Source organism: Odocoileus virginianus, chromosome 20 (genome assembly GCF_023699985.2).
Source record: "Odocoileus virginianus isolate 20LAN1187 ecotype Illinois chromosome 20, Ovbor_1.2, whole genome shotgun sequence".
Taxonomy (NCBI): Eukaryota; Metazoa; Chordata; class Mammalia; order Artiodactyla; family Cervidae; genus Odocoileus; species Odocoileus virginianus.
In genome coordinates, this window is record NC_069693.1 from 43,280,598 (window position 1) to 43,484,972 (window position 204,375).

Consider the following 204,375-nt stretch of genomic DNA (forward strand, 5'->3'; position numbering starts at 1 on the left):
GGACGACCCCTTGGGCCGCGGAACAAAAGCCCCGCGCGGGGCGCGCAAAGCGGATCCCAGACGCGGCAGCGAAGCCCTGCTCCTCCCCAGGAGGGGACGGTTGCAGGCATGAGCGCGATGTTCAAGTGTTTGCTGGTCGCGAGGTCTTCAGTCACAGCAACTGTGCCCGCAGAGCCCGGGCGCCAACCGCCACCCTCGATACCCAGCACCTCGACCCGCGAAAGTCGCCGACCGCCGCGCGAGCGCCTCTGCGCCTGCGCGCCTATGGAAGCCCCGCCCTCTCCGGGCCGCCGGCGCGCGGGGCCGCGCCTCCTCATGGCGGCCGCCGCAGTGTGTGGTATTTAGCGGGAGCGCGCGGCGGGCTCGAGGACGCGCGAAACGGCGGCGGCGGCGGCGGCCAGGGGGGAGCCGGGGCGGCCGTTGCGGGGCGCACTCTCGAGCGGCAGCGGCGGCCCAGAGTGTCCCGTCGGTGTTGGCACGAGGAGGAGGCGGTGGCGCTGCCCGCGGTGGCGGGGGTTGGCGGCGGCGACAGAGCGCGTTTGAGCCAGGACCGGGGTCCGAGGCGCGCTCTCCGCCCACAGGTAAGTGGGGCCTGGCCTGGAGGGAGGAGCCGGCCGCGAGGGGCTCCGCGGGAGGAGGACTTCCAGGCCCAGTCATGGCCGCGTGCGGGAAGGTCGGCCGGGCTGGGTCGCGCCGCCCGGGAGGGGGTGCGGGCAGCCCCCAGACCTGGGCGCCTTTGTCTCGTTCCGAGCCCGGCCGCCCGGCCGAGCGCCGCCCCCCGCCCCTCCCCTCCCCTGCCCGGCCCTGCCCGCCGAGGCGAGCCGGCTCGCCCCCGCCCCCGGCGCCCGGGGCCCGGCAGGCCCGCGCCGGGGGTCGGCCACTCGCGGCCGGGCGAGGGCGGGGAAGGGCCTCCTCGCCGACCGGCCCGGCCCCCGCGCGCCTGGGAGGCGGGCCTGGCCAGGGGAGGCGCTCGGCGCTCCCTGCGCCCGGGTGCCGGCCTTTGTTGTGAAGGGTCCCGGGGTTTGCGGCCAACATGGCGGAGGTCAGCTGAGTGCGGGCAGTGGCCGGCCCTTCCCTCCAGCCCCTCCCCGCACCGGCCCGGGGGCAGGACGGGGCGACTCAGTCGTCCTTGGCCTCCCCTGCCTGCCCCCGACCCCGGGAGCGGTCGTCCCCGATTGCGCTGCGTTCTTTCCCGCTCCGGCCTGTGCTTTTCATTGTGCGGTGGGAAGAATGCAGCCTCCTCCCTTGTTTATGTCGTTAGAGAGGAGATCGCGTGAACGATTTGCCAGGGAAGCTCCAGCTTTTTATTGTAAACCTTGGTTTTCCTAGGCTTCGTTTGTCGGGTAGTTTGGGGGCCTTTCTGGACGCTCCCAGATTTATTATTTAGGAATGTGGATAATCTGGGCCACAGCGTTGCGTAGGTTTTCCTTTTCCCGTTCCTGGAAAGATTGAGAATTTGCTCTGACATCCAGAGAAGTCCAGTTTGTGTGTCCGGAAAATCAGATGGTGTAACCGATTTGTCAAAGTCGTAGAAGCCGTGAGCACGGATATAGGACAGGGATCGGACTGCTCGTTTCTAGCTGTTGAACATTTACCATTTCTTGATAAGGGGCTGTCAAGGGTAAATTGTTAACTCTTTGCAGCAGTTGAACGTTGGGAGCGCGGACTCGGAAGTCGGGACTACCTGCTTTGGTTCCAGTCCTGCCCCACCGGTTTGTGACCTTGGGCAAGATACTTAACCTCTCTGTGCCTCTTTTTCTTTACCTTTAAAATAGGGTAAATAACAGTACCTAACTTGTAGGATTGTTGGGAGAATTGATGAAATAGTAGGTGAAGGGCTTAAGGCTTAGAGCAGTGGCAGGCCCATGGTAAGTGCTCAGTAAATGTTTGCTTCCAAGGCTGCTGTTGTTTAATAACTAAATATGAGATTATTTTGGCATGTTGGATATGTTGGAACTGCGTAAGTTTTCTTTCAGTGGATTTTGTTAGTTCCTAAAAATGAAAACAAGCCGTTTAAATGATAAATGTCCAGGCCTTTGAAGATGATCGCGTTGGAAAATTTCTGTAGTAAGACATCTGGGTAAGTCTTGTGTGATCTAGAATTTAATCACATTCATGGCTTAGTTTGCTTTTGAGGTCTTAACTTAGAAAAGTGAAACAGTTGAGTTTCTGAGTGTTAGGTGTCTATGGTGTCACCATCTCATTTGGACATTACTGAAGAGCAGAGTGTAGTGTGGTGATAAATGTAATGGTCTGGTAATTTTCTTTGGGAGATACTGGCTTAAATTGTGGAGGAGAGGATTTGGGTTAACTGTTAGAAATTCATGACAAGTAGATTTTGACCTCAAATGAAGTGTACAAATCCTGTGATTTTTTTTTTTTGCTCTGGAAATTAAAATATACAATAGACATTTGTGATCTGGAATAATTAGTTACAACCCTAAAGTTGGCTTTGCCAAAATATTTTCTCTTGCTCTGTTATAGAAATGCTTTGCATGACCCCTCTTGACACTTTGCAGCATAATTGAACATTTAATAATATTTTAAGCTGAAGTACAGTTTAAATGATAGATGAGGAACTTTTCAGGATAAATATTAACACAAGCTACAAATTCAGAAATTTAATTCAATTTAGTGTAATGTGTTCTCTCTAAGCTTTGGGAAATTTTTACAAAATTGTTGTAGAGCAATAAACTTTAATATCTATAATTTAAAAATGTTAGGCTACAATTAATTGAAGTTACAAAGGAAACATCTAGCTATGGCAACAATCACGTAATATGGAGAATAGGATTTTATTTTCAGCTTATACAGTGTTTAGAAAACAGGTCTTACATAAGGAGGGTAAACAAAGTTCAGTAACTTTGCAGAGCAACCACTTAAAATTTTATTTTGAAGGAATTGATTTACTTTGTTTCTAGAGATTGAAGTTTTTCTTGGCTTAGATCTGTTTTACAGACTTCAGTTATAATTATGAAATGTCCATATACGTCTTATAAAATGTTTTAATTTTTGGTTATTTTTGCTCTAAACCTCACTACAAACAAAATCAATATATGAAAACCTCAGACTTCCTACCCACCCCTAAAGAAAAACCTAGGTATAAACTTTTCCTCCCTAAAAAATTCCTTAATGGTTTCTTTAAAAAAGATTTTTCTAATGCATTTTGAGTCATTTGGTTTTCCATGGCTAGAATTACTAGAGTTTCTGCTGCAAAAGGGCAGGGATTGTGGTCTTTTATTCCTGTATCCTCAGTGGCTGACACTCAGTACAGACTTGTTTCCTGACCTACTACTTCTATTAATATATTCGTATGACACTCAGATTTCTTTGCTTGTGAAACCTAGACCCATGTGTTCTCTTGCTCATAGGTCTTTTTTTTTAATGACTTTTTTTAGAACAGTTTTAGATTCACAGCAGAATTGAACAGAAAGTTCAGAGATTTCCCATATCCTCTGCCCTACTCATGCATAACTTCCTCCATTATCAACATCTTCCACTACAGTGATACATTTGTTACAGTTGATGTACCCACACGTTATCACTCAAAGATTATGGTTTACATTATGGGTCACTCTTGGTGTTACGTATTACAAATTTTGACAAATGACATGTATCCACCGTTAATAGTATCACACAGAAATAGTTTCACTGCCCTAAAAATCCTATGTGGTCTACCTGTTCATCCCTCCTTCTTCCTTAACCTCTGGCAAGCTCTGATCTTTTTACTGTTTCCATAGTCTTGTACTTTACAGAATGTTACATAATTGGAATCAGACGGTGTGTACCTCTTTCACATTGGCTGCTAGTCATGTGCATTTAAATTTCCTTTATGTCTTTTTGTAGCTTGATAGCTTGGTTCTTTTTTAGCGCTGAGTATTATTCCATTGTCTGAGTGTACCAGTTTATCTGTCTACTCACCTACCAGAAGGCATCTTAGTTTCCGCCATATCTTAGGAATTATGAATAAAATTGTCAACATCTGTGTGCAGGTTTTTGTATGGACATAAGTTTTCAACTCCTTTGGGTAGATAAATAACGGGGAGCATGATTTGCTGGATATGGTAAGAATAAATGTTTCGTTTCTTTATTTCTTTGTCTATGCTGGGTCTTAGTTGCACCATGTGGGATCTTTAGTTGCAGCATGCAAACTCTTAGTTGCAGCCTGTGGGATCTAACTCTCTGACCAGGGATCGAAGTCATGCCCCCGGCATTGGGAGCTTGCCATTTTAGCCACTGGAACACTAGGGAAGTCCCTGTTTAGTTTTGTAGTAGAGTGCCAGACTGCCTTTTCACGTGGCTGTGTCATTTTGCATTCCCACCAGCAACGAATGAGAGTTCCTGTTGCACCAAGTGCCCGCTAGCATTTGTTTTCAGTGCCCTGGGTTTTGCCATTCTAAAAGGTGTGTGGCATTATCTTATTTTTTATTTAATTTGCATCTCCTTGATGACTATGATGTGCAGCACCTTTTCATATGCTCCGTTACCATCTGTATATCTGATGAGGTGTCTGTTCAGGTCTTTTACCCATTTTTTAGTTGACACGTTCGTTTTCTTGTTGAGTTTTAAGAGCTGGGCTCTATTTTGGTTAGCAGTCCTTTATCAGGTATGTCTTTTGCAAACGTGTTCTCCCAATCTGTGGTTTACCTTCTCATTCCTTTAACCGTGTCTTTCCCTGCAAGTCATTTTCCACTTTCACGCACCAAAGTGCTTCCAATCTATGCATCCTAAACTAAAACCTTCGTTTCCAACTGTCCTAGGCTCTCATCTTCTGTATCAGTCATAGAGCCCTGATTTTTCTATTCTCTGGTTATTGCCAGAGATCTGGCATCACTTCTCTCCCTGTTTTCATGTGTGCATTCAGTCCTCTTCTGCTTTCTAAATATCTATTTGCTTTTGGTCTCTGCCCCCTCCCTTCAGCTTCTAACATAGATGACTTAAGTCCCAAGTTCCTTGGCAGTATATAGATAGTAAGTCGACAGTGCCTCCTGAAGCTGGCTTTTGTTATTTTCCTGCCATTTTCAACTACGTACTTGCAAGTGCCTGTGCACACCACATATTCTCTTCCAACTAAGCTCTGTAATCTCAGCTTGGACATCACTTAACTGATGTGCTTTTCCTGGACGCCCCACCTTGAGTTGGATGTCATCTCTCCATGTTCTCATAGCACTTTCTGTTTGGCCCTACTACAAGATATATTTCTCTGAACTGTAATTTTCTCTTCTCCTTTGCCTTCACAGATACAGACTGCAGTCTCTATGAGGATTTTGCCTTGATCACCCCTGTCTGGAGTATATTACTGTGGCTGGCATGTAGTTGGTGCTCAGTAGATGTTTATTGAATGGCTAATACCTTCACAGTGTTTTATTATGCTCTTCTGGTCTTATCCTCCAGCATTTCTTCTTTGCCATACCTGATTAGACTGGGTTCTTTTGTTTCTTCAACATTCTCCATACTTAAATATATCTGTGCCTTTGCTCATGATTGTACTTAATTCCTCAGATAATCTGTCTGTGCTACTTCGGGCAGACAACTTAACCTCTCCAAGCCTTAGTTTCCATTAGCATGTGAACATCTACTAAGCATATTGCTGCCCCTTGATCCAGTGTCCTACAGCTAGAGAGGCAGTGTAGCTGAGTGGTTAAGAGCCAGATCTGGATGTGTGTCTAGCATCTTTTACTAGTTGTTTGTGACCTAAAGCTCTGCAAGAGCAGGGACAATGCCTACTGTTGCATTTAAAAGGACATTACTTAACAGAGAAAGTACTTAAATAATTTAAAAAATTAGCTGTTGAATAAGTTACTCAATTTCTCTATTACTACTTACATTTTGGTAAGGGAAGAGAGCAGAATTATAAATTGTGATATATAATATAAAGGAGTGAAGAATAATGGTTGGAGGGAGTCTTGCTGTGAGAAATGGTGGTATTTGCTATTTAGTTGCTAAGTTGTGTCCAGCTCTTGCGACCCCATGGATTGTAGTCCGCCAGGCTCCTCTGTCCATGGGATTTCACAGGCAAGAATAGTGGAGTGGGTTGCCATTTCCTTCTCCAGGGGATCTTCCTGACCCAGGGATCAAATCCATGTCTCCTGCAGTGGCAGGAGGATTCTTTACCACTTCCCCCACTGGGAAGCCCTGCGTTGCTCTTTAAGCTCTGTTAAAAGGATAAGGAACTGTCTGAAGGAGAGAAGGGAGAATATGAGGCTGAAGGAGCAGCAGAAGTAAAGACCCTGAGGCAAAAATGAACATGGACTGTTCCAGGAACTGAGAGAAGAGAGTGTTGCTGGAACAAGTGGTTGAGGAGGAGAGAGAGGGAAGGATCAGATCCTGCAGAGTCAAAGTAAGGAATGTGAATTTTAAGAGTACTGAGAAACTCTTTGAGGGGGCTTCCCCGGTGGCTCAGGTGGTAAAGAATCTGCCTGCCAGTGCAGGAGATGCAAGAGACGTGGATTAGATCCCTGGGTCAGAAAGGTTCCCTGGAGAAGGAAATGGCAACCCACTCCAGTATTCTTGCCTGGAAAATTCCATGGATAGAGTAGCCTGGCTAACTACAGTCCATGCAGTCACAAAGAGTCGGACATGACTGAGCACAAATGCCTAGCTCTTTGGAGAATATAGAAGGCCATTTCTTTGATCAGGCTCCCCTGGTGGCTCAGTAAAGAAATCTGCCTGTACTGCCGGAAACCTAGGTCCGATTCTTGGGTCGGGAAGATCCCCTGGAGAAGTGGCAACCCACTTCAGTATTCTTGCCATGGGAAATCCCATAGACAGAGGATTTCCCCTGCAGAGGTGGGCTGCAGTCCATGGGGTCGCAAAGAGTTGGACATGACTGCACAACTAACACATGTACTTTGATCAGGAAGCACAGTAGTTGATTATGACCTGGATTAATGTGGTGGTGGCTGTGAATACGAAGAGAAGTGGGTGGATTTGAGATGTATTTTGGGGACAGATTTAACAGGGCTTACTGATGGATTAGATATGAGAGGTGAGGGAAGGAAAGAATTAGGTGGTTTCTGGCTTGAGCAACTGTGAATCATAGTGCTGTTTACCAAGAATGAAAGAACTAGGAGGGGGTTTGCAAATAACAATAAAACTCAAAAAACAGAAGGACAGCAGATTCGAAGTTTTGATATGTTGGATTTAAGGTATCTATGAGACACCCAGAATGATGCAGTGAGGTAGAGGAACATCATAGAAGCCAGATGGGAGATGGTAGAGCATGCTCAGGTGTTAGGGAGTGGCCCAGTAGAAAAAGAGAGGTTGCAGGAGAGAGGGAGAATAGCAGTGTGACGTCTGAGGAGGTGAGCGGACACTGCCCAAGGGCCTGGGTCACTTCTTCCATTCCACGAGGAGGGAAGAAGTGGGAAGTCAGCATTCGACGGCTTCTATTGTACTTTCTCAAGGAGGTGTGCGTGAAGCTGTCAGTTGAGTGTTTACATAGTTGGTGATTACTGTACCAGCTGGTGGAAGCCACAGTAGAGAGAGACTGAGCAGGCAGGAGAGGAGATGCTGTGATATGTCACCAGCTATGACACCTGATGCTTACTGTTCTCGGAAAATTGTAGAATACCTGGAGCTGTGGTATATAGGATAACTACATATAGAAATGTGCTCAAGATTTTAAGGATACAACTCAATGCATTTCACACACTATTGTGACCAGCTCCCATGTATCTCATTATTTTTATTTTTGTGGGGAGGGGGGAGTAAGTCCTGCAGAACTCTTAAGCTGAAAGATACAGGTAATACAGTTCATTAGGGTTCAATTTATTCTCCAGGTTTGAACCACAGTGACCAAAATGATATTGGCAAAGACCTTTTATTAGGTTTGAGGTTGCCCAGTTGTGTTGAACTTTCTTGTGGCTTTTGTTTTTGCTTATTTTGAATAGCAGGGGAGTTGGGAGCACATGAAAGTAGAAAAAGAAATAGAGGAAAAATCTTTGGAGAATGAATCTATATTTATAAGGCTGGTATTACCAGTGAGAAATATTTTCTTATGAGAAGAATTTAATGCCAGTCTTGAATTTTATAGGAAGTATTGTACTTGTTATAGTTATTATTGTCATAATTGACAGCCTTAGCCTAGTAATGGTTGATACAGCAAAATTAAGTGTGCTGTACACTAACTCTTTTACTTCAGTTTTTGGTTTGACTAAATGAAATAATCTAATTGTTAAAAACTTGCTTTTTCCTGCCTTTGTGTTTTACCTTTTAGCTCTTTTGAGCTCAGCTAAAGTTGAGTTGTGGTTTTTGTTTTGTCAAGGTCCCTGATTTAGCTTTGTTGGGGACAGCTTTGATATTTTGTTAATACAGATAGTTTCTGAGTTAATTTCTACAGATATTCTTTTGATTTTGTTTGGAGAGGTGATCAGACAAATTTTGTCTTTTAGAATTAACTTTTAAAGTGCTAAGTTTAAGTTTATATAAACTAAAATATATGTACGTGTATTTGAAATATAGGGTTTTTAAAATGTGAAGAGGCTTTTTAAAAAATAATTTTTCCCTGTAAGTATTCATCTATTTGAGGCATTTTAAGGAAAAAGGAAAGCAGTAGGCAGAATCAACTCTTGATCTCTTAATGTTTAAATTTGTGTATGAAATCACTAGCAGTTCGTTAGCAGGAAAGTGTGGGGACACAAAATAGGCACTAAAATTTAATCATTTTAAATCCCCAAAGTAATATATATGTTTTATGGAGCATTTGAGAAACATATACAGAAATGTAACCCCCACCTTCCTCATGATCATTCACAATGTGGTAATTGAAAAGTGTAACCATTGTAGACATTGTGGTGTAGTTTCTAGTCTGTGTGTGTTACACGTTCTTTTAAGTTAGCCATAGACATTTTAAAAGCAGTTTCTTTGATCTGACTAATCATTGTAGATACTTTCCCTTTAAATGATTACTACTTCTCAGTAACTATACATGTTTGAGGGGCTTCCCTAAACTGCGTAATTCCAAATAATGAAATTTGTGTTTATACTCTGTAGTCTATATATTCTTCCATCTTGATATTTTGTGTATATATTTGTAGTTCCATGGTCCCAACTCTAGGCCTTGTGTGGTTTCTGGACTTGACCTCCTTCCCCCCTTTCTAATTCCTTACCTTAAGTCTTTTTTTTTTTTTTTAATTCCTTACTTTAAGTCTTTAAACCATATTTGGCAATTTGGATGCCCTTCTAGTTTTCTGTCCCATTACATGTTATGTATGTACATGTGTACATATATAAAAAGACAGCTATCTCTTTTTTCTCTTTTAACATAAAAGGGATTGTAATATATTCTGTGGGCTTTTTTTTCCCCTCTACCTGTTTAAACAATTTGATTCTTATATGTTAGTAGGTGTGAGTCTGTTTATTTAAAAGAAAAAAAAGGCAGCATAGTATTCTGTTGTACGGACCATCATTTAGTCACTTTCTTCATCTAGAACAGTTTTCAGTTTATTTGCTCTTACAAATAGGGTTGCTGTAGGCATCCATATATATACACCTTTGCCACTGTGTAAGTCATAGGATAGACTCTTGAAAGAAAAACTAGGGGTCACAGAGAGTATACAAACTTTAAATTTTGAAACTGCCAAATCTTCTTGGAAACCTTCATAGTGGACATTTCCAACAGTGTAGGGGAAGTATGTTTCCACAGATCTTAGTCAATACTTGGAATCAAGTCTTTAAAAACAAATTTATATTTGTAATTTCTTAAATAATGCATGCAGTTGGTGACAATTCATACCAAGTTTTTGAACTTTTTCTTTTAGTCTAGCATTTACATGCAAAATATTTCAAAATGAAATACTCTGCTAGGCTCATTTTTTTTTTTTTTTTAAAGAAAAACTACCTGCCGTATTCCTCTCCAGATGTCTTTTTCCAGAGGCAACTACTTTAACCTCTTTGAAGTGACTATATTTTATTTGCTTTCATTGTCTCTAGATAACATGCTTATGTTGTTACTTTAGGATTTCAGTTTTAGGCCTTATTCCTGTTGTGTATTTAACTACCCTTCCTGCCCCTATCACCTGTACAGACCCTTACCGTTCCTATACTCTTCTAGTTTAGTAACATCATACTTCTGTGTCTGCAGTGCTATGACTGTAACAGTCGCAGTCTGAGCCATGTAGTGAACGGTTGCTTCTCTCGGAACCATTTGCACAGCTTTCCTCATAGTTAATGCTCGTCTTCTCTGCTCTGTTTTCTCTGCGTTTGATTGTTTTCTCCTGGACTTTAACAGGTACTGCTCTGTTACCTCTAGCTTTGGATATTAATGCCCAGAAGTCCAAAGCGCTTCTGGTTTCTAGTTTATTTATTCACCTAACATATTTATTGAGCCTGCACTATGTGTCAGGCACTGTTGAGGTGTTTGGGACACATCACTGAACCAGACAAATTCCCATTTTCCAGGTGGTGGAGGAGGGGTTACAACAGCAACCATATTGCCAACAACCATAACAAATGAGTAAATTGTGTAGCCTGGTAGATGGTAAAAGGAGGTCAGTCCTGGGTGGTCATTGGAAGGACTGATGTTGAAGCTGAAACTCCAATACTTTGGCCACCTGATGCAAAGAGCTGACTCATTTGAAAAGACCCTGATGCTGGGAAAGATTGAGGGCAGGAGGAGAAGGGGATGACAGAGGATGAGATGGTTGGACGGCATCACCGACTCAATGGACATGGGTTTGGGTCGATTCCGGGAGTTGGTGATGGACAGGGAGGCCTGGGGTGCTGCGGTTCATGGGATTGCAAAGAGTCGGACACAACTGAGCGACTGAACTGACTGACTGAATGACTGATAGATGGTAATACATTTTATGGACAACAATAGAGTAGAAATGAAGGAGGGGGAAGGAAGAGAGGCAAGGATTGACAACAATGAATGAGCAAGGGTTAGGAGAAGGGGTCAGTGGGCAGAGTGTGGTCACTGTTTATTTAAATACAGGAGACTGGAAAGCCCTCATTGAGAAGGAGGTATACAAGCAAAGATTAGAAGGAGGTGAGAGCCCTGTGGCTATCTCAGAGAAAAGTATTTTAAGGCAGAGACCCAAAGGAGCAACCTGCCTTTAGGGAACAAGGATGCCAGTCAGCCAGTGAGGAAGGAAGAGGTGGGAAATGAAGTCAGACAGTAATGGGGACATACCATCATTGTTAGGGTCTTGTAGACTGTTGTAGGATTTATCTTTTACCTGGATACGGGAGATTTTAATAGATTTTTTTTTTCTTATTGCTGTTCTCTGAATTGGAGGGTGGGGTGGGAGACAAGGATGGAAGCAGGAAGACTGGTTAGAAGGGTATTGCAGTAATCCAGTTGAAAGATAATGATATGGTAGTAGTAGAGGTGATGAGGAGTGGTTGGATTCTAGATTCATTTCTCAGGGAGGTACAAGATTTCCTGGTGGTTTTACACATGTGATATGTAGAGAAGAATCAAGGATGACTTCAACACTTTTGGAATGAGTATCTGGAAGGATGAAGTTTAGGCTATTGGTTGAGTATTCTGGAAGAAGATAAGGAGTTCAGTTTTGACCACCCTCCTGTAGAAATGTCTGGAACTTCCCTGGTGGCTCAGATGGTAAAGAATCCGCCTGCAATGCAGGAGACCCAGGTTCAGTCCCTGGGTTGGGAAGATCCCCTGCAGGAGGGAATGGGCAACCCACTCCAGTATTCTTGCCTGGAGAATCCCATGAACTGAGGAGTCTGGCAGGCTACAGTCTGTGCGGTTGTGAAGAGTTGGACATGACTGAGTGGCTATGCACGCAGGCTGTGGGAATGTCTAGGAGACAGCTGGGTGTACACATCCATAGTTTTAAGACAAATCTGGGAGATTTTGTTTGTTTTTTAATCTGGACATAAAAATGTTGAGGTCCATGGCAATATCAGTGAAATTTTAAAAATACAGGAGTGAATGAGATTACCAGAGTGAAGAAAAGTGGACCATGGACAACTTCCAATATCAGGAGTTTGGGGAGAAGAGCAGGAATCAGTAAAGGAAACGAGCACCTGGTGAGACAGGAAAACCTAAGAGTGTGTGGAGTCAGTGACAGTTTACACAGCAGGGACCAGTGGTGTGGTCAACTCTGTGTGACGTTGGTGATGGTTCAAAACCTGCAAATTAAACACAAACAAAGCTGCAAAACCAGTAAAATTCGAATTACACTATTTATGAAAGTATTGAATACTGCCTGCAAAATTGAAGTCTTGAAACAACATGTTACGGAATTGACTTATGCTGTAGCTTCTTTTGAGTTGAGCACACCAAAGTGTGGTCACCACATGTTGCATTTTCTTACCAGTGTATCAGTGCTTCAGTGAAAACCATGATGTCACCTGTGCTTCACTTCACAGAAATGCATCACTTATATATTGGGTCCTCCTCTATTTTTCTCTTACCTTCCCGTAATTAGAGTACTGTTAGTACCAACTTGGAGCCAGTGTGACCATAACTGTAAACAGGAGCATTCAGTTACATGGCTAACAGGTGGATTCAGATGAGAATGTGCTAATGCTGTTTTTAAAATAACTAAGCCCAAGAGAATAAAACAGGAAAGTTTTTGTAGAGGAATGTGGTACCTGCCCAAAGAATGGAATCTTTGTTTGATGAAATTTAGAGTCTAAGTTAATTCATGTGTTATATCCTTATTCACATAACTAAAATGATTTGGCTAGAGTTTGAGATGTGATGCTTATGTGACCCCATGGACTGGAGCTCGCCGGGCTCCTCTGTCCATCCTTGTCTCCAGGAAAGAATGCTGGAGTGGGTAGCCATTCCCTTCTCCAGGGGATCTTCCTGACCTAGGGATCAAACCCAGGTGTCCCACATTGCAGCTGGATTCTTACCTCTGAGCCATCAGGAAAGCTTCAACTGTTTCAAAGGAGTGTAATTTAGTTTGAATAAGACTCCATGAATTTTTTAATATGGCATTTTCCCCATATATTCCATTGTTCTATAAAGGCAGTAAAGAACTGTTGATCATATGATGCATTAAAAAGTCTCTTCAGTATGACTTTTTGTCTCGTGTAATTTCTTCATCTCTCAAGCCATGTGTTCTCTGCTAGTTAGCTTAGTATCATCAGCTCTTTGTAGGTTACTGCCAGTGTTGATCTGCTTTAAAATGTTTGTTCCCTGTGTATTTACCTACCATTACTTGTCAAGAAGACAGGGAAGGTGGATGAGTTGTATGTTACAGTGTAAAACTGGGTACAGGGTACAGGGAAGAATTTTGGAAACGTAGTTTAACATCAGGATGGAGCAAAGAGCAAAGATCTACTGGAATGTGTGACAGTTTTACATCCTGAGAGAGTATAAAGCCCAAGCAGATTAGTAAACATTAGTAACTAAATGATGAGAATTTGACTGCTTTTATCTAGACACTGTGAGTCTTGGTGATATTGCAGAAGTGATTGTGTTGTAATTATGACTGGTATGGTTTCAATAATTTCAAGTGAGTTCCCCAAAATTCTCTTTAGTGATATGTGGTTTGACTTAAAAAGGTTGAGAGCCTATTTAATCTCTTCCTGCTTCTTTTATTCTTGCTGTGCAGCATGTGGAATCTTAGTTCAGTCTTAGTTTCATGACCAGGTACTGGCCCGAGATCCTTGTAGTGGAAGCTCAGAGTCTTAACCACTGGACTGCCAGAGAAGTACCCTGCTTCTTTTACTCTTATTTTTCTCCTCTTCTCTTCTTGATTCTTTGGTTTGATTTAATGTCTAATGGCTTAATGACTGTTAGGTTATTCCACTTTAATATAAAAAATTCAAAAACAACTACTTGCTATGACTACAGGTTTAATTAAAAGAATTTAGGGAATTGTTTTTTGGTCAGTTTTTATGAATATTGAAGATTAGTTGGATGTGAAGTTGAGTATTCTGTGTAAGAGTGAGACGATTATACATACTTTTCTTAGGCTTATTTGAAAGAAAATAAGATTCAGGGACAAAGCAGACGGTCTGGCTCTGTCCTTATTACTCCTTACTTTTTCTGATCTTCAGTTTCCTCATCTGCAAAATGGAGATACAGCCTTTATGAGTATAGACTGTGTGAAGCTCCTGACATGATGCTTTACAGGTTGGTAGGTGGTCAGTTGGAAGCGTCTGTCATAGCAGACTTTGTTGTCTTTATCACATTTCAGACACTGTCCTAGGCTGAGGTTATTATAAAAATGAATACAATAGATTGAAACAACAGTTTTCAGTAAAATCTTGGGTAATCTGAGTCTTTTTAATTTGGTGATTTGTTTCATGTGTTGTTAGTAATATACCAAATGTTTCCATATACTTGATCTTAATGTCCAAACGTCTGGGTTTTTTCTAATGTTTTTAAAAATTTATTTGGCTGTGCTGGGTCTTAGTTGCAACATGTGAGATCTTTGATCTTCATGGCAGCATGTGGGTCTTCCGTTGCGACGTGTGGTATCTATTTTGACCCGAAGTCCATGGTTTACATTAATGGTTCACTCTTAGCGCTGTGGGCTTCCCTTATGACTCTGGTAGAGAATCCACCTGGCAGTGCAGGAAACTGGGTTCAGTCCCTGGGTTGGGAAGATCTCCTGGAGGAGGAAATGGCAACCCACTCCAGTATTCTTGCCTCGGAAATCCCATGGACAGAGGAGCCTAGTGGGCTCTCTAGTTCATGGAGTCACAAAAGAGTTGGACACGGCTTAGTGGCTAAGTAAACAACTTAGTGCTATATGAGTTTTGACAAATGTACCCACAACTATAGCATACAGGATCATTTCACTGCCCTCAAAATCCTTTGTGATCCACCTAGTCATCCTCTCTTGCCCAGTCTCTGGCAAATACTTATTTTTTTACTGTCTCCATACCTTTGCCTTTTCCAGCATGTCATATAGTTAGAATCATACAACATGTAGCCTTTTCAGACTCACTTTTTTTCACTTAGCAGTACATATTTAGGGTTCCTTCATATCTTTTTGTGGTTTGATAGCTCATTTTCTAAAATTTCTGAATTCCATTGTATGAATGTACCACAGTTTATCTGTTCACTATAGAAAGACATCTTAGTTGATGCCGCATCTTGGGAATCATGAATAAAGCTGCTATAAACATCTGTGTGCAGGTTGTTTGTGTGGACATAAGTTTTCAACTACTTTGGGTAAATTTTGGGGATCATGATTGCTGAATCTTATGGTATATGTGTAGTTTTGAATAAACTGCTAAACTGCCTTCCAAGTGGCTGTACCATTTTGCATTCCCACCAGCAGTGAATGTTGCTCCACATGCCCATCAGCATTTGGTGTTAATCAGTGTCCTGGATTTTGCCATTCTAAAAGGTGTGTGGTAGTATCCTTTTGTGTTTTAATTTGCATTTCCCTGATGACAAATGATGTGGAGCACCTTTTCATACGCTCCTTTGCTATCTGTATATCTGATGAGGTGACTGTTACCGTCTTTTGCCCACTTTTTTTCCTTTTTCTTTTTTGATTAATTCATTTGTGGCTGTGCTGGATTTTCATTGCTTTGTGCGAGCTTCCTCTAGTTGGGCCGGGTGGTGGCTGGTCTGTGCATGGGCTTCTTGCTGCGGTGGCTTCTTCTGTCGTGGAGTGTGGGCTCTAGGCCTGGGGGCTTCAGTAGTGTGGCACGCCATTTAATTGGCGTATTCATTTTCTTGTTGAGTTCTGTGCAATATTTTGGATGACAGTCCTTTATCAGATATGTCTTTTGCAAACATTTTCTCCCAGTCTGTGGTTTGTCCTCTCATTCTCTTGATCACATCAAAGAGCATTTTTTTTTTTTTTTTTTTTACTTTTTAAGTCCAGCTGGTGAATTGATTCTTTCCGGGTTCATGCCTTTGATTTTTCTGAAGTCATTGCTAAACCCAAGGTCTTCCAGATTTTCTCCTGTGTTATCTTCTAGGATTTTTATAGTTATGTTTTACTAGGCCTGTGATTTGAGTTAATTTGTGAAAGGTGTAAGATTTGTGTCTAGATTTCTTTTTTTGTTTTGCCTGTGGATACCCAGCTGTTCCAACACCATTTGTTGAAGTCTTCTCTTTTCTTCATTGTGTTGTTGCTTTTTGCTCCTTTGTCAAAGATAAGCATGGTGGTGTTGTAAAATATTGTTATTTAAAGTAGATTGTAAGTCTCAATTGTGAATCTCTTTAAGGTTATATCAAGCAACAGATGCATTTTACTGAGGAGTCTTCAGGGATGAGTGAGCTCTGGTTATACACATGCTAATCCTTCATACTGTTGTACTTGATTGATTTATTCATTCAGAAATACTTGAGTACCTGGTCTGGACTGGGTACTGTCCTAGGTGCTGGAGATAGAAGAGAGAGCACAGTAAACAAAGTCTGTTCTGATGAAGCTTATATTCTGCAGAGCTTCTGAACAAGAAGTTAATGGTCAGGGAACCTGGGAGTTCTCAAGACCCTTCGAGGGTCAAAGCTGTTTTTCATAATAATGAGACATGAAAGTAAAGTGAGGTTCCCAGAGGCTTCATGACATGTGGTATCTTCACAGATTAATTGCAGAAAGTGAAAGTGAAAGTTGCTCCGTGGTGTCCGAGTCTGTGACCCCATGGACTTCACAGTCCATGGAATTCTTCAGGCCAGAATGCTAGAGTGGGTAGCCTTTCCCTTCTCCAGGGATCTTCCCAACCCAGAGATTGAACCCAGGTCTCCTGCATTGCAGGTGGATTCTTCACCAGCTGAGCCACAAGGGAAGTCCAAGAATACTGGAGTGGGTAGCCTTTCCCTTCTCCAGAGGATCTTCCCTACCCGGGAATTGAACCGGCAACTTCTGCATTGTAACTGAGCAGATATTAAATATCCAACTTTTGTTTTTCTTACTGTATCATATTAAAAAGATTTGCAAAAAACATAAAACATAGATGCTCTTCTCCCTATTATGGAAGATATTTTTGATAAACATTTAACATGTAGATTTTTACATGTTATATAAAAAATGTGATGGTAATTTTAACATATATTTAAAGTTCTTGACTTGAATTTCTAATATTGTAAAAATTAATACATATAAACCACATTGACAGAATGCTCTTTTGGGGTCCTCAATTTTTTAAAACTTTAAAACAGTAACGACAAATTTTTTCTTACATGGCTATATAGGCTTAAAGGGCTTTAGGAGTCATGAAAGTGAAAAGTGTTAGTCACTCAGTCGTGTCTCTTAGTGACCCCAAAGAGTAGCCTGCCAGGCTCCTCTGTCCATGGGATTTTTCCAGGCAAGAATACTGGAGTGGGTTGCCATTTCCTTCTCCAGGGGATCTTCCTGACCCAGGGATTGAACCTGGGTCTCCCACATTGCAGGCAGACTCTTTACCGACTAAGCCATGAGGGAAGACCTTAGGAGTCATACATAGGGTCTTTTCATCTCCACACTTGGAAGCAGTCCTAGATGTAAGTGAATGTGCTTAACTATATTCCAGTAAAACTACTTACAGAAACAGGCAAGTGACCTACAGCTGTAGTTTGCCAATTACTGGTAGAAAGGGTTCCTGAAACCAAAAATGTTTGAGAATTGTTGTTATCAGCGAAAAGCTGATACTGAGGAGGAGAGGGAAAAGGACAGAAGACAGACAATAAGTAGTAAGAAATTATTTAGCAAGTGAATTTCACATGGCAAGAGATAATATGAAGATAGTAAGAAGAGTGATCTGGCCTTTAGATAAAGTGATCAGAAAGGCCCCTCTAAGATGCTGACTCTTACTCATCTCCCTTGTTTTTTTTTTTTACTCTTTTCCCGGCTGCATTGGGGATCCCTCTTGTGTTGGGAGGGAAAGCAAAAGATAGTTGAATCTTACTAAACTTAAATTCAGAAAAGGTTAATTTTTCAAGTTGAATTAGAAAATGTCCAAAGAATATCTGCTTTACAAGGATCTAGGAAATTATAACATTGCCCAGATTAGAACATTGACCTACTTTATATGACATTTAGCAAGTTCTTCTGTGTCATTCTCTTCTGAAAATGAGAGAGTTGGTTAAGATCTTTTCCAAGTCTAAAATTTTTTCATAATGTCTGTTGGCCTAGGATGCCATTTACTACCCCTTCTAAGTCTTCCTTAGTCACATAGCTCTTCAGTTCCCTTTTTTTTAAAAATTAGTTCTGTGATCTGAAATTTATTTTGAAATCCATTTTCTTTTCTATAACATGGGGGATAAATGCTTAACCTGGAAGCTCATTGAGGACAATACCTGGTACATACATATGCTTATTAATGAACATCTGGGGCAGCTGTTTTAGTGAGGATGAAAGAAAGCCCCTTCTCTGCCTCCTTATTTATTTAGTTTGCTGACCCTGGAACCATTTAGGTTATAGCAGTGAGAAAAAAACCACTAACCAAGAGTGACGCTTCAGTGAGGGACATGAATATTAAACATGCAAACTTTAATAGGTTAAGGAAGTACAAGAGCAGTGCAATCTGAATTTATGTGGCCATTCCAACTTCAGGGAAAGGGAAGGGAAGCAGCCATCCCTTCCATCTTACTCTGCTCCCTTGTTGGAGGTTGAGGGTATCTATATAATTAAATACTTTAGCATATCAGGAGATAGGTAACCTTAGCAAAACCAAATTTATGAATTAAAACTTGAGTTCTCTTGGAATGCAGTACAAAGCAAGGATCAGAATGATGAGAAAAAATATATTAAGACTTTTGAAGATAGATTCAGGAGAGTCAGTATCAGAATTATGTGAAGAAAAGAACTGAGTAATGGTAAGAGTTAAAAAAGAAGAGGAAAGGTCCACAAAGGTAAAAGATTTGTCTTGAGATTGAAAACACTTGCTGTTTTGCTAGTGCTGATGACATATATCTAGATTTTCTGATGAAAATTTCTTTCAAAAGTCCTAGAAGCCACCTGTTAGGGTAGAAAAGTTGCCTGCAGAGGAATGAGAATAAAAGTGAGGTTAGATTTTTGATCTGTGTAGTTACTTATCAGAAGACAGCAGGATTTATGTAATTCTTAGGGGTAAATGGTATGACTAAAATTCTGAGCTTGTGCAATTTATGCAAGAGCTTTGGACTGTTAACATTGAGGTTTGACCTGCCTTGTTTTGGGAGATGTTTATAGTTTCATTTTTGAGGTTAGATTCACTGTGAAATAAAAATAATGAGGAAAATAGTGAAGTAAAATTAGGATATAGAATCATGCTGTCCAGTGGGACTTTCTGCAGTGACGAGGATATGGTGGTAACTATTTTGCATCCCCATCAGCAGAGTTTAATAGTTCCGTCTCTTAGATAGCTCACAGGCCTCTCACTTCTACTTTGCATTTCATCTCTTACCACAGCTTGGTATTTAGCCTAGTGCCTAATGGGTTCTGGTTAGATATTTTTTGTTTGTTTTTTTACTAAGTATAGAAGCCTCAAAATACAGTGATTTAGGGAATGAAAAACAAATATACTTTGCTTTATACCTTTAGGTTATGGTTTGCATTTTCCTCTCCATTTACTGTCATCACCTTTGTTCAGACTTCTGCTTTTACATCTTCTATCAGGTCTTTTGTCCTGGACTTCCCCCACTTCAGATCGTTACTCTTATTGGATATATAAATCTGACTCTGTGACTACAACATTTTCTGAATTATCTTTAGGAAAAGAACTTTTAGGAAAATATTGTGTACAATTTTTTAAAATTACCATTAGTTTGACATAGTTCTGGAAACTAAAAATAGATTGCTTGATTTCCACCCCCCCTTGGCATTATTGTGTTATAATGAAGTTTGATTTTTAACTTAGCATTTTAAGCTGCTGAGTTTTTAAGGAGATGCCATAGTTTTAATTTTGTGGTGGGCATCTTTGAGGGGGGTCATTACTTGCAGGTCATGATAACATTTGTACTGCAAGAAAATGAAAAGCATAGCATTGTTGGGTATTCATTAAAATGCCCAGGCACAAAGTTACGATTAATCAGAGAAATTGTTCATTAGTCATTTATAATAGGAAAAAAAGGTTCCCACATGAAATTGAGACTAAAAGTTTGTTTACTTTAGTCGTAAGTTTGTTAATGTGACATAGCAATGGTTAAATGCTCTAAAATTACTAAGGCAACATTAAAGGCTGATTGTAAAATGTTTTTATTGAAATTAAAGTCTATTTAAACTTTATACCAAATGGGGCCCGAGATGTAAGCTTTATTTTAGAAAGGGTAAGTAATAGTGAACTCTTGATAAATTTTGGAATTTTGCTAACTTTGGATTCTGTGGGCTTGTCTTATTGTAATGTAGTTTATGTAAAAATTTATCTCATAAAACCAGTTTAAATGTTCTACCTAGTTGAGAAATTCTACTATATTGTGCTAAAAATTAGTTAAAGGTAGTTGCTCTTTGGTAGACATGTTTGATAATCTTACTAAAGCTAAAGGCATCTTTTAGAGTATACATCTGGAACCCACAAGTTCTAGGTCTCTAATGACTTTAGGCCAGACAAGTTAACTTTTGGAATTGTGTAAGTCAGCACTTACATATTTTGGAATATGTACCATCTATGATACATATAACTTACCCATCTTCCTTAATCCAGACAAAAGCCATGCAAGGCTAGCAATATTGTTCCAGTTTTACAGCTGAGCAGGTGGTGAAGTTTGAATTCAAGTGTAGATGACTCCAGAACACTTCCATTTTTATTGTCCTGACTCACTTATTCAGAAGCTTGTCTGCAGATTAATGATTTTTAGATGGTGTTGTAAGGATCTGGGTATAGGTTCTTTGTATATAGGTTCTTTTTGTATAGGTTCTTTGGAAGTTTGGGAAAACATTTTTTTGCTTGAGAAATATGTTATCCCTTTTACTTGTTTTTACACATTTGGACTCTGTCCTAAATCTGTCTGAAGTTTTTCTGTTCTAAAATATTTGAAGTCTCCTGCTCTAGAAACCTGAGACCTATCTAGAATGAATATGTATTAGAAAATGAAAACATAGATTATCATAATTTATATTTTTCAGTGAACAGACTTTTCAATTATATTTCTATTCCTAATGATGTTTTCTGTAGCCTGATACCAAAATGACATTGAGGTGATTGAACACACTATTAATAGGGTGGGGAAGTGATTAGAGTTAAAACTTTATGGTGAAAATGGCCAATTTACAGCACAGGGTTCACGCCCCACACCAGGCAGGTCTTGGTGCCTTTAAAGGCTGCACTAAGCATGATGTAATGACAGGTTAAACCTCTGAATGCCTGAGCTGACGCAGTGCAGATAGGAGGCCGTGGACTTTACTGGGGCAAGGGTAATGCTTATTTAAAAACAAAACAAGCTACTCTGTTTAATGAGGCCGTTTAAGATGGTTTTCCTAGAGTAGGAAGAGAATAAGATCTAAATTTGGAGGTTAAAGCGGGAGTTTAATATGGATATGTGTGCTTACTACTCTCACTACAAAATCTTCTTGAAGAGAGAAGGAGTTTAAGGTGCTGACGGCGGTAAAAATGGAGAAGTGAGTTACAGTTGAGGAAATAGGTAGTTAACGCCCGTTAAATAGTTACTGAACAAAGTAGGGAGAATGCTTTTACTTTATAAAAATCTAGCGTCCGCAGGGTTAACTTCCTTGAGTATATAGTGCAGAGATGTGTGCTTGTCTGGTCGCGTATTTCCCATATATTCTGTGTAGACTTTGGGTTGAAACCATGCAAAATTGCCGATATCCGACTGTTTGGGCCTACAGAAATGGAGTGTTTCAGCTTTCTAGTAAGCTGATGGAAGTGCTGAGGCGTGCACAGTATCACCGCGGATTGAGGATCGCGGGGTTTTGCGCCGGGTTTTACTCGGCTGGGAGCCTGGGTGGGAGTTGCGCGCTCCTTGTCCAGGAGCAGCTTGGGAGCTGCCCCAGACAGGGTGGGGCGGAGCCTTAAGCCCCGCCCCCGTACGCCTCCCCGCCTCTCGCCAGCCGCCGCAGCCTCCGCCCAGTGCAGAGACAGCCTGCGGCCGCCTGGCACTGCGTTGGCGCAGACTCTCCAGCTGCGGGCCGGATCCTGCAGTAGTATCTCGAGCTGGCACCGAGAGCGCACGTAATCGACCAGTCGCCTCTACGCACCCTTCAGCCCTGTTCTTCACCGAGCTGGCAGGAGCCTAGCCGATGAATTTGGGGAAGACAGACTTCCGAGACAGACGAAGGTTTAGGGCCCAGCAGAGGACAGCTCAGCAATGGCTCCCATTTTTGGAGACGCAGGCGAATTTGAGCTCATGGGGAGGTGTGGTCGACTCCTCTTGGAACAGGAGTGGGCATCAGTTCTCTTCTTCAGTAGCCAGTGCTTCTGAGGAGTGAATGGAGTGTATGGAGTAGGGCATGTGCCTCCTTTTGAAAACTAGACCCAGGACATGTTTAGGAACAGAAGGTATCCAGGAGAGCCCTCTGTTGCAAGTTGTCTTTGCCTCTGGGGGAAAGGCTGTGAGCTCTCTGACTTCTCATGACCGGGAAGTCTCCCTTACCTTTTCTGTACTCCTGGAGAGGCGTCTTGCTCACTTGTTTACCAGCATCTGGGACAAGGAAGAGAAAAGGTATTGCCATCAAGAGACTGTGTTGCTTAAGCTGTGAAACGGGAAAGTTGTTTTGAGCCTCTGAAACGGATCAGGAAATTGCTGCAACAAAATTGAGCTGGCAGTGATGTTCTTTTGATCAGCCGTGCTTTTCTCAGTTTAAACCAAACTTCAGGTTATGTCATGACTGCTGCAGAGCTTTCCAGACACTTCAGTCCTTGGTTCCTACTGCACGGCTGCTGTGGTGTGTTTGGATTATTTTTCCGTGTGAAGATGGACTGAGTTCCACCTTCCGAGCTTTGGGAAGTTTTAGCAGCTACTGTCCTATAATACTTAAATTCACCAGAAATAGAAGCCATATTTTACTTGTTTTCACAGTTTGAATAGGAATTTTAAGTTGTGTTTTGTACATTTGGGAAAATAATAATGTATATTGTAATGTGAATCTGGACTATTGATAAATGTATAACTTTTGCTAGGTCAAAAAATGAAACAGTAATATTCTTGCTTAGTTACGTTGAATACAAACTGAGTTTAGTGACCAGCTGTTTTTGGTTTAGTGATTTGAAAGGCATGGGCTTAGATTTTGTGCCCAGGGAATCACTTCTCAGTTATTATGTTGCTCTCTTAAATGAGCCACATAAAATGGACCATGAAATAAGCATATATACGGGACACTTTGGCAATGCTAAGCCATTGTTTTACTAGTGAGCTAAAATAAAATGCATGGATCATCATAGGCAGAAAAAAATCTCAGGGGTAAACTGGATTTCACGAGAGTTCCTTCATAGTGTTTTTTGTTGGGCTGAACACTTTGGTTATACAGGGCTTCAGTGATGAGAGTTGATTCCTGTTGTCTTAAATCCGTGTGATGAACCATGTTATGATAGAAGTCTTGTGATCCCTTTTTTTCCCCTTGAACTTGAGAATATTCCTTTAGTGACAGTGGAATTGCTCTATTTGGGGGTTTCCTGGGGGAGAGGTTTCGCTCTCAATCCCCATTTAAGGTGTCTGTCCTGAGTAATCTATGAGTATGTGCTTGTGCTCATCAGTACATGGGGTCTGACTCTTTGTCACTCTGTGGACTGTAGCCCACCAGGCTCCTTGGTCGATGGGAATTTCCCAGGTAAGAAAACTGGAGTGAGTTGCCATTCCCTCCTCCAGGGGATCGTTCCGACCCAGGGATGGAACCTGTGTCTTCTGCCTTGGCCAGTGGATTCTTTACTACCAGGCCACCTAGGATGTGCTATCTATGAGTAATAGAACCCAGATTGCATTTATGTGGTCTCATTGATAATCAGCATTATTTTTTTCAACATTAAATTCTTTCCAACAGAATGACAATTATAATTAAGGAAACATTAACATTTAGAAGTTGTTAAATTTTGATATTGTAGAAATATGGCTTGTGGTTATTAAGTATATACTGTTAAGACATAAGTGGACTGATTTTTTGTCATCCCCAAGAAAGCGGCCCACTATATCCTGGGAAAAGGTGCTTGTTTTATCTTTTATTCAGCTTGACAGTTAGTTAACATTGTTCATCATTTCTTCCAGATGGAATTTATTTCTTAAATAATGTTTAATACTGTGCTGATGAATGCTTCAGCAACACTGGTGAACTCTATAGTAGAGTATAAGGAATTCTTTACCTGTTGACTCTGTCCCTCACCCCTAATGTTGTGTGAGTCTCTCTGATACTTTTTATCTTTATTCTTTATGTTTTCCTGACTCTCCTTCCTCTTTGCAAATTATACCTGATTTATATTGTAACAGAATGATTTGCTTCCAAATACCAGACTCACATCTTTTAGAGGGTGGCCCTCTATTTCACCTATATACTTCCTCAATTTTGAAGGGGGTCACAGATTGGTAGGAAACAAGATTAAGATCTAGCTGGTGTTAACATTCATGGAGATGGATGATGGGATGGCATCCCAAATAGATCTCTTGAGCAGATAATATTTACCATTAGGAAGAGTAATCAAAAGTCAGTACCCTGGTGATCCCTTGGATCATGTAGAGCTCACTGAGGCTGTCAACAGCTGACTTAAGAATGGGGAAGAAATAGAATGAGTAGGGCAGTTGAACACAGAGAGGCAGGGGAAATTCCAGTCAAAATTGATTTCATTGAACTTAACAGTGCTCCCTAGTTGTTTAGGATCCAAGTTTCTATTTTAGCATTTATTCCATGTAGTCCATCCAAGGATGATTTTTTAACATTTTTTAGAAAAAGGGAACGTGCTCTGGAACATTGTGAAAACAGATTTTATCCAATGTACAGTGCACATATTTTGTGTAATCGATGTTGTTTTAAACCCTGTTTGTTTTATTTTGCTTACAGTAAACTTTGCACTATAAGTATTTTTGGCAAATGTTATTTATATAAAACATGTTATAGTTGTAATTATTTTTATCCTGCCTCCTTATACTTTTGTGTTTTTTATTACAGAAATGAGCCGTCAGACTGCAACAGCATTACCTACTGGAACCTCAAAGTGCGCGCCGTCCCAGAGGGTGCCTGCCCTGACGGGCACAACCGCCTCCAACAATGACCTGGCGAGTCTCTTTGAGTGTCCCGTCTGCTTCGACTATGTGTTACCACCCATTCTTCAGTGCCAGAGTGGCCATCTTGTTTGTAGCAACTGTCGTCCCAAGCTCACATGTTGTCCAACTTGCCGGGGCCCGCTGGGATCCATTCGCAACTTGGCTATGGAGAAAGTGGCCAATTCAGTACTTTTCCCTTGTAAATACGCCTCTTCTGGATGTGAAATAACTTTGCCACACACAGAAAAAGCAGATCACGAAGAGCTCTGTGAGTTTAGGCCTTATTCCTGTCCGTGCCCTGGTGCTTCCTGTAAATGGCAAGGCTCTCTGGATGCCGTCATGCCGCATCTGATGCATCAGCACAAGTCCATCACAACCCTGCAGGGAGAGGACATAGTTTTCCTTGCTACAGACATTAATCTTCCTGGTGCTGTTGACTGGGTGATGATGCAGTCCTGTTTTGGCTTTCACTTCATGTTAGTCTTGGAGAAACAGGAAAAATATGATGGTCACCAGCAATTCTTTGCAATTGTACAGCTGATAGGAACACGCAAGCAAGCTGAAAATTTTGCTTATCGACTTGAGCTAAATGGTCATAGGCGGCGATTGACTTGGGAAGCCACTCCTCGATCTATTCATGAGGGAATTGCAACAGCCATTATGAACAGTGACTGCCTAGTCTTTGACACCAGCATTGCACAGCTCTTTGCAGAAAATGGCAATTTAGGCATCAATGTAACTATTTCCATGTGTTGAAATGGCAATCAAATATTTTCTGGCCAGTGTTTAAAACCATTGCATTCAATTTCACAGAGAATAAGGCACCTGTCTGCCTACCAACCAAAAACTTGTGGTAGGTGGAAGCTAGACACATGAAGGTAAATAAAAGGAAAGGCTGTTAAATACAGGAAACAGTTGCATGTAATAACACTAATATATTTAAAAATAAGTCAACAGTAAACCACTGAAAAATAAATATATATATATATATACACCCAAGATGGGCATCTTTTGTATTAAGAAAGGAAGCATTGTAAAATAATTCTGAATTTGTGTTTGTTGTAGATCGAGTGTACCGTTGAGAAATACTGGGTTCTTGTTTTGCTTGTTTTGTTTCTTTGTGTGCCTGTGCCTGTGCGTGCGCGTGCGCGTGAGTGTGAGTGTGTTTGGGTTTTTTTTCCTTTAACTGACAAGCCATGCTGAGTGGTCTTGGACCACTGCTTTTCCCTCTGTGAGTCAATACATAGTGCTGCTGTGTGTGTATATTTTTTTGTGTGTGTATTTGCTAATTTTTATTAATTCTAGTTTTTCATTAAATAAATTTGACTTTCTTTTCTGTAATTCAGGTTTTTCCTCACTTTTTTTTGTACCTTTTAAAGTTAGTGTCTTTTTGATATGCATAATTGTTGATGGTAAAATTTATACATGTGTTCAATACATATTTTCTTTCCCCCCATTAATCAGTTCATTAGAAATATTTTAAATTCAACTGTTTTGTGAAGATACGAGTTTCAGAAAGGAAAGATAACATCAGAAGAGTTATCAGAAGCTATTTAAAGCAGCTATAAAGTGGTCTCCTTCTCTTCTCCAGTTGAGTCATATTAAAACTTATTCTTTGTAAGATTAGGGAGTACTGATTTTTTTTTTTAATACTGGGGAAAAAAAATCAGGCTCTCCCTTCCCCCCACATATCTTGGACAAATCACATATGTTTAAAATTTGTTCTTGTATTTATTGGTTTTGCAAAAGAAGGCATCGTCTCACACAGTATTTGTAATTAAAAGCAAATCATTTGTTTAAAAAAAAGGCAGTTTGCAAAAAAATGTTTTTGGTCTTTTATAATTCTCATTAAAAGAATATCTGGCAAATTAAAAACTCTTACGTGTCTGCTTTAGCTCTTAAGTTTGAAGATATAGCAAAAGAATGGGTTATGGCCTCTGTTCGGCCTACAGAGTCTAGTTTTCTTCCTTTCTCTAGCTTTCATTTTGACTCTCATAACTCTGTTAGGAGGCCAGTTAAAATACTGATCACTCCCCACTCCCAACCCCCACCCCCCTTTAACAGCAGAAAAATGAGTTGGTGTCTTACAGCCTAGTGGTTAGAGCCTGGCTTCTGCAGCCAGACTTCAGGGACCTACACGCCTCTGCTACCTTTACTCACTAATCAGCTGTGTGATGTTGGGCTCCCCTTTACTAGTGTGTAAAATGGGGTTAATTATGGTAGCTACCTTCGAGGGTTAAATGGGATGGATACAAGTTACCAAGGACGGTGCTCTGCACTTAATAAGCACCCAACAAATGTTAGATGCTGCTATTATACCTATAACTGGCACCATCTAGTTAACTGTTGCTAGTTACCCTGAAGCACCTAAAAAGATTCTGAAATTGCCCTCTGATTGGCTAGAGATCATTTTATTTTGTGTGGGTTTTATGGGTACCCTAAAGGTAGAAAGTCAATCTACAAAATTTGGGCTCCCCCTCCCCCCATCCCTTACCCTACCACCAATTCTGGGTGTAACAGTTTACTTCTGTTAACCATTTTCAGGAAAGAAGTTTGTGTAGTTTCTTTCCTACATATAGCATTATTTTTTGAACCGATTGTAATGTGTGCTTGCATAGCTGTTTATGTTGTGAAAGGGAGCAGATCAACCACCAGTGTGTATCCATCCAGGTCTATTCCTGTTGGCATGAATGCTAGAAAAATGACTTTTCCTCCTCATTTAATATATTTTTGTGGCAGTATATCATTTTATATTTAAAATATTTTAAAATGTTTTTATTGTAAAAGCAGTATATGTTTAATATGTAGACTTTGGTACACACAAGAGTCTAATTTTATCCATTCAGAGATGATTACAAACATTTTCATTTTCCTAGTTCTTTATGTGTATTTACATGTGTTTACACACATTTATTTTGAAATTATATAATTTGGGATCATGTAATTATGTAACTCTCTCACCCTCACACATCATGTGATCATCTAAGCATTTCCTCACTTATAATAATCTTGGAAATACATCATTTTGGGTAACTTTTGTGAAGATTGACTATAATTTTAGCCAGGTCCCCAGCATTGGATATTTGCTTTGTCCAGTTTGTCCATGTAATTTTTCTGGCTAATTTTAAATAGCCTGTGAACATTTCTAATACATTTTCTGGTTATATTCTTTGGGTTTTTTTTTTTTTTTAAGGTCATGATACTGTTTTCATTGCTTTCCGGAGAAGTTTCAGTGGAAACTTACGGTAGTAAAATGAAGGGTTTTGCATTTCATTATAACCTCATGTTTTGCCAATTTATGCCTAAGATAAATTGTGTGTCTGCTGGTAATAAGGTTGATATTTTGGTATTTGTTAACTGTATATCTTCTTAGTAGTCCTTATATTCTTGGCCTGTAGGTCTAGAGTTGTAGTTCTTGGTTCATTTGAGGTTTGATCTATGAGGTCTAACTCTCGTTCTTAAATCATCTCTGTTGTCATCAATGTCCTACTTTTACTGATGCCCCTACTCCTGGAGTCTTTGTGTTTTGTTTCAGGGGACTATATAGATTGAAGTGAAGTGAAGTGAAAGTCATTCAGTTGTGTCCGACTCTTTGCGACCCCATGGACTCTGTATGGTCCATGGAATTCTGTAGGCCAGAATGCTGGAGTGGGTGGCCTTTCCTTTCTCCAGGGGATCTTCCCAACCCAGGGATCGAACCCAGGTCTCCTGCATTGCGTGTGGATTCTTTACCAGCTGAGCCACCAGGGAAGCCCAGTAGAGTTAAGGGGAGGTGATATTCTTTGTTATTTTATATTAAATATGAATTTATTCTGTTGAATCATGGACTAGTTAAATATGTGAATTTATCCTGTTGAATCATGGACTAGTTTAATATGTTAATGATTGTTGGGGAATTTTTTTCTTCTGCTCTAATTTTTTTTTTTAAATCATATGTGTGCCTAGGCCCACAATACTACAAACTTTAAACTTAAGCTAATAGCTATAAATGTTTTGGCTCACCAAAAATCTTAGTTGTGCCCACCTTCCCTGCAGCTCAAGAGCTCTTTATATACAGGAACATCTGCAAATGATTCTACTAATGGTGGAATTTTATTTCATTCAGATTCTTGAGTAGAAGAATTGGTAAGTAACCCAACTGAAAAAAACAAAACACTGAACAAAACTTAAACATTCTGGGGGCCAGCCCGTGATGGGTGCATTAGATCTAGAGTAAGATCAGAACACACAGGGTGAAAGTGAGTGTATGTCTTACCAACTAGTACTATAGTCATTTATGTAGGTTACACAAGAAAGGAACAGATAGAATGTTAGGGAAATTGATAGACTGAATGCACTGCTAGAATCTTAGTCATTCTCTTCCCCACCTATCAGTGTGCTTGTTCTAAACATAAAGGATAATTTGGTGGCTTACTGCTTATGATTTTAAGCTAGTTGAGTCATTTACCAAAAGAAACTCAGTTTTATCTGAAAACAGCATCCTCCTCCAAATTCACCCACTAAAATGTAAACTGTGGGCTCTAGGTTCTAACTGCCTGGGTTTTAGTCCTGACCTACTCCCTACTAGCTGGTGTAACTTTGCTCCTCTAGGTGTACTAAGAGGTGTAATGACATCAGCCTCCTAAGAAAATGAGGACGGTTAAGTGTGCTGTAACGTGCTTATCCTGATGTCTGGTATAGCCTCATTGTCTGCTAAAACAGACATTTTCCTTAACCTTGTACAGACTGAAGAATTTTCTTTGAAAATTACTTCTCTTAGGCTTTTCTACATTTTGAAAAGAAGCAACAGTGGTTATGAAAGAACACTTGGTTTTATAATAAAGGCACCTCTTGATAAGTTTGCATTGTGTCAAGACTAGGGTTTAGCCTAAAGGGTTTTAGTTCCTATTGCCTAGAAATGTACTATGTTAGAATTTAATTTAAAAATTATGACTTTTTTATGTCCAAGAATGTTAAACACATTCTTTAGCTCATTGATAGTACAAACCATACCTGCTGATAAGTCACTTCAGTTGTGTCTGACTCTGTGCGACCCCATAGACGGCAGCCCACCAGGCTCTCCTGCCCCTGGGATTCTCCAGGCAAGAATACTGGAGTGGGGTGCCATTGCCTTCTCCAACAAACCATACCTAATGTGTTCCAAATAAGTGAATTTTCATATCAAATAAAGGTTTTCCTAGATTAAAAAAAAAACTTGATATAGCTGTTTTATAATATTTCAGTAGTCATTCAATGCATTTGCCTGTTTGTGTCCCTTCAGATCCATTTAATACTCCTTCGTGTTTTGGTGCTGTAAAATTTATTTTTTAGTACAGTCTAGTTGTCTTTGGTGTATCAACTGTTATTAAAGCAAAAAAGCATAGGATTAGATCAGTTCAGTCGCTTAGTCGTGTCCGACTCTTTGGAACTCCATGAACCGCAGCACGCCAGGCCTCGCTGTCCGTCACCAACTCCCAGAGTCCACCCAAACCCATGTCCATCGAGTCAGTGATGCCATCCAAGCATCTCATCCTCTGTCGTCCCCTTCTCCTCCTGCCCTTAATCTTTCCCAGCATCAGGGTCTTTTCAAATGAGTCAGCTCTTCGCATCAGGTGGCCAAAGTGTTGGAGTTTCAGCTTCAACATCAGTCCTTCCAATGAACACCCAGGACTGATCTCCTTGCAGGTTGGATCTCCTTGCAGTCCAAGGGACTCTCAACAGTCTTCTCCAACACCACAGTTCAGAAGCATCAATTCTTCAGTGCTCAGCTTTCAACTCTCACATCCATACATGACCACTGGGAAAACCATGGCCTTGACTAGACGGACCTTTGTTGGCAAAGTAATGTCTCTGCTTTTTAATATGCTGTCTAGGTTGGTCATAATTTTCCTTCCAAGGAGCAAGTGTCTTTTACTTTCATGACTGAATCACCGTCTGCAGTGATTTTGGAGCCCAAAAAAGTAAAGTCTGCCACTGTTTCCCCATCTATTTGCCATGAAGTGATGGGACTGGATGCCATGATCTTAGTTTTCTGAATGTTGAGCTTTAAGCCAACTTTTTCACTCTGCTCTTTCACTTTCATCAAAAGGCTCTTTAGTTCTTCACTTTCTGCCATAAGGGTGGTGTCATCTGCATATCTGAGGTTATTGATATTTCTCTCGGCAATCTCGATTCCAGCTTGTGTTTTCTCCAGCCCAGCGTCTTTCATGATGTACTCTGCATATAAGTTAAATAAGCAGGGTGACAATATACAGCCTTGACGTACTGCTTTTCCTATTTGGAACCAGTCTGTTGTTCCATGTCCAGTTCTAACTCTTGCTGCCTGACCTGCATACAGGTTTCTCAAGAGTCAGGTCAGGTGGTCTGGTATTCCCATCTCTTTCAGAATTTTACAGTTTATTGTAATCCACACAGGATTGGATCATAAATCATCAAATTGGGTCATGACTGTAAAACTTTGTAGTCTTGACATTTTAAGTGGCTGGATAAAATTTTCATGAAGATGGGCACTCAAATACAACTTATTTTTGCCAAAATAATGTGAACTTGAACAAGTTACACTTAATTAAAAAAAAATTCCTGATTTTTTTTTTTAACATCTAATAGTCCCAGATAAACTACAGATTTGGAAGGAGACTTGGCAAAATTAACATTCTTTGTGGTTTAGTGTCAAGTTCCTTAATTATAGGAAGGTTTTTCTCATTTCAGTGGTCAGTGAAAAAAAAATAGCCCACTCTACCCTCAGCAGTCGGTTACCTCACAACATGGTAGAGTTTGATAAGGTTTAAATGTGGGCCAGTCACCTAGTCTAGGGAGCTCCTGATGGTAGACATCACTAGGTCACTGTGTTCAGATGACAGGAAGCAGAAAACCTCTGCATTTCAAGCAGCCTTTACAACTCAGATGGCACTGGAAATGGAAATGAATTTACAACTCCATTCTTCTTGTGAAGATGATCTGTACTTTGACTAGAAAGCAAATCTTGACTAATGTCAAAGGAAGAAAAGAAACCTATTTTTTTAACTCCCCTTATTTAGAAAAATTCAGGTATGTTTAATATCTTTTAAATACCACTCACATAGTCAGAAGACCTTAACTATGGTCCAATATGTGTGTTGTTCAGTTGCCAACTCATGTCCAGCTCATGACCCTGTGGACTGAAACAGCAGGCTTCCCTGTCCCTCACCATCTCCCAGAGTTTGCCCAAGTTCATGTCCACTGAATTGGTGATGCCACCCAACCATCTGATCCCTGTTGCCCTCTCTCCTGCCTTCAATCTTTGCCAGCATCAGGGTCTTCCAATGATGTGTAAACAGATGTTAAAAAGGATCACTCACTGTGATGGCATCTTCCACTGTATTTGCATATAGATGATTAAAAGCACTAAAGATGTCTGACATGGTTTGCAGTAAGGTTCAAAACAGAAGGGGCAGAGCAAAGTAAAAAGCATGTGTGCCTCAAGCAGTATAAAATTTCTTGGTTTCCAAGGCACTTAAAAGTTTTATATAGTTTTAATACTCAAAAATTTTTAAAGCCCATGCATAAAAAGCATGAGAGCACTGGACAAATACATTGATTAACAAGCCTTTGCCTGTAGGCCTGCTGAACTGGAATTTAAATTAGTTAGCAGTTCTCAAAAAACCCAGCTGACATAAGGGGTGTCTATGGGAAACACAAACATTGCTAGAAAGAAAAAAATATTAGTCACTAAGGAAATGTAAATCATGAGATTCATACCCTCAGGATGGTCATTACCAATAATGAAAATAGGACTTCCTGGTGGTACAGCAGATAAGAATCTGCCTGCCAATGCAGGGTTCGGTCCCTGGTCCGAGAAGATTCCACATGCTGTGGAGCAACTGAGGCTGTGCCGTAACTACTGAAACCTGTGCGCTTAGAGCCTGTGCTTCACAAGAGAAGCCACCGCAGTGAGAAGCCAGCACACTGCAGCTAGATGAAGCCTGAGTGCAGTGAGGAAGACCCAGTACAACCAAAATAATTCTTAAAAAATACTGCAAGCAAGTGCTGGCAAGATGTGGAGAAGTAAGAACCTTTGTGTATTGCTGGTGGGGATGCCAAATGATGCAGCTGTGGTGGGAAACATGAGTTGGGTTCCTCAAACATCTTTCCAAAAGAATGTAAAACAGACTCAAAGAGACAAGTGCTGTGTACACTCGTTCATAGCACAACAGCCTAGAGGCAGAAAAAAAGATGAATGAATAAAATGTGGTATGTCCAACAATGGAATATTATTCAGTCTTAAAGATATGAAATTCTGATACATGCTACAACATGGATAAACACTGATAACATGCTAAGTGAAATATGCCAGACACAAAAAGGTAGATATTTATTATATGATTCCACTTACATTAGGTACTTAGAATAGGCAAATTCAGAGACAAAATAGTGGTTACCAGGGCCTGGGGAATGAAGGGATGTGAAGTTACTTTTTTAATGGACACAGAGTTTCAGTTTAAGATGATGAAAAAGTTTTGGATAATAGTGGTGATGGTTGTACATTAGTGTAATTAACAACTCCATATACACTTTCAAGTTAAAATGGTAAATAATTTTGGCATAATATTTAAAAAAACAAACTGAAAACAATGCTAGAGAAATGGAAGGTCATACTGTTAGTTTCATACACGTACAGATTTTCTTGGTCAGCTCCTTTGGTAAGGAAAGCCATGCTCAAAGTCAGAGGGCATGGAAGATACCCTGCTGCTGCTAAAGCACCAGCACAAAGTTGCATGCTCAGAACGCTTGAGGAAGAATACAGAGAACCCCCACTTTTAAAGTGTGCTATGTTGCACTACTGGGTGGGACAAGGCAGAGCAACTTGGGTATGGATTAGCTCCCTCTGGTTGCTGAAAACAAATATCATAGTTTCTTTTCCTACCTTGTAAGATGATTGAGCAGAAATAATACATTCATAGTAGTAATAAGATAGTAAATGAAATGTTTTCAAAATTCCTGATGCCTGCTACCACTGGCCATAGTCCCAGGTCTGGACTTGTCTTCCCAGAACACCTTCAGATTTTTATTACCAGGTCTGAGCATAGTATTTGGATAATTTGTATACCTTATTCTTATCCAGGGCTTCTAGTGGCTCAGATGGTAAAGAATCTGCCCGCAATGCAGGAGAATAGTTTGACTCCTGAGTCAGGAGGATCCCCTGGAGAAGGGAATGGCAACTCACTCCAGTATTCTTGTCTGGAGAATCCCATGGACAGAGGAGCCTGGTGGGCCACAGTCCACGGGGTTGCAAACAGTCAGACACGACTGAGCAACTAACACATTCTTATCCAAGAAATTTCAAAGTATCTTTACAAGTCTTTTGTTATATTTTGTATATAATAAGATTCTAAAATCCATTACTGGCTGGAATGATGATTAGAAATTGCTCAACATTATTTTATATTGTATTCTAACTGTATCTTTACAGTAAGACTGCAGAGTACAATTATTTGCATTTTAAAGGTAAGGAAAACTAAGATACAGAAAGTTCAAATGCTAGTAGAAGTTACCCATATCCTCGGTTCAGTTCAGGTCGCTCAGTCTTGTCCAACTCTTTGTGACCCCATGGACTGCAGCACGCCAGGCTTCCCTGTCCCTCACCAAATCCGGGAGCTTGCTCAAACTCAAGTCCATCAAGTCAGTGATGCCATCCAACTATCTCATCCTCTGTCATCCCCTTCTCCTTCTGCCTTCAGCCTTTCCCAGCATCAGGGTCTTTTCCTGTGTCTCCCGCCTGCCTTTTCCCGACTCCTGTCACCTCCCCTTCTGTTCCTTGTTCGCCTGTGCCAGGGCCCAGCCCTGGTAGACTTCCTCCAGTAGACTTGTCTTCTGTGACTCAGTCCAAGACCCATATCTCAAAAGACCCATATCCTGGACTGAGCCACAGAAGACACGTCTACCAGAGGTCTACCAGGACTGGGCCTTGGCACAGGCGAACAAGGAGCAGGAGGGGAGGTGGCAGAAGTCAGGACACCAAGCATAGGGACCATCCCCAGACGGACGGCTGCCTCCTCCTCGTTACTCTTCCTAAGATCACAGACACTCAGGGTCGGTGTTTGTCATGTGAGCCAACACAGGCCACTCTGTTACTCCCCTCAGCAAGGAAGGGGCCTGTATTGGGATGTGCAGACCGCATCAGAGTGTGCTTCACTTGGATACATTCCACAAAGACCAATAGTTGGCTGTAGTTTCACCTCTGCTCAGTTCCCCTTCTGATTGCTTTCAGGGTCCAATAAAGTCCATAGATGCATCTGCTAATTAATGGTCTATCCCAATGTTTCCTGACCTTGACTACACACCAGAATCACCTGGTGGCTTAGTACAGATTGGCTCCTAGCCCCCGAGTTTGATTCAGAAGGTCTGCTGATGGCTTTTGAGAATTCACATTTCTAACAAGTTCTCAGGTAATACAGAGGCTTCTGTTTGGAACCACAAGAAAACCACTGTTCTGTAACTTGCCAGGGACAGTAATAAGCCCATTCAAGACAAGAGTTCAATTCCAATTTAATCAATTTATTAAATTAACATTTCTGTAATAAACACTAGCCACCACGTGAGTGAGGCTTGTTACTGCTGTGATTATGTTCACAAATTAGGGACATTGTGCTTTACCCCTATTGGTGCGAATAAAATCATGTCAGTACCTTTTGGCACTTTGTAACCTAAAATTCTGTTGCGATCTGGGCTACAATTTGCTACTTAGGAGACCAGGTCTGGTCTTGACAGTAAAGCCACCATCAAAAGCTGCATTAAGGACTTCATCCAGGCAGCTTGCCGTGATGAAACTTAAATCCTGCCGGACATTGGCTGGGATTTCTTCAAGGTCTTTCTCATTCCTCTGAGGAATAATGACACACTTCAATCCCGCCCTGTGTGCTGCCAGGACTTTGTCTTTAATGCCACCCACCTGTAAGGAGAGAAGAACATTTGGAAGGTTTATTTATGATTATCCTCAGGCCTTGAGATAAACCCTGACCCACCTTTCATTGCTATTTTAAAACATCCAAATCATTTTCCACTTCATTAGAGCTTGAGCTGACAAAGCCACTAAAAAGTTAATAGTATATTCTTTACATTTAAATTAGCACCAAACTAAATCCTATTAATGGAAAATTCTAAATTTTTGACAGGTATGAGCACCTCTTCTGTTCATGATTCCCTTTTATATTTCTATTCCTTTCTGTACTCACATCAATCATGTTTATAGGTAGCTCAGGTGTCTGAGGTCACCCCAACTGTCTAGGGAGAGGCTCTAAATGAGGACCCAGGGCCTCCTGCCGACCAGGACCAATCTGCAGTCATGAGTGAACCACAACGGAAGCAGATGCCCCTGCCCCAGTCAACTTTCAGATGACAGACCAGGCTGCTATAGTGACCACACTGAGAAGAGCCCAACTAAGCCTCTCCTGAATTCCTGCCCCACAGAAACGAAGAATAACTACTGCTTTGGGGTGGTGTGTGTGCAGCAATGGATACCACACATAGATAATCCCTGGAGGCAGCTCTTGGAAGCTGTCTCCCACCTGCTGCACTTCTGCCATCCTATCGCACTGTCACTCTCTTTCCAAGCTTTTTCTTTATGCCGCGAACTACACTTTCAGGTACCTTCGTCAGAAAGAGTGTGCGATGAACTGATTCCCTGAATGTATGGCAATGTCTATTCTGTGTTCACATTTAACTGACACTAAGGCTGTCTATGTGGTGTTGGAGAAGACTCTTGAGAGTCCCTTGGACTGCAGGGAGATCCAACCAGTCCATCCTAAAGGAGATCAGTCCTGGGTGTTCATTGGAAGGACTGATGCTAAAGCTGAAACTCCAGGACTTTGGCCACCTGATGCGAAGAACTGACTCACTGGAAAAGACCCTGATGCTGGGAAAGATTGAGGGCAGGAGGAGAAGGGGATGACAGAGGATGAGATGGTTGGATGGCATCACCGACTCAATGGACATGGGTTTGGGTGGACTCCGGGAGTTGGTGATGGACAAGGAGGCCTGGCATGCTGAGGATCATGGGGCCACAAAGAGCTGGACATAACTGAGCAACTGAACTGAACTGAAGGCTGTGTATACAAGACTTGATTAAGAATCATTTTCTCTCAGGGTCTTAAAGATGCTGTATATATATCTAGTGTCGTCAATGAGTAAGCTTTGTCCTTGATGAACTGGAAAGTCATGAGGATGAATCCTTTTCCTGAGTTGGTCCTTTCAATCTTTCTTAGGTCCTTTCAAAATGAACACAGCCTTCAATTCTAGGAAATGCCCCGTTATTTCCTTGACAATTTGTTCTATTCCATTTTCTCAGTTTAGTTAGACGCTGGATCTGTCAGATTGTTTTTTTTCCTATTTTTTTCTGACTAGTCCTTTGAACAACTCCTAAAACCATCATTTTAAATTTAAGAGCTTTGTCTTATCCTCTGTCTTGAATTATGTTTTCTCTAGCCTTAGCAAGTCTTTTTCTTAAATGCTGCTGCTTCTCTCCATGTCTCATGTAATAGTTTAAAACTGAAGGCTTCCTCAGAGTTGCTGTGGCTGTCCTCCCCTGGGGGTGGGGAAGCCTTTGCCTGGGTGCGATGTGCTCTGAGTGCAGGGGACCAAGCCGAAGAGCCATTTGTTCTGTGGAGGTGTCAATGAATGCCCTGGTTTTTGTCTCCCATCCCCTTCCTGTTCTCCTGGTCTGAACCTTCTGGCTCTGAGCCAGTGCTTCTCACCAGGTTCCTGCTGGAAAGCATGTCTCTATCTCCAATCCTGCTACATCAGCTGGGATACTTCTGTCTTCTAGAAGTTGGCTGAACTATCAGCTGATGGCTCCCCACTCATGTCTGACCACTAAAATTTATTCCTTCACTCGGCTTACCGTTTTGAACTAGGAAACTGAAGAGTTTATGGTTGCTAAAGCACTTGCTCATTTCCTCTTAGTAGTACAGCTAGTGCTAACCACAAGTCACTAGAAATGCAATAGTTCCGGGGCAATGTGAAGAAAAGGGATCAACATTCCTTTTGAGTACAGAACATAAATACAGTTTATGATATGACTTCCTGGTTGAATTAAATTTAAAAACCCAGAGAATTGAGAGCATTTGTAGTGATCTTAATTGGTGAGTCTATGACCTACTTTCACCATTACTTCATTAAAACAGAGGTGTTCTCAGAATAAAGAACATTTCTTCTCAGTTTGCTATCAAATCTGCCAAAACTTTAATGTAGAGTGGTACTGCTATCTAATGACTTAAACCTCTAAATGATCTTTCAAGTTTTATGCGTTTTTCAGTGTTTTTATAAGTAGTTACCATATAGGCTGGAACCCCAAAGCCTCATATGTACAGAACTTTTTCAACATTTAGCAATTAAGAGTGGTGAGTCTTTACTACAAATTTCCATTTTGTACTACTTCTTTTCTGTAAATTTTTCTACCAATCTATCAATTACAGTAATCTAAGTTATCTGTAGGAGGATAGGAGGTCTCAAAGGAATTTCAAAGGTGAGAACTGGGCTTAAAGTTTAAAAACAGCTACCGTCCAGGACTGCCCTGGTGGTCTAGTGGTTAAGAATCAGCCTTCCAATGCAGGGGACACAGGTTTGATCCCTGGTCAGGGAACTGAAATCCCACATGCCACATGGGGTGACTAAGCTTGCCGCCACAACTACCACGCCCATGCATTCCCCAAGCTCCACCACAAGAGCAGCCCAGGCGCTCTGGTGAAGACTCGTGCAGCCAAAATAAAACACACAGCCACCAGCCTATTTCACACATGTGCTATGTATTTAACAATTCGTTAACTAGGACAAAGCCTCCAATCTTCATCTGAACGGCTAATATTTCTGGTGACCACACTGGTGTCTTTTTCCTGTCAGCAAGTTTTTTTTTAGTGGAAGGGAAAACATGGGGAAAATCGTCAGTTTTTCCTTGATTTGATCAAAATGTTAAAATCTGAATTGCAGATATAAAAAATATGTATGTAAAACTAAGCCATTTATAGGAAGATGGCAAACCACTATTTAGATTTTAAAATACTATTAATAAAAATTTAAATTAAAAAATTTAACAAACATATAAATAGGCTTTTTCACACTTACTGGAAGAACTAGACCCCGCAGTGTGATTTCGCCAGTCATGGCGACATCTGAGCGCACCAGCCGCCCACTGAAAAGTGAGGCCAGACAGGTTGCTATGGTAACTCCAGCAGATGGTCCATCTTTTGTGACAGCTCCAGCTGGGAAGTGCAGATGGATGTCTGTATTCTCAAGAAGATCAAAACTTCCAGAAGCTTTAAGAAAGGAAAAAAAGATTTTGATGTAGAAAAATTAAACTGGTTTTCTCTTTCTCTGAAAAAAGAAAATCAAAGAGATAAAAATGAATGTTTGGGGTAAATAAATCCTTCAAAATATTAGTGGGCAGTGTAAGTGGCGGTGTGGAAGAACAGCTTCATTCTATTCTAAGTTGAAGGAAAAACAAAACAAACTGTTGGAATCAGTTTCCAGCTCAGGTTCCAGTCAAACAGTCCTCAACTGGGAACTAGAATTTCCACTGCAGTTCAAAAGCAAAGGTCTATGCTTTAAGGTGTGAGTGATCATTTAAAGCTCTCCTTTATCTCTGTTTCAGAACTGCGTGACACCGCCTGGGTCATGATCCCAAGGCTCTTCTTTGCCCACGGCTTTGAGCACGCCCCCCCCCCCCCCCCCCCGACCGCCAGGCGGGCCACTCACCATTGGTCAGATAGTATTTCTTGGCGTTGCTGCGGAGCCAGCTGATAGCGAGGTGTGCAGACTCCTTCATGACGTTCCCCAGTTGGCCGGTCAGAGTTAACTGGCCTTCGCCATCCATCCGGCTTGCCTCCACGAACATGATTTCCCCGCCTAAGGGAGTCCAAGCCAAACCGATCGCCACTCCTGGTTGACTCAAACGCTCAGACACCTTGGCAGAAAGAAGGACAACGAACAATAAGGTCAACAATAGCCAAATGCTTTTCAGGCTGACCTAATCACAAAGGCGGGCTCCCCTTCAGAGGACCTGAGTGTACGCTGCACCTCAAAGAACTTATTACTGCGCTCAACTGAAGAGTCACACAGGTTTTCTGCCAAATCAAGAGGTTTGGCATTTATCAGAAACAGTTTTACATTAAAGTATGTATGAATGACTTCGATGCTTAAGCACCACATGCCCTAATTTTCAAGGAACAAACACAATCGTTTTATTTACCTCAGTACTTTTATTAGGCTGCATATTTAAAAAACACTCCAGTGCACAACTTCATTGCAGGCAATCATGAAATTGCTACTGTCTTTTTAAACACGCTGTTGAGAAGTGTTAGCTCCAGAGGCCAAGTGTGAAGGTATTTATTAAAACCCCTGGGTTGCACTTCTCCGCCTCTCATCTTTACTTTTTCCTTATCGCTGCAGAGATGCTGTAAAGTGCTGCTTCACAATGTCCTGGACACTCTGTGTGCTCCGAGGCCCACCGTGCTGCCTCACTGCCTTATCTTTTTATCCCCAGAAGCTGTCCATATAAATCTTAATAAACCCAAGACATCGCAATCTATATTAGATCAACAAATCCGCTCAGTCCCTCGCTAGTGTTGAAAATAAGCCCTCAGTGCCATCTCAAACTGATCATGTCACTCACCAGAGGTTACCACATCCACGTTAGGAAAACATATAAAAAGTAACAGTTGAAAAACAATCATGGTAACTTTTATTGCACATGCTGAGCCTCCAAATTTCTTTTCCTATAGAAGCTATGCATGTTAGAGGAATTGGGCACAATATATCACGCCAGCACTAATGCAAGCATGAGATTTTTCCACTGAGAGGTAACCTTCTCTCTAAGGTACAGCAGAGTCTATAGGATGAGTTTCCAGTTAAAGGGCTGGTTGGGGGATGCTCCCTCCTTTTCCAAGGGGCTTAGATGCCGAAAATCCTGATTTTAAATGGATGTGTGAAATCCTTTGAAGCTACTGGGCACTTTTTTAAATAGTGAACATAAAAGCCTATTTTTAAAGTTGGTTTTATGTTTAAAATTTTAATTTTGTATTTAATGAGAAGTTAGACACTGGGAAGGCCAGGCTGCAGTGGTGGCTGAGCTGACGCTGTGCACCATGGATCTCACCTTTGCACCTGCCCTGTTCTGGATCTATCCAAAGAGAAAGAAGCAAAAGAACAACAAGCAGAAGATCAGTACTGTTTACGGAAAACACAGAAACAACTATTTATAAGAGTTCACAAGGCTTGTTCCTGCTAATATAAAAGCAATGCTCTATACCTGAACAACACCTAGTGGGCGGGAACTTGCCAGGGGTTCCTGTTTTTACTGCCTGGCTCTTTTCCAGGGCTGAGTGACCCAAACCAGCCCTACACAATTATCCTCAATATACTTAATCCTGTGCTAATTTAACAGAAAAAGCCATACTGCACAACTGTTAGCTATAACAAGAACAAATCCCACTTTTTAAAAATAGCTAAATCCTCAAAACTCATTTTGTCAAAATAATGTGCCCAAAGAATCAAGAGTTAAGATTCATGCTAATTATCACGTTGCTTCAAGAAACCCAAGCCAGTTTCCAACACTCTCCACTTACTGGGGAGTCGTGCTGCTCTGGGTAGAAGTAACTGGTACACAGTTCACTGAAAGGCAGGAGGGTAGATAAGTGCACGTGGCCAAACCAAAACCATCCAGGCTCATAAGCACTTTATTCTAGCTTGATGGCAAGTGTTCTAAAATTAACCTGAAAATGGGACTAGTGACAAATCTGTGTAACTCAACAACATACAGGGGTGGGAGAGCTGAGGGCAGGAGTTGCTATCAAACCGAGAATCTCGTGATCAGGCTAATAATAGCCATCTAAGACAAGTCAAGAATCCAGGGGCTTCCCTGGTGGTCCAGTGGTTAACAATCAGCCCTCCAATGCAGGGGACGCAGGTTCGATCCCTGGTCGGGGAACTAAGATCCCACATGCCGCAACACCACTGGGCCCTCGCGCCTAAACTAGACAGAAGCCCACACACCACCATGAAGAGTGCAACAGTTAAGACCTCATGAAGCCCAAACCATAAATAGTATTATATATTGGGGAAAAAAAAATCTGTAACTCAAGAACTTGGGAGTCATACTCTTCAAAGTAATTTGTTTTGCAATAAACAATTCTCTAACTACCAAACATCCATTTTCTATGTATTTTTCCCTCAGAAATAATAAGTACAAGTAAATATGAATTTAAAAGATGAGATATATGCTCTTTCCTGCTCCTGAATGCAGTTTCCCAGCCATCTTAAACTGCGTATAGAACAATTTGTATTTTACAGAATTCCCTAACGAGATTCAACACAATAATTTCAAAACTGTATCTACTGGTGCTTTGCTACCAGTTTCTAACTCCACTCCATTGTGGCATCATCAATTATATTAGGTAAAACAGGCCTCAGCCTGATGCTTAGAACATTTTTCCCTCTAAATGTCAAAGTGGAACACGAGTATCTCAAGTTCATTTGTCATTCAATTTCCCTTCAAACTGGTGCTTCAGTTTCCTTTATCTGTTAACTAAAGCTTGTTCAAAGAAACGGTCAGTTTCTTCTGTAACAATTCTATCAATAATGTATATATGCAAACTGAGGAGATGTTTGAAATATTTAATAAAGTTAATGATAGGATATGTCTTATAAAGTATGGTTGCGTTCCTAACACTTCAGTGATAGCAGTGTTTAAGGAGCATCTGAGCATCTAATCACTGCCAATTTCACGTCGTTCTTTCCTCTTGATTAACTCAATAGTGATATTTATTGATATTTGATTGAAATAGTAAATACACGCAACTCTTTGTGACCCTTCCAAGCCTAGACCAACACCTGCAGTTTTAACACCTGGTTAGTTACTATTGCGGCCATTGGAGGGATGAAGTTTTTCCTTCGTCTGTCGGGGCTTTACTAGCATCTGGCGCCAGGCTCCATCACAGATCACAGGGATAGCAACCAAAACCTCAGGGCCGCGATAAACTACCTGCCTAACCACAGAGAATAAGGGGCCGCTAATCCCCCAGCACGGGGAGTGCAACGAGAGGATCGAGCCAGCGCTTGTCTGCAGAGAGCCCTGCAGAGGCAAGGGCGCATGTCTGGGGAGCTGGGGCAGTGTCTGCTGGGCAGAAAAAGGCCAGGACGCCTTTGCACAGCAGAGAGGCCAGCATGTGCCAAGGACTCAAGACAGGATAATATCGTGGGCCTTCTCTCCAGAGACGAGCGCGGCGCCTCACTGAACGCAAAGCCCGAGCGGTCAGACGGCCACGGCATGTGGGCAGGTGTGCTCCACGGTGATGGTTACGGCACACGACGGCTTCTTTTATAGCTCACACGGCGTACTTCATGCTCCTGTAGGGGCTGTCCCCACAGCAGCTCTCCATCTGCCAACTTCCATAGTCTTTGGAGGAATATCTGATTTTTCTAGTTGTAAAGGCGTTTCGGCAGCGTTTCGCTTGGAGGGGCCCTGGGGTCAGCCCCTGGAAGCAGTGTGACACAGCCCTGTCTGGCCCGACACCAGTGCTGCTGAGAGCCAGCAGCTTTCAGATGCTTCCAGTAAGGAAGGCCTTTCCTTGGCACAAGTGACGTGGTGGGCCAGGCGACTGCAGCATCGGTGCAGCCTTAACGGGGCTGCGGGGCACGGCAGGTCTGCATCGGAGGGATGGAGGAGGAACTTACTACCATGACTCTGGGCATTTCCGTAGTGTTTACACACCCTGGTTATTCCTAGCAGCTGTGTCTGCATGCAAGGGAAGCACGTGGATGGGATCGCCTGGAATTCACCTGTGGACGCATTCTATTCAGGATGCTTTTTAAAATCGCCATGTCTAGTCTCTTCTTCCCTTTTTTTGCTCCCTTCCCTGTTTTTTCTAAGGGTGGTGACATCTGGATAAGGACTTTTCATACACCATGGAGGCTTTCATACTCATGAATGGAGTCACAAATGCCCAGATGACAGATTGCCAGGATTAGCAGACTGGACAAAATACACTCATGGCTTGGATGACCAGTTTTCTGAGGCTGAAAATCAAATGCATCCTGGAAACCCTAGAATTTATGTGTTCTTCTGACTCAGTCACCATATTTGCAATCTGTGGGATTAAGACTGCGATCCCCAGAGGTATATAGGAACTCTTCATATGTTGGTATTTTTTTTTGGGAGGGGAGTATGAACTGCAGGATTGTATAATATTTACATAATGTATCTAATTTGTATGTATATCCAATATGCAGATATATACATAAATGTATATGTGTGTGTGTGTGTGTGTGTGTGTGTGTATCTAATCATGTGGAAGCTTCTCTTGGCTTCACTAGGATAATCAAAGTAAGATTCTCATCTCACCCCAAAGAGGTTCACATAATCAATAAAAGTAATCATAACCAAGTTTACCATTATTAATAGCAATCTCATAACTGACTAGCTCAGTAAGATTCAACAGCTGGGCCCCTCCTAAATCCTCCATATCTGGATCCAGGCTTGCCCTGAGGAGGTGATCTGAGAAGCACCTGCTTCACTCTCTCCCATTTTTAAAATCTCATAACACAAGGAGATCTTTTATTTTTTTTTAAGTGGATTTAACTGATCTTGTTATTGTATATGAAAAAGTGACTAATGAGTACTGTATATGAAAAAGTTCCTAAATTTGAAATCTAGATGAAGTTTCTCATTTGTTCAGGAACTCCTTTTTCAACCTGCTGAGAGAATTCTAAAGGAATGTAACACTCACTTTCTTCAGTGTTAGTTTGCTAGGTCAGTAGCATTTTTTGGTACTAACATATTTTTGCAGACTCATCTTCAATAAAAGTAAAGCACAGTAGCCATGAAATTAAAAGACACTTACTCCTTGGAAGAAAAGTTATGACCAACCTAGGCAGCATATTAAAAAGCAGAGACATTACTTTGCCAACAAAGGTCCTGTCTAGTCAAAGCTATGGTTTTTCCAGTAGTCATGTATGGACGTGAGAGTTGGACTATAAAGAAAGCTGAGCGCCAAAGAATTTTGAACTGTGGTGTTGGAGAAGACTCTTGAGAGTCCCTTGGACTGCAGGGAGATCCAACCAGTCCATCCTAAAGGAGATAAGTCCTGGGTGTTCACTGGAAGGACTGATGCTGAAGCTGAAACTCCAGTACTTTGGCCACCTCATGCGAAGAGCTGACTCATTGGAAAAGACCCTGATGCTAGGAGGGATTGGGGGCAGGAGGAGAAGGGGACGACAGAGGATGAGATGGCTGGATGGCATCACCGACTCAATGGACATGAGTTTGAGTAAACTCTGGGAGTAGGTGATGGACAGGGAAGTCTGGTATGCTGCGATTCATGGGGTTGCAAAGAGTTGGACACGACTGAGCGACTGAACTGAACTGAACTGAAAGCACAGTAAGGGATGGTCATGTTATTAAAGCAAATAGTAATGAAGCTTATAATAAAAGTCACAGGGACTTTTACTTTTGTGACTAGACATGGGTCTATGTGTTTTTAGGGTGCATGGTGGTTGCACAAACTAGTATTTGTTCATTTTTTTTAGCATGTACTAGGCACTACGGTGGGGCTTCCCAGGTGGCATAGTGATAAAGAATCTGCCTGCCAATGCAGGAGATGCAGGAGACTTGGGTTCAATCCCTGGGTCGGGAAGATCCCCTGGAGAAGGAAATGACAACCCACTCCAGTATTCTTGCCTGGGAAATCCCATGGACAGAGGAGCCTGGTGGGCTGGAGTCCATGGGGTCACAAGGAGTCAAACATGACTGCACAAAGGCATCCACACAGGTACTATGGTGGGGACTTTATAAGCATTAACTCACCGACTTCCGAAAACCTACACATAATTACTCCCCTGCATCAGATGACGCCAGCACAGTCCAGGGGGAGGGGTTCATCCCTGTGAGTGACAGGCTTCTTCCTCCTCCTGCTAAGTCCTGTTTATGGTGGCTGGCTTTCCCATCTTCACTCTCTGCTCACTTCCTTCTATATTCAAAACCACTCTTCTCCTTCCTGACCACCCTGAGTCCTGCTATCATCCTGGGTGTCTTCAGCAAGTACCTGAGACTCATGCAACCTGGCTTCTCTGTCTCTAAGCACCCCCTTGACCCCCCAAACATACTCCTCAACCTAACCCAGTCACCCTTTTCCCAGTTCTGACTGCCAACAGAAGCCATACAACCTCTGAAACCTGAATTCCACCACTCCCTTCCCTGACCACTCACTTTCTAATCCTTCCAGCTCACTTGTATTCAAGACCACCAGCTCTACCATCCTCATGTTATACACCAGCTCTGTCCCAGCTTCACCGCTCTCCTTGGGCACTGAGACGCCTTTGTTCCAGCATCATCATCTCTTCCTTGGCCCTTTCTCCATCATCCGTCACACAAGGAATCCTCATCACAGATACTTCCTCCCATAGCACTTTCCCAGAGACTCTGCTCCTACGGTACCACCTCTCTCTCCAGCAAACGCAGTCCAACTCTATGGGATTATTCTGATTAGCAAACAGGCTGCCATATGTAACCCCTCCCTCTGACCTCCACTGTCCCTTCCAGCCACCTTACTTGTGTGCAGCCATCGCAGTCAAGCTGCAGAAGGAATTCCCGGCAACGTCCTTCCGCTCCCCACCATCCAGACCCTCTTCACACACTCCATCCCGCCCTGTGAACCTGCTCCGTCAAGGTCGCCCACACCCTCCACGCGGTCAGATCCAGGACACAGACAGCAAACCCGCCCACACGTTCCCCCTTCCTCAGACAGTTTCCCCTTCAGTTTCCGTGGCAGCACCGCATCCATGTCCTGCTCTCTCTCTGCTGTGAAGCTCCTCTTCTCCGCTGGGACCCTCACTGTTCAGGGCCTCTTCACGCCATATCCTTTTCCTGGGACTTCAGAACTCCTCTATTTTCTAGCAACTCTGTAACTTATACCTCCCAGTCCAACACAGAGCACCACAGCTGGTAAGAATCGAAACTGAGATAGAGCAGGGATGCCTTTGTGTTACATTGCTGTACTTCAAGCTCTTCTTTCTCAGCAGAGAGAAAAGGGCAGGATGGACTTGGCTGCAGGGATTGCAGGCGAGTGGAAAGAATGCTGGATCTGAGTTGGCTGACTGGCTTCACTAACTGCACCTTCTGTGACTTTGCATGATTCATTTAAGGTTTTTCCTGTGTGTAAAACGGACGACCCCAAGACAAAGAAAGCCCTTGTGGATAATAAAGAAATGTTCCATAAATCTTTATTTCATAGATGAAACATTGAGGCAGAGGGTGATAGTCATCAGACCACTAGAGGTAGAGGAAGAAACCCCCTGCACCAGCATAAATTCTCTCAGCTGTGGAAAGATGAACAAAATGTTCCAAGCTCCCAGACACCAGACCTTCTATTCTAAGATGCTATTTATAGATGGGAAAATGGCTACAGGATTCATGTTGGTAAAAGTGTTCATATGTAATAGCTCAGATGCTACAAGAAAAATAAAATCATTTTTGTAATGATATCAAACAGAGCTGTTATGCAGTGTTTATAAAATTTCTCTTTTCTGTCCTTTGGCTCTTTCTCCGCTAAAGCTCTAAGAATGTCAGCAATGCTTCCAAACCTAACGGGAGCAGATGTGGCTGGGAGAGAAGGGTCTATGCAACAGAAACAAGGATCCATCTTTTGTTTTTATTAACTGCTCTGGTGTAAATTCCCAAAGGATGACTGACACAGACTGTTCTGAAAGCCAAGAGCAAAAAGCCCTCTGGACGTGCAGAAGCAGAACCTGTCTCCATCGTCACTCACAAAATCACTGGGTTTACTCGGAACAGGAAACAGCTTTCTCAACCAAGATAAGTTTTGCTCCACTTCTTTCAACACTTCAAAATTTAAATCCACAGTATCTTAAGAATTCAAATAAGCAAAATAATGTTTCTGATTCTACTGTTCAGGACCACATTTACTGTCAACAGTAAATGTGTTCTATTCTTGTAGCTGATCGCTTTGTAGAGGCTCATTAGCTAAATGACCAGCTCAGAGTTTTGTTTTTCTTTTTTCCATTTATTTTTATTCATTGGAGGCTAATTGCTTTACAATATTATAGTGGTTTTTGCCATACATTGACATGAATCAGTCATGGATTTACATGTGTTCCCCATCCGATCCCCTCTCCCGCCTCCCTCTCCATCCCATCGCTCTGGGTCTTCCCAGTGCACAGCCCTGAGCACCCATCTCATGCATTTAACTTGGGCTGGTGATCTGTTTCACCCTTGATAGTATACTTGTTTCAATGCTGTTCTCTCTGAACATCCCTTCACCCACAGAGTCTAAAAGTCTGTTCTGTACATCTGTGTCTCTTTTTCTGTTTTGCATATAGGGTTATCGTTACCATCTTTTTAAATTCCATATATATGCATTAGTATACTGTATTGGTCTTTTCTTTCTGGCTTACTTCACTCTGTATAATGGGCTCCAGTTTCATCCATTTCATTAGAACTGATTAAAATGAATCCATTTTAATGGCTGAGTAATATTCCATAGTGTATATGTACCACAGCTTCCTTATCCATTCGTCTGCTGATGGGCATCTAGGTTGTTTCCATGTCCTGGCTATTATAAACAGTGCTGCGATGAACATTGGGGTACACGTGTCTCTTTCGGATCTGGTTTCCTGGGTGTGTATGCCCAGGAGTGGGATTGCTGGGTGACATGGCAGTTCTATTTCCAGTTTTTTAAGGAATCTCCACTCTGTTCTCCATAGCGGCTGTAGTAGTTTGCATTCCCAACAGTGTAAGAGGGTTCCCTTTTCTCAACACCCTCTCCAGCATTTATTGCTTGTAGACTTTTGGATAGCAGCCATTCTGACTGGCGTGTAATGGTACCTCATTGAGGTTTTGATTTGCATTTCTCTGATAATGAGTGATGTTGAGCATCTTTTCATGTGTTTGTTAGCCATCTGTATGTCTTCTTTGGAGAAATGTCTGTTTAGATCTTTGGCCCATTTTTTGATTGGGTCATTTATTTTTCTGGAATTGCCAGCTCAGAGTTTAAACAGATAAACAAGATGGCTTTGGGAATTATTTCCCCTCAGTTTTAAGATCTGAGGAAAATCATATTGACTGGTAGTGGTTTCAAATGCTGGATGGGAGACTGTCGTCTGCTTAACTTATCAGATATATTGTCTGAAATTTTTCTTTTCCTTTATACAGAAAAGGTGATGGGAAAGCTTCTGAAGAAAGATACTAATAAGTTCAGTAGTAACGTACATATTTTTCTGCTTCATGAAAGCTTATCTAAGCATCCTGTGAAATACATCACAATACCTCAGTCATCACAGCTTCAAATGCCTATTTCCACCCAGCTGCCTTGACTCAGTCCTGCACCCAGGCCTTTATGGCTTGGCGTCCCGCTATGAGGGATGGTTAGGGGAAAGAAGACAACATAGAGCTGGACTTGCAAGTGGGTTTAACCTGAAAGGAACTAGTAATAACGATGGAAGAACAGATCCTGAAAGATGTCATCTGATCTGCACTAGAGCAGCCTGAAGCTAAAGCCAGGCTCATGTCTCTAGGTATTATGTACTAGGCTGTTTCCCTACCACCTTCTGCCAAGCCTTTGATAGCACAGAGGAAGAATCCTTAATTAAGGCACATAAATAGGAATATAGAATTTCTAAGGAGGAAAGTCAGAGACACTGTTCTTAAAATGGAACTGACTGAAAAGAATAAAATCAGACTGGGTTTCTAAAAGAGCACCCACCAGGGTCTCTGGGGCTCTGCTAAAGCCATATGTATTATCACGTTGTGTTGTGCTAAGTCGCTTTGGTCATGTCTGACTCTTTGCAACCCCAAGGACTGTAGCCTGGCAGACTCCTCTGTCCATGGGATTCTCCAGGCAAGAATACTGGAGTGGGTTGCATGCCCTCCTCCAGGGGATCTTCCCGACTCAGGGATCAAACCCACATCTCTTAGGTCTCCTGCACTGCTAGGCAAGTTCTTTACCACTAGTGCCACCTGGGCAGCCCTATCATCACATTAAGTACCAACATTTAATACTCAAGAGAAAACAAGTTTCCAATCTGAAGACGAAATTCAGCCTCACCAAATAGCCAAACCTATTTCTCCCCCAATCTATCAGGCAACCAACAGAGTAAACAGGTGGGTATCAATGAAGAAACGAGAATGCTCACCTCCATTTCATACATAGGGGGCCCGAGGATGTCTTTCAGAGCATGGAAGTCAATCAAAATTGGCATTTCAGGTGGGAGGGCCAAGTCGGTAGTGTCACTGACAGGGTCGGATTTTCCATCTTCTAAGATGTGTTCTTTGCAACCTAAGGGAGAAAAATTTACTCAAGAACACTCAAGAGATGTGCAGGATGAAAATTCATTATCAATAAACATCAAACAGAAGCTTGGTGGATTTCTAGTAGTTCAGTCACCTTTATACATGTATTAAGGCACAAAAATTCACCTTGCGTATCTGTGGAACACAACAGAAGCATTAGTCTTTCAAGAACCCCTGAGGATGACACAGTGCATTGCTCCGTTCATTTACTTTCACTTGTTTGTCCTCATCTCCCCCTGTTAAAGACTAAGCCCCAGAAGAGCAGCAGCCTTGCCTGTTTTCTTTTCAACCATTATTTTAAGCTGAGAGCAATGCCTGGTACTACTCAACGGACGGCCTTTAGAGGCCAGATACTCAAGGGTCAGATGCATGGATCAACGTGTACAATTCTCTGTGAAATCAACACAATTTAAACTGTTCAAGTCCCTCTTCAGAGGAATTCCATCAGGTGTCCCATTTCTATCGGGCAACGAGAACTTGGAAATGACAGAACCCATAGAAGCAATGCCTCTTACGTAAACACACAGCTCAACTCCAAGGTTATTATTTTCCAATAAAAACAAATATAATTGTCAGTGCCTGGTAAGAGAACATGAAGCCTGGCTTGAAACCCCTATAATAATGGACCATTTCCTTTACCTGCCTAAGAGCCCTGGCTGCTGACATCTTGTCAAAGGACTGACTCATTGTGGTCAGGATTAGACATCGGGGAACAGGAGCCAGCTGCCCTGGCAGACCTTTCCTATTGGTCTTTGTAATTTCAATCTGAGTAAAGAAAAATGTTACTTACGTCTATAGCCAGAAACCGAAAATGAGAAGAAGTTTAAAAATGCAGGAAATATCTGGCTCTATTCAGCTTCATTCCCTGTTTTTCTTTTCCTTTGGTTCTGTCATAATTCTCCTACCTCTTGTTCTATCTCACAAAGTGTTTTAAAAATATTTTTCTTTTATTGCTTTCTTTACCTACACCCTTCCTTCTGGAGATGATTACTATATATATTAACATACAATACACGACAATTATAAAGTCACCTAAACATTGTATATGCATATATATTTAGTTTTGCTATGATCCTTCTATTCTGATACCTCATGAATTTAAAAGAATTGTTTTCCACTAACTCTTCACAAGTGATTACTGAATATGTTTAATAATATTAGACCTTAATTTTAGACTCCAATGACAACTGGAGACATCCTGGAGTGTCCCCCAAGACCCCTGTGTCTTGCAGCCTTGTTGTAACGCCAGGGTGAAGGCCTCTGTTGGCTTACTCTCCTGCTGGACCCTACAGGGCTCCTCTTCAAGACTGAATCATGAGTGAAGACAGACAACAGATCAGACTTTTTCCTACTTGCTGGCTACTTGACTTTATACAAAGAAAACTCTGTGACCGAAAAATGCAACGCACACACTGTATCCCAAGTGTGGGTCTTAACTTACAGATAATCTCACAGTCCTACTTCTGCAATGTCACTTGATCTTTGGCTCAATCACATTCTGAGAAGTCTTCCCTGATCTTTCCAACTTCTTACAGTGCTTACTCATCTGTTTCACAAAATCAAGCAATATCTGGGTTACTCAATGGCACGTGGGAGATCTTCTGCCTGCTGTTCTGTCTGCAGCAATGTCAGTGATCGAGGGTGGGAAGGCACGTGCATCAACAGTTTAGCTGCACACAGATCTCAGCGGAACAGAAAGCAGGTGTCAATGCTTAACTAAAATTAATGCACAGGAAAAAAAGCACCACTGTCTAAGGTTACTGTACACTAAAAATGAAGGGCTCTGAAACTCTAGCTGATGCCTAGAAGAGGCTGCAAGTTTCTTTAGCCTGTTGTGTTTGTGTCGGACTTTCCTGAGATCTAATTACAGTTGCCAGTCTGGAATTCACTATCACAGGAGGAAGGAAAACTGGATGGGTGAAAGCCAATCCACATTTATGTAATCAATGCTTTGGGACACCCCATCGCTTTCCGAGTGGAGTAGTGAATTCGGTGCTTTGAGCACAGAGGGGGTGGGAGTGGGGAGAGCTACTTCTAATGCGCCTAGACCTTACAATGCAAAGGATGGCCATCCACTCCAGGCTCTAGGCACAGCAGCTGGGTGATGGAAAAGCAATATACTTAGAACTAATCTGTGCTTTGAAATGTTCCATCATGGAACACAAGCCTAGAGAACTAAAGCTTCATGTCAAGGAAATTGTACCAGCTAATCAGAAAAGACAGGCTGGCACTGGATTTCAAGAACCATCTACTGCACCTTTGTTGTGGTTGTTTAGTTGCTAAGTCATGTCTGACTCTTCTATGACCCCATGGACTATCGCCCACCAGGCTCCTCTCTGTCCATGCAATTTTCCAGGCAAGAGTATTGGAGTGGGTTGCCATTTCCTCCTTCTTCAGATTCCTCCTAGGAATCTTGCTGACCCAGGGATTGAACCCATGTCTCCTGCATTGGCAGGTGGATTCTTTACCACTGAGCCACCAGGGAAGCCCCTACTACACCTTGGGTAACACAAAGTGAGTAAGGAAATGGATTTTCACAGAGTGTACACTTTGATTCCTCGTTAAACGTCATCTCACCAACCTGCCATTCCAGGAATGAGGCCCAGGTTAGAGCTGAACCCTGAGTCCTCAAATAAGCTTTCAGTACTCAACTCAAATGCCCTGTTCTCCCTTGTCAGAAGGGATCAGCACCAAGAGAAGACAGTGGCAGAGTCCTTGGGACTCATAACTGGCCTTGCCCCAGATCATAACATTCACACCAGATGGACTTTCTAAGGCACAGCAAACAACAATAGAACAAGGACCCTGTCCCATAGATCCTTCCTGCTAGAACTGCACAGTTAACTTTCTTCTATGCCCTTATCTTGGGGTAAAACAGTGGTTCTTAAAAAATGGGTAACAATCACATGAAAAACATTATTTCACCAAGAAGCTTTTTTAGAAAACAGTATTTATTTTTATTTATTTATTTGGCTGCACTGGGTCTTAGTTGCAGTGAGGCATGTGGGATCTAGTTCCCTAACCAGGGATTGAACCCAGGTCCCCAGCACTGGGGTCTTAGCCATTGGACCACCAGGGAAGTCCAAGAAGTTTAAATGATAAAAGCCAAGTTACATTTTCTGGTTACCAAATTACAGTAACCAAAAAGTTTAAGAAATGACAAAGATCAACATTAAAGAGAATGGAGAGATCTTCTCAAATACTACTGCTTATGGAAATATAAATTGATTCAATCTTTCTGGAAGGCCATTTGTCAATATATTGAAAGTTTCCTAAATATTCATAATCGCATACCCAGTGATTCTATTTCTCAGGAACCTATCTTTAACTTTAAACAAATGCTTAGATAACAAATCTACTCACTGTAGCACTATTTTTAACAGCAAAAATTAGATCCAATATAAAGATGCAACATTAGGAGCATGATTAAGTAAACTGTGGTACAGCCATGGATCTAATGAAATACTATACAGTCACTAAAACTGCTTTCTAAGTGTTCTTTTTTGATAATTTTTTTCCCTATGTGTTTTTAAGTGATGCAAGAAGAACCTTTTGAAACAACATCAAATGGAGGAAAGAGAGGAGTAAAATTTCTCATGCCGTGAATCTTACTAATATAAATGTCTATGAGAATGAAGTTATATAATCAAAATGTTAATACAAGCTGTTCCCTGAGTTATGAGGTTAAGATTACATGATGAGATAGTCAATAAATAAAAGTCTCCAATCTTGGCTCTGTCTTCCTAGTTGGCCTTGAAAAAAGCTACTTTACCTCTCCATATCTGGTTTTCCAATCAGTAAAACCGTAACAATTATAGTAACCCTTAGAGAGATGCTGGGAGAATTTGATAATGCTAAAAGCCTTACTTATGCATAAATGAAAAACTGAATTATACAGAGCAGTATTTAACACAGACTTCTAAGACCCACATGTCTTACTCCATAGCCCATTTCACTGGAAGAAAACAAAATGCTTTCTGCACCCCAACCCCACTCAGGGCCCGACAGACAGGGCTTTGACCACACATGACTGTAGGGGATGACATAAGTTATTTTTTCTATTTTATTTAAGAAAATAGAAAAAGATACCAAGACTCAAGACTCTGCCCCATGTTTCTCATCAGTATTATCAGCCCGTCCTGAGTCTAATTCAGGATACAGCCGGGGTGGTCAGGGCATAACCGAGGGGCTGAATGGCATGAAGGTGGCAGATAAGCAGACAGCACCAGAGGCTGAACCTGCAAGGTAGCTCTCTGCTAGCAAATGTGGACCTTGGTACAGCAAGGGTGAAACTCGATGTCACCACAGCTACTACCAAAGGATATTCTATAGCTGAGAACTTCTGGGGCGGGAGGGGTGGGGGCGGTGTCAGCCTTCCAAAGCAGCTGTCACCAGGACACGATCACTGATATTTCCCAATCACTTTTCCCGTCAGAGGAACAGGATTTACATAAACAAGCCCTAGAGCCAAAGAATCACTGTGGGAAGGAGGGACGAAAAGAGAGGAGGCAGACAGGAGGAAGAACCGAGAGGTGCGATACCTCAGGAAAGTCCAGTAGCTTTCTTGTTTGTTTAAAAAAAGTTTCTCACCTTTTGAACAAATCTTGCAGCAAATGGTGTCTCTGAGCAAGTGATCCGACCAAGGGAAAGTAGCAGAGGCCAGGATCAGGTACCAACACCAACAGCTACTCCTCAGAAAGGGGCAGAAACAAAAACCCACCCTACCACACACAGCCCCAGGTTATCTACAGTCATCTCTACTCAAGACAGAACCTTGCAGGTATCACTTACTATTCTCTATATTCCGCTTAACTTGAAGCATATGCTACACTCTCCAGCCCACTCTCATGAGCTCAAAAGCTACATTTTGTGGTAAAGACATAAAACAAACCCCTTCTTCTAGATTATGAAAGAAGAAGTAGTATTCATTTTCATGAATAATAGTTGTTTTTTGTTTTTTTTTTTAAACTCCTTTGGGTTAGTGATGGAGGAGAGGATGGAGTGTACAATACTGTTGACCGCAACCAGCAATCGAGTAATGGGGTAACTCGGACACACAGGGTTAATTCTCCAAAGGAACAAACGCTACCTGTTCCTGTCATACTAATATGATGTCCCCAAGAAGGTCCAGATCTCATTCTGAGGCTTAGCAGAATTCAGGAAGTATCAGGAAATTCAAGTACAGAATGGAACCAAGAGCCATTAAAATTTAAGAACTAGGCAGAAAGTAGAAAGTCTGGTCCAATCCTTCATTTTATACTCAAGGAAACTGATGGAAGATTGAGCAAATCTCCTGACGCCCACAGTAAATCACAGACAGCCTTGGGATTCTGGATGTCCGGTCAAGGGCACGTGTTGTTCTACCTGAAGTCTGGTTTAGGAAAGCTGCCTGTAGCTCAGGAGTTCCTTGACAAGCAGCCTGGTGGCAAATTTAGAGGTTAGATTATTTTTTCCTGACCGAAAATAATCAGCTCATCTGCCATCACATACACATTCCCTTCTATGACTGTTGTCAGAAAAAACCATGAAAGACTTGGAAAAGAGCAAAACACAGATTACTGGGAGAGCTGACCGGTATGTGCCTCCAGGCTGTGTCTTGGTGCCTTTTAGCTATTCTCCTGTCAGCTGTAGGAAACTAACAGTAACAAAGATGATTCCTGTCCATAGAAATGAAAAAGTATTTTGTCCTCTCCCTTTCCCAAGAAGCTGGTTTTGCAAATTAATTTCAGCATTCCTGATCACCTATATAGATGTCTATGTTTTGAATTCTCCATGGAACTAGATCTTATTAAGATCAACCTTACTGGTTCTCTCATTAATAAATGAGTTCATTCAAATTTTTAACACGTGTTCATTTTATATCTGTATAACAGTGATGATTCTGCCATTAAAAATTGTTATCCTTTAATACTGAACAAAAACAAATGTTTCTAACAAGTGACAGACTCCCCCAGGAGTCAACCCTTAAGCTGAAATGTTTAGATTTAAAAACTTTAGGGCCTCAGACAGATACACCAAATTGCTTTAGATACAAAAACATGAACTTCCCATTTTGGGTATTCCCGATTTTGGGTAGATCCTCAGAAATATCCAGGAGAGAGGCACAACTGATCCTCTTTATTTCCAAGAGGCCTTGGAGTCAGACAGCTTGGATTTGTGGTTCATTTCTTATAAGTTGGTATCATTTGGGGAAATTTCCTTTTTCTGGGGGTTAACTTTATTATGATAATATATATGTAACATATTGTTGATCATTTTAGCCACTTGAACTGTACAATTTGGTGGCATTAAATATATTCACAATGTTGTTGCAGCTTTCACCATTATCTATACCTGAAACTTTATCATCTGTATGTAAACTCTGAACCCATTAAATTGCAACTTCCCATTCTTTCACTCCCACATCCAACTGGCAACCTCTATGCTCTTTTCTGTCTCAATGAATTTGCCTATCCTAGCAACTGCATAATAAGTGGACTTATATAATATTTGTCCTTCCGGGTCTGGTTTGTTTTACTTAAGCATAATATTTTCTAAGTCCAGTCATGTTGTGTAATATATATCAAAATTTTCCTTCTCATGGCTGAATAATATTCCATTATATGCAGACACCACATTTTATCTACTCATCTGCTGATGGACACTTGGGGTGTTTTCATCTTTTGGCTATAGTGAATAATGCTGCCATGAACAATGCTATCATCCCCACTTTGAACTCTTTTGGATATAAACCTAAAAGTGGAATTGTCTGGTTACAAGGTAGTTCTATGTTTAACTTCCTGAAGAACTGATGGGCTATTTTCCACAGCAGCTGCATCACTTTATATTCCCATTAGCACTGCACAAACATTTCAATTTCTTCACAACCTCACCAATGTGCGGCTTTTTATTTTCCATTTTATTTTATTACAGCCATCATACTGGATATGAAGTAATGGCTCACTGTAGCTTTCATTTGCATTTATCTAATGACTAACAATGGTAGGTATCTTTCCATGTGCTTACAGGCCATTTGCCCATCTTCTTTGGAAAAAGTGTCTATTCAAGTCCTTTCACTATTTTTGAACTGGGTAGTTTTTTGTTGGTTGAGTTGTAGGAGTTCTTTATACATTCTGAATATCAATCTCTTATCAGTCACATGATGTGCAAATATTTCCTCCCATTCTATAGCTTTTCCCCCTTACTTTCTTATGTCTTTTAATGCACTGAAGTTTTAAATTTTGATGAAGCTTATTTGTTTACCTTTGTTACCTGTGCTTTTGGTACCATATCCATGAAGTCACTGCCAAATCTAATGTCATAAAGATTTTCCCCCTTGTTTTATTCTGAGTGCTTAATAATTTTAGCTCTTAAGTTTAGGTTATTGATCAATTTTTATTCAACTTTTATGTATATTATAAGGTACAGGTCCAAATTCATCCTTTTGCATGTGAATATTCAGTATTCCCAGCAACAGTTTGCTGAAAACACTTTGCTTTCCCCACTGATCTAGGCATCCTTATTAAAAATCAACTGACCACATATGTGAGCCTTTCTTTCTGTTCTATTTGTCCCACTGGCTTATATATGTCTGTCTTTATGCCAGTACCATACCACCTAATTACTCTCTTTATGCCAGTACCATACCACCTAATTACTGTAGCTTTGTAGAAAGTTCAAAGTCAGGACATGTGAGTCCTCCATTTTGTTCTTCTTTTTTAAAGATTGTTTTGGCTATGTGGGGCCCACTGAAATTTCACATGAATTTGAAGACTGGCTTTTCCATTTTTCTGAGAAAGGATGTTGAAGTTTTGGAAGAGACTGCATTGAATCTATAGATCTCAACAATGTTAAGTCTTCCTATTCATGAACACAGGATATCCTTCCATTTACTTGGTTCTTAGAATTTTTCTTTCCAACAATGTTTTGTAGTTTCCAGCATACAAGTCTTTTGCCTCCTTGGTGAGATTTATTCTTTAGTATTTAAGTTTTTTAGATGTTATTATAAATGGAACTGCCTTTTAAATTTCATTTTCAGATTGTTAATTTCCCTAAGCCCTTAAAGCTCCATTTCCTCATCTGAAAAGAGAAAAATGGTATGTACACTTCAAATAGTTGTTACAGGGATAATGGATACAGGATATAAAGGAATAATGAAATCATAGTATAGCTTCTAAGGTTAGGTTTGGAGCTGTTCAGCCTAAATTAAAATCTGACATTTACTAGTTATGAACCTTGGGGACTTTATTTAATCTTCTGTGCCTTAGTCTTCTCATTTGTAAAATGGGCCTAAAAATAATATCTATCTTATAGGATCATTAGAGGATTAAATGAGTAAATACATGTAAAGTGCTTAAGAAGGAGTCTAGCAAACAGCAGGAACTTTATAAGTGACAACTAGCCTTCTTGCCTGAATTATCACAGAGCCTTCTACTTTGGTTTCTCTTCCTAGTTTCCTATTATCCATTTTATTCACTCTTTGGAAATGAATCTTTCAAATCACTATTCTAATTACATTATTTCCAGACTTAAAATATCTTTCCTAGGTTTTCATTATAAATTAAGCAAATTAACTTCCAAGAGTTGCATTCAAGATCTACCACCATACACTGTCAAATTACCTTTCTAATCAAAGTTCCCACTGGAATGCCTTTTAAACTGAAAGAGAACATAACCACCATCTATAACTCAACTAACATTTAAGGAACACAAACCAGGGTAAGAAACTTCACCCTAGATCCCCTATTTGTAAAATGTCAGACTATAGGAACTCTAACCTTACCACACCAATTCATCACAAGTGCTTCATACAAAACAGGTACTCAATTATGGTTTGTTGAATTAAGTTGAATTTGCCTACTACATCCTTTTTTTGAAAATGTTATTGGAGTACAGTTGATTTACAATGTTGTATTAGTTTTAGGTGTATAGCATAGTGACTGCCTATTGCATTCTTAAATCTTAGTTAACATGTATGGACAAATGACAAATCACCGAAACACTTAATCATTACTTGACTTGCCAAGAAATTACCAGATTTTTAATGCTGACTTTGTCAAGTAAATATGAAGATTTTTAATAAATGAAAATTAAGGCTGTAACAAAATTATTACTGAATGAGTAAAATTTTTTCTTGAAAGTTTTGAATCCAATCACACTGGGCTCCTGAATCCTGAAGCAGGGGAAAAGTGACACTTACAGACTGGCTCAGCTGTATTCGTGTGCAGAGTATAGGGTGTGTGCTACTAGGCGTATTAACAGGAAGCTGGCAGAGAGGTCGTGCATGAACCAATGAATGGGAATACTGTTTACATTTCAACTCCTTAGCACACACGGGAATGTAAACATGGAGCCAGATCCCATTTAGCTATAAAGGAAAAGATTTGTATGGCTGTAGTTATAAAATTACTCTAAAAAAAAAAAAAAACTGAGTAGTCTACTTTAAAAATTGAGATGTGATGCTGAGATTACAAGTGGCTTTGTTATTTCTTACAAGACAGTAGAAGTATGTGCCTCAAAGCTAAACTGACCATAGATAAAAAAGCATCTGAGAGCCTTCTCTTAGGAAGGCAGAAAGGGGAGAACAAAACCTCTAAAAACAATTCAGAAAAACCTGAATATCTTCAACTATATAATTTGTCTGTCAGTTTCAGGTTAATCTTTTCCAGAAAAGCATCTTCCCAGCCAGAGGAAGTGTACTGAATGCAACTGAGATTCAAGTTACTGACCCTGGCTGCCAAGGCATTTGTGCCTGCGTATTTTCAATCTGTTTTTCTTTCTTTTTTTAAAAAAAGAAACTAGTCATAATGGAGAAATCTGTGGATCAAATGCCCAGAAAAACCTTCATGTTAGCAATAAAATCTTTCAAGCCCTTTCTGACAATACTTTCTTCATTATTTTGGGGATCTACTAAACATTTCTATGTAATAACTGTTGAGACAAAGATGGACATTATGATTGTGAACCATTTCTCATCTATTCATGAAAAGAAGAACATCAAAAAAGGTATCTGGAAAACTTCCCCCCCTCCCCATCTATTTCAATGAATTTTGAGATGTAAATAAATGACTATTTTGTCTCAATTTACTAAAACCAAAGTTTAGAAGCTACAATATTTATAATAAATCAAATGAAGCTTTCAATCATCAATTCAATGCCTCTATAGCACTTTAAAAACCAGCATTTATCCCACATCTAAATATTACTTGCTTATATCTACCTTTCCCAATGGACTACCTGTTACAAGTTCTCTTTCATCTCCTGCCCAGAATCCAATCTAGAACCCTGCATATCGTAAGTGTTCAGTGACTGTTAGTTGACTCACTGAATAAATCAGTGTTACACAATGGTCCAAAACATACGACCCTAACTTTGTACCAGACAAGAGAGCTTGTATCCTGTCTCCCAGGGTTTTTCTTTTTTTTTTTTTTTTTGCATTAATAGATCTCATTTCCTGTGTCAGAGACACAGAAAATAGTCTTGGGGAATTACTTGGATTAGCAGTTAAGAAGCAGAGACCATCTGTAGGTTTTTTTAAAGTAGGTATTATTTTACTACCTTGTAACTTAAGGCTGGTTTTGATAATATATGTCAATGCCATCCAAAAGCCACTGCATCTTCCTACATGATTCATTAAGTGGAACAATGACTTTTTAATTTTTTGACAATATTTGATTTTCCTGTTTCCAAATATAGCTTAAATAACAAACATTTGTCTCCTATCATACGTAAGTAGGATTTTTCCTTTATTACAGCTTCCTGACAGTCTACATAGTCAAACAAATCTCTCTTAAACCAGGCCAGTACTGAAGAGGGAACAATCAGTGAATCAGTGTAAACATCAGAACAGAATATAGAATATCTTCATGAGACGGGAGTACATTCCAATATGACATTTTCATCTCAACATTAGAAAACCACTTGGTTTGGGTGTTTGGACACAACATACTGCCTAATATCTCTACAAATGTGAAGGATTTAGCATAGAAAGTCTTAATCTCTAAATTTAATTCAATCTTGGTTTGCAAAATCCAATTAGCTATAATAGAACCCTACAAACTCCCAAGGCTTCAGAACCACCAGCAAGCCAGGCAGGTGCCCTCGGACTGAAACTCTCTCTTAAATCCATATTCCTTAACAGTTAACCTTAGCTGTTTCTTTGATTATTAAAACACTTTATTTGTCCTGAGTCACTAATACAATCATAGGAAAGATAAGCATGAACAGATGAAGAAAGACTTTAAAATACTAAAAATGCAAAAATGAACCAAAACTTTTTGGCTCTATCTGTGCAACCTGGGTCTTTAATAAGAAACCAGCTCAAGTTTGATGGATGGATAGTCAACAGTACAAACTTAAATGTTGGCTTAGAAAAACCCTTCTGATAATAAAGTGTCTTAGGCTGTAATGACTATTGAACCGCTACAGCTTTTTAAGACAGTAAATTCTGTAAGGATGAGCAGAAATTCTCAAAGCTGTGCTGCTTAAAAATTAGGAAAATGTACACCAATTTAAATTCAGCCCCCATAGCAACACTGAAACTGTGGCCTGTCACACTCTGTTCAAAGACCTCTTAACATCAGACGAAGGCATTTCTTCAGAAACTGAAAATCGGACTTCTGAGTATTATTTTAACAATCTAAAATAAACAGCTCAAGCATCTGGTCTGTGGTTTTGGGTTCAGAGGCAAGCACACAAATTACTCTCTCTTTTTTGTTCTAACACTAGCCAGAAAGGAAGATACGGGATTTAGGTTAAAATGTTTGAGGATTTTTATACGTCACTGGAACCAAGTAATAAGAAACGACTCAATTACCCTCACTTCATTAAAAACAGCTAGCAAAGTTTTTATGTGCTAAAACAGAACAAACAGGAACAGTACCAATAAAATCCATCCACGTTAAAAGCTGACTAATTAGAGGCTGTTTCAGTTGTTACTAAAGAATCATCGGTTTGCTTGTGCGTCTCATTAAGTTTTCTCCTCTCAAGGTCTACCCAATCGTGCTTCACTGTTTTTGCCACACACAATTTCCACTCATCAACAACCCAAACCACAGGTTTTCTTTAAAACTCTAAACAAACTATTTTTATCTTCAGGAATGGGGGTTGTATTATCAGAAATGAAATGTATAATAACTTTCTTTAAAATAAGTTAGAAAAAGAGTCTGTGAGAGCCAGCTTTCAAGACAGTCCCCAATGACCCTACCCCACGGAGTGCCATCCCCAAGGTGTGTGACCAACAGAATGTGGCAGAGTGAGGATTACAAAAGCCTGCAGCTTCTGTCGTGAGCCCTCTCACTGAGAGCACAGTTCTCTCACTAAGGGAAGCCAACAGCCACGTCCTAAGCTTAGCAAGAGGCCAAAGTGGCGAGAAGCTGAACACCTGGCCATCAGTCAGCAAGGAACCCAGGCTGTCATGTGATACTGTGATTTTAAGAAGTACTTCTCATCTTGATGTACCACCACTGTGGCTCACAGCCCCCAAAGCCTTTAGAATACCCTAAGTATTGACCGTGATAAAGGTATCTTTCGTTATGTGCATGAGGTGACTTCCAGGAATTAGGACAGTACTGGTGGCCAGAGTAGAGGGATGGAACTTTCTTTCCCACTCCCTGATTTCTGGGGAGGGGGGCAGGGCTTGAGGTTGAAGAAGTCACCACTGGCCAATGATCTAGTTAATCACAACTAAGCAATGAAGCCTCCATAAAACCTCAAAGCAGAGCTCTTCGGTCCATTTTTGGAGAGCTTCCCTGTGCCCGTCTGCTGGGCCACAGGCTCCGTGAGGACAGAGGCCTTTTGTTCTGGCCCTGGCCCTATGTAGTTGATTCGTACTCTTTAATATCCTTTCATAATAAACCGGTAATCTACTGGGTCAAAGGGGTCTCCTGAGTTTGGTGAGCCGTTCCAGCAAATTAATCAAGGCGGAGGAGGGGGTCGTGGGACCCTCCAACTGGAGCCAGTTGGTGATTAGTCCAGGTAATACCCTGGGCGTGTGACCTGTCTCTGAGTGAAGGGCGGTCTAGCGAGGCTGAGCCCTTCATCTGGAGCAGAACGCTGGCTCCGCGTGGGTGGCGTCAGAGCCGAGTTGGATTCGTGGACCAGCTGGTGTCCCCGAACGGCTCGTCAGCGTGGGGAAGCATCCACACACGCACTGGAATCGGGTCCTGGAGCCCTTTTCAGCTCACAGCCAGCCAGTGAGCCTGGAGGCAGACCCACCCCGAGCTGAGCCCCAGCCGGCTACTGCTTGACGACAACCTCTCAAGAGGTCTCAAGCCACAACTAGCCAGCTAAAGTGCTCTTGGGGGCCAGACCCACAGATACACGAGATGACAAATGTTTGCTAACTTCTGGGGCACTAAGGAGAAGTGTTTTACCAAGTTCTGGAGTAATCTGTCACACAGCACTCAACAATGTAAAAATCCAAAAGATAAAGGGGCAGATCCCATTTGGACAGAAGACTATTCCAAGAAGTCAAAGACAAAATAACTTGGTGAAAAGTTACACAAAGCTCAGAAGTTACTTCCCGAAGACATTATTATACATAGTGTTTTCATAAATAAAAGAAACCCATGACATTAGACAAGAGAATGGATATGCTTCAGATTTGGAGATGACAAGTAGTAGGGGGAAAAGAGCTGAAAAAGAATCAAAAGCACTCGTTTCTCCTGCAGGAACAGCTTCCTGTTTTGGTTACAAAGGAGCCACGCTTAAAATAACCACTATGAAGTATGCTGAGGGCTTGAGAAGTCAATGCCAGGAAGCCACAACAAAGCGCTGAAAGCAGCTCGACAGAAGAGGATTCCTTCCGAGGAAAGGACCCAAGAAAGGCTAAGGGAAAAGCTACCCTAGCAGATGAGTGGGATGTGCGGTGAGGAAGGCCCGTGGGAATGACGCTCTCCCCGGGCATCGCCCCCGCCCCGCCCCCGCCCCGCCCCCGCCAGGAGGACCCCTCTCCCTCAGCCAGCACACTCCTGCTGAGAGTGCAGACACCTAGGAGAATTAAAGCTAAAGAAGGCAGAGAACAGTGCCATAAACTCTGAATATTTTATTTTGAAGCATTTTTAAATGTGAAGTCGCCTAGAAAGGATATCAAAAATTAAGGATATTGTTATCTGCCTGCTTCCACTATATTCCGCTGATTTCACTGTCCTACATATGGCAAACGTATCAGAGAACCAATACATGTCGAAATGCAACTCAGTCAAACTGCGATCCAGACTGAACTAGAGAAACCGTCCTAGAGTTAGATCTGTGGTCTAGCCAGCCCGATGTTTTGTGGTCAGCAAGGGGCCCAGGGCATCTATCAAGAGGGGATAGGCATGTTTTCACTGACATTAAATCCTATTGCTTGTGACTCATACCACCCAACCACTTAACCCTTTTTCCAAACTACAGCTTCTGTTTTCCTATGGGCTAGGAAGTAGATGGCTAAGCTTATAAAGATGTGTCTGTTAACAGTTAAAACAGGCAAGCCTTAGTGTTTACTGGGGGATTTTGTGAAGGGACTTACAAATTCAATCAGGGTCAAATTAGCTTACTGAGAATCCTACTCAACTGAGATTTTACAGCAGTCAATCAAGTGGCCCAAATGTACGAAACAAAAGCTAAAGAGACTGGTAATTCTTCACAGGCTTTTTCTTCTGATTCCTTTGTCTATCACCACTATTTCTATTCAGTGTTCTCCTAGAGGTCCCTGCTAGTTCATCAGGAAAGAACTGAAATAAAAGCTATAATGACCATAAAAGAAAAAGTAAAAACTGACGTCATTTGCATTTGTGATAGCTGATGGTGTATGCAGGGCTTCCCTGGTGGCTCAGATGGTAAAGAATCTGCCTGCAGCGCGGGAGACCTGGGTTTGATCCCGGAGTTGGGAAGGTCCCCTGGAGGAGGGCATGGCAACCCACTCCGGTATCCTTGCCTGGAGAATCCCCATAGACAGAGGAGCCTGGTGGGCTACGGTCTATGGGGTTGCAAAGAGTCGGACATGACTGAGTGAAAATTCAAAAAACTCAGTGTTTCAATTTGGCAATTCTGCTGGATACAAGTCAATATAGTATTCTCACAGAGTAGCAACCAAAAGAATTAGAAAATTAAAAATATTATTTACAATAATACACACACATAACACATACATACAAGATTAACTAGGAATATATCTAAAGAAAAAATATGCAAAAGCTCACCACTACAACTATTAAAACACTACATTTATTAAGACTTAAATAAATGAAGCTAATCATGAACTAGAAGACTTGCAATTATCAAATTATCAATTCTCCCCAAACTGATTTATAGATGCAATCACAATCAAAATACCAGAAGGTGTTATTTAGCCTCCAATTAAAATAAATACATTTTTTTAAAAGGTGTTATTTATTTAGTGATTTACTGGTACAGAGTAACCAAGCTGATCTAAAATTAATGCAGATATTTGATGAACCTACATACAATAGCCAAAGCAATCTTGAAGAAAAACAAAGCTGGAGGATTTACATTACTAGGCATCAAGACCAACCAAGATATAGTCATTATTGAAATCAAGTATGATGTTAACACTGGAAATTTCATCCCAGGCCCAAAATACCCCTCTACTTTCCACAAGTCAGCTAGTTTAATTCATTTTTCCTTTAAGTGTCTATCTGAGATCTCCATAACATAATCACATACATACTGCCTGAAGTGACATTTTTAAGGTATCATCCATAACATCTAACACACCTCATGTTAAATCTGTTCATTTCATCTGTCTTTTTTTTCATCTAATCAATTTTTCAGATGACTTCTATGAGACGAGTTAAGAAACTAACATCTTGAGGCACACTAAGTTTAATGTAGCTTCTCCAATAAACACCACATTTTCCAAAGATAATTTAGAATGCTCCACATTCTGAGAAGCTTCGTAAGCATTAGGTATAGCCTGAACCCTTGGCTGGAGATGATTTTTGAGGAAGAAGGCCTTACTAGGTATTAAATGAACATATATGGTAAAAGAGCATTTGAACAAATGGACCTAAGCTAACTCTTTACAGAGAAACCTCCAAACTGCAAAACTGAATACACAGGATATCTGTGTCCTAGGCTAAAAGGCAGGCAAAAGTAGAATAAAACTGTAACCATAAACTTTTATCTTTCGATCCAACTAGTATCGCAGAAAGGAAAAGAGCAATTTAGAATACACTAATAACATACAAAAAAACATAGGCAGTGCTGCTTTCATGAAATAATTCCCATACTTTATAGGTAAGTGACCGACACCATAAATATTCCTCCACTGACACAATCAATTAGGAATCTCACTTGCCTTTTAAATTTTGTTATTTGTTCTGTTTAACTGCCAGTTAAGACCTCACAAATACAAAGACAACTGTTCACAGACCAGTATTTCTGGGCCTACTCCAGAAAGTTTGTTCGATATGCTGGAGGCTTTCTGCCTGTTTTTAAAGCTTGTGGCCTGAAATTACTTTTCTTCCTGGCAGTAACTCTAAGACCAGCAATATTTTTAACATTAAAAGTAACTCCCTCACTGAATTACTCGAAATTTCTAAAACAACTTTATACTCTAATTTTATATAAAACAATTTTATACTCTAATTTTAAATAATTCAATTTCTTAATGAGAAACTTTCAGTTACTAAGCTAGCTCCATTTGAACTAAAAGTGAGAGACACTTTTTTTTAACAGAAAATTTTCTTTTGGCTTGGCTGAGGTCATAAACATCAATTCAGAACATCTTATAATTATTTTACTAAAATCTGGAGAACAGTCACTTACAGGTAACTCCGCGGTATCTTAACAACGTAAGACCCAGCTTGGAGTCCCGTATCTCCTAATAAGAAATACAATCAAAATCATCATCTCAAGAGACAAGTCCTTATCCTAATTATTCAGTCAGACACGACTGAGCAACTTTCACTTTCACGCTATAGGTGTCCTTGGTAGTATCTTAACCCAGATCTACTTAAGTATGTATCATTAGGATTTGTTCTGTCAGTGAATCATTGATTAAAAAAAAAATAACCAAATAAATGTTACCATGAAACACTGTATGTTCTTACATGGTTCACAAGCAGTTTGAGTAAGTTCTTGACTATTTCTAGGTTATCTTTAAAAAGCTAATATGATCACAGACATTATTAGAAATATGCTAAAAATATAATAAGCATTGTGTAACTATGAAAAGCTTCTTTAAACATCAAGTCCCCGTTGCTGTACAGCAGAAACCAACACAACATGTAAAGCAAGTATCCTCCAATTAAAAATAAATTTAAAAAATTAATACATACCTCTGAATGTATTATTATAAGTTCCAAAAGAAACCATCAAAATCCTAAACACAATTTTTAAATTGTGTCAAGTAGATAAACTCACTAAACTCTCTGCCTTTCTATTATATCACAGACAAGAATAAAAGGACATAGGCTCAGGTGCTGGAGGCCACAGCAAAAGAGAATGTTCTAAGAATTAAAAAAGGGAAACTCATGAGGATTTCAGCGTTACATCCAGAAAGGGAAAAAAGAGAAAACGATCTCAGTTCTTCACTGTCACTGTCAGCTGCACCAGCCATGCCATTCTTGATAGGCTATCAATCACCTAAAGTACTTTTCCAAAATTTAGATTTCTGAGAATCTTCTGAACATGTGTTTATCTTTAACCCCCACCCCACCAAATCCTATTAAAATGACAAGGGATTAAAAAAAAAAAAAAGGATAAACCCACAAAAAGAAAAAGAAAGAAGACAAGAGATGCTGACAACATAACAGCAAGTAGATAGGCAAGAAGTAATAAACATCTAGCAGGCTAGAAAAAGTAGAAACTTTAATGTCTGTGAAGGAGGTAGGTGGGGGCGGGGGGTGGTTATCCACAAAATCCTACAAAGGCTCAGGAATCTGAGGTATCACTGAAAATATGGGTGAGAAGTGGGACTAAAGACAAAACATTTGTAAAACTGTGTAAGAAATAACTGACTTCCCAAGTGGCTCAGCGGTCTCAGAGGTAAAGACTGCCTGCAGCGCAGATGTGGGTTCAATCCCTGGGTTGGGAAGAATCCCCAGAGAAGGAAATGGAGCCCCACTCCAGCACTGTTGCCTGGGAAATCCCATGAGCAGAGGAGCCTGGCAGGCTACAGCCTATGGCATCACAAACAAGTCAGACACGACTTAGTAACTAAACAAGAAACATTACGGGTTTAAGATCCCTATTCCTACTCTACATAACAAGGGTACTACCCCTTCCCAGTTCAACAAAAGGTGGGAGGTTTACTTTTGGGAGAAATGAACCAGCGAGGTTCTAGGCACAGTGCAAGCGGGGATGAAGCGCATATGAAGAAGAGGAGGATTTGGGAAAGTCTACTTGTTGGATGGCATCACCTACTCAATGGACAAGAGCTTGAGCAAACTCCAGGAGACAGTGAAGGACAAGGAAGTCTGGCGTGCTGCAGGTCATGGGGTCACAGAGTCAGACACGACTTAGCGACTGAACAACTCTTTGGGTGATACTGCTGTTAAAGGCACTGTGTTTAGCAAAAGAAGGAAAAGCAGGAATGATGCTTTACTGCCTCTATCCCACTGAGCTTATCACAAATTATGGTTCTTCAGCCATACTCATCAAACTTCTGTCTAGAAAGAGCTATGGAAATGGTAGAACATCTAATAAATCTCTTTACTATGAAAGAATAAAGAAAGTCTCTATTCAAGTCATGTTTGTTAAAGCAAATTTTGGCAACCATGCAGCAGCACACTCTGAGGTAAGAAGTTAAAACATTTTAACTTAAATATCCATATTTCATTAATTCGATGAATAGACCTCTTCCTTTTTTTTTTCCTTGTCACCACCTCCTCAATTATTTTTCTAAGAAAAAATATTTTAAATTATATCTTAATTGTGTACCTATCAAAGAAAATATGTGAGAAAAACAAATGATTACACATGAAGCCATTCCAGAGAATAAATATCTGCCATTGCAGTACTTGGACAACTATGATTTTTTTTTTTCCTTAACTGCTGTAGCCACTTTCTATGCTGGAAATACTGAAAGACTTAACAATCTGGATCAGAAAGAAACAAGTGAACACAAGAAGCCAAACATAAAGTGTACCATCATTACAAGCTGGAGAAATATATCCCTAAGGCAATAATAACTTATTACTCCTGCCCAAACTCTGCACTCTTTGCAGAAAAGAATCCTCTCGATACATCAACCATGAAGTGTTACACACGGGATGCTTTTACCAGTGGAGGAATATCTGCCATTGCTCCAAGGACCACCCCACACCATCCCTCCACATCCAGCTTTGTCTGCATTCACTTCTAGCCACCAAGCCTGTGGGCCCCAGATTAAGGTCGCCAACCTTCGCCCTCAGCCACGTCAGGACGGTCCAACTTGGCTTCTCTGTGCTGCCCCTCCGCCACCTTCACAGCAACCGCTCGGCAAATGGCCCCCAGCTTCCTGTCCAAAGAGCGAACCCCTGCCTCTCTGGTGTACCTGTCACCAAAGAAAAAATATCTTAATTTTGGCTAAACACCACCTGTAAAAGCAGAATTAATGTGATTAACAACTATACTAAAGGAAGTGTACATTTAAAAGTCTATTACAGTTTCTTGAGTATTAACAGCCTCATCTTGAAAAATTCCTCAGTATTCTTATTTCTTAAAATATTCAGAAGTAATTCCAGCTACAACTTTTCCTTTTATATAGAGTATCTTGAACTATTACCCTATACTTAAAAATGAATTATTGGCTCTTCAATTTATAGCGCCAAAGTAAATTTTGCAGCACATAAAATATCATTTACTCTTTGATATGTATAAAAGCTTTCTTATAATTTGTTGATTTAAGAAAATTCTGACAAGTTTATTACATGTGAAATACTGCTGAAAGAATCAGAAAAATAGAATTTTTTCCTAACTAAAGCAAAAAATAATTTGAGACAGAATGGAGTCTTTACCTGGAACTGTGCTAATTACCCCATTCAGTGTATTTTCATTGTAGAGACCTTCTAAAGAAAGAAATATGCTAATGATGCAAGCAGTGTGATTCAGTGGAAAAGGTTCTTGATGTGGTTAAGCAGAGCTGTCTTAAAAGACTTCCATGTTAGACTCAAATTCCATAAGCCACTTCATAATCTTTTATACAGTACAATCAACTCTGACACACAGCTTTGGGTGAGTTTGAACACACAACATCAGCTAGAGAATGCAGTTTTATCTGAAAAACTGCATCTGATTAGGCAGCCAAACACACAGTCAAGACTCTGGGAAAGCAGATTTTTTTAAGATCGGAGAAAAGACAAAATTCTTGGCTAAACACTATGAAGTAAAAAGTTTATTTCAATCAAAGGAATAGAAGGATATAGGAATAAAGTCCATATTATACACATACATGTAAGTTCAGTAAGAAAGAAAATAGGGAGGCACCTTAAAAATAAACCAACACGTAAAAACAAAAACCCAGTGTAGCTTCCTAGACAGCTATTTGATGAGCTCAGACGAAAAGGTCTGGACAAAAGATAAAAGAGAAAGGCCTGAGGATGCTGTCAGAAGGATAGCGCGAACATGCAGAAATGGTACCAGGAAGTTCAGAATGAACTGGAGCTTGCCAAAAATAATAAGGACATCATCAACAACGAGATACTTTTGGGTGTTTAGAACAATAACAGGCTAGGAACTAAGGCAGACAGTATAATATTAACCTTGACTAGAGGAAAGTAGACGTATCAACCACTGGTTCAGTTTATTATTTTTAAACCAAAAGAGGAAGAATCACCAGTGTCAAGTAAGAATTGGTTAATGTTTCCGACCCACAACTAGATGCTCGTGAAGCTGCTAATGTTCAGAGGACATAAAACTAATGAATTGGAAGATAATCAAGATGAAAAAAAAATCAATTTGCTGCAATGGTAGCTGAAACTAACATGGATATTAAAATATATACAATTGTAAACTTCTACATTTGGACTTTTAAAAAATTCAACCCTATAAATATGGAATGAGACAGATCAAGTGAATAAGAAATTCATATCAAAAAGAACTAAAGTGTCAGTAACTATATTTACAAGAGACAAGAGGATAACCTAGAAAAGCTAAGACTCTGGAGATACAGTCATAAAATGATAACAGTCAGAATAAGACTAGTGGTCTTTTCTTTTTTTTTAATTCCTTATTGCTCTTTGGTTGCTAAGTCATGTCCGACTCTTTGCGATCCCATGGCCTGCCAGGCTTTTCATTGTAGAGACCTGTCCATGGGATTTCCCAGGCAAGAATATTGGAGTGGGTTGCTATTTCCTTCCCCACAGTGGTCTTCTTATACTATGAACTGTTTAGGCTATATCAGAAATACTGAGTTCTACTCTGGGTGTTTATTTTAAAAGAAACACTGACATCAGAGGAATCATTCTGAAGAAGACTAATCAGGAAGGTGAAAAGTCTTGAAAGTGGGTCAAGAAGAATGGTAAGGAGAATAGGAATATTTAGCCTGAAGAAGAAAACTAGATGACTTCTAAGACTCCTTCCTTTCCTCCTAAACATTACGGGTCTACGACTACAACACAGGAAAAAATGAAAAACCATGTCCTAATTTGGGTAACTCACTACATGCCCAAAACTTGCCTGGAGTAGCAAATACCTGTGCTGTATCTATGAATAACAAAATTGCTCAGAGAAATTTCCTAATGTTCGCAGCTTTTAACAGCTGACATTTTGAGCTAACAAGTATATAAAAAAGAAACAGTTCTCCAGGCAACAACTGGCAAATACAAATAGCGATTACTCTTTGAGTTATTAGTATTTATATCCAGATAAGCTATGAATGGATATTTTTCTCTATATTCATATTTTACAGATAGGGAAGCGATCAAAAAAGGTTAAGTAAGTTACTTGTTGAAAAGTTACCCAGAAACATCAGGCGAATTATCTGGAATAATGATATTTTTGGAAGACTCTGGCCCAGAAATCACCTACTTTATTTCCCCTGGCATTATCCACATAGTAAATCACAAGTTAAGAAAAGGAACTCCCAGGTCAGATTGAGTCTTACTGTTTCATAAGTAAATTTAAACAGACTTCCAAATAGACTTCCATAAGAAGGCTGGATTAGATCAAAAAGCAGACCAACTAGCCAAGCTCTAAGTCAAAGTTCAAAACAGAGGGAGGAAAAAAAAAAAACACAGAGAGAGACTTCACTTCTCTTGAAAAAACTGCGGTTACTGGGATGGGGCTGCATGAGAAGTCCTGGCAGCCTGACACTATTTGCCAGATGATGCAACAGACCTGCAATGCTGAGCCAGGAAAACTGTGAGAGGCTATTGTAGACAGAAATTCTCAACAGGATATATTTTCCATTCAAACATGCAATCCATAAATTAGACTCAGCAGTACTCAACTCAGATAATGTATGTGCTGCTTGCTACAGGCTTAACCACTTGGTAGCTAACTTGGGAAAATACCTTCTCTGTTGTTCTGGCGTTAATTCTGAAGATAAAAACACTAGGCATTTTTAAAAATCTCTCAAAGAGAGGAAAAGAAAATCTGAACAACTTATAACAGATGTCTGAAAGGATCATCTCACTTCTTAGGAGACTTCAACTTTCAAGGTTCTGGGATATAAAAAGGTGTCTCTGTATTTTCCATCTATTTGGTTGCTAATTTATCAAATTAATCCCTTACATTGCTACTGTAGAAAAGCTGAGATTCTGGCTCCACTAACGTCCTTAGTTAGCTATGAAGATACTTTAAAAGCTTTCCCTGTGAATTTCTGCCTAATACAGAGCCCTGTGTAAATCAACAGTTACGGAAATGCTTGCTGGGAATCTGCTGGAGAGGGAAATGGATGCTGTGAGTCGCCAGTGAAATAGGAATCTCCTTTTCAGATCTGAACGTTACTGAAGCCCCGGGATGGCTGACTAACCTGGTGATGATGTCAAGAGTAGTAACCTGAGGGATCTGAATCTGCTGAGGAGTCAGCCCATGCTGTTCCAGCTGCTTAGGGATCAAGTGCCTGTGGGCAATCTCTATCTTCTCCTCTTGTGTGTACCCTGGAAAAGAAGTCATCGTGCTTTATGATCATTCACATGGCTTCCACAGTGCCAGGCTTCATTAATAAATCCACACAGGTGCAATGCGTCTTGGATTTAGAAAGGATTTAAGTATGACTCTAACATTAGAATAAATTAATCTAATTGCCAATCAATAACTGCTAAAATTTCCAACTTTTTCACAAACAAAACACACACTTACTAAATAAGCACAGTGTGTGAAAGTTTTTTGATTAAAATGGTATCTCTCTTAAAGAGAAAAAAAAACTCACTTTCATTAAGATAAAGATTTAATTTAAATCTCCTCAATTTAAATGCAAGTTTTATTTTATTATTTGAAAGGAAAATAAAGCCGTCCTTTTTGTTTAGCATAATTTGCTGCAAAATTGAAAAAAACTTACAACAGTGACAACAGAGGCTTCTATTAAGACTTCAAGGAAAGAGCTGCAAAGGGGTTATTTCCAGAAGTCCAATTGTAAGTTTTAGCAACAAACAAAACAGAAACTAAGATGTCCCTATAAGAGTTTTTTCCTTTCATGCTGGAATTACATTGATAATTTATATATTTAAAATACTTTATGGTCTTATCTACTTAAAAGTCTCAATAGGTATAAATTTTCTTTCTCTTTAAGTCCTGTAAGATGAGTGTCCCCTAAAATGATTGCCCCCTTTCCATTTACCAAGCAAAAATTAAAAAGATGAATGGACAAGGAATCTATCTTCTGAGTATAAAAAGGAGATTAAAAAATACCAGAAGAGCTAAAAGATAAAATAACCAAACCTGCAGAAGAAGGTGGCATCAATGTCCACCTTTGCAGCAGCTGTCCTGATTACTTCACTTCACGTTAATATAGCTTATGGATTTTTGCCTTAATTTGGAGTTTCCATGCAACTGGGTCTCATTACTTATTTATTTTAGTCTTATAAATAAGCACAAAGCAATTTTAAAATACTCTACCATATTTTAAAACTACAGGATCCTGCAGGGTTCAAGATAACTAAAAAATCAAATTATCACTTACTTGAGGGTAAAAATATATTTCACTTTAATATGAAATATATATTCAGATTATATTTATTTTTATATATTTTTATTTTAAAAGATACCCACTGACATTTGATCTTTTCTAGGGAGAAGTAATTCTGAACAATTTAAATAAGGTGAAAACACTGGGATTTATTTAGTGTTAGTAACTAAAAGGGGCTTCCCAGGTGGCAATAGTGGAAAAGAATCCACTTGCCGAAGCAGGAAACACAAGAGACATGGGTTCTATCCCTGGGTCAGGAAGATCCCCTGGAGTAGGAAACAGCACCCCATTCCAGTATTCTTGCCTGGAAAATTCCATGGGCAAAGGAGCCTGGTGGGCTACAATCCATGGAGCCACAAAAAGTGACACGACTGAGTGACTGAACACACACACAACTAAAGGACTTTTTTAAAAACACAGCCCTGTGAAGGAGAAGACATGGTTAAAAAAAAAAAAGTATATAACTACTTGACAGAGTCAACTAAAAAGAAGAATTTGAAAGCACTCTATAATTTTATACAAAAATGAGGCCAGATGTAATAAAGAGAAAGTTTTAGGATCTACTTCCTAATGAGAATAAATGATTAGATTTTCTAAGAGATAGTAAAAACTTCCAAATCTGATAGACAGGAAGCTGCACTGGCAATGAGAAGACCTATTTCTGGTTTTTAGACACATACTTTGAAAAAAAAGGTAAACTATTTTATCTATAATTTTAGAAATTGCTTCAAAGAATATCTTATTTTCCATAAAAATAATCAGTTTTTAATGCTAAGTTGAACCTGAGAGTGTTACAGAACATACAATGTATATTATATAGAGCATAAACACACTCTTATCTGTCATGCTTATTTTATACATGTTGAATCTATATAAAAGCTTGTTTATATGCCAGATTAACTTCTGATCAACACTGGCAAATCAACTTTTTACTCAAAATTCTATAGCTCGACCAGTTTTAAAGAATTCTGCTCAGAAAAGCAACAAATAGCCTTTTATTTAACAAAGTAATGACTTCTGTTTACAAATCAAGTACCTGGGACCTGAATGATCTCCATTCTGTCCAACAAGGCAGGTGGAATAGTAGCAGTGGTGTTGGCAGTAGCAATAAAAAGAACTTGGGAAAGGTCAAAGGCCACATTTAGATAATGATCTGTGAAGTTATGGTTTTGTTCAGGATCCAACACCTGTGGGAGAACAATAAACACTGAGACAGATGCAGTAGTTCCAACAGAAAACCATATAAATTAAAACACACATGATGATATTTCTGCTCAACACAGTTAGTTTGGGAAATATGGGGATAACATTAAAAATGGGAAACATGCTCAATGTTAAAATTCTTTTAAACACATAAAAGCACAAAGAAGCAAAAATTAACCATTCAAATTTTGTTCTTAAATCTATTAATGACTCACTATGTGGCCACAAATAAGTTACCAATCCCGCAAAACCAGTTTACCTCCGGGTAACACACCCTCTCTTAACTGCTATGAGAATATAAAGTAAATGTGTATGGTATTTTGAAATTCTAAGGTAATAGGTAAAATAATAATTAGTATATTCCTCCTCAAACATTATCAGACAGTCTTTAACAGTTTTTTTTTTTTTTTTTTTTGGCTCATCATGGTAAGCAGGATCTAGTTCCCTGATCAGGAATTGAACCCATGCCCTCTGCAGTTGGAAACAGGGAGTCCTAAAGACTGAACCGCCAGAGAATTTTCCTGATGGTTTTTTGGGGTTTTTTTTCTGATGGTTTTTTAAAAAGCAAAATCTTTGTTTATAATGAGCAAAATATTACTATCCCTTGAAGATATTTTAATTGAATAAATTAGATATTACTAATTAGATTCCTAAAATGTTGAACAACTGTATATTAAGGAGACTGTATCTTCTCAGATCAGTGCTCAAATGCTCCAAGTTGTAGGCACTCACAGGGGAGAGGCCTACACTGGACTTTAAAGAAGGCAACACATGGCTTCCATGTTCTAACCTTCAACATCTTACCGCTTTCACTTAGACTGGATTAGTACAGATATAAATAGGGATAACACGCACAGTCAAAAAGGAAGTAAAATGAGTTAAATACTTAATCAATCACAATTTTACTATATATTTCCTTGCTTCTGATTCCCTTTCTAAAGTTTTACTTATTTTTAAACATATCCACAAGTTAGTCTTAATTCAAAGTGCTTTTCTTGAAGACTCTTGAATTTTGTTAAATATTCATTGTTATTGGTTAACTCAATGTGTGTCTAGAATATAATTCCCAGAGAGTTCTACTATTTATATTTTCACAAGACTTAAAATAATGTTTAATGTTATAAAAATGCTACTTACAAGTGAAAGAGAATTCTAATTATGTTCAGTCTAAACTGGCTAAGTGTACTATTACTGTCTACCAATGATCTGAAAATTGCTCATCTATGTATGGCAATCTCAGTTAAACTGATTGTCTAGCTAAGTAAAAATCTCTCATTTAATGGCTGTAATTAAATTTAATACATACATGTTGGATATGTTGCCATCCAAGAGAAATAATTTTTTTCCCTTAAAATTTTAAGACACTGAGTTTGTCAAAAAGTAGGAAAATTAATAAAGCAATGTTTTCTGGATTATGAATGAGGTCAATTTGTGTACCCCCATCTTTTATTTAGGAAAATTAAAACAAAAATGTAGAATTTGAACAACATCAAAAATAATAATGATCATTAGAATGCCAGATAAGAAGCGTTTCTAGGAAACTCAGAGGAAACCTTAAGGCGAACTGTTGAATCCAGGGAGTGACACATTTTACAGTGAGAACTGTTCAGCTATCAAACTTCTGCTTCTTCCCCAAGCCTTAGAGTGAGGGCTTCCATGGCCCAACTCACCCACATAAAGGAGCAGATTTCAGGAATGACCAGAGCTGTTTTTTTCTCTCTTCTCATTAAAAGTTATCTCGGTAATTTCTACCTATGCAGAGTGACTGGGAATGGAAACAGCTGTGATATGACATTTTATTCTCAGGGATGTGAAGTCATATCCCTGACATAGTGGGATTAAACTATGGGAAGGGGTGTATGCCGAGAACTGTTCTTCAGTAACTGTTTCTGGCAAGAGAAGAACTACAGATAAATTTGTAGGTAACCCAGGAATATACTCCACATATTATACATGATGAGGCAACTATCATCTCTAAGTATGATATTAATAGTATGGTGATACTTTTTAAAAGTCTGTATCTTTTAGGGGTAGATGTTAAAATATTTATGAAAAGATATGATGTCTGGAATTTGATTCAACATAAGTAAGAATGGGATGAAGGAGCATGGGTAGGAACAGACAAAACAAGATTGGCCATGAGGGACTTCCCTAGCAATCCAGTGGTTAAGAGTCCACCATCCAATGCAGGGGTCACAGGTTCAATCCCTGGTCGGGGAAGTAAGATCCCACATGCTGTGGGGCAACTAAGCAATGCAACTACTGAGCCTGCACACTCTAGAACCCAAGTGAGCCTGAGTGTCACAACCAGAGAACCTTCGTGCCACAACAAAGACCCAGCACAGTCAAAAAAACCAACACTGGCCATGAGACGGCAATCGTTAAAGCCAGTGACAAATTTCATGGTTAATTATATTATTTTCTCAACTTCTGTTACGGTTGTATTTTTTCACAACAAAAGTAAAAAATAAAGTACAATAAAACAACTAAAATAAATTCTGGAAGCCACACACAAATACCACAGAAATTAAATCAGTGATAATGAAAAAGTTGAGGAAAATGTCCAGAACATAGAAAACGAAGGCAGTAAGGCTATGTAGAGGAAAGATATGGAAAAAAATAACAATATTCAATTCATACCTAATTGATGTAACTAAAGAAGAGGTCTTAGCAAATGTAAAATCAGATATAATTAAAGAAATAACCAAGAAAATATTCCAGAAGACTCAACACTACAGACTGAAAAGCCTCAGACTCCTCTTGTGCAATAATAAATGACAGAACGTTATTAGGGCAACACCTACAGAACTTTCAAGTATAATTATGACTTTGTGTAATAAAATACAATAGAATACATGTAGCAACACATAGGATACAATGGGTAACAAAGTGAATACCTGTGAGCCCACTATCCAATTGTGACTACATCTGTATTTTGTGTCTAGATCAGGGGTCACCAAAGTGGAATATTTAGAAAAATCCCCTGAAGTGCAAGTAGAAAATCCGAGTACATATATTCATCTTTATGTATCTATAAATACCAGAAAGAAATTAGTTTTTAAAATATTTACAACAAGAAGTAATGTCCTCACTTGGAATACGCATCACACACAAATGAGATATTCTAAGAGAAGAGTAGAAATCACAAAACATAATGGGCTGATGTGGGGCCCTCACTCATCTGCTTTAATTGTGATGATAGTACAACTGCAGTCCATGTTTGCCTGCTTCAGCATTTTTACAGAATACAAATGGATGAATGCAGTGTTTAAAAAGATTTCTGCAACATTTCATTGAAGATAATAGAGGCAACAATGTGAACAGTAAGAAAATAACAGGAGTTAACACTTATTTCTGGAATAAGCTTTGACAGCCACAGTACAAAATAAAATAAAAACAATTACCTAATTAAAATGCATCATTTCCACCAAACATAACTGCTTAAACTTTAAACCACTCATTCTGTATGGGCTGCACGTATAAATACCTAACATTAGTACAATGGCACATATATGTTATGTTTCCGTTGCATATTTATCTTTAGTTATAGACTGACTCAATGTATTATTGGAAAAAGGATCTTTAAGGAGGCAACTGAGGTTAGAAAAGGCCACTAAGGGTGGGTCTCTTACCCAATATGACTGGTGTCTTTGTAAGAGAAAGAGACGAGGGATGTGTGAGCCCAGAGAAAAGGTCATCTGAGAACACAGTGAGAAGGCGGCACAAGTCAGAGACCTCGGGAAAAATCAAACCTGCCGACACCTTGATTTTAGACTTCAAGCTTTCAGAACTGTGAGAAAATACATGTTTGCCTTTTTTTTTAAAAAGAAATCCAGTGTGTGGTATTTTGTTATGGCAGCTTTAGCACATTTTGTTGTTGTTCAGTAGTGAAGTGGTGCCTGACTCTTTGCAACTGCATGGACTGCAGCATGCCAGCGTTCCCTGTCCTTCACCATCTCCCTGAGTTTGCTCAAACTCTTGTTCATTGAGTTGGTGATGCCTTCCAACCATCTCACCCCCTGTCATCCCCTTCTCTTTCAGCCTTCCATCTTTCCCACCATCAGGGTCTTCTCCAATGAGTTGGCTCTTCACCAAAGTACTGGCACTTCAGTTTCAGCACCAGTCCTTCCAATGGATATTCAGGGTTGATTTCCTTTAGGATTGACTGGTTTAATCTCCTTGCAGTGTAAGGGACTCTCGAGTCTTATCCGGAAACACAATTTGAAAGTATCAATTCTTTGGCACTTGGCCTTCTTTATGTTCCAGCTCTCATTATCTGTACCTGACTACCGGAAAAACCATAGTTCTGACTACATGGACCTTTGTTAGTAAAGTGATATCTCTGCTTTTTAATAAGCTGTCTAGGTTTGTCATAGCTTTTCTTCCAAGTAGCAAGCATCTTTTAATTTCATGGCTACAGTCACCATCTGCAGTGATTTTGTAGTCCAGAAAATAAAATCTGTCATTGTTTCCACTTTTTCCCCTTCTGTTTGCCATCAAGTGATGGGACTCGATGCCATAATCTTAGTTTTTGAATGCTGAGTTTTAAGCCACGTTTTTCACTCTCCTCTTTCACCCTCATCAAGAGGCTCTTTAGTTCCTCTTCACTTTCTGCCATTAGAGGGGTATCATCTGCATATATGAGATTCTTGATATTTCTCCTGACAATCTTGATCCCAGCTTAAGATTCATCCAGCCCAGCATTTCTCACGATGTACCCTGCATGTAAGTTATATAGGCAGGGTTATACACAGCAGTTATATATACAGGTTATACAGGCAGTAAGTTACACACAGCCTTTTTGCACTACTTCCCCAAGTTTGAATCAGTAAGTTGTTCCCCGTCCAGTTCTGTTGCTTCTTGACTTGCAAACAGGTTTTTCAGGAAACGGTTAAGGTGGTCGGATACTTCCGTCTCTTTAAGAATTTTCCACAGTTTGCTGTGATCCACATGGTCAAAGGGTTTCACATAGACAATGAAGCAGATGGATTCTATTCTCTGCAGCCAAAGATGGAGAAGCTCTATACAGTCGGCAAAAACAAGACGGGGAGCTGACTGTGGCTCAGAACATGAGCTCCTCGTTATAAAATTCAGGCTTAAGTTGAAGAAAGTAGGGAAAACCACTCGGTCATTCAGTTATGACCTAAATCAAATCTGTTATGGTTATACAGTGGAGGTGATAAATAGATTCAAGGGATTAGGTCTGGTAGACAGAATGAATGAAGAAGTATGGACAGAAATTTGTAACCTTGTACAGGAGGCAGTGACCAAAACATCCTAAAGAAAAAGAAGTCCAAAAAGGCAAAGTGATTGTCTGAGGAGGTTTTACAAATAGCTGAGGAAAATAGAGCAGTGAAAGGCAAGGGAGAAAGGAAAAGATATACTGAACTGAATGCAGAGTTCTAGAGAATAGCAGAGAGATAAGAAGGCCCTCTTAAATGAACAATGCAAAGAAATAGTGGAAGACAACAGAATGGGAAAGACTAGAGACCTCTTCAAGAAAATTGCAGATATTAAGGGAACGTTTCATGCGAGGGTGGACACGATAAAGGACAGAAACTGTAAGGACCTAATAGAAACAAAAGAGATTGAGAAAAGGTGGCAAGAATACACCAAAGAACTATACAAAAAAGGTCTTAATGACCCAGATAACCACAGTGGTGTGGTCACTCATTTAGAGCCAGACATCCTGGAGTGTAGTCAACTGGGCATTAAGAAGCATTACTATGAACCAGTTAATGGAGGTGACAGAATTCCAGCTGAGCTACTTCAAATCCTAAAAGTTGATGTAGTTTAAGTGCTGCACTAAATAAATAAATAATATAATAAATAAATAATAAAGTGCCAGCAAATTTGGGAAATTCAGCAGTGGCCAGAGGACTGGAAAGATCAGTTTTTATTTTAATCCCAAAGAAGGGCAATGCCAAAGAACGTTCAAACTACCATACAATGGGCTCATTTGGCACGCTAGCAAGGTTATGCTCGAAATCCTTCAAGCTAGGCTTCAGTAGTATATGAACCAAGAACTTCCAGATGTATAAGCTGGGTTTAGAGAAGACAAAGGAACCAGAGATCACATTGCCAACACTTGGATCATGGAGAAGGTAAGGGGATTCCAGAAAAACATCTACTTCTGCTTTACAGTTTACAAAGTGTTTTTACATGTATTCTTCTTGCTTTAATACGCTGCGAGGCATGAGAAATTCTTATCCAGGACTCGGGCAGGTGGGGAGGAGGATGTCAGGGACCAAGACCCTTGGTTCTTCCACATCTGCATCTTACTTCACTCTACAGCACCACAGGCAATAAGGAACTGATGCTATTAGTCACTAAACCTCAGAGATAAGCATGCAACGCGGGGTGGCACTTGCTTAAAGATATCATTTGAGGTTTTTGTACTTTCACTTTAGAGTATTAATAAATCAATTGCCAAAAGAGTGACTATCAAGTTCTATGTCAGAAAATATCAATATATCAGCTACTCATCACCAAACATCAATTCAACAAACATTACTGAATCGCCACAAAGCACTAGGTGAACACTTAAAATATACAGTCAAACAAACATACGGGGGCTTATTCCTCTCCTCCTACTACTTGTGAAGCTGTCTTTGGTGGACTTGTTTCACAATTCCCACAGACAGTCTGTTGCGAAATCTAACTATCAGGGAATCCTCCTTAAGTTCTTTTCAACAAGGTAACAGTGTGTGTCTAATGAGAGAATCTGTAATATTATCTGAAAAATGCCCCAATTAAAGTCTTCAAGTCTAAAGTCAGCATCTAAGAAACAACTAAAATCTTAAATAATGTTCATTATTCTATCATTCATAGTACTGATTAGTAAACTAGTTACTGAGACAAAGGAGAATGTCTTTGAATAAAAACAAGCAAAATCAAACCAAATAGAACTCTCATCTCCAAACCCTGGGGCTTTTAAAGTGAGGTAACTATGCTTTTTATTGTCCAAAGAGGCCCCACTTCTAAGACTAAAAGAGAATGCAATTAAGAATTAGGCATAACCAGGAGTGCCCCATGCAAAACAGAATGTATGGTCTCCCTGCTTGTAAGACACATCCCAGTCTATCCTGTCCTCAGGAGATTACAACAGAAAAGAATCAGGAAGCCAGAGGGAAAGCAAAGCAAGGAAATAAACAAGGAAAAAAAAAACTTTCACAAAGCAAGTTTCCCCTCAGTTCTAAACACCAATTTGAATATTATTTTACATAAACCAGGGTAAAGAGTGGGGCAGAAGTGGTAAAATACGGAGGATGGCTAAAGTAAACTTATGAAGCGGTCAGATGCCAGATCCCTTCCCCATCCCAGTGAAGTACTGGGACTTCCGTAAGGACATACATCAGCAGGGCCCTGCGCAGCTGATACGGCAGAGCCGAGTACAGTACATACTCTACTGAGAACAACTCAGGTGAGTGCATACTCTGGGATGCTGAATGCGTCCCCTACTTGGCTCCCAGAGGTTGGCAGCTGGGCCTTCATCCTCAAGACAAGAGACTTGAAGAGTCTTCCTTAAGAAATCTGACCAGCCTCAGAAAAAGACCTAAAGTTATTGACACATGAGGTTCCCCAATGAAATATATTAGTCAGATGACCTACCCTGAAAATTGTCATCAATAAACCCTCTCTCACATGCTCATAGCTTCCAATCAGCTTTTTAAAATCCTATTAAATACGAATGGAGTTTCCCTGGTGGCTCGGTGGTAAAGAATCCACCTGCCAAGCAGCAGACACAGGTTCAATCCCTGGGTTGGGATGATCCTCTGAAGGAAATGGTAACCAATTCCAGTATTCTTGCCTGGAAAATCCCGTGGACAGAGGAGCCTGTTGGGCTAAAGTCCACGGGGTTGCCAAGAGTTGGACAGGACTTAGCGACCAACCAATCAACCAATTATATATGAACAGACAAAACTGTCAGACATCTAATGAAAGACTCTAATGTAAAAGACAGAGACCAGAAAAAAAAATATAATAGACAAATGCAGCTTTAGAGCAAAGAAAGAAAAAAAATTTCTTAATCTATTAGTATTTTTCTCACAGAGATAAAAGGACATTTTACAACTATCTAACAAGGGCAAGATACTATATAAAAAGAGCATGCAGAGAAGTTAAAAAAAGGGGGGGTTCTCTGATACGACAAACTCACAGAAGGATTAAAAGATAAAGCTGAGGAAGTAGAGCAAAACATAAAAAAGGTGAGTAATAGGAAAGATAAGAAAATTAAAGATCTAACATCAAATTTATAGACTTCCCAAAAATGAAGAAGAATCAACAAAAAGATTCAAGAAAATTTTATAGAAACAAAAGGAGAGGATTTCCAACACAAAGAGTTTTCAAAGCATCAGCAAAAATGGAAGCAAAGAGACTCAAGCAATGGCAGAGTTAGTTAATCTTCAGAACACTGGGATAAAGTGGAGATCTGAAGTTTTCAGAGAGTAAAACAAGTCACAAAAGACAGAACCACAACAGCTTTGTCTCATCAACAGCAAGAGTGAAAACTGGAAAACAAAGGAGAAATGTCTTTAAAATTTTGCAGGAAAATTATTTCCACCTGGAATTCTGTACCCAGTCAAACTACCAATCAAGTATGAGGGAACCATAAAGACATTTTCTGACATTCACAGTTGAAAAATATTTAACTTCAGGCTTTCTCAGGAAGCCACTGAGGGACTAACACCGTGATAATGAGAGAATAAATCAAAAAAGAGGAAGACATGGACTACAGAAATCAGGAAACCCAACGTGGGAGAGGTGAAGAGTGACCCTCAGACCACAGCTCTGTGCCCAGGATGGAACAACCAGTTTAGACTGGAGGCTTACTGAAGACACAATCGGTAAAACACAAAGTGTTTGAAAGTCTTCCAATAAAAATTAGATAGTTGGTGAAAGTAAACAAGAGAAACAAGACAATCATTAACTTCAAAAAGATTTTTAAAAACACAGGAAAACACAAAGGAGAGAAGAGAAGAGTGATCATGGTTCACACGGTTCAACTGTGAAAAGCACTTACATAACTGTAATAGCGTAAACACTCAACAGTGACTTAGCAAAATCAGGACACAGTTTATATTGGGAGATTAGAAGTATAAAAATGATATAGTAGGGGCAAAAGGTAGCAAGCAAGTAAACTCATCTCCTACAGAAAGGAATACACAGATAATGACCAAACCTCTAAAATCAAGAAAGCAATCCAGCCACACTATCTCAAGAACGAACTAAAGTCAGAGGGTCAAAGTGCAAAAAGGAAATAAGGAACCCCAGGGACGAGATTTGCTTGCTGTTTTTTGTAACAATCTTATAGAATTACTATTCTCTAAACAATAAGAATGCAGAAAATTTTATTAAACTATACTTATAACAACAACAAAGGAAAAAAGCAACAAGAGGAATTACTAGAAAAAGAACAAAGAAAATCCCTAAGACATTTTAAATTATCACATGGCTTCAGATTTTAGTTTGTATCAGTGTTTTTCCTATGACTAAACCCACGTCAGTGTATAGCACGCGTGAGTGCTAAGTCGCTTCAGCCACGTCTGACCCTGCAACCCTATGGGCTGTAGCCCGCCAGGCTCCTCTGTTCATGGGATTGTCCAGATAAGAGCACTGGCGGGGTTGCCATGCCCTCCTCCAGGGGTTCTTCCCGATCCAGGGATCGACCCCGAGCTTCTGATGTCTCCTGCGTTAGCAGGTGGTTTCTTCACCACCATCACCACCTGGGAAGTCCACATGAATGTGTATGTTCCCTAAATATGATTATCTATGCTCACTCATACTCTTCCAGGGGGAATAAAGATGGAGATCTTCCAAATCCTACCTCAAGCAGAGCTGCTGCAGGATCACCCTGCAGACTTTTTCCTAGTTTGTCCACTTCATCTAGCAGGAACACTGGGTTGTTTACCCCGACAGTCTTCAGGCCATTGATTATCCGGCCAGGCATGCTGCCAACATAGGTGCGCCTGCAGAAAGCAAGCCATGGATCAGCAACAGAGAGATGGCAGGAGGCAGGCACAGTACTGCTTAGAAATCAAAATTCTGGGTCAGGAAAAAGTCATTTAGTTATCACAGGAATATAGTAAAGAGATACTATAAATTTTAAAAGCCCTGTGACACATCAATGAGTTACTAGATTCAATTCTTATTTTCTATTTAATTCTGGCTGTAAATTACCCATGATATTGGAAGCACTGCATCTAATTTTTACCACTTAGTGAAACTGAAAAAAAATTACACTTGAGTCACATAGGTACGATTCTTACACTTCTAAGATTCCAAAACATCCAGAGCCCTATGAATTTAATTCCCATATTTTTCATAGCTTTTCCGGGCACCCTTCTGGCACTTCCCAAACCCCAACATAACTGCCTTTTTACAGTCTGAAAAGGCTGACTCAAGGCTGGCTAAAACATTATCACCATATTCATGAAGGAAATTAGAATTGGTTCAGAGGGCCACTCAAAATACTTGCAGGCTCCACCCCAAAAAAGAGAAAAATTCCAACTTTCTTATTTTCATAGACAATAATTTTTTACACATAGTAGTAAGAGGACCTGGGACCAACAGTATTTATAGAAAAATTTCATTAATTCTGGCCTTTTGAATAAAACTGTGTTCACCAACTAGCATAACTAAGCTCAGCCAGACATTTGGTTTGCATTCAAATGTTAAGAGGCTACTTTAACATATCTGAACAAAAATCATCTACATAACTGACAGATGCAGAGCATGACACGAAATAAAAATACGTTTGTCAAACTAAAGACAGTGCCTTTATTACAAAGCCAGCAAAACTTTATTTTAAGCAGCAATTTTCCAATTTTAATTATAACCCTATGGCCTAAGCCATGAGAAATCAAATGCTGTTTGTGAAGAGGCATGAAAGGGTGAGTGCCTACAAGAAACAAACCAAGGACAAGCGGAACAGCGGCCGTGTCTCATGATCTGCACAAAGCCGGCTCACGGAGCAATCCTGCCACATGACTGGCATAAAGCAGGACACAGTAAATAGTGACCTTTGAAAAGACAAGAAAGCCTCAAGAATATCATAGGAATGCTTTTCATCTGGGGGAGTGATTGAGGCCCTGGAACCAGATATAATAAACACTGTCCGGTTATAATGAGGAGTTAGCACATTCAAGACTTCAGAACAGGATACAGGAATGACAAGACTCATAAGAAATAAGTTCTCTGAAATTCTCTCTCTGGAGAACTGACAGATTTGTCAGCCTTCTGTGAATAAGCAGGGAAGGGAAATTTAAAAAAAAAACAAACAAAAAACCACCTCCCCAAAGCTCTAAGGGTCATTTCTTGCTGCATTAGTTTCTTTTCCTTTCCTTACTGTTTTTGACAGGCAGATTTCAAAGCCAAGTCCTGACAATTCTAGACCTACAGTCATGGAGAGAAAATAATATTTTAGACAGCTGCCCTTTCTAAAGAAGCAGCAGAAATCTAAGTACTAGTCATAGTATACAAACAACTCCTAGGCTTTCCACTGCTTCCCAGAACCTAGAAGATAAGGTCCGAACTCTTCAGTCTGGAATTCAAGGTTCTTCACAATCCAGTCCCCACCACCGGCTCTCCAACTACAATTGAGGTTCTATTAATACCCTTTACACGTTTTTTTTTTATCTTTGTTAATATGGTAAGTTCCTGCTCTTAATACCCTCCCCACCTATGTAAATCCCAGAAATCCTACTGAACTCTTCCTGACCACCTCTCACAAAGGAATCTTTCCAATAATGCGATGTCTGCAGCATGTACTGGCCCTATAGTTCTCCTGATTCATACTTAAGACCTAGGTTTTATCCATGGGTACCAAGCATATGGCCTCCTCTAAAAAGGCAGTGAGCACTCTGATAACAGAAAGTGGGTCTAATACAGATTAGATGCTGCATATAGAGTTGTAAGATTGTTTCCCAAATAGAAGCCCCTATTTACTTAAAGACACCAGATCAATGACACCAGGACCCAAAATATCTATGACCACTGATAAGGTCATATACGTCTCTGAGTACTGCTTTGCATAAATAATATGACCCAAGCCTCAGTTTCCTCATCTGCTAAAATGGGGATAGTGGCAGTGCCAATCTGATAGATTATAAGAGATCATGAGAGACTATTATAGGTAAAGCACACAGCACAGTGCCTGGCACACAGTAAGCTTTCAAAAGATGTTAACTGTAACTGTTATTAGTAAGAGATACTTTAAGTCCACTTGTAATTTCCTGGAAAAAGATACAGAGGCAGGTGTCAGTACACCTAAATTTGGGTCCCATTTCAATGCCTGTCTCACAGAAGCAACTCTTATAATTGTCTTTTCATAGTGAAACCGAGCCCCCCAGCCCAAGTTCCCTTACTGAGTTAATGATTAATCTATCCAAAACTTTATTCCTTTTCTTGTCCCCTCTGACCTCAATCCTGCACTAATGCAACACTGACCAACCACAGTCAGATGACTGACTGGCGTCGATAACATCGCCAGTGTACTGAAATAGCTATTATAAACCTCATTGTTTTACATACAACTCAGGTTGCTTCTCCAGGGCAAGGGGCCCCAAGCCATAGACCACCTGGCCAGAGAATCATAAACCAGAGACATTCAGACTCTTGAAACTACAATTAAGAAATGTCACAGAAATGTCACGCAATGATAATTAACCCCAGCCTCTTTGTTCCCCACCTTTAGAAAAACCCCTTGCTCAAAGATCAAGTGAAACTGGATCTGAGGCTTGTCTCCCACAGGATTGCTGGGCACCCTGCAATGAACCCTTCCTTTGCTACAAACCTGCTGTCAGAGTTCAGCTTTCTGAGCCATGGGCACATGAGCCTTTTGCTCAGTTACAACAGCCCCAAGAGCATTCAATGCCCCTAGGGCTCCCCCATCACAGGTGACATCCCCAAACGTGTACCACTAATCTAGATGTCAAACCAAGACAACTGTGATCAGAGCCTGTGAGCTAAGTATCTGTAATGTGCTTGTGTTTTGCCAGAAGGTATGGGTAGCATGCAATTCACTGACTGAAGTTAGAGAATATACTATGACTAAACCTTCGGACTAAACCTGATGCTGGGAAAGATCGAAGGCGGGAGGAGAAGGAGACGACAGAGGATGAGATGGTTGGATGGCATCACAGACTCAATGGACATGGGTTTGGCTGGACTCCGAGAGTTGCTGATGGACAGGGAGGCCTGGTGTGCTGCGGTTCACAGGGACGCAAAGAGTCAGACACGACTGAGCGACTGAACTGAACCCTTTGGAATATGAATAAGATGACAAAAATGTAGCTGTAAGTGCTATACACTTACAAACACACACAAAGATGTTCTCTTTCAACAAGCAAACACAAACATTTTAAAAAACAAATTAGCATCCTGAGAAACTACAGAGGTAGGAAATAAATGACTTTACAAATTGTAACCATTTTGAGGGCAAAATACTCTGTTTCGAGGGCAAAATACTTCTTCCTTATGATACAACATCTAGAAAGCAATATAGTACAATATAGGAAAGTTTGAGGACTATTTCCATTTATTTTTCTAAGAATGTATAGCTTCAATTACTTATTATTCAGCCTGAATACGTAACTACCTTGGAGTTTTTCTCAAAATTAAACCATACAGGTGAACTTGAAAATATATAGATCCATAGTTGTAATTGTTCATAGGCTTATCAGGACAATTCAACAAGTGTATGAGATACAAAAACAAAAATGCCTACATAGTTCAAAATTTTGTTACAAGATTAGCATTCTTAATTTTCCAAAAAGCAATCTGTATTATACTTGAAAAAACAACTACATAAAATTACAATATCATCTACTTACAGCTGCATGGTAATCAACTATTTTACTGTATTGCATCATCCCTAGATATATTCAAATCAAATCCAATGTAGTCCAAGAGGCTGGTCATTCTGTCACTGCCAAGGATATCTAAATGTTAGGAATAAGGGGTGTTTTTCCTTACTTCTTTTCCAGTATGTAGAGAGGGAGGAAAAAATGGCATTTTACCATCAATTTTTTTCATGCCTATCCAATTAAGGAGCACTTATGGGCTACAAGACAAACTATTAAAGTGATATTCACAAACAATTTAAAGTAATATAAAAAGTTTATGCTATAATGTTAGGTTGAAAGGGTAGGATGATAATTCTGTTGCTTTAAAAAAGGGCAAAAGCTGCCTAATGAAAATCTGGCAGGAAATAATATGTTAAAAGTGATTACTTTTGTATGATAGAAAAACATAAGAAATTTTTTCCTTTTATTTTTCAAGTTTTCTACCCAAGGGGGATGCGTGTGTGTGTGTGTGTGTGGGTGTGTGTGGGTGTGTGTGTATCTCAAGTTGGATAAAGTAATAAACCTAAAAGAAATCCTAATGAGCTCTTTTTAAAACAGAAAAACAGTCTTTAAGGAACTAAAAATAGTCTTTAATATAGCATGTCTAAACAAATTAAACTGTTCTATAGCAGTCATTCCTAAATCTTCTTAGACAGCCATTTGCATGGATGTGCTCCTCCAAAGGACTGCCTGATCTCCAAGATATTTTCATTTTACTTGAACTCACACGGCACCTACAGAGCACGTACTATGCCTGGCACCGCGCTCGGCAGCACCAAATGTACAGAGGATTAGAAAATACCGAACAATCCCTACCCTACAGAGCTCCCACTTTCACTACATTTACATCCTGCCTCCACAGGACTGTACCAGAAATGCTAGAGGCCCGTCTTATTCAACCACTAAGGAGCACAGCAGTTCAGAGGAGAGCAGGACCACCGCTGACTGCACTCATCTTAGTGGGGGAAGCCTTGGGCTGCGGCCTCGAGACAAACTTGGAAGCTTTTCGGAGGCAAAGAAGAGCTATATGCAAATACATGTTATAAAGGAGGCTGATGAGCAAACAGTAACATGTCTGGTGTACTATGCTAAAAGTATTTTAAAACCTTGCTGCTTCAGTTATTTTTCCCTTGTACAGACTAAGAATGAAACAGCTAATTTAGCTAAAATTTCACCATTTCAGGTTACATATGAAAATTTATCAACGTGGAAAGCAAAAGTTCATTTTTCTTCTCATCATGGTTAAGAATTGAGCTGAGGATTCCTTACAATGATAAAACTTTATCATCTGAACAGACAGCTGGTAAATGACTTTCAAAGAGTTACTCTCAACAACAACCTGAGAAATATCACAACATATATTTCACTGAGGAACAGCTAATGAAAAAAGACCACTATACAAACATGATTTTATGAAACCTCATCCCAAAAGAAGTCACTTTATCTTTAATGTCTATGAACTGATTTAAATTGTTTATATTTAAATAATTAATTAAATTATTGAAATTATTAAAATATAAGTCATAAAAACTGATAGATGGGAACAGAGACTCTGTGACTTATATAAAATAGACAAAAATCTCAAAGGAGATAATGAGAAATATTAAACTGACAAAATGCAGTAGTTAATATGGAGCATACACATGACTATTCTTCCTTTAATCCAGCAAAATAACAAGAACCTAAACAATGGGACAATGTTCAGTCAGATCACTGTTATTTTCTCAGTCTAGGATTTACATGTAAACCAAGTCTTTTCTTCCCATCTCCCACCTCACTGTCATTTTAACTCTAAAAGATAATATCTTGGGTTGTTTTTAAAATCAATTTCTAACTTATTAGCACCTTCCTCCACATAAACAGGCACTTCTATGAAAAGGCTAGTGCTCCATGCGTGGGAAACTGGGGAAGTGAGTGGCAGAATCAAGAGAACAAGCAAGGAAGATAAGAGAACGCAGCTCTGTTTTTCCTTGACTATTTTAAGGCTGCTGAACAGTGGTCCTACTCACAGGCTGAGGAAAAACAAAACTCTGCGTGAACCCAGCTTGTGAGCATGTGACCAGGACTAAAATGTCAAGACCTGGGTGTTCCCCAAATGCCTCAACTGTGACATGAGCCACTCGTTCCCACAAACCCCAGCCCATGGTGGTGCTATAATCCTCTGCTGTTTCCTCTCCCCTCATCACCTCCTCCAAGCAGTAACTCTGTCACAAGCACATACTCTGCTCTCAACTGGCCTTCCTGTTATCCATCGCTCCCGGCTCTCCACCAGCTTCTCAACAGGTTTCCAAACAAATTTTCTCCAGACTTTGGTCATGTAGGGGCTGGGTGGGTGGGTAATAAGTCCCCAGTACCACACGCATAGATTGCTGTAGTGTTCAGCGAAACATCTGGTACAGTGATGGCTAGAAAGTACATGTTTACCAGCAAGGTGTATCGAAAATCAGGCTTAATAGAATGATTCAGACAAACCCACATACCTTTTACTTGGTAGTGATCATAACCTCAACATGCACCATAAAAAGCTTATATTTACACATATTTTCAGCAAATACACAAGCTTCTTTCACAAAAGATCCATAAAGAAAATAAATCTTCATTTTCTTTAGGTTCAATTCTCTTAACAATAGTCACACACACAAAAGTATACTCACTTGAAAAAAAGAAAACAAATTTTCTATCAGTTTCAGTAAATATTTATTTATTTTTTTTCCAGTAAAGGTTTAAAACAGGGATCTGTTTAAACCCAACAATGCTCATAAGAAGTGGTGAGGATTATGACCTTACATATTGCCTACCAACCAGGATTCCTAGGTGGCGCTAGTGGTAAAGAACCCGCTTGCCAATGCCCAAGACGTAAGACATGCAGGTTTGAATCCTGGGTCGGTTAGATCACGATCCCTGGGTCATGAAGGGCATGGCAACCCACTCCAGTGTTCTTGCCTGGAGTATCCCATGGACAGAGGAGCCTGGCGGGCTACAGCCCAGAGTTGCAAAGAGTTGGACACTCGGGATGCATATATGCACCAACAGGCATTGTAAAGATACATTTTCCACAATTCTGCCACACAAATTAAATAAGTCCCAAACAGGATATTTTAGGAACAATTTAAGAATCAGATTGAATTTTATAAAAAATCATCCTGAAGCTTATAAATCTAGACATGTCCTCCTGAAAGTTGAGAATTAAAATAATAATGAAAGGTAATATTTTTTAATGTTCAGTGTGTGCTGGGCACCAAGCCTTACTAAATAATCAACACCAGTGTAGGAAGAAATAAGGACAAATATCTACATGTCATGTGCCCAAGACATATAACAATAACTCCACAAACTCACTGTCTAAATTTCATCAAATACTCACACAATAATGTGCCACAGATAAAAGGAAGAAATAAATGAAGACAACTCGGAGTGTAGGAATCAAGTCTCTTGCATGGAGAACACCCCCCTAAAGCTCAGTATGTAAAATCTGAAGACTCGGGCCACAGATCTAGCTTCTCTAGGACTGGTCCACGATGCCAATCTCTTTAAAAAAGCGAACTACAACCTCTAGTGGCACATATGAGAATAAGAAAGTCTAGAAAACAAAAACATGATTTGAAATTGCCAGAAAGACCAACCCCGATCAATTCTTTGACCTAATCTGCAGTCCTTATTGCTTGTTTATGAAAATCTTGAAATGATTTTTCTTCAGTGCATAAATATTGTAAATAAGCAAGTAAAAGAGAATTAAAAGAACCATAGTTTCCCATCCCTGCTTAAGGATCCCACGAATAAGGCAAATGAAAAATAAAGTGTCATGAAAGCATTATATTCTTTTTTCTCCCACAATTCAAGTTTAAACCACATTCACCAAATTGTAAACATGCATTTAAATTACCCTTGGCTACTGGTAATTGCTCAATGCTTGCACTGGCAGGCCTGCCAAAGCCCCTACTTATAATCTGCAATGCTTTTGCAATTTCAAGATCAAGGGTATGATCTTGAGGACAGAGTGTATTTTGAGTTTAATTACTTTCTATTCAAAGTTACATGCCCTCTTTTTAAAAAAAAAATCGTTTTAATTGAGATATAACTGACATATTACATTATATTAGTAGTATGTCAACATCATATTCTTCTAACTATACAGCATCATATTCTTTTAAGCAGTTCATAATTCCTACATTCTTAAATGTTCTACATTTTTAAATGTACCTTAACACATACACCATAGGTATGTTTTCTCACAACCTGAAACTATGAAACAGAAGTTCATGCTGTCCCAAAGCATCTTCCAATCTGAGCCACAGAGAATAAAACAATGAACATAACATGAAAATCTCACTCTAATAATGTCAGATTAATCAGAGACACAATTCTTATAGTTTAATGTATTTTTATGGAAAGGGTGTCAAAAATGCAAGGATAAGGCTTAATTATTTTTTCTCCTTATTATTCATTCTCACACTACAAACCAGCCCCCTTGAAAGAAGGTTTAAACTGCAAACATAACAAATTTGTTATCAAAGATTTACCTCCTTCTGTTTGCCTGCTATTTGCACTTACTGCTTAAACTCTAAAAGTTATAGGTCATTATTTAGGAAATGTTATAGGGCCAAAATGAATATAAAGATATAATATTTAAGAATAACTGATTCATAATTGCATTATAATAAGATTCCAGGAAAGCTGAGGCGTAGACTCCCTGTCCACCATCACACAGACATCAAGGTTAGTTTGGGTATACCTTGATGGCAGAGGCCTTAGGCTAGCAAGTAAGTACCATAAATGTCCTTTGCATTCAAGGTACCACAAAGAGCCATTTTAAGGAAAAGATCTGTATTATGCACTGACTTACGAGGGGGATCTAGACAAATGAAAAGGGAGGGGAATCAGAGATTAAATTGAGAGAGGTCCCCTACCTGTGTCCTCGAATGTCAGACTGATCACACACGCCTCCAAGTGCAATCCTGTGGAACTCTCGGCCCAGGGTCTTGGCCACTGATCTTCCCACACTTGTTTTACCAACCCCAGGAGGGCCGACAAAGCACAGAATGGGGCCCTTCAGGCTGTTTTTCAGCTGCCTGACTGCCAAGTATTCCAGCACTCTCTTCTTCAATTTTTCCATGGCATAATGATCATTATCCAGTAGAACTCGGGCTGCTCGAATGTCCAGACGATCTGTCAAGTAATCCAACAGCAACAATCTGAGCACATGGAGCTATTCAATGGAAGAACTCCTTTTCACACTGGCAAGAGTCAGAATAGCTTTTTGAAAACAGAAGTGATAAGAATAGGCTTGGTTTCTTCTAAATGAGTCTTCAGGGAGACCTGGACTTGGTTTTCTTGCTTAAGAAGATTTAGTATTTATAGAAATAATAGATATTACATAATTAAAAACTCAAGGAGTTAATACTCATTCCATTTGGAATGATTTTCTATATACATGTTATTTCTATGGAGACAAGTAGAATATTTCTACATATTCTACTTATGCTTATATTTGTTCTTTTTCTTTTTAAGTGGTTTTTTCTTATTATTATGTTAGTTATATATGCTCATTCCAGAAAATCTGATGACACTAATAAAAAAGGAAGAAAACACTCACCTGTAATCTCATTTCCCCACAGAGAGCATCACTACTTTCACTTCAGTACACATTATTCCACATTCTGTGTGTGTGTGTGTGTGTGTGTGTGTGTGTGTGTGTGTGTGTGTGCGCGCGCACACACACACACATGCGCGCGCACTTATATACCTATTTTTCAAACTAAGATTATATGAGGTCTTCAGATTTTGGAAAAATAAGTTTTTTTCACTTAAACAATATGGACATCTTTTAGGGTCAAATGTATTCTTCAGTAACAGTTTAGTGGCTACATAATATTCCATTATTTAACTATCCACGCTCATTCCCTATTGCTGAGCATTTAGGTTATCTACAAATCTTTACAGCTATAAAGTATGCTTCACTGTGCATCTCTGTAACTAAATCTCCACCTATCTCTGTAATTACTTCCTTTAGCTAATCTTCTAAAACAAAAGAGCTGGGTTGAAAAAAAAAATTAAGACATGAAGAACTAAGTTCTATCTACTGAAATCTCACCAGAAATGTACGAATTAAGCCCTGTTTCTAGAGCCAGCTTTCATCAGGTTTACCAGTGCTTTAGGATCTAAAATAATCACAGATTAAACAATAAGTCAAGCCAAAATGAATTTATCAGCTGGGTGGCAGCCAGAGAATAATCCACAACCACAAAACTGACAGTGAAAAGAATGGGAGAGAGAAACACATAGAAGTCCACTCTTTAATTCAGTTATTCAGAATGTGCTATGCATTTTTCCTACAAAAAAAAAAAAATGGCCTGGTTCTCAAGCTAATCTACAAAAATCCAGCTAAGCAATAATGTATGTAAATTAATTACAATACTACTGAATTTAGTCAGAGTCTTGGCTGAGCGATTTGGAAAGGGAAGAAAAAAATTTCTTCCCCTTTCCTGGCTTCAGAAGCCAACCAATGAATATATGAATAAATGAAAGAAAGTCTCCTATTTCATGATTCTAACCCTGACACCAAAACCTACCACAGTAAAGAAAAAACCCACTTCAGACCAATTCCAGTTTGCATAGCTCTAATAATTCAAATGCTGGTAAATCAAATCTATTCAAAGAGTAATCTACAGAGTCCCAGTGGGATTTCAGTTATGCAAAGATGGTTCAATACTTAGTTATCAATATATTTATATCATGTCTAAGGGCACTCTCCAAGAAAATGTCATTTTGTATCTAAAAAGGCATTTGCTATAATGCAACATTCACTTCTGATGAACATTTAGTAAATACTCAGTAACTAGCTGGGCTGGATGAAGCACAAGCTGGAATCAAGACTGCCAGGAGAAATATCAATAACCTCAGATATGCAGATAACACTACCGTAATGGCAGAAAGCAACGAGAAACTAAAGAGCCTCTTGATGAAGGTGAAAGAGGAGAGTGAAAAAGCTGGCTTAAAAGTCAACATTAAAAAAAACTAAGATCATGGCATCTGGTCCCATCACTTCATGGCACATAGATGGGGAAAAAGTAGAAACCATGACAGACTTTATTTTCTTCAGCTCCAAAATCACTGCAGACGGTGACTATAGCCACAAAAGTAAAAGACATTTGCTCCTTAGAAGAAAAGCTATGATGAACCTAGATAGCGTATTAGAAAGCAGAGACATCACTTTGCAAATAAAGGTCTATACAGTCAAAGCTATGGTTTTTCCAGTAGCCATTTACAGATGTGAGAGTTGGACCATAAAGAAGGCTTGAACATTCAAGAGGGAGGGAACGTATGTATACTTGTGGCTGATTCATGTTGATATTTAGCAGAAACCAACACAATTCTGTAAAGCAACTATCCTTCAATTTAAAAATATATAAATTTACCAAAAAAAAAGGCCAAGAACTGAAGAATTGATACTTTTTAACTGTGGTGCTGGAGAAGACTCTTTAGAGTCCCTTGAATAGCAAGGAGATCAAACCAGTCAGTCCTAAAGGAAATAAACCCTGAATATTCAATGAAAGGACTGATGCTGAAGCTGAAACTCCAATACTTTGGTCACCTCATGCAAAGAGCTGATTCACTGGAAAATATTCTGATGCTGGGAAAAACTGAGGGCAGGAGGAAAAGGGACGACAGAGGATGAGATGGTTGGATGGCATCACCAACTCAATGGACCTGAGTTTGAGCAAACTCCGGGAGATAGTGAAGGACAGGGAAGCCTGGCGTGCTGCGGTCCACGGGGTCACAAAGAACCAGACATGACTGAGCAACTGAACAACAAAAACAAAACCAAGAACAGAAACTATGTACTTTAGAAAATAAATGAAAATACTGAAGGAATTTCTTCTAATATGCCAAGATAATTTTAAAAGTCAAGTCTTTCAAACTTTTAAGGAAAGAAAATTTCCATGCTACTTGTTGTTGTGTTATTTTTTCTATACAGGATGCATCTTTTCTGATTATTCTTTTCAATTATTCAGAATGTATGCTTCCTATTACAAATAAGACTTACAGTGAAACATTAAAAAAATGTAAAACTTACTTCAACATTTATTTCTCTATTTACAATTAGAAGATTGAAATGGTATCTACTGGCTCCCTCCATTCAAGATGGAAAATCAACAAACTTACTTCCTCCAACTCACTCCTCTTCGCTTAGGTAACTGTCTCTACTTAGGTAAGCTTCTCTTTTTGAGAATTATGAAAAACAATTTTTACAGTTTTATGATTTTACTTGTAACAAGTATTTCGGCCTAAAGTACTAGTTTAGAAGTTCAACATGACTACTTTTACACCACAAATGATCCCTCTTCAGTTCTCCAATGAGATGGTGAACAATGAGAAGTGTTTCTGTGATGGGTACATGAGTGCCGTGCATCTCTAATGCTGACACACATCCAACAGAAACTCTGAGTTGTGGGAAAAAAAAAAATAGCTTTGCTTTGTTTTTATATTTTCTTGGTTATGTCAGTAAAGAATGGGAGCTAGCACTCTGCATTTAAGTAAACATTTTGCCTTCAATTCTCTACAAGTGACATTGTATGAACCTGACAAAAATTCCTAGTTAGTCATTAATTTCACTTCACAAATAGGACCAGTGCAGGAGGGGAGGAAGCTGAGGGCAACTTACTAGGTTACTAAGAGAAAACAGTAAAACCTGCAATTTTATGTCTCGGTCATTATGCTATACGCACCCTGCATGTCTCATAAGTCATTAGTCAAGATAAATCCTAGAGCACAGAAAAACATTACCAAGAGAACACCAACATTTCAAAACAAGACCCTTGGTGTTACCAAGTTACCGAGATGTGCTTCACATCATGCACTAGCCCTACTGTCAAGAGAGAAAATAACAGGGCTTGGAAATTATCACAACTCCATTAATGACACAAATACCTGTCAAAAACACACCAAAATGTAAGGCATTTCATTTTATGCAGATGAAATGAAAGCACTAAAACTGCAACTCACTGTCTTTCCCAGGTCTGTACTAACCGTGCACAGGGCCTTCTCCAAATCTCACAGAATAGGGCCACTTTGCTTCAAAGCAGGCGCTGAAGCGCTAGGAGTTAACAGAAGACCATCTGAACCAAAGTGGTATTTCCTAATAGCCCAGCTAGATCCAGATGGCCATCAGAACTCAAACTGGTCAGGGGACAGCCAGGGGCTAATTCAATGGGAACGCGTGCTCCCCTGCGGTCGTCTTACTATGGCGTTTCCAGAAAATTTTGAATTAAGAATTAAACCAAGAAATTCAGCTTCAGTTTGTTTCATAAAACATCATCAACTGGAAGGCAACAGACTGTCATGAATGTAAACATAAAGTAAATTAAGAAATAAATTTACCTACGTAGCTTTATATACAATTGCTCAAAACCTGGAAATAACCCAAATGTCCAAGAACTGCTAAATGGATAAACCAGTTTCTGATAGATGCAGTAACATGGATGAGCTCTAAAGTAACTATGCTAAGTGAAAGAATAAAAACAAAAAGGGAGCACATACTAAATCATTCCATTTATATAAAATTTTAGCCATACACATTAATAAATCCGCTAAGTGAGTTTATCAAAAAAACTAATTAAAATAGGGTTGTTTTAACCTTAATACTGCCCTAACATAGTTAATATAACACAAATATGCTTCATTCTGGGCCCTCTTTGAAACAAAAATGCTTTTTTTGAATACTCAGTACCACAGAGTATGCTCTGTAGATTAACAGAAAAGTATTTTTTAAGAAAAACATTTTTTAATATTAAAAATTCATTCTGAAATCTAGTATGTATGGCATGCCTTATATGGGGCATAAACATGTGTTCTGGGGCTAACACTTATCAAAATTTCTAGCACAGCTTTAAATGTAAGAGTTTTACTAGCCAGGAAAATACATCTGATCAATTCTCAATACTCAACAATTCTTATGCCAAAAATAGTTCAGAGAATCAACCCACTGCTGAACTTAATAAACCTTGTATGTAAATTTAACAAGAGAGTCCAATAACAGAAACAAATGTAAATAAAATGATTCTGAAAATTCTGAAAGACAACTGCGTATATTTCTTACCCCAAGAGAAAGTACATAACAAATACATTTTAAAAAAAACAAAAACAAAAACTGGTATAAAATCCTCCTGGTAGATAGAAAAACTTTACTCAAAGATAGGAGAGATAAAAAGAAATTAAACTCTTTAGTTTTAGTGGGAAAAAAGACAAACTTTCAATCGCAAAACTGTTTTACTGTTATCCTGTCTTTATACATAATTATTTCCTTTAGAAAACATAAAAGATCTGCTGTCTCTAGTACTTGTTTGGCACTTACTGCCAACTACCTCAAAACTGTTTTGCTTTCCTATGCTCCTGGCAAAGAGTACATAAATACAAAGCTTACTGTCTGACTGACTACTGGTACTGAGAAACACATATTCACCATTTGCAGAAAACCCTACATTCTCCAGAGTTAAGCAAAAGGCACTTTTACACAGCAACTTTTCCTTTATTTCCTAAAACCTATGACACAAGTTCAGTCTCTAAATAGTTCACATCATCAACTACTGTAACAGAAAGATTATCAACGGGAAACACTTCACCAGAACGTGCTCGCGCTTCCCGAGAGACAGTCAGACTGCAACAAAAGGCGTTATCTGTGCACTCACCAGTTGTACTCTTGTTCCAGGGAAGCTCCACCATAAGTTCTAAATAATTCCTCGTCAGAGCATACTCTGGCATTGACTGAGGCATTTTTTTGAGCCTGTGGGGAAAGAATACATAGCCAACCTGTTCAGGAACACAGAAAAATTCTGTAAAACAGAAAAACCAAGCACATCTTCCCTTTCTTGGTCAGATGTATCATGCATTTTTGGCTAAATAAATCTGAAAACGTTTTCATTAGGCTGATGCTAATGTAACTGTTAGCTTCCGTAACTTAGCTAAAGTAACTGGGGCTTCCCTGGTGGCTCAGGTGGTAGAGAATCTGCCTGCAATGAAGGAGATCCGGGTTCAATCCCTGGGCGGGGAAGATCCCCTGGAGAAGGGAATGGCTACTCACTCCAGTGTTCCTGCCTGGAGAATTCCACGGACACAGGATCCTGGCAGGCTACAGCCCATGGGGTCACAAAGAGTTGGACACGACTGAGCAAATTTCACTTTCACTTTTCAACATAACTGTGGTTTTTGCACTGTTGAACTCTGCCATTTGATATTGGAATACATTCTTAATAAGTGTGGTTATGCTATACATCATTTTCATGTGCATTTCTATGTTTTTTGCTAATGACTTATTACTTGCTGTTTATTTTAGACTGGGGAAATGATGTTAGACAAAAAACAAATTCTATGATATTCTTATTCAGGTTCAAAATGGGTTGTAAGGCAGCAGAGACAGTCACAACATCAATAACGCATATGGGCTCAGAAACTGCTTAATGAATGTACAGCGCAGCAGTGGTTCAAGAAATTTTGCAAAGGAGATAAGAGTCATGAAGATAAGGAGTGTAATGGCTAGCTATGGGAAGGCGATAATGACCAATTAAGAGCAATCATTGAAGCTGATCCTCTTAAAACTGCATGAGAAGTCAGCCATTCTATGGTCATTTAGCATTTGAATCAAATTGGAAAGGTAAAAAAGCTTGATAAGCAGATGCCTTATGAGCTGACTGCAAATCAAAAAACTCATAGTTTTGAAATACACAACAACTACAAACCATTTCTCAGTAAGATTGTGATGTGTGACAAAAAGTGGATTTTAGATGACAGCCAGCGATGACCAGCTCAGTGGTTGGACCAAGAAGCTCCAAAGCACTTCCCAAAGCCAAGCTTGCACCCAAAAGAGGTCACAGTCACTGTGTGGTGGTCTGCTGCCCGTCTGATCCACTACAGCTTTCTGAATCCTGGCAAAACCATTGCATCTGAGAAGTATGCTCAGTAAATCAATGAGATACACTGAAAACTGCAATGCCTGCAGCTGGCATTGGTCAACAGAATGGGCCCAATTCTTCTCCACAATGATGCCCAACATTGCACAACCAACACTTCAAAAGTTGAACCAATTGAGCTACAAAGTTTTGCGTCATCTGCCATATTCACCTGACCTCTCACCAACAAACTACCACTTCTTCAAGCATCTCAACAACTCTTTGCAGGGAAAATGCTTCCACAGCCAGCAAGAGGCTGAAAATGCTTTCCAAGAGTTCACTGAATCCCAAAGCACAGAGTTTTATGCTATAGGAATAAGCAAACTTATTTCTCATTGGCAAAAATGTGTTGATTGTAATGGTTCCTATTTTGATTAATAAAGGTGTGTTCCAAAACTATTACTTTTGCATCAACCTAATAAAAATCTAGTTAATAAAAAGATTATTTTGTTTTAAACAGATATTTGCAAACTAGCACTCTGATTCTATCCTTGAAATACATAAGGCCTTATCAATATCTGTATCTCATAGGGAGAGTCTCAAGTCAATTACCCAGTGATTTATTCAGGTGCCTAATCATGTATAATATGATAATTACATATTGTCTTGTATCAGAGAGAAAGTCAGCTCATTAGATATTTAATTAAAATAATGCAACTTCCACAATATATGCAGTGCTTAATAAAGTGTTCTGTACACAATAGATGTTCTGCATTTGTTAACTAATGTCAGAGTCACTGTAAAATATCTCAGCAACATTTACTGATGTTCTTAACTGTGTGTCTCAGAAGTCAAATCTTCAGTTCCTGAGCATACATCGAGGTTGATTACAATCCACTCATTAAAAAAATGCAATACAGTCAGAATGTTGTAAGTATGGAAAGGAAAACTTGGTTTTAACCCTGAGACTATCCAGAAAATGTGATCAACTCATGTACCCTATTCTGTCAGCAAGGTTCCCTTGTACATTATCTTGTAGGAAGGCAAAACTGATTGGCCCTGCCTCCTAAAGTTTATAATCTAAGGACGAAACAGTGATATGCAAAGAACACAATAACTGAATAAACATTATTTCTAAGTAAAGTATGGACTTAAGACAATGAAAAGGCAGTGGCAATAGTGACTGTGCTTGACAGCATACAGTAGATGGAAAAGTTAGATCACTTATATTCAGCATTCAAGAAAAAGAAAATACTGAACATGGTGTTGATTCCGGAGTATTAAATACTAAGAATCAGATTCTGATGGTAGAATGAAGAAGAGAAAGCACTTCACAGATCACCACTCAACCTGAGAATCAGGGAAGCCATAACCATAAGAAATATGAGAGGTAACAATGGAAAGGTAAGATGAACAGAGTGGTCTGTGGCTATACTAAATAAATGGGAAAGGAGAAAGATAAAAGAATATGAAATGAGATCAGCTTTGTAACACAAAGTAGCAGATTCACTTCCAAGAGCAACAGTTTTTAACGTTAATAAGCAAGTGAAAATCCTAATGAATGAGCAGCTTCTACAACTTACCTTTTTATCTCTTTGACACAGACTTTGTGGGCCTGTTCCGGCATGCTGGATGTCCGTATCTTTTTCTCCAGCATGACAATGTCATCGTTATCTTCATCCTCATCTTCGTCCACTAGAACACCTGGGACATGTGTAATCCTTCTCATAGGGCGTATTGCGATGACCTACAAGATAAAGCAGGAGAGAAAAACTGCATACCCCAAATAAACTGGGGACAAAGCACTGAGCCAGCATAAACATTTTTATGGGTAGCGGCTAAATCTTTAGGAACTAAAATTCAGAATGACGAGGAGGAAGCACACGCACGTATGGAGGGAGCAGAATTTAAAAAGCAGATGAAGATGAGACGGACATGATTCTTCCATACATGCTAACACTACCAGCATGAGAAGAAAAAATCCAAGAAACTGGCTACTAGTAATAATGAAAACATCTAGGAATTGTCTCTCCTTGAGCTACTACTGCAGCCACTATTTTCTTGATATACTTAATGACTGCTCAACATTTAGCAACTGAAGAAATTCCATTTTCTCCCTACAATACAAAGTTTCTCTTTAGCATCTTTAACCTTTCCACTATTGCCTCTATTCTCTTCATCTGCACCAAGCAGAAAAGTCTCCCACCTTTCAAAATGTTTTATCTATGGCTTTTTCCAATTAACTATACACTATTTACTTCCCTTGTGATGTTCTGCTTTTCCAACAAGAGGCATTAACCACCACTTCCCCTTCCTTACTGGTTACTTAATAATTTGTACTTTGACTTTTGTCTTCAATGTGCTGAAATTGTTCCCCGAAACCCAACAACAGTCTTCTCTGCCAAGTCAAACGGTCTTATACCACTTACTCTTTTGAAGTTCTCAACTCATTAATATCATGAATCAATTCTAGCTGTTCCTGGAGCAAAATGATATACTAGCATTTAACTTAAAAGCCTTAGAATTTATCTAACTTGTGAAATTACCTATTTAATACAGTCAAATATAAAAGTTAAAAACATAAAACAGCAAAAATATAATTTTATAAAAACAGAAGTATTAAACTAAGACTAACAGTTTGTAGAAACGACAACTGAGACGTTTATAAGTTAAAACTAAAAAAAGTCAAATCAAAAACTTAAAACAGTACAAGATAATTTTTAAAAAGCCAAAGTATGGCAGAACACAGTCAGTCCTTTTAGGAATAATTTTGTGGCATGTTCTTAATAAACACTGTATGCAGTGGCAAAAAAAAAATCATACTCAAAGATAGTCATTGTCGTTATTTGTTAATTTTTAATATATTGAAAACATCACACACTGGCAGAAAAAGAAATGGCTTACTAAACTTACCCCTTTCAATGATTATCAAGACAAAACATGAGAAAATGTCTACATGCTTAAAAGGAAAAAAAAAAAAAGATCCAAACATGGAGAAGGGGCACAGGGAAACAAACTAGAATTCAAAATTTTATCAGTAACTTGGGTGAAAGAGACAACGAGCTTGTTTCTTACTTGTTCCTTTCTTCATTCCAATTTTTTTCTTGAAAAAAAAATAGAAAACAACTGAACCTTACATCACACAAAAACAACTAAAGAACCTAAAGAAATGGATTAAAAGGAGGATTTACCCGCTTATCATCATCTTGCTTGTGTTTTCTGGTCTTCTGGAGTAATTTCAGGCCTTCGATTTGTCTGACAAGCAGTGGTATGGTCATCTTGAACCGTTCCTCCAGACTCACAGCATCTAAAATCTGAAACGTACAGCATCTCTCTCTCAGAAACACATGCTCCAGAAACAAGGCAGTCAAGACTCATGATTTAAACTGCTAAGAAAGAAAGATAACTCCTCTCAATATTCACAGCTATACTATAGCTAACACAACCAAATTATCAGCAAGGTCATCTGACATAAATACCAGAATCCTAAAAAAAAAGATAATAATAATATCTTGAGTTTCCATTTAAAAGATGAAGTCAAGATATTGTTCCAAGAGCAAGAAGAAAACACATTTTATGTCAACTCTTTCCCGGGAATTATCCTCTGAAAGCCCAGATGTGTCTACGTAGTAGGTCTAAACAAATCATAGGTTCAAAAAATTTAACATTTTACATACACAAGAGTCTAGAAAATTTTAACCAACCTCCACGAATGATTTGAGTGAGTAACGTTCTCTGGTCTCAGTAAAACGCCCTTGCTAAGCCCAGGCTAGGTCAGTCGGTAGAACTCCTGCCTTCTCTGCTCCTACCAGCTAAACCGAATTCTTGTGTTTAAACACAACCTATCTGCATTAGTTGCACTGGCTAGTATAATTGTTAGACTTAAGCGTTAAATAAACTGATGAAATAAGGAAGGTAGTTTAATGTTCTCAGAAGAGTCAATAAAACAGATCGCTTAAAAATACTACAAAAATAAGTGTACAGGAAAACTTTTATAGTTTGCAGAAAAGACATTCAAATCTAACAATCCACATTTGGATTACTTTTCAAGTGTCTTTTAAATTCATTTCACTTGAAAGAATTAGAAATTGAAGAGCATAAAAAAAATCATAGATAACACACCATAGCTGTGGTTTCTGTAAGAAACATGAAGAATTCTAACAATGCAGGCTTATTATATACAAGGGAAAGGTCACAGCTCCACACTTTTAAAAAGTCATTCTCACTTAAACTATGTCCATAAGTTAACAAACTACCAGTACTGATAATGCAAATGAAAGAACTATATGGGTACACAAAAATGTAAAGCAATCACTTTAAAAGTCAAGTGTAAACGTATCTAATTAAGATACTTCTGTGGGTCTCCAGTATATCTTACCTGAAAGTCAAAACTTACTACCTAGATCAAATAAGAAGTGACAAAGCAGCGTGGCATTCCAGAGGGGAACACTGACCTGGAGCTTCTCTTTGTTGCTTGTTCGGATAATTGATGTCAGAATGTCTGGTAAAGCTTCCCTCGGAAGACTGTCTAAAAGACGTCTCAATTTAGCAACTGCAGGGACAGACATATCCAACATTTCAACCAACTAAAAAGGGAGAAAAAAAAGTCTTTTTAATAAAATTGGGCATTATTTGTGAATTTAAAAAATCAAATTGTCATACAAGTTTAAGTTTAGGTCACAAAGAAAGTCTTTGCTTCCAAACAATCACTGATTATTAGAGTCCAGGCATTTTTACAGGACTCAAAGGAAAAGAAGTACTGTTAAAATGTCAATTGGAATGAAAAGCAAAAATGGCTGGAAAGTGGGTAATAATAATGTTTATAAAAGGTTTTGTAAATCAGTGATTTTAGTATTTTATTTTAAAAAATTAAAATTTATAGAAAAGTTGCAGTAGTATAAAGAAACTCCTTCCCCTAGTAAACTTCCCCTAAATTCATCAGCGGTTAACATTCTGCCTCTCCCTCCCCCACTCCATATACACACACGACACACACACAACACACAAATATTACTAAAATGTTAGAAAAAACTGCAGACATCATGACCTTGTTCTTAAGAATAAGGATACATATTCTCTTAGAGAGTACAATTATCAAATTCTGGAAATTTAACATGGCTTATTATGTTAAGCAGTCAGTAGCTGAAATACTGTTTTTAGTAGAACACAGGATTAATTAAAATCTGAGCACTGACTGAATGATTATTTTTAAAAAAACAAGTTCCAGGGTATAGCCTGGAGTTAAGACAGATCAAGCTCCAGGCAAGCTTTCAGTAACTGTGATATTCAGTGGGGCTGTTGATAAAAGTTCCCCTTTCCTTTTGCACGATGGTGGTATAACTGTGGTGATGTTATAAAAATTCCTTGAATGTCATTATAAAATCTTTACAACTTTAAAACTTCTTGCTGATTCAAAGTGGGGAAAAGTAAAGCATAAAAGAAAGAAGCTATGAAGCTATGTCCAAGAGAGGAACTGAGACTCAGGGACACTCACTCAGGAAAAGGAAGATAAATTCTACTTTCCCCTCAATCGCCTTCATTCCTAAATAGCATATTCACTTACTCTGGTTCTCAAACTGAAGCTTCTCTCTTCAAGTAGGTTTTTCCTTTCAGTCCCAACAGCGGTTAGAGTTCAAAATTCTCTACTTTTCTGTTGTTCACCACACTAGAAATGTGTCCCTTCAAATGCCACATCAAGTACAAATACTACAGGCTATGAACACCTGCCCTACACACTTTTCAACACACAACAGAGTTTACAATCAAGGCCTTTAGACACTGTCTGTCCCACACAGATCCAGTTCAGTCACTGGGTTACATCAATAGAACATACAAGACTACATGTTGTAATATACTTCAGTAAGATCTGAAGTGAATAAAAGCATAAAAGCATACGCTTTTGGGGTGAGGGAAGAAGCTTTCTGCTCAATCGAGAATCAACCAAAAAAAACTCAAACCTACAATTAAGGAGTCCAATGTTTAATGTACACCTAACCTGTGCATCCCTCCCAGAATTCTAGAGGATGGAGGTTTCAACCACATGTGAAACCACGGGCTTAATCTTCCACACCAGTCACAGTGTGATCCTGACTTCTGAACCAACATAACATATAGTGTGATGCCTAGATCTTCTAGCAACAAACAGCTTCTGTTCAGTATTTTGATTTTTAAGATTATTTAGGTTTAGTGGCTATCTGGTTTGGAGACACTGAAAGTTATAAGGAAAGCTCCAGAAACACTCTTTGGAAAAATTTTAGAAAGGGTCGGCTGGCATGTCCTAGAAAGACTGAGATACAAGCCCAGACAAAAGCCATTTGAAATCAATATATTATATCACTAAATCTTCTAAGCACATATTGCCTGAACACTTCACCACTCAACAAATTTATCACATCTTACAGTAACAAAGAAACCGAAGAAAACAGAATTTTAAGGAAACACTAAAAGCAACTCACTTGTACGGCGTATTTGTAAAACTGTTCCGATAGCTCTCCGAGCTCCTCCCTAGTCTTACAGGCATTGGGGAACTCCTCCAGCCGGTCCAACTGTTCCACCTCGGCAACAGGATACGGCTTCTCTTTCACAACCTGTACGATCTGGAAGCGGCACAGGCCTGTTATCAGCAAAGTATAGTGGGGCTTGGGCCAGTTACTGCCCACAACCTGGACTGCCAGTGCAGCTGTCCCGATTCTGAAAAACAGAGAGAACACCAGCATTACAAACGCTCAGTATGGGAGGGCAGAAACTCACCTCAAAAGGGTTGCCTTTTCTGAGAAATTCATTAAAAAGCAAAGAACATGCAAAGTGCAACTGAATTATTTCTCTATTTAATTTCGCATCCGGTGCACTGTCTGTTGGGCTTTCCTGGTGGCTCAGTGGTACTGAATCTGCCTACCAATGAAGGGGGCTTCCCTGGCGGCTCAGCTGGGAAAGATTCTGCCTGTGATGTGGGAGACCTGGGTTCGATCCCTGGGCTGGGAAGATCCTCTGGAGAAGGGAAAGGCTACCCACTCCAGTGTTCTGGCCTGGAGGATTCCACGGACTGTATAGTCCATGGGGTCGCAAAGAGTTGGACATGACTGAGCAACTTTCACTTCACTTCTTTTCACCGATGAAGATCTGGATTCAATCCTTGGGTCTAGAAGATCCACTGAAAAAGGAAATGGCAACCCACTCCCGTATTCTTGCCTGGGGAAACCCCATGGACAGAGGAGCCTGGCAGGGCGACAGTACATGGGGTCGAAAAAAGTCAGACATGACTAAACAGTAACGACAACACGGTCTGTTAAGTCCCTACCACCTGCTATGGGGCCGTCTCACTCTAATTAGATGTTTAAAGAATTAGACAGAAATTCCTAAGCATTTGGATTATTTAAACATAAAAACGTAAAAGCAGTTGAGATTTACATAGTTTAATTTTGCCAGGTGGGAATGAGGTAATCTGTCACCAGAGTACACACTAGGATTATGGACCTGCAAAGAGTTGGGACACTGCTGAGCACACACACACCCATTCTAAATAGATTTAAATACAAACAGTATGATGTAAACCAACCTTAAGTAATCCCTGCTCCAACCAGTTTTTCTACTAACACCAAACCAGGTGTTTTACATAATCAATCTATAAAACTGCCATCAAATCTGGGAATTAACATGTATGCCCTTGAATTCTGAATTGCTACATGTGGGACTAAATATCAGAGGCCACACTTATTCATGGTCTGAAGAGACTTAGTCAAAGACCTATATCTCAGGAAAGTGTAAACCTAGTTCTAAGTGGTAATCACCACACCTAACACTTGATAGAAAGTTATACTTCATTTAAGCCTCAGCTCCTTATCATTCAATCCTGACCAAGTTGCATATAAACTAATTCACAGGAAGGAAGCCTCAACCAAACTAAGCTGAAGTAATACAAAAGAGAAAGATCAACATTCAGAGGTGACTTACAGATGTTATCTACACTTAGATTTTCTCCCCTGAGCCACAGGCTAGGTTGTAACTTCAGAAAAAAACTAAAATCAAAGTGCTCAGCACTTTCAACGCTCTGGACAATGGCGACATAGGAATACTGCGCTTGCCCATCTCAAACATGCTGATGGCACAGACAATGTGCGCATACTTTAGTGAGCTCGCTCACTTCCAGCTGCAGCTCATTCGTGACTCCTTCCTTGTAAATGACAAATTCTGTACATAGCCTGTCACCTTTGGCTTTCCACTCAGTTTATTCTGAGTTATGCATATATTTCCTTACCATCCTTGCAGGCATACCACGTGGACAGGGGATAAAACTTTATTTAAATACTAAGTGAAACCAAAAAATCAGGAAAATAATTTGGTGGGGAGAAAAAACACATCATGTTCTTCAAAAACCTGATCTTGTGCTGCGGCTGCTTTCCTCAGGCACAAATCAAACAGTAGGTTCTCTCTCCCAGTCGCTGAAAACCTGCCTAACTGCCTGAGCGAGTTAGCTGGACCTAAACTAATTAGAGACTAATGAAGACTGTAGTTCACTGCGGATGACAACCACTGAAGTTTATACAGTGCAGAATGTTTACAGTTCTATTTATAAGAAACACTGAAAAAAAAAAAAAAAAAAGAAACACTGACAGGTGAGAAACCGGATTCCTGGCCTCAGGGGTTTACAAACTAAAGAGAAAGCAGAGGGAGATAAAACAAACCCAAACCTCCAGATTAGGAAATAAATTTGGGCTATGTCACTGATTAAAGGTGACACTAAAAATGAATCTTCTCACAAAGCAAATAAAAGTTTTGCTAACAGTGAACGGAGACGTTCCAAACAGTACAGAGATTAAGTTGGATTTATACTGTTTGTCCTAATAAGAAAAAATATACAGGGGTTTTCAATGAGAATTATTTCTTACTTTAAATCATTCGTAGTTGACAACAGACCTAAAAAACAAACACAAAAGGTACATAAAAAGAAGGTACCCTTTTTAAAGAAGAAACATGATGATGTGAAATAATTAGATGGCTAGAAACAGACCATTCAGTGAAAGACATCTGGGGTAAAAGCTCTGGGAAGAAGGATGATATTTATGTTACTTATTTTTAAGATTTTTTTTTTTAATGTGGACCATTTTTAAAGTCTTTATTGAATTTATTACAATATTGCGTCTGTTGTTTATGTTCCAGGTTTTTTTTTTTTTGGCTGGGAGGCAGGTGGGAGCTTAGCTCCAGACCAACCGGATCCCCCTCTAGGCATTGGAAGGCTAAGTCTTAACCACTTGACTGCCACCGAGGCCCCTAATGCTATTTTAGACAAGCTGTACTGTTTGTTGGGCTCTAGGTTTTACACATAAAAATAAGTATTAAGGAAACAAAATGTTCAATTAATACTTTCCTTCTATGATGGAACTATGACACATAGGGTTTATATCAACTTAGTCATCTTTCTAAATAATCTACTTCTTCTATTACTATGAGCTTTATTGTTGTTTAGATGCAAAGTCATGTCCAACTCTTTTGTAAGCCCATGAACTATAGCCTGCCAGGCGTCTCTGCCCAAGGGATTTCCCAGGCAAAAATACTGGAGTGGGTTGCCATTTCCTTCTCCAGAGAAACTTCTGGACCCAGGGGCTGAGCCTACCTCTCTGGCATTGGCAGATGGATTCTTTACCTTTGAGCCACCTGGGGAGCCCAAGCGCTTTATTTGTTGATGTTCAGTCGCCAAGCTGTGTCCAACTCTTTGTGACCACATGGATTGCAGCACACCAGCTTTCCCTGCTCTTCACCATTTCCCAGAGTTTGCTCAAACTCATGTCCGCTGAGTTGGTGATGCTATCCAGCCATCTCATCTTCAGCAGCCCTCTTCTCCTGCCTCTGACCTTTCCCGGCATCAGGGTCTTTTCCAATAAGTTGTTTCTCTGCACCAGGTGGCCAAAGTATGGGAGTCTCAGCTTCAGCATCAGTCCTTCCAGTGAATATTCAGGGTTGATTTCCTTTAGGATTGACTGGTTTGATCTACTTGTTGTCCAAGAGAGTCTCAAGAATCTTCTCCAGCACCACAATTAAAAAGCATCAGTTCTTTGGTACTCAGCCTTCTTTATGGTCCAACTCTTACATCTGTGATGACTACTGGAAAAAAACATAGCTTTGACTATACAGACCTTTGTTGACAAAGTGATGTCTCTGCTTTTTAATACGTTGTCTAGGTTTGTCACAGCTTTCCTTCCAAGGAGCAAGTGTCTTTTAATTTCATGGCTGTAGTCACCATCTGCAGTGATTTTGGAGCCCAAGAAAATGAAACTTATTGCTGTTTCCATTTTATCCCCTTGTATTTGTTATGAAGTGATAGGACCAGATGCCAAGATCTTCATTTTTTTCATGTTGAATTTTAAGCCAGCTTTTTCACTCTCCTCTATCACCCTTAAGAGGCCTTTAAGTTCCTCTTTGCCTTCTGCCATTAGAGGTGGTATAATCTACATATCTGAGGCTGTTGATATTTCTCCTGGCAATTTTGATTCCAGCTTGTGAGTCATCCAGCCCAACATTTTACATGATGTACTCTGCACAGAAGTTAAATAACCAGGGTGACAATATACAGACTCGAGGCACTCCTTATCCAGTTTGGAAACAAGTCCATTGTTTGATGTCCGGTTCTGTTATTTCTTGATCTGCATGTAGGTTTCTCAGGAAACAAGTAAGGTGGTCTGATACTCCGATCTCTTTAAGAATTTACCACAGTTTGTTGTGATCCACACAGTCAAAGGCTTGAGCATAATCAATGAAACAGCAGATGTTTTTCCAAAATTCCCTTGCTTTGTCTATGATCCAATGGATGTTAGCGATTTGATCTCTGGTTCCTCTGCGTTTTCTAAACCCAGCTGGTACACCTGGAAGTTCTAAGTTCACATAGTACTGAAGCCTAGCTTGAAGGATTTTGAGCATAACCTTGCTAGAATATGAAGATAAGGATAGCTGTGGTCTATCTGCCAACCACTTGCTTTTTTCTTTTCTTTCACTTTTTTTTTTTTTTTAACGTTATTTATTTGGTCAGGCCTCTTGGCTTGTGGGATCTTAGTTCTCCAACCAGAGATTGAACTCAGGTCCTCAGCAGTAAAAGCTCAGAGGCCTAACCCCTGGACCACCAGGGAATTCCCTCCTTTTTCTTTACTTTAAAGCCCTCCATTTTCCTGGAATCCTTAATTCTAAATCTATTTTTGTAATAATGCTACTGCAGTTCTGCATATACTGAAAGAAATGCCCACTCCTTCCCCCACCTCCATTTGTGAAATCTACACTTAAAACTACTCATTTGGACAACGATAATATCAATATTCAGGGTTACTGCTCTGCAGTTTACAAAAGGCTATTTCATAGGTCGATACTTCATTACCACCACTTTTCACTCCTATGAGGAAGGCAGCACTATCTCTCATTATTATAATGAGTAACTGAGATTCTTTTCTTGCCACATGGACGACATGAATTTGTACTTATAAGAAGTATAAAAATGAACACTAGTACCATAGCTTCTAAATAGCTGAGATACTACAAAGCACAGCCATTATTTAACATTGACATTTTAACAACACTTAAGGCAGAGAAGCAGTTCCACCAAAGCTCTGGAAGCAAAAGTTACACACTTCTTGGAAAGAACCATGAAAATATCTTTTTAGTTTTGATGTGGTGTCACTCTACTTATCTTCCTGAATATTTGATGATTTTTGAGCAAAATTTATCATCATCATTAATAAAGATTTAGAAACAAGGAAAATAGTCTATTAGGATAGCTCCAAGTTCTAGCACAGATGAGGCTTCTGTGGCTATTTGATTTTCTCTTCTTTCCTGAAAGTTCATTTCTAGATTTAAGAAACGCCACTTGTAGACAGACCTTCCTTAAAAAAAGTAAATGCAGGTTTAGGAAAACCTAAGGAGAGTTATTCATACATACTTGCTAATATAAAATATTAAATTTTAAAATCCATATTATTAGGTTTCTTGATGTTTAAGAGTGCTAACAGATAGAAATAAGAGTAACACAAGCCAATGGATAAAGACAAATCATGAAACTGTGTATCTGCTCTATTATAACGCTTTTTTTTTTTTCCGGTCAGTCAAATGAAACTAATTTGGGGGTCCTAGAGATGAAGTTGGCTTCCCTGATAGCTCAGTTGGGAAAGAATCCGCCTGCAATGCAGGAGACCCGGGTTTGATTCCTGGGCTGGGAAGACCTCCTGGAGAAGGGATAGGCTCCCCACTCCAGTATTCTTGGGCTTCCCTTGTGGCTCAGCTGGTAAAGAATCCACCTGCAATTCGGGAGACCAAGGTTCAATCCCTGGGGTTGGGAAGATCCCCTGGAGAAGAGAAAGGCTACCCACTCCAGTATTCTGGCCTGGAGAATTTCATGGACTGTATAGTCCTTGGGATCACGGAGAGTCGGACATGACTGAGTGACTTTGACTTCACTTCACTTCAGAGATGAAATATCCCAAAATGAGGAGGGACTGGGCAATCAGTACTATGAACAAAGGAAGACAGATACGTTGAGGAACAGAAGACTGGGAGAAGAATGCAGAGCCATCTCGAAGCATCTGAAGACACTGCAGGGAATGTTAAATTATTGTCCATTTTCAATAAGAAAACAATGAGCTTCTGAGGAGGCACTCAGAAGACAGCCCAGTGAGGCAGGGAGGCCTGCGGCGGCACAACAGCCAAGTTCCACGCTGGGGGTAATCAACAGCGGGCAGCAGGCCCGCACACAGGCATGCAGAATAGGGACTGTGCCGCTCACCACGGGAGAGGAAGTGGCTCCCTAAGTCAACACCTGACCCTGCCACTTTATGACAGAGCGTCTCGGGCAACAAACATCACTGCTGTTCCTTGAAGACCGAGGCACTGTCAACTGGATGGTCTAAAGGAAAGAAGGGTCAGGAGCAGAGCCGTCACCGTGCCTCTAGCGTCCTACTACAATCTGAAAAAGCAGGTAACTGGGCAAGGGCGGATTGTGCATTGAAACAGAACAATGCTGTAAGTAACTCAATACCTGTACTAGTAAAGCTCTTTACATTTTTAAAAATAAGAGCATTTAAAGCTCAACTGGAAAAAAAGACATTGGAACCTAATACTAAGGAACAGAGTCTACATAGATTTTTCAAGTAGCAAATAGTATTTCTAGGATAACGAGATGGTCTGGTGGGTCTCTGTAATGCTGAAATTCCATGAAGAATTTTCAATGTCGGTTTTCTAACTGAAATGATTAAATTTTAACATTGCTACTCATTTAAAACAAAGGCTGCAATAAGAACAGCAAGAACCATGTTACACCTCATCCAATTATTAGTGGATTACTTTCAAGGATAATTCAGACAGAATCATACCAACAAATAGTCACTCAAAACTGAAGCACGACTAACTCTACTTTCAAAATTCACAGTATATCCATGAGTAATCAAAAATATCTTATCATGAGTACACTTGCCTCAACTAGCAACTAAGGGCCTGTGTACAGAAAGCAAAAAAAACATGGGAATACACAAAGGCTTAAGGAGTGGGGTCATGTGTAGAAAAACCAGAATCCAACACAGTTTATCAGAGTTTACTGAAACTTGAAAACTGTCAGGGGACTTCCTTGGTGGTCCAGTGGTCAAGACTCTGCCCTTCCAAAGCAGGGAGTGTGGGTTTGATCCCTGGTCAGGGAACTAAGATCCTACATGCGGCCAATAAATAGATAAATAAATAGAACTCTGAGAAAACAAATCTGTTTTTTTTTTTAAAAAGTATCCAATTTTATTCAAGCAAAGCAAAGCAGATCAGATGGAAACCAAAATGTTTTCCATGCTTGAGAAAGGCGAGGCTTAACGTGGACCAACAAAGGATTGCTATGTTTTTCTTCTGTTTTATGATGGGAGGGGAACTGAGAGGAGGGGAACCAAATCTCCGAGAATTTGAGTAAAGTCATGGTCTCCTTTTAAAAAATGTATATAATGAAAAGAATTTGGACAAAAGCAAGACATTCCTAACCTTCTCAAAATCCATTAAGAGTTAAGTACACCTAATTTTAAAAAAGGCAACTGTAGGTGAAAGAGGGAAGGGCTCTAAACTGAAAACATCTCAAGAAGAGTTAAGGACAGGAGGCAAGGACATGGGAAGCTTGATGATAACAGCATTTGTTGAGAGCATGGTATATACCAGCACTGTCCAGCAGAAATATAATGCCAACCACCTATGTGATTTTAGTAGCCACATTAGAAAGAATAGATGAAATGCTAATATTTTACTTAACTCCTAATATCCAAAATACTACCATTCCAACACTTAATCTCTATAAAATTTATTAATCAACAAAACACTTTTCCTACTAAATTTTCAAAATTTAGTGTGTAGTGTACACTTATAGTACATTTAGGATGACCAACCATCCTGGTTTGTCTGAACCAAGGGGTTTCCTGGGACACAAAAGTTTCCGTGCTAAAATCAAGACGGTCCCTGCAACCCTGACAGCTGGTCAAATCTCAATTTGGACAAGCCACATTTCAAGCCATGCAGCTAGCCAGGGACAGTAGTGGCCGGTGTAAGCATTTATCCAGGCCAGCACAAAAAAAGACTACATGTGTGATCTCACTACTTCATCACACACCTAAGCAGCGGATGATGTTAGTTTCCAAATTACAGATGAAGAAAGAAATAAGTACATGTTCCATCTGTCACCTAAAGTCATACAACTAGGGTCAGGGTGGAGGGGAATCGGTGAGCCTGGGCTGTAGGTGGCGAGCTTGGGGCCTAAGGGACATTGAGATATGAGAACAGAAGGGGAGACAAGGGAAAACGTGAACAAGGAAGGCCCTTCAGGAAGGAAAACAGAACTGAGTGGAGGAGAGAAGGCGGGGGTTGGAGGGTGGGGGGAAGGCAGGGAGTGTGGAAGAACGAATGGCTTCCTCAGTAAAGAAATGGTGCAATATAGGCTGGGACGGGGGTTGAGAAAACGTGATGGAGCAAGTATCTCAGTCAAGAGGACAAAAGAAGTGGGAAGGAAGGAACAGAAAGAAGCGGGCAGCGACAGGGAAGAGAGGAAAGAAAAGAGCCAGGGTGGGAAGGTTAGGAGCACCGGCTTAGGAGCCTGAAGATCCGGGGGGCGGGAGGGAAATTCACAACAGATGGTGAGCAGCTAACGGTGCAGTTTTCACGACTCCGTGGGTCAAATCATTTAACGGTCACGAGGCACTCCTGTCACCCCCTGTCTGGCACGGGAGTCGTCTGGAGAGGCGGGGGCCCCGACCCCCGCCGCCGCCGGGCCGTCCGGCCTACCTGTGCAGCGGCGGCAGGTCCTGCGCGTCGCTGGCCGGGTCGGGCGTGTTGGGGATGACGCCCAAGATGGTGCTCTGCAGCGACGTGCCCTTGAGCAGGCGGCTCCGCACCAGCTGCAGGTTGCGGGCCGAGTCCACGCTGGTGCGCATGGTGGAGCCGGGCAGCAACACGCCCTCGTGCGTGAGCAGCAGCGGGAGGCGGCTGGGGATCTGGATGGGGCTCAAGGACGACATAGCGCCGGGAGAGTCCCCGGGAGCCGGAGGCCCGTCTTCGCGCGGCCTCCTCAGCGGCGAGCCCGGCGCGCTGCCGCTTCCGGTCCCGCGCGCCCGCTCACCCGCCCCCAGCCTCCGGCGCCGTACACACGCGAAGAGAAGCGCATTCCGCCCGCCGATGACCCCCGCCTCCCCGCCCTCTGTTCTCTCTGGAGTTTCATTCATAGCTGAGTTGTGTGCCCAGCGATGGTCCCATGTGAATCATGTCCACTTGAAATGTTTCTACCTTTCTATTCGAATTGATTTTAGATGTACAAAAATATACTAGGGAGTTTCCATGTACCTTTCACCCAGCTTCCCGTGTAATCATCTTACACAATCATGATTCGACTCTAAAAACCAGGAAACTAATAGTACTGTTATCTAATTTATAGATTCCCACAAATTTTGCCAGTTTTCTCAGAAATGTCCTTTTTTCTGGTCCAGGATCCCACTTTTTATTTAGATACAATGTCACCTCAATCTTTTTTTCTTTTTTCCTTCAAAGCTTTGGTCTCTTATTTTGTAGAATGTCCCTTTCTTGGGGTTTATCTGCTGTTTTCTCAAGACCACGTTATACATTTTTGGCAGGAAGACCACAGAAGCTATGTGCCTTAGTGATACATTAACGGTGAAATGTCTTACCGATGACGATTTCAACAGTGATTAGGTCCCCCACTTTAAGGTACTATTTATCTCATTATAAGTAAGAGTCTGTAGGGAGTTAAGTCTACATTTATCAATTGGAATCTGTAAGAAAAAACTGCCTCATCTCCCTCATTTATTTACTTATTCTATTATTTTTTGTATTAATATGGACTCAAATATTCAATGTTTTATGGGTTATCATGCAATGATATTATGTATTTCATTGCTCAAATTTTTTCACATTTGGCCTTTGGGAGCTCCTTCACCCCTGTGAGGAAGGTAGCACTATCTCCTTTTTATAAATGAGTAATGAGATTCAAAAAGGGTAATCAGCTTAGTTATTCATGATTACAAGGCTATTAAATAGCAATAGGGGACTTGGTTTTGGCTATAGGTCGCAGAGGGAAAATTTTCCCCAAATAAGAAGTTCCGCAAGGGTCTCAGAATCCAGGAGGGAATTGAAAGTCAAGTAAACATGCATTTCTTGAGTGCCTGCTAAGTATAAGTTCCTCAAGTGCCGCTTGGCCAGAGGGACAGACCTACTGGTGGCTGAGTCTGATACAGGAATTGTTTGTTTCTGTATGTGAAGCAGGTAAGAGAAAGGAGAAGGCAGGTGTCCTAGCCACTGTTCTGGAGACAGAAATTCAGTCAGAGTCTCCTGCCTAAAGCTCTTCCTCTGTCGTGATCCCACCTTTTATTCATTCACTAAACAACTATTTTTTGAATGCCTACCATGTAACAGATGTTACTTGAGATGCTGGGGATACATCAGTGAACACAACAGACAAGGTTCCTGCTTTCATGGAGCTAACGCTCTGGGAAGAAGCAGGGAAAATCCTTTCGGATGCTGAGATGCCCTTCAGATGGCCAGAGCAGGCCTCGCTGAAAAGCTGGGCTTTGTTTGAATGGAGCCTTGTACTGCAGCCATGCAGAGGTTGCGGGGCGGCTGCCAAGGGAGTGCCTTCTGGGCCCGAAGGAGTGGTGACGGCAAAGGCTTTCTGACCAGGATGTATTTAGTAAGCTTGTGGAGCCTGCTCCTGTGGTTGGCGGAGGTGGGGCCTGGTGAGGGAAGCAGGAGAGAAGTGGGAGAGGTGGGTCGTAGAGAGCTCATTAAGAAGTGAGGAGTGGGGGTCAGGAGTCTGCGGAGGAATTTGGGCCTTACTCTAAGCTCAGGGCAAGCCATTGGCGGTTTCAAGTTGTGGAATACTTTTTCAGACTTAACATTGTCAAAAGGTCATGTTAACTGCTGTGTGGAGAATGGAACACAAGGGTTTAAGGTCAGATGCACAGAGCCAATTAGGAGCTGGTTGAAGTTGCCCAGGCAAGAGGTGATGCAGACTCAGACCAGAAGCAGTATATTCAAGCCACGTTTGAATGTAGCTTCAACACAGCACAGATGGGACTTCCCTGATGGTCCGGTAGCTAAGAAGCCACCCACCAGTGCAGGGGACATGGGTCCCACCTCTGGCCTGGGAAGACCCCGTGAAACGGGCAGCAAAGCCCATTCACCGCAACTACTGAGCCAGAACTCTAGAGCCTGAGCTCTGCAATAAGAGAAGCCACCTCAGTGAGAAGCCTACACACCACAGAAAGGAGCCTGTGCCCAGTCGCAGAGCCCCAGAACAACCATAGCTAACTAACTAGCCAAACAAAAACCGAGCATGCTGATGGACTGGACATGGCGAGTGAAGGAGAAGGTCAGGGCCTGAGCCTCTAGGGCCTCCAGAGCAGTTGTGCTGGTAGCAGGAGATCTTGGCTCCAACCAGCCTGCTCTGGATTGCTCTCTGATAGCACTGGGTACCTGACACTATGATAGACTGGCGGTGAAGCAAAGATAAAAACATGCAGGGCCTAGCTCCCAAAGAAGCTTAGCTTTTCACCAAGTCTTCTCCAAGGGCAAGGGGGAATGTCCCCATTTTTTCAGAACTTCGAAAACCATCTTATAAACCCTGCAGTATACTTTCTGAATAATGCTTTTAATGTACAGTGTCCCCAACAACAAGCAATATGAGTGTCTAGTCACATAATCATAGCTGGATTTATTTTAAAATACAAATGTATCCTGCGCCATGGAAGGCGTGGTGTGGCCCCGGGTCCACGTTTAAGTTGCTTACTTGATTAACACCTTCTGTCTATCCTGTCTGTCTCTGTGGAGGTGCCAGTCCCCCTGGGAAAGCAGCAAGAATCTAAGTGTGAGGTCTCAAGTGACTGAGTGGCCCTCCTGGTTCCTTCTTTAACACCCTTGCGTCTATTTTCTTCATTTATCTACTAAATACTTATTCCACCCTGGTGTAAAAGGGCTGAGGTAGGCAGTAAATAAATAAGCTCCCAAAGAAATGGCAATTTCAGAAAGTGATAAGTAGAGGAAATCTAATAGGAAAATGTGTAGAAGATGCTAGAGAGAGGAGGACAAGATGACGGAGGGAGATCTGGGAAGGTTACCCTGTGAAGGTGGTGTATAAGCTGAAACCTGCATGATGAGGAAGGCCAGGCTCTGCTGGGAGCTGGGAGGAGAATGCTCTTGACAGAGAGTAGGCAAAGGCCAAGATAGGAAGGAGTTTCCCGGTTTCTGGAACAGAGATGATCAGGCGCTGGGCTGGAGGGGTTCAGCAGTCGAGCAGACAGCCAGGACCAGCAAGGGGCTCCAAGAGCTCTGGGAGCTCGCCCCCAGAAAGCTTTACCCAACTCCCCAGGGAAGGGAAGGGAGAGGAACGGGAGAAATAAGGTCTAATCCTCTCAGCTTCTTCAGGCCTGGCTTGTCGGTGCCTCTGCCCCTTGCCCTGATCATCTCCCATACGCTCTGCTACCCTTCTGGCCCTGGACACTAGACCATACTGGGGAAGTGTTCAGAACAATGAGTTCTTTCAGAAAGATCACCTCCGTCCAACTTCCCTCTCCTGTCCACAGGCTGTTTCACCATGTACAAATGGCCGTGAACTAATCCTGAGTCTAAACTAAACCTGACGTTGCCTGACTCCGGGAATGGGGGAGCACAGAGCTGGAAGCATCTGCCTCCTTCCTGGTTTATTCCCAGTCCTGACCTGGACCCCAGCCTGACCACGACCCCAGCCTAACCACAGTGATGGGCTTGCCATTAACTAGACTGAATAAACTTCAGCTCTGTCTTCTTCCTGAAAGGAAGTTGGGGAGCCAAGGAACTTTTCTCTTTTCTGGGATACCAAAGGAAACCCTGGAGGGAATTCCTCTGGCCAGTCAAGGAAGCAGGGGTGGGCCTTATAGTCATGGAAGGTGGCCCAAGCCAATGTGTGACTCAGTTCCAGTTATCCTGAGATGAGCAGTTCATGTCGTATAAACATATCCATTATACACATTTGCATTCCCTTCACTTGCATTTGGAGTAGGCAGTGGCACCCCACTCCAGTACTCTTGCCTGGAAAATCCCATGGATGGAGGAGCCTGGTGGGCTGCAGTCCATGGGGTCGCGAAGAGTTGGACACGACTGAGCGACTTCACTTTCACTTTTCACTTTCATGCATTGGAGAAGGAAATGGCAACCCACTCCAGTGTTCTTGCCTGGAGAATCCCAGGGACGGGGGAGCCTTGTGGGCTGCCGTCTGTGGGGTCGCACAGAGTCGGACACGACTGAAGCGACTTAGCAGCAGCAGCAGCAGCATTTGCATTTGCTTTAATTTTCCCTGTTACTAGTTTCTTGGATAACTTCTATATTTCTGTATGGAGTTACATCTTTGAAACCATCATGTATCTCTTTGCAGGTGTATACAAATAAACCAGGTTGGCAAATCATACTGTAACTGAAAGGTGAGAAAAAAAAAATCTAATTTCTGTATTAGTGCTCCAAGAGTCTGGCCTTCCTCATGAGTCCCTACTTGCCAGGTAACTAGGAGAACATAAATGTTTGGGCTCACTGTTTTAAGATACTGGTTTATGAGGACTAATTGTCAAATTTTTTTCAGGAATTTTGAGAGCCCAGTTGTTAAATACAAATAGTATTTAAATTATTAAACTTACAATTAATTATATTATATCAAAGACAAAGATAATGCTCAAAAATCTATCACTTCCTAATTATTTCACTATGCTTACTTTTTATACTTTTATTTACATCTATTGTAATAGGGGCTTCCCAGGTGGTACTAGTGGTAAAGAACCCACCTGCCAATACAGGAGATGTAAGAGACACAGGTTGGATCCCTGGGTTGGGAAGATTCCCTGGAGGAGGGCTCGGCACCTGACTCCAGTGTTCTTGCCTGGAGAATCCTCATGGAGAGAGGATCCTGGTGGGCTGCAGTCCATAGGGTTTCCAAGAGTCAGACACCTCTACTTAGCACGCACACCTACTGTATTTGTACATAGAAATACTGTACAGTGATTTCTGAATGCGCCTCTCTTCCCAACATGTTGGTAGCTTGAAATCCTTGATGGGAATACTTACACCACAACAATCCGCTAAGGCTACAAATCTGGATTTGTTTTTATTATTTTATTGATTGTCTAGGCTTAAGAAATAAACGCAGGAAATGTTAATAATTCAGATTAACAAGTGTGGTGCCTGTAGCCATTACATTGTGAAGAGCACAAAAAATGAGAAAATTCTCTTTCAGTATTTGAAAACTCTTCAGCAGTTACATGGGTCATTGGCAGATGAGTGAAGATGCAACCAACATATGTCTTTGATGCTTCAGTTTCCTGTTACTCGTTAACATAAAGCACAATATCAAGTTACAGCTGTGTTGGAACTACATTCACTCACCGGTTGCAAGCACAGTTTAGTTATAGATGCACACGTTTACCAGTACACAGTGCCTGATGCTAAAACTGTCCCTTGCCAGGGTGCATGACTTGCAATCTAGAAGTTACTTCCTCCCCCTCCCCAACTCCAGTCCCTCCACTGAGCACCTTTGTGTCTTAGTAAATAAACTGTAAGCCAGTATATCATGGTTCTACCCCCAGGGGTAGAACCTTCCACTGAATCATGCCAGTTTCACTTTAGGCTGGTTATGACAGACAGAAACTGGACTCTTCCCACAGTCTTAAACCAGAACTACCGGACAGCTTCTCTTACCTGACATATCTCTTTTATTTTAAAGTTTTCCAACACCCCTGAAAGGTCCACTTCTATCCTCGCATGCAAGTACAGTTGCCCCTCAGTTCAGAGCTGGGATTGGTTCCAGTCCCCCTGTGGATTTGAAAATCCAAGGATGCTCAAGTCCCATATGTAAAATAGTGTAGTATTTACATATAATCTAAGCACATCCTCCCATACACTTTAAGTCATTACTTATAACTGTAAATACAATGTAATTCTATGTGAACAGTTTCCTTTGCTAACTGAAGCTTTCCTTTTGGGAATACAGGGATTTTTTTTTTTTTTTTTCCCCTGAATCTTATCTATAGTCAGTTGGTTGAATCTTGATTGCAAAATCTATGGGTACAGAGGGCTAACTGTATACTTATGGCCTGGTGCCATGGCTAGGGAATCAGTCTTGTAGGCTCTATAGAAGAATTCCAGAAACTGAGTCCACCAGATTTGGGTGTGATTTGCTAAAAGGAAGTGAGATGAGAGAGAATGGGATAAAGGAATTTAGAGAATCTTCTCCCAAGACAATAGGCTAGTCTTCAAGTCTGTTTACTTGAAACACAATCCAGTATTTGAAAGCCGAAAGCTATATCTGAGCACGAGGACTGGCTACATAATTTGTGGGACCCAGGGCAAAATGAAAATGTGGGACTCCTTGTTCAGATTATGAAAATTTCAAGATGGTGGTGGTAGAACATCTATAAGTCCATCACAAGCTGGGGCCCTGTGAGACACCCATCATACCCCATGATGTCAGCCCTCTTGTACATTTTCTTTCTCTTTCCATTCCTCCAGAAACATTACTGATAACCATCCCCTCTCCTGCCCCAGGCACATGGATGTTCTGAGAGTGAATCATATATTCACAAAGCAAAATGAAAAGCAAAGTAATATATTTTTCAGTTATTTAAATTTCCTAAATCAGGGACTTCCCTGGTGGTCCAGGGGCTGTGACTTTGAGCTTCCAATACAGGGGGCGCAAGTTCCATGCTTGGTCAGAAAACTAGATCCTAAATCCTCAAATAAGACTTTGCATGCCTCAACTAAAGAAGCCACATACTACAGCTAAGTCCCAATGTAGCTAAATAGATAAATATTTTCATAAATAAATAAATGTCCTAAATCATACCCAGATCCCCTTCCCTGAGTCTGAGAATGGCAAAATCACATTTCTTTCATTTATTTATTCATTCATTCACCATTGATTTACTGAATATCTGCCCTCCTCCTAGCAGATCCCTAGGCCTGAGGGATTTAATAGTAAGCAAAGTAGACCTATCTTTGTCCTTGTGAGGATCTCTGTTTAGTGCAAGAAATGAACTCTAAAAAATCAGAGATTCACTTAAATAGACAATTACAGACTGGAATAAAAGAAGAGGCATGGTTAAATAAGCATGGTTTTAAGAGCAAACCTTGAATATATTAAAGAAGATTGACCTGGCCCAAGGATGTAGGTTGGGAATGGGTGGTTTGGGGTTTCCCTTGGTGATCTTAGGCTGAGCCCCAGGTAGAAGTTTAAAGACAGGGAGCCAAGCCCCTTCCTAACAGAGGGAAGAGCAGGTGCTGTGATGATGGCCCCTAGCACACTCCTTGTTGGGCCATATCCCCCTCTCCTGGTTGCTTGGGCTTCCATCTAAGCTGCTCTTACCTGTTGCCTTTTCAGAGTCTCTGATTCTGGGAAACAAAGAACTGGCAGTACACCTGAAAATGACCAGAAGGAGGATATACTGGGTCCCCAGGTCTTCTGGTGGCCTTGTGAATCTCGGCTTGGATGTAGAGGATGACATGGTTTCAGGACTTAGCTATGTAAGTAGATCTCCTTTGCATCAAAACACCAGGAAACTGAGTTCACAGGGTATTTCCAGTGGTCATAAACTGGATCAAATTTTTTTGTCCCCTATTTATTCAGTTTTGATTTTTTTTTTAAATGGAGCTCTGGCTTCCATATTATGATGAATCATAATCCTTGGTCATGATGCACGTTCAAGGCTCATACAACTCTCTCCCACTACCCTCCACTTCCCACCCCATCTCTGTCTGTCTCACCTATTTATGCATTTACTTATAAGAATATGATAAGCACCAGTAAGTCTACCACCAACTCAGCAGCTCGGACTTGACCCCATTGCATTCCCCAAGTCTCCCTGGTTCCTTCAGGAACCACTATTCTGAACCTTTACTCATAGATCCCTTTCTGTGTTTTCAAGAGAGTGTTATTTGTTCTATATGAAGTCCTAGAAATAATAATATATCTTTTTCATTTCAGTGGTTTCCTACTTTATCAAAAGGGTAACATGTAATATCTTGTGATTTATTTTTTACTTCTTGATTTCTTTTTAATAGTTTTATCCTTAGAGAGTGACGTGGTTTTGCATTCTGTGGACGACTAAACATAACACTCTTTCTTCTTATCCACAGTGTTTATGGACAGAGAAAAGCCCAGAGAAGCTGAGGGAACTGCCCAGAGTAGGAGCAGAGCCAGAGCTGGGAGCTGGTTATTCTGACCCATGACTCATTCCCTACCTACAGGCTTTCCTTTATTTATTTTTATTGAGACAAAAGTGGCATAAAACATCATATGACTTTCAGATGTATGATATAATGATTCATTATTTGTTTAAATTATGAAACAATCACCACAATAACCATCACCACCCGTAGTTCAAATATTTTTTTTCTTGTGAGAAATTTCAACACCTACTCTCTTAACAACTTTCAGGTATGCAGTATGGTATTATCAGTTATAGTCACCATGTTGTACAATATATCCCCATGACTTGCTCATGTCTGTATTTTTTGACCACCTTCACCCATTTTGCCTATCCTCACCTCTGGCAATTACCAGTCAGGTAATTTTGTTTGCTTGTTAGTTGGCTGGGTATTGTTTATTCTGTTCAGTTCAGTTCAGTTCAGTTGTTCATTTGTGTCCGACTCTATGTGACCCCATGGACTGCAGCACGCCAGGTCTCCCTGTCCATCACCAACTCCCAGAACTTACTCAAACTCATGTCTATCAAGTCAGTGATGCCATCCAACCATCTCATCCTTTGTTGCATCCCCTTCTCTTCCTGCCTTCAACCTTTCCCAGCATCAGGGTCTTTTCCAATGAGTCAGTTCTTCGCATCAGGACTCTCAAGAGTCTTCTCCAACACCGCAGTTCAAAGGCATCAATTCTTTGGCGTACAGCTATCTTTATAGTCAAACTCTCACATCCATACATGACTACTGGAAAAACCATAGCTTTGACTAGATGGACCTTTGTTGGAGCCATGGTACTGGAGAAGACTCTTGAGAGTCCCTTGGATTACAAGGAGATCAAACCAGTCAATCCTAAAGGAAATCAGTCCTGAATATTCATTGGAAGGACTGATGCTGAAGCTGAAATTCCAATACTCTGGCCACCTGATGCGAAGAACTGGCTCGTTGGAAAAGACCCTGATGCTGGGAAAGAGTGCAGGCAGGAGGAGAAAGGGGTGACAGGATGAGATGATTGGATGGCATCACCAACTCAATGGATATGAGTTTGAGTAAACTCCAGAAGTTGGTGATGGACAGGGACTGCAGTCCATGAGGTCACAAAGAATTGGACACGACTGAACAACTGAACTGAACTGAACTGAACTGAACCTTTGTTGGCAAAGTGATGTCTCTGCTCTTTAATATGCTGTCTAGGTTGGTCATAGGTTTTCTTCCAAGAAGCAAGTGTCTTTTAATTTCATGGCTGCAGTCACCATCTGCAGTGATTTTGGAGCCCCCCACAATAAAGTCTCTCACTGTTTCCATTGTTTCCCCAGCTATTTGCCAGGAAGTGATGGGACTGGATGCCATGATCTTTGTTTTTTGAATGTTGAGTTTTAAGCCAACTTTTTCACTCTCATCAAGAGGCTCTTTAGTTCTTCTTCGCTTTCTGCCATAAGGGTGGTGTCATCTGCATATCTGAAGTTATTGATATATCTCTTGGCAATCTTGATTCCAGCTTGTGCTTCATCAGCATGTCACATGATGTACTCTGCGTATAAGTTAAATAAGCAGGGTAACAATATATAGTCTTGACATACTCCTTTCCCAATTTGGAACCGGTCTATTGTTCCAAGTCCAGTCCTAACTCATATTCCTTGACCTGCATACAGATTTCTCAGGAGGCAGATGGTTCCCATCTTCCCATCTTAAGAATTCACACCTCTTTAAGAATTTTCCACAGTTTGTTGTGATCCACACAATCAGAGGCTTTGGTCAATAAAGCGGAAGTCAATAAAACAGAAGTAATGTTTTTCTGGAACTCTCTTGCTTTATTCTATTGGGGTGGCCAAAAAGTTCCTTGGGGTTTTTCCATAACATCTTATGGATGGTGTATTTCAGATATATGTAAGTGAGATCATAGAGTATTTGCCTTTTTCTGTCTCACTGTGGTATCCTTTCTCTAGGAGGCTGAATGTGGAAAGATCCATCCTCATTGGGTTGCTGGCCCCTCATTCCCTCAGGACAGTATTTTCGAGGTCTGAAACTGATCCTCTTTTGTTTCTTATTTCCCAAGAAAACAATCACTGTTGAAGACAGCCCCTGCAGACAGCAGGTGAGGGAACGTGAGGCACGAGGGAGAGGGAAGTATGACACTGCCTGGAAAACCATGATTCCCTTCCGACCAAAGCCAAAGTGAGTCCTAGGTGGGAGCTGAGGGTTGGTACCCTCCAGGGCAGCGGTCCTCAGCCCTCACACCCAGACCCCTCCTAAAGGCTGACAGCCCTGTCCCAACACTGTCCTGTCACTCTCCACAGGCAAACACCTCCCAAGAAACCTGAGACACATCAGGGCAGCACAGCCAGCATCTTTCCTCACTCATTCAGACAGTCAGTAGGACTCATTGAGCTCCTATAGACACTGTGCTAGACTGTGGGGGTAACAGTGAGCCAGCCAGACAGCACCCTTGCCCATCACCGACCTCACATGGGGGAGAATGACAGTAAGCTTATAAGCAGGCCAACCAAGTTCCATCTAGTCAAAGCTATGGTTTTTCCAGTGGTCATGTATGGATGTGAGAGTTGGACTATAAAGAAAGCTGAGTGCTGAAGAATTGATGCTTTTGAACTGCGGTGTTGGAGAAGACTTTTGAGAGTCTCTTGGACTGCAAGGAGATCCAACCAGTCAGTCCTAAAGGAAATCAGTCCTGAATATTCATTGGAAGGACTGATGTTGAAGCTGAAACTCCAATACTTTGGCCACCTAATGCCAAGAGCTGACTCACTGGAAAAGACCCTGATGCTGGGAAAGATTGAAGGTGGGAGGAGAAGGGGATGACAGAGGATGAGATGGTTGGATGGCATCACCGACTCAATGGACATGAGTTTGAGTAAGCTCCAGGAGTTGGTGATGGACAGGGAAGCCTGGTGTGCTGAAGTTCATGGGATCGCAAAGGGTCAGACAGGACTGAGTGACTGAACTGGAGCATATGATTATTACTGTTTGAAGAGGGCACTGTAAAGAAATGTGGGGGTGTGAGGGACCGGAGAACAGCGACAACACGATAGGTTCTGAGTGACACTGAAACAGACCTGGAGGATGAACAGGAGGACGGTGTGGGCAGCATGTGCAAAGGCCTGGCCTTGCAGTGGAAGAACACAGTGATGCGCATGTCCAGCATCTGAGAAGGAGGCCAGCGCCTCTGCAGAGTTCTAGCCATAGTGACATGACAAGGTGACACCGCCGGCATGTCTCCACAGACCACATTAAGTACGTCGGTCTTCATTCAGAGAAAAACGGGCAGCCATTGAAAGGGCCAAATGCCCTAAGATGTTACCTTAAACTTAAGAGTTTAAGAAATTCATGGAGCCCTCTCTATTAAATTATAGTTTCAAGTAACCATTCCCAAATGACTTTCTAGTTTAAACCCCTGGGGCTTCAGGGGCCTCCACAGATTCACACACATACTCCTTTATGCAGCATTTGTCGACAGGCACTTAATTAACACTTCTGGCCTGATCCCTCAGTGTTTTGTCACTGGGAAAAATTTTGTATTTAGGAATCCCTCATCTCTCCAGTGTTTTTCTAACAAACAGACAGCAGTGGTTTTCCTATTTTTAAATCTGAGCTTCTATCAATGCCAGTTACATAGTTACCCACCAAATCAATCGTATCTAGACCAGGACCAGAGAACCTTGGTACTTGAGTTCACCTGGACAGCCTTATCTTAGAGAAACCATATTTCTGCTGGGCCCTTGGAACATCAGCCCCGGCCATCAGTTCTGGCCCAATCCTTGCTATCACAGATGGCCCCACACATCTCCTACAATGTTCCATCTTTCCTCAGTTCTTCTCTCCCAACATCTCCCACCGAGGCCAGGTCAGCATTGCCCAGAATGTACAACCGTGGTTGCTGGTGGGCTGGGAGGGTGTAAAGGGCCAGAATGTGGAGAAAAGAGGCCATAACCCAAAGCAAGAGAACATCCTGCAAGTCCGGCAGTTTTGTCTTCACATCTGTCTCCGCAAATCTTTTTTAAAGTTGAATTTTCCTCATATTGAACCGTATAGCATCAGAGACAATGTTGAAAAAAAAGTGAAATTACACACAATCTCAACACCTTAATGAAACCATTATTTGTCTTTTGTGAACGATTCACAGAGATATGACCTTATCATTCTTAGTTATTTATTTTACAGTTTTTATGGGAGTTACAGAAGCAGAACATAAAAATTTAGTGATGAGAATCTAGTTTTGTTCTTTTGCGATTTCTAACCCCTAATTCAAAGTCAATCTATGAATGATTTGCTATAAATTGTTATATAATTTGATATTTATTTTATATAATATATATATTTTAAATATATATAATATAGATATGTGTATATTGTTCGCTGTCTGACCTCCCTATGTCTTCCTTTTTTATATTAGTAAAAATATTCTAAATTTCTTGATCTTCAACCTTTTTTTCAGTATGCTTAGAGCCCGTTCCATGTTCCACATGTAGATCGTCCCTATTTTTAGATCCTTCTGCACTGTTTTCTACAATATGGTGCAGGATGTACCATATTTGTCTTCTTTCTTTTTAAATCATTTCTCTGTTGCTGGGTGTTTTTGTTGCTTCTGGTTTTTAACTATGAGTACTGGGGGAAAACCTCAGTGTGGTCCTCTGGATGTAGGAAAAAAATATTTTTTCATGACTGTTACTTGTGATGTTAATAATAGTCATGGAAAAATACTTTTTTCTACATGTAGACGATGGAGAAACCACTGTGGTTAAGCCACAGTTCTCATTCATCTCTTCCGAGTTCTGCCTGGGACTTAGTTGTCCGCCTCTGGAGCCCACGTCCAATGTCACCATGCTGACTGTGACCTCTCTGCTAGGTTTCCTGAGCACCAACCCCTGGATGATGCTGGCCTGTTCTCCTACCTCACGCTGTCATGGCTCAGCCCGCTCATGGTTCGAGGTTCACAGAGATGCTTAGATGAGAACAACATCCCCCAGCTGTCAGTACACGATGCCGCAGACAAAAATGCCAAAAGGTAAAGTCATGCTGGGTGAGCCAGCGGGGTTAAAGACAACGTCCTGGCAGTCAGTGACCAGAGATGCTTAAATATGTGTTTTTAGGGGAGGGGGGTAGTGGTTCATCTTCAGACAACCAAAATATATCAGTTCTCCCTTTGTTGCAGGAACCTTCCTTCTACTGGAGGTTCTTAATCTGGAGTTAACAATAATTTACATATTTCACATGTAAATATTTACATACAGGCTAGAGAACTTTTTCTGGAACAAGAATTCGCATCTTTTATCAGGTCTGTCTGAGGTCCCAGGACCCTGAGAAAGAAAGTACTGCTTCTTGTCCCCTTTGCCTTTTTGGTGTGTGGATAAAGCATTTATCTGTGGCCTGCTGTCGGGCCCTGGGGGCAAAGGGCAGCCCAACAAGGGAATCCGTTTTGTCCACTGTGCTCTTGCTGTCTAAGGAGCAGCAGCTTTGGCAAGTACCTGGAGTCCCTTGGCCTGATCCACGATGCTATCATCATTGCTGTTGCTCAGTCGCTCAGTCGTGTCCGACTCTTTGCGACCCCATGAATCGCAGCACGCCAGGCCTCCCTGTCCATCACCAACTCCTGGAGTCCACCCAAACCCATGTCCATTGAGTCAGTGATTCCAACCATCTCATCCTCTGTCATCCTCTTCTCCTCCTGCCCTTAATCTTTCCCAGCATCACAGTCTTTTCCAACGAGTCAGCTCTTCACATCAGGTGGCCAAAGCATTGGGGTTTCAGCTTCAGTATCAGTCCTTCCAATGAACACCCAGGACTGATCTCCTTTAGGATGGACTGGTTGGATCTCCTTGCAGTCCAAGGGACTCTCAAGAGTCTTCTCTAGCACCACAGTTCAAAAACATCAATTCTTCAGCATTCAGCCTTCTTGATGGTCCAACTGTCACATTCATACGTGACCACTGGGAAAACCATAGCTTTGACTAGACAGACCTGTGTCGGCAAAGTGGTGTCTCTGCTGTCATCATGGGCCGTGCTAACCGCTTTCCCAATAGTGGGACCCGACATAGGGAAGCAGGAGCCAGGACGTCCGAGTTCAGCCAACATGGTGCCTGCAGCTGATAGATTGGACTGTGGATGCATGGTGAGGTGGGGAGGCATCCAGAGCCAGATTAAGAGCCCGGAAAACTTGAGCATCGTAATGACTATTGTCCAGTCACTTGTTCCTGCCTCAGGTATAGATAGCTCTAAACAAAAGAGAAGAGTAGGAAAGTCAACACAATTTTAAATCTTTAGGTGAAAACTTCTTGGATGCTTTTTAAAAAAGCTAATATACAAATTGTATATCAAGTTTCCCCCCAAAGAAATGTTTTAGGTGTTCTTATTTTGCTGGTGTAGCACAAACCTCCCAGGCATCATTAGCTTGGAATGTCAAAATTAGGATACATTTACATTTCTGGGCTTCCCTGGTGGCTCAGATGGTAAAGCGTCTGCCTGCAATGCAGGAGACCCAGGTTGGATACCTGGGTTGGGAAGATCCCCTGGAGAAGGAAATGGCAACCCACTCCAGTACTCTTGCCTGGAAAATTACATGGACTGAGGAGCCTGGTAGGCTACAGTCCATGGGATCGCAAAGAGTTGGACACGACTGAGTGGCTTCACTTTTACTTTCTTTGGTTGCATGATCCAACACTGGGGCACTGTTTTGGGAATTTTGAAATAAATAAGGGCACTTTTTGGAGATCAGAGTTCTGTGTTTTATGAATCTTAATTTGTGTTTAAAAAGGAAGGGTGACGTTTTTCAGAGCCCTAGGCCGTTTCTTCAACTAACTGTATTTCAGGGTAACAAGACAGTTGATGAGGGAGATTTCTTTTTTTAATATTTACTTATTTAGTTTTATTTGGCTGTGCGGGGTCTTAGTTGCGGCACGCAGCATCTTTAGTTGTGGCTTGTGGGATCTAGTACCCTGACCAGGGATCGAACCCAGGCCCCCTGCATTGGGAACTTGGAGTCTTAGCCACTGGACCACCAGGAACGTTCTGGGAAAGTTTGTTTTTTTTTTTGTTTTTTTTTTACAGAAAGTTCAAGCTGCTAACTGTAAATGGAATGATAGAATTAGAAAAATCACCATTTTGCCAGTCCTGTCAGAAGTGGATATAGGCAATGATCATCAGCAATAGGGAACTTAGCAATGGATGAGTCAGGCTAACACACCTTCTTAACGCAGTGATCCAGTTTAACATATCCAAAAGTGGGACAACACACTTTGTACGTCTTCTGATGTGTTGAAAAGAACATATACTACATCATCTAATAAGTATTTTTGCCAGCTAACTTTAATTCTGAATTTTATTATGCCTCTAGATCTAGCTAACAGCTTAATAGGAAGTACATGGCATAGAAACTTATACTAGCCCCACAGGGGTGCAATCAGTCAAATCCAGAATGTGGAAAACTCAACAGGATAAATCGTTCAGATTCTTTAGAAAGTAAATGGCAAAAAATGCAGAGGAAGGGAAATTGTTACAGATAAAATGAGATGCAAGAGGCCTGTCAGATTTGTCTTTTAACTGCAATGAGTGGGACCCGTTTGGATCTTGATTTAGGCAAACTAACTGTGAGAACATATTCTTGAAATAATTAGAGAAAGTTGAATTAAATGCTGCCATTCTTACTATGCTATTAATATATGGCTATTATTAATAGCTATTAATAATGAATAGTCATTAATTCATAACCATTTTTATGGTTACTGTGTGGCTTTTTAGGGCTTTATCTGGAAGAGATGCATACTAAAGCATTTATAGACGAAACAATATCTTTGGGATTTGCTTGAAATATTCTTGCAAAAAGAAAAATAATGGAAGGGGAGGAGAGATTAAACAAAAATGTCAAATGTTGATAATTCTTGGAGCTGGGGCATGCATATCTGCAGCATGCATGCAGTATAAATGCCCTGTACTGTTCTCTCTCCTTGTGTTATCTTTGACAATTTTGTGTAACCAAGTTCCTAGACCAGCAAGAACTGGGAGAGTTGGGTGACAATCAAAGAGATTTCATTTGCCTCCATTTTCTTCTTTTCAAGGCTTCATCTTCTTTGGGAAGAAGAAGTCTCAAGGCATGGAATTGACAAAGCTTCAATGTTTCGAGTGATGCTAAGATTCCAAAGAACAAGGTTTATTTTTGATACAATTTTGAGCTGCTTCTTCTCCGTCGCAAGTGTTCTGGGGCCAGTAAGTAGCAGACTTGACGAGATGTCCGGACTTCAGGCCTTGGTGATTAGCATGTTTAGATCCATCCCAAGAATTGGAGCTGTCTTGAGACTTCCCTGGTGGGTCAGTGGTTAAGACTCTGCACGTCCAATTGGGGGGAGGTGGGTGTGCAGGTTCGATCCCTAGTTGGGGAACTAAGATCCTATATGCCATTCAGGGTGGCCAAAGAAAATAACAATAATTTTTTAAAACCCCAAAACATAAACAAACAAACAAACAAAAAGATTTGAGGATGTCCGTCTCTCAACTGCTGCTCAGAAAATGAAGGCTTTCTGGGGTCAGTGGAGCTAGTAGTAGTTGGAAATGCGAATTCTGCAGCCAGTGCTTAGGTTCTAACCTTGGTTCTGCCACTTAATTTCTGGGTGACTTTGGGCAATTGGTTTACCCCTTCTGTGCCTTGGTTCCCTCATGGAACCCCATGATGTTCTCAACCATAGTCCTCATGGAAACTCTCATGTTTGAAATGGAGAGCCCAACATTATCTGCCTCACAAGGTGACATTAAATAAGTTCAGTATAGAAAACATTTAGAGCTCAGGCTGGCTCAGGACGTGGGAGCTGCTTTGAGAAATGGCGGAACAGCTCGGGGCATGCAGGAGACTCCACGTACCATGGTTAGGATGAATGGGCTCGCTATTTCCTACCGGTTGCTCAACTGCAGACCGTGAACTTGGCTGTCCCAGCTGGAGTCACATGCTCACTTTGGTTGGTTAGCAGTGGAACACTTTGATTGACGATCCAGCCTAGACTGTGTGCATTGGAGCAGGCGACTGTCTCCCCAGAAGAAAATAGAGGCATTGTTACCAGCTCGGGGGAGAGGGGTTGCAGGTCAGGAGGAAGCAACAGCTGCTGACACCACAGAGATAAGTGACTCGGGTGACAGCATGTTCTCCATTCTTCCCTTCAGATGCACTCTCCACCCTTGTCTGCCCCACCCTGTGCTATGCCCCTAGTGTGTGACCTCTATGGATCGCATCCGTGGGGTACCTTTGACTCTGGCTTCTGGTTGAGTTTGACCAGTGGGAGACCCCGTCTGGTGGCTGGAGGGAAGGAGAAGGTGAGGGCAAGATATATATCACTCTGACTTCCTCACTCCCTGTCACTGAAGGTTGGTGACCAGATCCTAAAATGAAGGGCCCTTTTTGTATGACTTTCTCTTTCTAGGCTTCAGGAAACTCATCCTCCCCTCCCCATTTAGTTCCTTGTGGTTGCTAGCTCCAAGGTGCTCCTCCATCCCTGTTAAATCTCCTCAATTCTGCCCACACCTTTATAAATAGGTTATCAATTCCTGGATTACTCCGTGTGTGTGTGTGTGTGTGTCCTCTATTTCCCACCGGGACTGAGGCTGAAATGTGGTCTCTGTACTCTGGTGCCAAATCAAATCTCAGAGACAGAGTTTTGGTGAAGGGCTTCCCAGGTGAAACTAGTGGTAAAAAAAAAAAAAAAAAAAAAAAAATTCCCCTGCCAATGCAGGAGATGCAAGAGACATGGGTTCAGTCCCTGAGTTGGGAAGAGCCCCTGGAGTAGGAAATAGCAACCCCATCCAGTATGCTTGCCTGGAAAATTCTGTGGACAGAGGAACCTGGTGGGCTACAGCCCATGAGGTCACAGAGTTGGATGCGACTGAGTGGCTAAGCACCTACGTACTCACACAGGAAAGAATGGCTTTATTGCTTTGCCAGACAAATGGGGACACAGTGGACTAATGACCTCAGAACTGTGTGTCCCAATTCAGGGGGATTTGGTGAGGAGTTTTATAGCAACCCTCATGTCTCAGATGGTAAAGAATTTGCCTGCAATGATGGAGACCCGGGTCCGATCCCTGGGTTGGGTAGATCTCCTGGAGTAGAAAATGGCAACCCACTCCAGTATTCTTGCCTGGAGAATTCCACGGACAGAAGAGCTTGGTGGGCTACAGTTCATGGGATCACAAAGAGTCAGACATGACTGAGTGACTAATATTTTCACTTTATAGCAATGGTTCAAGGGTGAGGTTTGCTGATGAGATCAGGGTGTGCGTAGGGCCTGCACTCCTTTAATTTGGCCTCAGGAGTTTTTCTGATGAGCTTCTGTGGTTCTTGAGGTTATCAAACTGTGACTTTCTCTCTGGAGTAGAGTATTTCATCAAGTAGTTAGCAGCTTCCATCTGTTGGGTGTTTTAATTCTGTAGAAGAGCTCAAAGATATTGTTATGTGTATCCCTTGAGGAGTAATGAGGATCCTGCCCCAAGACTGTTTCTTGGCTGCAGTTTCCTTGTCTCTGCATCCCCTCTCTTCCCCTAGGAATGCAGGGAAGGTTATGGAGGCTGGAGTCTATTCCCTACAAACAAGAAATATGGGGCACGGAATAGGCTTCTGCATCTAGAAACACCAGAGCGTCCTGCTTGGTCTCAGGACCAGTATGAGATGGTGGAGCTGGGCTTCAGATCTGGGTCAGTTGAACTCCTAAGTGTCCTCCAACTGGACTGTGACCTTCTGAGTGCAGAATTGTGCCTGAGTCAGTTGTGATTGTCAAGTAAGCCCCCTCTCTTGACCCGAGGACCTTACGCCTGGTGCACTTTGGTTAGGTGTTGCCTGAAAGCAGGACTGGGAAGTCAGAGTGATCCAAACTCCTGTTTCCTTTTAGATGTTGGTTTTACCAAAGATCCTGGAATACACCAAAAACCCATCGAGGGACGTTACCTATGGAGTTGGGCTTTGCCTGGCCCTTTTTCTCACTGAATGTCTGAAGTCTCTGAGCATGTGCTCATGCTGGGTCATCAACCAGCGCACCGCCATCAGGTTCCGTGCAGCTGTCTTCTCCTTTGCCTTTGAGAAGCTGATGCAATTTAAATCTCTAACACACGTCACCATGGGAGAGGTAAGTGACGAGGTTGCATATTGAGGGGGTTACTTTCCTCCTCCTCCTCTACACCTCCTTACCCTGGAGGCCAAGGGAGGGAGAAGAAGCTGGAGACCAGGAAGAAAGAGAAAGGAAATCATTTCCAGGGTGAGTGTTGATAACCATCAATAATTGCCTCTGGGATCATAAGAGCATGTCAACAGTAGACAAGGAGATATTCCAGCTGTATTCAGAGCCTTAGAGAGGACTTATCCATCCATTCAATGAATTATTACTGAGATATGCTTTGCGCTAAGCCCTGTCCTAAGCCCTAGGGGTACGTGCTAAGTTACTTCAGTCGTGTCTGACTCTTTGTGACCCCACGGACTGTAGCCCACCAGGCTCCTCTGTTCATGAGATCCTCCAGGCAAGAATACTGGAGTGGTTTGCCATTTCCTTTTCCACCTAGGGGTACAGTTCAGTACCCCTCAGTCTCTCAGTTGTGTCCGACTCTGCGATGCCATGGACTGAAGCATGCCAGGCCTCCCTGTCCATTACCAACTCCTGGAGCTTGCTCAAACTCATGTCCATTGAGTCGGGGATGCCATCCAACCATTTCATCCTCTGTTGTCCTCTTCTCCTCCTGCCTTCAACCTTTCCCACCATCAGGGTCTTTTCCAATGTTTCAGCTCTTTGCATCAGGTGGCCAGAGTATTGGAGTTTCAGCTTCAGCATCAGTCCTTCCAATGAATATTCAGCACTGATTTCCTTTAGGGTTGACTGGTTTGATCTCCTTGCTGTCCAAGAGACTCTCAAGAGTCTTATCCAACATCACAGTTCAAAAGCATCAATTCAGCACTCAGCTTTCCTTATCGTCCAACTCTTACATTCATACATGACTACTGGAAAAACCATAACTTTGACTAAACAGACTTTTGTTGGCAAAGTAATGTCTCTGCTTTTTAATATGCTGTCTAAGTTGGTCATAGCTTTTCTTCCAAGGAGCAAGCATCTTTTAATTTCATGACTGCAATCACCATTTGCAGTGATTTTGGAGCCCAAGAAAATAAGTCTCTCACTGTTTCCATTGTTTCCCCATCTATTTGCCATGAAGTGGTGGAACTGGATGTCATGATCTTTGGTTTTTGAAAGGAGTTTTAAGCCAACTTTTTCACTCTCCTCTTTCACTTTCATCAAAAGGCTCTTTACTTCTTCACTTCCTGCCATAAGTGTGGTATCATCTGCATATCTTAAGTTATTGATATGTCTCCCAGCAATCTTGATTCTAGCTTGTGGTTCATTGAGCCTGGCATTTCACATGATGTAATCTGCATGTAAGTTAAATAAGCAGGGTGACAATATACAGCCTTGATGTACTCCTTTCCCAATTTGGAACCAGTCTATTGTTCCATGTCCAGTTCTAATTGTTGTTTCTTAACCTGCATACAGATTTCTCAGGAGGCAGGTAAGGTGGTCTGGTATTCCCATCTCTTTCAGAATTTTCCACAGTTTGTTCTGATCCACACAGTCATAGGCTTTGGCGTAGTCAGTGAGCAGAAGTAGATGTTTTTCTGGAACTCCCTTGCTTTTTCAATGATCCAATGGATGCTGGCAATTTGATCTCTTGAGCTACCAAATCCTCCCATATTTTTCTTCCCAAGTCGTCTGAGGGGATCAGTCAGACTCTTTGCAACCCCATGGACTATAGAGTCCATAGAATTCTCCAGGCCAGAATACTGGGGTGGGTAGCCTTTCCTTTCTCCAGGGGATCTTCCCAACCCAGGGATCAAACCCAGGTCTCCTGCATTGCAGGCAGATTCCTTACCAGCTGAGCCACAGAGGAAGTCCAAGAACACTGGAGTGGGTAGTCTATCCCTTCTCCAGCAGATCTTCCTGACCCAGGCATCGAACTGGGGTCTCCTGCATTGCAGGCCAGTTCTTTACCAACTGAGCTATGAGGGAAGCCCACCAAGGGGTACAGCAGTGGCCAAAAAGACAAAAATCTTGGGACTTCCCTGGTGGTCCAGTGTTTAAGACTCCATGCTTCCATTGTAAGGGGATATGGGTTCCATCTCTCATCAGGGAACTAAGATCCTTCATGCAGCTGAAAATTAAAACAAAAAAACACGAATCCTCAGTAGAAGCACAGCAGAAACCATATCCCCAGACCACCTGGGGAGGAAGGTATGGGAGGACTTGGTAGCTCAAGGAAAAACAAGTAGAGATAATCTCTGGTTGTTAATTTTCTTATCTGCAGAGGAGAAATACTTACAGTTGCCTGGTTATTGTTATTGATGGGTTATTTCCTAGCTGGAGCTCCCTACAGCATAACACAAACAATGGCAGAGACTGAAGAAAGATATATGACCAACTATGACCTAGAGTCATGGGGGAATACTGGAATTTTCTATGTTTAATTTCACTTTCTCTATTTTTCTACTGCTTACCAATTGCCTTGATGAGCATGGATTACTTTTATATTGAAACAGATAATTTAATTTTTGGAAAAGACATCCCTGCTCTGGCTCTTTCCTCTCAAACAAGCTCCTCTGTGATCTGGCCTCAGCTGCTCTCCTGCCTCATTTCTTCCTGTGTTCCTTTCTCTAGTCCTAGGTTGACATCTACCTTCCTGGCCAGGCAGGGCTAAACCTCTAGCCCCAAATAGACCAGGCATGTCCACCTCTAGGAAGCTTTGCTCACATCACTCCACCCCTCTCCCCCGCCCTTTCAAAATCTCATTTAATCTTCAAAGGCCTGGCTGAGATGGTCTGTCCTTCATGATAGTATCTCTAGACCCCATCTTTCTGACCCTACACCTCACCAAACCCAAGTCTGGTCTCTCCACTCAGATGAGCTCCCTTCAAAGACATGAACTATTTCAGATCCTCAACTCTGTCCCTCAAAAAGCCCAGCATCTGAATTACACAGGACAATCTCCAAAATACAGTCTGCTAAATGAACCATTGCCACCAAACAGATGCTTCATCTAACTCAAATACCAACAAGTGTAAGATATTTGTTGTTATCATTATTACTGTTCTACTTCACCATTTTACTCCTTCTCTGACCTTAGGCAGCTTGTTCAGCCTCTCTGGAGCTGTGGGATAGTAATAGGACCAACCTTGTAGAAGAGTTATCTTACAGGATTGAATGAGTTAATACATATAAAGCATGTAGAAGAGTGGCAGTGATTCATGTGTTCAGTTGTATCATTAATTTATTTTATGCCTTAATCATCAAAGCTACCCTGTCCTCCTGCATTTGACTGGAGTTAAAGGATCCACGGCAGCCCTTCTCCCTGTTCTCAGCAAAGTTATCACAGTAACTGTTAATGTCCTCTGAGCCAGATGTTTTCCCAAAGGTGTCACTAAGTTAGCTCAGTCGGTCCTCGGATGACCTCTTACCTGATAGCTTCTGTTATTGTTCCCTTTGTCATGGAGGTGGAAACTCAGGCCATGAAACGGTATGAAACTTGGACAAGGTCACACGATCGGTAAGCGGCAGAGCCTGGCTGCAGATTCCAGGCTCTGAACTCGAGCCGTCACCTGCCTTGCTAAGGAGATCTTCTGCATTCAGGCCAGTGCTGCTTCCTTTTCTGTTTGTCTGTTTTAAGCCCCACTATATGTGAAGTCCAACTTTCCCAACATCTTCACAGAAGCAGAAAATAAGATGACCCATTTGCAACTGAAGATGGAAGTAGTTGCTCATATGAGGATTTCTAGACAGTTGCTTCCATAAATTTTCTATTAAAATTAATTTTAAGAACACCTGGGTTGTGTCCATGTCCCGGCTATCGCAAAAGGTGCTGCTGCGAACACCGGGGTTACATGTGTCTTCTTCTCAGGACATATGCCCAGTAGTGGGGTTGCTGGGTCATATAGTAGATTTAGTCCTAGTTCTTAAAGGAATCTCCATACTGTTCTCCATTATGGCCATATCAGTTTACATTTCTGGCAGAAACTAACACAACACTGTAAAAACTTTAATTACAAAAGCAATAGAAAAAAAAGTTTTAAAAATTACACCTGAATACTTTCTCCTCAGGAAAGAAATCGAAAAAATAGTATAGATGACCCCCTACACCTGGTCACTCCTCCTATGCCTGAACTAACATCACCTTCCAACTTTTAAAAGTACATTTAGGTACACATGTGAATTACCCATAGAAAACATAACATATTTTGTGTGCATGTTTTTGCATAAATTGTACTGCATTTTACATAGTTCTGCAACTTGGTTTTACCAATAGAAAATGTAAGATATATATTTCTAGGTGAGATTTTTACATCAGCAGTACTACATCACTTACATCATTTTGTAGTTTTTTCTTCTCTCCTCGCCATGTCTTAAATTTCCACGTTGGCACATTTAGATCTTCTTCATTACTTTTCAGTGATGCTTACTCATAATTAAAGCACTTTCTCTTTTTCTTTATTTTTTAGTGTGATATAATTGATGTAGAACTTTGTATTCATACAAAATATACAGCATAATGGGCCTTCCCAGGTGGCATTAGTGGTAAAAAACCTGACTGCCAATGTAGGAGACATGAGAGAAATGGGTTTGATCCCTGCATCAGAAAGATCCCCGGGAAGAGGGCATGGCAACCCACTCCAGTATTCTTGCCTGGGGAATCCCATGAAGAGAGGAGCCTAGTGGGCTACAGTCCATAAGGTCGCAAAGAGTCGGACATGACTAAAGTGATTTAGCATGCACGCACGCACGCATACAGCATAATAATTTGATGTATGCATATATTGCAAAGTGATCACCATAATAAGTTTAGTTAACAACCAGCACCACACATAGTTACAGACTTTTCTTGTGATGAGGATTTTTAAGATCTGTTTTCTTAGCAGCTTCCAGGTATACAATACAGTTTTGTTAACTATAGTCACCATGCTGTACCTTACATTCCCAGGACTTATTTATCTTATAACTGGAAGCTTGTACCTTTTGATCACTTTTGTCCATTTCTATCACTGCCATATAGCCTTCTCAATGTGTGAAACTATTTTATATGTGCTACCTCATTCAGTTATCACATCAACACTATAAAGTAGGTTGTTATATTATTCCCGTTTTACTGATGAGGCAACAGAGGCACAGAGTGACTGAGTCACACATCTGTGGTCCCATAAATGACAAGCTGAGACATCAACACTGACAGTGTGCTCCAGGATCCAATATTAACTAATACTTCTTAAGTGAGTGCTTTGACCTTCCCCCACCAATGGACATTTAGGATGTTTCTGGGTTTGCTGCTATAGGCAGTGCTGTAATCAACATCCTTATATATGTGCTTCCTCCAGCATATTAGAGGGTTTCTCAACAGAGAAATTAAAGTGACAGTCATGGGGTTTGTATAATTATTAGCCTTTAAAAGATACTGTTAACTTGTCCTCCAAACAGGCTTGTACAAAGTCATGCTCACCCAACACTAAAAAATTTTAAAGGCTCAGCCTGGGGCACATTCTGGGCATTGGATGGAGATTGGGTTAAAATGAAAAGAAAATCACTTCTTAGGGATTCAGGTTGGTCATTCCAAAAGACATTAATGAATTGATTCCTTAAATATTTTGTGACTTGGAATGTCAGCTTTTTTACAATTCACTAGGCAGTATATGTTGGGGAGGGAGGGAGTGGGGAGAAGAGTCTATAGCAAGAAAGCGAAAGGAGAAGGAGAAAAAGACTCAACTCCTGCCAAAAAATGCATTAATTATTATTAGAATGAATGGAATAGAACAGAATAAAATACTAGAAGCAACTCTGTGGAATCTGGCTATTAGTAGTAGTAGCAATATTAGTAGTAGTAGCAATTCAATTCAGTTCAGTTCAGTTCAGTCGCTCAGTTGTGTCCAACTCTTTGTGACCCCATGAATCACAGCACGCCAGGCCTCCCTGTCCATCACCAACTCCTGGAGTTTACCCAAACTCATGTCCATTGAGTCGGTCCATCGGGTCCATCCAGCCATCTCATCCTCGGTCATCCCCTTCTCCTCCTGCCCCCAACCCCTCCCAGCATCAGGATCTTTTCCAGTGAGTCAACTCTTCACATGAGGTGGCCAAAGTGTTGGAGTTTCAGCTTCAGCATCAGTCCTTCCAGTGAACACTCAGGACTGATCTCCTTTAGGATGGACTGGTCGGATCTCCTTGCAGTCCAGTAATAGCAGTAGTAGTAGCTAATTAGTAGCAGTAGCAATAGAACAAAAATGTAACTTTCGTTGGACGCAGTCCACGTGTGCAGGTATGTATCTCATTGACAGTCTTAGAATAACCACCTAGAGTAGGTGTAATCATTGCAGCTTTACAGGTGGAGAAGCTGAGGCTCAGAGTGGCAAAGGAACCTGTTCAGGGTCACACAGCTAGTGACATGAGACTTGTGAACCTGGTGTGTGTCTCCACTCTACCACCCTGCCTCTCAAGCTTGCCTGCCCATAGAAGGCATGGCAAAGCCACCTGTCACATGTACATGCAGCCTCTTCCGGGAACTTGGAGGGGTGACACCTGTGTCCATGGGCTTATTGTCTTACAGGCCATTAGCTTCTTCACCAGCGACATAAACTACCTGTACGAGGGAGTGTACTATGGGCCCCTGGCCGTGCTCACCTGCTTACTGTTGACAAGCTGCAGCATCACCTCTTGCCTCATTCTCGGACCCACAGCACTCATTGCCACACTGTGCTATCTTCTGATTTTGCCGCTGCAGGTAATGTCTTTCTTTGCCACCCATTTGATGTTGGACATTCCCCAGAACTCCTAGGGCTCTGGAATTGGGGGTGCTTCTGAGTGGGAAGGCTGACTCTTGTTGACTGCTCATTCTATTGCAGGTGAGATTCAGTGTCAATTCCTACCTCAAATGGTTCTCTGGCCACCATGCTGGGGCCTCATAAATATCAATAAGAGGTGAATCTGATGGGTGAGGTCCACCTCATGGGTTTCTGTGAGCGATTATCTGCTTCATGGACTTTCCTCAGTAGCTATCCTCTGTGTAAGATTTTGGTTCCTTCTCTTTTACCCAGAATGTGCTGGTATAATAAAGTTGACAGCATAGAACATTGGCACAGTTTAATGGGGGAAGGGAAGCAAATTTGCTGCCAAAGATGCAGCTGAAAAAAAATGGGCAAAACAGGAAGTGACTCTTGAATTTGTGTGCTCTGAATTATTGAAATGGAGCGTTTTCCTTTGTCAGTTCAGGTACTCCAATCAAAAAGTGATTGTAGTCCTACTGCATTGCACAGGGAACCATATTCAATATCCCGTGACAAACCATAATGGAAAATTATTTATATATATATATATGTATGTATAACTGAGTCATTTTGCTGTACTGAGAAATTAATACAGCACTATAAATCAACTATACTTGAATAAAACTTTTTTAAAAAGGTGATGTAAGTGGTAGAAGTTTTTGGGTTCCCAGAGGCAGTGGAGTCATGTTTCTGTTTAGTTAGCCAAACCCTAAGCCAAGAGAACCCAGGAGAGAAAGCTCCCCAGGATGTGTGAGGCAGGTGTCTTGAGGCATGATGGCACAGAGAGGCTTCCAAACCTTCAGCGGGGGCCAGGAACCAGGAGTGCAGGATTAGACCCAGGGATTCAGTCCACCTGCAGAGCTGACTTGGGAAGTACTCTCGGTTGCCACACTAATGCCAGACTGCACTTTCCTGCCCCTATAAAAGATGCTCTTGCTGCATCCTCACTGCAGATATTCCTGACCAGAAAGCTTGTGGAGTCCCAGAATCATACATCAGAGATCAGTGACCAGCGCATCCGCGTGACCAGTGAAGTTCTCACCAGCATTAAGTTGATTAAAATGTACTCCTGGGAGAAGCCATTTACAAAAGTTATTAAAGGTACAGGATACCTGGCTTTCTGCTCTGAGCCTGGGATGTCATGGTGGACTGAGTCTTTCACTTTCTGGGGATTCTTTCATGTTCTGGGGCTTGATCTAGGCTCCTGGGAGAATGTTCTGGTGATTCATTTCAGACTTTTTGAATTTTCCAGATCTCAGAAAAAAGGAAACAAAGCTCTTGCAGAAGTGTGGGTTTATGCAGAGCCTGAGCACAATCATCTTGTTCCTAGCCCCCTCCTTATCTATGGTATTGCTGTTCCTCTCCCACACAGGCTTACGATTGAAACTCACAACTTCAGTAGTAAGTGCTGGGGTACTTTGTTTGCTCCCTCATATTGATAGGGAGTTTTCTCATGTGTCCTTTTCCAGTCCATGCCCCCTGAAAGATCTAGAGGTTTTGTAAATGAATAATATAAATGAATCTTGATTTTCCAGACTGTTAGGGTCTTGAGCATTCTTCCATTTTAGTCCATACGTGGAGCTGATATCCCCTGCATAGCAGCTGTGGGGGCAGGGGTGGGGTGGGGAATGGCCATCATCTGGGGGTACAGTGGAGGTGAAATGTGTAGTTAAAACCCAGATGATGCTGAGGTTGAAAATCCTGAAGCGGGGAGCTCCTGTGATCTCAAGATAGGGCCCTGAAAATGCATTTTAAATGCAGAGGTCTGGCTTCTTCTGTCTTTTCTTTTGTGGTCTGACGCTGGTCTTGGGGAACAGCAGCTGCCTTTCAAGGTTAGGAATTTGATTATTTGAGAATAAGACAGAGGGCTGCTTTAGAGGCTTCCCAGGTGCTCAGTGGTAAAGAATCCATGGGTTTGATCCCTGGGTTGGGAGGATCCCCTGGAGAAAGACATGGCAACCCACTCTAGTATTCTTGCCTGGAGAGTCACATGGACAGAGGAGCCTGGCAGGCTACAGTCCATGGGATCGCAAAGAATCGGACATGACTTTGTGACTAAACAACAACGACAAAGCAGCTCTTAGAGAGGTTAGAATCCAACCAGAAAGCCCAGGAGATTGCACCTGACATAAGAGAGGTAGCATTTGACAGTCTGTAGCCAAGGGCTTGTTGGTGCTCCAGACGGCAGTCACCTCTGCTAGCCCGGCACACACCAAGGAACACCCCAGCGAGTCATTGGGTGGCAGGAAGACTGTGTAAGGAGAATGCTCAGTGGAACTTTAAGGTCACACTGCACTTATACCACCCCAGGTTAGACCAAAGGTTAGACTGAAGCTCTGTTGGAGTTGAGGTTAATCTGTACCAAGAAGAGGGTAGAGATGGGGCATGAGCTGCATGAATTGGAAGGTTCCCAGGGTACCTCCAGGAGGTCATTCTCTGGGATCCTGAGAACAAAGGGTGGTCTGCTACAGTCAGGAAAAGTCTACTGACAGGGTGGGGTGAGGCATGGATGAAGCTTGATGCTTAGGGAGTTGTGTTTTTTTCCTAAATTTTTATTGGATTGTAGCTCATTTACAATGTTGTGTTAGCAAAGTGAATCAGATATATCAATTCTTTTTCAGATTGTTTCCCTATGTAGCTCATTACAGAATATTGAATAGAGTTCCCTGTGCTATATAGTTGGTCCTTGTTAGTTATCTATTTTATATATAATAGTGTGTACATGTTAATCCCAACTTCCTAATTTATCTCTTCCTCCCACGTTTCCCCTTTGAAAACCATAAGTTTAATTTTGAGATCAGTGAGTCTGTTTCTGTTTTGTGAATAAGTACATCTGTATCATTTTAAATTAGATTCCACATATAAATGATGTCATATGCTGTTTGTCTTCCTCTGTCTGACTTACTTCACTTAGTATGGTAATCTTTAGATTCATTCATGTTTCTGCTAATGGCCTTATTTCATTCTGTTGTATGACTGAATCATATTCCATTGAATGTATGTACCGCATCTTCTTTATTCCTCTGTCATTGGACATTTGGGTTCCTTCCATGTCTTGGCTATTGTGAATAGAGCTTCCATGAACATTGTGGTCTATATATCTTTTCAAATTATGGTTTTCTCTGAATATACGCCCAAGAGTAAGATTGCTGGGTAATACGGTAGTTATATATATGTGTGTGTGTATTTAAGAGACCTCCACATTGTTTTCCATAATGGCTGTACCAATTTACATTCCCACCAACAGTGTAGGAGGATTCCCTTTTCTCTACATCCTCTCAGTATTATTATTTATAGATTTTGATTTATTTGTTTTTAATTGAAGGATAATTGCTTTACAATATTACGTTTGTTTCTACCAAACATCAACATGAATCAGCCATAGGTTTATCCATGTCCCTTCTCACTTGAACATCCCTCCAACATCCCTCCCTATCCCACCCCTCTAGGTTGTTACAGAGTCCCAGTTTGAGTTCCCTGAGCCATACAACAAATTTTCATTGGCTATCTATTTTGCATTTGGTAATGTATGTTTCCATGTTACTCTCCATACCTCCCACCCTCTCCTTCTTCCCTCTCCATCTGTCTATAAGTCTGTTCTCATTGTATCTCTACTGTTGCTCTGCAAATAGGTTCATCAGTACCATCTTTCTAGATTCCATATATATGTATTAGTATACCATAACTGTTTTTCTCTTTCTGACTCACTTCACTCTGTATACTAGGTTCTAGGTTCATTCACCTCATTAGGACTGACTCTCAAATGTGTTCTTTTTTATGGCTAAGTAACATTGCATTGTAAATATGGACCACAGCTTCTTTATCCATTCATCTGTTCATGGACATCTAGGTTGCTTCCATGTCCTAGCTATTATAAATAGAGCTGCAATGAACATTGGGTTACATATGTCTTTTTCAATTTTGGTTTCCTCAGGGTATGTGCCTAGTAGTAGGATTGCTGGGTCATATGGTAGTTTTATTCTTAGTTGTTTTTTTTTTTTTTAAGGCATCTCCATGCTTTTCTCCATAGTGGCTGTATAAATTTTCTTTCCAACCAACACTGCAAGAGGGTTCCCTCTTCTCCACACCCTCTCCAGCATTTATTGTTTGTAGATTTTTTGATTATGGCCATTGTGACCAGTGTGAGGTGATACCCCATTGTAGTTTTGATGTGCATTTCTCTAATAATTAATGGTGTTGAACATCTTTTCATTTTTTTTTTTTTTGTCATCTATCTGTGTTCTTTGGAGAAATGTCTGTTTAGATCTTCTGCCTATTTTTTGATTTTTTTTCTTTTATTGAGCTGCATGAGCTGTTTGTATATTTTGGAGATTAATCCCTTTTAACAACAGTAATAGTTCAAAGCTATGTCACTGGTAGCTGTCTGGGTAATTTTTCAGTGCTTCCCAACTATTCCTGTACCACCGTTAGGATTTGGGGCATTTTGCCAATGGGGAAACTGTGGTGAGAGTGACCTGTCTGAGTTAAGGAATTACCCAGTAGCTAAGCTATAAGTGCTGCCAGGCCTTCACTCAGTGACTTTAAGATGAATGCTCTTTCCCACTTTTCCTCGTCTTCCCGAAATACCACATGAAGGACCTGCTTGCTGGAAGCTGCAGGTCTGGCTTTGCAGCTTGAGGCTCTGGGATGGGGTCTTCCTTGGGATGGGGAAGCAGGACAGTATTGAGACACTCACCACCTCCTCTCTGCCTCATCCAGGCCTTCACCACTGTGGCCACCTTGAATCCCTTGAGGCTGTCAGTGTTCTTAGCACCCTTCGCCGTCAAAGGCCTCACAAACTCCAGGTCTGCTGCGGACAGGTTCAAGGTGAGTGGTCAGAGGTCTGACCATCCAACCCTTTACTCCATGTTCTCGTTTGCCTTCAGCCCTATGACGTTCCTCCTGAGTGTGACCCCAGGCCAGGCAGAGTCCAGCCTAGATGGAGAGGGACCATCTAACTCAGTGACCGCCTATGCCTGGGCTGGTGTGGGGCTGGGAAGACAGATGAGTCAGGCTAGTTCCCAGGCCCCAGGGACATTCTAGGACACAGATCCAAACCACATCTCAGACAGGTGACCTGCAGACCCTGCTCAGGTGTGGGTAGAGTTACCGTGATGGTTTAGGTTTTTTAAAAATTATATCTGTTGCTGGCATTTAAAAAACTGGAAATTATATATTAAAAACTCAGATTTCTGGATATTCTTGAATAATCAGAAGATCTGGCAATAGTGGACCCACATTATTCTGTGGCCACAGCAGCTCTAGCTGAGGTGATAGCTGCCCCTCATTTAGTCAGGGAATTCAGGTGGAGTTTGCAGCCTCCACCATGCCATAGCATACCTCCAGGCCTGGGCCTTACTTTCCATCCATCATCTCGGCAATGGTTCACTTCTTTACATTTCTGGTCGTGTTCCTATAGGCATCGAAGAAAAACTCTAAACCAATTTCTAAAACATTTTATAGTCCTCTCTCTTAAATGTATGCAGTCCCCAATCTATATCATCCATTCACTCATACATTTATTAAAAAAAAATTGCCAAGAAGTTTCCTGGCAGTCCAATGGTTAAGACTCTACACTTTCACTGCTGTTGCTCTGATTCAATCCCTGGCAGGGAACTTAGATCCTACAAGTTACACAACGTGGCTTAAAAGAAAAAAGAAAAAAAAAAATTAATGAACACTAGGCAAGGAGAACACCACAGTGAGGACAACCAGTATGGTTCCTGCTCTCAGAGGGTTATAATTGTTACCGAGTCTAGGCTCACTCCACTCACCACACGACAGGTCAATTAATCAAGACACGAGGTGTTGAGGCAAGGAATACAACTTTGTTTGGAAAGTTGGCAGACTGAGAAGATGTCAGAATAATGTCTCAAAATAACCATCCTGTTGGGGTGTGGATGCCAGGTTCTTTTATAGAACAGAGATAGAGGAGGTGAGGAAGTAAAAATGACTGTTGGTTTTACAAATATCTCCTGGCATGGCTAGACTTGGGGAGGAGATGTGTTAATTTTTTCCTTCCTGTAGCCATCCACAAGTGGACGGGGTCCTGAACAAAGGCATTCTGGTTTAACATTCAAGCAGAAGGGCAGGGTTCCCTGAGGCAGGCCATTATGTACAAGCAGTATCCTTTTAGTGGATAAAAGCAAGGTGAAGTGAAAGGTTAAAGTGAAAAAAGCAGATCCAATATGGAGTCAGGTCTTTTCTGTAGTGTAATCTGGTATTGAAAACAGGTGATGTACAAGTGAATTAACCATCAGAGAAGATAACATTAGCTCACGTGAAGGGCTGTGGTGCTAATAAAGCAGAGTGATGTTCTGGAGTGCATGCTGGGGAAGGCTGGGGCCACGGTGGTCAGGGACCACTCTCTCCCAAGGAGAGGTTTGAGTTGAGTGATAATGACGAAGCAGAGAGGACAGCAAGTACAAAAGCCCTGAGGCTGGAATGGACTTGGTTTGTTCGAGTGACACCAGTTCTTGACTTATCAACAGCCTCAGGAGCTCCCTAACTTCTCAGCTTCAGTTGCTGGGGCCTCTGCTGCTTCCTCTTCCCCTCTGGAGGAGTTCTCCTGCCCTAGTTCTTCTGCCCTTCCCTTCCATGCCTGTTTCCACCTGCAGGAGATGAGGAGGCTACAGCCCGGGCTCAGGAAGGTGGGTAGGGATGCTGGCAGCAGGATGACCAAGGAGACAGCTACAGGGCAGGGAAGGGGGTGGGATGGATGCAGGAGGAGAGGAGGAGGCTGGAAGGGGAGGGTCAGGGCAAAGCTACGGTTTTTCCAGTAGCCATGTACGAATGTGAGAACTGGACACAAAGGAGGCTGAGCACTGAAGAATTGATGCTTTCAAACTGTGGTGCTGGAGAAGACTCTTGAGAATCCCTTGGACTACAAGGAGATCAAACCAGTGAATCCTAAAGGAAATCAACCCTGAATATTCATTAGAAGGACTGATGCTGAAGCTGAAACTCCAGTACTTTATCTACCTGATGCCAAGAGCCAGCTCATTGGCAAAGACTATGATGCTGGGAAGGACTGAGGGCAGGAGGAGAAGGGGACAACAGGGTTAGGGTTAGGGTTGAGACAGTTGGATGGCATCACTGACTCAATGAACATGAGTTTGAGCGAATTCCAGGAGATAGTGAATGACAGGGAAGCCTGGCATGCTGCAGTCCACGGGGTCGCAAAGAGTTAGACACGACTTAGCAACTAAACACCAGCAAGAGGGCAAAGATCTCCCTGGGCTGTACTTCCTCAAGGCCTCAAGGGGCTGGGGCTGTTATGCTGGACAGATACTAACCCTCCGAGTCCCTTCACTTCCAGACCTCTTTTCAGTCACCTGTGTTTTCCATCTGATGCATAGGCGTTTGTCTTTGAGATCCTCAGGCTGCAAAGGGCAGGAGAGATCTCTAAGGCCAGATTGTTTCCTTCTCCTCTGTTCCCCTCGGGGCTGTACTGAGGAGTCACCTTGGGGGTGGGGCAGGGAGAAGAAAGCTGCAGGCCCTCAGGAAGGCTGCCTCCATGCAGTGGCCACGGGTAGGAGGCCAGCTGGCTGCTGGGTACTGGCCAGGCTGCACCCTGGGGCTCCAGACAAGGCCCCACGGTGGGCAGCACTCCAGACCACATTTTCCTTTGCACTGGTTATTAAAAAAAAAAAAAAAGAGTGAAAAGTCACTGAATGGCATCATTAAAGTTACAGATTGAGAATTTGCTTAGAGCATTTGGGGGTCACCCCAGAACCCAGTTTGTTGGTGTCGATTTATGTCCAGATGCATGCTTGTTACACTGATATACTAAGGCAGTGTGCTCCTTTTTTGTTTTGTTTTTTTAAGCAAGGGAATGAAAACCACAAATCTGGGGACAGTGGTTGCCCAAGGGGAGGGCTTGGAAAGAGGGGGTTGCTTTGTCTCACCAAGAGGGGGATGAGATGGGGAAGGACGCCACTGATCGGTAAAAGTCATGGCTCCTGGGTCCGCTGGTGGGCTCACAGATATTCAGTATGTTATTAAAAAATTGCTAAACAAGTAAATGCCCAACTAGCTAAATGAAATAAAGTGGGCCATGCAGTTCCTGCTGATGACTATATGCCTTGACCGAAATATTATAGTTAATTCATTTCAATGTACCCGAGGTTCAATTTAAAAAAATAAACAAACTGCCTCTCTTTTTCTAAATTTTATTTTATGTTAGAGTATAGTTGATTTACAATGTTGTATTGGTTTCAGGGATACAGCAAAGTGATATATATATATATATATATATATATATATATATATATATATACACACACATATATATACACACATTCTTTTTCAAATTATTTTTTTGTATAGGTTATTACAGAATATTGAGTGGAGTTCCCTGTGCTATACAATAGGTCCTTGTTGATTATCTATTTTAAATAGAGTAGTATGTATGTGTTAATTCCAAACTCCTAATTTATCCCTCCCTCTACCTTTCTCCTTTGGTGACGATACATTTGTTTTCCAAGTCTGTGAGTCTGTTTCTGTTTTGTAAATAAAATTCATTTGTATCTTTTTTTTTTTAGATTCTGGATTTACTTCACTTAGTATGATAATCTCTAGGTCCATCCATATTGCTACATGTGGCATTATTTCTTTTATTCTCCTGAAAATAGCTTTTTGTTGTGTTTTTGTGAAATGCTATATACTCATTGCAAAGGTTCAGACAAGGCAAAAAGATACAGAGAATAAAGATCACTCAGCATTTACTACCAAGAGATAAAATCAATTGTCCAAAATGTCCACAAGTGTCTTTCTAGATCTCTTTCTGAGTATGTCCCGGTGGAGAAATGCAAATATAATTTGATCAGTGAGATCATACTTCCAACCACCTTCTTTTGGTGCTAGAACTTTTGTAGTTCAACTCTTATTTCTTACAGACAGTGAGATGGAGGTGTGGAGAAAAGTGACCTGCCAATACATTTTGAAATATATGACCCAAACAGCATTTTGCGCAGAGTCATGCCTGGACATACCTTTTTACTTTTAATACTTAGAAATGAAAGTTAATGAGAAAAACCACACATCAGTATTATGTTTCAACAGCTCTTACCACTTAAGACAAGGCTAATGTAGGTTATGCCACTAGTTAATGTAAATTAAAATGGAAAAGAACTCATAGTACAGGAAGGATACAGATGTGAAAGAACGGTCCAGTAGTCTGAGACTTGGAAAACCCTGATGTGGAATTTTCACCAGCAAAAACTAGCCTCTTCTAATTGATGGTGGTTCTTCAGACTTCTTGGTTTATTAAAAGTTCATAAATCAGACCAGTTGGCAAGCCAGTAAAACAGGTACGTGTTCCCACTGGACTAAAGAACTAAATTCCTCCCCACTTCCTTTCCTTGTTTTTTTTTTTTTCTGGTACAGAAATTCTTCCTCCAAGAGAGCCCTGTCATGTATGTTAAGGCATTGGAAGACCCCAGCAAGCCAGTGGTTTTAGAGGAGGCCACATTGTCTTGGAGAAAGATTTGCCCTGGGATCGTCCATGGAGCCTTGGAGCTGGAGAAGAACAGATACACTCCCGAGGGCATGACCAGAGCTCAGCCACCTCCGGGTGGCCTTGGGCCAGAGGACCAAGGGGATACCCGGGGCCCAGAGTTGCACAAGATAAACCTGGTGGTGTCAAAGGTAGCCTCCTCTGGTCCATGCAGGCAGGCTGATGGCCTGACTTTTAGGGCCTAAGACTGGGAGACTGGCCTCACGCACCACCATTTCCTTGGCTAAAAACTGCCTTCTCCAAGATCTCCCTTTAAAATAGAAAATTTCCATAGAAATACAAAGAGATGAGAGAAAATTTCCATGGAGGACAAATAGGAAGTCTTTTATACTTAAGTGTAAATCAGATGATCATCTAAACTGTTTTGTAATAGCATGACCTAGAATAGCAAGCTGTATGTTCACTGGTCTTTGGAGGGACCAAGGATAAAGGAAGAAGGCTAAACTAACGTTTATTAAATTCCTAGTGTGTGCCAAGCACTGTGCTATATCTTTCAATTTGGTTATTCTGTGAACTGACATCACTTGGCTTCTTCTCTGACTAATATTTGCAACAGCTGGCTTCTCTGCTCTGTCCAAATCTCTTCTCTATTATCTCATATCTGTTAAAGTATAATAGATATTAATATCTAATAATCATATAGATATAGAATATAGACATTGATCTATATCTATTGATAGATATATCTAAAATAGATACAAATATCTAATAGTAATCAATATTGACATCTAGTAATAATAAACATTAATATCTAATATTAGTGTTATATTTATATTTTCCCCCTTGGTGGTCACCTGCAGTCCCACGGCTCTAGGTTCCACCTCTATGGTGTTATTATCTCTAGCCTTGTAGTTTCCTCTGAGTTTCAGACTTAACTCTCTGTTTATTACCTCCTGTTCAATGCCTAGCAGATATTTAAAACAAACAAGACCAAAAAAGAACTTGGTTTTCACCCTCTCTGACCCATTTTCCAGGTCTTCTCCATCTCTGGAGGTGGCATCACCATCTTTCCAGTGGTTAAGGTCCTAGAAATCAAACTTGATTCCTTTCCTTTCCTCCCACCCATCCAGTCTCCATCAGCGAGGCCTGGAAGCTCTCCATCAGCATCTTTCCTGGACCAGACTCATCTCACCACAGCCCCCTCCACGGCCCTCACCGCAGCCACCAGCATGCCATGCGCAGCTCCTCTAAGATCCTCAGTAGCCTCTCTGCTTCCGCTTTTGCCCTCTTACAGTCCATCTCACATGGTGGACAGAGGGAGCCTTCTAAAACAAACCAATTCAAGCCAGTCTTCCGGTTAAGTCCTTCAGTGACTTTCCACTGCACTTAGGAGAGAGTCCAGGTTTCTCCGAGCACCTGCCCACGTTGCCAACCTTTTCTCTCATTCGTTCCCTCCACAGCAGCCCTCTCGCCGCTTTTTGTCAGTCGCCTTGTTCCCGTCTCAGGACCTTTGCCCCTCATGTTCCCATGGTGTGAAACCTTCAGATCTTCTCTCTCGCTCCTTCTTGTCATTCAGGTCTCAGCTGCAATGACACATGCTCTTATGACGCCTTCCCTGGCCAGCCCATCTAACACTGCTTTAACCTCCAGCTGTCCTGGTAGCCAATTTATTTAATTTATACCACTTACCACCATCTGTTTTCTTTGTTTTGTTATTTATTTCATGGTTGTTCTCTTCCCACTAGTTGTAAACTTAATGAGAGTTCTTTTCTTCATTGCTTGGTACACAGAAGAAACGCACATGACTATTCGATGGATGAATGAATGAATGAATGAAGGGATATATGCCAAACTGGCTTTGTTATCCCCATTTTACAGATGAGGAAACTGAGGCATAGAGAGTCTAAGTGACTTGCCCAGGATCATAGAGTGGAATAGATGTAGATCTGGAGTTTGGGTTTCATGCCTGACAGGACCATCTATGCATACTTCCTTTCTGCCACCCTCATGCAATTTCCTTCCTCTGAGGTTGCCCCATCCCACCTGTGTACACTGACCTCTCAGCTTGTCTTGAGCTTTGTCTGAGGGGCCTTGGGGTGCGTGTAGCTGTTTTCTGTTTGTCATTTTGCATAAAAGACAATAGATCTGTCCTGGGCAAGTCACCTGTCCCAACGCCTGTCTGTCCTCACGCCTGTCTGTCCTCTTTGGCTTTGCAGGGCACCATGCTAGGGGTCTGCGGCAACATGGGAAGTGGCAAGAGTAGCCTGCTGTCAGCCATCCTGGGGCAGGTGAGTGTCTTGTGGCCCATGCATGCACCCCCACCCCACTGAGGGCCAGGAACTCCCAGGTTCCAGTTCCCCCAGCAAGTCACACCACCACTTCTTTCCCACAAAGGGGTCTAAGCCAATAGAATTTTTACAAATTCAAAACAGTTGAGCATGTGCTGTGGGGGAGGTGCGTTATGAATGTGCTTCCATTTCACCTTCCAACTGGGAGAACCACTTCTTAGGACACCTGGAGAGCTATCCTCATCTGTTTTCTGTGCTTTCCCCACCCTTTGCTGTAATCAAGCAGCTACCAAGGTGATGATACAGGGCATCTCGATGCTTAACATGATAACACAAATCATCTCCTGAAGCCAAACTCGGAGTGGGACATGTGTCAGTAAGGAGACAGCATCAGGCCCTTGAAATCTGAACCATCTAATCGCATTGCCTTGGGACATTCTTGAGGTCTGCTTTATCTGCAGCTATGCAGGCATGTGACTCAGCCCACTTCTCCAGTTTCCAAGACCAGCCCCTTCCCCCTCCAGACATCGAGGTCATGTTGCACATCTCCTAGTGAACAACAAAAAACAGCCATGACACCTGGTGTGTGTCCATGGCCCCCTTACCACGGGGGATCTCTCCAGCCCTTCCACACTCAGCCTCAGCCTCACTGTGTCCTAGGGCTTCTCTCCTACCCCCTCCCAACTTTGTCCATTGTCCTCCTTCCTACATGATTGGGAGAACTAGCTGGTATCCCTCCTTCCTTAGCTTCTCCTCCTGAAAGCACATGGACAAACTCATCACCTCTTAGGAAAGTAGTCACCTTGTCAATAGCAATTCTTTCTTAATACATCCATCTAATGGCTCATTTTTTTGTGTGCAACACAGGTGATACAACTTTTTTTCCCAACTTCTTACAACTAAGGAGAAGAAAACGTCCATTTAAAAAAAAAATTCATTCATTCATTTATATATTTGACTGTGTTGTGTCTTAGTTACGGCACTAGGCGTCTTTGTTGCATTAAGTGGAATCTTTCATTGTGGCTCACAGATTCTCTAGTTATGGTGTGAGGGTTTAGTTGCTCTCACACATGTAGAATCTTGGTTCCCTGACCAGGGATCGAACCCACGTCCCTTGCATTGCAGGGGATTCTTAACCACTGGGCCACCAGGAAAGTCCCCACTTTTTTTTTTTTTTAATAAAAATAGTTTGAATGATACTTGAATGCCAGGCCCTCTGTTCAGAGCTTCCCATTTTCTCCCTTGGCCCCCAACCCAAAAACAACTCCACGACGAAGGCACAGACATTGAGGTCAGTTTACTGATGAGTAAATGAGGCTGAGAGAGGTGACTTGCCCACAGCTGCCAGAAGGTGAGGGATGCAGCCAGGGAGGACACCAGTCCAGCTGATGTCAGAGCTTAGCTTCTCATCACAGCTACATTTTCCGGCAGCTTCCATTCAGGGCCACCTTTCTACGTGGCCGGGGGCTTGTTGCTTCAAATGAACCAATCACTTAGCTTCCCATAAAGGAAAACAAAGAGATGTCATTTGAACATTTAGTTCTTATTAAAGCCTGTCTTCAATTCAGAAGTAGGAAGCACAGGATAAGAAGAGAAAGAAGCACAGGATCATGAGGTCCTCTGCTGGGGTCATGGGCAAGAGGGTTGTGGCCTTGATTCTTTTTAAATGTGTGCTTTTAAATCTACCCTGCAGAAAAGAAGGAAGAACACTACGGTAAAGATCCGTATACCCACCACTGAGATTCAGGAGTTGATAGCATTTGTATATTTGCCACATCTATGTAGAAACTTTGTAGAACCATTATTTGTTTATTTTTTGGTAGCCCTATTTTAAATTACAATGATTATGACACTTTCCCCACTAATGCTTCACCACGATGTCCAAAAAGTAAAGGCATTTCCTCATCTAACCATGATGACATTATCCCACCCACAAATCAGTAATAATTCTGTGATACTCAGGGATGGACAGAGGTGGCCTGGAGCTTTCCATCTAATAGCAAAGAGCAGGGAGGCACTGCTTGCTAGGGATTGGGGCTGGGTAAACAAGAGAAAAAAGTCTGAGTGACTTCAATGCGAACCTTGCCTTCAGTCACAGTAGGAGCAGATCTGGCTTTCCCCAACTACTGCCCACGCTCTCAGGGCCTTCACCAGTGGGCCTGGCAGGATCCTGTGAAGAGTTCGTTTACACAGGAGAGCCCCAGGCTCCTGGAGCTCAGTGGAGCCCTGGGCACTGTGGCTGCTGAGCTGAGGGGGATCTGTTCCCTGGCTGCCACGGTCCTGAGGCTGGACTCACTCCGCCACAGATGCACTTGCTGGAGGGTTCAGTGGGGGTGCACGGAAGCCTGGCCTATGTGCCCCAGCAGGCCTGGATCATCACGGGGAGTGTCCGGGAGAACATCCTCATGGGAAGCCAATATGACAAGGCCTGGTGAGCTTCTCTGAGGTGCAGGGCGGGGCGTGGGGGCGTGGGGCTGGTTGGGAGAGGGGCCTCTTGCTGCTAATAATGACTATGTGCTCACTTACATGCATCACTGTATTTCCTTCTCACTGGGAAGGAAAGATTCTCATCATATCCATTTTCTAGCAAATCGGCTGAGGCCCCCAAGAGACTGAATAATTTGCCCAAAGTTGTTGAGCTGCTAGGATATGGTAGAGTCAGAATCTGAACCCAGTTGCTTTCAGAAACTTCATGCTAAGTCGCTTCAGTCGTGTCCTACTCTGTGTGACCCTATGGACTGTAGCCCACCAGGCTCCTCTGTCCATGGGATTCTCCAGGCAAGAATACGAGTGGATTGCTGTGCCCTCTGCAGGGAGTCTTCTCAACCCAGGGATCAAACCCGTGTCTCACACCTCCTGCAATGGCAGGCGGGTCCTTTACCAAGTGCCCCCAGACTTAACTATTATGCTCCTTGGGCTCAAAATAACCCTCCCCTTCCAAAAGTGTTACTTTGAAACTTTGTTTGTGTTAATTAATTCCTGACCTAAGAAGGAAAAGTCAAAAGCTAAAACACGTGGGTGATGTGCACCAGTAGAGGAAGGAGTTTGGATTCCCAGTCAGGTGGGCCACCTACCTCGGCCCACACCCTCCTTGCCCTTTGCGGCCTCTCCCTCCGGAGTCCTGGGTGGATCTGCTTGAGACATGCGCTTGGAAATCATGAGCAAAGTCTGGTCAGTGGAGGAGCCAGGAAAACTGCTCTGATTGCTGCAGCTGTGCTTCCAACTCTGGTGGACTCTGGCCCCTTTTGACTCTTTGCCTGATTTTGCAATCTGCCTGTTGTAACCTTGCTGAAATGCACAGATATGTGGGTGTATAAACCAGCCATCTCCAGCCGGTTGTCCTGGGAGCTCCTCAACATCAGGTCCAATGCGCCCAGCCCCCACCCCACCTGCTTGTCCTCCCAAATTCCCAATTAGGCTAAATGGCATCACTGACCTGTGCACCCCGGGAGCACAGGTTGGCCCTGCCTCCTCTGAGAACCACCTCCTCCTTCCACATCTAATTGATCAGCAACCCTGGAAGACTCAACCTCCTAAATAGCTCTGGTATAATACTTCCCCTCTCCACCTCCACTGCCAGCTCTGGTCTATGACCTCCTGCTTGAATGGTGCCCACTGCCCCGCTCTTGGCTCCCTGTCTCCAGCCTTCTCCCATGCTGTTCAACTCCGTGCCCTGCCTCCAGGGCAGCCGTCCTAAAAGCCCAGTCTCATCCTGTCATTGCTCAGCTTTCAGACTGACCTGACTCATAGAGCAGTTTGTCAAAAATAAAAACACACTACCTTTTGACTCTGAAAATTCACCTCTAGATAGTTAATGCATATAGCGTCACCCATGAATGCTAAGATCCATGTACAAGAATGTTCATATCGAATTATTCAGGATAGCCAAAAACTAGCCACAATCCAAATGTCCAGCATTTGGTTAAACAGTGCATGGTGCTACCCTATACTGGATTACTGTAGTGCCATTAAAACAATATAAACCTATGTCTACTGCACATACGCATACATCACTAGATTATTTCTGAAAACATACAGAGGAAACTCTATTAGTGACTGATTCAGAGGAAAGCAGCCGAGGGTCAATGATGCGAGGGAGACTCACTCTTCACCTTTCCTTCTTTTTGTTCTGTTCAAACATTTACCAAGTGCCCCTGCTGGATTTAAATTTAAAAAAAAAGTGAAGGAAGGAAACAAAGCCTCCTGTGATTTACCATTAATTGCAGAATCAAGGCCCAGTTTTTCAGCTTGGAATGCAGGACCTTCCCTCCCAAACTCGAGAAGGCCGGAGGGCCTGCGGCCGGCCGCCTGTCCCTTAGCTCCCTGTCCTCCGCAGGTATCTCCAGGTGCTCCACTGCTGCTCCCTGAACCACGACCTGGAGATCCTGCCCTTCGGAGACATGACGGAGGTGAGCAGGAGCCGAGGGCACCCCAGCTCTGTTGTGATGCTGCCTTTGTCATGGTGTACTGGGGTCCCCAGCCTGCCTCCCTGGGCAGGTAGACGAGGGACCCCCGCTCTTCCTCCCCGAAGCCACCAAAGCCAGTCCTGCAGCCTCAGAGCCTTCCCTACCAAGGGAAGGAAGGTGGGGCTCAGCTGACCTTGGGAGCTGACAAACAGGCTACCTTGCCCCACCAGAATGGGAGTTGATCTCAGACTTTTTCTGAATCAAGAGCAGAGACCCTGTGAGGATGAGAAGCCCCCCGTCATCCACCTTTGCCCCTCCCACCACCCTGGCCCCTCTCTAGAGCGCTTCCTTTGACGGTGGGGATGGCAGCTGTAGCCCCGCTCTAGCAATGCCGGTTCTGACTGCTAGGTGTTCCTGATAATTCTCCATCTTTCACATCAGTAGCCACCTTTACTCTACATGAGACCTTTGTAAGATAAAAGCAGTATGGTTGCCTTGATTTTATTATCTGATAATAGCTCAGTTGGCTGAGCACTCACTCCATTCAAGGTACTGTTCTAGCAATGCTAATATATTAGGTGAGCCTCAGATAACCTATGAGGTCAGTTCTTTTATTATCCTTCCTTTAATGATCAGCAATGTACCCTGGAGGGCAGAGAGCTTGGTTGTTCTTCTTCCCCTTCAGTAGGAAGAACCAGCTCTGGTCTGTAAAATGCATCAGTAATAGTTCTGACCTCATCAGGATGATTTGGGGTCTAGGTGAGTTGATACATACTTGCTCTGAATAGTGCTTGGTGTAGGGTAAGTGTTAGGCTGTCATTAGAGGAACACAGTAGGCATTTAAGTCTGCTGAGTGAGTAAGGAAACTGAGCTTCACCCAGGCCAAGCCCCTTATCTACGGTCACATGTGAACTGGAGGCAGAGCAGAGAAAAAAGGTCACCCCACTGCTCTTTAAACTTTGCTTCTCTACAATGTCACCCGAGTTCAGGGTCGAGCAGGGATAGAACTTGGACCCTGGCTGTCACGTCCTCAGGACCTGACATAGGGATGGGCCAGCCCGCCCCTGCCTGAAGTGCTAGCCTGCTAGGGGACTCCAGACCCACTACCCAGCGATTCTGGTTAGCACCCTCGACTCCTGACATGACAAACCCGCCTACCACCTCAGCTATAATACACTCTTGATCTTGGGCAATACCCCTAACCCAGGCCAGTGATCCCACCAGTTGACATTTACAGTCAACAGGAATTTAAAGCCATTGTAAAATGTAAGGAGGTGCTGTTTCTTGGGAATAAGTGATTTATTTTTATGAGCTAAACTGTTAAAAGTTTAATTTGCTTCCTGACAAGCCAACCAATTTAGAAAAAAATATATCTTATCATGAATGGCAAATTTCAGTTAACTGAACGTCAGTTTTATCATCCCTTACTAGGCATATTGTGAAAAATATTTTTATTTTCTTTTTACTTAATTATGAATTCTTGTTTGTGCTGGGTCTTCCTTGCTGCACCCAAGCTTTCTCTAGTTGCAGTGCTCGGCCTTCTCATTGTGCTGGCTTCTTTTGTCACTGAACACAGGCACTAAGGGCTCCCAGAGTTCAGTAGTTGCAGCCTGCGGGCTCTCGAACACAGGTTCAGTAATTGCGGCACATGGGTTTAGTTGCCTGGTGGCACGTGGAAGCTTTCTAGACCGGGGATCGAACTCACATCCCCTGTGTTGGCAGGTGGACTGTTAACCACTGGGAAGTCGAGATTGTGAAAAATATTTTGAGTGCCAGGGGTGTCAAATCATTAGGGTCCAGGAGTGTGCACCGAGGGAGGTTAGTCTGTCCACCTGCCCACCTGGCTGGTGGGGGCACCCTTGGCTGGGTCTCCCTCCAGACACAGTGCCTTTGGCTGCCTGTCCACAGATTGGGGAGCGGGGCCTCAACCTCTCAGGGGGGCAGAAGCAGAGGATCAGCCTGGCCCGTGCCGTCTACTCTGACCGTGAACTCTACCTGCTGGACGACCCACTCTCGGCCGTGGACGCCCACGTGGGGAAGCATATCTTTGAGGAGTGCTTTAAGAAGGTGCTCAGGAGGAAGACCGTCATCCTGGTGACCCACCAGCTGCAGGTGACCACCCTTCCAGGGCTCTGGCCATGACTGACGGATAATGTAGCTCTTCAAGCCCCTGCTGTCGCAGCATGATCAATAACAGCCTTCCAGCAGATACCCCTTCGTATCTCAGACAGACCCCAAAGTCAGAGAGGACTGCAAAGATCTTGATGTTCTCTGCTTTCCATGTGGAGAAGAGAAGTTGGTAAAAATTGAAACTAAATTTTTTAAGATTGTTTTTTATTGAAGGATAATTGCTTTACAGATTTTTTTTTAAACTGTTTTTTTGAAACTAAATTTTAAGGCCTCCTTTATTTCAAAATTGTGTGGGCGGGCCTCTGCTTTTGAAATTATAAAATACTCCCTCAGAAGAATTCGCCAAATCACATGTTCTTCCATTAAGTGCACTGGCTGTGGTGGGTGCTGCCTCTCATGGGTCATTTTCCCTAGCTATGGTCCTACCAGACCCTGTTATTATTTATCCTTCTCCTATTTTGGCTTTAGTATTTTTGGTATAAAATATGTAAGACATAAAAACGGGTTAGAAAATAACCTAGAGAAAGCCCATGTAACTGCCTCCCAGACGACACATCACAGCCCAACGTTGATGGTCCTCAGATCACAGCCCCTTCCCTCCTTCCTGCCCCTCACTCGCTGTTCACTGTTCCCGTGTGCGTCTTCACACTTTTACAACATACGTATGAACCCAGACAGAGCAAGTGTCTTTTTGAATATTTAAAAACTTATAATCAATATTTTACTTTCTGTGTCCTGAGGTAATTTGCTTTTCTACTCAACATTGTATTTTTAAGATCTTCCGTGTGGGTGCATGGAATTTCATTTCTTTCTTACTAGTACTGTATTATAATATCTGAATATTCCAGAATTTATTTCTCCAGGATGGATATTTAGGTTGTTTCCCATTTTTCACTTTTACAAAAAAATGCTTCAGTATGTTGATACATTCTTATACATGTGTTTCTATGCATGTGTTTGAGAGGGCTTTTTTTAGGGAAGTGTTTTAGGAGTAGAATTATTGGTTCATAATTCTTCAAAAATCTTTAATTTTACTAGATATTATAAAATTGTTTTTCAAAGTAGCTGTACCAACCTATGCAGGCCTCTCCCCCATGGCCCTCCCCCACCCCGCAGTTTTGTAAGAGTCTCTTTCAGTTCAGTTCAGTCTCTCAGTTGTGTCCGACTCTTTGCGACCCCATGAACCGCAGCACACCAGGCCTCCCTGTCCATCACCAATTCCTGGAGTCCACCCAAACCCATGTCCATTGAGTCGGTGATGCCATCCAACCATCTCATCCTCTGTCATCTCCTTCTCCTCCTGCCCCCAATCCCTCCCAGCATCAGGGTCTTTTCAAATGAGTCAGCTCTTCACATCAGTTGGCCAAAGTATTGGAGTTTCAGCTTCAACATCAGTCCCTCCAGTGAACACCCAGGACTGATCTCCTTTAGAATGGACTGGTTGGATCTCCTTGCAGTCCAAGGGACTCTCAAGAGTCTTCTCCAACACCACAGTTCAAAAGCATGAATTTTTCGGTGCTCAGCTTTCTTTACAGTCCAACTCTCACACCCATACATGACTACTGGGAAAACCATAGCCTTGACTAGACAGACCTTTGTTGGCAAAGTAATGTCTCTGCTTTTTAATATGCAGTCTAGGTTGGTCATAACTTCCCTTCCAAGGAGTAAGCGTCTTTTAATTTCATGGCTGTAATCACCATCCACAGTGATTTTGGAGCCAAGAAAATAAAGTCAGCCACTGTTTCTACTGTTTCCCCGTCTATTTGCCATGAAGTGATGGGACCGGATGCCATGATCTTAGTTTTCTGAATGTTGAGCTTTAAGCCAACTTTTCACTCTCTTCTTTCACTTTCATCAAGAGGCTCATTAGTTCTTCTTCACTTTCTGCCATAAGGGTATCTTACCCCTAGTCATTATCAATACTTGGGATTGTCCAGTGTTTGAGCTTTTGCCAAATTGGTGATATAAAATATTTTCTCAGGATTTAAATTTTTCCTTTTGAATAATGAAGTTGAGCATCTTTTAGTATGCTTATTGAAGATCTTATTTCTTTTGACTCTTCAGTATTTAGAGTTTTGTGACCAGATCATTTTATTTGAAGATGGAAAAATCTGTGAAAAAGGAATTCACAGTGAGCTCATACAGAAGAGGGGACCATATGCCCAGCTCATCCAGAAGATGCACAGGAAACCCACACAGGTGATTTTCCCCTACCCCATCCTCACTTCTGATCCAACTGGGTGGACCATTCCCTGCATCCATGGCTGTGCTTTCTCCCCAGGTTGTGTCGCAGGGAGTCGCACAGACAGAAGAGGAGCTACAGCTGGAAGGTCCGGCCCAGACCGCTTGCCAGGAAGAGCTTCTCAGTGAAAATGCTGGTAATAGTGCTGAATGGAATAGTGCTTTCACCTGGGAGCAGGGTGAAACCCTCTGCCTGCCTGTCTGCATCCCACAGGCTCTGGCATTTCCTCCTGAATGTGAGACCAGGCCTTGTCACTCACTGAATAGGATGCCAGATATTACTCATATAGGGTACAAATCCAAGTATTGGAGAGCTGTGGGGTAAGGACTGTGCTGACCAGGAGGCCTAAAGCAACCAGGAAGTGAGTATGGGGGAACAGCTGTGGGTGTGCAGAGGCAGAATGAGGCTTGACTTCAAGTGACTCAAATTTAAACTTTGCAAGATTACTGGGCCGTTAATTCATTATGCATTTTTTTAGAACAATGCCATTGAAAGTCAGAAATAAATTAGTCCCAGTCCTGGGCATTCAAAAGGTGAAGCTGAACATCTTTTAGTATGCTTATTGAAGATCTTGCTCTTTTCTGAGACAAGGTAGCAGACGGGAAAGACTTTTCATTTTTAAAGTAAGACAGGTCCTGGATTAGAATTCCAGGTCTACTGCTCTCAAAGCTGTGTGACCTTGGCCAACCAAACAGGTTAAACTCTCTGAACCCTCACTGGCAAAAGTGGAGATAATTGTTCTTATATTACAACACCATAGTGGAGATTAGAAGAGGTCCTGAGGGTTAGGACAGTGCCTGGCACATCTGTCACAAATAGAGTCTTCAGCTGCAAAGATCAGAAGCCAATTTGGGCAGAAAAATAATGTGTTGGCAGATTGAAAAAAAAAGTTGGAGTACCAGACCTCAGTAACTTTGGAGTCTAGAATAGCAGGAACAGGTATAGAATCCTTTTGAAGAAAACCTGCTTCGGATGTTTTCCATCCTAGTCTAATTTCCCTCAAGATTAAAATTCCACAAAGAGGGCTGTCTTCTCCTGGGAAAATTGTGGTGTTGCTGTTAGAAGAAGGGAGAGCGACAGGCAGAAACAATAGGTATCCATCGCAGTGCTGTCTCCTGTTACTGTTGTTGTGGTTGTCGTTGACAACATTGACAACATCTACTGTTATTTCCAGGTACTGATCTCTCTGCCCTGCTGTAGGCCAAGTGTGTGCTTGGGCTGGTGTCACACCTGTTTTGAAGAGCTGTTTCAGAAGCATATTGCTACAAAGCATCTTAGTAATTATCTGTAGGCCTGCCAGTTGTCAGATGAGGAAACAGACAGGTTAAGTGATTTGCTTCTTGAAGCTGTACAGTATCATGATGACAGTTCTGGTCCCAGGTCACTGCTTTCTTCCTTCTCTCCCACTATCTCTCTCAACCCACCCAGCCCTTGGGAACCTCAGGCCCTCCAGGGTCTATTGAATGGCTGGCGATGGACCCCCTTTTCAGAGTCCAGTCAGACCTGCAAACTCTGCTGGTTAGAGTTAGACTTGGGTGGGGTACTGGTGACAGCCTGAACAGAAGGCTTTGGAAGTACTCTTCTTGACCGGGAAGGAGATATAGGCGATGGGAGGCATACTGTTTCCTTTTTCTTTTCCCTGATCCAGGGCTGGAAAATCAGCTCACAGAGAAGGAGAAGATGGAGGAAGGGTCCTTGAAGTGGACAGTCTACCACCACTACATCCAGGCAGGCGGAGGTATGGGCTATCAGCTGCCCCAGGCCAGGCCTATGCAGGAAGTTGGGTCAGACTGGAATATTCAAGGTCATGGGAGGTAGGGGGACACAAGGGTCATGCCATTCATGAGTTTAACTTGCATAATTCCAGCCATACTTAACTATAATAACTCTGACACTGTATTCAGTGCCAGAAATTATGTTTACATGTGTATTTGTGTTAATATACCTGACATTTAAAAAATCAAATGTGTCAAGGCGTATAGACATGTAAATTATTTTCATGAAGGGAAAAGTTTGTGTTTTTTTTGCCTAGAAATAGGCATGGCATGCCATGAAGGACCACATGGGGAAGCCCCAGGGTTGGTTAGGAGGCTGAGGAGTGGTAAGAGAAGCAGGACCCAGAGCCTTTATTAGGGTTTCTGTGGGAAGAAGAGGGTGAGGCAGGGTAACCATACTGAGTAAGCTTGGGAACAATTCTGGAGGGCTCATTGCTATAGTGGTGGCCCTAGCTGTCTGATATCTGGTCTTAGGGTGATTTAGGGGAGGGCGAATATTGGCTTGGTGGGTGAGAGTTTTAATAAAAGAGGTTATTGGGAGGGTGGGTTGTGGATTGGTTCGTTTGTATATCAAAGGTGTGCTTGCAAGGAGTTACTTGCTGTCTCTAGGAATTAGCTAGCCTTGGGACGAGCAGTCTGACAGGATTAAGGCCCCAAATAAGTATTAGGAATATAGAAAATAAGAAATATAAGCAAATATCATTAATATTTTTACTGAAATAAAGAGTGCCACCGTACTCTTTATCTCAGTGTTTTTCATCCTGCAGGTCCTAGCCCGCTAGTGGGTTGTGAAATCAACTGAGTGGGTCGTAGGTAGCAATGAGAGTAGAAATGTGGCTAGAGTAGAAAATATCTGCAGAAGTGATATTGGTGAAGCCTTCATTTTATTATGTATTAGACTGTATATCTGAAGGTGGATGGCAATAAAAAGTTTCAAAGCTTCTGCTTTATTTAATGGTGTATGTTACCAAATTCACACATATATAACTGTACAATGTTGTAAACATGAACCAAGTATATGCTACTGTGGTTTTGAGTAACTTAATTTTTGAGAGTAATTTTGACCCCATGCCAACTTTTTATTCTTCATTGATTTTGGAACCTAACCCTGCACAAGGTGTGTCTTCTCTCTACCTGTCTAGGGAGGAAGAGGAGGGCTGTGCGTAGATTACCATCCTCACCCCTTCCACCGTGAACATCCTTACAGGATGTAACACAGGGCCTAACCAGAGCAGGGAAGTAGCAAATACCTGTGAAACGCAATGAATGAACCAAAAAACCAATTGATCTGTATTTAGGAAGTGCCTATTATGAACCAGGCTCTTGCCGAGTTCTGGAGGGGAGGGTGTATAAAGTTGCCTGAGAACCTACCCTGTAATCTAACTGGAGAATTAAGACATTCATCCATCAGTAGCAAGAGAGCGAGATCTCTGGGACCAAGCATGGTCTCAGATGTCATCAAAGAGAGTTGGCCCTTGGGTGGAGCTTAAGGAAGAATTCAAGAAAAAGAATATGGGCACGGGGCACAGACTGGATAGGTGGGGAGAGTGCCAGGGCAAGAGGCAGATGGGAAAGGAAGGTGTGTACCCTAGGTTTTCCCATCCTTGGCTTCACCACTCACCAGCTCTATGGCTTTGGGCAAGTTACTTCCTCCCTTGGAGACTTGGCGATAGGCATTCTGAATTCAAAAATAATTCATATATTTAGTATTCTACCTGGCACTTGGTACATAATAGTGAAAGGTAGCTGTCGTTATTTTGAATGTTGAACCCTCGGGACTTGCATAAGGGGAATCAGCTTCTCTAGAACACTGCTCACATAACCAGGCACTGGGCTGGGTACTTGACACACGTTACCTCATAGCATCTTTAGAGCAGCCCCTTGAGGCTGGCAGGACTACCGTCACCATCTCGTATGTAAGGAAGTGGAATGTCATTGACATTAGGTCCCTCGCCCAGGCTCATATAGCTTTTAAGTAGTTTGAGCCAGGATTTGAACCCAGGGCTTTCTAATCTTGGAACCCAGCTCTTTTTAGTCTTCTAGGGTGTCTGAGGAAGATCCAAGGACCTGGTGTGGCCATGTACCTCCTTTTGGCACCTCTCTCCCCCCAGGTTACGTGGTCTGTGGTGTGGTTTTCCTTCTCATGGTGATAACGGTCTTCTGCACGTTGTTCAACTTCTGGTGGCTGAGCTACTGGCTGGGGCAGGGCTCAGGGGTGAGTGCCATGTGGGGGTGGGGTGCATTTCTGTGAACCTGGGTGGAATGGGGGACCTTCTTACTCCTTGGGGCCCCATGGGTATGGATTAGAGAAGCCCACGGCAAGCCCAGTACCTGCCCTTGCCACACTGATGAAAGGGGCCCTAGAGGGAACCCTTGGGACCCGAAACTCTGGGGCTCCCTCCCAGCTGGGCATCCTGTGTTCACAGAGCAAGAGGTCACCTGTACAGTCTTCTAGGAATAAAACCAAGAGGTTTCTGTCCCCAAACAGCTCTTTACACCAAGAATGCTTTACAGTCTGCTCTAATATGAGTTAGAGAAGGGAAAAGAAGTTTTATCCATCACTCCTGACAGCAGGGAAAAAGCTGAGCTCCAGTATGACTTGCACAGAAGTGACTTGGGCTTTTGAAAGGCAGAATGAGACAGGAGGGAAAGCAGGGGCTCTGCTGGGTCAGAGAATGAAAAAATACAAAAGGCTGGTGAGTGTCAGTACAATTAAGCCATCAGTGTCTGCAGCCAGCTGATGTGGGCTGAGAGTGGGCTACAGAGGCTCTGTCCTTTCTGAGGGTTACATTTTAAAGGAATCATTCTCAGATCTTTAAGAAAGATGCTTCTGAGTTGCAAGAGATACACAGTCACAGCTGTGAGTGCTTCTTAGTAAGGGCTCTGAGGAAGAGAGATCAGGGGCCTGTCCTCAGCTGCAGGCTGGAACAAACAGTAGATTTTCCTGGCAGAGGCACTTTAATGAAGGTGGGGAGAGCTGGGGTCCTCCAAGGGACATGCCTTAGCCTCTAGGAGCCACGCTAGAGTTCGGTCAAGTCTTTTAGTGCAGGAGTTTGGACAGGGTTGTTCGTGTTGAGGGTTCTGGAGCTCTCAGCCGTTATGTGCCAGGTTAAGTCATTAATCTTCCCAACCCCATTCTGAGATAGGTATCATTGTCCCCATTTTGTATTTGCAGAAATTATTCTTAGAGAGGAGAAGGAGCCTTCCCTGAGACATCAATGTGCCTTGAACTCTGTGCTCTGAATCCAGGCCACGTTTTTCAAACACTCTATTTGGTTAACTTTTGAGTCATGTTTCAGAAGGAGTTTGGTCAGGAAAGCAGGAGCCACTTGAAATATTTAGAGCTTCAAAGAGTTAATCCACAAGTTAGAGGCTACACAGCCATTGGAAGGGCTGGAGGAGAGAGGGAAAGCAGACTCCAGGAATTTTAGCAGCAGGCGGCACTAAATGGGCTGATCCTTGGAAGGATGCCTACTAACCACTGGCTGAACTCCCCGCTCCATAGACCTGTCCACAATTGCCACCAGAGTATAATGGCTTCTCTTTCAACCTTTAGATTTCCTGTGAGTGCCTCTCTTTCATAGAGTCTAACCTAAGACCATGCTGGCAAGGAGTCTGAGAAACAGTTCTCAAGGTCTTCCCTGAATCACAGTGGAGAGTGTGGAAGGAGGCAGAGGTGATGTTAGATGAACATCTAGTGCAGATTTCTAACAGCATAGCGTGAAGTAATTTATCCAGCCATTTCCTACCATGCCAGAAGAGAAGAGGCTCATATCAACAGCAGGCTGCCTGAGGACAGAGATGCATTGAGGAGGGATGCATAGAAGTCCTAGTGGTAGTGGATTTGAGTTTGGAACAAGCAAGGTAGAGCTGGCAATGGAGTGGAGGCAAGAGCTGGATCAAGGAGACAGGCCGCTGAGACTGATGCTGTAGTGGTCCAGGCGATCAGCACAGAGCAGTGGGGAGGGAGCAGGGAGGTTTGAATGTATAGTTTCACCTTCTACTGGCTGCTGAGTCTTCTGTAGCCCCAGGAAGACAGATTTTTCTCCCTGCTGAATTTCACCCTGAACTCAAATGATCTAAACCTCTAAAAGAGAAAACTCACAGTTTTCCTCTCTCCACATATAATGTCTCTGATACCCAAAGTACAGGTTTGTTTTTTTTTTTTTCTCCCCTCTATATCAACCAATTCTCCAACTCCCTGGATACTCCCTGGGTATACTACAATTCAACTCCATTCTGTTACTACCTATCCAGTGTTAGCAACACCTCACAGGTTAAGGGTTCAGTCCCATAAGACTGCTCATGTGCCAATCACAAGTCTAGATGTTTTGTTTAGTTCAGTCACTCAGTCATGTCTGACTGCAACCTCATGAATTGCAGCACACCAGGCTTCCTTGTCCTTCACCAGCTCCCGGAGTTTGCTCAAACTCATGTCCACTGAGTCAGTGATGCCATCCAATCATCTCATCCTCTGTCATCCCCTTCTCCTCCCGCCTTCAATCTCCCCCAACATCAGGATCTTTTCCAAAGTATTGGAGTTTCAGCTTCAGCATCAGTCCTTCCAATGGATATTCAGGACTGATTTCCTTTAGGATGGACTGGTTTGATCTCCCTGCTGACCAAGGGACTCTCAAGAGTCTTCTCCAACACCACAGTTCAAAAGCATCAATTCTTCAGCACTCAGCTTTCTTTATTGTCCAACTCTCACATCCATACATGACAACTGGAAAAACCATAGCTTTGACTAGATGGACCTTTGTTGGCAAAGTAATGTCTCTGGTTTTTAACATGCTGTCTAGGTTGGTCATAGCTTTTCCTCCAAGAAGCAAGCGTCTTAATTTCATGGCTGCAGTCACCATCTGCAGTGATTTTGCAGCCCAGGAAAATAAAATTTCTCACTGTTTCCATTGTTTCCCCATCTATTTGCCATGAAGTGATGGGACTGGATGCCATGATCTTTGTTTTTTGAATGTTGAGTTTCAACCCAGCTTTTTCATTCTCTTCTTTCACTTTCATCAAGAGGTTCTTTAGTTCTTCTTCTCTTTCTGCCATAAAGGTGGTGTCATCTGTGTATCTGAGGTTATTGATGTATCTCCCGGAAATCTTGATTCCAGATTGTACTTCATCTAGCCCGGCATTTTGCGTGATGTACTCTGCATATAAGTTAAATAAGCAGGGTGACAATATACAGCCTTGATGTATTCCTTTCCCTATTTGGAACCAGTCTCTTGCTCCATGTCCAGTTCTAACTGTTGCCTCTTAACTTGCATACAGATTTCTCAGGAGGCAGGTCAGGTGGTCTGGTGTTCTCATCTCTTTAAGGATTTTCCAGTTGTGATGCACACATGGCTTTGGCGTAATCAATAAAGCAGGTGTTTTTCTGGAACTCTCTTGCTTTTTCTGTGATCCAGCAGATGTTGGCAATTTGATCTCTGGTTTCTCTGCCTTTTCTAAATCCATCCTGAACATCTGGAAGTTCATGGCTCATGTACTGTTGAAGCCTGGCTTGGAGAATTTTGAGCATTACTTTACTAGCGTGTGAGATGAGTGCAATTGTGCAGTAGTTTGAGCATTCTTTGGCATTGCCTTTCTTAGGGATTGGAATGAAAACTGACCTTTTCCAGTCCTGTGGCCACTGTTGAGTTTTCCAAATTTGCTGGCATATTGAGTGCAGTACTTTCACAGCATCATCTTTTAGGGTTTGAAATAGCTCAACTGGAATTCCATCACCTCCACTAGCTTTGTTCATCGTGATGCTTCCTAAGGCCCACTTGACGTCATATTCCAGGATGTCTGGCTCTAGGCAAGTGATCACACCATTGTGGTTATCTGGGTCATTAAGATCTTTTTTGTATGTTCTTCTGTGTATTCTTGTCACCTCATCTTAATATCTTCTGCTTCTGTTAGGTCCATACCATTTATTGTGCCCATCTTTATCTGTCCTTTATTGTGCCCATCTTTGCATGAAATGTTCCCTTGGTATCTCTAATTTTCTTAAAGAGATCTCTAGTCTTTCCCATTCTATTGTTTTCCTCTATTTCTTTGCACTGATCACTAAGGAAGGCTTTCTTATCTCTCCTTGCTCTTCTTTGAAACTCTGCATTCTGATGGGTATATCTTTTCTTTTCTCCTTTGCCTTTAGCTTCTCTTCTTTTCTCAGCTATTTGTAAGTATTCCTCAGACAACCATTTTGCCTTTTTGCGTTTCTTTTTCTTGGGGATGATCTTGATCACTGCCACCTATACGATGTCATGAACCTCTGTCAATAGTTCTTCAGACTAACCCCTTGAATAGTTAGTTATCAGATCTAACCCCTTGAATCTATTTGTCACTTCCACTGTATAATCACAAGAGATTTAATTTAGGTCATACCTGAATGGTCTAGTGGTTTTTCCTGCTTTCTTCAATTTAAGTTTGAAGTTGGCAATAAGGAGTTCATGATCTGAGCCACACTCAGCTCCCAGTCTTGTTTTGGCTGACTGTATAAAGTTTCTGCATCTTTGGCTGCAAAGAATATAATCAATCTGATTTTGGTATTGACCATTTGGTGATGTCCATATGTAGAGTCTTCTCTTGTGTTGTTGGAAGAGGATGTTTGCTATGATGAGTGTGTTCTCTTGGCAAAACTCTGTTAGCCTTTGACCTGCTTCATTTTGTACTCCAAGGCCAAATTTGCCTGTTACTCCAGGTATCTCTTGACTTCGTACTTTTGCATTCCAGCCCCCTATGATGACAAGGACATCTTTTTTGTGTGTTAGTTCTAGAAGGTCTTGTAGGTCTTCATAGAACCGTTCAACTTCAGCTTCTTCTGCATTAGTGGTTGGGGCATAGACTTGGATTACTGTGCTATTGAATGGTTTGCCTTGGAAATGAAGAGATCATTCTGTTGTTTTTGTAGTTCTGATGAATCAGCTATAAATTGGGGATTCCCATGACTCCCTCTTTGGGTTTGATAATTTTCTATAATGGCTCACAGAACTTAGGGAAATACTTTTATCAGTTTTTAAATAAGGGATATAGTAAATGATGCAGATGCAGAGCCAGATGAAAACATAGTTAGGGTGAGGTACAGAAGAGTCCAAAGTGCAGGAGCTTCTGTTTCCATAGAGTTGGGGTACACCACCCTTCTAGCACATGGATGTGTTCACCAACCTGGAAGCTCTCTGAACGCCATGCTTTCAGATTTTTTTTTATCGTGGCTTCAACTTGTGGCTCAGTTTTAAAGAATCCTCCTGCAAAGTAGGAGATCCCGAGTTCAATTCCTGGTTTGGGAAGATCCACTGGAGAAGGGATAGTCTACCCACTCCAGTATTCTTGGGCTTCTCTTGTGGCTCAGCTGGTAAAGAATCTGCTTGCAATGTGGGAGACCCCAGTTTGACCCCTGGGTTGGGAAGATCCCTTGGAGAAGGGAAAGGCTACACATTCCACTATTCTGGCCTGGAGAATTCCATGGGTTGTATTGTCCATGGGGTTGCAAAGAGTCAGACATGACCAAGCGACTTTCACTTTAACATATAGACATGATGAATCATAAACTAAAATTCCAGCTTCTTCCCATTTCCAGAAGATGGGAGTAGGGCTGAACGTTCCAAGCTTGGACTCATGACTTGGTCTTTCTGGTGACCAGCCCCAATCCTGAAGCTATTTAGGAGCCCCCAGCCCCTAGTCATCTCATTAGCTACAAAAGACTCTTCATTGCTCCAGAGGCCTCAAAGGTCTTAGAAGCACCTGTGTCAGAAACCAGAGTCCAAGGTCAAATATTACCACAAATGAAGCCCCAAGCACCCCCATCACCTCGGAAACTGCAAAAGTTTTGGGACTTGTGTGTCAGGAATGGGGGACAAAGATGAAGCATATTTCTTCTCACACCATACTCCCTGCCCTTTCTTGAAGAATAATAGCAGTCAAGAGAGCAACTGGACCGCTGCAGACCCAGGTGACATACTGGACAATCCTCAGCTGCCCTTTTACCAACTGGTGTTTGGCCTCAGCATCCTGTTCACAATCTTCTTCAGCATTTGCCTCACAGTGGTTTTCACCAAGGTGATGGGGAAGGCACCCACAACACTGCACAACAAGCTCTTCAACAAGGTATGGGCCTGGGCACTGGGGATGGCCACAGGGTGAGCCTTGACCTTGCTCAACCCTTTTCTCTAATTATTAGACTCTATTTTTTGAGCAGTTTTTGGTTTAGAGAAAAATTGAGCAGAAGATATAGGGTTCACTTTTACCCTTCACCACATCCTCAGTTTCTCCTATTATTAATAGCTTGCACTAGTGGGGGACATCTGTTAACAGTTGATGAATCAACATTGATATATTATTATTATCTATCAAAGTCCATAGTTTACATTAAGGTTCACTCCTTCTGTTGTACCTTCTATGGGTTTTGACAAACGTGTACTAGCATGCGTCTATCATCAAGTGTCATACTGAATAGTCAAACTGCCCTAAAAATCCCCTTTGCTCAGCCTATATATACCCCTCCCCTAGACCTCTGAAAACTGCTGATCTTTTTTGCTATCTCCATGGTTTGGAGAATATAATGTCATATAGTTGTAAGTTTACACGGGATCACTAACTGGGTGGGAGCAGGCCAGAGAATGAGGTAGGTTCACTGAAACTCCCACGACTAGAAGCATGATATTAAAAGTTTAATGCCCCTTCCTAGAGGGTCAGCCCTCAGCTATCAATGCTGGCCTCTGTTGGCTGAGCACAGTCACATAAAGAGTTGCTTCTAATTTCCTTAAGTTCCTTTGGAAGTAGGTATTTTACCCTTATCTTACATATGAGAAGATTGAAACCTCATATGTGTTATGGTTAGAATGTATGTTATGGCTAGAATACCAAGTTATCTATAGTATCACATTACCTCTTGGAAATGTCCTTTCTGTCTTTCACTTATCGAATATTACTGGGTGCCAGGCTCTGGGGTAGGCACTGGGTTCACAGTGGTAAGTGAACAATGCAGATGGGGTTTGGGTCATCTTAGAGTATAGCCTAAGGAGGGAGATAGAGAGGAAGATATTCTGTTGTTATATGATGTGCAGAGTTAACCATGGGGTGGGGGCACACAGGACCATAAGAACATGACACACCCAACCCAAGCATGGGAACGGTGGAAGGAAGGTGGGAGTCCAAGAAGGCTTCCTGGAGGAAGTGACCTCTATGCTAAGATGTGAGGATGAATGAGATCTCGCCAGTTCAAGATGAAGAGGTGAGAAGAAGCAGAACATTTCCAGGGAGCTGCATGGAGCTCAGGAAGGCTGGAACTGAGAACTGTAGAGAGGGGCTTCTCAGAGGGATTCTCGGGAGGCAATGAGGGCACCCATCATTGGGTGAAAATTTAAAAAAAATTTTTTTTTGATGTGGGCCATCATTTTAAATATCTTTATTGAATTTGTTACAATGTGTTTTGGCTTTTTGGCCGTGAGGCAAATGGGATCTTAGTTCCCTGACCAGGGATCAAACCAGCACCCCCTGCAATGAAAGGCAAAATCTTAATTAACCACTGGATCATCAGGGAAGTCCCACAAACTGTGTTTTAGTTTAGGAGGGTAAGGCCAAGACATTTCCCCACATCTCAGATATAGCAACTGACTTGATGAGCCAGAAGGCAGGAGAGGGAAATGTTACCCCAAGGCCTGGCAGTCCTTACCACCTAATCTGTGGTGGTGGCACTAGCTAGCTGGTCTCTAAGTTTCTGACTCCACATTCCCAGATTCTAGAAATACCTAGTGCCCAGGCCTTCTCAAAGTTATATTCTATATTTTAATTTTGAGAAGTGTTTGAATTTTTTTCACTAGAAAATACATTTCGTATTTGAAACATTTTCCCTTTGCTCACCCTTTTATGGCTTTATTGATCTTAAATTTCCCCTTTAGTTTTAAATAATCACAAGTAAAGGAAAAATCTCTGAAAAAATTGGCTCAACTATAAAATCAACAAATATAGAAACAAAACTAGAACCAGGTGAGTTTGCTACTTAAGGAGGCAACCAGAGATCCTGACCCTGTGTCCCCACCATATACTTCTAATCCCTAGTGAGCAAGGGCTCTCGGAAAGACCCCTTTCATGCCACAGCTGAGCTGAGTCCTGCCCTCCTAGCCCCTCACCCCCCAAAAGTGCTCAGTGTCTAAGGGAGTGATTGCTTTAGTCTTTTATTTGTCAGTGATTATGACTATTCTTTTTGCTTTAGCTCATGTATTTAACAAAAGATTCTGGAGGTAGAATTAAAGACAATTTAGAAGCAGAAGAAGAAAGCAAGGATCTCACAGTCTGCCCCTCTGATGTTTCTGCTCCCCACTTCCTACCTTGGGCTCCCCTGGTGGCTCAGATGGTAAAGAATCTGCCTGCAATGAGAGAGACCTGGGTTCAGTCCCTGGGCCGGGAAGATCCCCTGGAGAAGGAACTGGCAACCCACTCCAGTATTCTTGCCTGGAGAAGTCCCTGGACAGAGGAGCCTGACAGACCACGGGTTTGCAAAGAGTCAGACACAACCGAGCGACTACTTGATGACGACCTCCTACCTTAGACAGCAAGCAAGCTGTACTTACCAGCAGGATCCAGACATTTGCCATGAGGGCTGCTGCAGAGCCACTTCATGACTCAAATAATTATATTAATGTGTTGGTTGCTCAGTTGTGTCCGACTCTTTGCGGCTGCATGGACTCTAGCCTACCAGGCTTTTCTATTCATGGGATTTTCCAGGCAAAAATACTGGAGTGGGTTGCCATTCCCTTCTCCAGGGGATCTTCCTGACCCAGGGATCAAACCCGCATATACCCTTTACAATTTTATTTATTTACTTATTTCTGTGCAGGTTTTCTTCATCTGCAGTGACTGGGGGCTACACTTCATTGCAGTGTACAAGCTTCTCATTGTGGTGGATTTGCTTGTTGCAGAGCACTGGCTTTAGAGCGTGGGCTTAGTACTAGTGGTATATGGGCTTAGTTGCTCTGAGGCGTGTGGCATCTTTCCAGACCCAGTATTGAACCCATGTCCCCTACACTGACAGGCAGATTCTTAACCACTGGACCACCAGGGAGGCCCCAACATACCCTTATAAATTGTATATTTTAGTACATTTTCAGAGTTGTACAATCCTCATCACAACTCTGAAGCATCATTATCATCCCCATTTTATAAAGGGGGACCCTGAGACTCAGAGAGCTTATACGTAACTTGCCTACAGTCCCAGAGCAGTAGATGGAAGACTGGGGCAGCCCTGGAGTCCAGGCAAATTGACTCTGAAGCCTCTGCCTTTAAGCGTTGCTCTATGTTGCCTTCCCTGGATATCCTTTAGTCTGCATTCTGTACATCTTTCAGAGCTTGCGGATACCTGGTGTCATCATCAGGCCCCCACCAAGGCGTGCAGCCAGCCTTGTGATCTGGGTTGCTTTTGTCCTCACAGGTGTCTCTCTGCCCCATGCACTTCTTTGACACGACCCCAACTGGCCGGCTCCTCAACTGCTTTGCAGGGGACATGGATGAACTGGATCAGTTCTTGCCCATCGTGGTTGAACAGTCTCTGCTCCTGTTTTTGGTGGTGATCATGATCCTCTTGATAATCAGTTTCCTATCCCCCTATATCCTGCTGATGGGAGTTATCATCCTCTCTGTTTGCCTGGTTTATTTTAGGTGAGTGGGTTCTTTTTGCTTGTGAATGAGGTTTGTGACTAGGGGTATGAGTCTAGGACCAACCTAGAACTGGAGGGTGTCAGAGGTGGATGGCTCAGGTCACTCACTCCCGTTCTCAATGCAGGATGTTCAAGAGGGCCATCAGTGTGTTCAAGAGACTGAAGAACTACAGCTGCTCCCCTTTGTTTTCCCACATCCTCACCACGCTGCAGGGCCTGAGCTCCATCCATGTCTATGGAAAAACTGAAGACTTCATCAATGAGTGAGTCCTTCTGCTCTCTGAGTGTGACGGGGAGTGTGGCGATGGTGGGTGACAGGAAGGGTAGGAAACAGCACCCGGAAATAGCACCATCCTCAGAAGAATAGAGAGATCTTTGTTTTATTCCATTTATTTCACTGCACCTCCAGAACCCCATCCGGAAGATGGTACTTATAAGAATAAAAAATGCAAGTGATATGAAAAATGTCTGTCAGTCTTAAAGATCTGTGCTGTTATATACATATATTAATACAATGAAGGATATAATGTATTACCATATTATTACTTATTGCATTTTTTTGCTCTCAATTGCAAACAGATATCTAAATATAATAGAATAATAAAGAACGATAGCTTTCTAAATAAAAGAATTTTCTTCACTATTGACACCCATAGATTTGCCTTCTAAATGTTTGTTGAAACAAATAATCAAACCCCATGATTGTTGCTGAGGTTTAATCGTGTAACATAAACTTTTCTACTTGTAAGCATCAGTCAAACATGGTCTGCACTGAACTACAAGAAGTTTGCAGTCTAATGGAAGACAGGGGACACAGATGTATATTTTTGGAATAAGACAAGTGTTGAATACGATGCAATAGGAGAAACGCAGGTAGAATGACTTGGGGTTTCAGAGGAGAAAGTGATAACCCGCAGCTTGGGGTCAGGGAAGGCTTTGGGGAGGAGGCAGCATCTGAGGTGGCCTTGAAGCCAGGAGAGATTTGGGCATGGGAGATGGTGTGTGCTCTGTTAACTGGAATATTGGATGGGCCATGGTGCCAGCTCCCCCAGTGGCGCTAGAGAGACCCAAGGGCTGTGCAGAGACTAGGACTAAGGAATCATTCAGCCAGCACTGAGAACTCCCAGGTGCTCAGCACCCAGTGGGGATACAGCCATGAACAAGGTGGACAGATACTAAGAAGGGATTGCTTTCCTTCACTCACTCACAAATCTGGGCCTTTTTTCAATCTTGTTGGCCCAATAGAGTAACTTACCCATCCTAAATCAATCATCAAGGCCAGGGGAAGAAAACTGCTAATAGGCCTAAATCGGTTCGAGCTCACTCCTAGATCTGGGGTCAGGTGAACTCCATGACTGAGAAAGGAGTAGGAAGGAATCCTCTCCAGTTTTCTTCATTGGATCTTTGGTGAGACTGGGGATCTGGAAGCTGGAGAAAGCAACCAGTGTTAGGAAACCCTGGGTTAGACAAACACATGTGACTTTCATGTTGTCCTTTCTTTGTCAGGTTTAAAAAGCTGACAGATGTACAGAATAACTACCTGCTGTTGTTTCTGTCTTCCACGCGATGGGTGGCCTTGAGGCTGGAGCTCATGAGCAACCTGGTGACCTTGGCTGTGGCCCTGTTTTTGGTTTTCGGCCTTTCCTCTGCCTCTTATTCCTATACAGCCATGGCTATCAGCCTCGTCCTACAGGTGAGGGGTGGGCTCTAAGACAGCGGGGCGGGGGGCAGGGAGGAAGCTGTTATTGGGCTGTGGCCTATGGGCAGACTCAGGGGTCTGTGGGGCTTTGATTACACCATGGCTTTTGGCCACTTGTGACCTTATGAACTGGATGCTTGGCTTTCTGAATCTGCAGCTTTGCTCTGTTTCCTTGTCACTTCCAAACTGGGAAGCCTATATTGAAAGGTATTTAACAGAATTATAGAATATTGGGCTTCTATCTGAATATAGAAGAGGAGCCCAGAGACAGCAGAGTCCAACCTTCCTATTGTGTAAATGGTGAAACTGAGGCCCAGAGAGGGGAAGGAACTGTCTGAATGCACAGAGCTTTAGAAACAGAGCCAGGGCAAGGCCATTGACCTCTTGGTTTCCTGTGGTGTCTTTTTTTACTTTACTATACATACCCTGAGTCAGTTGTCACTTTTCTGAGATATCCGGGGAGGCTATTTAAAATGTAAGCTTCCCAGTTCTCCTCTGGGGCAGGCCTGTCAGGCTTCAAAGTGCATAGACTTGAACCCGAGTGCTTGGCCCAGCCTGGTGGGCTGATTCAGCTGGGCTCATGGAGCTGACAGGAAGGCCATGCTCCAGAGCACAGGGGAGCGATTCAGAGTCAGGTCCTGGTTGGGCGGGGTCTTGGAATCTAACTTTTAAAATGGGTTCTTGAGGGGACCCTGGTGTAGAAGCTTTGCATGTTTCATGGCCTGAATTCTTGCATGCCCAGAATCAGGACCAAGGCTTATGTCCACAAAGTCCTGGGGAACGGCTCTCCACGGAGGGCTGGGAGGCTAGTTAGGAAACTCAGGAATCCATGCGTACACAGTTCCATTGGCACTCTCTCCCACAGGGGTAGCCGTTAACCATCCACTCTCATTCTTTCTCCCTAGCTGGACTTGGGTCTTGTGTGCCCCATGCTGAAGCATCCTTTTGGGTGCAGAGGGGCTCCTTCCTGCTCCTTGTTGAAGCCTCTGGCAGACACACATGTGTGCTGTGCCCACATGGCCATGCCTGTGTGCAGACTCTTCCGAGGGTGCACAGGCCATGCAGGTGGCTGTGTGGTGCTCATGCCCACAGACAGCGGCCCCAGGCCATAAGTGGGCAGTTGGGGAGCTTGTATTGAGCCCATGCCCTGCTGGACACTTGCTGTGCTTCTTTCATTGAACTGTCACCACATTCCATGAGATGCGGCCAAGTGGTTAAGAACATATGGTTTGGAAGGTGTGGGTTCTCAACAGGCTCTGTCCATTATCACCTATGTGACTTTGGGGAAATCTGTTATCCTCCTTACTCCTTTTATGAAAGGGAGATCATAAAAGTTCTGGAATCATAGACTTGTGAGTAATATATGTAAACTCAAGGGTTCATACATGTTAAAAACCTTGGCCCAGAATAAATGCTGGATAAACGTTCCCTATTATGGTTCCCAGCTTATAGATAGGAAGCTAGAGTCTCCAGAGTTACTTTGCCTGTGCTCCCACAGCTTCTGCGAGACAGGTTTGGCCATGGTGGGACACACTCTTCTCTCTCTTTCTTACTTTCTCTGACACACAAATACATAAACACACACCTGTACACACACGAGCACATGCGCATGTAGCCCATTGCAGAATTACCCCGAGCCTTCCAGAACTCTGGGGAGAGGCCCCACGCTGGAGTCCTGGGGGACACGAGTCACTAAGGACAGAGATGCCCCCTGCCTGCCGAACCCTATGCCTTGGTTATCTGGTGCTGGAGCAAAAAGTGGGTGGAGGCTTAGCTCTCCCAGGTGCATCATGTATACAGGTGTTTGCTCAAGGTTGACGAGTTGTCCCACCACAGGACACCAAGGAAGAGCTCTGCCAGGGGACCTGAGGACTTAAGAATTGCCCCAAGTTTATCCTTTCTTCTCAATGTCTGATGTTCTGTTTGAGTGTCTAATTTCTATGCTGGGTAACAACTTCTCAGCCCCCTTGCCTTCCCCATCCACTCTCTTCAGTTTAGCGGCTCAGTCATGTCCGACTCTCTGTGACCCCATGGACTGTAGGCTGCCAGGCTCCTCTATCCATGGAGATTCTCCAGGCAAGAATACTGGAGTGGCTTGCCATGCCCTCCTGCAGGGGATCTTCCCAGCCCAGGGATCAAACCCAGGTCTCCAGCATTGCAGGAGGATTCTTCACCATCTGAGCCACAAGGGAAGTCCAAGAATACTGGAGTGGGTAGCCTCTCCCTTCTCCAGGGGAACTTCCTGACCCAGGAATTGAATTGGGGTCTCCTGCATTGCAGGTGGATTCTTTACCAGCTGAGCTACCAGGGAAGCCCCCACTCCAGAGTGATCTTTAATTTTGGTTTTCCTCATGTCATCACCTTGGTTAGACCCTCTAGAGACTCCCTGTCTCTTTATGCACTAGACCTAAGCCATCGACCTACATTCCAGGCCCTTAAATCTAGCCCTAGACCCCACATACATTCTTTTTGCTGATCAGACTTTGACTCCTGCATGTACTCTGGAGGAAATTCGGGCTTTGGGAGGCAGGTATCATACACAATGTTGCTTTGTAGCCCTGAGAGATTTCTTAGTAAATATTAGAGATACTTTTGGTTATAAGCCAAAACAAGTCATATAACCAGTTCAAAATGGCCTTAGCAATCTGGGAACTTATTATCTGATATGACCAGAAGGCTGAGGTAGGGCTGTCCTCTGTTGGCTAATTTACTGGCTTATCATGACACCATGATCTTTGATTTTTCTGTTCTGGCATCCGCAGTCTGACTTTATCCTCAGGATTGTCTATTTGAGTTCACAGAATGGCTGCTCAGCCCCAAACAACTCATCCTCATCCAGAAACTGCTTAACGCTGGAGAGGAGAGAATTTTTCCATGTGCCCCCGTGTAAGAACAAGGAGTCATTTCTGAGAATACTCACATCTGAGTTTTCCTTGTGCTTCACTGGCCAGAATTGTGTCATGGCTCACTGCCAAACCAGTCATTGGTAAGAGGATAGGGGTTAATAGGATCGGTTTGAAGTAACCAAGCCTCCCTGGAATTCCAGGCTGCCAGACACCTGAACATAACAGAAGGTGTGTCCGCAAGGAAGGAAGATGGGACCTGCTGTTGATAGGCAGTCAGCTGTGTCTGGTATCCTTTCCCAGCTCAGCGTCATTTCTTGACGGTGGCCTCTTCTCTGACTTATGCAGGTTTTCCCTCCCTAGCCTCCCTAGCCCATACATACCCTTTGCTTTATCCACAGTCACATGGCCTGAGGAGCCCTGAATGGATGATGCCATTTTACTACCGTCAAGACTGTCCTTCTACTAGAACACTTGTCTCCACCCATGTTTAGCTGGCTAAATCCCACCTCTCCTTAAAAACGTACCTCCAGTGCCACCCTCTCCAGCAAGCCTACCCAGTGGCCCTCGTCTGGTGACCGTCCTGTGGCCGTGACGGAGCTGTGTGCTGACTCTATCACGCTTCTCTACTGACCTGTCTTTCTCCCCATTCTCCTGGGTGCTCCTTGAGGGCAGGGCCTGGGTCTGCTGCACTTTAAGCATGGAGCCTGGCCCAGCACCTCCATCAGAGTTTGTTGACTGGCTGTGTAAGGGAGTTGTTGCCTGGCACCTTCTGCATGGCCTGAGGGGTGCGGAGCATCAAAACTGGGGCCCCCATCCCAGCTCTGCCTCTGGTTCCTGGGTGATTCTGTGTGTATCACTTCCTCTCTCTGGGCCTCCGTTTCCTCATCTGTGGTGCCTCCGATTCCTAAGAATTCCTGAGAGTCCTCTTAGTCTGGGTTTCCCTGAAGGCAGAGCCTGAGACAAGGACTCGGATGCAGATTATTTGTGAGATGCTCCCTAGAAAGGACCAAGGAGCAGGAGCATGTGACAGGGAAGGAGGAATCGCACTGCAGGAGTGTGTCATTGAGAGTCACTGCTCCATGACCAACTAACAGGGTTGCTCGGCTAACAGGATTGTCCCTGAAGGCCAAGAGAGAGGAGACTTTATCCAGTGGCTCTTTTCCCCACTAGGAGAGGGTTGCTCCCAAGGGCTGTAATTCCCATGTTTCTGGGCTGCACCTGGGCTGAGTGGGCTCCTGTGGTATGGACAAAGGTTTCGAACAGAAAACCGAGGGTGCCTGAGGTGAAACAGGCTTGGTGGGATTCTCTCCTGCAGCTCCCCACCACAGCTGCAGCCACACCCAGAAGTAGCTCAGCGGGGCACCAGAGGTACCTGCTCCTTCCCTGTAAGGGAAGCTGTCTTGGTCTGAGGAGCTACTCAGGAGGAATGGCCATTTCCCACCTTTGGAAGCGGTGAGAACCTGCGCTCACCCCGCAGCCTGCTAGTCAGATGCTTCTCCTTTGTTCCAGGTGGCGTCCAACTTCCAGGCCTGTGTCCGGATTTGTTCAGAGACAGAGGCGTACTTGACAGCTGCAGAGAGGATACTACAATACATGAAGGTGGGACACAGGTCTGGGCTTTGTGCAGGGAGATGTGGAAGCCTCACATCCAGCCTCTGCAAGCCCCAGCACCTCAGGGGCCCTGAGATTTTCCCAGGAGGCAACTGGCTTCTGGTCCTTCCCCCTCAACTCCCCCAGCATGGTATACATCATCTCTCAGAAGCTCTTCCACACCCATCGGCTCATTTTGACATCCCTCACGGCACTCTTAGATGTAGATGGAATGATCTGCTCTTTTTAGAAGAGAGAGGTTTGCTCGAATATAATAATGATGATAACAATAATAGTTGTTATTAATATTGCTTCCATTTATGTCATAGTACTTAAGAATCCAGATTGTGTAAACAGATAACCTGGGTTCAGGTCTAAGCTTTGCTCCTTGAGTCAGGTGTGCAATCTTGTGACTCATTCAGCCTCTCGGCTCCCCACCGATGAAATGAGACAGATCACAGTATCTGTGTCATTGGGTTATTACAAAGATTAGATCACATCCTATGTAAATCACTTAACGCAGTGCCGGGCCCATAGTAAAGGCTCAGTATAATGATATCTAGATTATTTCATGGAATCACAAAACAACTTAATATATTTAGCTGAATTATTATCCCAATATCCAGAGGTGGAATCTACCCCCCCAGTCCAGCCACCTTGCTCAATGCAGAGTTGTGGGCTTAGTGTCAGGCAGCCCTGGGTTTGAGTCCCTGGTCATCCACCCATCAGCTGTGTGATCTTAACATGTCATCTGACCTGTGTGAGCCTCTATTTCCTTGCCTGTGAAATCATTTAAAATTGCCTACCTCTATGTATAGGAATAGAGAGAAATTGTCTGCCCAAGGGCTCTGAGCTCTAAAACACGACCCACAGGAGTGAGCTAACCCTGCTGTCCTGGTTATCATTATTCTGGATTCTGTGTCTGTAGAGTCTCACATGGTAAATTAGAGTTTTCTATGTTAATAACATAGGAACTTACCAATATGGTTTCTCACTCTTTGGGGATAAAATCATGTGCATTTCAGGTGATTGGGGGTGGAATGCTCCTCTGATTACATGGCGGTGACTTAAGCCTGGTTCAAGGGCAGGCTGGGGTGGTTCACACACCCAATAGCTAGAGGCCAGTGAGTCAGCAGGGGATGGGCAGAAATGGATAATCATTGATTTCTTTTTCTCTCTTTGAAAACGAGATGTGTGTCTCTGAGGCTCCTTTACACATAGAAGGCGTGAACTGTCCTCATGGGTGGCCACAGCATGGGGAAATCACATTCCAGGATTACCAGATGAAATACAGAGACAACACGCCTATTGTTCTCCATGGCCTCAACCTGACGATTCACGGCCAGGAAGTGGTGGGCATCGTGGGAAGGACAGGCTCTGGTGAGCTCAGCATCCAGGACATGCCCTGTCTTCAGTGTTGGATTTGGGTGTCAGACTTGTCTTCAGACATGTGTTGACTCAGTGACCCTACAAATAGTTACTGGGGCCTCATTTTGTGCTAGAAGAACAAAACCCATAGTCACTGCTGTCGTGGGACTCCAGTGGAGAGGACAGATGTTGACAGGTCATCGAATAAGGAATGGGGAAGATCGCCTAGGTGGTGAAGGCCCTGGGGAAGGAGAGCGGTGGTGTTAACAGAGCCCCAGAGGTGGGCCCTTGAACTTCAGTGGCCTGGACTCTGAGGCCAATGTTTGAGGAGGGATGGAAGGGTGAACAGGGTGCAGGAACGAGTGCTTCCGGCAGGGGGCGTGCAGGGCTCTGCAAGGGTGAAGACCTGCTTGCGTGGGCTCCCCTGGTGGCTCAGATGGTAAAGAATCTGCCCGCAATGCAGGAGACCCAGGTTCAACCCCTGGATCTGGAAGATCCCCTGGAGAAGGAAATGGCAGCCCATTCCAGTGTTCTTGCTTGGAGAATGTCATGGGCAGAGGATCTTGGTGGGCTACGGTCCATGGGATCACAGAGTCGGACAGGACTGAATGACTAACGCCTTGGTCCTTCTTCCTTTCCTTCTCCCCTCCCCCTGTAGACCACTTCCTTCTCCACCTGCCTCTCCCCACTTCCTTTCTCCTGGCTGACTTCTTCCCTCTCTTCTTCTCATCACTTTTGGGAGCTCTGACCCAAGGGTATTCACCGCCTTCCACTTTTTGCCTTGGTCAGACCCTCGCCTTGGGCTCTAGGAGCTGCCTCCTCCAGGTAGCCCTCCAGAATGACTGGAGCCTCCCAAGTCTCTGTCTCTTCATGCCCCTGCAGGCCTTGTGCTGCTGTGAAGTGAAGAGCTCCCAGCTGTGTTCTTTCACGTGCTTTTCCCTTTCCCTTTCTCACCTGCAGCTGGGCTGAGAGGGCTGGGTCTGACGTGGAGCCACTCTCAAGCAGAGATGGTCCAACTGACTGAATTCATCCAGTAGGTATTTAGTGAGCACCTACTATATGCCAGGCCCGGGAACACAAAGGTGAACAAGACACAGGGCTGCCCCTCACATCAACCTTACCTTTTAGAGCAGAGGTTGAAAACTCAAATGCACGTGATGGGCCTGGGGTGTGAGGAAAGGAGGGTGGGGAGGGCAGCTCATTGAACCTGAATACTGTTCCCTCTCAAGGAAGCAGCTAACGCTTGGCTCCAGCTGTCTGTTGCCTGAGGGGATATGGGCCCAGTGTCACCCATTTTACTGACTCTCAAGAGAATCATGCAATTTGAGCTTTTGTATGCTGGCTCTTTGGATTTTTTTTTTTTTTTAATGCTGGCAAAGAATTTAAAAAGCAGCAATAACACTGTGTGTGTGTGTGTAAAACGAGACTTGTGTGTGGGCTGGATTTACCCAGGAGCTCCATTCATGCCCTCTGATTGAGGCAGTAAGAGCTGCTCATAGTCTCAGGCACCCCTTAGGGTGGAGACTGGAGACTCCAAGTCTCTTCTGCCCTCTCTGGTTCGTGATGACAAGGAGTGGGTCAGGGGGAGGGGAGCCTGGGGTGGACACCAGATCTGACCTGTGCTGCCCCTCCTGCAGACTCAGGAGACAGAGCCCCGCTTATTCTTGCCCTGCAGGGAAATCCTCTTTGGGGGTGGCTCTTTTCCGCCTGGTAGAACCAGCCGGTGGCCGCATCCTCATCGACGGCGTGGACATCTGCAGCCTTGGCCTGGAGGACCTGCGGTCCAAGTTCTCGGTTATCCCTCAAGATCCAGTCCTGCTGTCAGGGACCATCAGGTGAGCGCTGGGCTGAGGCAGCCTGTGCGGAGGACAGTCTCCCGCAGGAGTCACTGGGCGGATCCCTAGGGCTGGGCTGCCTCTCATCACCTGTGGCCAGAGTCCCAATTTCTGGGCCTCTGCTCTCTCCTTGGTGAGAGGAGATGTCCCTGAGGAATGAATGAGGCCTGGATACACACGAGAACACTTTGTAATCAAAAGGCCTAAACAAAAGGCCTAAATTTTAATTTTTTATTTTTATTTATTTACTTATTTCTAATTTAATTTTTTAAAAACCCTGATGGGATTGGTCAGATTTCAGATGAGTATCAGTGTTTGCTCTGTGGTCGACCACATCTTTCCATGTCTGGATGTGGTTTATTCTCTTCTCTCTCCCACTGGATAAGGCCAACGGGAGTGTTTAAGCTGGATGTTTGCAATCCAGGCAGTCCCATCAGTGAGGCAGACAGAACTGGGTCTCTGACCTTCTCTCCACACTTTCTGTTTCCTCTGAAGGCAATCTGGAGATCATCCAGGTTAGTGCTGCCGCTTGACAGTGCTCCTTAGGCATGTGGGAGTCCAAGGTATGGGGTCTGCAGAAGGATGAGGCATGAAAATGAAGCTGGATGCCTCATATACAGGGCATTTATCTTAGAGGCAAGAGGATAGACTAACCACAGAGCTTTAGTTATCCATTTATTTATTTACCCATCATTCATTCATTCCTTCATTCATCTACTTAACCTGCCTTTTCTGAGCCTCTGCCAGGTCTGACATTGTGCTAGGGACTGGGGACACTTGGATGAATGATCAGCGCCCTTACTCCCCTCAGAAGTTCACAGTCAAGGGTGAGGGGAGTTGTAGACGTGTAAGATCTGTCAAGTTATAATATTAATACAAGGATGTAATTTGCTAGATCAGAGATATGAACCAAGTGCTAAGGGAACCTAGGAGTAGGACAAATAACTCTGCCTGGGGGAATTCAGAAAGCCTTCCCAGAGAAGTGGGGGAGGCCTTTGAGTAGGGTCTTGAAGGTTAAGTAGAAGGCTGCATGGCAGAAAAAGGGAGGAAAGTCTTTCCAAGGAGAGTGCATACTATGTGCACAGAGAGTTTTGTACCGATTGTGTTGTTTTAGAGGAATGAGATAAAATTTAGTGATAAATTTCTGTGTTAAGGTAGAAGTTGGCCAAAATCTATCATGCCTTGATATAGGAGTAGTAGAAATATGAATTAACATTTATTGAGCATTTAAATGTGCCAGCCCTATGCTTTAATATTCTGTGTCATTGTAGTGTCAGAGCAACTCTGTGAGGTGGGCACTATTATTTTCTAAAAAATGAACTTAGGAAAGTGACTTATTGAAGGAGACACACACATAAATGGTAAAGATGAGATACAACTCCAGGTAGTTCAACGCCCTAACGAGTGATGGTACCTCCCCTCCCCCCACCACTGCTTGCAGCAGAAAGTATGGACCGGTGTACAGGAGACTTGGGCTCCCTACCTTTTGAGGTTCTGTCTAACTCTGAGTATCTTGATTCCAGCCTGTTTCTCTGACTTGTGGTATGAGCTTGAACAAGCTGCTTAACACTGATAAGCCATAATTTTCTCATCAATTAAAGAGATATATCTATCTCAAGAGGAAAAGGATGTCAATGATCGCATCTGTGAAAATGCTTTGGAAACTATCAAATATCATGCAAATAGGTCATTCTACCTTCTGCTTCTTCAATCTAGCTGTACACACAAAATGTATGTTGAACTGGGGAAAGAAAAAGCAGCAGTTAAGAAAGGTTTCAATTGGGACTGAGTGGTTGCATAACAAGGATGTGTTTATTATGTTTCCTATGCCAAGTGCCAGGCAAACCTTAATGGGTATAAAGTCCAATTCGATCCAAATATGATGTTAGTTGCCTGGATGATCAGTTAGGATTCCTTCTCTGCAAGAGACATAAAAAACAACTGTACCACAATGAGATACCACCTTATACCTACTAGACTAGCAATAATAAGAAAAGAAAAAGGAACATAACAAGTGTTGGTAAAAATGTTGAGAAATTGGAACCCTCATGAACTATTGGTGGGAATGTAAAATAGCAAAGCCACTGTGGAAAACAATTTGGCAGCAAGAGAGTTCCAGAAAAACAGCTATTTCTGCTTTATTGACTACGCGAAAGCCTTTGACTGTGTGGATCACAATAAACTGTGGAAAATTCTGAAAGAGATGGGAATACTAGACCACCTGACCTGCCTCTTGAGAAATGTGTATACAGGTCAGGAAGCAACAGTTAGAACCGGACATGGAATAACAGACTGGTTCCAAATAGGAAAAGGAGTACATCAAGGCTGTATATTGTCACCCTGCTTATTTAATTTATATGCAGAGTACATCATGAGAAACGCTGGGCTGGAGGAAGCACAAGCTGGAATCAAGATTGCTGGGAGAAATATCAATAACCTCAGATATGCAGATGACACCACCCTTATTGCAGACAGTGAAGAAGAACTAAAGAGCCTCTTGATGAAAGTGAAAGAAGAGAGCGAAAAAGTTGGTGAAAGCTCAACATTCAGAAAACTAAGATCATGGCATCTGGTCCCATCACTTCATGGCAAATAGATGGGGGAACAGTGGAAACAGTGGCTGATTTTATTTTTCTGGGCTCCAAAATCACTGCAGATTGTGACTGCAGCCATGAAATTAAAACATGCTTACTCCTTGGAAGGAAAGTTATGACTAACCTAGACAGCATATTTAAAAAAAAAAAAAGCAGAGACATTACTTGTCAACAAAGGTCCATCTAGTCAAGGCTATGGTTTTTCCAGTGGTCATATATGGATGTGAGAGTTGGACTATAAAGAAAGCTGAGCACCGAAGAATTGCTGCTTTTGAACTGTGGTGTTGGAGAACTCTTGAGAGTCCCTTGGACTGCAAGGAGATCCAACCAGTCCATCCTAAAGGAGATCAGTCTTGGGTGTTCATTGGTAGGACTGGTGTTGAAGCTGAAACTCCAATACTTTGGCCACCTGATGCGAAGAGCTGACTCATTTGAAAAGACTCTGATGCTGGGAAAGATTAAGGGCAGGAGGAGAAGAGGACGACAGAGGATGAGATGGTTGGAATCACTGACTCAATGGACATGGGTTTGGGTGGACTCCAGGAGTTGGTGATGGACAGGGAGGCCTGGCATGCTGTGGTTCATGGGGTTGCAAAGAGTCAGACACGACTGAGCGACTGAACTGACTGAACTGAACTGAACTGAACTGACAAGAGTTAAATAGAGAATTATCATATGACCCACCAAATCATATGAAATAATTAAATTTGAAATAATTAAATTTCAAGAATCAAATCTACAGATTTGAAAGAATTATCACAGAATTGAAAGCAGGGCTTAACAGATATTTGTATACCAGTGCTTATGACCTTATTCACAATAGCCAAAAGGTAGAAACAATCCAAATGTCCATTGACAGATGAATGGATAAACAAAATGTGATCTATACAAACTGTGGTATATTATTCAGTCAGAAACAAATGAAAAATTGATATATGATACAACATGAATGGATCTTGAAAGCATTATGCTAAGTGAAGCAAGCCAGATGCAGGATGCTTCAGTTATGTCCTACCCTTTGTGACCCTATGGACTGTAGCCTGCCAGGCTCCTCTCTCCATGGGATTCTCCAGGCAAGAATACTGGAGTGGGTTGCTATGCCCTCCTCCAGTGGATCTTTCCGAACCCGTGGGATTGAATTGAGTCTATTATTTCTACCTGTATTGGCAGGCGGGTTCTTTACCACTAATGCCACCTGGGAAGCTCCAAATATTGTATATTTCCACTTAAGTGAGATACCAGGAACAGGCAAATTTGTAGAAACAGAAAGTAGAAAAGAGATTACAAGGGGCTAAGGGAGGAAGGGGAGGGAGAACATTTAATCGGCAGAGTTTTTATTGGTGTTTATGAGTTTTAATGGATTGTTACATGACATTGTAAATGTATTGAACACCACTGAATTCTACAATTACAGTTAAAGTGATAAATATTATGTTATGTATATGCTAACACACACAGAGATGCACACACACACTCCAGATGGCTTAAGCTAAAAGAACCTCCGGGATCACAAAACAGGAAGGCCAAGGTTGATTCAAAGGACCAATATCCCCTTCTGTCTGTCTTGGCTTCATTGTTGGGCTCCACTGTGGGCCATGGGGCCTTCATGTCTCCTCTTTCTGAGGCAAGATGGTTGTAGCCTCACTTGTTCAGTTGGTGAGAAAGTACAAGCCCCTTTTCTGGTGATTGTTGTCCAAGTCCTGAGATACACTCTGACTGGTTACCTTCCCCAACCTTCAGCCAATTTCTGCGGCCAGGGGTTACCACCTTCTGGTGTGCTTATACCCGAGTCTTTGCTCCACCCTGAGCTGGTAGAGCCCCACTTGGGCCACACAGGCTTGATGGCTAGGAAGGAGGCAGCCCCCAAACAAGACTTGGGAGCTGCTGCCTGCAGAAGGAAGGGGTACTGGGAAGGCACAAGGAAGACCACTGGTGGGAGTTTGATGAGTTTCTCTGGATCCAATAATCCAGCTCTAACCATCCTGACTACCCTGGTGGTTCAGATGGCAAAAATCTGCCTGCAATGCAATACACCTGGGTCCAACCCCTGGGTCTGGAAGATCCCCTGAAGAAGGAAATGGCAACCTACTCCAGTATCCTAGACTGGAAATTCCATGGACAGAGGAGCCTGGTGAGCTTACAGGCCATGGGGTCCCAAAGAACTGGACACGACTGAGCGAGTTTCATTTACCCAACCATCCTCAGTCATGCTCTGTGGGGTGCAGATGACTCAACTGTCAAGTGTGCTTCTTGAACACTTCTCTTCCTCTCCCGAGACAGGTTCAACCTGGACCCCTTTGACCGTTGCACAGATGAGCAGATCTGGGATGCCTTGGAGAGGACGTTCCTGAACAAGATGGTGAGTAAGTGTGAGGCTGAATTCTTGGTCCTGCTGGTCCTTGGGGCTCCTTTGGTGTGGTATGCCAGATGTTGCGTGGATTAAATCATCTCACAGAGATGAGGTGGTTTGAGATCGCTAGATAAAGGCTGATGATGCCAGTAGTAAGCCAGGCATGTACCAGCTCAGGGCAAGCGGGTACAGCTTTGTCGTTCTGGTGCTTACTCTCAGGAGAGACTCAGATGGGACAAGTGCTGTGTAGGTAGTGATGAGAACTGCAGACACTGCAGTGGGTGGCCAGCCAGGGCCTCTGTAGAGACGCACATTTGACAGAGCAAATGCTGAGGGGGCAGCTGGGCACCGATCTTTGAGAGAACATTCCAGGTATAAAAACTAGCAGGTGCAAAGACCTTGTGAGGGGAACCGGATGGGCAGAGCTGGGGATGAGAAAGGCCAGTGTCTGGAGTGTAGAGACAGGGGCAGGGAGGGAGTGTCATGACAGGACAGGAGAGGAACGAGGGGGTCAGTTTTAGAACTCATCCCACAGTGGCCCACGGGTGTCTTCCTCCATATCACAGATCTCAAAGTTGCCGCAAGGCCTGCAAGCAGAAGTTTTGGAAAATGGCTCGAACTTCTCTGTGGGGGAGCGGCAGCTGCTCTGCATTGCCCGGGCCCTCCTCCGCAGTGCCAAGGTGAGAGCTGGGGGCATGTGAGGGGTCTGGGGGATGCTTGGCTTGGGAAACACACTGCTGTTTCTCCCTCAGGCATGTGGGACTCGGGGCACTGCCCTGGGTTCTGTCCACAAATCCACAAAGGGCTTGATGGTCACTTTCTGCCATTCTGGGCAACCCTGCCTGTAGAAGGGGGGCTTCTCTGCCCAGGTGCTCTGCACCCTGGCACCCCAACCTAGACTTGAAACGTCCCTGCCACAACCAAGCCCCAGTGCACTCCTCCAGCACAAAGCCACAAGGCTAGAGATACAGTCACTCAAAGTCGCCTACTGTGCTTTCCTGTTAAAACTTGGGTGCAGGATATTCCCTCATCTTTATTAGATTTGAGAATCAGATGACACCTGTTCTGGACCAAAATAACATTTTTTTTAAAAAAGTTTCATCCAACAGTGTTTCTTCAGTTCAGTTCAGTTCAGTCGCTCAGTCACGTCTGACTCTGTGACCCCATGGACTGCAGCATGCCAGGCCTCCCTGTCCATCACCAACTCCTGGAGTTTACTCAAGCTCATCTCCATTGAGTTGGTGATGCCATCCAACCATCTCATCCTCTGTCATCTCCTCCTCCTCCCACCTTCAATCTTTCCCAGCATCAGGGTCTTTTCAAATGAGTTAACTCTTCACATCAGGTGGCCAAAATATTGGAGTTTCAGCTTCAACATCAGTCCTTCCAATGAATATTCAGGACTGATTTCCTTTAGGATGGACTGGTTGGATCTCCTTGCAGTCCAAGGGACTCTCAAGAATCTTCTCCAACACCACAGTTCAAAAGTATCAATTCTTCAGTGCTCAGCTTTCTTTATAGTGCAACTCTCACATCCGTACATGATTACTGGAAAAACCATACATAACCTTGACTAGATGGACCTTTGTTAGCTTAAAATTTTCCAAATATTACAGGTATTACAGGGGCTACTTAGGAGCCATCTTTCCCTCACAGGTGAGGCTATGTACACACATACATACACACACCTCCACACTCACACATGTGTACATGCTTGCACACACACGCATATGCAATACACAACATGGCCAGTTAATGAGCAGTGCAAAAATTGTTGGTGCAACAGTCAGAGCTGTGGGGAAGAGCAGACAGAGCTCGACGGGGCCTGGAGCAGGGAGGTTTCAGAGGAGGAAGGACTTTCCCCTCTTGCTAAGAGAGAGGGGTGACAGGACTGGCAATGTGTACGTAGCGTTTTCTTAACCTCTCGGTTCCTTATTTCAGTTACTTAGCCACTTGGTGTGAAGGCTGCTTTCTCTAGATTGTTTTCTAAGTTTGTGTCATCACTTTATGATTTTTGTCATATCTCTGTACCACCTATCCCGTGATTTACTTGTGATGCCTTGTCTTGTGCAGGAGCAAAAATCACACTTTCTATGCCAATTAAATTCTTCCAATGCATTTTTTAAAAACTTTTTAATTTTGTGTTGGGGTATAGCTGATTAACAATGTTATGATAGTTTCAGGAGAATAGCAAAGGGATTCAATTATACGTATACATATATCTATTCTCCCCCAAACTCCCCTCCCATCCAGGCTCATAACATTGAGCAGAGTTCCTTTTGCTACACAATAGGACCTTGTTGTTTATCCATTTTAAATATAGCCGTGTGTACATGTCTATCCCCAGCCCTCTAACTATCCCTTCTCCCCTTTCTTCCTCCCCCTGAAACCAAGAGTTTGTTCTCTAAGTCTGCTAGTGTCTTTCTATTCTGTAAGTTCTTTTGTATCATTTCTTTTTAGATTCCACATATAAGGGGTGTCATATTTCTCCTTCTCTTTCTTACTTCACTCAGTATGACAATGCCCAGGGCCATCCATGTTGCAGCAAATGGCATCTGATGCATATTGTTAATGAAAGAAATACAAACATGTTAAAGTACAAAGTGCATTTACCCACATACTAGCTACACCATCTCTTCTGCCACCCAGGATGTGTGCTTGCCTGTCCTGAGAGGAACATTGCCCTACCTTAATTCAGACAAACAGGAAGGCAGTTCATAAAGCAGGAGGTTGCCACTGGCACATTTTCACTTTCAAGAACTTAATTTTCTGGTCACTAAAGAAGACGTCCCTGGTAGTTCAGATTGTAAAGAATCTTCCTGCAATGCAGGAGACCTGGGTTGGGAAGATCCCCTGGAGAAGGAAATGGCAACCCACCCCAGTATTCTTGCCTGGAGAATCCCATGGACAGAGGAGCCTGACCGGCTGCAGTCCATGGGGTCGCAAAGAGTCAGACACAGCTAAGCTACTAACAGACACAAAGTATAGTTAGCTCTTGGTTGAGACTTAACATTCTCTTCATAATGTGATGGATAACTTAGAGCTCCAAGTGGGTTTCGAACCGAGTCCAAAGATCTCTTTTTCCAGCTGAGGTACTAGGCAGACTAGCAGTCACCCCAGGACTAGACCCAGGGTTGAGTCTGAGGAGGCTGCCTTCACCCCTGTTTCTTATCCACCAGATCATCCTTATTGATGAGGCCACAGCCTCCCTCGACTTGGAGACGGATATCCTCATCCAACACACAATCCGTGAAAGTTTCCGGGGCTGCACAGTGCTAATCATCGCACACCGTGTCGCCACCATCCTCAACTGCGACCGCATCCTGGTCATGGGCGACGGGAAGGTGAGGGGACACCCCCAGGCTGCTGGGAGGATGGCGCCCAGGCCTTCGGATCCCTCAGGACCAAGCTCAGCTGCACCCCGCTTCCCTCCCCTTCTCTCTCCGCCTCCCAGGTGGTGGAGTTTGACAAGCCTGAGGTCCTGCAGAAGAAGCCGGGGTCCATGTTCGCAGCCCTGCTGGCAACAGCCAGCACTTCGATGAGCTGAGGAGGAGAGGCTGCCTGGAGGCGGGTGTGGCTGAGCCGGCCAAGGTGCAGTGGTTGGAGCCCGAGGGGAGACTGCAGCCTGCAGCCTCCCCTGCAGAGACGGCTGCTTCTCTGCAAGGCAGGGCTGGAATGTGCTCGAAGCGCTGATGATGGGCGGGAAAATGACCTTGAGGGAGCACAGCCTGGAGTAGGGCCCTTGCTGGCTCCCCTGGAGACCATGTAGGAATTTCATAATAATGGTAAAGCTTATTACAATTTTCTGATCGGTGTTAAGAGTGTTGCAAGTGGTATACTGATTTTGTGAAAAAGAAAAAGTCACATTCTCAGTTCTGCTTTCTCTGTGAGCTGGTACTCATTTAGCTACAGGGAACAGAAACGTTCTTAAGCTTTCTGGTAAAAGGGACGTTATTAGCTCATGTAATAGAAAGTTGCAGAAAAAGCTCTGGGTTGAATGCCAGTATCAAAAGGACGTCTGCCGTGCGGGCTCTGCCTTTCTTCACTCAGCCTCACTTTGGTTTGTTTGACTTCACTCTCTGGCCTTCTCTCCTCACGGCACAGCCTGGCTGCCAGCAGCTCGAGGCTCACATCCCACCAGCTCCATACTCCCCGTCCTTTCTCCAGGGATTCCAGCAAAACTCCGGGGCTAAATCTCACTGGGCCAGCTTGAGTCTTGTGCTCAGCGCTGAGCTAGTTGCGTGTTGGGCTGCTGGAATGCAGTGAGGGGCCGGGCCCAAACTGTATGCCCACACCCGGGCCTGGGGATGGGATCAGCTACCCTGAATCACATAAAAGGAGAATGGAGAGGATTGTTTCCCCAAAATAAAACTGGAGTGTTATTACTACATTAGGAAAGAGTGGGCAGCCCCCAAACAGTAGCTGTGTACCATGCGCTTGTTTACTAATTGGAGCATAGATAGGTGAAATAAAGAGTTAACTTATTATTAATACATATGCCAACCGGAAATACGATCATTTGTGGCCTCTGCACCTCTAATGGTTATAGATATATATAAATAGAAAAGGTAATTATTTTCAGTTTACTTCTAGGAAGACCTCATTGTTTGAGTAGAATATGTTTCAAAGTACTTTCCTTTTGTTTTCAGATTAGTGTCTGATTCTGCCCTAAGAAAGATCAATTCAGTAAATGAGGATTTCTTACTCTGCTGCACTGGGGTGGATGCTGGGGATGTAGTGATGTCCTCAACCTCATGGAATTTGCCCTCCAGAGAGTAAGTAGTGAGTGAAAGTCGCTCAGTTGTGTCTGACTCTTTGTGATCCCATGGACTATACAGTCCATGGAATTCTCCAGGCCAGAATACTGGAGTAGGGTAGCAGTTCCCTTCTTCAGGGAAATCTGCCTAACCCAGGTATCGAACACAGGTCTCCCACTTTGCAGACGGATTCTTTACCAGCTGAGTCATCAGGGAAACCCTCCCAGAGATAAAGTAGTAAGCAAGGAAACAGGAGGCTCTAAAAGCAAGTGACAGGAGGCAAGGGCAGGGTTCAGGAGATGGAGGCGGTCGGAGCAAGCTTCCTGGTGGAAGGGATGAGACCAGAAAAATGGACAAAGGTTTGCTCAGATGAAGGGGACTGGGGTAAGGAAGACTGTGCCAGGCGGAGAGAAAAGCAAGCAAACCCCTGTGGGAATGAACTGTGGCAGGGCTGATTCAATCGCTGGACCAGGAGCTGGTGCCACGTATACATCTCCTCTGGGCCTCCTGGTTCTTCGGCAAAACCCGCTTCTCTCCTGAGATTGTTTCCCAGGCGGACGTCTTCTCTCTCTTAAAAACCCTTTTGTTGAGTGGGTCCTCTTCCCCTCCATCCTTGCTTTCTCCTCCTGGGGCCGTGAAGAGCGGCCGCTCCTGCTCCCAGCCTGGCACAGCTCTGCACGGTCGCAGAGATGCTCGTCGGCAGGCGGAGGATCACCCTCCTCGCCCGGCGCCGCCATCTCCCAGAGCTGCCGCGGGGCAGCTGCCTGGGGCACGTGTGGGAGGGCGCTCCACACTCTCGGTGCTGCTGCCCCAGGCCCGACTCCCGGGTCCTTCCCCAGGTCAAAGCTAGCTGCCTGTTTTCCTTCAGTTGGCCAGCAGATGGCAGACTCTTCCCAAAAATGCGGGGACGGTCCCGCGGGTTCCCCGTCGAGAGCCCCTGAGAACCACTGTTGACCCCTTAGTCAGAGGACAAGGACCAGAGCCTGTTTCCATCTGGTCTTCAGGGCCTCATCTCACCTCTCTTCCCTGCAGCTTCTCTTCAGGGCGGGTTCTCAGCCTTCCCAGCACACTGGAGTCACCCAAGGTGCTTAAAATATCCTGATGGAGGTCCACCCCTAGGTGTTTTGATTTCATTGGTTTGTGGTAGAGAGTGTACATTGGGATTTTTTAAGCGGTAAGTGAATCTAATATGCAGCAGAAATTGAGAACCATTGGCTCCAAACAACAATAAAGCAAAGCTGTTTGAAAAACTAATATATGGTGTTCTGTTTTGTTTTATTTTTTTAAAAAACAATATTGGTAATATTTTATTCCTTAAGTTGAATGATGAATATGAGTTTGTTTTAATTCTTTATATATTTGGGGGCTATCTGAACTATATTGTAATATAATTTTAAAAATTGAAAAAAAATGAAAAAAAAATTTGGCTGCACTGGGTCTTCGTTGCAGCGCACAGGCTTCTCTAGTTGCAATGCATGGAATAAGTTGCCCCATGGCATGTGGGATTTTAGTTCCCTGACCAGGGATCGAACCCACATTCTCTGCATTGAAAGGTGAATTCTTAATCATTGGACCACCAGGGAAGTCCCCCCCAAAAACTGATATTTCAAAAACAACCTAAAAATAATCATAATGAGAGAATGTACTGCTATTTCCTCATATTTACTTGGTGCTGTACTCAGTACTCAGTCGTGTCTGACTCTTTGCGGCTCCACGGACTGTAGCCTTCCAGGCTCCTCGGTCCATGGGATTCTCCAGGCAAGGGTACTGGGGTGGGTTGCCATGCCCTCCTCCAGTGGATCTTCCCAACCCAGGGATCTAACCCAGGTCTCCCGCGCCTTGCAGGCGCATTCCTTACCATCTGGGTCACTAGGGAAGTCCATATTTTCTCAGTGGTTTGCCATTATTTGTGTTTTCAATTACCTTCCTGTGGGGATGGAAGAGTATTTTTAGTGTTCAGGGATCTAAAGGCCTCCATCTGCCCTCAGGGCCTAGGCCCCCTCCTGGTTGAGTGCTGTGGACAAACTTCAACACAAACTATGTGATGTGGATGTGGTCACAGAAACAACCAGCAGATGTACAGATCAAAGGAGACAGTGGTCCACCTGGCCCTGCCCTGCCCTCTGTCTCTAGCTCTGGACACTATTTTAAGACACAGCTAAATGGAGACTTTTCGAAGGGTGACCGCTAGGTGACCTGATCTGTGTTGTGAGATGCACCAGGAAGGAAGAAGGAGTCTTCACTTTCCCTAAGGGCTTCCTCTAGAAACAGCTCCGGAGGGCAGCCCCAGGTCCCCAGGAACAAGCATTCTTCAACTGGAAAGGTCGGGCTAGGAGCTCCCCCTGGCTGAAAGCCTTTTCTAACTCGGGCAGTTCTCCCCGGTGTAGGGCAAAGGGCACTGCCGATATTTTCAGGCTCAGAGAGGGTTCCCACAAGACTGAGTGTGGGCAGGGATTCTGTGTGCATGGGAAATCAGATTGGATAATTTCTAGGGCGTATATAACTCCGGGATGCAATGGTGAACTCCAGGATTGCAATGCCAATGGCAGGAGTTCTTTAGCCTGTAGGGCTAAAGCAAACCTTGCCAGGGCCCCTACCCAGACACACTTTCTGATTCAGGAGGTCTGGGGTGGGGCTCAAGAATTTGCCTTTCTAACAAGTTCCCAGATGTTGCTGATGCCAGACCCTGCACCATACTCAGAATTCAGGGGTTAGCAAGATGACTCTATCATGTATGGGCTAGACTGCAAAGGTTCAAACCCTTGTTCCAATGTGTTCTTCAAAGTTTCCCAAAGTCCACTTCTGGGGCACTTTTATTTCTATGACCTCTTTTGGTTCAGACTCCAGAGTCATCCACTTGGACCATGCAGACACTCGCTTCCTCCATCACACAGACTCAGAAGGAGAAGTCAGCACTTTTTCTTAAATTCCTTATTCCCTCTGTACGTATGAAAGTGACAGTGATAGTCGCTCAGTGATACAGAGGACTTCAGTGAAGTCTGGGCCGGGGGGGCGTTTCTGTGCTAGTTCCCTTCATACTGCTCACCGCACCCTCTGAGTTCTCTCTGCCTCCACTTCCCGAGCCCTAACCCGTGCCACTCACAACTGTTCATCTCTCTCTGTTGATGACTTTTCCTGCCGGGCGAGTCATCGGGGCCGTATAGTTTACCTCAAGAGACCGGTCAAGGCAGTTCTTTAAACAAACAAGCCAACAAAAACCAGTTTCCACCCTATGATAGGTGCCAGCTCTTAAGACAGTAACATTTCACCCTCATTAACCTAAATGTCGTAGTCTATCCAACTCTGTGGAATCCAACTATGGCAGAGTCAGAAGCAGCTTCAGACATTGTCAGTTCAGATGTTCTTAGCCTGTAGTCCATGGACTGCTTAGCCAGACTCAGGGGAGGCATCAATTTGAATGGGAAAAAAATTGTTTTGTTTTTGTTTTTACTAACAGAAATTTCCACTGATTATGAATGAGACAACAAACTATAATAGTATTAGTACTACCTGTGACTTTGTCCTCAATAGAAATCATCAGTATTCTCAAATCTCACTTCAGTTGTTTTAGATGTCTCAAAATATCATTTATTTTATTTTATTATGTATTTATTTAGCTGTGCTGGGTCTTAGTTGCGGCACATGGGATCTTAGTTGCAGCATGTGGGATCTTGTTCCCTGACCAGGGATCGAACCCAGCCCCCTGCACTGGGAGTGTGGAGTCTTAGCCACTGGACCACCAGGGAAGTCTCACAAAATATCATTTATATGTACCATTGCTTTGAAATTATAGTAGTTATTTACTGTATCAGTATAGAAGCACACATATGACAATATCTGATTTTACTTTTTACTTATTGTTTTGCTAACTATGTATCAGTGTAATTGATTTTCTTCCCACTCCTGTGTAGTTTATTTTATGCATTAGAAACTCGATTCTGAATGTCAAAGAGATCCATGGCACAAAAAAGATTAAGAACCTTCATTTATTACCATTCTTGATTTTACAGAGGGAAGCTGAGTCCCAGACAGAGGCTTCTTGCCCACAACTATACCACTGGCTTTTAACTGGCTGGCTTGGGACTTGACTCTAAAACAGGGAGGAATAAGAAGGGGCAGGAGAGGGGACTTCCCTGGTGGCCTAGTGGTTAAGACTCTGGGCTCCCAATGCAGGGGGCGTGGTTTTGATCCCTGGTAAGAGAACTAAGATCCTGCATGCTATGCAATGTGGCCAAAAATTAAAAATAAAACAAACAAAATAAAATTAGATTGTAAAAAAAAAAGAAAGGGCAAGAGGGTAGCAAGGGCTGGGGTGAAAGGCCTCACCCAATACTGTGCTCAGGCAAGGCTTGCTCAGAGCAGGGAGTGATCCCCAAACACAAACTCTCATGTTGCTGCTTGGCTGACCCTTCCCTAGTTCCTGCGGCTGTTGCAAGAGCTCCAAGCAGTCACAGGGCAAAACCATTTCTCATTACAGCAAAGAGGAGTACAATTTTCCCACTTAATATTGATGCTTCCTGGCCAGTCCTTGGTTCCCAAATGCTTTGTCATCTGTGTTGTACTCTAGCAACAGCTGATTGATTCAGGACCTTCTGTTCCAACAGGACAGTCCCAGTCCCACTCGCGGAGAAGGCAATGGCTCCCCACTCCAGTGTTCTTCCCTGGAGAATCTCAGGAATGGGGGAGCCCGGTGGGCTGCTGTCTATGGGGTTGCACAGAGTCGGACACGACTGAAGCGACTTAGCAGCAGCAGCAGTCCCAGTCGGCATTTACTGGGATGCTCCTCACCCCTTTCCCCACACTCATCAATACACTTCACAGTTCTGGGCTTGTGCCTGATTCATGATTGAGAGCTTAAAGAGCATGTCCACACAAAATACTTGCCATAATATCGTGCACCGTAGCTAGAGAGGGTTAAGAGTTTTCACTCTGAGTTTCTTAACAGTTAGCATGAAGAAAGAAGAAAGATGTGTTACAAGAACTTCATGATCCAATCATTAAAAAAAATAGTTGTTGACAACGAGCATAGTTTTCCTGGTCCTGAGAATGGAGGGTCATCTTTCCCACATGTGGAGTATTACTCAGCCATAGAAAAACACATCTGAGTCCATTCTAATGAGGTGGATGAACCTAGAGCCTATTTTACAGAGTGAAGTAAGTCAGAGGAAGGAAAAACAAATGTTATATATTAACATGTATATATGGAATCTAGAAAAATCGTACTGAGGAACCTGTATGCAGGGCAGCAATGGAGATGCAGACGTGGAGAAGAGACTTGTGGACACAGTGAAGGAAGGAGAGGATGGGATGAGCTGGGAGAGGAGCACGGAAACATATGCATTACTACATGTAAAATAGACAGCCATTGGGAATTTGCTGTATGATGCAGGGAGCTCAAATCCGGCATTCTGTGACAATGTAGAGGGGTGGGATGGTGTGGATGGTGTGGGCAAGGGAGGCTCGGAGGGAGGGAGCATGTGTGTGCCTACGGCTGATTCACATTGTTGCATGGCAGAAACCAACACAATGTTGTAGACAATTATCCTCCAATTAAAAATAAATAGAAGACCATTGTCTTCCAAAGATGTGCCCAGGTCTTTAAACTCTAAGTGGCAGAGCTGAGCCAGAACACAAGTTTTCTCCCCAAGAACATGTTTTGTGTTTTCCAAGAGGCTTGCTTTCTGATCGCTGTATGCACACATGTCTGGTTCACTCATTTATGTTTCTTTCACTTCCCGTTTTAAAAGCCCATTCGAATTCCAAGTTACTTTGCAAAATCATTTGACATCAGCTTTGTTTGATCTTCACCCTGTATCTCTCTCCTGATTTCACAGGCAAGCAAACAAAAATGAAAACCCCAAACCTCTTCCTTTAGCATATCCTTTGTGTCCTTCCAACAGCAGCCCAGAAGGTAGAATTCCTATTTCCCTGTGAGATTTTGCTAATTAAAAAATTATTATTCACAAATAATAGCTACCATTTACTGAGTGTTTACTATGTCTAAGACACTGTGTTAAACACTTGCATTATCTAATCCCCAATTAATTTACAATGGTTGGAAGTTCGTATTCTCATTTTGTAGCTGGAGAAATTGAAATTTAGATACTTTGAGCTCAGATCTAATTCCAGAGTTCCTATTCCTAACGCTACATGTGCCGATTCTGTGTGACTCCATATGCCGATCTGTGTGTGCTTCCGGGGGTAGTCGAGCCAGGTCTCCCTGTCTGTCTCTTTCTCCTTTCATTATTTCTCCCCTCTGTCTTTCTTCCTTCCTTACCTCCCCCACCTCCCAGCTTCCTCCCTCCTGCCTTCTCTTCCTTCCTTCCTTCACCTCTCTCCTTCATACACACATACTTTTTTTTTTTTAGTATTAAGCAGTTTTTTGAGGTTGGTTGAGTTCATGCCTTTTATGCTTTGTTGGTGAAGGCAGGAATAGGGAGGATTTCAGAGAGAGAGTGACTTTAGAATAAAGGCCTCATAGAACTGGAAAATCCTCCAGAGGAGAGGTCCTGAAACTTTGCACTGAGCGCAGTATCAGAGTCCTGACATAGGCGTGAGCACTTATTTACTGTGATGTACTGCATATACACCCAGGTTGTGTACAAACATATTGGTACACACACAAAATAGAATTTCTATAAGAATGAGGACAATTTAGAAAGGATTTCTAAAATGTTTATTTTCTTCTGGTACTCCAGTGGATTCTCGGCCTCTGCAACCCCCTCCATCGGGGTGTATACTCCCTGCCTGGGCTTCAGTGCCCAGAGCTTCTGTGAATGTTCTCACCACCTGGACAGGAGCTTGTCTATCCTTCTCCTAAGGCCTCCCTGGGGTGCAGACTGCATGGGCCCTCTCCGTGATTCATGCCACAAACTGCTGTGTGATCGGCCAAATGATCTTCTGGATGTGGCACCTCAAACTGTATCTTGGTAGAACCAGTTTCTGTAGACTGTCTATAGACATGGAGGAAAATTGGCTGTTCTCCTTCCATAAACCCAACAGCATTTGAATCTGTTTGGAAATCGTGAAAGTGAGCCTGTGCTGGGTTTCTGAGACCTCCTGGGGTTGTTGTGAAGATCAAGTGATGAAAGGAGGCAGAACTTTGTGATACACAAAGGCCCTACAAATGTCAAGTTATATTATTAGCTGTGATGTGCTTTTATGGAGGTAGACGTGGAAGCAAATAAAATGAGACAGCTTAGACTTTCAGAGAGAGAGCCTCTGCAGGCCCAGCACCCCCCTGAGTTCAGGGAAACTTCCTCCTGGAAAGGTTTTCCTATATTGTCTGCAGTTCAGTTCAGTTCAGTCGCTTAGTCATGTCTGACACTTTGGGACCCCATGGACTGCAGCGTGCCAGGCCTCCTTGTCTATCACCAACTCCCAGAGCTTGCTCAAACTCATGTCTATCGAGTCGGTGATACCATCCAACCATCTCATCCTTTGTTGTCCCCTTCTCATCCTGCATTCAATCTTTCCCAGCATAAGGGTCTTTTCCAATGAGTCATTTCTTCACATCAGGTGGCCAAAGTATTGGAGTTTCAGCTTCAGCTGTCTGCAGACTTTTTCCATTTCCCACCTCCCTTTCAGGCACAAAGAGAGGGCGGCCTCCTCTGTGAATTAAAAAAAAAATTATTTTATTGAAGTACAGTTGATTTACAATGTTGTGTTAAACGTACAGAAAAGTGATTCAGTTTTATATATATCTATATCTATATATTGATACATATATTTATTGTTGTTTGTTGTTTAGTCACTAAGTCGTGACCTTGCGACTTAATGGACTATAGCCTGCCAGGCTCCTCTGTCCATGAGATTTTCCGGGCTAGAAAACTGGAGTGGCTGCTATTTCCTTCGCCAGGGGATCTTCCCAAAGCAGGGATCGAACCCATGTCTCTTGATGGATTCTTTACCACTGAGCCACCTGGCAAACCCAATGTTCTTTTTCATAGTTTTTTCCATTATGGTTTATGACAGGATGTCGAATATAGTTCCCTGTGCTATGCAGTAGGATCTTGTTGTTTATCCATCCTATATATGATAGTTTGCCTCTGCTAAGCCCAAACTCCCACGCCATCCCCTACCCTCAACCCCTTGGCAACCACAGGCCCACTCTGCCTGTGTCTCCTCTGTGAATTACACCCCTAGGATATGAAGGAGTCAGGAACAGCCAGCAGAGGGAGAAATTGATCAGGAGAAGAGTAGGAAGAGGCCTCGGCAGGCTTGAAATGCTACAGAAAAATTTGTTGTAAAATCCATGTGAATCAGATGAAGAAGGCCTTCTAAGGTGGTAAATAGTTCTCAAGAATGAATCAAGATTTGCTATTTCTGGATTTATAGATGTCGCTCCTTCCCAACCATTCACCGGCAGCAGTGGAATCCTCCAGCCACCGCTGAGCTGGGCATGTGTTCAGAGGAAGGTACCGAGGCCAGTCAGTCACAGGGACTCAAGAAATTGGGCAAGACCTGTGTTATTTGTGTTATAGAGTTTGCAAGCTTGAAGTGAGATAAGCAGACAACTTTTATATGCAAGAGTGCCAGTCCCGGACTTACTTTTCATTTAATTCAAGAAAACAAAATTAAGCTCAAGTTGCATTTTATTTTTGGTC

The 204,375-nt window shown here is 42.3% G+C and overlaps 3 protein-coding genes across 15 annotated transcripts; 2 read left to right on the forward strand and 1 right to left on the reverse strand.

The window, feature by feature from the left end:
• Positions 1–303: 303 nt before the first annotated feature.
• Positions 304–26,332, forward strand: SIAH1 (siah E3 ubiquitin protein ligase 1). 6 transcript variants are annotated; one of them, XM_070451347.1, is made up of 2 exons: positions 304–581; positions 24,897–26,332. In XM_070451347.1, exon 2 carries the CDS (start codon positions 24,899–24,901, stop codon positions 25,745–25,747), a length of 849 nt encoding a protein of 282 aa, XP_070307448.1. In that variant the 5' UTR covers positions 304–581; positions 24,897–24,898; the 3' UTR covers positions 25,748–26,332. The 6 variants fall into 6 exon arrangements, with proteins under 6 accessions (XP_070307448.1, XP_070307447.1, XP_020736254.1 ...); XM_070451346.1 differs by lacking the exon at positions 304–581 and adding an exon at positions 622–673; XM_020880595.2 differs by lacking the exon at positions 304–581 and adding an exon at positions 854–1,042.
• A 9,150-nt stretch (positions 26,333–35,482) lies between these two features.
• Positions 35,483–116,835, reverse strand: LONP2 (lon peptidase 2, peroxisomal). 2 transcript variants are annotated; one of them, XM_020879891.2, is made up of 15 exons: positions 116,531–116,835; positions 107,716–107,950; positions 105,715–105,846; positions 104,452–104,574; positions 102,844–103,007; positions 100,064–100,158; positions 94,286–94,544; positions 85,361–85,502; positions 75,368–75,518; positions 73,177–73,303; positions 69,623–69,756; positions 50,141–50,283; positions 39,695–39,902; positions 39,065–39,255; positions 35,483–35,897 (listed from the first exon to the last, which is right to left on the reverse strand). In XM_020879891.2, exons 1-15 carry the CDS (start codon positions 116,761–116,763, stop codon positions 35,676–35,678), a joined length of 2,559 nt encoding a protein of 852 aa, XP_020735550.2. In that variant the 5' UTR covers positions 116,764–116,835; the 3' UTR covers positions 35,483–35,675. The 2 variants fall into 2 exon arrangements, with proteins under 2 accessions (XP_020735550.2, XP_070307446.1); XM_070451345.1 differs by lacking the exon at positions 116,531–116,835 and adding an exon at positions 108,272–108,330.
• Positions 114,026–197,023, forward strand: ABCC11 (ATP binding cassette subfamily C member 11). Of its 7 annotated transcripts, XM_020879566.2 has the most exons (30): positions 114,033–114,209; positions 124,152–124,294; positions 127,023–127,141; positions 129,828–129,986; positions 133,033–133,180; positions 135,844–136,077; positions 142,574–142,747; positions 143,744–143,891; positions 144,043–144,191; positions 147,510–147,617; positions 152,178–152,438; positions 154,464–154,535; positions 156,842–156,966; positions 158,872–158,944; positions 160,850–161,053; positions 163,136–163,270; positions 163,353–163,449; positions 164,962–165,051; positions 167,200–167,303; positions 172,985–173,182; positions 176,505–176,731; positions 176,856–176,993; positions 178,237–178,423; positions 182,785–182,874; positions 184,056–184,245; positions 185,909–186,068; positions 190,943–191,021; positions 191,579–191,692; positions 194,192–194,356; positions 194,467–197,023. In XM_020879566.2, exons 2-30 carry the CDS (start codon positions 124,196–124,198, stop codon positions 194,557–194,559), a joined length of 4,140 nt encoding a protein of 1,379 aa, XP_020735225.2. In that variant the 5' UTR covers positions 114,033–114,209; positions 124,152–124,195; the 3' UTR covers positions 194,560–197,023. The 7 variants fall into 7 exon arrangements, with proteins under 7 accessions (XP_020735447.2, XP_020735378.2, XP_020735296.2 ...); XM_020879637.2 differs by lacking the exons at positions 143,744–143,891; positions 144,043–144,191 and having other exon boundaries at positions 114,032–114,209; XM_020879719.2 differs by lacking the exons at positions 185,909–186,068; positions 194,192–194,356; positions 194,467–197,023 and having other exon boundaries at positions 114,029–114,209; positions 191,579–191,668.
• Positions 197,024–204,375: the final 7,352 nt, after the last annotated feature.

Excerpts from the sequence above, each read along its gene's own strand:
- SIAH1 (XM_020880228.2), top strand. The coding sequence starts at position 22,375 with ATGACCGGGAAGTCTCCCTTACCTTTTCTGTACTCCTGGAGAGGCGTC. Across the intron at positions 22,466-24,896 it reads TGGGACAAGGAAGAGAAAAG|AAATGAGCCGTCAGACTGCA; the intron begins GTATTGCCATCA and ends TTTTTATTACAG.
- LONP2 (XM_020879891.2), bottom strand. The coding sequence starts at position 116,763 with ATGTCGTCCTTGAGCCCCATCCAGATCCCCAGCCGCCTCCCGCTGCTG. Across the intron at positions 104,575-105,714 it reads GCAACAAAGAGAAGCTCCAG|ATTTTAGATGCTGTGAGTCT; the intron begins GTCAGTGTTCCC and ends TGTACGTTTCAG. Across the intron at positions 75,519-85,360 it reads CTGCAGCAGCTCTGCTTGAG|GTGTTGGATCCTGAACAAAA; the intron begins GTAGGATTTGGA and ends GTTCTCCCACAG.
- ABCC11 (XM_020879566.2), top strand. The coding sequence starts at position 124,196 with ATGACCAGAAGGAGGATATACTGGGTCCCCAGGTCTTCTGGTGGCCTT. Across the intron at positions 165,052-167,199 it reads CTACATCCAGGCAGGCGGAG|GTTACGTGGTCTGTGGTGTG; the intron begins GTATGGGCTATC and ends CTCTCCCCCCAG. Across the intron at positions 191,693-194,191 it reads CCCTCCTCCGCAGTGCCAAG|ATCATCCTTATTGATGAGGC; the intron begins GTGAGAGCTGGG and ends CTTATCCACCAG.